This window comes from Mesoplodon bidens, assembly GCF_964165515.1.
Source record: "Mesoplodon bidens genome assembly, chromosome: 1".
NCBI lineage: Eukaryota > Metazoa > Chordata > Mammalia > Artiodactyla > Ziphiidae > Mesoplodon > Mesoplodon bidens.
In genome coordinates, this window is record NC_138176.1 from 69492124 (window position 1) to 69780481 (window position 288358).

General features: G+C 47.7%; 1 protein-coding gene across 1 annotated transcript; it reads left to right on the forward strand.

Annotated features, from left to right (window-relative positions):
* The first annotated feature begins 169070 nt into the window (after nt 1–169070).
* MSX1 (msh homeobox 1) lies at nt 169071–173192 on the forward strand. The gene is made up of 2 exons (XM_081239881.1): nt 169071–169762; nt 172031–173192. The coding sequence occupies exons 1-2, from the start codon at nt 169294–169296 to the stop codon at nt 172471–172473; spliced, it is 912 nt and encodes a 303-aa protein (XP_081096007.1). The 5' UTR covers nt 169071–169293; the 3' UTR covers nt 172474–173192.
* The last annotated feature ends 115166 nt before the right edge of the window (nt 173193–288358 follow it).

Consider the following 288358-nt stretch of genomic DNA (forward strand, 5'->3'; position numbering starts at 1 on the left):
CCATTGGTTAGATCAGTCGTTTATTTAGTTCTGAAAAGCTTTTGCTTGGCTCTGCCTCCTCTCTGAGCCCTTTCCTTCGGCTTTCTTTGAATATCCGGACTGGCTTGTTCACCGTAGAAAGGAATCTGTATTTTTCACTCTCTGAAGACTGCCTAAGAGCGCACACTAAAGCGCCTCTGCCAGGAGTCCTGCCCTGACCACACCCGTCCTCCTTCCAGGCCACGCCCATCCCTCGTCGTTGCCGCGCCCACCTCATCTTCCACTCTGGGACTCTGGTTCCCCGCGGGCTCTCTTGGAAGCCTCCTTTCTGGTTGCAGCTAAGGTATTTCTCTGCACACATCATCCTGATGCCAGTTGAGACCAAGTTTCCTCACCACCCAGTAAATTTGAAAATTATTTTGCTCAAGGAGAGAGCAGATTACCTATACTTGTTGCTCCGATCCAATTACCTAACTCCACCCACCACTGTCAAAAGAACACGTGTGTACTGTAGGAAATTTGGAGAGAACATAAAAATATATAAAGCCAAAAAACTCCTATCCATTATCCCACTACTCAGAGGGCTGGAAGTAATGTTTTGGCCAATTTCTTTATAGTAGTCTCTCTAGCTGCTTTTTTTCTTCATGAGCTTATTAATAATTTGCAAACACCATTTTGTGTCGCTTTTATACTGTAAAATGATATTACATGTTATCCATTTCCTTAAAACAATTTTATAAATCTCATTTTTAATGGATGCATGATAATCTGTAGTGTGGATGTACCATCATTTCTCCATCAGTCCTCATTTTTGGACATTTAGGTTGTTTTCAGTAAACAGTTGGGTGACGAGCATAACTGTGCATAATTCTTTGCCTGCATTTTAGTATATTTCCTAAGGCTTGATTGCTCTAAGTAGCTTTATAAGGGGTCAGAGAGCACCAATCTTTTTATTTCTTAATTGTGGTAAAATACATATAACATAAAAGTTGGCATTTTAACTTTTTTAAGTGTTCAGCAGCCCTACATTCACATTGCTGTGCAACCATCACCAGCATTGAGAACTTTTTCCATCTTCCCAAACACAAACTCTGTATCCATTAAACACTGACTCCCATTACCCCTCCCCCACTCCTGGCGACCACCGTTCTACTTTCTGTCTCTATGGATTTGGCTATCTAGGTATACCTCATATAATTAGAACATGCAGTATTTGTCCTTTTGTGCTGGCTTAATTCCCTTAGCATAATGTCCTCAAGGTTCATCCATGTGGTAGCATGTACCAGAATTTCCTTCCTTTTATGTGGAGAAAAGAGAATCTTTGTACACTGTTGGTGGGAATGTAAATTGGTAAAGCCATTATAGAAAACAGTATGGAGATTGCTCAAAAAAATTAAAAATAGAACTACCGCATGATCCAGCAATCCCACTTTTGGATCTATATTTGAAACAAAATCAGTGATTATGAGATATCTGTACTCCCACGTTCATTGCAGCATTATTTATAGTAGCCAAGATGTGGAAACAATGGAAGTGTCCGTCGATGGATGAATGGATAAAGAAAATATGGTATATATATGTGTATATATATATGTATATATACATATATTTACACACATATATATGTATACACACACACACAGAGAGAAAATGGAATATTATTCAGCCATAAAAAAGAAGGAAATCCTTCCGTTTGCAATAACATGGATGAACCTGGAGGGCATTATGCTGAGTGAATTAAGCCAGGCAGAGAAAGACAAATACCATATGGTGTCACTTATATATGAAATCTAAAAAGAAAGTCAAACTTGTAGAAACAGAGTTGAATGGTGGTTGCCAGGGGCTGGGGTGGGGGGTGTGTGTGGGAGAAATGGGGAGATGTTGGTCCAAAGGCAGTTTTAAGTTTCAGTTTTAAGATAGGTTCTTAGGATCTAATGTACAGCATGGTGCCTATAGTTAATGATATGCATTGTGTACTTGAAATTGCTAATAGAGTAGATCTTAAAGAGTTCTCACCACACACACACACACACACACACACACACACACACGCAAAGTAACCATGTGAAGTGGTAGAGATTTGTTAAATTGAAACGTATACGTATCAAATCATCACTTTAAATATGTACAATTTTATCTGTCAAGTATACCTCAATACAGCCAGAAAAACAAAACAAAATGAAACCAAAAACGATGTCCTTGGCCACCAACGAGAAATTAAAAGGGCATGTGGGTGAAGCTTTTTCGATCCAGGGACATTCCTGGGAAAACAGTTCTCTGCCAGCTACACTGTGTTCACACGGAGAGGACCAGCGGCCAGCATTAGCTTGACAGCAAGTCTGATCAATATTCTTACGTTTTTAGTTGAACTATTAAAAATTGTTTTAAAAAAGCATTTCCGTTCCTTTTAAGGCTGAATATTCAGTTGTATGTATAGATCACATTTTGCTTCTCCATTGGTCATTTGGGCTGTTTCCACCTCTTGGCCACTATGAGTAATGCTGCTGTAAACATTGTTGTGCATCAATCTTTTAAATATTCTCGATAAGCTTTACCATTCGGAAAAGTTGTACCCATTTACATGTCCACTAGCAGTGGGTATAGAGTACCTATTTTATTATATTTAGTGCTTGATGGCAATTTTTAAAATAAAAGACCTGTGAATGTGGAAGGGGGGATGCTGTAATGAAATTACGTATAAAAGTGGGAAAAGTCTTATTCTATTTACCCACCTATCCATTCATCCCCATAACCACCCTTCTCCTTCCATCTACCTAACCACTCACCTACTCATCCACATCCATCTGTTCATTGTTCTATCCACTCTCTCACCTCTCTACCCACTCACCTACCCATTCATCCATCCATCCATCCTATTATTTGCAGTTCTGACTCCCTGGGAGCTACTCCCACATTTGTTTACAATACCACAGAATAAAAAGATGAGGATATCTAAGGATCTGTCTTTCTCTGCCTTTTATTCTGCCAGAGCTATCTGAGTTAGCTACTATTAGTTCTAAGTCACCGTCCTGCTCCCTACCCGTGGCCCCCAGTCTCACTGAAATTTCTTCACTGAATCTTTTCAGCGGAGATTAAACTCCCCGCACCTACCCACTGCCCAGTTTCCACCATGTTATGAAAGCACGTTCGATTGTCAATATGGAGTTTCAGTTTCACCAATGTGCAGCCTCTGCTTTTGCTCTTTACCAAGCAGGTGGTTTAATGAGGTCGCTGCCTGGGATCCTGGAGTGGCTTTTAGGGGGGCATTTTGCATGTCCCTGAGCTCTGATACATCTCCCCTTGCAGAAAGCATCTTGGGCCTGAAGCTAAGAGAATTAGGAGGTATTTACAGTGATTTAAAACTAATTGTACATCCTGCTGTGTTCCCACTTTGTCCTGCAGTTTGTAAGGGGAGGTTTAGGGGGGTTTGTGTTTGTGTTTTAATAGAAATGGAAATGACAGGTATATTGTATGGGGACATTTCTATGAAAAAATAGAAAACAATCATAATATTTATAGGTCTATCAATTCCCTAGAAATCACTCTAAAATAGACATAGGAAGAGAGGTTTTCTCAAATAAATGGAATAAATAACAAGGAAAGAAAAAAGCACTTTAGAATTAGGTCCAAATGGTATCTAAAAAGAAGAAATCAGAGATGACAAGTGGACCCCAAAGTTGGCTTAACAAAAATTTTTTTAATTAATTTTTTAAAATAATTACAATTTAATTTAAAAATTAAGAAAAACTACTTTCTCACCTAAAAACAAAATAAAAGGTTTACTGTCATAGAGGCGATGTTCACATTGAAAAGTGGACAATGTCAGAGACGGATGGAGGCTGTGGTGGTCCATCTTCTGGATCCTGGGTTCCTGGGTCTTACACACTCAGGGGTGTCTTGCCACCACCTTTTATAGTAGCTCTACTGCTTCCCCAGTGGCTTCCTTTGAGAGCAAAATTGTCGGCATCGGTCCAATGGACACTTTAGAGAGAAGCCTTTTCATAAGATTTAGCTGAGGACCAAGCCAAAAATACCACTTCGTGGGCAAAGATTCAGCCTGGGAAACACTGCCCGTGTGTGTCTGTGCTCAAGCCTCCAGCCTTCTAACTGCCACGGGGAGTTCACGCCACCACCACCCCTTTCCAAGAAGCTGAGCATCTGAGCATCGGGGCGGTTGGCAAGAGCACATGCTTATTTTAGAAACAACTTTCCCGCCTATACTTCTCCCTTTCCTAAAAACTCTCTTGTCTTTGGGCTTTCCTGGGGCTGTTTCAGTCTTTCGAGCCCTCTGACCCCCAAAATTAAAACATGATTTCGTTGATTTGAATTTTCTCTTTTCAAATAACATTTGGAGAAAAGAGGAGGGGAACGCAAATGGGACAGTCCTCTGAGAGCCTACATCTTCACCTGATCCTAGAAGGACCAGCAGAATATTTCCAGAACTTTCCAGAAAGTTCTGGAAACCCATTCAGAAGATTCTAACAGCCTCGTCTTCTCCGGAGGAGTCACATCTTCTCTAGAGCTAAAGTTAGGCGTCTTCCATGGGTGCCAAGTATCACAGCTGTCCTCACGTGTGGGACATCTGGGCAGTGGCTCTTGCTGAAGAAAGGCAACTTTGTGAGCACATGTGTATTATGGTGAACATTTTCACATTGGTCTCTCTCCTTACTTTCTCAATTTCACTGTTGAATGTCCTACTCTTTAGTTGTTGTTTTCATTCCTTCTTTCTTCTCTCTCTTTTCCTATTCTTAAATTCTTTTGTAAATGTTACTGGTAATTATGGGTTCTTTATGACTTGGATCATATCTGTCTCAAGTCATTCCAAGTATACTGCCTGTCTCCCCACGGAAAGAAGCTCTGACTTGATAAGAATTTCCTTGGCATTTGAGCTGGGGATCCTCATTCTTTGTTGGCCTGAGAGGGGGCTCCCTCTCTGCTTGGGGTGCAAGCAGGAGCTGGGTGTGTGTGTTTTCCTGGGGGAAAATTTAAATTTAAATCGACCTTAACAGTGAAGCCAGTAAAAGTGCCTGGGGATGCCTTGCCTTTGAGGTTAGAAACCTCTTGTATTGATATTTGTGCTTCTGAGTCACCAGTAGTCAAGTCTGCAGAACTGCCTTTTCAGAGGCAGGAAATCCTCAGGCTAAAATGTAAATGCCCTACCTGAACATGCTCCTCAGTCAGGCTTTTGAAATCCAGAAAGGAAACGAACTCACAGATTACTTTAAAACACGCTTATTCTTCTGGTGGAGTCTCGATGCAAAAATGTCTGTGCCGAATTAACACTCCCACTCCCACCCCTCCCCCTAACTCTGGTCCTGTTCCAAGTATGTATTTAAAAAAGAAAAAACTTTTTAAATTGAAGTATAGTTGATTTACAATGCTGTGTTATTTTCAGGTGTACAGCAAAGTGATTCAGTTATACATACATATATATCTATTTTTTTGCAGATTCTTTTCCCTTACAGGTTATTAGAAAATACTGAGTATAGTTCCCTGTGCTATACAGTAGGTCTTTGTTGGTTATCTATTTTATATATAGTAGTGTGTATATGTTAATCCCAAACTCCGAATTTATCCAAGTCGGTCTTCCCTTTTCCTTAAAAACAGGAGATCTTTCCTCCTCATTCATTGTGCAACTCAAGCTGGCAGTTGTGATTACTGAAAATATCAGAGTAGGTTCATTACTGTGAACAAGTGATTGTCAGCCTATAACTCAGTTCTTTCCATACTCCCTCTTGCCATACTCATAAGAATCCCGTGCTTATACATGTCTTTCAGGCATTCTGCATGGGGTCTGAGATGCTTATGGTTGATAGCAAAAGAAAAGGTCTTAGGAAACATACTTTGCAGAACAGAGGTAAGGGGTGTGTTTGGCCAGTGATGTCTGGGGTGGGTTTGTAGTTCTCAGGTTTTACACAAGAGGGAGCTTTGGTATCCCATTGCACAAGACCCTGAGGATTACAGGGTGTTGTGTGGGGTAGCTTTCAGTAAAAGTATTTCATAACCAGGGCCTGCTAACTCTTGGCCAAATGACTTCTGACCACAATTAAGAAAAAGGAAAGTTATATTTGTGCAGATTCCTTGTCTTGTATACTCAACTTGAATGGAATTTTGCAGTCCCATGACAGTTCCATAGAGTTCGGGCCTTCTAAGGAAGGAATCAGGTTGTCCAACGGGAGTTGTATCATTTTGCACAGCCAGAGTCCACAGTTGGCAAAACTAGGAAATGGCCAAAGATTGTCAACCCATCTCAAAATGTTACCAGGTGGTAGAAGTTCCAAAATGAGCCCTGCCTCTTTCCTGTTCTTCATTCTTTATCTCATTAAAACCATGGTCCATCCCATCCCCTATACTCCAGATTCAGTTTCTGAGGTAGAGCTTAGCAAAGTTCTGTGAGAAAAAAAATCTGATTGAATTAATTCCCCACTATGACATGAATTAATCATAGTATTCCTACCTGAACTCTTTCAGAATTAACAAAACCAACAAATAAACAAAAGTTAGTTGACAAGAGGGCACCCAATTTTGGCTATAGTTGATAGAATTCAAATGTTGGTACAGTGATACCAACAAAAAAAAAGTGGTTATGTTAGCTAGATGTGGATTCAAATCCAGATCTTGTCACAGGGTGACTTTGGAACAGTCACTTCAATAATGTACTCAGTAAGTACTTATTAAGTGCCTACTATTTGCAGAGCACCAGAGATGCAAGCATGAGCAAAACCAGACAAGGACCCTCTTTCCAGCAACTATAGTCTTAGGGGAAGAGGCTGACATAAATTAGTCATGGAAATGCATGTCAATTCACAACTGGGGTAAGGGCCACTGTGGCAGTTAGTAGTGATGTTCTCTGAAGAGTCGTCCCCTTATCCCTCATCAGACACATGGTAGGGCTGCACTTTCCCATTCCTTTGAAGTTAGGCCTGGCCTTGACCTGCTTTGGCTAATGAAATGTGACCATAAGAGTCATGTGTCTCAGTGATGAGTGGAAGATTTAAAAGCCAGGGCACCATTGCCCCATTCCCTTCCCACTGCTTTGGGGAATGTGGGAGCCTGTGCCAAGATGAAGCCTCTGCTAGGCCTGGGTCCCAGAGTGACCATGATGAATTAGCCCCACTCCCCACCTCTCATTGTCCCACAGTGAACCTGTAGCCCCAGAGAGAAATAACCTTTGATTAACCACTGAGACTGGGGCTTGTTTGTTACTGCAGCAGAGCCTGGCCTATCCTGACCAATACAGCCCCACTAGATAGGTACCCGGTATTGTGAAAGTGTATAGTAGGGGAATGGGCTGGGTAGGGGAGGTTAGGAGGATGTCTCTGAAGGTGTGACAACTGAGCTGAGATCTGAGAAAGATAGGGAGGGGTCCTGGAGGAAGAGCCTTCTAGATTTTGGGCTGGGGGCAGATATGTAGATGGAAAGAACTGGATGGATTAACCTCTCTGAGCTAATTGGCAAAATAGGACTGATTGATTTATTGAGAGGATAAGCTGTAGCCGAGCGAGAACCCCCAACTTAGAGCCTGGTATGCAGTAGGTGCTAGTGAATACTAACAGCTACCACTTATATGTGTCAGATACTGCATAAGGGCTGTGCATGTAAAAATTCATTCAGTCCTTACACAGTCCTATGATTTAGACATATTATTATCCAGAGTAGCAGTTGGGACACAGAGAGGTTAAGTAACTCACCCAAGGTCACTCAGCTAGTGAGGGATAAAACTTGTATTTGAATTCAGAGGCTTTTAGCCCCTTTGCTGCCCTGCTTCTTAAGGTTGCTGTTTTTGTTATTAATATGCTTTTAGCATAAAGGCAAGGAACCTTTTTCCTCCGCATCAAGCCATACCAGGAACAACTCAGTACCTATTTAAAGCCCTGTGTGTGATGATGTACAAGCACTTCTAAGGCCCACTAATATCCTGTATCAGTCAACTATGGCCTTATGATGCTGTGTAACAACCAACCACAGAACTCTGTGGTATTCAGTAATGGACACAAAGTGTGTGTGTCATCTGGGGCAGCACATTCAGGCTGGGCTCAGCTGGGTGGTTCTGCTTCAAGCTGCCAGTCCAGCTGAGCTGGGCTGGAGTGGCTCTGCCCCCTGTGTCCTCATTTTTGGTTATTTCTGAAGGAACAGCAACTCCTCAGGGACACTTTTCACAGGACGCTGGCAGAGTGCTTAATATGGCACTCTGCCAGAGTGTCAGAGCCAGGATCTCTGGAACCTGGGTGCACACCTGTGTCTGTTGAACTGCAGTGCTGGAGAACTTTCTGTGGCATCTTGCTCCCTTGCTTAGGGGGAACCAGACCCCTTAGAGAGGCATTCAGGATAGAGGTGACTGGAGGTGGTGATGTATATACATCTATTTGCATGTCTATGTTTCTGTAAAATGACTGGACGTGAAAGCATCCGGGATTCTCTGGGTAGGGGCGGGTGTGGAGGCGCTGTGAATGGAGCATGGTCTTCGGAGTCTAAAGCTCTTTACCCTGTTACTGAGTCTGGGAGACTGTACTGCTGTTACAGTGCTGAGAAACTTGATCTTGACCCTGACTCCATGGCTGCAAAAAGTCCTGCTGACTTGAGCACCTCATGCTCATCCTTATGGAAATGCTGCATTGACTCTCACAGTAGAACAGGGCACCTGATTTCTTTAAAGTTTTACACTTTTCCTTTTCCTTCATTTCTATCGATTGCCTCTCTTAAAAGCCACAGTTTCATTGGCTAAGACAACTTGGCAAGTCATTGCATTTCAGTTGGCCCCGCCATTGAATGAGAATAACACATCCAGGCTTGTTGTGAATTTAAATGAAATGATGTGCCCAGGGCAGGTTGAGTGTATTCATTTCCTAGGGCTGCCATAACCAATTGGGTGGCTTAAACAACAGAAATGTATTTTCTCACAATTCTAGAGGCTAGAAGCCCAAGATCAAGGTGTTGGCAGGTTGGTTTCTTTCTTTCTTTCTTTCTTCTTCTTTTCTGGACACACCGTGCAGCTTGTGGGATCTTAGTGCCCCGACTAGGGATTGAACCCGGTCCCTCGGCAGTGAGAGTCCTAACCACTCGACCACCAGGGAATTCCCAGGTTTGGTTTCTTCTGAGGCCTCTCTCCTTGGCTTGCAAACGGCCACCTTCTCCCTGTGTCCTCACATGGTCTTCTCTCTGTGCATGTCTGTGTCCCAATCCTCTTTTCTTAGAAAGATACCAGTCAGATTGGATCAGGGCCCACCCTAGTGACCTCATTTTACTTTAATTTCTTCTTTAAAGGCTCTATCTCCAAATATTGTCCCATTCTGTGGTACCAGGCATGAGGGCTTCAGCATATGAATTTTGGGGGGTTACAATTTGGCTTTTAACAGCAGGTGATGGAAGGTCATGGCCCCAGTTCTGGCCCTTTAACAGCTAGGCGTCCTTGAGCGAGTTCCTTCTGCTGCTGGGACCTAGTTTCCTCATCAGAGAGGTGGGATTGGTCCTTCGAGGCCTCAGAGGAGGAGGTACGAGGAGGGTCAAGTACATTAGGAGTGCTGTAGCTCTGGGAACAACAGGGAGCATCCCTCAGGTGGTATCCTTCTCCGTCAGGTTCTGTTGGGACTGGCTCTTCTGCACGCTCTGGCCTAAAGGGACCTCTGGAGTCGGGGCAGATGGCTAGGGGACAAGAGATGGTGGGGACCTGGCAGTCTCTTTGTGAGCCGTCAAGGCAGCTGACACTCTCCTTCCCAGCCAGGCCCCATCAGCCCTGCCTGCTTCAGGAACGGAACTGAGCTGAGGGCTAAGGGCTTGGGCTGCAGGACCTGACCCCCTGCACCTAATGCCCAGCTCTGCTACTTACCACCAGAGACAGGGTGAGAAACTTGATGGTTTTTATTCCCTTCTTTTAACCTAAAAAATTTGGTGGAAATAGCTTATATAGTCACATGAATCAAAATCCAAAAAATCTAAACAAACCTACAGTGAGAGAACTTTCTCTGCGGCCCTCTCCCCAACTCCCTGTCCCCTCCTGACAGGCTTCCAGTGTTCCGAGTTTCTCATGCACCCCTCTAGAGTTCTGTGCACACAAGCAAGTGTGCACAGGGGCTCACCTTCCCTACCTGCTTCTGCTCTGTACTTTGCTTTTCCCACTTAACTCTCCATCCTGGAGATAGCAAGATACCAGCTCATGAACTTCTGCATTCTGGTTACTGTTGTCCCGTCACTGGGTGCCACTGTGGGCTATACTACAATTTATCATCAACACCCTATGGATGGATATGTAAGTTGTTTCTAATATTTTGGGCCAATTACTTTAACTCTATCTATCTCAGTTTCCTTATCCGTGAAGAAAAGAACAGAGCCTGGCACAAGAATTGTTCAATACATGCTAACTGTAAAGGGTGGCGCTTTGTGTCACTGTTTTCTTCCCCATTTCATTTTCATTCCTTTTTTCACTAAAACTCTGAGACTAGTTGCATGCTGTTCCCTCTTCCTTTCCATGCTGTTCCCCTTTCCCTTTCTTTCTTATCCATTCGCCTGTCCTTGTGTGGCTCAGCTATGCGGCTCTATAGCTTTGTCCTTCTCACCAAAATCAAAGAAACGCAAGCACGCTAAGCAGATACCAGTGAAGTAATTGACAAAAAGAAATAAACCATAAAGCTCTCTGGAGCCAGCCTAAGCTGGGGAATGGGGAGTCCAAGTTTAAATTGAAATTCGGAGTTTTGGTTATTACTTGGGATTAGATCTTCATGTTGAATCAAGACCATGGTTATGTCTTCCAGTGGTGATGGAACTTTCTGTTGCCTACAAGGGAGCAGGAAATACTTGGGGATGATCTGAGCTTTCACCGGCAGTAGATAAAGGGCAGGTAGGAAGGGACTGTGAGAAACAGAAACACAACCGTTTTTCTGATTTTCCTCCATGTTCAACACCCTGGTTACATGACTTTATGCTAACGTGTATCATTCTTGAACTAACGTGGGTGTCATTCATCACACCCTCTGCTCCCTGAGGGCAGGGTTCTGTCCACTTTGCTCACTGTTTGTCCCCACAGGCTGGCACGCAGCAGACACTCAACAGCACTTGCTGAAAAAATGGATGAAATGTGGTGGCCCAAACCTCTGGCTGCCTGAGAGTTTATTCCTTGGTGTAAATTGGTCTGGATCCATTGAGATGGACGCCTGGGTGATATGGTAGGTGGTACCTGCCATCAGGTAAGACTTACCTCAGGGTTCAGGTTTGCTTCTTCACTCAGGTAAGTGGGAAACATTCAGACAGATGTCCTCGGACTGATGTGCATGTGGTCAGGGAAGTGTTCAGGAAAACAGCCTGCATTTCTTCTTTTCCAGCTTTCATCCATTTTCCTTCTCCTCTGCCTCCCCCTGGTATTCTTTCTTCACTTCTAAACATTTCTCTTTTCTGAGTTCAAAGCATAACATGCCCTCCCAAGAAAATCTGGCAAATTTGAAGACTCACATGTAAAATAAAAAGCTGTGATTCCACTACCTCTATATTTTATTTAAGCAAAGTTCTTTCCACTCCTTTTCCTCTGCACATATGTTTTCTTTTTCTTTTTTAAAAATATTTATTTATTTTTGGCTGTGTTGGGTCTTAGTTGTGGCACTCAGGATCTTTCATTGCAGTGCGTGGGTTTCTGTCTAGTTGTGGTGTGCGGCTCCAGAGCACGTGGGCTCTGTAGTTGCGGCATGCACGCTCTGTAGTTGTGGTGCATGGGCTCTCTTGTTGTGACGTGTGGGCTTAGTTGTCCCGTGGCATGTGGGATCTTAGTTCCCTGCCCATGGATCAAACCCATATCCCCTGAGTTGGAAGGCGGATTCTTAACCACTGGACCACCAGGGAAGTCCCTGCACACATATTTTCTTTGAATAATTATCATGCCTCTATTCTAGCATCCTTAAAGCTGCTTTGTAAACACCAGTTTCATTGACAGCTGCATATTACATGTCTGTGGTGTTATTGATTTTCCTATCCCTATTCCTGCCTTTGTAAATCACCCTTGGGTTCTCATCAATTTCACTGGTTCTCTCCTCCCTGGCTCCACATGGCTTTCCCATCTCTCCCTTCCAGTGAGTCACCTATTCCTTGAGCCTACAAATTGGTCGGGACTCCTTGTTCTTAGAGAATCACAGAATTTTAAGTATGTGTTTTATTTTATCCCAAGGGCCTCAAAGCTGTTGAAAGGAGGGGATTGCTCCTCGGAAAGTGACTTTGCCTGGGAACCCCATTTTTATTAATCCCCGGGCGACTCCATCAAGTGAGTAGGTGTAAAATACAATCAGCCCCATTTACAGATGGAAACACTGAGGCACAGTGTTTGCTTCTCCTAAGGTGACACATGCATTCTGAAAGTCAAAGGAACTGGCTTTTTCTTTCCAGTTGGCTGATGTCCTGGGCTAACCAAATTTCATCAAGGCTAAGTGCCTTAGTTGTTTTTCTTTTTAATCTAAACAAAGACCAAAAATAATGTACCCCCAAACACTGCATTCTTTATAAAAATATTCCAGGAGAACAGGCTGGAGAACTACTCCTGAGATACATCTTAGGAGTCATTTCCATGGGAAGCCTTCTTGTCTTTCCAGGTTCGAGTTCAGAGCCCCCTCCCCATGCTTGTCCCTGGTCACACCCAGTTGTCAGCATCTGTGCTCATGTCCCACCCTGGCTCTGCAAAGACCTAGAAAAGAAGTGCCATTTTCTTCTTACTTCTGCATTGCCTTTATCTAACGTGCCTGTGACAGAGTCAGCACTCGAATATGTCCAAATGAATGAATCCACAGTCTACCATGTGAATTTTGGGGCTGAGAAATGGAAAAGGAGACACAGGGAGATAAAAGTTTTAGGAGAGAAGGCAAAATTAAGTCAAACTGAGACAATACTACATGCACCAGCTGATTCAAACTGCTGGCCCACCTGGCAGTCACCTTTCTCATTGTAAAGGACACGGTGTTCAGTTCATCCATCCATGTCATATGAGTGGGTACCAGTGAGGTGGTCCTCACTTTGTCCTCCGGCCTTACCCAGGCTGATCACCTTTTGGAACTCTGAGCCAGGTGATTCCATCGGGATCCCAGGACCATGTGAAGCTGTGTGTGGGCAGCCAGATGGCTTCCCTCAGGGACATCAGTCTCTCTTCCCCTTTCCTTTTTCCTTTCTTCACCCAGTTGTTCACGAAGTGTTTGTTAGCACCTGTAGTAGATGGCCCTTGGTGATCCCCACTTCTTGGTATTCATGCCCTGGATAAGCCCCTCCCCTTGAGTGTGGGCTAGACCCAGTGACTCATTGCTAACCTGAGGATATGGCAAAAATGATGTGAAGTCACTTAAGTCCTCAGGTTCTAAAAGTCTGATTTCATCTTGCTACCAGATGCTTTCTATTGACTTCTCAGTGTGTGCCTTTGAAGAAGTCGGCTGGCACATGGCAAGAAACTGAAGGTGGCTTCCAGCCAACAATGAGTGAGAAACTGAGGCCCAGCCAATAGCCATGAGGAGCTGAATGCTGCCAACAGCCACTGAGTGAGTGGCTCCTTCCCCAGTGGAGCCTTCAGATGAGACCACAACCCCTGGGCTGGTACATTGATGGCATCCTGGGAGAGACTGTGAAGCAGAACACCCACCTAAGCTCTGCCTGGATTCCTGACCCAGAGAAGCCATGAGATAATAAATGTTGTTTCAAACTACTAAGTTTTGGGGTGATTTTCTGTGTAGCAGTAGATAATGAATACAGCACCCACTCTGGGCCATTGTCTTTGATACTTTCTACTGGCACTTTGCATTCATTTGTGCCCCCTCCCATGATCTCCCCACCCTGATATTTCCCAGGGGCTGGAAGGATAAAAACTGTATCACCAAACTCCCTTCCTGCTAGTGTTCTGGATATAATTTAGATTCTGCTAATGAGATGAGCTTGTGAAAGATTTGGAAAGCAGGATTTTTGCTGTGGCAGCTGATGGACAGGCTCTGGCAGAAGTGAGCTTTTGCAGTGGCCACACTCCATGTCCCACTCTCTATTTATCAGTTCATGGGTGTTGGGCTGCTGGGACATCTGCAGGGATTTCTAGCTGTTTCCTGAGTTCAAAATTGAAGCAGTGGTGAAAACTGAAGCTAAAAACCCAGTAGCAGCAGCATAACTTCTACTCATCCAGCTTGTCCAACAATTTTGTAAGAACCTATTCCTTCATACTGACTACCTTTCTGCCAAAAATACCTAGACACATTTCTGTTTCCTGCACTGAACCCTGCTGATGCAGCCACTCACTGTTCAAGGCCCTGGGGCCACAGGTGAACTTGACATAGTTCTAGACCTCAAGATACTCACACTCTAGTGATGGAGACAGAACATTAGAAAGTACTTTCACTATAATGTACCTGTCTCTTAACTCCCTACTGGTTTACTGTGAATTTAATAAACTTAAGCTTCAGTGTCCCTCACTTGGCATGGACCCTTTCCAAGGGTCTAAGAGAGGCCTTGCAATTCTGGTTTCATAATTGTGTGGTTTTTTTTCCTTAATAAGCATCCCCATCCCAAATTGTATAAGCTCCTGGCCCATAGACACCTGAATCAGGTCCTGGCCCTAGGGAATCTCATCCACTTGATGCCCATCCGCCTTGTAGCAGAAATTTCTCAGCAACACCTTATCAGCCAAGACTGAGCTCCATAGCTCCCCCCACCCCCACTCACTGGATATCACCCCTGGATTGTCCCTCTGGCACTTTAAACACAACACTTATTGTTTCACCAAAACTTCCTTCACCCTGGGGGTCCTCTTTGATTGACTGCCATCACTGTCCACCCACTGGCCCAAACCAGACCCATGGGTGTCATCATCGACTCCCCCTTCTTGGCCCTATCTTATTCATGGGAATGCTGCACTGTAGACTATTCATGAAAGTGAGAGTAAGGGAGAATGAGGCAGATTTGGATAACCTGTCACCGGAAGGGTGGCCTCATGGGAGGGAGCTGCCTGGGCTCAGGGTCCAGGGAACAGCATCTACCTGAGTAGAAAACATGACACGGGAGCCTGGAGAATGACCCCAGAGTCTAATCCCCGCAGCAAGGTAAGGACAGAAGTGAAAACAGCGCCAGGTCCGTATCCAGATAATTAAGAACGAGGGGGAATCCAGTGAGGAGGAGTTGAGAATGACTCAGAATTAAGGTTGTGAGGGCAACAGGGGCCTGGAGCGCCCCCTTTACAAAACGCCTGTTACTTCCACGGTCATGTCTATGTGTAGGTTCCCCCAAAGCAGATCCTGAGACAAGGATGCGATTCAGGTAATTCATGGGTGATATGTATAATATATTATGAGATGGACCCAGAAAAGGGAAGTGAGGTAGGAAGAGAAGAAGAGGCAATAAAGGGGGTGAAGTGGGCAGGTCCCCGCTGTGGGCATCCTGAGCTCAGTCCCCCAGAGGGTCCAGAGAGTGTGCAGAACCCACCCCAGAGCTGCCCCCAGAGGAGGGGAGCCTGGGGGATTGGTCCTCCAGCTCTTGTCTGGCACTGGTTAAGCGTGGCTCCTGGAGTGTCCACTTTCTAGCGCTCTGGCCACCCCATTGGCCAAGCCAAACGAGCCCCTGCAGCCAGAGGAGCCCTGGGCCTTGTCTGGGAATGTCTGCAGTGGCCTCCAGGGTACATGCGAGGCGCTATGGATGGGCGTTGATGGCCCTTGCTCCGGGTGCTGCCTCTGCTTTCTTAAAGGCTGGACATCTTCCCTTTGGCACAACCTCCTCCATCTCTCTGGTGGGGAGTGAGGGGGCACATCCGTCTCCTTGGGCTCAATGAGGGCCCAGCAGCAGGCATGGGGCACACTGAGGCAAGAGTTCACTGGCTTTGAGTCCCAGAGACCTGGATTGAAAACCTGAAATTGCAGCTTGATCTCCGTGTAACAGAGCAATTTCCTTACCCTCTGAGCATCACTGTTCTCATGCATAAGATGGGAATAACAGTACCCGCTCTGCAGAGCTATTGTGAGAATTAAATCGATCCCCAGTAGAATCCCTCTCCCCCGCAGCACTGCTGCTGAAGAGCCACAGGGATTGGTGGATTCTGCTTACTCCCTGATTTCCCTGGCCAGCCCCAGCTGTGACCTTGGCCTGGGGGCGTCCCCCGATTCCTAGCTCTTGCTGGCACTCAGCTCTTACTCACCCTTCCTTTGCTTCTTCCAAAGCAGCCCTTCCAGGGCAGGAAGTCCCTCCGGGCAGGCTGAGGGAGTCAACGGGACTGTTGGACAAGGACACATGAGCACCTTTGAAGGGTCTTAGCTGGCAGAGCTCCCTGCCATCACGTGGCCGTGTGGTTCACTTTCTCAGCTCATGAATGACAAGACTGCAGCAGGCCCCCGTGGGCTTGGCAGCCTGGCCAAGGTTTAGACAGTTTCTTTTGCTGTTTGAATAAGAGCCGTGCTGAAACTGCATCTTTGCCTCGTTACCTCTCCCGTGGCCAGGCAGCCAGACAACTGGAGCTGCCTGTGAAGTTCCCCTCAGCTTCTGCAGAAGCCTCATAGGTGAGGAATCTTCCAGTGGGTTTCAGGGCTTGCTGCCCGCTCCCCTTCATGTGGGCAGCTCCCTTTTGAATCTCCTTTCTTCCACATTTAGGAGGTACCTGAGCCCCCAGGATGGCTCTGAAAAACCTTGGCCCTGGAAGTTGTTCTCCCCAACTACCATAAACCTAAAAGGTGGAATGACCCTTGCGTGTTATTTAAGAGGCTCAGAGAGGTTAAGCAACTTTCCTTAAGTTGCATAGCCAGTTAGTGGCAGAATTAGTTATAGCAGCCAAGTTTGCTGACCTCAAGTCTTCCAGTATCTGAGTATATGAGAGAGTTTTAGACTCCAGATGAAGGCAGGACTCACCTGGACTCACCTTCCTACCTTATTGAGGATTCATGAGAAATTGAGTAGAAAATCCTGTGAAATCTCCCATAAAGGTGTAACTGATCGTGACCAGGGCCTTTTTTTTTTTTTGTCTGTGTAATCTGGGAGCCAGCGGGAACTAGTGTGAGAAAAAAGATTAGGTGCCCAAGTCAGACACCCCCAAGTTCAAATCCAGGTTTCTTGAGTTCTATGCTGCGAGATCTTGGGCAAGTCACTTAAGCTCTCTGTGCCTCAGTTTCCTCATCTGTAAAAGGATGATGTACTTACCTCACTGAGTTGAGTTAAAAGGCTAAGCAAAATGTCTGGGACATGATAGACCCCAGTAAATGTTAGCCGTGACTATTATTAAGATTATTATCACTGTTATTATCATCTCCACGAAGGTTAATTCATTAATAAATATGACATCAAGTAAAAGCTCAGTAACTGATAACCATGATGAATACTGTTGCCCTTAGCAGTATTAAACCTGGGATTGGCTCCCTGATCTCCTAGGTGGGGAGGCTTCCCTGGAGGAGAGGAGAGAATATGGTCTTTAGAGGAGATGGGGATGGGTCCTCGTGAAGGCTGAATGAGGCAACACCACACATACCTCAGGCCGGACATGAGGATACAGGGCAGGGACCCTGGCTGGTATGATCCAGATTCTCTGCTTCAAGTTAAGTCACATCCCAAGTGTTATATGACATGAGGAAACTTAAAGGGAGAGAGGGGCAAGGTTAAAAGGGCTGGGGGTCCTCAGCCCTGGGCCTAATTAATTATGTGGCCTTGAGCAAGTCACTTCCCACTTCAGGCCTCTGTTCACTTGAAGAGGAAGAGGTATATGGAGCTGACCAGCCCCTCTCAGCTCTGAAATTCTGTCTACCCACCAACCCATCCACCCATTCATCCTTCCATCCATTATCCATTCATGTATCCACTCGTTCATTCACTCATCCCGCATCCATCCATTCTTCTAGTCATCCTTCCCATACTTCCATCCATCTTTCCATCCATTTTTCCTTTCATCCATTCATTCATCCATCTACCATCCTACATACCAGGGCCCCAATTGCTGAGGAGTTTGCAGCTGGAGTCAAGGTTCCACTGTTGGTCCGTGAGCCAGGCTTCCATCCCAGGGCTGTCTGACCCCCAGAATCACCAGGCCTCCCTGCGTCTTGACCTTATGGCCCTTCCTGCTTCTGTGAGCTGTCAGGCAATGAGGGCTGTGAGTTCAAACCATTCTTCTGCACTATTTTGTGTCATGTGCTGGGAACCCCACTCCACGTGCATTTCCACTTCTAATCCTCATTCAGTCCTATGAAGCAGGGCTTCCTATACCAGTTAACCCAGCAGAGGACTGAGGTGCAGAGAGATGAAGAGTTAGCCCAGGGCCCCCTCTGTGATGTCTGTCCCGAGGCCTTCTCACAGAGCTGCCCTCTGCCCTCCTGTGCCCGGCACTGAGAGTCCCATGACAGGTGTGGACACTGGCTCTGCATCTTGGGAAAGTTACATCCCTCCCGTCTACATTTCCTCATCTGTGACGTGGGCTAATGATAGTCCCTAAGAATTCTGTGGGTGTTATCTGGTGTAATGCATGTGAGTGGTACAGAGTAGACACTCCAGTGCTAGTCAATACTATTCTTATGCCCCTTATTTACTACCTGTTAAGTTCAGACAGGTCGTAGGTAAATTTTAAGGAGAGGACTGACTTCCCAGTAAGTATTTGATAGGAGGATGGAAGGGAGGAGGGGGACCATCCCTCACACTCAAGGCCAGTGGGTCAGGAGCTGGTCCACCAATGCGCAATCTGAGGCCCCTCTCTTCTACCGTGCGAGGTGGGCACTGGAGCCACAATTAATTTCTTTGACCACAGAGCAGCAGGCATCAAGCCTCATTAACCCGATGAGTCCAGGAGGCGGCGAGATTTGTGTATTCTTGTTTTTCCTTCAGCTGGCTTCCCGGGACGACATTGTGCTGGTGCCGAAGCCTCGGTAACTCCAGTAAATTCCCTGCACCGGGCGGAGGTCTCGCATCGCTCACTAAGCCTTGTCTGCTCGCATGAGAGGTCGCACATCACTTCGTGCTCAGCCGGCCAGGCGCTCCTCGGCCCTCTCGGCCTCCTCCAGCCGCATTCCTCCTGGGTCAGGTGAGGTGGAGTGAGCCCCTGCCTCCCCACGCACCACACTTGCTGAGACACATGGAAGCACTTTGTGGAACTCTCCAGGCCACACAGAACAGAGGAGGAATGAGAACTGATGTTCTCTGAATGTCCCCACATGCCAGCAGCTTTATACCCACTAGAGGTCCATCCTCTAACTACCATGAGGGGACCCCCTTTGGGGTGACTTCAGAGACTTGAGGGGGTCTGCTGGAACCCCAGAGGATGGAGAAGCAAGAGGTCACGGAGGCGCACTGAGTTTGTGGTTGTGCTGCTTGGATTCAACTCCTGCTACCCTGCTTCTCGGCCCAAGAGATCCTGGGCAATTTCCTTGTCTGTTTTCTCATCCATAAGCCCTACGCTCTGGGGAGTCAGGAGGAGGGAAGGAGATGCTGGCACACAGTAGGAGCTCATAAAATATTGGTTCTCCTCTTTCTCATTTATTCATTATTCATTCATTCAGTAATTCGGAACTTACTAGATGCTGGGCCTGGCAGTTGAGCAGTGACAGGACAGAGGTGAAGAACACTTCCCCTCGTGAAAGTTACTGTTTAGTTGGAATGACGGTCACTAAATTATACTAATAATTTTTTTTTTTTTTGCGGTACGCGTGCCTCTCACTGCTGTGGCCTCTCCTGTTGCGGAGCACAGGCTCCGGACGCGCAGGCTCAGCAGCCATGGCTCACGGGCCCAGCCGCTCCATGGCATGTGGGATCTTCCCGGACTGGGGCACAAACCCGTGTCCCCTGCATCGGCAGGCAGACTCTCAACCACTGCGCCACCAGGGAAGCCCTAAACGAATAATTTATAGTTGCCACTGTGATACATTATACAAGGGAGAATCTACAGGGGGCTCTAAGAGCAAAGCCAGGGGGACTGACATTAGGTGGAGAGGTTACCTTGGGGGAGGCCCAGGAAGGGTCTCCGCAGGGAGGTCAGTTTTACACAGAGACCAACCTGCAGGTTGAGGGGACTTCGCCCCTGACGTGGGCGGGGGCTGGGTTGGGGAGCCCTCCACCCAAAGGGCGGCGTAGGCCAGGCCCATGCAGTGCTGGGAGGGGACAGAAGGCTGGCGTGTTGTAGGGATGGGGAACGGAGGGGGAGGGGTGCTAGGCAGAGCAGGCCGGGTGGCCGGGACGTCACAGCCCTCCCCCGCGGCTGCCTCCCCAGTGGCTGAAATGAAGCTGGGCAGAACTTAGGAAACATTGTCAGCATAAAGCTCCTATTCCATTAAAATCCATCACTGTTTATCCTGATGGGTCGTGGCTGGCAATAGCCCCCTGGGCCTTTGGCTGTGGGTGTTTGCAAATCATCCTTTCAAGGCTCTGCAAGTCCCTGTTGTTAAAACCAGATATTTCGTGCCAAAAGCACAGAAGCAACAGGGTCCCAGTGGACCCTGTCCAGGTGTCTAGGACAGAGGCTGGTGCAGAGCAGAGGGATGAGCCAAGACGGAGCTTTCTTTCACAGCCTTTGTGAGCCCAGAACTGTCTTTTCTCCTTTCTTGATGATGCTCATTTAGCGGAGAGGCGTTTCCCTAACAGGTGCGCAGTGCTTGATGGCGCTAACCTCCCGGCGTCCTCTCAGCAGCCCCCCTGGGTTGAGACTGTGATTATCTCCAGTTTGGGGGGGAGAGAACTGAGGTTGAAGGTTAAGCAACTCACTGGGGGTGGGGTCGGGATTCCAACCCAGGCCTTGGGCTTCAAGCTCTTAGCACAGCTTTCAGCACGGCGCTCTGTGCTAGGTCAGTCAATGGCGAGTCATTTTAATGGCAACAGTTTAGTACCTCCTCCCGTGACACCCGGCTTTGGCTTCTGGGAGTTACCAGGGTCCCTGGGGAGGCTGAGAGCTATGTTTGGGCTCGTTTCACAGAGAGAAATGGTCAGAAGAGTGTTTACTAGAGCGATCAAGTGCTGTGGTCTCTCAAGCTCAACCATCAACCCCTCCACATGGAATTTCAGAGCTGGAAGGGACGTAGTGTTCCTTCAGTTTGAGCTTCTGCTTTCCTTGTTGATGAGGAAACCTACCCAGAGTGGTCAGGGGATGCTGGTTGGGCTGGAGTCCAGGATGTCTGCGTCCCATTGGCTGGGCTTTCACCTCAACTCAACTGCGTTAATGTTGACCCTACAGAGGCGACCACTTCCCACTTCATGCTCTTCCTGGATGAAGTATCCCCACAGATAATCCTGCCATGAGACTCTTCATTAAGTGACATTTCATCCCTGGGATTGTTCTTTAAGGAACACTTGATTTTAGGTTTTCAGCTCTAAATCCCTCATCTGTCAAAAGGTATTTCACACCGAAACTTGAAACTAGGGGAAGATTTGGCAGATAAGAAAGCAGGTGGCCGAGTGATGTATCTTGAAGGGTGGGTCCAGTTCTGTCCCACCAGTTGCATGAAGTCAGATGAGACACTAAAACCCCCGAACCCCCAATTACTCATCTGTGAAGTAAGGATAAAAATATTTCACTTCCCCTTGACCTCACATGGTAGCTGTGACCATGAAATCAATACACAGAGGCAGCATGTGCTGATCATAATCATGGTTTTCATGTGAATAATGACTTTTTAAAACATTAATAGGATCAAGTTACTCCTTTTATTGAAATGCACCAGTGGTTTTCTAGTGTCCTCATTCATTCATTCATTCAACACAAACTGAGCATCTCGTATGTGTTAGGCACAATTTTAGGCACCAGGGACACACTGAGGAACAAGGCAAAACCCTGGTCTTCTGCTCACAAGATAATATACAAACAGGATAGAATAGTAGAGAACAAACGGAATAAGCAAAACATCAAGAATATAGAGATAGTTGGAGTGTGTTTGGGGAATACAGGATGCCCTTGGGCATAGAGGGAGGGAATGGGTAGCAGTGTTAAAGGTGAGCTCTCAAAGGGGCCGGGGGGTGTCAAACCTCACAGCTTTACTCTCTATGAGATGGAGAAGCAGTGGAGGATTTTGAGCAGAGGAGAGATGTGATCCGATTTTTTTTTTAACAAGCTCACTCTGATCATCAGGGTTGACCATACACTACAGAGAGGACAAGGGCAGAAGCAGTAATCCCACCCGGAGGGAGTGGTTTCAGGAAGGTGATGAGAAACAGTAGGATATGACAATTCTGTTATTAGTATTTGGCTGTGTCTGCCAACTCACTCCCATTGTTTTGTGATTGTGGAGTGTGAGCTCATTTTTGGTGGACACACTTTGCTGCTGGGGTTGAGGGTTGCTGTTTGCACGTGCTTCTCCCAGGCACCCCAGACACCCACCCCCATCACCACTGCTACTAACTTAATTTTGAAACAACCAACAAATATGGATTCATGATAGTCATGATACTAGTTGACCTGGCCTCTTAGGTTAATTTCTCTGCTTGAAGGTTCTTCCACCACATGAGGAGTGTAACTGCTAACATAGAGGATGAATGCAGACAAGTTATGGGAGTGAGTTCTTAAAGGACAACATGGCTGAGAGAGACCAGCTTGTCAGTCAGCTCCCGGGGCTGGTGGGAGGATTTTTCTAACCCATCCCTCACTGAAGTTGTAGTCTGTTGAGAGTTCCCGCTTCCTGGTGGGGTCCTCAGTTCTAACTCCCCATCTTGCATGGGCCTAGGGCCTCATCTCCTGGCCCCAATTAGCCTACTAACACCCCAGCCTCTAAGTAACCAAAACTCTGCACCTCCCTCACCCAGGGCCGACACAGGTCACCTGTGCCATTGCTCTGGTTGTCAGTTCCCACCCCTTCTTGGAGCCCTAGAAATTTCCTTTATTTGTTTCTATGAGCTTAGCTCTACATTTAAATTGTTCTGTATGTTCTTTCTAGCACATAGCAGGAGGATTATCTAGTCCCACTGCATTGCTAGAAACCTGCCTGATCCCCTGTTTCACCATGACCTTCTCTCTACAGGGCCCATTTAAGATCTGTTAGCATCAGAATCACCTTGGGAATGTATAATCGATCAAATGCCTATTCCCTAGCTTCACCCCAGAACTATCAAATAAGACTTGTGGGCATTTGGCCTGGGAACCTGCATTTAAACAAATGCCCAAGGTGATTATGATGCACATACAAGTGTGAGAACCTTGGTCTGTTCAGTGGTTCAGGTTCATCAATTAACCTGGTCCACATTTATGAAACACCTACTGTGTGCCTGGCACCACACAGGCCTCACAGGATATGGAAGTAAATAAGACTTTTTCTTTCTTCAAAGGGCTGCTGGCATAGTTCAGGGGTTGGCAAGCTTTTTCTCAGATAGTAAATATTGGGGGTCTTGTGGTCTCCCACCATAGACAATATGTGAATCATGGGCGTGGCTGTACAACCTTAACATTTTATTTACAAATACAGGTGGAGGACTGGCCCACCTTGGTTTGCCAAACTCTAGTGTCCTTATGAGAAACATGCCAAATAAAGGCTCATAATGCAAGCAGTTGCTATAGTGGAGACGTGAAGAGGTGTGGTGGAAACAGGAGAGGATGGGGGGTATCCACAGGGCTTCCCAGAAGAGCTAATCCTGAGTTGAGACCTGAGGGGTCCAGAGGGCAAGCTGCAGGCTATCCTTAAAATTCAGGTTGTTTACATTCTTTTCTATTTTAAACAGTGGACCGTCTTTGATGTAAACTTGTCTGATCCTTCCTTAGGATAAAGACACTGCTTCAGGCTTTGCTAGCACATTCCCAGGATGTCCTGGGAAAAGGGAGGTTTGTACTACCTCCCACACCCTCCAGGGGTATGCCCGCAGGCACATCTTCCTCCACTCTCATCCCCACTATGTTACTAACTGAATTTCTAAAAACACAAACAAATACCAATTTATGATAAGACTTAGTCTGGCCTTTAATCACAAAATTTTAAACCTAGACTGGATAACTTTGCTTGCCTTATTATTTTCATGAGATGGCCCAGAAGCTTCTTTTTTTAAATTGAGATATAAGTGACATATTGCATTGTGTAAGTTTAAGGCATACAACATATTAATTTGATATATTCATAAATGGCAATCTTATTACCACTTTAGCACACCTTAGTCTGAGCTCAAGGATGTTCTAGGTTTGTTTCTGAGTGGTGGGCAGCATCGACTGTAGGTTCTGGGAACTTGAGAGTTCTCCCTGGGGAGGGGGGTGTGACTCCTGGTGTCTGAATCTGGAGGAGGCTTGATGCCCCATCTCTTCGCTGTGTGAACCGTGCAGTCCACCAAGCCCACTCTGCTCAGGAATCAGCTTTTTACACCATGGCTAAACACACACCCCCATCAGTAGAAAGGAGACCCAGGGAGTCCGTTTGATCTCAGTAGAGATCTGGCCCAGGCTGGCATTTTGACATTTGGAAATAGTAAATACATTTACCCATCTGTGGACCAAAAGGAATTTTTTTTTCCTTTAAGGGAATTGAAGGTATTTTGCCCATGGTAGTGTTTCTCCCTAAGAGGCCATTTCCGACTTGAGCAACGTGGAGAATCCTCCACAAAGTTTAATTCAAAAAAGGGCACGCTCCAGGAAGAGAAGCTGGGCTTCTGTGCCAGAGTTATACCTCCCTCTGGAGCCAACATTCCAGCCAGAGGAGGATGAGAGGCAGAGAGCCACCAGTGTTACCGATCAGGGTTCTTGTCCTCCTTAATCAATAGAAATTGATAAGAAGCCAGACAAGAAATTCAGGCAAGACTTTATTGGGGCCACTGCTGCAGCAGGGGGGAGCAAAAGCAAGTAACAGATTTCCTTGCTTGCTCCCCAAAGAGGGGTGCTAGTTCCTCATATGAGGTGAGGCTGGGAGCGGGTCCAGGGGTTGGGCTGGAGGGGTGATGTGGGCCCGCCCCTTTGACAGTGTCGTGTGCAGGGGGCAAGTGCAGTACCCTGCTTTTGCTCCCAGCTCTTCAGAAATGGCAGTTGGGTTTTGCTGGTCTTTTTGTATCTTGTCCATAATTTGCCCCAGCTGCACATGCACGCAGGTTCTTTTTTTTAAGTCCCTTCGAGTTTCTTTGTATTCTGTTGCTAGAGGAGACGTTTGTCCAGGTGCAAGCACTGCAGCAAAGGCGCCCAGGGCCCAGGTTCCTGCCTGTCTCACCAGGGCCCTTCCCAGTTTGCTCGAGGCCTTTGCCAACAACCCCGGGAGCTGGTGTGGTTATTTCATCCTTGAGAAATGAGGTCGATGAGACCAGAAGTCATAAGATTGTCCAAGATCACACAGCCAGCGGGTGGCAGGGCTGGGGCGTGAACTCGCGTTTCCTGATTTCAAATTCAGTGCTTGTGATGGGTTGAATTTTTGTCTCCCCACAGTTTTTACATTGAAGTTCTAACCCCCAATACCTCAGAATGTGACCTTATTTGGAAATAGGGTGTTTGCAGTTAGTTAAAATGGGGTCATACTGGAGTAGGGTGAACCCCTAGTTCAATATGACTGGGGCCCTTATGAAAAAAATCCATGTGGAGAGATAGAGACACATACAGAGGGAAGATGATGTCAAGACGTAAGAACGTTATCCACAAGCCAAGGGATGCTTGAGGCTATCAGAAGCTGGGAGAGAGGCATAGAACAGATTTTCCCTTGCAGCTCTCAGAAGGAACCAATCTTGTGAGATCTTGCTCTCAGACTTCCAACCTCCTGAACTGTGAGACAATAAATTTCTATTGTTTAAGCTCCCAAGTCTGAGGTACTTTGTTATGGCAGCACAAGGAAGCTAATATACCATTCATCATAGTAATGGAAATTGTAGTTCTTGAGGATCTACTCTGTGTGGCAATGTAATTTATTAAGACGTGTGTTTTTTCTCCCCATACTTTTTCCTCCCTATCTCTCCAAACTAGGGTGGAGATGGCTAATTGTTCTCCCTCCTTTTAATAATAGAAACCTCCTCCCCCATTTTAATAGCCAGAAACATCTCCCAGTTTCCCTTGCAGCTAGGTGTGGCCACGTGACCACGTTCTCACCAATAGAAGGTGAGTGGAAGGATTGTGTGTCACTTCTGCAACACTTCCCTGAGAGGAACTTTCTAGTCCTCCAATTTCTCTTTTTTCTGACTTCTTAGAAGCTGGAATGTGGCCATGGATAGCCATGGTCAACTCCCATCATGTGGGCACAGAACAAGATGGAAGGAACTTTGGTCTCTGAATGACTTTGTGGACCCCACCCACCCTGGGCTGCCTGCCTTCCTCTGGACTGTTATGAGACAGAGGAAGAAGCTTCTCTCATGTTGGGGCCACTGTGTCTTAGGAACTTTGGGTTATAGCAGCTTTGCCTATATAGCCTAACACGTGTATGTGTTTGCCCTTTGCTGCCTTTGGAGATAGTTATGTTGCTGGCCTGAAGCAGAAGTTGCCATCTGACCACCTGATTAGCTCCTTTTAAAAACTGCTTTCTGGACATACAAGAAACTGGGCATAGTTAAGGTGCATGATTTGATAAGCTTTGACATATATTTATGCCTGTGAAAACATCGCCACAATCAAGATAATGAACTATCACCTTGAAAAGTATTTATTTATTTTTTTTTGCGGTACGCGGGCCTCTCACTGTTGTGGCCTCTCCCACTGTGGAGCACAGGCTCTGGACGCGCAGGCTCAGCGGCCATGGTTCACGGGCCTAGCCACTCCGCGGCATGTGGGATCCTCCTGGACCGGGGCACGAACCCGTGTCCCCTGCATTGGCAAGTGGACTCTCAACCACTACGCCACCAGGGAAGCCCCCCCCGCCATCTCCTTGAAAAGTTTTGATTACTTTTTTTCGTCATCCAGAAGCCTTAACTCCTTGATGGGGAGAGGAGAGAAGTGAGTGCTTTTGAGAAAAGTTAGAGGCGAGAGAGACCTGGAGCTGGGAATGGGACAGAGAGAGCAGGGCCTTATATTTGGAGGCTGAGAGTCTGAGGGCCTGACCTTCTGAATTCTTAAGAAGACTCTCAAGTGATTCCAATACAGTCATGTTGGGGAAAATCTGGTCTTGAGCCTTTCCTGGGAGATGTGGTGAGTCTAAGGCAAGCCAGGCTTCAATTTTCCATCCTGTTTTCCTTCCACACATCCATGTGGCCTTCCTCAACAGAGTATTAACTTTATGTTCTGCAAAGAACACAAGGAGAAAAACTTTGTTATTCTTCTGATTAACAGGGAAGTGGTCCAGTTGGCTATACTTGAATTATATCCCCTGAATATTAAACTTGGGCTTCTTTAGTTTTCATTTATTTTATTGTTTTGTATGGATTTGTTTTAAAAAAGGAAGGTGAGGGTGGGGTGGGGAGGATTCTGGGATGGTGGCCATTTTTGCCACATGCAGAAGGCCAATTCTGCTCCCAGGAGACTTCAGTACACAAGGATTCCTTCACTCAGTGGAAGGTTTTTTCTTCCAGAGAATACCTGGGTTCAGAATTTATAACACGTCGAAGGCTTTCCTGGTTCCCTATTTAAACAACGATTCCTCACTGTGCACTTCTAGCTCACAGCTTCCTTCCTGAGGCCGCAGTGTGGATGCTTAGAATATAAATTCTTAGAGGATTCGCCAAAGACCACAGGCACTTATGTTCGCCGCCGCTCTTAAAATGTGGTGATTTTCAACAAATAACCCACAGCCAAAGCATGGGGTTTTGTTTCGATTTGTCACAAAGAGTTGTCCAGCCTGTTTTTATTAGTCTAAAGTGAAAGCATCTTCGTTCCCAGGAGCAGATTCTGGTGAGCTAGCTGCTGTGTTAGGGATGCCCGCTCAGTCTGGGAAGGTCTTTGGGCCCCGCAGGCATTTGTCCCGCAGGGAACCCACAGACCCTAGCACCACATGCACCTAGCAGAGTCAATGCTGGCACGTTGGGGTAAACTTCCAGCAGAGAAGTAGTAGAGAGTGCAGGACCGGTGGCCTCTAGTTGACCAGTGCACCACCTGGATGGACATACCTCGGAGAGGTTTCTGGAGAGGGACCCTGCCCTAGGGCAGCTCTACAGACAAAGAGAAGGGGAATTCACAGGAAGCAGCCAGGCAGCAATCATTCTTGTTAGAAAGGGGGAGGCAGCTGTATTTCCAGCCTTCTGAACAAATGCAGATCTGCTGACCTGGCCGAGCTCTCAGAGCAGGAAGGAGGGAGCCGCATTGTCTTTTGAGTTGTCTCTCCTCTGTTTTGCCTTCATGCGACTTTGTGTGACCTTTCCCTGATGGTACTGGGCTCATAATCCAAGCACCTTGTGCATAGAATGTAGGCACCAGGGGGGATCTCTATGGTTCTCTAGTTCAACTCCTGTCTTGCTCCAAGGGGAAAGCGGAGTTAAGAGAATTCATGGGACTTACCCCAAGGTCACATAGTGAATTCGAGTGGAGCTGGGATGAGTTTTCAAAATTTTAGTATCTAGCTAAAGGCCCTTTGCCATGACAACCAAAGCTGTCGTTCTAGTCCTGGGCTTTCACCTAAGCCCAGAATGAGATTTCTTTTGTTTGTTTTTTCCATGATTGCAAAATGCAACCTATATCCTCCTTCTTTAAATTTTATCAAAATTTACATGTATCCAATGTAAAGGGTCAAATAATTTTCCTGTGCTTGCTTTGAAAAAGAGCAGCCTCCTGCCCACCCTTTTCTCTTTCTTCAGAGATCATAATTTTTAACTCTTTTGCCTGTTTAAAATTTTTTTTGGAAATTATTTTCCTATTATGAGAAAACGTGCTTATGTTACTACTTCCAGATTTTTCCATTTTGCCTTTTCACTGTGGAAGATTGGGTTTAGTTTTCCTTCAGTCTCCTCTCTCCATCCACCTCCCTCTTCAACCTTTGAATCTTTCCAGCTTCCCAAAACATTTTATATTAATTTTGCTTAGATTAATATTTGCCTTTACATTATTATAATTATGTAAATGTTATTCCGATATATCGGGTATTCTACGCATTTTTCTTCCTAAATAAGCCTCTCCTGGAAACTTCTGACTCAAGCCAGTCAAGGCTCAATGCAGAGTTATATTCTGGGCTCTCCCTTCACCAGCATAAAGGGGGTTCCCATGGCCTCTCTCCTGTGATGGATCCTGTTTTCCTATATGCTGCATCTTTTTTTCTTAATTAGTTTATTCCTTTTTCTAGAAACAAATTGTGCGTTCTTGTGTAGATTTCTGAGATAGGTATTTTTCAATTTAAAATTTTATAAGACAGCATGTCTGAGGATATTCTATGCTCACACTTGATGGAGAATAGGGCTGGGTGTAGAATTCTGGGTTAAAATTTACTTCCTTCAGGGACTTCCCAGTTGGTCCAGTGGTAAAGAATCTGCCTTCCAATGCAGGGGACGCTGGTTCGATCCCTGGTTGGGGAACTAAGATCCCACATGCCACAGGGCAACTAAGGCCATGCGCCACAACTGCAGAGCCCACGCACCCTGGAGCCTGTGCACATCACAACTAGAGAGAGAAAACCTTCACGCCACGACTACAGAGAAGCCTGAACGCTGCAACAAAGAGCCTGTGTGCCATAACGAGAGATCCCACATGCCTCAGCAAAGATTCCATGTGCTGCAACTAAGAACCGACGCAGCCAAAAAAATAAGGAAAATAAAATAAATAATTAAAAAAAAAACGTTACTTCCTTCAGAGTTAAAAGGCTTTGCACCACTGCTTTCTAGACGTGGTTTTGCTGTGGTGGAGATGCCCAATGCTGTCCTGGTTCTTGTCCCTTTGTATGAGATCTGCTTTTTCTCTCTGGAAGATTGTAGCATCTTTTCTTTGTCTCTAGTGTTCTGAAATTTCATGATGGTGTGCCATGTAGTGAGTTCCTTTTTGTTCATTGTGGTGGACACTCAGTGGACGCTTTCAATCTGAAAACTCATGCCTTCGGTTCTGGAAAATATTCTTGAAGGTTATTTCTTTGAAGATATCCCTCTCCTATTCTGTTTTTTTCCTTTTTGGTAGTTTCTATCATTTATATATTAAATTTCCTGGACAGGACTCTAATTTTCTTTCTTTTCTCCCCTTTTCTTCTTTTTATTCATTTTCTCTAGTTTCTGGGAAATTTTCTCAAATTCATAAATTTATTTTCAAAACTTTAATCTTATTATTTCTACTATTATATTTTGAATTTCCAAAACAACTGTTTTTTTTTTTTTTTTTTTTTTGGTTCTCTGAGTGTTCCTTTTATATAGCAGCTTCTTCTTGTTTCATGGATGCAGTACCTTTTTTCTGTCTTCTATAGTCTGTTTCCTCAAAGTTACTTTTCCTCCCTGTTTGATTGTGTCTCTGTATTTATCTTCAAGGTTTCTTTAAATGTCTGGTGTTTTCCTCCCGTTCTCTCCCCCTTCTGCCTGCATTGCTATAATTATCTCTGAGCTGACCTACCAACATTTGGTCTTTCTCATCTTCTAGTTCATTTGGCATATCCTGTCAAATCAGTCTTTCTTAAATGCTGGTTCAACACGTTATTTCACTGATGAAAAGCCTTCAGTATCTCCCTATTTCCTACTTCATCAGACCTAAACTTTGCCATTTTTAACATTTCCTAACTCTGACTCCACCAAAGCCATGCATCACATCTCTTGTCCTTTAATGTGGACACTCTTACGTGGTCAGAGGTGGAGATCAGGTAACAATAATACTAATAATACTAGGAGTAATAGTAATTAATGATGATAAAGACCGTATACATTTCCAGACATTATTTATTTATTTTTAAAGGAGAGGTTTTTTAAAAATAAATTTATTTATTTATTTTTGGCTGCGTTGGGTCCTCGTTGCTGCGCGCGGGCTTTCTCTAGTTGTGGTGAGTGGGGGCTACTCTTCGTGGCCATGTGCAGGCTTCTCATTGTAGTGGCTTCTCTTGTTGCAGAGCACGGGCTCTAGGCACGTGGGCTTCAGTAGTTGTGGTTCATGGGCTCTAGAGCGCAGGCTCAGTAGTTGTGGCGCACGGGCTTAGTTGCTCCACGGCATGTGGGGTCTTCCCGGCCCAGGGCTCGAACCCGTGTCTCCTGTACTGGCAGGTGGATTCTTAACCACTGCACCACCAGGGAAGCCCTCCAGACATTACTGACTTTTTCTAACAGCTCTGTGATGTCTACATCATTATGTCCATCTTGTAGGTAAAGAAATGGAGATGCATACAGGTGAAGCCGCAAACCCAAGATAACACAGCAGGTAAGTAGCAAAGCAGGGGTGCATCCACCATGCTGTCCACTGATAGACTCAGGTGATTCACCCGAGTGATGAAGCTTTATCAAAGCCACTAGCTGGTAAGTGGCAATGCCACATTAATTGATGAAAGGCTCCCATGTCTTTTTGCTAAGTGCCAGCTCGTTTCTCTACATACAGGGATCTGTTTTATATATTTTGTACCTCACTCGCAAGTATGTGAAAATCCTCAGCTGTTCTGGTGCCTGGGCTAATGGAAGTTGCTTAAGGTCTTCAAAGAGCATCAGGCTTGGCTTCCTGCCTTACTTCCATAGAATTTTTAAAAAACCAGTAATATCTCTCCAAGCGTCGCAGACCTCTGGCTTGAACCAACAAACCTGGAATTGCTTAAGAGAGCAGTAATTTCCTATGACCTGGGATCACAGTCTGTGTAGAACTTCTTAATGAATAACTACACTGCCTTTCTGAAGCATGAGTGTATTTGCCAATGCAAATTGGAAGGTTGCCCTAAGGTTGTCTTTTCTGGAAATTAGGGGCTTCTAGAAGTTGGCCAGTGATGGACCTGGTGCTTGGTCACTTCTTTGGTGAGACTTCAGGACGCCTTTGCTAGTCTTCTCCCCTTCATATGCTCCCCTACATCTTACTCTTTTATTTTTATGGGTTTTTTTGTAATTGAAAAATTTAAAGATTCAATCCTACCATTTCATTGAAGGCAACAAAATTTGCCTGAAAAAAATCAAGTTCAAACCTTGCTTTATTTTATTTTTTTCAGCTTCTTTTCCCTTGGACTGGACTAGTGGGGAGACGACTTGAGCAAAACCCAGAAAACCCAGGTTCAGAGTTGATGTTAAATGGCTGAATGATGTTGGACATGACATGGTGCCTTTGAATCTCAATTTCTCGATGAGGGTTTAGCTAATGATTCTCAGAGCAGCTCTGGCATTCTATAAATTAAACATACTTGCTTCTGATTTTGAAGTTTCCGTGGAATCAGGGGATTGAAATGGCAATGAACCCTCCTTGATGTCACCTTAAGACCCTACATTGAAAGTGACGAGGATGCTATTGAGAAACTCCAGTGGCGCCTCCTCCAGGGAGGAAAGGTGGAAGAAACTTTGCAAGAGAGACTGTCTTCTTGGTTTTTACCTCCTTCTGATTTCAAACACAATGGTTCTGCTAAGCTGCTATTTTTTTTTCCTGTGAAAATAATTTTGTGAGAAAATATAACCAGTGCTGAACTTTCTGAGCTATACTGAACTTTCATAAGATGACGTGTTAATAAAAATGGATGTTTGACCAATAAAATACCTGATGCCAAATTAAATGGGCCTGAAGGAAATTCTGCTTTCGAGCAAACTCCATGGGAAACAGGATGAAAAGAAAAGTAATATTTTTAAGCAAGTATAAGAATTTCTCCAGAAGTAAAAATATATAATTTGCAATATCTTTGGCTTGCCTGGAGGGACTGAAACATAGTTGCCAAAGATGTGGATGTTGACAGATTTCCCAAGTTCAAATCCCAATTTTGCCAGCTCTTGTCTGCAGCCTTGGGCAGGTTACTCAACCTCATTGTAATTCAGATTTCTTGTCTGTACGTTGTGGCTAATAACAGTATTTTCCCCATAAAGTTGTTGTGAAGGGTGGGTTTCTACATATAAGGCAGTTAGTAATGCTTGGTGCCCAGGAAGTGTTCGGTCTACATTACTGATCATTATTACAGAGTCACTGACTTGGAATAAAATCATTTTTGAGAGATTATGTGTTCTGATCCCTGCCCTGAGCACAAAGTTTGGTTCCCTATTTGATCCAGGAGACATCGGGGACCTTGAGCTGTTGAAAGACTTTCCCAAGGTCACACAGCTGGTCTGCAATGGGAAGAAAGAACGTTAGGGTTCAGCATGAGTGACCTGTAGGGTTCAGCAATTCCTGCTCCTTTGTATAGCAACAAAGAAATGATGACCCAGAATGCTTGGGAAAAAAGATTCTGGTTAGTTAAGCCAACAAACACCTTTTCCAAGGGTAGTCCAGAAGGCAAATTAGGGTAGAGGCTGCAAGAAATTATGTTCTGGCTCATTGTACCCTGCTGCCAGTGTTCACTCCCTTCCTCTTGTACCTGGATTCCCCCATCCAAGAGTCTCTGTGGGGACACTGTGGCCAGGCCACCAGGCCCTTCACGGTCACTCCCTACGCTCTCCTTCAGCCTCATCTACTCCTTGGAATCCAAAGCTCAGGACACAGCAAACTACCGGGGCTTCCCAGCATGAAATGTGCCCTTGCATTCCCTTAAGAATGGGGCTGTATGATTGTCTTTTATGAGAAAGCCCAAGGCTCATCTCCTTTGAGAGCCTCTTCTGCCTCCTTCACGATGTTATTCACTTGCCCCCCTGCCCCCCCGGCATCATCTTGTAAAACTTGTTATAACACTTGCCACGTGAAATTATGAATTTTTAAAAAACAAGCCCATCCCTACTACTAGTTGGAAACCTTCCTGAAGACAGGAACCAGCCTGCATTCTTCCCTGGACACCTGGCCCAATGACTGTCTTCACCTGCTTGCTTAGGAAAGTTCAATGTAACCAACAAAGTGAAATGTTCCTTGACAACCAAGACTCATGTTTTCTTTTTCATTTTTTTCTTAGAAAATAAAATTTTAAATCTTTTTACGGAAATATAATATACACACAGAAAGTACATGTATTATAAGTATACAACTCGATGACTTCTGCCAACTGGTTACAGCTATGAAACCAGTGCCCAGACCATTACCAGCTGCCCAGACCCCTTCTCAGGTCGCTTCCAGTCATTATCTATCTCCCCTCTGCTTCTAGGGAACAACTATCTTGATTGTGATTAATTTTACCTCTAATTTTTGTATAAACAGAATCATACAGTATGCCCTTTTTTCTGTCTGGCTTCTCGCACTCAGTCGCTTGCTGTGGAGGCTCTGTGATTTTTGACAGTAGGTACAAAAGGCACAGGGTACTGCGGTGTGAAACCATATTGATCTCTATAGCCTTCGTTTAACAAATCACTGAACTCTGGCATAGAGTAAAGGAAAGAATATGAGATAAACTGATTTGGCTAAGGTTTCACAGCTGCTTATCCACAAAATTTAGGTTAGAAACTGAGTTTCTCCTTTGTTCAGTCAAATATGCATGTTGAAGAATTAAAGGATAACTCCTAAAATAATGGAAACAGAAGATGTAACTTTCAGACAAGCAAAAAGGACCAAATATATATATTTGGTCAGCAATAGTTCAATACAGTCAGGAGAGGATAAAAAATAAGGATTAAAATAAAAAGTGAAAAAAATTACCAAATAATGATAATAGGAATAAGTCCAAAGAGAACAGCAATTACAATAAATCCAAAAGGATTAAAGTTTATTAAATTGCAGGGATTCTTGGACAGGAGTTCTAAAATCTTGTTCCATGTTATTTATCAGAAACAAACCTAAAATGTAATGAGACCTAGAACTCAAAAGTAAGGGGATGGTACAAATGAACTGGTTTGCAAGGCAGGAATAGAGACACAGATGTAGAGAACAAACGTATGGATACCAAGGCGGGAAAGCGGTTGGGGGTTTGGTGGTGGTGGGATGAAGTGGGAGATTGGGATTGACATATATACACTATTATGTATAAAACAGATAACTAATAAGAACCTGCTGTATAAAAATAAATAAATAAATACAAGTAGGGGGAAAGGAAGAGGTAGGCTAGGCAAACATTCTTTTCCTCTTACATCCCACATCCAACGCACTAGCAAATCCTGTCTAACTGTGTCCTTGGAACAAGCATCACTCACCTCCTCTGCTGTTACCATACTTGTCCAAGCAACTATCATCTCTGCCCTGGCTTACTGCTGAAGCCTCCTAGCTAATCTTTTTATTCTTAAGATTAAACCTCTGGTTTAATTCTTAAACCCTCTGGTTTAATTCTTCACATAGTAGCCAGGGTGATTCTTTTCAAACACATCAGATCATGTCACTGATCAAAACCCTCTGGTAGTTTCCTATCCTTCTCAAAGTAAAATCCCAAGTGTCACCATGGGTTTGAAGCCTTATGTATTCTGGTCCTTTGTTTTCTTTTTGACGTTTTCTCATGTGACTTCCCACGTGATCAATGCACTCTAAACCCACTGCAGCTATGGGGGAGGAAAAATCCTTTATCCCTGGGTAAGGGGCAGGAAGACATCCTGGACTCAGAGATTTCCTACTGCTCAGGGAGAGGCAAAATCACTAAGAAAGTCCCATTTATGATCCCCAAGAGCACAGGGCATGCCTAAGATTGAGCCTGATCCAGGACATAAAGGAATATTCCCTGCTACCTCAACCAGGCTAGCAAACACCGAGTAACCAGCAGCAACAATCTACCACTGGAGGTTGAGCAGGGGTGTGGGGAGAGACCTCTCTGAGACACAGGCTCACTGAGGAGCCTTAAAGCTGAGGGCGAAGCAGGGATACTGTGAAAAATCCTAGTACAAACCAGGCTCTACTCTTAGTAAAATGTAAAACCAAAGAAATTTGAATCTGCTGATGCACTGAAGACAATCACAATAACAACAGAACCTAAAGCCAGTTCAAAATCAGACTAGGTTGAATCAATCTTGACAATAACAGCCTGCTAGAAGAAGTGTGCCCATTTCCAGGCATAAGGACTATTTATGTCACTCTCTCTGATTCCAAATATGAGGACTATCAATCAATTAAAAAAAGGAAGCCCATAAAAAAGCAAGGAGAAAAATTTCAGTCAAGAGAAAATGCCATCAACGTAACTAGACTAAAAGAGGACCCACATTTTGTAAATATCAGAGAGGAAATTCGAAATAACTATGATTATTTATGTTAAAGGCTCTAGTGGAGGAGGTATAAGTGAACAAATGGGGGCATTTTAGCAGAGAGATGGACACCAGAGAATCAAAAGAAAATGTTAGAAATAAAAATATTAGTAACATTAATAAAGAATGTTTTCAACAGGCTCATCAGTCAACATAGATGAAGGAAGAATCAGTACACATGAATATAGGCAAATCGGAACTACCCAAACTGAAACATGAAGGAAAAAAAAGAGTGCAAAAAACAGAGTAGAGCATACAAGAGCTGTGGAACAATTCGGACGGTCTGTATGTGCATTATTGGAGTCCTAGAAGGAGAAGAGAAAGAGATCAGGGCAAAGGAATTTTGAAGAGATAAAGGCTGAGAATTTTAAAGGTAATGAATGACAACAAACCAGAGATCCTGGAAGCCCAGAGAACTTAAAGCAGAAGAAAAAAAAAAAAATCTAGGCACATCATATTCAAACTGCTGAAAACTAAAGAGAAAATCTTGAAGGCAGCCAGAGAAAAAAGACACATTACATGCAGAAGAACAAAGGTAAGAATTACAGCAGATGCCTTGTCAGAAGCTAGGTGAGCCAGAAGACAATGTGCAACATCTTTAAGTGCTGAAAGAAAAAAAAAAATCTGTCAATCAGAATTATCAGCCTAGAGAAAAATCACTCAAAAATGAAGAAGAAATAGACAATTTTTTTTTTCTGCGGTACGCGGGCCTCTCACTGCTGTGGCCTCTCCCATTGCACAGCACAGGCTCCGGACGTGCGGGCTCAGAGGCCCAGCCGCTCCGCGGCATGTGGGATCTTCCCAGACCAGGGCACGAACCCATGTCCCCTGCATCGGCAGGCAGACTCTCAACCACTGCGCCACCAGGGAAGCCCAGAAATAGACAATTTTTAAAAAGAAACAAAAACTGAAAGAATTAATAAATAACGCCTTGCAAGAAAATAACTGCCAACTGTGAATTGTGTAGCTTGCAAAAGTACTCTTAAAAACTGAAAACAAAAAGATAACCCAAATTCACCTAATCTGTAAATAGATAAATGAAATGTAACATATCCATACAATGGAAGCTATGCAGCAATGCAAAGGGATGAACTGACACGTGCAACAACATGGATGACTCTCCAAATCATCAAACTAAGTGCAAGCAGCCAGTCACGAAATTACTACATACTACGTGATTCCATTTGTTAAATTCCACAAAATAGAAAATTATAGTGATAGAAGAGATTAGTAATTTCATGGAGCTGAGGTTGTGGGAGGGGGTTGATCATAAAGAGTCAAGGGAGACCTTTTGGGGGGTGATGAACATGTTCTTCAACTTGACTGTGGTGCTTGTTGCCCAGCCGTGTTTACTCATCAAAGCTCCTTGACCTGCACCTTTAAAACAAGTTCATTTTATTGTATGTGAATTTATATTTCAAAGCTGTAAAAAATAAGTTGTCCTCTACTCAAAATCTAGCAAATGATTCAATCAAAATACAATAGTAAAATAAGCCTTTGCGTCTTGAAAGTTTTATGAAATATACTCTGGATCATCAAAGTATTTTAATGATCTAAATTAAGCTTGATAATTTTGGGGAAAATATGCATATAAAACAAACACATTTCTAGACCCCCCCCCAAAAAAAATCAAAAGAAGAAATGATGATCAAACCTACACTAAAAGAAATGTTAAAAGGAATTCCTCAGGCAGAAGAAACACAGTCTCAGATGGGAACACTGAAATTCAGGAAAGAATAAAGAGTGATGGATAGGGTAAATATGTGAGTGAGTGTAAATGAATATTGACTGCATACACAGTTACAGTGCCCTATGGTGTTCAAAATGTATGTAGAATTAAAACATGTGACAATAACACAAAAGGTGGGAGAATATTAATGGAGTTAAAGCATTCCAAGTTCCTTTTGTTATCCAGGAAGCAGTAAAAATACAGATTTATATTAGATTCTAATAAGTCAGAGATGTATATTGTAATGTCTAGAGCAAGCATTAAAAACAACAAAGGAATGGATGACAAACGTGTACAGAAGGGGGAAAGGAATAAGAGAATATTTGATTAATCAAAAGTAAAGGCAAGAAAGAGAAGAAAGAATACTATAGAATAGTTGGGACAAAAAAAGAAAACAAATAGTAAGATGCTGATTTAAACCAACTATATCAGAAATCGTATTAAATGTGAATGAGTTAATATTCCAATTAATAGAATAAATGTCAGACACGATAAGATAAATAACACCCAATGATATGGAGCTTACCAGAGCACACATTAAAGTGAAGACAAAAAAAGTTGAAAGCAAAAGAATGGAAAATATTTACCATGCAGCACTAACCAAAAGGAAGCTACTGTGGTTATACTAATATGAGACAAAGTAAACTTTAAAACAAGAAGCATTATTAAAGATAAAAAAGATGTTTCATAAAAGGGTTAATTCACTAGTAATTTATAGCAATTCTAAATTTATAAGCATGTTTAATAGCATAGCTTCAAAATTTATAAAGAAAAATTTGAGTACTAAAAAGAGGAATAAAGTAATAAAAAATAAAGAAATAAAGTCATAGTGGATGAGTTTAGTGAACTTATTCAATAATTGATAGATACATAGATAAAAATTCGGTAAGAATGTAGAAGAATTAAATAACAGAACTACAAAACTCAGTCTGATTGACATAAATAAGTCACTACCCCCCTCAAATGCAACAGTAAGTATCCACCTAAATAAGTTAGGAAAAGGACAACAAAATAAGCCCAAATAGTGTAAAAGGAAGGAAATAATGCAAGTAAGAGTAAAAATTACTAAAATAGAAAATAAACATTAGCATTAGAATCAACAAAGACAAAAGTCTGTAATTTGAGTAGTTTGATGGAATCAGTGACTCTTGTAAGACCGATTAAAAAAAGAGAAAAGGCACAAGTAATTAATCTCGGGAATATCTACAAATCCTATAAACAAGAACACTGAGAAACCAGCAGCAAATATGCCAGAGTATTATTTCTTGTTAAATTTGGGTAAGAGGAACATAGTTATTACATTAACGTGTGTATTTGGTTTTATATTTGAATAGTTCAGTATTGTAAAACAAATAAATACACTAAAAAAAACAAACTTGGTTTTCTGATACTTAATCCAGACCTTTTTCTACTATTAATAGTACTGCTCATTTCCTTTTTTTGGTAATTATTGATGAAAATAACAATGACACATTGAGCGTCTATGAAGTGCTATCACTGCTGTGAGAAGTTTCCATGTTACTTCACTGCATCCTCATGACAGCCTGACGAGATAGTACCGATCTCCTCTGTGAAGCAGAGATGCCAAGGGAGACTCAGAGACCAGCTGCCCAAAGTTACTCAGCCACGGTAAGTGTAGGAGCTGAGATTCGTACCCGGGGAGTTGACACCTGAAACCCAAGTTCTCATGGACGAAGGTGTATGAGGCAACTCCATATTCTCCTCGCTCCGGAGATATGGAGCCATCAAGGCCGATGTGGTCCTTACCCTGTGCCTAGACAATCGGCTCCCCTGGGAGGGGGTGCTGAGCCCTAAAATAGGAGAGAAGCAGGAGCCTCTGGTGGTTCATGGTTCTGCTTGGTGGAGAGACAATGTGTTAGGGTTTCCATTTGCTGGGGTTTGTATTAGTGTCCTGTAGCTGCTGTAACAAATTACCACAAACTGGCAGCTTAAAACAACAGAGATTTATTCTCTCACTGTTCTTGAAGCCAGAAGTCTGAAATCAAAGGGTCGATGTTCCCTCCAAAGGCTGCAGGGGAAGGTCTGTTCCTAGCCTCTTCCAGCTTCTGGCAGCTGTGGGCAGTCCTTGGTGTCCCTGAGCTCGGGGGCACATCACTCTAACTTCTGCCTCTGTCTTCACATCCCTTCCCTGTGTGTGTCCAATCTCCCTCTGCCTCACTCTTATTAAGGACACTTTTTATTGAATTTAGGGTCCTCTTGGGTAGTCTAGGATTAGAGCCTCCTCTCAAAAACCTTAATTTAATCGCCTCTTTTGCCATATAAAATAATATTCTCTCTTTTACCATCTAAGGTACAATTCACAGGTTCAGGGACTAGGATGTGGACATGATTTTGTGGAGGAGGGGCCACCATTCAGCCCACTAGAGGGTCCCTGGGTTGTTGGGTTGTAGCTGAGTCAAGCTCGACAGTGTGTAGCAGATCAGCTGGGTGGCAAAGAGGAGCAGAATGAAGTATGACATCAGAAGTGAATTTGGAAAGTACATCAGGTATAAGTGCATAGGTCATATTTTGCGCCAGGGGCTCTTACCACTAAAATATTTGATCTGTAGCAATCTGTTGAAATATTCAGATTCAAGGAAGATGTCTGGGCATATGTTGTTTTCCCCCCAAACAATACAATTATTACAAAATGATGGCCAGTTGGAATTTTCTAAAAGCAGTCTTGAATGTAGAAAACATATATAGTATAAAGTCCTTTTGTTCCAATGATATAGTGGACGGGAGTACGTGACTTTGAGTCAGACCTGAAATTGAATCTTGGCTTTACTGCTTACTTGTTGTGGAACCTTAGGAAAGTCTCCTGGCCTTTATGAGACTCGGTTTTCTCATCTGCAAAATGGGCCATTTGCCTTGCAGGGCTATTGTGAGGTCCCCAGCATAATTTCTGGTCCACAGAGGTCTTCACGCATGCTTGGCTCTTCTCCTGGCATCTTAGATGCTAACGGCCTAACACAGAAAGAGATCAGCCTGAGACTCAGATTGTGCAAGGAGGAAGTACCCGGAGTTTAACAATCGTTCAATATCCCTGTAGGGGGAGGAGGTGTAGACAAAGCTTTTAAACCTGTTTCTTCTGATGGCAGGCTTCCTCCAGTATTAAAGAGGATTTATTGGGATGATGGGAGGGGTGATTTCTCATGCAAACAACAGTTCAGAAAGCACCAGCTCTCAGAATAGGTCCAGCAGGAGAAAAAAATTCCATCTTTAGCTTTACTAATCTCGAATTGAAATTTAGCCATTTCCTTCACTCATGAATACAGACAATGAACCACTGAAGCATTAGCAGTTCCTGTGAATTTGTTGCTAACAGAAGTCATAGATATTTCACATCACATGGTTATTACCACTTGTGCCCATCACTACTTAGAAATGAGGTTTTTTTTCTAACTTTACTGAGATATAATTGACATACAGCTTTATATAAGTTTAAGGACTATGACGTGATGATTTGCATACACTTATATTGTGAAATAATTACCACAATAAGTTTAGTTAACACACTCATCAGCTCACATAGCTACCACTGTGTGTGTATGTGTGTGTATATGTGCATGCTGAGAACATTTAAGATCTACTCTCTCAGCAACTTTCAAGAACAAAACATGGTATGTTTAACTATAGTCACCAAGCTACACATTAAATCCCAGAACTTATTCATCTTATAACTGGAAGCATGTAGCCTTTGACTAACATCTCCCCATTTTCCCCACCCCTTAGCTCCTGGCAACTACCATTCTACTTTGTTTCTATGAGTCTGATTTTTTAAGATTCCACATTTAAGGGAGATCATATGATTTCTGTCTTTATTTGTTTGACTTATTTCACTTAGCATAATGGCCTCAAGTTTCATCCATGTTGTTGAAACCGGCAGGATTTCCTACTTTTTTATGGCTAAAAGATGAGGGCTCTCTTCTTTCCCATCATGCACTGCTGCAGCAGCATGTGGTCATTTTTTTTAAATTTTTATTTTATATCGGAGTATAGTTGATTAACAATGTTGTGTTAGTTTCAGCTGTACAGCAAAGTGATTCAGTTACACATATACATGTATCTATTCTTTTTCAGATTCTTTTCCCATTTAAGTTATTACAGAATATTGAGCAGCGTTCCCTGTGCTATACAGTGGGTCCTTGTTGGTTATCCATTTTATATACAGGAGTGTGTACATGTTAATCCCAAACTCCCAGTCTATCCCTCCCTCCCCCACCCTTCCCCCGGTAACCCAAAGTCATTCTCTAAGTCTGTGAGTCTGTTTCTGTTTTGTAAATAAGTTCATTTGTGTCAATTTTTTAAAGATTCTGCATATAAGTGATATCATATGATATTTGTCTTTCTCTGTCTGACTTACTTCACTTAGTATGATAATCTCTGGGTCCATGCATGTTGCTGCAGTGAAAAGATGCTCAACATTACTAATTATTAGAGAAATGCAAATGACAACTACAATGAGATATCACCTCACACCAGTCAGAATGGCCATCATCAAAATATCCACAAACAGTAAATGCTGGAGCCGGTGTGGAGAAAAGGGAACTCTCCTACACTGTTGGTGGGAATGTAAATTGGTATAGTCAATATGGAGAACAGTATGGAGGTTCCTTAAAAAACTAAAAATAGAGCTACCATATGATCCAGTAATCCCACTCCTGGGCATATATCTGGAGAAAAACTTGGTTTGAAAGTATACATGCACCCCAGTGTTCTTTGCAGCACTATTTACAATAGCCAAGACATGGAAGCAACCTAAATGTCCATCAACAGATGAATGGTAAAGAAGGTGTGGTACATATATACAGTGGAATATTACTCAGCCAGCTGGGTGTGGTCTTGCCTCTCTCTGGAGCACCTAAGGGTCCAGCAGGACACCAAATTCTGCTCTTCCTCAAACATGCCAGGCATACTCCTGCCACAGGGCATTTGCATTGCCTGTGCCCTGTGCTTAACAATCTTCCCATAATATCCACTGCACCCCCTGTTGTGGGTTGAATTGTGTGGGTTGAATTCACCTGTGAATGTGAAAAAATGACTATTTGGAAATAGTCTTTGCAGATGTAATTACTTAAGATGAGGTCATCCTGGATTAGAGTGGACCCTAAATCCAATGACTGGTGTCCTGATAAAAAGAGGAGAGGCACAGAGACATGGGAGAGAAGGCCATGTGAAGAAAGAGGCAGAGACTGAAGTGATGCAACTATAAGTCAAGGAACACCATGGATTGCCAGCAGCCACCAGAAGCCAAGAGAGGGACATGGAACAGATTCTTCCTTGGAGCCTCCAGAAGGGACCAATCCTGCCAACACTTTGACTTTGGACTTCTGGCCTCCAGAATAATGAGAAAATAAATTTCTGTTGTTGTAAGCCACCAAGTTTTGGTAATTTGTTAAAGCAGCCCTTGAAAACTAATATATTCAATTGAACTTGCTTTTATTTAATATATTTTTTATGTTAATTTTAATTTTAAAAAATTTTTATTGAAATATAATTGATATACAATATTGTATTAGTTTTAGTTGTACAGCAAAGTGATTCAATACATATACATATTTTCTTTTTTAGATTTTTTTCCATTATAGGTTATTACAAGAGATTGAATATAGTTCCTGTACTATACAGTTGGTCCTTGTTGTTTATCTATTTTATATCTAGTAGTGTGCATCAGTTAATCCCAAACATCTAATTTATCCCTCCCTCCCACCACTTCCCAACCTTAAGTTTGTTTTCTATGTCTGTGAGTCTATTTCTGTTTTGTAAAAACATTCACTCGTATCATCTTTTTTTTTTTTTTTTTTTTTTTTTTGCGGTATGTGGGCCTCTCACTGTTGTGGTCTCTCCCGTTGCGGAGCACAGGCTCTGGACGCGCAGGCTCAGCGGCCATGGCTCACAGACCCAGCCACTCCACGGCATGTGGGATCTTCCCGGACCAGGGCACGAACCCACGTCCCCTGCATCGGCAGGCGGACTCTCAACCCCTGCACCACCAGGGAAGCCCTCGTATCATCTTTTTAGACTCCACATATAAGTGGTATCGTATGATATTTGTCTTTATCTGACTCACTTCACTCAGTGTGATCATCTCTAGGTCCATCGATGTTGCTGCGAAATTCTGAAAGCCTTAGAGCTATTTAGCCCCTCTGGCCTCGGTTTCCTCATCTGGAAAATGGGATAATCCTAATCCTAATATCCACCCTTTGAGACTGCTTGGAAATGAAGCGACATAATACAGGAAACTCCCAGAACACTGTCAGGCAAATGAGAACAGAATGGGGCCAGGAGGGGCGGGGCTGCCTGGGGGTGCAGAGGTGACTCTGCTCACAGCATTTGGGGAAGACAGAGAAAAAGGGAGCGGAGCCCTAACACAAGTCAGGAAGAGGCTGATTCGGGCTCCCGGTAGATCCATCAGCCCCGAACATGCAAGTGGCCTTGGAAATGACAACAAAGAGGCTATTCCAGGCCTCCTGCCCTGCAGGCATCTCTGTTATGACTTACCAACGGGTTTTGAAGACTCTAGCAAAGAGCTGAATAATTGATTTTGAAATATTTGCGTTCTGGAACATAAAATGGAACCCCTTAAGCTTTTCATGTACCTTCCTCTCCTCCATAACAACATGGAGCTTATTTTAAACTCCAGAAATAACAAAAAGAACCCGGGGACCACCCCCTTAGAATAACTCCCAGCAGTCGATGAAAGGAAAGCATATCAAATTCGCTATGGGATAGAAAGGATTCTAAGAAATGCATTTTCACAATGTCAAAAACGGGGTTGGCCTATGGATTTTCACGAGGATTAGACCAGCCTGCTTTGCCTTAGGATGAATGCAGATGGTCAAATTCATTTCACTGGAGTTACGAAAAAACTAAAAAACTTTTTAGGAGGGTTTCATGTTTTAAAACAATGAGAAATTCTTGAATAAAAGGGCTTGTCAGTAAAACATTTTTTTTACATTAATAGACTTTATTTTTCAGAGCAGTTTTAGGTTTATAGACCAAACTGAATGGGAGGTACAGACCCCCACCCCCATAATTTCCCCTGTTATTAACATCTTGCATTGGTGCTACATTCTTACAATGGATGAGAGCCTATATGGTTTCATTAGAATTACTTGAAGGCCATAGTTGACTTAAGGTTTATTCTTTGTGTTGTACATTCTTTAGGTTTTGACAAATGTATATAGTTACGTACCCTCCATTACAATATCATACAGATGTGGTGTTGCCCTAAACATCCTCTGTGCTCTGCCTGTTCATTCTTCCCTCCCCCCAAGCTCCTGGCAACCACTGATCTTTTTACCGGCTCCATGATTTGGTCTTCAGTTTTGCCTTAAGGTGTTTCTTGTATCTTGGGATATTAGCCATTAATTGTAGGACATGTATTGCATTTATAAAGAAATTAACATGTATTCATGGTGCAAACTTGCTTTTACTAAATGAGTACCAGGTCAAAACAATTTGGAGACCACTGCCCTAGAGATGAACTGATAGATAAACAACTTTCAATGAGGGTCCAGAAGCTTCCAGTCCTCAGTAAAACACTTATTTTAAAAAATTATATTTCACAACTGGAGAGTGTACTTTTGAGTTTGCAAAGTGCCTTCACTGCTGTTTTCTCCTCTTGTTCCTCTGGGGGCTGAGAAAGGGAGGTATTTGTACTTCCATTTTAGTTGCAGTATTAGGTGAGTTATTTGGCCTACCTGCTTCTCTTCCTGCCTCTCTTTTTCTCCTTCTCTTGTAGTGATGGGCTCAAGAACAGAAGTTTTCTTCCACTGAAATCAGCTTTTCTTACAAATCTCCCAGTTCCCTTGTTGGCAGAAGTGTTTTCTCGCCGATTCAAGGTAACTCAGTCTCTTCTGGTTTAAAACAGCCTTTTGGGGGCCAGGACTCTACTAATTCTGGATTCTTACCTTCCTCCCAAATTCTTCTCCCATATCCTGTGGTGATATAAATTCTGGGGCTTGGGCTGCCAGTATATTGTCTAGAATTGCGTTGTCAATAAATCCTTCATGTCTAGACTCTTTCTCATGCTCAGGAAATATCGAACAATTGACAACTGTCTGTTTCGTCTCAGCCATGGAAAGTTAGACTCAAAAACTCCCCCAAATGAGCTCATATCTTCCTTCCTACTGCTCCTCTTCCAGGGCTCCCCAACAGAGGCATGTCCCCAACACCGACCCAGTTGCTCAAGCCAGAAACCAGGCATCAGGCTTAGGAGTCAGCCCTTGGGTCCCTGCCAGGTCTTGGCTTTCATTCCCTCCTTTTCATTGGGGCAATATCTATGGGCTATAAAATAAAAATTCTCATCAGTAATCAGCTCACAGAACAGCAGAGACAGCCATTTGTGCAGACTAATATTTTTGTAAACCTGTTTATGTAAACGTCTATCTCTGGTGTAGACTTGCATGTGGGACATGTGAACCTTACGGTTGGCTAGTCCTTACCTCTGCCGGACCCGGAGAGACGGTGTCCAGGACAGAGGGAGAGAAGCTTTAGATGACTATTGCCACTCTTTGTACTAGTTTTAAAGAAGATCCCTCCTCCTCCCTTTGGAATAGCAAGTTCTGGCTGCCAGGCTCAGAGAAGGCCCTGCCCTGGACAAGTGGGAGCACATTCTGCTGGTTTGCTCATTCTCTACAGAAGGACTGCTATTTGCAAAACCAGGCGTTGTGCTGCCCTGGCCCCAGCACCCTTGGCCATACGGCTATTCCTTTGCCTTCCACTTCCCTTCTTCCGGGAGTTCGTATGGCGTGTGAGGGGCAGGGCATTTGGAGGGATGGAAATTGATTGGAAATTTGATCTTAAGAATCTTTTCCAGTTTTAGGCCTTCCCAACGCTACTAGAAAGAACTCCCTGTGCTCCTGGAGGATGGGCGTTCCGGGCTTGGCGAGATGAGCATCGGACTCGGAAAAGGGGAGCAGAAGTGGCCAGGCTAGAGGTAGAAAACTTGCCCCGTGGTCCAGCTGCAACTCTGCCCATCTCTGCCTAATCAAATGGCCCTCCTCTTGCTCTGTGACACAGAGGCTGGTGCGAACCCTCAGTGGAACAGGCACCCCCAGCAGTCTGGAATGGATGTGCGGGGAGGGCAGTTTTTGCATGGAAACCTTGCAATGGCCAAAGAGGGAGTGGGGGGCTGGGCAGCCAACCTTGTTTTCCAAGAGACTCTGCGGGTGGAGTGCTCGGCCTTGTAGCTTTGTAACGTGTTTTTTTTTTGTGTGTGTGTGGTATGCGGGCCTCTTTCTGTTGTGGCCTCTCCCATTGCGGAGCACAGGCGGCTCCGGACGTGCAGGCTCAGTGGCCATGGCTCACGGGTCCAGCCGTTCCGCGGCATCTGGGATCCTCCTGGACCGGGGCACGAACCAGTGTCCCCTGCATTGGCAGGCGGACTCTCAACCACTGCGCCACCAGGGAAGCCCTTTGTAATGTTTTAAAGGAAGCTGCTTCATATTTTCATGGTAGGCTTCGACCTAGCGTTATCATCCCTACCTTACCAATGTGGAAAATGCACATAAAGAGAGGCCAAGATATTAAATGAGTTGTCCAAGATTTCATAGCCAATGGTGTGAGCCAAGAGTAGCATCTGGGCCTGGTAAAAGCTCCGATTATGAAGGTGTTACCCATATTGGGCCACAGAAGGGCCTTGTGGCCTCTGTCTCTCCAGAGCAAACTTCTACCCCTGGGGGAGCTCCGGGGAGTATCTGCAGGAACAGAGCCTGATGGACCATGGGACTTGGAGGGGACTTAGTGTGCTCCAGTTACGCCTCTCGTTTTTCCTGGGACTCAGAAAGATGAAGTGACTTTCACCATGGCATATACCTAGTTCATGCCAGACTTATCCCAAAGATTTGGGACACAGTTAGAACTTTCTGCTTTTCCATAACCACCAGATGGAATAAACTCTGAGTTCTCTATAAACTTTATTCAAAAGGCAGAACAAAGAAAATTATTACTTTTTCCAATCTAGCAGAAGCATGGCAATTAGGATTTCTGGGTCTCCATCCATTTTTCATAAAGGGATGGTGGGGGAACAATATGATAAATAATGGATATTATCAAGTTTTCATTTCAGTATCATAGTCAACTTTTGCTGGAAGTTAATAGCTTGGCATTGCTCAGCACACTTTCTAGAAGCTGTTTTGTTCCTGGCTAATCAATCCAAAAATGATTTTAAAAGTTTGGAGCATAGTTTTGACCCAAGACAGCTAAAATAGACTGGAGATTAAGGCACAAATCCAATTTTACTTTTCTATTAAAAAAATAACATTTTTATTTAAAACATTAATATGAACTTTGAGGGGCATATTAGCTTTGCCACTGACCCATGTTGTGACCTGGAAGAAGTGACTCACTTTGCCGGACCTCTTTCTCACTGTGAAATGGACAACACCCACCTCTCAAGATTAGCAGCGAATCCAATTAGGTGAGAGAATCTATGTAAAGCACACTTAGTAGGAACACAGATGGTCTTGTCTGTGATTACTTCTGGTTGCCAAAATCCAGCCTGGGATTCTTAGCCCTTGGGAGATGGAGCAAAGAACTTCTGAAGAACCTGAGTTTGTAAATATAAGGCAGATGGGCCCTCATTGCTCAGACCACTTTGCTTACATAGTCCAGGGAGTCAGTTCCCTGTGTCCGTTCTCTGAAATTCCAAATTGAAGAATGCTATCAGGAAAGACTGAGCTCACCCCGATCAAGCTCTGAAGGCAGGAAAAAGCATCAGAGGCCCTGGTCAACACAGAGATGGAGGATGTATTTGTCAGGGTTCTCTGGAGAAACAGAGCAAATAGGATGCGTGTATATATAGAAGGAGATTTATTTTAAAGAAATGGCTCACACGACTTTGGAGGCTGGCAAGTCCAAAACCTGCAGGGTGAGTTGGCAGGCTGGAGACCCAGGGAAGGGCTGATGCTGCAGTTTGAGTTCAAAGACTGCTGTTGCTGGCAGAATTCCCTTTGGCTTGGGGGAAGTCAGACTTTTGTTCTATTCAGGCCTTCAGCTGATTGGGTGAGTCCCATCCACATTATGGAGGGCAATCTGCTTTATGCAAAGTCCCCTGATTTCAATGTTAATCTCATCTTAAACCACTCTCACAGAAACATCCAGACGTTTGACCAAACGTCTGGATTCCAGGGCACAGCCAAGTGGACACATAACATTAACCATCACAGAGGGTCAGCAGGGAAAGAACTGGTCTGGGCAGAAGTTAAGACCTGTTCTGAAAAGTCCTCTGGACCCAGTCACCCTTGTACAGTGGTTATGTTTGGGGGAGCAAAGGTTGAGCACAGGAACGTGGGAATGTGAAGCACGAGACTTGTTGGTGCCTAGAGTCGGGGCAACGTCATAGCCCCAAGGAGTGAGGGTGTGTCGGCAGCAGGGGCAGGTGTTAGCCAGACTGCCCTAAGCCTCTCTTCAACAGTGACCTCTTGTGGCCACTGGGAGCAATGACAGCAGTGGGCAGCTCAAGACTCCCCTTCCCAAAGGGACCTCAGAGGCAAGAATAATCCATTCTAGGCTGAGTAAGCCTCCAAGGATCCAAACAATTATGAGACAGCTAGTGGGGTAGGTTCAGTTGTGCAGAAAGGGATCCTCGAGGAGATAAGAACCTCGTGCTAGTTGAGCACACATCCTTCAGCGGTTCACTGGAAAAGTAGGGAAGTGTCTGCTGCACCCTGAGCTGCTGAAGCAGAGCGTACAGGTTGCCTTGTTAGAATTCATAAATGCTGCTTCCCACTGCCAACATATGCAGACGTGGCAGAAGCCTCACAAGAGTCCCCTCACGCTTTAGGTGACAGAGTTTGAGCTTCAGCTTCTTACTGTTTCTCTTCTGGCTTTTCCCAGGAGACAGTTTAAGTTTGAGGTCAGTGAGGTGAAACACAGTTTCATTTCACCTCTCTAGACAAGGTCAAACACGTTTAGAACTATGGGCGCACTCCTCCTCCAGAGCAGAAGGTGTCCCCTGGGTGGTGGGGAAGGGGCGTGTGTCTCTGAAGGTCAGAAAAGTGACATTGATCAAAGCCTGCTGTGGGTCAGGGGTGGGCTAGGTGCTTTACCTCTGTTATGTTTTTATATACTCTAACTACCCTGGCAAGTGGGTCTAGAAGCCCCTATTTTACTGAGTCACAGGGAAGTTTAGTAGCTTAGCCATGGTCACAAATCTCACAGGAGGCAGAACCTTGAAACGAAGATGGTTCCTCTCACGGGAGTTGCCCAAGAAACGGGATGAATTCTGTGGATATTTTCTTGGGAAGCATAGGAATGCTTCCCCTTCGGCCCCCCAGAACTCCATGGCACAAAGACAAGTTTTCCTCCACCACAACAATTTGCTTTCAGGACTTTTCTCTGAGGCCGGAACATGGGTCTGATCGCTTTTCATGGCTCGGTTTCCCCACACTCTGCAATTACACGATGGTGGGAAAGTTCCCTCTTACTCTGTAGTAACTTGGAGCAAATCCTGGGCCTCTCTCTGAGGACCGGGCTCCGTGGCTGGTGGTGGGCTGTATCGACCTCCCCCTCAGTGCCTCAGCCCTCCAAGTAGATACAGAGGGTCTCATCACAGAGAATCACACAAAAACAGCAAAACCACTTCTGAGTCTGTTCTGGAAAGGAAATACCTTACAATTTTGGGTAGGTTCTTCATATTAAAAGCACCAAACTGCTTCCTACCCATCATAAAATTTTTTAAAATATTTTTTTCCTCTAAATAAAAAGTCTTATTCTCACGAGATAATGCTTACATAAGCTTTGAGTTTAGGCTTCCTTGAGTGAAAAGTCTGACATTCCTACACTGTGCAATATTGGGCAGGTCATTTAACCTCTCTGGGCCTCAGTTTCCTCAGCTCTGGAAGGGGTCCAACCCCTTCTGCACTCGGTTGCTTCAGGGGTTGATTGCATTCCTCGAGGTAATAGGTTGGTACTTTGTAAAGAGCTGAACCCATGTGAAGTATTATGATTATTCTCATAGTTACATTAGATGGATCTTAGGACATGATAAAGGAATTTTTGCCCTTCTGGGAACTGGCTGAATAGATCACAAAATTCACGGCAACACAGGCATCTGAAATTCTCAACAAAGGACAAGCAGAACAGACACCGCAGGGTGTGGACCAGCACCAAGCATCTCTTCTATGTGGAGAGCGGGGTGGTGTGGAGGCCCTGGGACCCTTCCTGGGGAATTTTTCAAATCCCACGGGATCAGGAAGCATGACTAGGAGGCATGGTCTCAGAGTCCGCCTTCCCGGGTTCGAGTCCTGACCCTGCAGTTTTCTACATGTAACTGAGCAGCCGATCTTTACCTCTATGTCGCTGCCTGGGTCATCAGGAAGCGAGGCTGGCCGTGGTGAGGAGAGACTGTTCTCCGGCGGTGGTTGTGAGGGTTAAGAGCTTCACTGGGCAGAGAGAGGAGTGCAGATGCTGGCGCATTGTGGATGCTGAGTGGCCGGATTGTGCACAGACCTTTCTGGCATGACCCATCCACAGCGAAGCTCACAGCCCTGCAGGTACACGGCCCCTGTAACTCTTGCCCAGTGTCCACCACAGGCTAGGTCCTTCTGTCTGTGACAGTCTGGAAGGTGAGGGACAGAGCCTGCCCCCTCCCAGAGACCCCCACCAGCGCACACAGGCTTTGGCGGAGCTGCTGGAGGTGAGACTGTCTGGCGGGTGTGACAGCCTAGAAGGGGTGATGCTCAGTATTTAATCTGATCTGGGTTTCTCTTGTGTTGCCCAGAACTTGGGCCTTCACAGGAGGGAAGCCCTCACCCCTGCCCCACCGCCCTGCCCTGGCCCCAGACCCAGTTCCTTCTACAAGTCTCTCGGTATGAAGCTCCCTCCCTCTTTCTGGAAACATGGATTCACCCAACAGCGTGAGTCTCACCCTTGGACTCACCCTGGAGCTGCCCCGAGCCCTGCGGTTGGGGGACGTGTCTCAGCCTTCAACTGGGTGGGCTCTGATGCCTTTTCCCTCCCATCTCTCTGGGTTGGACTGGCTGACCAGCCAGGGCGGACACACACTCATCCCCTTCCACGTCCCCCCAGCCCAAGTGGCAGGTCTGGGCCCCCAGCCCATCTTTCAGAGCTGGGTGATGTTTGTCTTTGGTGACACCACACTCCATTTCCATCTTGAGAAAAGATGCTTTCTTCTCCTGGTAAGACTAGAGCCTCACCCTAGGAAACAATAGGCCCCTTTATTCCATTTGATTACTCTGTCTGAGCGTTTTGATGGGTGAACGAGGATGGCTCTGAGTGTATCCTTGAGCCCAGAATCTTTTTTTTTTTTTTAAATAAACTTATTTATTTATTTTTGGCTGCGCTGGGTCTTTGTTGTTGGGTCTTCGTTGCTGCGCGCGGGCTTTCTCTAGTTGTGGCGAGCGGGGGCTTCTCTTTGTTGTGGTGCGTGGGTTTCTCATTGCGGTGGCTTCTCTTGCTTCGGAGCTCAGGCTCTAGGCACGCAGGCTTTAGTAGTTGTGGCACATCGTCTCAGTCGTTGTGGCTCACGGGCTCTAGAGCGCAGGCTCAGTAGTTGTGGCGCACGGGCTTAGTTGCTCTGCGGCATGTGGGATCTTCCCGGACCAGGGCTCGAACCCATGTCCCCTGCATTGGCAGGCGGATTCTTAACCACTACATCACCAGGGAAGTCCGAGCCCAGAATCTTTGTCTGATGGTGCTGGCTTGCGGAGTGGAGCAGGTACGTGGCCAAGGCTGACATTGCTCCTTACTGCTGGCTCCCTCTCCTCTGTGCTTCATCTGGGTCAATGTCACCACCATCTGTTGGGTCATCCAAGTCATGACCTGGCTGTCATATTTGATTCTTCCCCCTCCCTGGCTCCATATGCCCAACTGGGCAGCGGCATCTCTTGGATCCGTACTTAGTCCTTCGACAAACTTTGAGTCCCTGCCATGGGTCCAGCACTGGGCTCTGGGGGTACCACTCAGTCCCTGGGCTCAGAAGCTTGCAATCCAGAAGGGATCAAGTCACAGAGAAGGTCACTGAATCAATAAGCCATACACCATGCACCTCGAGCTGTGGGGGGCAGAGTGGGAAAGAGAGAGTGTTGGAGAGGCTCACAAGATCACACAGTGCCATTGACTGAGCCCTGTATCCAGCCATGGATACAGGCTCCATGGCTGGATACAGCCATATATCCATCCGTGGACTGTGGTGGGTCCACAGGGCACAGAGCTAGAATGGGGCCCTTTTCCTGGCTTCACAGGGGTGGGCTCAGCCATCCCCATGGGCTGTTCCAGCCCTGGCATTCCCTGGGCCAGGATTAAATGTTAATTTATAATGGAGTCCGCTGAAGGCATCTCTGGTTGCAGGCTGCGAGGCCGATTACTTTGGAATCTTAGTGGAATGAATCAGAGGCCTGCTTTTGGCAGTCAGCATCTGAGACTTAACCAGGCAAAGATGACAATTTACGCTGTGTTGAAGAGAGTGATAGCTCTCTTGTTTTACTGCCAGAAGAACAATCGTGGGGCAGGGGCCTGGAGATGGAAAACCAAAGTGTGTCAGCTGGAAAACTTTTGTTTTCATTTATGAGACTGATTTGTATATGTTAAGGTCAATTGGTAGAAATTGGTCCATTTGCAAATTGGCAGACAGAGACAAATCTTGATTTAGGATGAGAAGCAATGAAGCTAAGGCAATAAAAAGAGAATCACTTTCATTAAGTTAAAAAAAGCAGACAACTACTCAAAACTTTTTTATTCCTTCTTGAATTCTTAACTTGTCTCATTGCGAAAGAGTTTGAGATAGTTTACAAAGACAAAATATGATGGGATAAAAAGAAAAAGATTAAGAAATCAGGAAGAAGGAACAATAAAGATAAATAATAGAATAAAGTCAGGGAAAAGATGATACACTGAACTATATGATAATCTAAGGAGCATTAAAAATAGCTCATTTCTTTTTCATTTTTAATTGAGGTATAACATACATATATTATGTATAAAAATCTTAGATGTTCAAAACAACCTAAATGTCCATCAATAGATAAATGGATAAAGAAGATATGGTACATATATATAATGGAATATCACTCAGCCATAAAAAGGAACAAAATTGGCTCATTTGTAGAGATGTGGGTGGACCTAGAGTCTGTCATACAGAGTGAAGTAGGTCAGAAAGAGAAAAACAAATATTGTATATTAATGCATATATGTGGAATCTAGAAAAATGGTACAGATGAACCTATTTGCAGGGCAGGAATAGAAACCCAGACATAGAGAACAGACATGTGGACACAGGGAGGGGATGGGGAGGGCAGAATGAATTGGGAACTTAGGTTTGACATAAATACACTACCATGTGTAAAATAGATAGCTAGTGGGAGCCCCCTGTACAGCACAGGGAGCTCAGCTCAGTGTTCTGTGATAACCTAGATGGGTGGGATCGGGGGGAGGGAGGTCCAAGAGGGAGGGGATATATGTATACATATAGCTGATTCACTTCATTGTGCAGCAGAAACTAACACAACATTGTAAAGCAATTATACTCCAATAAAAAATATAAAAATAGTATAAAAAATCTTAGATGTTTGTCAGCTCAGCTTGACGAATTTTTGCCCGTGTACATACCCAAGTAACCACCACGTAGATAAAAACAGAGAACTGGCCGCATCCTGGTAGCCTTCTCCTTCGACTCAGCACCACAGACAAGATAAGCAATATTTGGACTTTTTTCACCATATATTTGTTTTGCCTATTCTTAAAACTTCAGGTAAATAGAACCATATAGTAAGCACTGTTTTGTGTCTGGCTTATTTCTCTTGATCATGCATCTGTGAGATTCATCCATGTTGGTACCTGGAACTGGTTTGTTCTTTTTTTTTATTGTTGTGTAGTATTCCCTCATATGCCAGGATGTACTTATCCATTCCATTGGTGATGGATACCTGGGTCACTTCCACTCTGTGGCAATTATGCAGAAATCTGCCATGAACCTTCTCAGGGGGACATAAGCGCCCATTTCTGACAGGTATATGCTCAGGAATGGGATTGCTGGGACACATGGTATGTGTATGTTTAGCTTTTGTAGAAAATGCCAAGCATTTTTCCCAAGCAGTTGTGCCATTTAAGACTTCCAACAGCAGCATCTGAGAATTGCTCCACATTCTTGTCCACACTTGGTGCTGTCAGTCTTTCACTTTAGCCATTCCCATTGGGGCATAGTGTTTCTAGAAGACATTGTTTCCCTTCTCAGCAATCATTTCCCCTTCACTGGGCAAAAGCATTGAGTTCCAGTGGCATCCACCATTCACTAGCCCTGCGGGGGGGAGGGAGGCACATGACCCAGATGTCAGCCAATTGGTGCATCACTTTGCCCTGACGTGGTAATTATTTTGCCATGAACCACTTCATTGGACCAATAAGAATCCCCAGCCTTTTGCTGAGAATTTGGGTGCATCTGGCAAGTATTCTTCAGCTGCAAAGGAGAGCCAGTCTAAGATAGTCAACACGAGGCAGTGAACCAAGAGGATGGCAGGGAAAAAAACAACTCCCGAATACACCGATTCCCAATTCCATTTGTGCCTGAAACTACACCTACCTCTACAGGCAATGTTTCCCCCTATATGCGTAAGCCAGGTTGAATTACATTTCCAATTACTTGTCCTATTTAAATGCCCATCAAGTCTTAAAAGCCCACCTCAGCATTGTTGCAAATACAGCTCAGGGCTTCCCCCCACCAGTGAACCTCTGTTCCCCATGCTCGGGGCCTTCCCATGGGCCACTCTCTCCCAGGAAGTGCTCTTTCTCTGCATTCTTTAGACATCCCCTCCCTGAAGCAGCAGATCCAGCTCTGATATTTTCCTGCTTGGTCCCCTCCTTTCTTCTTCGTGGCCCTGTTGTAGGTCTTTCAGAGTCTATTTGTTCATCGCTTATTGATGGAATCCTCCACATGTCTAATTTCAGACAATCTCTGTTTTGTGCCCACAGGAAACGTCATCCCCAGCTCAGTGCCTGGCCCATCAAGGCCTACAGTCAATATATGTTGAATGAATGAATGAATATGGTTGTATCTCAACTGTGATCTGGGCTCCCATCTCCTTGGCACTGGATGACCCACTTGTCAAGTCAGTTCCCCCAGCTCCAACCTGCTCATCTTAGTTTGGATTCTCCCAGAAGCAGAGAATGAGACACAGATTTGAGGCCCAAGGGAAAGTGAGATAGGAAAGGGAAGACAGTCGATGAAGAATACATTATAAAGCAGATTGTGGCTCATGCCTGCTGAAAACTCTGAGAAAGAGTATAGACAGGCAACTCAGAATTACCCTACCCAAGGGAGAGGGAGCTGAGGTATTTATACCCCAAGTTCTCTGAGGTACTGCCCAGGGGCTGCTCCTGGGAGGTGTGAATTCCCAGCACTTCTAGCTCTGTCTCTGGCTGCCAGAGAAAGCCCTCAGACAAGGAAATACAAGTGCTGGTAATGGGAAATAGGGCAGCGTGCTCCAAGATGGTGAAGGCGTTAGGAGATATATGTGGCAATGCTAGTGTCTTTCGCACAGCCTGACTCTGGCTCCTTCCCATGGCCCACTGTCCTAAGGAAGCCATTTTGAAGGACTGAGCACCTGCTCTGTGCCCTGTCTGCCTCCTTTGTTGTTTTGTGGCTTCATGCAATTTACCAGAATGTTTTACCGGGCTGCTTTGCCGAGTTGAGCTTCTATTTACTCATCCATGACATGGGATCTCAATCTACACCTGCAGGTTGGCTGGCAGGACCACACACTGTGATGTCCGCTCAGCTCCTGGTGAGGGGTCTGGTCCACAGCAAATGTTCCTAGCAAAAGTTTCCTACCTCTCGGCCCCAGTGGCTGTAACTTCAAGCAGGCTTGCACCATATGCTCCAGGGCCAGATAGCAAAATAGAAGTTCAGTGTGACAAGTCTGGAGCGAGGGTTGTTGAAAATGCAGGATGGCTCCTGGACCTCTCATCTCTAACCTCTTATAATCATGTTTTACTGGAGGACACACCTTTCCCACTGTGTGCACCAGGGGCCCCATGGCTGGGTATGGCCCGTGGCCAAGAGAGAATCAGACCATTTCTGAAAAATCTTAAGCAAACAAATAAATAACTATTTCCCCCAAGCCACCCAATGGAGAATGGCTTCTCAGTTTAATTTCAAACAGCCCCTCTTTGTGGGCCGGGCAGCCACAGGGACCCTGAACAGGCTTCCCTTTGGATCCTGTCAGAAGACGGTTAGAAATGCCTGGGGGACAGCTCCCAACCCCAGGAAGGGTAAAATTGCCATGACACCTCCAGGGCTCAAGCCCTCTACAGTTGCAAAGCCTTTTCATGTCCAGCTCTCCTTTGATCCCTGAACTAGCCCTACTGTGAGCAGACCAGAGTGGCCTCATTATATCCATTTTAACAAGGATCAGGGAGGCCCAGAGAGGGAGAACTACCCATCCGTGGTCACACAGCATGGTACAGCAGAGCCAGAATGGGGACCCAGACTCCAGACTCCCGGAGGGGCACTTTCCCCTTTGTGGCCTTCTGCACCCTAATATCAAGCCCTGACATTCTGGAAAGGAGATGATGCCAGTCTTTTCCTGCCTTTAAAGAGACCTCTCTTCTTGTCCCCACCTCCTTCTTTTTAGTAAGTAGAACCATTAGTTTTTATTGACGGGACTAATGCTTTTCATTTAGGGCCAATTACAATAGGAAGGGAGACGCTTAAGGGTAACTGGGTGATGAAAGGCCCCCATTAGGGAACAAGCTCGAGAGCTGCTGTTTCCCATTTGTAATGCTGGTTCCACAGGCGAGTCATATTTAAGCCATAAGCGCTGGCGCCCAGGGAGCACTCGTAGATTGTCTTGAGAAACCCAATACTTTTATCAAATCACCAGATGGCCCCGTATTAGAGAAACCATTTATTTAATTTATTTTTCCCCCTCAGAGCTGCTTAGATTCTCAGAAGCCAGCTCCACCTAACCCCATGAACCTTCCAGTAGCATCTATGCTCCTGCTTGAAATAATTGTCCTTTGGGTTTTACTGGTGCCCCCATGGCTGCTTGTAAACTCTTGCTCATTCTCCCCCGCCCCTTTTTGGAGCAATTTTGTTCAAGAGGAGAGAAGATGAATATGCACTCAACACTTACCCAGACCTGGGTGCTGGTTGCAGCCTTCATTTACCTTGAATCATCTGGCCCTTGCAGAACTGCTTCAGATGTACCCATTTCACAGATGAGACCATGGAGGTTCACCGTAGCTTCATAGCTTGCCAGGATGTGGCAGAGGAAGGATGCCAGTGCAGGGTTGTCTGCCTCTTTTCAGGGCTGCAAATAATTTGGAATCTACACTGAAAATTCCTAATAGTCTGATATGTATATTTACATAGTATTTTTTTCCCTTTAAACCAGAGACTTGGCAGGATCCGTGATTACGTAGAAGAGCCTCAGATGATTATGGTGTGGTGTCTGGGCTTCGTGGAAGCGTTTGGCATTTGTGGCTCCTTTTTTCTTCTCTCAAGGTTTGCGAAGGGAAACTGGCACTTACCTTAAGAGGGCTGAGTAAGTGGGGGCTGGAGAGCAGGGTTGAGGAGGGGGGATAATGTGGGCTGGAGGCCTGGGAGGGGAGGGTGAACACAAACAGAGAAATGAGGAGCGTAAACACAAATCAGCCCCGGACAGAGGCTCGGAGGGATAGGCAGGCTGGGAATTCTAGCTGGGGTGGGTGGAAAATGAAGAAGGAGGTTGGAATTCGCTTTGAATCCTGCAGGCGGATTGACTCCAGGGCGGTGGGAAAGTCCAGGGTTTGCGGGGGAATTCTCCTGCCTCCCCCTTGAGATGTCTTTCCCAAGAGGAGGGGGAGAGTCCACATCCACTGTGTCGGGAACAGCCCAGGCAAAGCCCAGGAACAGCAGTGCTGACCCCAAATTCCAGGGAGCGGGTGCAAATGAGTAACAGAACAGATGCACTCAGTGTGCAGTGGGGCAGAGAAGAGCTGCCCACTGTTGTGTTCCTATTTCATCTGAGTCACAGACCTTTACAGTCCTGGGATTAGCCTCATTTTAGAAATGGGAAAGTTGAGGCTCAGGGAGATGAAGTCACTGACCAAAATCCCCTAGAGAGTAAGTGGGAGGCTGAGGTTTGAACCCCTCTTCGGATTCCAGAACCCAGCTCTCACCACTGCACAGAGATGCCTCCCAGTTAGAGGCAGGGGATGGGAAAGAGGCACCAAGAGGGAAGAGTCAGCCCAGCTTGACGAGGTCAGGGGAGGTTCCCAGGAGGTACTGGGTCCAAGTGTCGGCAGATGAATTCACCAGTCAGATGGGAGGAGGGGGCTAGGCAGAAGGAATCGTGCAGGCAAAGGTGTGGAGGCTTAACTCCACTCAGTGTGTTTGGGGACCTGACTGGAGTTTGGTGAGGCTGAGGCAGTGGGAGTTTGGGGGGATGGAACAGAGAAGGGAATCGTACGTAGCCCTGCCTGTCATCAAGGCTGGAGATGCGAGTTCCTGATTTTATTTTGAATTTGTGTTTTGCAAGTGATCTCTGATGGAACAACAGAGTATGCACATGAACAGAGGCGATGTGTACAATATACGTATTTCCTGGTGCTCTTCACCGCCCCATTTGTGTATGGCATCCGTGAGGCTCCAGTAGTGCAGCATTCTGATGGAGCCAAACGTATGGAAGGTCAGTGAGACTCAAAGCAAGTACGAAGTAAGATGGTTACAGCTACAGACTGAGTAAGGGGGAGTGTTAACAGCTCCAAGAAGCTACAACTTCTGTTCCAACAAGAATTTCTTTCAAATGCAGGAGGAGGACAACCACATTCTAAGAAATGAAAACGATCCATGATATCCTTTCTGACTCATGTTATTTCCCTGTATTAGCCAACGAATGCTGAAAGGATGGCATGGGAGGAAAAGGAAGGCTGGGTAACCCCCCAGTTCCTTTTCTCTTTCGTTTTTCTTTACTGGTGAGGGAGCTGAAGGTAGAGAGTGGTAGTAGATTGTGCGTACGTCAAGAAGTGGAAAAAAAAAGTTGAGTTAGTTTTGTGCTGTTTCCACTTTTCTGGTAAGAACGAAATACATATGCTACATACGAAATATATATGAGCTACGAGATGTGAATGTGTAACCCCTGCCGTTTCACCTACGAAAGAGTCAAATACTCTTAAATTTGCATTTAAAGCTAGCATTGCACACTATGAAGATGAGTGGTAAAATTCATGCTAATAATAGAAAATAAAATTGTTTTTTCGTAGAGCATCATTAAATAGCAAATTAAAAAACACTGTGTCAACTCGAGAGAAAGACTGTGGAGGACTGGGGAGAGCTTATTATTTCATTATCAGACATGAATGGCACTTTCCCCCTGCTTCTTGAACAGGGGGCTGTAAGCCACCTCTAGAGCAGCTTAGCAATGGAGGGGCTATTTGGTTTGGCGTCATTCAATTGTCTGTTGGGACAACCACCTGCACAAGACCTGGTACCTCCCTGGCCTCAGTTCTCCCGTTGGTCAAATGAAAGGAACAGAAAGTGGGTCAGAATTGTAGACAGAGACCAGGCTTGGTCAGGCTGACCTGGGTTGGAATCTTGGCTTTACCAGCTCATAGCTCTGGCCTTGGATACCTTGTTTAATCTCTGGAAGCCTCAATTTTTTCATCTGAACAGCAAGGACCCCAACGCTGACTACACGGTGGCTCTGAGGGTGTGACAGGGAGAGTGGTGAGTTTGGCAGCAACCTTGAGCAAGTTGCCTCACCTCTGCCTCAGTTTCTTCAAGGAGAAAATGAGGAAAACAATACTTCACGGAGTTCCTATGAGACTGGCTTGGCAAGATAGATGGCAAAACAGTGACTAGTTGATAAATGATTGGCTATTGTTTTAAAATTAGTATTATGGCACATAGGTGTACAGGGTGGTGGGCACCCTCTGCTTTGTCTGCCCCGTCCCTGCCCGTGCCACCTCTTGGAGCAGCACTCCTCTACTTCCGGGAAGTGCTCCTTTCCCCTCAGCACATGGTTTCCAAGGTAGCCATGTTCCTACGTGACTCCTCCCCTCAGTCCCTTGTTGATTGGCCCATAGGTGTCCTGTGTCCAAGCCCTGGCCAATTAGCTGCTGCCACCAGGATGTACTGAACGGAAACCTGGCCCTTGTTTCCTGTGGTCTCTACTTTAAGAGGCAAAGCATGGGAGGCATCAGGGCCGGAGTTTCCTGTCTGTAGTAGGAGCTTTCACAGGGAGCGAGAGGAGGAGAGGATAGACAAGAAACACTGGAGAGTGCAGGTCGCTGGCAGTCACCACCAGGCCCAGGCTTTTGCTGCCCTGCCTGTGGAAGTTGCCTATCTTTCCATGACTCTGGAGAGACAATACATTGCTGTTTTTAAATTTAAATTTTTTCCTTAAAATGGTTTATTGGTGCCTATTGCTTATAATGCAAAGACTGCTGCTTAATCCATTTAGTAAAATGTCCCTTTTACTTCTCAGCGAAGATATTGGGCAGCTTCCACCCAACCTGGAGAGTGTGCTTGGAAGCCTGCCTTCCAGTGAGGCTCTGATATTCCCCAGATTCACCCAGGAGTGGCCTGGAGTCCTATCAGTGGGCAGGCAGCCATCACACCATCAGAAAGGAAGAAACGAAATCACCTTCATTTTTAGACAGCATGATTATATATGCTGAAAATCCTATGGAATCTACAGAAAAGCTGCTAGCACTAATAAGTGAGTTTGGCAAGTTTTCAGGTTACAAGATCAATTCATGTCAACATACTGTATTTCTATGCACTAGCAATGAGTGATAGGAAACTGAAATTTAAAAAGAATACTATATGTCAAGAATCAGCAAACTTTTTCTGTAAAAGGACCAGATAGTGGGCTTGTGGTCTAGAAACAGTCTTTGTCACATCTGCTCTATTCTGCAGTTGTAGGGCAAAAGCAGACACGGACAATATGTAAATGAATGGGCGTGGCTGTGTTCCAATTAAAGTGTGTTGAGGAAAACAGGCAGTGGGTGAGATTTAGCCAATTGGCCAATCCCTACCATATACAGTAGAGTAACAGATAAAATTCCTAGCGATACAACTGACAAAAGATATTAAAATCTGTATGTTAAAAAAACCCACAAAACACTGTTAAGAAAAATTAAAGAGGACATAAATAAAGGAAGAGTTATACTGTTTTCCTGGACTGGCAGACTCAATATCCATAAGATGTCAGTTCTCTCCAGACTGATCTATAGATTCAGTGCAATCCTAGGCAAAACCCCAGGAGGCACTTTTGGTGGAATTTGACAAGCTGATTCTAAAATTCATATGCAATTGCAAAGGAGCTAGATTAGTCCAAACAACTTTACAAAGAAACAGAGTTGGAAGACCCACACTGTTTGATTTCAAAAATTATTATAAAGTTACAGAACAAGAGAATGTGCTGTGGGCATAAAAATCAACAAATAGATTTTTAAAAAACCCTCAGTAGAATCAAGAGTCCAGACGTAGAGCCCTCCATACTACCCACATCTATGGTCAACTGATTTTTAACAAAGGAGTAAGGGTAATCAAATTTCTCCAAATAATGGATTAAATATCCAGATGCAAAAAATTGAGCCTCAGTTCATATCCTGAAACATATGGAAATTTAACCCAAAATGGATCATAGACTTAAACGTAAAACCTAAAACTCTAAAACTTCTAGAAGAAAACATCATGGAAAAATCTTTGCGGCCTTCATTTAGGCAAAGATTCTTAGGTACAACACCAAAAGCACAGTACATAAAGGAAAAAAACTGATAAACTGTACTTCATTAAAGTTAATGACTTCTGTTTTTCAAAAGATGCTGTTAAGGGGTTAAAATGACAGTTTGAAAGACAGTATTTATAAATCACATATTGTTACGGATCTTGTACCTAGAATATATAAAGAACTCTCCAAATTTGATAATAAGAAAATAACTTTAAAAATAGGGCCACATATTTGAATAGACACTTCACCAAAGAAAAGAGACATGTGGAAAATAAGTGTATTCAAAGATGGCCCCCACTATTAATCATTAAAGAAATGCAAATTTAAACCATAATGAGATACTAGTACACATGCATCAGAAGGGCTAAAATTAGAAAGGCAGACAATACCAAGTGCTGGTGAGGATATGAAGCAGTTGGTACTCTCTTACATTGCTGGTAGGAAGGTGAAAGGGTGAAGTTCTGGAAAACAGTTTGACAATTCTTGAAAATTTAAACATATAGCTACCATATTACTTACTCATTCTACTTCTAGATATTTACCCAAGAGAGATGAAGACTTATGTCCACACAAATACTTGTACACAAATGTTCACAGCAGCTTTATTTGTAATAGAAACTGAAACAACCTAAATGTCCATCAACAGATGAATGCATAAAAAATTGGTCGTCTATCCATACCGTGGAACACAGTCAACAATAAAAAGGAATGAACTATTGATACATGCAGCAACATGGATGAGTCTCAAAAGCATTGTATGGAGTGAAATGTCAGGCTCAAAAGAGTATATATGTATGATTTCATCGATAAAAATCCTAGAGAATGCATACTGATCTATAGTGACCAGAAGCAGATCAGAGGTTGTCTGAGTTGGGGGTGGAAAGGACACGAGGGGCATAAGGAAATTTTGAGGGTCATGGATAATTTTGATTGTGGGGATAATTTCACAGATGTAGGACTATGTCAAAATTAATCAGATTGTATACTTGAAATATGCACAATATACTGCATGTCAATTATACCACAATAAAGGGATAAAGACAAAATTAGAACAGTGCTAAGCACAGTAAATGTCAGTTGTCATACTTTTCCTGTCGTGCTAACTGAAGCCCAGAGATAGAAAGCAGCTTCATTCCACATCTATCCCAAGTATTGACTCATCCAGCCATTTATTCACTTCTTTGCCTGCTGAAAATATTTATGTGCACATACTATGTCCCAGGCCCTGCTCCAGGGGCCTGGAATGCAAAGATGGATAACATGCCATCCTTTCACCTCCAGAACTCACAGTGGCCACAAGTTAATGATCCTAAATGACAGGTGACCCTCAGCATTTCTGGGCCTCAGATTGGGTTCGTGGATGAGACTTCTGGAGGGCTGTTTTCATTCAGATCCATTCCTTACCCATCCCCTGCCCTGCTCTGTGTCTCCAGGAGCTGATCCCCACAGGCTGCAATTCCCAGGCTCCTGTCAACGGGGTTCTGGCTGGGTTCAATGAATGGAAGGCCCTGGAGGGAGGCCTGAGGGCAGATCAGGGAGGGCAGTTGGTGCAGGGTTTCTTTCCTCATCTCAGCCTCCCAGCATCTCCAGAAGTAGCCTTGCCTCCTGCATGACTCAGCTTCTAACCCGCCCCCTCAAGCCCACTGTGGCCCTGGCTCCATCGGGTGGCGCTGGCCCCCCACTCCATCCTAGGGGTGCCAGTGGTTCCTGCTATTGCTGGTCTCTGTGCTACCTTGCTGCCTTAAAAAGTCTGAAAGTGGCTTCTGCTTTCCTGGTTAAACCTTGACAAACACAAATAATTTTCAAGGGCTTCTTCTGTTAGAAAGAAAAAATCCAAGAATTTAATAGTGGAATTTCAGGCATGGTGACCGGCAGTGAGGGAGATATTTGGGGGTCGGGAGAACCTCCTGGAGGCCTCTGCATGCTCACCTCACAGGTAGCTGCATTCCTCTGTGGCAGGATCCATGGGATCATGCACGTGGGAGCTGAATCCAGCCCCCAGTCCTAAGTTCAGGGGAATATTTGACAGGGAGATCAGATGCGTTTCCATTTAGAGTCTGACACAGATCAAAGTGAAGTGGCCACACCGTGCTTTGTCATCCCAGTTAAAGTGATCTGAGGTGCTTTGGACGGACACACAGTCTGATCAGACTCTGCCGTCAGCATCACTTGGGAATTTCAAGGGAAACAGCTGCTGTGTCTCTGTGCACACGTGTGTCTGTGAGAATGTGTGTGTCCTCAAATCTAGGGTCCTATTGTGTCTGTTTAACTCTTCTGCATCTGGGATGCCAAAATCTGAATGTACATGGAATGTTTTGTGTTTTTTTTTCCTCAGAAGAAAAGCTGTTACTAATTCAGTGAAACCTCTTATCATTGGTCTTAGAATTGAGGAAATACAGGCTCCCCTCCCCAGAACACCACCCCACTAATGTTCTCCCAGGAGGATGTCTCTCTTTTTTTAATATCCAAATTTTATACACTATCTGTGTCTTATAGTACTTTACTTTTTGTCGGTGTTTATATAAGAAAAAAATATATTTACATTCAAATAACATTTCTCCTAAATAAAATGATGAGTGGGGAAAGTCTCTAGTTACATTCCAAATAAAATCCACAGGATGTCAGAATCACACATACACTGTCAACAAAAGGAGAGTGTATTTCAGATGATGTTGATCCCAGAGGCCTTCCAGCTTCTTCTCAGTAGGAGCCGTTCCCTACTGCTGTGTGCTTGTCAACAGTGCCACCCTTGTTTTTGTCTCATTTGAACAATATGCCCCTGAAAAGTTGAGCATGGGGCAAGAAAAGTGATTATGGTGGAAGAAAAGATGCTACCACATAGGAAGTATATCAGCCAGCTATTGCTGTGTAACAAATTGCCCCAGAAACTTTGTGACTTCAAGTAGCCATCATGTATCTGCAGGGTGACTGGAGGTTGGCTGAGTTAGGCTGGGCTCAGCCAGATGTTTTAGGATACACTTAGTACTGACTTGGGGAAGATGACAGGAATAATGGGTTTGAGGAGATGGGGACCCTCAGTGGTTGGGTTAAGGACATGTTAAACTTGAGGGAGCTATTAGATGTCCAAATAAAGGTGTCAAGCAGAAGCTGGACATTTGAGCCTGGGCCTCAGAGGAGAAGGAAAGCCTGGAAATACCAGTTTGGGGACCATCTGCTGGTATTTAAAGCATGAGATGGGATGAAGTCGGCGAAGGAGGGAATGTGGACAAGGAGATACCTGAGCATCTCCAAGGCTGAGAGGATGGGGTGCAATGTTGGGTGCATTCCTTCACCAAGGATCACCCAAAGGCAACGAGAAGTCATGGCATCTGTGTCTCCTCAACTGGTCTCAAAGTGATGGTCCAAGACCAATAGCCCAGACATGTTTTGTCAAACCACGCAGTGTTTTTCAAAAAATCTGAATGAGCCACTAACATTGAAAAATTGAAGAATTTCCAGAAAAAGTCTAGAAAACATGAATAGTTTCACCAAAATGTCTAGACTTTCAACTTCTCTTGACAACTCAGAAGATCTGAGAGCCTGGGCCTGTATCCTGCCTATAGCAACTCTCAGCCAGAGCTGAGAACAGGTGACCCAGGGACATGCCTGGCCCTCCACTCCACCACAGTCCCCATCACTCCCTACCTCCTCATGCTGACCTCACTTTGCTCACTTATGTTTCCTGCCAAACCCCTGGTGGGCCCTTGAGTCTGTAACCCCCTAGCTGGGTCTCTGGAAATTCTCCACATATTCCTGCCTCCTGGCCTTAGGATTCCTGTCTTAAGAGAAAACTTGGGGCTTCTTGAACCTGCTCTGTCTGTGGCCCTGAAATCTGATAGGAGGTCACAGCCCCGGGATAGCCCACAACTTATCTTTGATGGTTTGGAGCATGGCTTCGTCATCAAGGACCTGGAGTGCAGGCCTGTGTAAAATGTTTTACATGAGGACTGGGGAGCTTTTTTTCTTGGGTGTAACTGGGTTAGATCAGGGCCAAGTCTAGAGTTCAGGTTATGGATAAACTCTCCCAGAGGCTTTTAGGAAATGAGGAGGGGCAAAGTAAGGAAGAAGGACGAGGGCATTCCTCTGTAGCCCCAGGCCCCTGGCAGGGCCTGCTGGCCTTCCCTGGGGCCACAGTTCTGCTCTGGGCGCACTGGGGTCTTGAAGGACCACAGCAGGGAAATGGCAAAGCAAATGCTTTTCCCAAGTGCTGTCCTCAGGCCCAGAGGAATTTTAAATGGCTCTGGGTTGGTGTACTTGGCATAATTTGCCTCACTAAACACAAAACAGATTTCAGCAGCTGCAGTTACAGAGCCTGTGCTGGATCCTGGGCCTGGAATGTCGGTGGGAGCACAAGCTGTCGTTCAGCTTGCGTTGGACAATCGGGGAGCACCAGTGGGAGACTGAGTGGTGGAGGAGTCACAGCGCTACAGTCACAAGTCACTTTGCTTTTCTGCACCTCAACTTTCTCATCTTTGAAATGGGAGAGTAGTTGTAATTGATAATAGAGGATTACAGTAGACTCAAGGAAGCTCTTTGGGGAGGATTCCCACCTCAGCCCTATGAGATAGTGCAAGTGGTGTTTAGGGGGGGATTTGGTACCAGATTGCATGAGCCTGAGTGCTGCTTCCATCACTAAGGGCTGTGTGGCCTTGGGCAACTAATTTGACCTCTCTGTGCTTTAGTTTCTTCATCTGTAATTAGGGATGGTAATAGTCTTACCTTATAAGCATTGGGATGCTCATAGTCCTGCCTTATACATTGGTAGTAAGGATGGATTGTAGTGATGAGAGTGTGAATACTCCCCTGGGTCCCAGGCTTTGTTCTAAGTGCCCTGCACAGCAAACATGGCTAAAACCTGCTGAGTTCTCAGCACAGCGCTGGCACTTCAGATGCACTTAATACTTGTAAGCCATTGCACTTGGTTGAATGGTGTCCCCTCAAAATTCCTGCCTGCTGGGAACCTCAGAATGTGACCTCATTTGGAAATAGGGCTTTTGTAGATGTAGTTAAGGTGAGGTCACATTGATTAGGGTGGGCCCTAAATCTAATGACTGGTGCCCTTATATGAAGGTCCTGTGAAGACACAGAGAGACACAGAGGGAGAAGGCCACGTGAAGACGGAGACAGAGATTGGAGTGATGCAGCCACAACCCAAGGAACACTGGAGCCACCAGAAGCTGGAAGAGGCAAGGAATTTTCCCCTGGAAACTTTGGAGGAAGCGTGGTCCTGCTGACCCCACGATTTCTCAGCTACCAGAGCTGACAGGATAAATTTCAGTTGTTTTAAACCACCCTAGTGTAGATACGGCAGCCCTAGGGAACTAACAGAGCCGTAATTATTACTTTATGGATAAAGGGAGGGGTAAAAATCAGAGATGCAGTCGGAGTAGGGTCGGGTTATACATTAAAAAATGACTTGTAACTTACCAGGTATTTGCAAGCTAAAACCAACCAAACAAACAAACTTGGCAGGGAAGGAGGAAGAGAATTGCTATTTTTTGAGTGTCTCTGAAGCATCAGGTATTTCACTAGATGTGACTTTATCCCTGTTACCCATAAGGAAATCAGGGCTCAGAAAAGTTAAGCAAGTGGCTCCTGGTCATACGGCCAAGAGAAGGGAGACCAGGTTTCAAACTCTGCCCTGGCAATGCCAGTGACCCTGGACCTTCTACTGCACCGCGCTCCCCTTCTGCTCCGCTAGAGTGCGGCTCCACGAAGACCAGGCCAGACTAGAATCCCTGGTGCTGGCCCAGTGCCTGACACAGGCCCTCTCTTAACGTTGGCTGATGAATGAATGAATGAACGAATGAACAAACTAAGGCCTTGAGTTCTTCATAGCACTGATGTTCTAGGCGTCTGATTTCCTCTCCTGCTCCGTTCTGAATTTGATTCCCAGCCTTCAGTCTCATGGTCACAGGAGACAGCAAAGGGATTCATCCTGAATGGAATTGTGCCCCCAAAGTTGTGGCCGCTCTGGGGACAGCTGCTCAGATCTCCCCTCACAGGGGAAATAGCCAGGAGGAGTGAAGTTGGCCACAGCCTCCACCTGCCACCCCTTTGGGACAGCAGCATCTGCCTCAAGGCCACACCCCCTCCTTCTAGCCAATGACCTCTCATGGAGCTGGCCATTCCTGCCCCATGCTTCATATAGAGTTCTGATGAATAACACAATATCAATGGCATTACATTAATGCACTGTAACGTTTACTTAAAGAGCCAGTGAAGTTTTGAACACAAACACTTAAAAGAAGGCGTTCTGTCTGAGAGACTTGCTTTCTTTGCTTCTGAAGTAAATTTATTTCTGATATCTGGAGTCTAGTTTTGAAAGGAATTCTCATTCACAGAGCTAAATAGTGGCAAATGGTAACACATCTGTCTAGTGGTCTTAGGTAACTCATTAGTTACATAGAGAGGGGAAGGAGAGTTATTTTTTTCCCCTCTTTTTTCTTAAGTCTGAACAAAATCTAGTTAACCTGACAGTCCAAGTTATAACACATCTGTGGTACCCTCCAGGGTGTTAAAATCTGGTCTCCATCTATGTGAGTCTGTGATATTTTAAAGTTTCTTTTCTGTAGCCGTTAACAACTATATTAAAATATTGAAATATGAAACATGTGTCTGAAATGGTCCTAAAAAGAGCAGTTTAAAATCACTGGGTGAGATCTTAGTAGGGTCCTTCCTAGCTCAGACAAGCTCGTGCGAAGGGGACTGTTACTCATTGCCATGATAATGCAGCTTAACAAACCCCTCTCACACCCAGTGCCTCTAACAAGTAAGCATCTCTTTCTCCCATTAGTGGGTGGGTGATTCCGGCTGGGCTCAGCTGGACGATTCTTCTGGGCTCAGTGGGGGTCTCTTTCATTTCTGGCAGCTAGTGGCAGGCTGGCTGATCTGGAGTGGCCTCAGCTGGAACAGCCAAGGGCAGGGAATGGGGCTGCCCAACTTGTGTCCTACTCCAGCGGGCCAGCCCTGGCAGGCTCTCACAGCCAAGGCAGAGGAGTGAGATCAGAAGGGAAACACGTCTTCCCCTCTTCGAGTTTGTGCATGTGTCACATTCCCTCACATCCTTCTGGCTAAAGCGCGCCCAGTGGATGAACTCAGGGGTAGGAGCATACAGGCAGACCTCAGGGATACTGCGGGCTTTGTTCCAGACCACTGCAATAAAGCAAATATCACAATAAAGTGAGCCACTTGAATGTTTCGGTTTCCCAGGGCATATAAAGGCTTACACACTACTGTAGTCTGTTACGTGTACAATAGCACTGTGTCTAAAAAGACAATGTGCATACCTTAATAAAAAAATACTTTATTGCTAAAAAATACTAACCTTCACCTGAGCCTCCAACAAGTCATAACCTTTTTGCTGGTGGAGAGTTTGAAATATTGTGAGAATTATGAGAACATGACACAGGGAAAGGAAGCGAGCAAATCCTGTTGGAAAAGTGGTGCTGATACACTTACACCGAGCAGGGTTGCCACAGACCTTCAACCTGTAAAAACTCAGTATCTGTGAAGCCCAATAAAACGAGGTGCGCCTGTAGACTCAGTTCCTTCGGCGAAAGGAACTGCAAAGTCTCTGCAGCAGAGGAGACAGGAAGGGGTGGAAATCAGGGCCATTGGTGCAACCCTCTACCACGCTCCCCTTCCCAAGTCCTGCCCTGGCCCATCAGAGGACCCTGCAGGGTCCCAGGGGGTCATGGGGAAGGAGTTGTTTCCCTTCTCTGCCCCCTTATAGGTAAGTACCCCTTAGCAGTTCCTCTGCAGCACATGCCTGCTGCACACACACCCCCAGTAACCATCAGACCTGTGACTAATGTTTGGGATTTTCATGGTCAAAAGAAGCAGGCTCCACCTCCTCTCTCTCTGTGGTCCTTGCTCTCTGGGGGTGCCGGTCCTGGGGCAGAGGGAATTCATCATGCCCTTCCTGTCTCCGGAAGGAAGCCCCCTGGGGCCTTCCCACCCTGTAGAAGAGTGGGTCCCCACGCTCCAGCTTCCCAGCCTGTGACTCAGTGGGTAAGACAGGTTCAGGTCTAAGCTCTAGTCCTCCAGCCCATTCTCTCAGGGGGTCCTGCTTGTCCTTGGGTCATCAAGTCCACACCTCAAGTGGGAATTGGCCCAGTTCCATGTGGATCTCCTTCCTGGTAGGTAGGAGGGTGACTGATAGGGCTCCTCTAATTTGTACTAATTTCATGACTCTCAGTGAGAAGGAAGCATCTGGGCACGTCCAGGATGGGTTTCTCAGATGCTCCCGAGTTGGTCAGTGACGAGAACTCCCACTTCTCTGAGCTCTGCTTCCTCGCTCCCTGTGATGACGGCTATGTGGTCAGGAGTCCTGGCTGAGCTCTGGACGAGTCACCCAAGAGCCCCACGCCCTGTTCCCTCCAGCCTCTGATGCTGCCTGGGGAAGGGCAGCGCTGGCAGAGCCGTGGGAAACACTGGGATGGAGCCATTTTTGGTATCAGACATAATCATCTTCTCTTAATAAGGCTGTAACACAATGGAAGGGCAGGAGGAAAATTAGGCAGTGCCTGGAATTCTTCCAGAGCTCTTAGTGTCATTTTAAGGCTAGGAGGAAAAATGAAGAAATCCTTTGGGATGACCGTGTGGGCTCTGGCAATCGTGGTGGCCGTGCAACATGGCTCTTTTCATTCTCCATCCCTCCATATGCCTGGCTCATTGCTGACCGTTTAAAAAACTGATAGGTCTCATTAGGATATTTGTTAGAGCAATCTTTAGGAATGGAGGAGGGGAGGGGACTGGAAGCAGAATGTGAGGACAGGAGGGTTTAATGGACTTATTTATATTGCATTTATTTTTAGGCTTCTGCCTCACATTAAAGAGGATTTGAGACATTGTACTAAGATATATTTTGTGCATAAGAAAGGGGAAAAAATGAGGGCATCTGGGTGCAATAGGAAAGTAAGGTGGAGCCAAGCTAAGTTCGGTCTGTGGAGGGTGCCATAGGTGGAGCGTATTTACGCAGCTGAACGGCAAGGGTGACTGTGCTTCCTTGTGGCCAAAGCAAAGAGGTAAACACGATCACGTGCTAGATTCACAGGGTCTGTAAGACACACTCATTGGCTCAGGGACTGCTTTGCTCTTCCTGGTACAGATAACTGAGAAGAAATTTTTCCCATAGATTTTCAAAAAGGGGAGCCTCCCCAGCTTAGCTCAGTGGAACTGGGAAATCAGGCCTGCCCCGCCTTTGCCTGGGGAGGGCTGAATTGGGGTAAGGACAACCTGGGCACAGAGAGGTAAGGGGGTGGGAGGGGTTATAACCACCCAGATGCAGAGCCCGCCCTGCTTGGGGGTCACCCTGGCTGGAGCTCGGCTTCCAGCCCATTGCTTCAAAGTCAGCAACTTTCTGAACCACCAAGGAGGAGGGAATAGGTCAGGGGAGCCTATGGGTCTCTAGAGCCTTCTAGGTGGGGGGAATGTCAGCCCCCTGACCCCAGGCAGACAGAAACAGTTGGGCCTGTGAGGTTTGAGGTGGGGAGGGGTCTCTCTCTTGGCGGGACGGGAGAGTTTGCTCTCTGAGATGAGCCATTTATAGAATACTTGGTGTCCAGAAGGGTGGACCATGAAAGTCATTACCAACACCCCAGCTCCCCTCCTTGGAGAGTTCACCCAGTCCTCTCTTCCCAGCCCACAGCATTCTCAGGGCCACGTGACTGGTACTGGCCAGCGCAGCAGAAGTGGATGATGGCCACACCCACAGCCACGCCCCTTCCCCAGGCGTGACCTTTCGGTTGATGCTCTCCTCTTCCTCAGCCCAGCACGCTGGATGCTCAGAGTTGAGGACGCAGAGACGCAGGCTGGAAGCTGACAGAGTCCCCAAGTCACAATGTGAAAGGGCTGCTTGGAGAGCCACCAGGTCTGTGACAGACTGTGTCTTTAAGATTTAGGATTAGGGCTTCCCTGGTGGCGCAGCGGTTGAGAGTCCGCCTGCCGATTCAGGGGACGCGGGTTCATGCCCCGGTCCGGGAGGATCCCACATGCTGTGGAGCGGCTGGGCCCGTGAGCCATGGCCACTGAGCCTGCACGTCCGGAGCCTGTGCTCCGCAGAGGGAGAGGCCACAACAGTGAGAGGCCCGCGTACCGCAAAAAAAAAAAAAAAAAAAAAAAAAAAGATTTAGGATTAGTCTGTTACTGCGGCAGATCCAGTGGGATCTAAGGCAGGAGAGTAAATCTCAGGGCTCCCTTTCTGTGGGACTAGATGGGAGCGTTTCAGCGGGCTCAGGAGTCTGTCTGCCTCGGTTTGAGTCTCAGTTCTGCCGCCTACTAGTCTGTAACCTTGGGTAAGGAATGTACCCTCAGTATCTCCACCTGTAAATGGGGATAATAATAGTACCAGTGGGTAGGAGGCAGTGAGAATTTAATGAGGTCCTAGATGGGAAGCAGCTAGTGCCACATGATCTTTCCATCACGGACCTAGTGTCTAGCCCTGTACCTGACATGTGGGAAGGTTGCACACCTGTTAGTTCCCGGCCTCCACCCTGACACCCTGCTTCTCCAGCCTTCCCTGACCCTACTTAACCTCATCCTGTGCTGAGTCAAAGGTCAACAATAAATACAGCGAGCCCCAGGGGGTGTTATGTGCTAATTGCCCAGCAGTGGGCTCAGAGTGGGGGACTTCACTGTGAATGGGCCCCGGGCTCAGAGAGGTGGACCTGCCTGGGTTCACATCCAGGTGGCACCTACTTGCTGTGTGACCTTGGACAAGTCACATGACCTCTCTGTGCCTCAGTCGTCTGTAGAATGAGGACCTGTGCATGGATGATACCTCTCTTCAGGTGCTCCAAGGTGCTCTGGCTTTGCCCATCTCCTCTGTGACTGACAGCAGGTCTGTGAAGGTGCTTTGGGAGCCCTGGGCCTCCGTTGGCTTCATTGCCTTCACATAGTCCATGGAGGGTGGTCCAAAGTCATGCCTGACACGATAGGGGTGAGACTGGACTCAATCTCTGGGTGGGCCTGCAGCTGCCCTCATGGCCCTGATGGGGAAGTGGGAGGAGCCTTAGTTTCTGGGGGTTGGCCCCCAGCACCCTCAACCTCCCCAGCTTTGTGGGCACCAGGGTTGAGGCACCCCTTGTATCCTGCTTTACCCATGAGCATTACAGCCCGCTCTTCTCATGTCATTACAAATTTATTACAAAGATAAATATTTAATGAATGCTTAGCATTCCATTGACTAGATGACCCTACGTTTCTTTAGCCAGTCCCCTATGTTTGGACGTTTATGTTATTTCCAGTCTTCTCATATCAATAACACCGGCATGGATACTTTTATCCCTAATCTTTATACAAATATGTAATTCTTTCCATAAGATAGATTTCTAGAAGTAGAATTCCTGAATCAAAATTATCTAAGACTCTTTGTACAGATGGTCAAATTTCTTTCTAGAAATGAACCTTTTTTTTAGGGAAGCAGAAATGGGCCATGAGCCCCAGAGAAGGGCTGGGACTGGCCTATGGTCATGAGGTGGGCGGGAGCAGAGGGGGTAAGAACTCGGCGAGGCTGACCCTCTGGCCAGCACTCGCCTGCCATTGCCCACCGGCGTGGATCCAGAGCCTCGGGTTTTTCTGGACCTAGGTTCTGACAGCGCCGGGGTTGGGGGGCCATGCGGTGTGGCCAGGGCAGAATGGAGGGAAACAGCAGGACCTCATGCTGTGGGCATCATTACCGTCTCCCAGGGGGTCATCTCAGGAAGTTGTTGTCAGCATTTGCTTTGGCTTCAGAACCAGGTGTGTGTGTGTGTGTGTGTGTGTAGATCAGTTCATTCATTGAAAAGAGGAGTAAAAAAGCATATTTGGACAAAGGGTCATCCCGGTGTTATCTGTAACAGAGAAGGATTGGAGATCACTTCCACGCGTCGCTCTGGTGGTAGAGATGGGGCCTGGACCCCTGCTGCCCCGCCTGGAGCGGTCCCTGCCTCTGCTCCCTGAAGCTGGCCTGGACCCCGGCTTCCAGGCCTCCCCAGTGCAAGGCTCAAGAGGCCCGGAGCCAAGGGGACAGCTGCCCACACCAGCCTGGGTGTGTCCTAGTTCCGGCTGCCTCCCCCTTCCCATTCAAACAGCCCAAAGACAAACAACACAGCCTTAATTTATGGTCCTGTTAGCACGGACAGCAGTGAAGAGACATCCCTTCTGTGCTGTGCAGGGTCCCTGCAGCCGTCCCCTCCCGTTGGAGAGGTGTCACCAGGGTCAGCTGGAGAAGTGTCCCACCAGGGCCATCCCCAAGGCATTGTTCTGGGTGCACAAACCAAACAGCCCCTTGGCAGTTTGTGGGTTTAGGGAGAGGCGAGAAACAACCAAAGTCAGTTGTGCGGAAAAAACCAGGACGCGATCGATTCCCAAAGGCGGTGTTTTATTTGCAGTCTTTCCTTCGAGTCTGAGGCCCAAGGCAGGCGGGAGTAATATATTAGCTCCGTTGGTTTAACGGGACAGCAGCATGAGCTTGTAATAAGGATGTGGTAATACACCACTAGAATCTGTAGGCTCATAAAAGTTGACCTTATAAATCTCCATGTGTATCAATTCCATACACCAGCCACTCCCCGGGGTGGAAGTCCCAGACTTTTAAGGCGGCCGTTGATAACAAAACAGTTTATTCCCACCCCAACTCCTTTCTTTTAAATTCCTCAAGGCTGACTAATCAGGGCACATTCATAATTTCTTTTCTAAACACGAATGCTCCATCAAAACACTTAAGACCCAAACTGTTCGCTCGGATCAGGGAGTAGGACCCTGAGAGGTTATTCCCTGGTGGCGCAGTGGTTGAGAGTCTGCCTGCCGATGCAGGGCACACGGGTTCGTGCCCCGGTCCGGGAAGATCCCACATGCCGTGGAGCGGCTGGGCCCGTGATCCATGGCTGCTGAGCCTGCGCGTCCGGAACCTGTGCTCCGCAACGGGAGGGGCCACAACAGTGAGAGGCCCACGAACCGAAAAAAAAAAAAAAACCAATTAGGATAAAATGTCCCTAAGCGGCTTCCTCTGTCCTCGCCCACTAGCGCTCGGGGTGTGTGGGGTGTGTGGGGTGTGTGGGGTGTGTGGGGTGTGTGGGGTGTGTGGGGTGTGTGGGGGGAGACTGTTTGACCTTCCTACTCTAAATCGGTGTTGGCAACTGTAAAGCGCCAGAGAGTGACTATTTTAGGCTTTGAGGGCCTTGTGGTTTCTGTCACAATAGGCATTGACAATATGTAAACCAGTGGGCGTGCCTGTGTTCCAATAAAACTTTATTTACAAAAGCAGATGGGCTGGATTTGGCCCAAGGGCTAGACTTTGCTGACCCCTGCTCTAAACAGCGCGTCGTCCTTCCTGAGTGTCTTTGCACTGGCAGCCTTATTTCTGAGTTATAAGGGCGGGGCCACCTATAGGATTTAGGTTGGCACCTGGGATTCCCAGCCTGGGCTACAGATGCCTAACCATGTGCCAGACAGTTTCCCATACATCAACTCATTTGACCCCTAGAGAGAGGGGTCACTGCCCTCTCCAATTCCACAGATGAAAATACTGAGATCCAGAGAGGTTAGATGGCTTCCCCAAAGTCATATAACTAGTTTGGGCAGAGGTGGGATTCGAACCAGCAGCTCTGGACTCATGTACACAGAAGGGCAGAAAAGTACCATGTGCAAGGCACTGCAGTTAAACTCTTCACTTCAGTCTCAGAACAGCCTGCTTGGCATATGCTGTTACTGCTGTCCTAGAGGTCCCCAGGTCCTTGCTCCTAGCTGCGTGGCCTTGGGAAGGTTACTAAACCTCTCTCACCCTCGTCTACGAAAGGATGATGAAGAGCCTTCCTGCAGGATTGTCACAAGGATTAAATAAAACACGTGGGAAACTTCTTGGGAGACTCTAAAACGCTGAGTAAATGTTAGTTTATCTAATTTTCTTAAGAGTCCAGGCAAATGACTTGACAAGACTTCTTTTCTGAATTAAAAGTCTCTATGTTGGCATCGCCTTCGCACAGTCCCCGATTTTGGCAGGAGTTCCCTGCAGGTGGAGCTGAATGTGAATCTGATTATAGCTCCCAAGTCTTAGCTGAAAGTGGACTTGAGCTCTGCCAGCCCAGCTGGCCCCAGAGGGAAGGACTTTGAACCCATTTGAACAGACAGGCGGGTGCAGGGGGCAGCTCCCTGCCGGCCATTTAGAGGAGGCTCCCGGCAGCATGGGGTTCTATTTAGGGAAGCCGTTTCCCTGTCTGGGCAGATGGCCTGCAGGAATGGGGGCCGGCTGATCTGGTTTCAACTAATTCTATTAAACGAAAAGTTCTGTAGAGCAGATTCCTTCGTGAGCCTCTGTCCACATGGTGACTTAATCGAGTAAATTAAAACATCCTTGCTTTCTGTCCGCCTTGCTGCTTTCTGCGGTGGCCTTGTAGGGAAATGGGGCGGGGGGAGGAGGGGAAGTCTGGAGTTGTAGGGGCTTTGGCCAGAGGTGGGGTTCTGGAAGCCCCTGGGGCAGAGGCAGGGCTCAGAGAGGGTGACAGGGGCATGGCAGGAAGAGGGCCTTTGTGAACTGAGGATTGGGGTGGCAGAACTCACAGGGTATCCTCAAACCATCCAGTTCACCCCCGATGATGCAGATGGGGAAACTGAGGCTCAGAGAGGAGAAACGACTTAATCAAGCTCACCCAGGGAGGCTGGAGCCAGGAGAGCTGAGAGCTTGGAGGGATTCCAGCAAATCAAACGCCAGGAGCACTCTTGTTCCCGGAGCATCGCTCTCCCAGGAATCTCAGGAGGCCAGTGTGGCATTGTCATACCCTGGGAAAATGGGATTTGTTTTTCCCTTTTTACTTAGCAAAGAGCTTGGCTTCTTCCTCTGGGGTCCTGCCTGGGGTTGTTTATGGGGGTCTGTCTCCCTGACAAGTCTGCCAATGGCACTTTGTGGCTTTCCGTCTAGGGCTAGAATCTTTCTGTATGGAAATCTCACCCATTTTTAAAGCAGAAAAGAAAGCAGAGCTGAGCTGGTGGACCCCGCACTCTGCCCCCCGGGCTTCCTCCTTTGCTGCCCCTGAGGGGTGAAGCGCAGTTGGAAACTGACAATATTTGGAAGAATACACACTCAGGATCTGCTCACTCCTCACGACCATGTTGGGGAACCAAGTAAAGATATGTTGCTTTACATTCTCTGATTCCACAGAATTCCTGATGAAATAGTGTTGCCTTTAAGGTACGTGCACTTTACAGTTTGCAAGTCCTTTTCACCCATCGTCTCATTTCTTCCCTCTCCTCGTTCTTGTGCGACAGCCAGGCCTGCCTTAGGGGACAAATGGTTGTCCCCATTTCCTGGATGGGGAAGCTGAGGCTTGGAACAGTGACCTGACTGGCCAACAAGCTCTAAGAGGCGGGGCTCAGGTTCCCACCTGGTTGCTGTCCTCTGGGCCGGTTGTCCACAGCCAGGATTGGAACTATCACCCCGTCACAGCCACAGGATGGGATGGATACCAGGGTGCGGGGTTGGTGCAGGGTGGGCCCTGGACAAAACTGCAAATCAAAAAGATTTGGGTTTTCGTCCCTCTGACCGCCCATGCCCATCATCTATGCCCCACTCTCACCAAGTTTCCTGTAGAGTTAGTTGAAACAAGGCTGCTGGTGGTTGAGAAGGGCTTAACAAGACTCGAGGTGCGATTGCGCTGTCCTGACAGGTGGAGATGCCTCCTCACCAGCAGGGGCAGAGGTCACTTGGAGAAGTTGGCCAGCTCAGGGTCTCCTGCCTGCCCCTCTCGTTCTCCTGGTGACCATGAGAATGTGGCAGAGAATCTTCCCAGGGTTCAAGGACCTGCCCCCAGGGCTTTCACGAAGACTCGCCTAACGAAATGGGAAACATGCTTCCACCTCCACCCTTAGACCCCAAAGGGCGCTTTGATCTTATCGTCATGAAAGGTTCAGTGGGATGACGCCAATCTGCTCATCCTACACCAGATTCCAGCTGACAGCACACCTCTGTTCTTCTTTATACCAATAAGGGTATATTCTTAGCTTATGCTTTACGTGAACCAAGGGCATCCTCTGAAGCATCATGCGTGTGCAGAGGGATCCCAGCGTGGACCCACAGAGCATCCACTGCTGATAGGCAAACCTCTCTGGGCTCATCTGGCTAATGGTTGAGGAAGGTCCTGGGGTTGGTGCCTGGGCAGGTAAGGAGGCTGCTGAGGAAGAACACATTCTAGGATCCGTTATTTGCTTAGGCAGGTACGGCAGTTGGAAGAAAATTACCTAGTGACAAAGCCCAGGTCCCTAGAAGAGAGTGACGCAGGATTCTGACAGCAGCCTCACTCAAATCTATCCCCTGGACAGACCCCCATGTGGTTCCCTAGAGATAACAACTTCTAGAAAGGAAAGCGGCAGCGCTTCACCCTGTGCCCGTGGAGTCCGGGACGGGGGACCCTCTAACAGTGTGTCCCACAGCAGGAGCAAGGGTGTTGTTCCCCCAGCTCTGAAGCTTGCCACAGAGCACCCTCTGTGTGGGCACCCTGAGAACCCAGGGCTTCGCTGGTGACATTTGTTGAATGAGCTGGAGTCAGACTGTGGACACAGATGCCAAGTGGATGAGGGGGTGATGAGCTTTAGCAGAGACTGGAGAAAGACGACGTGCTCCTGAGATGTCCCCGCAAGACTCTCAAAAGTGCTGGGGTCCCTTCGGAGGCCACTAGGGCCGGAACCTCAGCAGACTGCCTGAGCTGAAGGTGAGGGTGGGGAGCTAGGGACCTGTGAGGGCTGACGATGGTGAGAGTCCCCTGCCCCTCAGAGGATCAAGCCTTGGGGAAGCCAGATCACTGGGATTTGGAGGAAATCAGGTTCGCACAGGGATGTCATTGCTAAGCCTTGCAACAATCCTGCAAATTACAGATGAGGACCCCGAACTCATCCATTTTGGGGAAGCAGGTCATTGGAGTATCTTTGTTCCCCTGGCTGTTAGCACAATATTCGTCACGCTGGCACAGAGAAGCAGCAGAAGGCAGAAACTGCGAGCGTGGGCTTTCCAGTCAGAAAAACCTGGATTGAATCTTGGCCTGCCCCTTGCTACGTAGAGACCTGAGCAGGTTCCTTGACCTCTCTGAGCTCGGTAGCCTCGTCTACAATGCAGGGGTGCTAGTCTTGGAGTGGACAACCGACACAAACTGTTAACTGGTACCTTGGAAGAATGGAGGATGGGAGGCAGCGCTTTTTCACACACCTGTAGGCAGACAGCTGGACTTGGCTGTTGGAGATGACCCTTGGTATTCCTACTCTTTTCCTGCATGACATATATGCCCTCGTCAGCAAATCTGGACAAACCATCACTCAAAGAGCACATTCATCCTTTGTTGCTGGAAGGGCTCAGTTCAGATCCCTCTGCTGGCCCAAAGGAGGCCATATTTATGCTCTTGGCTCAGACTCCGAGAAAACAGAAGAGAGATGATGTTCCTGTTGATTTCGTCAGATCCATCATAGCCCTAATTATCCCCGAACTGTCCACAATTAATCAGTGAGATCCCGACCGTGTCCAGGCCATTGGGGCAATGGAACTGGGGAAGCTGGCACCTTTGATGGCGGCTCTCTAACCACCTGGGCTGCCGAGAAGAATCCCATCTCCACAAGAAGATGTTTTAGGATGGGTCCTTAATTCTGGACTTGTTCCCTCCATCTGGACCGGTTGGCCACTTTCTGGGGAATTGAGTCACAACAGTGTGGATTCTCTCAGGCTTTCACTTGTTGGGATCTATGGTGGGCTAACTGTGCTAAGCTAGCCTGAATGGAGTCAAGACCTTGCTCTGATGACGCTTTAACTTTTCTCCTTTTGGAATTTGCGCACCTTGTACACCGCCCAGGTCCAAAACAAGTTTCTAGGTCCCCGCTCCCAAGGGCCTTAAAAGAGGTGCCCTGGCTGGTCTGTGGAACCACTGCTGTCAACGCCTTCCAGGCCTCCCCTGAGCTTCATTCCACGCATGGACGGAGGGAGGCTGGTTTAGAAGAAAAACGACCAGTTGCCCAGCCCTGCCACTTTAAAAAGTTCTGCTTCGTGTTTGAATACCTTTTCCTTCTGTCAAATTTCAAGCACTAAATTTACTCAACATACCTTTGGAGACTCATGTTTTATCCTTTTTTAATTAACTCATTTTGAAGCTTTCATACTTGCTCCCCCAAATATTTTATTGGCATTTCATTGCCATTGTTTTCCTTGGGAAGGCCTCCGATTCCACGGAGGAGGGTCACCAAGCAACATGACTTGGCATTTGGACCTGCTTTTGTTCCCCTCTTCCCGCCAGCCCTCTCTGGGGCTCTTGCATTTACTGTTAAAATATTACAGAGGCCCACACTCTGAGCAGCCATAATCCCTGGTGCTAGACTGTCTCTAATTGATTTAATTATTCATAATTGCTCAGCTGGGTTTATGCATACTTGTGCGTGATTATGGGGAACAGGCAGGTCTCAGAGTCACTGGGGGCCTCACACGGCCTGTGGACATTTGGACGACACCCTCAGAAAGTAGGGGTGGAGCCCCGTAGAGTGTTGGCTTTAGAGCAGTGCCACCCTAGAATGTTTGCTTAACAAGTTTGGGAATTTAGAATGCTTGGTACCCATGGAATTTCAAAACAAAGGGCAGATAGACAACGGCGGCGAGGGTGGCGAATGGCCGGAGAAGTTAGGTTGAAGGAAAGTAGAAAAGCAAGACAGGCAGTCAATGTAAACAGACAGACATCAACCTGACCCTCAAGCCATCACCTCTCAGGGCTGTGTGTGCCCCCAAACGTCTGGAGGATCACTAATCCAGTCCTACAATATATCTGAGACACTTTGTTTGGAAAAAACCAAATCTGCCAGGATCTGGGGCATTGCAAGGGAGACAGAGTGGATGCAGAAGCAAATTCCGTCACAAGGAGATGTCATCAGCCTAAGGTTTCTCTAATTGTCCCCATACCGGTCTTCTTAATTAATTCAAGATGAGGAAATGATACGCGAGGCTTGTATGCTTCATGGGGCGGCTTCCTGGTGACTAATATTTGAAGCAATAAAAGGAACCGGAGCATTCCTGCTTCCTGACGGTCCGCAGTCATCCTCAGCCTCAACCCAGCTCAGAACAGCCTCCTCCAGCTTATGTCTATCGGAAAATAACTCGAACTGACTTTGTGATGTTTATGGCATTCTGGCCATTTACAAAGTGCTTTTGCATCCTTTTGCTTAAATGAACCTTGGGTCAGCTCAGGAAAAGCCATGAGATTTGGCAGCGCAAGGGATGACAAGTCCCATTTTACAGAGAAGGAAACTGAGGTTTGCAAGGAGTAAAGTGACCCAATTGAGTCATACTGCTGAGAAGAGCAGTGAGGACACAAGCCCAGGCCTGGGGACACGTTCCCTCACCTACAGCCCCTCCAGCTCACCAGAATATCTCATTCTAGGTTCTGTGTTCCTAGGCAGTGTTTGGGGTCTAAGAAGCAGGTAAACAGAAAGAGACTGAACACACACCCTCCAAAACCAAGAAGGGGGAGGAGGGACGGGAGGAGGAGGGAGTTTCCAGGTTACAAAGTACTTTTATCCTCACTTTCTCCTAGTCTTTTCAACAGCCCTACAAGGCAAGTATTTTTGTAAGTCAGAGCTCCATAACTAATGGGGGGGAGGGGGGTTGTGAGTCGATGAGCCCCAGGGTTGCTGTTGGGGAAACTGAGATTAGGAGAAACCAGGACAGTCAAGAGGGACTAAAGAGCCCGGTCCTCTGATGTTACCCCTCCGCTCCGCCAGGGCCGGGGCCGGCAGCCGTTTAATCTGAACTAAATCCTAAAATAGTCCCCAGGACGACAAGCAGATCCCAGCTCTAATTTACCCTCCGGTGCCTCATAGGATCTTTTCTAACAAAAACACAGAAATGGTTTTTACAGTCCAACCAACCACACGGCTCCACGAACCTCGAGAGAGACGGACAGGCAGCCGCGGCCTCTGCAAACTGAAATGTATTATCAGAAGGATGTAATTACAAGTATTTATGTAAGCGGATTCTGAACCAGAGGATACTGAGATGGCGCTGGAGCCAAAACGAGAAAATCAAAAAAAAAAAAAAAAAAAAAAAAAACGAAAGGAAGAAAAGAAGAGGAAAAAAAAAAAAAGGCTGAAAAACTCCTGACAATAAGCAATTCTTCATGGAACAAAACTATTACAATAGCCAGCCTTTGATCTTGCCCGTCTCCTGTTGCCAATTGTATTTTGTCACCATTGGGCTGTCACCAGCGAGGGAGCACTTTTGAATTAAGCAGTCTACAGCAATTTAGGGCGCACTGGCTTTGAAGTGCCAACATCAGTCAGGCCAGGACTAACTTTTTTCATTAAAAATTTTTCAACTTCTCTAAGGGCGCTTTTTGCCTTTTTTTTTTTTTAAGCCTGCCGGGGCACCGAGATAAGTTGAGCCTCCAACCCGCGGCCCCAAGACATCAAAAGGCACTCGGTCCAGTAATGCTTGAGGCGGCCGTCATTAAGCCCTAATGGAGTGCTTCATTAAGGCCCCTTCAAAGGCCCCCGTTTACAGACTCAGAGATTGACTAATTTACACATTGTGGGAAAATTGCTACCAGCTCTGCCCACACCAGGCAGGGGGAGAGACGCCCTCTCTCTTTGAAAGGTGGGAACTGCAAATGGGCCCTCTAATTGCAGGGAAAACCCCCCCCAGGCCCGGCCCTGACTTTTGGAGCTGGCTGAAGCGTCTGCCCACCGACCTGGAGGGGGGTGTGGGGGGGTGTTTGTCCAGAGGCAGCGTGGGACACATGCAAGTGTGCAAATTTGCAGCCGGAAACTCCTAAACACACTTGGGTTTGAATCCCAGCTCTGCTCCTATCAGCTGAGAGAGAGCAACCGACTCAACCTTCTTGGGCCTCAGTTTCTCTCAACTGAAAATGGGTGTGATCAACTCACTGGTCGGGGCTAGGACAAGAGGTCGGATAAGGGGAAGGGGCCTGATGTGTGCTGGCTGTTCTCACCTTAGCATAAGCATAAAAGAGAGCCAACGGGTATCCTGAAGCAGTGACCACCATTCCTCAGGCTCCCTTTGTGGAATTACTGATCTGTGGGAAGATGCTGGCACATGGATGGCACAGCAGTATTTACTGCTATGAGTCAGACCCATTGGCTGTTTGGAGAACCACGTTACGTGGCCTCAAGGGTAGCACATGATGGTATCAATTTGTGTACTTTTTCCTTTGTCATCAATGCAATTTGGGAAGGGAGTAAAGAAATATGCTCTGTTTGGGATGCTTTCATGTGGATACACCCACTGTCTGAAAATAAAGCTCTCGGACAGTGAAGGAAGGTGCGTCATCAGAGGTGTGGCGAGGAGGTCACCCCTCAGCCTGGCTCTGCCTCTGGGCTCCTCCCACCTGTTGCTACCCACAATGCAGTCCAGGGACCAGTGGCCTCAGTATCACTAGGACCTTGAGAGAAATGCAGTTTCTCGGGCCCCCCAGACCTCCGGAATGGGACTCTGCACTCTGACATGATTGTGGTGGTTTGGGCACACGGTACGGTTGAGGCCACTGCTCTAACACTTCCTTTGGCCCAGGAAGACCCTGGTGACTGTTGTTTCACACAAGGGGGTCCAGCCTTGTGACTCTGGCCTGGGAAGTCATGATTTTGGAGACAAACAGCCCGGGCCCTCACCTACCACCCAACTGGGATCCAGTCTCTTCATGTCAGAATCCTATCGCTTTTACTCTCTGGGGTCATCTGGGAACTTAAGCTAGTGAAGGAACCTCCGCATCATTAGTTGAACACCTACTGTGTGCTTGACATCCTGCCATGCACATCACAGCATCACATGTGGTAAGTAACTGAGGTTGTTAGTGGTTTGGTCTTTCGGTTGAGTCGGCTGAGCAAGAGGTCAGGTGACTTGCACAAGGTCACACAGGCTTCCTCCCAGGGCCCCCTGCACGACGCCCACTCCAAGCTGCACAGAGGAAGCCTGGGTGACCCAACTCCTGGAGGTCCGCCACAGGCTGGTTAGGATGGAACCAGAGGGGCCGTGAACACGTGAGTCCTGTGGGATGGTCACGTCACCCTCCACTTTCTATTTGCCCATCTTCCTAATTATAGAAAGTAAATTCTACAGTCACTTCCTCTCTTCAACCTTTCACTGAAAAAAAGGCGATTCCCACCCCCTCCATTCCCAACCTCGCGGGGAAGCCGCCCGGCCAGGGGCAAGCATCGCAGCAAACCACTTAGCAAACCGCAAATTTCAGAGGCCTCGTCACATCTGCGTTTTATCAGCTTTTTCCGGATAGTATTACCCCGAGCAATTGTCTGCAGATCGGCCGACAGCTGAGACGTTCAAGCTCTGAATTACGGAGCAAGGGCCGGAGATAAAGCCGAGCACATGTATCCCATCAAAGTAATGAAAGCCTCCTGCCGCCAGGCCGCCCTGCGGCCTCCTTCCGAGTCTCCCAGCCGCCCAGCAGGAAGGCCGATTAACCCTTGCGGGGCAGAAAAGAAGAGCAGGGGTCATCCAATACCCAGGCTAATCAGGGCCCCAACGGTGGGGGTGGGGTGGGCAGGAAGGAACAGCCGGTGCAGAGGGCCACTCTGGCCTCCGGATCAGCCCCGCTGCATTTCCTGGGGCAGGACAGCGCTTGGGGAGCAGGGGTGGTATGTGCAGCTTCTAACAAACCCGAGAGAGACTGGAGCCTACGTTAGGAGCCTAAATAAAGAACTCAGTGCCCACAGGGTTGCAGGGACGTTGGCTGGGTAGCAGGAGATCCCAAGGAGTGAGGGCAAGCAGCTTCCTGTGCGTGAGCCTTGCCTTGCTGCCGATGTCATGTTTGCAAAAGCTGATGACTACTGTTTACTGAGCACCTACTATGGACCCGGCCCTGGGGGTGCTGTTGCTCCAGGTCTCAGCTAATCCCTTAATCTGCCAGAGGAGACAGAGGCTCGGGGAGTTCGCCTGCCCTCGTTCAGACAGCTAGAAAGTGGCCAAATAGGGGTTGGACCCACAAATGCTAGCCCTGCTTTGTGACCTCAGATCGTCGCTGTTACTCTCCTTGCTTACCACGTGACCCCATGGCGTCACACACCTGGAGCCCCAACCTTGACCATTACACACGTTCCCTAGAGAAGGGCAGATGCCAGGTTGTCCCCTGTCCCCCTGTTCCTGTAGCCAGTGCCACTTGGGCATCTGTGTCCTGCCTGGAGAGACCTATGTGATGGCTGCCTGGCATCCTGCATCGATACCCCAGAATGGGGGCTCAGGGACCTGGGCCAGCCTGTCCCACTCACAGCGCATGAGGGTGCCCTGCTCTCTGACACATTCCCGCCAACATTAGCCCAACCACTTAGTAACGGGCCTTTCTACAGGCCCATAACAAGTCTAAACGCATGCTTGTCTTTACTGATGAGTTTGAACATCTCTCATTAGGCATTTAGGGCTGTCTTCCGCCCCACCGTTGTGTATTTTTCTCTCAGGCCTCTGTCCTTTTCTTACTGTTCTGTGAGAGTTCCAGGATGTTCTAAGTCGTAACCGCTCGTCAGTCGCATCGGTACCGCGCGCCCTGTGTGCTGCCTTTGCCTGTGGCTTCCTCTGTGAGCAGGAATCCTTAATTTCGATGCTGGCAGAGCCATCATTTTTTTCTCCCTTCTGTCTGGCACTTTTAGGGTCTTTTGGAGTAGAATCATTCTTAGGCACAAAGATACCTTCTTATGCTTTCTTTGATTGGCTTTGTTATTGTAACATTCACGTCTAAGGCTTTAGTCCATCTGGAGCCCACCTTTTGAAAGGCTTAAGGGAGAGATTGTCAATTTTTATCTAAGTAAGACAACTCTCTGCCGCAGTGTGCTGTTGGCTGACTCGGGCCTTGGTTTCTCAGCTTGCTGTGAGGCACCGTCCTGCACACCAAGTTTGCCATCAAGACACTGAGGAGAGGGGCATTATCCAGAGCCTCATTCCCAGCTCAATCCTGTCCCCAGTCCCACCACCTGAAGCTGCTGTGTATGTTTGGGCATCATCTCTCTGTTTTACATCAAACCACAATGAACACAAAGTAAAGGAGGCCAAGATGACAGAGAGTGTCCTGGGATGTACACCTTCTAGAGGTGATGCTCTCGTTGCGTGTCCCCCAGCAGCTCTGTGAAGCCCCTGCCCCGTAGAGGACGGATGAAGCATGCTTTCCACTTCATGCTTTGCCCGATGTTGAGTTTCAGGCTCAGTTTTGAAGTCAGGACTCCGCCCATTCCCCTTTGCTTCAGCATTCCGGCCAGCATGTGGATTCCTGGGGATCTTTGTTGGTGGTGATCTCTCTGCTGCCAGTGTCTTCTCTTCCTCCCGCCCTTCCCAACTGATTGGCTGTCTCTGCCCTCAAGACGGGGCTCATTTGTTCACCCATCCACAAATCTATTAAAAAAATATGGATGTATTGTATCTGCCAGAGTTCTTTGGAGGTAAGCAACAGAAACGGGTCCTGGCAAAAGTTTATGCAGTAAAAGACTTTTATTTCCAAGATTTGGGGTAGTTCACAGAAGTCAAGAGACCCTGAACCACTAGGCCTCAGAAAGACAGGACCTGGGGAAACTCTGGGCTTCTAGGTACCAGGAAGTAAGGAGAAGTCAGAACAACTTGGTGTCAGCTCTTATCCCGCCTTGAGTCACTCTGTCATGCCTGAAATTCTCAGGAGAGGACATCTGATTGGCCCAGCTTGGGCCACTTGCCCAGCTCATGGCCAATTGCCTCAGGCACCATGATTGCCTGTCCATCAAGACTGCGCAAGTTGGGGAAGGCTGGATCCCAGAGGAAAATTCAGTGCAGACACCACCATCCCTTGTGGGCACTTTAATCCCAGACACAGCCTGGATGAGTACTAGGGACCCCAAGATGAACCCCACAGTTCCTGCTCAAAGAACTCACAGCCCAGTGGAGGAGCCTGGTTAAATAGAAGGTGCTCAAAACAGAGTAAAGAGTACCGTGACATAGGGGCTCCTGGAGCCAGGGAAAGGATTCCCAGATCCAGGTGGGGCATCAGAGAAGACTTCCTGGAGGAAGTGGTGCTGAACTGAGCTCTCACAGATCTGTAGAAGCAGATTGGATGAAGAAAGTGGGGAACGGTGATCTGGGCAGAGGGTACATAGAGCACGAGCAAAAGCAGAGCAGTGAGAAATGGACAAGCGGTTGAAATAGAGTCAGAGGAGCCCTGGAATGTTCTGCATGGCCACAGGGGTTTCTGAGGCCCACTCAGGGCAGTGACAGTGGCTGGAGAAGCCTAGGATGCAAGCAGGAAGGGAGTTCCCTTATTTCTGATCTGGCTCAAGAGCTTGTTGGTGGCCAGGAGGGCTGGGGGCTCAGCTTGAGACATTAACATGTCAGCCCCGAAAAGCTAAATTGATCAATGGGGACAGATCCTTCACAAACGTGTACCAGATTCCATGTATAAGAAGAAAAACTCCAGGTGGAGGCAGGTCCACCCAAATGACTCATCTTCTCTTCCTCTGGTACCCAGGAGAGGATCTGCATGGCTCCATTCTAATGGCAACACGTCTCAGGCCTATTTTCCCTGCTGTTAACGCACAGGTCATGTGGGAAACACTAATCCAGACCAACCAGGTTCTGTGATGGGGGAAACTAAGCCCAGCGAGGGGAAATCCTTGGCCACAGTCCATCCTCGTCTAGAGCTTGAGCCTCCTTGTTGAGCTCACAGAGTGTCAAGGTGGAGGATCAATGCTTGAGCAAAAAAAAATCACTTTTTTTTTTTTTTTTTTTTTTTTTTTGCGGTACGCGGGCCTCTCACTGTTGTGGCCTCTCCCGTTGCGGAGCACAGGCTCTGGACATGCAGGCTCAGCGGCCATGGCTCACGGGCCTAGCCGCTCCGTGGCATGTGGGGTCTTCCCGGACTGGGGCACGAACCCGTGTCCCCTGCATCGGCAGGCAGACTCTCAACCACTGCGCCACCAGGGAAGCCCAAAAATCACTTTTTAGCTTTGTTTGAAAACCACATTGTTACTCCCTTCACACCCACTAGCGTGGCTATAATCAACAAGTGGAGAATGACATGTGTTGACGAGGAGGTGGAGAAATCAGAACGCTTGTGATTGTTGGTGGGAAGGTAGAATGGTGCAGTCACTATGGAAAACAGTTCAGCGATTTCTCAGAAACCTAAACATAGAACTACCGTATGATCCAGCAACTTCACTCCTAGGTATACACCCAAGAGGAAGGAAAACAAATATCTCTACAAAACTTGTACATGAGTGTTCACAGCAACATGATTCACAATAGCCAACAGATGTAAACAACTCTAATTTAACAAAATGTGAGATACACACACACACACTCACTCACACATATATACATATTCACGCAGTGGAATATTATTCAGCCAGAAAAAAAGAATGACGCACGGAAACATGCTACATGTGGATGAACTTGTAAATATGATGCTAAGTGAAGGAAGTCAGATATGGAAGGACAAATATGGTAGGATTCCATTTCTATGAAATGTCTAGAAGAGACATCTTCTAGACATCTTCTAATCCATAGGAACAGAAGGCAGATGAGTGTTTGCCAGGGGCTGGAGCAGGAGAAAATGGGGAGTGACTTGTTAATGAGTACAAGATTTCCCTTTGGGATGATGGAAAGGTTTTGGAACCAGATAGTGGTGACGGTGGCACAACACTCTTAAAGCACTCAATGCTACTGAATCGCACACTTTAAAATGGTTAATTTGATGCTGTGTGAATTTCCCCTCAGTAACAATAATAACCCATTGCTTATGGCTAATGATGTTGGGACATTTGTATTGGTTAAGGACAAGATGATGCGATAACCCAGCACCTGCTATAGGGGAAGCCCTCTTTTAAGCCCTTGACAGCAACCTGATCTTGAAGCTATCATTGTTGTTGCCATTTTGCAGCTGGGGAGACTGAGGGCTCAAGGTCATATGAGGAGGAGTGGAGCTGGGATTTGAACCCAGGCTGTCCAGCTCCAGAGCCCATGTGATGAAGCACAAGGGAGAAGCCTCCTGGGTCACAGGACTGGCCTCAGTGCCAGGGGGACCTGTGTGTGAACCCAGCACTCTCTGACTTCGGGTCAGGCCCGTAAACTCTGGGAGCCTTGGAGTCACACCTGTTGAGCAGGAGTGAGCGTGCCTGATGCTGCCGGTGGCGGTGAGGATGAGGTACTGTGGGAGGACCATGTGACCATGGCCACGCCCCCCCCGCCTCCTCACGGGTACCTCTCTTGGGCTCCACGTGCCTTGAGACATTTTGGGAGCCTCCGATCCCATCCCCCAGGATTCTCTAGGCAATCACCATCAACGAAAGGACCGGGCTTTTCATTTTCGCTAAGGGCCCTGCTCAAAGGGACAAGCCCTGCAATTACCCTCTTGGTCCCCTGCTGCGTGGTGGGCAGTCACTAGATTCCTTTATGAATTCTGCAGGAGATGGATGGATAGGGAAGCCAAATCTCAAAGTGGATTTATAAGCGGAAATCAGGAATAAAAGTGGGGGAGGGGAGAATGGACCACATGTACCACTAAATCTGGTTCCAAGAGGGGCGTGGTCTGTTAGGCTATGTGCTGGCAGCATCTGCATGAGCCACTTGGACCTGAGCATCTCTCTCAAACCACTGATGGAATTGTGTTTGGTCAATGAACGTTTCTAGGGATGCTGGGGTGGTAATCACTGGGGCCTAGTGTAGTACATTTAGACAGGAAAGCTGACGTGATCCCAGGAGTGGGCAGTTTTCTTTAACATGAAAAGTTTGTTCTTCCGTCTTGTGGGCACGGAGACTTTCTTGAGTGAAAATGTATGTAGCTCACCCACAAAATGTACATTTTGTTGGAAAGGAAGGATGAAACCCCTGTTGGTTGGATGCCTGCCTCCTGGCATGCTCTGCCCGAGGCAGGCCCATGAGATGAGCACGTCAGTCTGGGAAGCGGTTATTTTTGCAGGTGGGAACCTGAGGCTCAGGGGTAGGGGTGGGGGAAGTCCCATGTTCTGAGAGTCTGAGGAGTGAGTTCCTTCCACTTTATCAGGGCTCCCCTGCCTGGGGCTGGGAGACGGCTGGTGTCATGGGCCTGGGGGACGGCCAATCCCTTGTTTCCTTTGCTCAGATGGGTGATGTGTTTCATATATGACAGTCCTACTATTCTGTGGTTGTATGTGATACTCGTAGCCAATAGAAGTTTGTTTAAAAGGATCTGGGACTGGAGGGGAAAATTACTGTAAAGGGCATTATTGGGACAACTGGTGAAATTTGAATAAGGATTGTGGATTAGATAATAATATGATGCCAATGTTAAATTCCCTGACTTTGATAACTGCATGGTGGTTATGTGAGAGAACGTCCTTGTTCTTAGGAAATGCACACAGAAGCACTCAAGGATTCTTTCCATTGTCTGTTATCATTTCATAGCATAGAGGCCTAAGATGGCAATGATTTATTACATCTCATGATCCTGTGGGTTGGCTGCATTCAGCTGGGAGCTCGGCTGGACCAGCACACTCCAGAAGGCCTCACCCTCTCCACATGGTCTCTCCCCATCCAGTAAACTACTCTGAGCTTCTTTATATGGTGGCTGGGTCTTAGGAGGGCTACCACTTTACATGGTGGCTCTTAAGACCTGAGAACTGGCAGACCTCACCCAGGGATAATGATCTTTTTTTTTTTTTTTTTTTTTGCTATATGCGGGTGTCTCACTGTCCTGGCCTCTCCCGTTGCGGAGCACAGGCTCCAGATGCGCAGGCTCAGCGGCCATGGCTCACAGGCCCAGCCGCTCCGCAGCATGTGGGATCTTCCCAGACCAGAGCACGAACCCGCGTCCCCTGCATCGGCAGGCAGACTCTCAACCACTTCGCCACCAGGGAAGCCCCAAAGGAATAATGATCTTTGGCCTTCAGGGGCTTAAACTCCAGCAAGCCATCCCTGGGCACGGCTCCGCTTAGGGTGACCCCCAGGGATGCCTGCCACCAGCTGAACAGGAGGGTCTTGTAGTCAAAGATGCCCACCCCCTGGGACTCGGCCACCTTAGAGTCTTTAAGGGGGAGCTATGTTTCCGCCATTCCTGGGGGCAGTTTGTCTTTGCGGAAAGCCTGAAGGTCACCCAAAGACCTGGATTCCAGTTCTGGTTCCATCACTTAATTTTGGGCAGGGGACTGAACCTTTCTGAACCTCAGTTTCCTCAGCTGTAAAATGGGAAGAATAACACCCATAAAGAGGTTTGGTGTGAGAATGACATGAAATGGTAGAGTTCAGGCTCCTGGCACCATGATCGTCACTGTCAAGCTAGGGAACAGGCTCCCAGCCATCCTGGTTTGCCTGGGACTGAGGGGTTCTCGGGACACTAAGGCCAGGGTAGTGGGGATGAGTTGGTCACCCTACATGGCAGGTCTCCTTGCCTTCCCTTCTCTGTGCCTCGGTTTCCCCAGCAGGCAGATGCGGGCAGGGCTTCATCCTTGTGACACTGCCACAGTGCTGAATGGGTAAAGCACGCATGTTACATAAACTCAAAACCAGATGCCTGCACGTACATAGGTGGGTGTGCACATGAGGGTGGGCATGCACGAGGGGCAGGCCTGGCTCGGTGGGAAGAATGCCACTGCTAGTGGCCAGAAGCCCTGGTTTGGGTCTCAGTGGCCCTGTCACTTGAACTGTGTAAACTTCTGCCCCTGAAGCCAACCCCCCAGGGCCTCAGTACCTCCCAGTGTCTGGTGATGACAAGAGAGGTGGTCTCATTTGGTTCGGGGAAGAGGTTGGGTGCTTGCTGAGCAGGAGAGGGACCGCGTGGTGGTGGTGGCTGAGGTTTTCTTTTCTTTTTTTTTTTTTCCACCTCAGAGCCTGGGCAGTCATGTGTGCTCTTCCCTTGCTGTTCCAGGCCTTCCTCCCTAAAGGGGCTGGGTGGGGATGGAGGGACCATGCCCAGCAAGCTGGCTCCATCTAGCAGGGAGGGGAAGAGAGGGGGACCACCCATCCTGGTGTGCCTAGTTCATTGCTAAAACTGGGGAAGTCCTGGGCAAACTGGGTCCGTTGGTCACCCTACTCATTAGCTTGCTCCAGCCTCAGTCCTCTCACCTGTGAAGTGGGGACAGGAGCACCTTCCTGTCTCAGTGCATTCAGTATGCTTTAACAGATAGATATCAGAGAGCAGGTGGCTTAGAAACAGAAAACATTTATTCCTCACAGTTCTGGAAGCTGGAGGGCCAAGATCACGGCACTGGTAGATTCAGTGTCTGGGGAGAGCCTGCTCCCTCACTGACAGCCATCTTCTCACTGTGATGTCACACGGCAGAAGGGGCGAGGGAGCTCTCTGGGGTCTCCTTTATAAGGCAATAATCCATTCATGAGGGCTCTGCCCCAAGTCTCCACTTCTTAATACCGTCATGTTGAGGATCAAGGTTTCAACATGTGCATTTTGGGGGGGACACACATTCAGACCACAACATCCCCCCAATTCAACATTTCTTGGATGAATATTAATTGAGTCCTTACTATGTGCTGGCATAGCACTGGTCTCTGGGGATTCATGAATGGACAAGACAGACCTGCCCCAGTAAGGGTAGACACAGGCAACCCATGAGTAAGCAAAGAGGCAAGATGCCTTCAGGTGGTGACGATAGGGTGGAGCAGGGTCTGTGGCAGAGAGGACTCTGAAGGGGCTGGGAGAAGGCCTCTGTGAGGAGGTGACATGAGCTGAGGACCAGAAGAAGCCCACTTCAGGCAGAGGCTCTGAGCAAGAACACAGCAAGTGCAAAGGCCCTGTGGCAGGAACAAGTGTGTCTGGCTTCCAGAGAGAAGGGGAGGGTGGTGGAGGTCAAGGACAGAGAGGTGGGCAGGGGCAGCATGTGAGGGCCCAGGAAGCCATTCTGGTCCGAGTGTCACGGGAAGGCATGGGAGGCGGCGTGGCTTCATGGCTGGGAACGTGGGCCCACAGCTGGACTACGTTCAAATCCCAGCTCCACCACTCACAAGTTAGGTGACCTTGTTAACCTTTCTGTCTTCCCCCATTCCAAAATGGAGTTGTGCATAGGAAGTAAAAGGATGGGTTCAGCCAGGCCTAGAAGGCCCATAGGCTGATCGAAGAAGGTAGGACAAACAGGCAAGTAAAGAAAAGAGAAGTAAAGAGAAGGGGCACAGACCCTGGGGCAAGGCTGCCTGCGTTCAAACCCCAGGCTCCACTTCCTGGTGTGTCACCTAAGCTCTCTGTGCCTTGTTAGTAATAATGACCATCTTATGGGGCTGTTGAGAGGATGGCGTAGATCAACACATGGCAGTTAGAGCAGGGCAGCGTAAGGGCTGCTGTCACGGTTATCATTGCAGGAAAAGGTCACCCACCTTAGGCCCTTGCACCCCCAGCAGGGCCACACAGCAGCTGTGTGACTTTACCCAGTCACTTGACCTCTCTGAGCATCAAATTTCCATTAGTCACAAAGGCCTAGTCATCTCCCACTCCCCTGTCCCCGGAGGCTGTGGTGAGGAACCAGGAGCCTGGGCCAAGGCCTGGGACATAGTGAGGGGTCCGTTCCCTGCCTGCCACATGCCCAAAGATAGATGCTTCTTCTCCTCCTCTCCATCTCTGGGGCCTGCTGTCCAGAAAAATCTGACCTCTCCAAGCATAAGAGAAGCAGTGCAGTGTGGTGGGAAGACCCTCAGTGTGAGAGTACCAGGAACCCACATGCCAATTCTAGCTCCTCCCTTCTCTAGTTGTAAAAGCTTGGGCAGGAGCTTCGACCTCTCTGAGCCTCAGTCCCTGATGGGAACGCTGGTCCTGCAAAGCCAGGGTGGGGGTCAAACCAGACAGCAGGTGCTGTAGCCCCTGTCCCTCCTTCCCCATCTCTACGTCTGCTCTCCGCTGAGCACCACCCCTCCCATTGCACCTCCCAACACAGACACCCAACATGTGAGATTCTCTTAGCTTCCACTCTGGGAAGCCTGCCCCCCTTGAGTTGGCTGCAGTCAGCATTCCGCTGAGACCATCTCAGAAAGCTGGCTTGGGGCTGGATGGGGTGCAAAGAGGGGGTGGCAGGGGCTAAGAAGAAGGCAGGGTGAGGCCCAAATGCCCAGCTTGTTGTCTTTTGAGGCCAAGCTGCTTCCCTCTCCTGGCTCCCCAAGGGGATCCTTGGATTCTGGAAGTCAAACTGGCAAGGCCATATACCTGCTCATCAGCCCCAAGCTCCTGAAACCAGACAGAGCCTGGGAGGACAGACCTGGAGTCACATCTTTGCTTGGTCACTTACAAGCTGTGTGACCTTGGGCAAGTTACTCAGCTTCCTTTATCTACAACTCCAAACCCTGACTTCAGTCTCTTGCTAGCCTAGGTTTAGTTCCAATAACAAACTGAGGAAAAGAAAAAAAGAGAAAAGAAAATAAATTACTCTTGGGACAGATGGAAAGAATACAACTCAGCCACTCACCAGCTATGTGCTTGGGCAAGTTACTCAGCCTCTCTGGGCTCAGTTTACTTATCTGTAAAATGGGTATGATATGTCTATCTCTCAAGTATTACTTCTCATCAAATGAGATGACACATGAGAAGCACTTAGCACAGCTCCTTGCATATGGTTGTTGCTAAAAAAATATAATACGTTTATTGTCATCATCATCACCATCATCATTATCACTATAGTTACCAGTATCATCATTGCCATCGTCTCCACTATCATGGTTAGCATCAGCAGCAGCATCTTTATTATCGTAATTATCATTGTCGTCACCATTATCATCATCATCATCATCATTATCATGACTATCATCATCAACATCTACATCATTGTCACTATCATCACAATCAGTATCAGCATCATCTTCATCACCACTGTCATCACTGTCATCATCACAACAACCACCACCACCACCAGTAGATGGGCTGCTGGTGTCCCCATGTGACAGATCAGTATTGGTGAGTCTACTTGATGGTTTTAGGACTTAGAGCTGATTTTCTCTGACTTGTGGTAGTTAAAACTACCACCCTGGCATTCTTTCCACTGTTTATTGTTTTAGAAAATAAACCAGAAAATTGCTTTCTTCCCAATATGGTTTCCAAATACCCAGCATCAGGATTTTCCACTGGCATCTTGGAATGTTCTCATCAGAAATCTCCTTCAAGGCATGATCCTTGAGGCTGGGAGCTTTGCCCAAGGGCTGTCTGGGAAAGGAGTTTCTAACACTAATATCGTCTGCTCATGCCCAGTTCTTTCCAACTAACAAAGGACTTTCAAACCATGCAAACCATTAATACAAGGGCCTTGGGAGGAAAAGGGTATGGGGAGGGAGTATTAGCCTGCTCAGGCTGCCATAACAAAATACCACAGATGGTCGGGGGGGTGGGGCTCCAACAACACACATTTATTTTCTCACAGTTCTGGAGGCTAGAAGTCCATGAACGAGGTGCCAGCAAATTTCTGGTAAGAGCTCTCTTCCTGGCTTGTAGATGGCTGCCTTCTCACTGTGTCCTTCATGGCCTTTCTTCTGTGCTTGCTGGGAGAGGGACGGTGGGGGGAGAAATTTCTGATTTCTCTTCCTCTTCTAAAAGGACACCAGTCCTATTAGATTAGGGCCCCACCCTTATGATCTCATTAACATTAATTACCTCCATAAAGGGCCTATCTCCATAGACAGTCACGCTGGTGTTTGGGGCTTCAACATAGAAATTCTGGGGGACACAGTTCAGTACATAACAGAAGGGAAGATATATGTCTAAAAAGCCTACTACATGCCTGGCACTGTATCAAAAACTTTCATAGACGTTGTTTCATTTGAGTCTCGAGACAAACCTGCAAGGTAGGTAACACAGTCCTCATTTTACGAATGAAGAAACGGAGGCTCAGAGAAGTTGAGTGGCTCAGTATCACACAGCACAATCTGCAGTTCTATCTGACTTCAAATACCATATGCCATCTTTTTTTTTTTTTCGTATCAGTGGTTCTCAAAGAATGGCTTACAGACCTCTGGGGGTTCCCCGAGGTCCTAGATAATACTAATAGTATTATATATTAGTAATGTTAATACTATATAGTATCCTAGTAATATTAATATTAATACTAATAGTAAATGGGGTTTCACTCTGTTGACATGTCACTGACAGTACAAAGCCAATGGTGAGTAAAATTGATTCCTTAACTGGAACAGAAGCACTGGCCCCAAACTCTATTAATAGTCATTCTACGGTTCACCGCTATGCACTCACAATAAAAAATAAAATAAGAGTCATTAATTTTCTTAAATCTCAGCCCTCAAGTACACATCTTTTTAATATTCTGTGTGAAAAAATGGAAAGTATACATACAGCACTTCTTTTGCAGACTGAAGTGTGACAGTTGCCTTGAGGAAAAGTTAAGTGTGCAGTTGTCTGGGTTTTGAGCTGAACTAGCTGCTTTTTTCATGAAGCACCATTGTTTAGTCAAAAGAGTGATTGACAGGCTAACCATGATCATGCAGACTTAGATTTGAGGCAGGTATTTTTTGAAAATGACGGAAGCGAGCCTTTCACTTCAGGGTAGACAACAGTGTTTGTTGCCAATGAGAAGATTTGACCTTTTGACAAAATACGGAATTTCGGAAAACTTGATTCTACTATTGTCAGCTTGCTCCTTAATTACTGAAAGACTTTTTTTTGGTGGTGACATGATTGAGATTGGTGGTGAGATGAATGAATGTGATTTTTTTTTTGTTATATCATTTAACCTGTCAATATTTGGAAGATTTCATAAGTCCGTGATCCAGCGTTTTATAAATGGCCAACAGATGTTGTTTCAAAATCACACCTAGGTAAAGAGATCCATTCAAAGTGCTGTGTAGACCAATGGATGTTAATGTAACAAAACCCAAAAAGTTCATCAATACGTTTTCAAATTTCACATCACAGCTAACTGTTAAAATACTACCACTTGTCAAGTTTTGTGTAGTATCAAGAAATTAGCTGAAAAGTCTATTAAAATATTCCTCCCTTTTATAACTATGTATCTGTGAGACCAGATTTTCCTCATCTACTGTTAGCAAACAACCTATTGCAACAGGAGGAATGCAGAAGTAGCTATGAGAATTCAGCTTCTATTAAATCAGACTGTAAATAGATCTGCAGAAGTGTAAGACAATGCCACTTTTTCTCTGATTTGGTTTTTTGAAAATTAAAAATATGTTAATTCATGTTAATAAATGCAAGAGATTTATTGTTATTTTTAAATAAATTAATAAATACTCTAAAACATTTTCAGTTTTAATTTCTAAATGTCAGTAGATGCAACATACACGAACAAAAGCTCTTTGATGTCCTCAATAATTTTTAAGAGGGCAAAAGGGTCTTGAGACCAAAAAGTTTGAGAACTACTGCTCATGCCATTTTGAGGTTGAGGAAACTGAAGCTCAGAGAGGTTAGGCAGTTTGGCTGAGGTCACAGAGCTAGAAAATTGCCCAACTTGGTGGACCTTGTGATGATTGCTGGGTTCCCCCAGCTGCTGGAAGACAGACCTTGGCTGAAAGCTTCCTTCGGGACCTCTTGGGCTGAAAAATACTCAACCTTGACTTGGGTTACATGGAGGAGCCCAAAGTCACAACCCTTTCCAGGGTCAACTTCCATCCAATGTCAGACTAATGGGGTCAGGGAGGGGAGGGACTGGCTGGGGCAGCTCAGGCTTCTGAGAAGTTTGGATGGGGGTTTGGAGGGAGAGGAGGCTGGGGAGGGACCAGGTCTGGGCCACAGACAGCCCTGATGTGGGCAGAGGAATTTAGACCTGGTCTAATTGTGCTATTCTGCCTTTGTCAAGATCTCAGCTGGCCTCTGCCTGGGTTTGAGAAAGTTCAGGGTTAAGGACAGAGCGCACCTACAGCAATGCAGAAGAGCAGCATTGAGCTTACAATTCTGGGTCTTTCTACCTCCATTCAAAGTGCCATGAGAATTGTGAAATGAGCACTGTAACGTGATTATATGTCAGAGGGGGCGGCTATCGTGATCAGAACCTCTATCTTCAGGGGTAGAAGACTATGCAGCTGCTCTGGGATGCACGAATCCTCCCTAGGACTATCCAGTCACAGGTTCATGCAGCGCTGCTTGCACACCTCCAGGGGCAGTGAGCTCACTACCTCCTGAGATGGCTCCTTGCTTTTCTGTCTATTCTCTCGTGGAGGCCGAGACCTTCTCTTTGCTGAGAGCCTTTCCCTTTGTTTCTCTTATCTCTCTTGCTTTTATTGCAACCTGCTTCCCCACCAGACTTGCCTTCTTATTGACTTTCTTGCCATATCTTTTGCCATTTTACTCTGCTTGCTTCCTCCTTTCCTGTGTTCCCCAGTCCACCTCCGCACCCACACGCCCTCCCACAGCCAACTCCTGGAGCCTCATCCACTCACCATTTCCGGAGGTCTCCTGTGTGCCAACCATGGGAACAGATGGGTTCATCAGATCAGTCCCTGTCCTCACCAAGCTCATGATCCAGTGGGGCTATTGCCATATGGTCTCCGTGTCCATACAGGGCCTTATGGTGTGCAAGGTGTTAGGGAGGGGTAAGTCACCATTTATAAGTTTCCTAACCACAGGCTGGGGAATCCTGTTCTAAACACGGAATTTAAACCCAGGTCTGCCCACCCCCAACTGTGTATACAAATGACTTCACCTTTCAGAGCCTCAGTTTCCTTATCTGGAAAATGGGTCTAGTATAACCTACCTCTCTGACCCATTGTGAGGATGAAAGAAAATGATGTGTGTGAGCCCCTGGCACACAGTAGGTGCACAGGACCAGTGAGTTGGGGTCCTACTGTTCCCACTCAGCAGGCCCTCGGAGCAGCTCGTGTGTTCCAGTGCCGGGCAAATGGCCGGTAGGTCGGATTAGGGACATATGTTAGCAACTTTCCAGTCAACAGAGGTCTGCCCAGCAATTGGCCCTGCCAAACCCTAGGCTTCCCTTAACTGATTTGGACACAAGCAACGGCTGCAGCGCAGACCCCAGAGGCTCCTCCCTTAACCTCCGCTTCCCCAGTGCCCAGGGAGGAGCCACAGCCCTCCAGAGACACGGCCAGGCTAATTGAGGTGGGTGGAATTCGGGCCTGGACCGCAGATCCTAGGAGGCGAGCCCCTGCTTCTGTTTGTTTAGGGGCCAGAGTTGTTAGCCTTGTCCTTTATCAGCAGCTTTGGGGTGGGGGGCTGCTCCCCACCACCTGAGAGGAAGTACCTGGGCTTTGGTGTCAGGCACACCTGGATTTGAGCCCCGTGCTGCCGCTTTCTAGGTATAGTCCTTGGGGGCAAGTCATGTCACCCCCTGAACCTCAGTTTCCTCTTCAGTAAAATGGAAGTAAAATGACCCCCATCCCACAGGGTTGTGATGAGGATGAAATCAGACCAAGGACGCCAAGAGCTGCACATGTGACAGTTTGGGAAATGTTATTATGGTCATTTCCCACTGAGACCAATGCCAGGGGCAGAGCTGAAGAGAATCAGACCTCTCATGTGCACATGAAATGATAAACAAGGGGCAGGTGCTACACACCATGCCCCTGGAGGAAAGGTGGATGGATGGCAGTGCTTGGTCTGGAGCGGGCCTGGCAGGTCGGGGCCTCAGTACACATTTGTTGACTGAAGAAATAAGGGGTCACCCAGGAGGACCTGGCCTTCACTTTCAACTACGTGTAAGGTCGAGATGCCAACTCACTCTACGGGGGGCTAAGGTGGGGCTCGGGGTAAAGAAATCTCTTCCTGCAGCCAGGGCAGTCCAAAGATAGAAGACAGCATCTCCGGTGGGAGTGAGCTCCCCATCGTAGTGGGTGTGCCAGGTTGGTTGGGAGAACTGTGGGCGGAGATGTAAAGGGATCCCTGCACTGGGTAGGAACTTGGCCTCTATGATGTCCAAGTTCCTCTCCAACCTGAGGGCCTCCGATTCTCAGAGAAGCTTTCTTTTCCAACTCCTCTGTCAATTATGGTGGTCTGCTGCTCTGCAAACAACCTCTACACCTCAGTTACTAACGTGGTGGAAGCTTATTTCTTGGCCAAAAAACAGCCCAATGCAGGCACTTGCCTCAGTCTTCCTTTGGGCAGTGACTCAGGCACCAGGCTCCTTCTATCTTATGATTGCACTATCCCTCCAGCCTCTGAATTCTTTACCAGATCCTCTGCATATGGCTAGACAACGGGGGTAAGGAAAGAGTGGAGGATTGCATGGAAGATTTTTATGAACCAGCCTTGGAAACAGTGCACATAATGTCTCTCCATGTTCTATTGGCCAGAACTTCAAGGGAGTCTGGGAAATGTAGTCCAGCTGAGTGTCCAGGAGGAAGAGGAAATGAGTGTGGTGAACTGTCAGTCAGTCATTGACACAGGAGCAGGGGGTGCACTCATTTAATCAATCATTCATTCATTCAATGAACAGTAAGCAACTACCTTGTGCCAAACCCTATTATGGGATATAAACATGAATCAGATGCAGCCCTGGTCTCCAGGAGTCCACAGCCTCAAGTTCACAGCCTGGACACATCAGGCAGCGATAGCCATATAGTTTGGCAGAGATGAAGGATGCCCTTCATCACAGCACCACCATAGTGTATGAAACAGGGCCCCTGTTCCCTCATCCTTAGTTAGGAAGAACACCACCTACCTCAAAGAACAATACATGCCAAGCTCTTAGCACAATCCAGCATATGGTGAGCCCTCTAAAAATGGGAGTGAATATTTGTATTAGTAACTCTATGCTTTGCAACGTCAGTCCTTTCTGAGTATTTTAGGGTTGGGTCAGGAGATGCTGGGGACCACAGTGCCATAATGGTGGCATTCCAGGAACCCTGGCAGGGTGGAGGGAGGACTAGCATCTGGTTGCTGACAGAGAAGCCCGGCTGCCCTCAAATCCTCACATGTAGTGGCCCAAGCAGAGCCATCCAACCCAGGCTCCGTTCACTTCGAGGGAATGCCTGAAGCAGCTGCGTGTTTTCTCAATTCCCCAGCGTGACAGCCTCCCTGGAAATAATAATTCAGGGGAATTTCTCTCTCCTTCCCTGAGGTAAAGCAAAAAGAACTACAACCCTCCACAGCTCTATGAGAGAGATTCCGGAATGGGGAACTAAGGCTCACAGAGGTTGAGCAACTTTCCTGCAGTCGCAGAGCTGGGTGGCAGGGCAGGGATCCCAGCCGACGTCAGACTGCTTACTAACCCAGCTCTAGGGACACAAGGACAACATTTGCAGAGGAGACCCTAGTTCAAGCTCAGCCTCCTGAGTAAGCATGAACTGCTTTCTCTGAAAATGGGGGTGACAGCAATACCTTCCCATAGGGAGCTCAATGAGAAACACTGTGTTTAAGATCCCGGCCCCTGGTCTAGAACTCAGCAACACCAAACTGGACAGAGGCCCAGTGTGGCAGTTAGGAGCACTGACTGAGAGGCAGCCTCCACTGCTTAGCAGCTGTGGCTCATTGGGAAAATCACGTACCTTCTCTGTGCCTCAGTTTGTTCATCTGTTGAAAGGGGATGATGAAATACCTGGTAAGTGCCATGTAAGTGTGATTTTTTTTTTTTTTTTTTTGCAGTATACGGGCCTCTCACTGCTGTGGCCTCTCCCGTTGCGGAGCACAGGCTCCGGATGTGCAGGCTCAGCGGCCATGGCTCACGGGCCCAGCCGCTCCGCGGCATGTGGGATCCTCCCGGACCGGGGCACGAACCCGTGTCCCCTGCATCGGCAGGCGGACTCTCAACCACTGCGCCACCAGGGAAGCCCTGTAAGTGTGATTTTTGTTATCATCTGTGCACTGATGAGGTGAATTCCTAATGGTTTGTTAAGCTACCTGATCTTTACAAATGGCTAAGAAGGTGTTTTTTTTTTTTTTTTTTTTTTTGTGGTACACAGGCCTCTCACTGTTGTGGCCTCTCCCGTTGCGGAGCACAGGCTCCGGACATGCAGGCTCAGAGGCCATGGCTCACGGGCCCAGCTGCTCCGCGGCATGTGGGATCTTCCCGGACCGGGGCATGAACCCGTGTCCCCTGCATCGGCGGGCAGACTCTCAACCACTGCGCCACCAGGGAAGCCCTAAGAAGGTGTTTTAAGCTAGACTTTTGAATTTTTTCCTTGAGGGGCTGGGAAAAATCCAGACAGCTTAGCTCTGGGAGGGTGTTTGAATTGAGAGAACATTGAGTCTAGGAAGCCAGCTACCTTCATATTACAGATGAGGAAACTGAGGCCTGGAGAAGGGAAGGGGTTTACCCAGGAGCTCTGGCTCACTCAAGGAGTCCTAGTGCCCAAGCCTGTGTGCCTTGCCCTCCTCTTCCTGTTTCAGGAAATGGAACAGGGCTTTCGTTAATCTGTGTGATGGAAATCACAGAGGCCCAGATGAAGCAGATCCTGGGTCATGACTGGAAATTCTCATTGGTATCTGGCTGTCGCCAGGCTTTGCCTTATTCTGGAATATGAGTCCCCTTCTCCTCTGTCTGCCCTATGCCCCACTCATCCCCTTTCAGACTAAGGTACCTACACTGGAGAATTGTAGCCACAACTTCTCTGCAGCAGCAAGGGGTCCTAGACAGCACATTTCAATTCCACATATGTTTATTAGGCACCAGGCCCTGAACTAAGGGGATTCAGTGGTAAATGAAACAGCCGTGGTTTCTGCACTTATGATCAAACAGGAAGACAGATGCTAAACAAATCATTACAATCAGGCCCTGAACTGAAGGCTGTGTGACCATGAGCAAGTTATGTGACTCCTCTGAGCCTCATTTCTCTATCTGTAACACAGGATGAATGACACCTATTTAAATCCCAGAGTTGACATGAGGATGAAGTGAGGTAGGGATGACAGCAACTAACACCTAAGTAGAAGTTCTAGAATGTGGAGCTCTTTCCCCTAATTGGAGAAAGAAACACTGCACTTGTATTTCTAAGAAGAAAGAAGAAGAGGATGTGGATGGACCAATAGATGATCATACTAAATGAAGTAAGTCAGACAGAGAAAGACAAATATCATATGGTATCACTTATCTGCTGAATCTAGAAAAAATGATACAAAGAACTTATTTACAAAACAGGAACATACAGACATTGAAAACAAATTTATGGCTACCAAAGGAGGTGAGGAGGGATAAATTAGGAGTTTGGGACTAACAGATACACACTACTATATATACAATAGATAAACAGCAAGGACCTACTGTATAGCACAGGGAACTGTATTCAGTATCTTGTAACAACCTATAATGGAAAAGAATCTGAAAAAGAAAAAATATAGATCGATAGATAGATAAACTGAATCACTTTGCCGTACACCTGAAACTAACATAACATTGTAAATCAACTATACATCAATTTAAAAAATTTAAGAAGTAAAAAAAAGAAGAGGATGGTAAAAATAAATAGGAGAGCGTGCACTGTGCCAGCCAGGACAGCGTTCTCCCAGCTTGGTGATTCAATCAGGTCTGAGGAGTTGAAAGCAAAGGTTACTGGCTCATAATGCACCACTGAGCCTGTCTATTCTCCAGATAATCCACTTTATGTATCTGATAAAGTGGGATCAAAATCAGAAACACATTTCCCAAAGATGTTGGAAATGCACAGTCCTTCCTTTAGAGCGTTTGCAGCTGCAAAATCACTGTGATTTGGTCAGGTTGGGCGTGATCAATCCCAAGACCCAGTGGAGCACAGCTCTGCCGGTGTCCAGGCCATGGGAGGCCCTGCTCCACCACGCTCAGGCTGGGCGGCCGAGAGGCCCAAGCTTCTCTGAGCCTCAGCTTCCTTATCTGTGAAAATGGAACCAGTCCCAGCTGCTGACCCACTGAATTGCTGGCGTGTAACTGAAACCCGAAGGAAACTGTCTGTTTCACGGAGATACCTGCAGTGCCTAAAACAGAGCTTAGAGCATAGGAGATGCTCATTAAACTGTTATTGAATGGACGGTGCAATAGGAGCTCAACCAATATTTGTTGAATGGGCAATTAAATAAATATAGGTACAGAAGAAGTATGTCTTTCCAGCCTTACAGCATTCCTGGAATTTCTCCTTCTTTTCTTTCTTTCTTCCTTCCTTCTCCTCTCCCTCCCTCCCTTCCTATATTTCTGTCTTTCTTTCTTTCTCACTTTTTTGTAGCTGAGACCTTTGGATACAGAGAGGTTAAATCATGTATCCAGGCTCATAGACCTAATTAGAGTCTGCCTCTGATGTTTGGGCCTAGTTTTGTCTGGCCCCATGTGCCTTATACTTTCCACTGTGTCTGGAAGTTTCTTTGAAGCCTCTGAAAGTATCAATTAGGAATGCTTTGAAGAGTAGCTTAAGCAATAAAGATGTGTATTTCTCTCCCACCAGGAGTAGCAGAGGGTGGCAGTTCAGGGCTGGAGCAGCCGCTGAACGTAGTAGCACAGAACTAGGCTCTTTCCATCCTCAGACAATTAGCTTTTTGTCTTAATGTGTGTTGCTTTCTGGTCACAAATGGCTGCTACAGCTCCAGGCATCGCAACCAAGTTCAAGGCAAGAAATGGGAAGAAAGGAGGGGGAGGGCATTTCCCAAAGTGGTTTCTTGTTTTTGTCAGCCAAGGAAAAAGGTATCCAGGGGCAGATACCTCAGCAGACTTCCCCTCCTGTCTCACGGGCTACCTTGGTCAGCTGGCCGACCCTTCCTGCAAGGGAGGATGAGAAATTGAGCCCCCAGCAGAGGCTGCTGGGCTGGCCGGGGCCGGCCCGGATCAATTGTTGTCTCTTGGGAACCGGTTCACTGCTGCTCTGAACAAAATCAGGGTTGGGAGAGTAAGGGGAGAGGAGGGAACTCTTGGGGAGTCCAGACCTACTGACTTCCTCACTGGCGAGTGAAGAAACTGAATCCAGGGCGCTCCTCAAGGACAGGCTCTGGGTGTTACCTATCATTGTACCGACTCTTTGAAGCAATATAGCACAGGACAGGGTTTCTCGAAGATGCCACATGCACACGAGACAGATGATTTACTGTGATCTGCTGGCGCAGTAGTCACAGTAACCACAGTAACCGCAGTAACCACACAGGGAGAGAGAATTCCCGTCCTCGATTTGCTTTCAATTCTTCCGATTACATCTTGGAGAGATGATAAAGTAAATGTGATGAGTGGTCCTTGATTATATCCTGGATTTAAAAGAAACAACAAGCCCTAAAGAACATTACTGGGTTAATTGGGGGGCATTTGAATGTCGGTTATAAATTAAATAATAGAATTGAATCAATGTTAAATTTCCTGAGTGTGATAATCAAGATTCTGGTTATGCCCTTGTTCTAGGAGATACACACTGAAGTAGTTAGCAGTCATGTCACTGATGTTCACAAATGGTTCACCAAAAAGTATTTATACATGTATGTGTCATACACTTATACATGTATATACATGCGTATATAACTACTCATATACATACACACGGTATGTATAACTATGTACATAAATATACAGAGATATATGTATATAAATATACATTATATATATAAACAGAGAGAAAGAAAGCAAATACAGTAAACGTTAACATCTGGTGAATTTAGACTCTAAATGAAGGGCCTATGGGTGTCCATTCATGCAACTTTTTTTTTTTTTTTTTTTTTTGCGTTACGCTGGCCTCTCACTGTTGTGGCCCCTCCCGTTGCGGGGCGCAGGCTCCGGAAGCGCAGGCTCAGCGGCCATGGCTCACGGGTCCAGCCGCTCCGCGGCATGTGGGATCTTCCCAGACCGGGGCACGAACCCGTGTCCCCTGCATCGGCAGGTGGACTCTCAACCACTGCGCCACCAGGGAAGCCCCATTCATGCAACTTTTTGTTTTGCTTTTGTTTTGTTTTGTTTTTTGCGGTACGCGGGCCTCTCACTGCCGTGGCCTCTCCCGTTGCGGAGCACAGGCTCCAGACGCGCAGGCTTAGCGGCCATGGCTTACGGGCCCAGCCGCTCCGCGGCACGTGGGACCCTCCCGGACCAGGGCACGAACCCACGTCCCCTGCATCGGCAGGCAGACTCTCAACCACTGCGCCACCAGGGAAGCCCCATGCAACTTTTTTATTTTTATTTATTTTTATTTTTTTGCGACATGCGGGCCTCTCACTGCCGCGGCCTCTCCCGCCGCGGAGCACAGGCTCCGGACGCGCAGGCCCAGCGGCCATGGCCCACGGGCCCAGCCGCTCTGTGGCACGTGGGATCCTCCCGGACCGGGGCACGAACCCACGTCCCCTGCACCGGCAGGCGGACTCTCAACCACTGCGCCACCAGGGAAGCCCCACCATGCAACTTTTTAATAAGTTTGAAATTTTTCAAAATGAAAAGTTAGGAAAATAATAAATTAATATTTTGAAGAGGAAATTTCAGAAAATTATTAAAGAAATACATAACGTGTTAGTGAGCATTACACCAATATTCAAAATCTTTCCAGTCATCCCTAAAGCCCCAGATTTGGGAACCACTGATGTCGATTTAGGGGACATCTTTCAGCATCATTTATCCTTAAGCTTTTATTCCCTCGTACATAAAATGGGACAGTTTTTACAGCATCCTGGGATGGCCGGTAGTGGCCTTCCGGGAATGTGGTGAGAATTGTATGAAATAATACACACAGAGTTCTTGGCACAAAGGCTGGCACAGAAGCCAGGTTATGGGGAAGGCTCACTGTGGTGTGCACCCCCAGTAAGTACCACTGGGCCTGGCACACAGTAGGGTTGTTGAGAACTGGATGTAGCTGATTCAGGCAGGTCACATCACCATGCTCGGCTTTCCTGGCTCTTGCTGCTCTTGCCTTTGTTCCTTTCCATGTCTCGTGGCCTAGGAGAGGCCTCCTGGATAGGTCATCTGGAGACTGAAGCCACAAAAAGACACCTCCACCAACACACACACACACACACACACACACACACACACACTTTTTATGTCATTATCATTTTTCCCGGACAGCAATTCTGGCATCTCTGGGCCCAGAGATCCTTGATTAGCAGAGTCCAGGGCTGGGTGAGGCAGCCAGCCTTCAGTGCATTGGGATGGGGCTAATTCCATTTTCCGGTCCCTGCATCCATCAGAGGCCGTGGGGTGCACTCTCACCCCCCTCCAGTGTCTGGAGCCGGGCAGTGTGGAGGGGCCGAGCAGCCCGGAGAATTCTTTCCGGCCATCACCATCACCATCAGGGCTGCCAATCCCCACTGCCGCCCCGAGGCTCCGCCGCCGTGAGCCATGCTAATCCCATTACCCACAAATGAAGATGTAATCACAGCTCTTTCAAAGGGCCTCCGAGGCTGATCCCTCTTTGGAAAGAGAAAAGAAAGTGCAATTGTCCAAGCCACTGACTTCTGAAGTTCCCACTGCGATGAGGGGACACAGAAGTTATCTGGGGCGGCAGCTGCTCAGCTGGGAAGGGGTGGAGGCTCCCTGAGTGTGGCGCACAGAGCAGGGCGGGGTGGGGTTGAGTGTGCCACGGGCCAGATCCCACACCGACTTGCACCGTGTCCTCGGCTAGACCTCCAAACTCTCTGCACCTCGCCTGCGCATCTTTCAAATGGCGGCAAAGCATCTTGCTGGATCTGGTGGTTGGGCGGCTGTGTGTGGAGGTGAAGTACACACGGATGTGAGGGCATTCTGGATGCTAGCGGTATGTTATGTTATTAGTGGTGAAGTTTACTGAGCACTTACTAGGTGCCACTTTTCTGATGTTACTGTCATTCCCATTTTAGAGACCAGGAAACTGAAGCACAGAAAGTTCAAGAGACTTGTTCAAAGTTGCAGGGCTGGACGGTGGTGGCCAAGCTCAATGGCCATCTAGAGCAGGAACATAAAGTTCCACCTTGCACTATTGTTGCTTTTGAACAGAAGCAGTGGTGTCTGGCTGATAGCAACGAATCCTGTTTTTTCACGGGAATAGGGTCATCCTGCCCTTCGGCCATGCTCTTCCAGGTTCTGAGTTTCAAGACCATGAAATTGACCCATGGCTTGGAGTAGAAGAGGCCCTCCGTCCCCTGGGCCTGGGATCCATGTGATGACTCTCATCACTGACCGTGTTCAGAGCACTGTGTACCAGGCACTGTCTTGTGTACAACACGTACAATAAGTAATCAGTGACACAATGGGAAATGTTTAACAACCAACTCTCTGGGGAAAGCCCTTCATCTGTAGCATTTGTCAGTTTCCATGGTGCAAATGCTCCCACCTCCCACCATGGCCAACAGGGAGTTGGGAAGGCATGGGCAGAATTTGTGCTAAGAGTGGCCCCAGCGAGGGTGTAGAGGCAAGGGAACCCTCCTACACTGTTGGGAATGTACACTGGTGCAGCCACTATGGAGAACACTATGGAGGTTCCTTAAAAAGCTAAAAATAGAGTTACCATATGATCTAGCAATCCCACTCCTGGGCATATGTCCTGAGGAAACCATAATTCGAAAAGATACATGCACCCCAATGTTCACAGCCGCACTGTTTACAATAACCAAGACATGGAAGCAACCTAAATGCCCATCAGCAGATGAATGGATAAGGAAGATGTGGTACATATATACAATGGAATATTACTCAGCCATAAAAGAGAATGAAATAATGCCATTTGGAGCAACATGGATGGACCTAAAGATTATCATAATAAGTGAAATAAGTCAGAAAGAGAAAGACAAATACCATATGATATCACTTATATGTGCAATCTAAACTATGACACAAACAAACTTATTTATGAAACAGAAACAGACTCACAGCCATAGAAAACAAACTTATGGCTACCAAAGAGGAAAGGAGGTGGGGGAGGGATAAATTAGGAGTTTTGGACTAGAAGATACAAACTACTATATATAAAATAGATAAATACAAAGTCCTACTGTGTAGCCCAGAGAACTATAATCAATATCCTATAATAAACCATAATGGAAAAGAATATGTATATATATGTATAACTGAATCACTTTACTGTATACCAGAAACTAATGCCATATTGTAAATCAACTATATTTCAATTAAAAAAAAAAAAGTGGTGCCAGCACACCAACAATCAATAGCTCACAGCAGCCGGATGCCCTCTGAGTCCAGGTTTGTGTTCTAACTTCTCTCTTCCTGATTTCCCAGGGCCAAGTCCACCCCCAGCCAGACGATGATCTCCTCAAGGGCAAGGAGCCTGACGCAAAGCATTAGAACCAGGCACACACTAAGTGAGTGTCCAGTAAATATCTGGAGAGTTGAACTGAATGCTTTGATTTCAGTGGAATCAACTACTTTGTCCAAGGTCACACAGGTAACCCGTAGCAGAGGCCATGACTGGAACCCATGACTCTTGGCTTGGGGGGATTACACCTTTGGTATGTTTCAGTGTGAATTCTGAGGTTATTGCCACATCTGAGAAAGGAGGTGGAATATTCTGATTATTCCTGGGAGGAAAGCAGAGGGGCTGTGCTTTCACACTTTGCATCATCAATGTCCCTTTCCTCCTTTTCTTTTGTTATCACCATTCACATAAATATGTACCTTCTATGTGTTGGGGAGTGGACAAGAACAGGGCACTAGGACTAGGTTTTTAGAGCACTTTATAGTTTTTAAGGTTTTTTCACTTGCATGATGTCAGTGTTTCCTAAGTTCTGGTAGCATTCCCTTGGCGGCAACCAGGATGACATCATTGGTCATGAACCTTTTAGAATGTTAATACTTGGGCATTTATTTTAGTATGCCCTCAGAAATATTTCTAGTACATTATATTAGTTAGGCATAGGTCACTGCAATTGACAAACAGCAACAAACGAGTGACTTCAATAAGAAAGAAGTTTACCTCTCCTTTGGTAAAAGTCAAGGGCTGGCATGGCACTCTGCAAGATCAAGGCCCCACCTCCTTCCATCCTGTTAGTCTGCTGTGCAGGACTTCCATTCTCAAGGTCACCTCAAGGTCTAATCTGGTTGCTGCAGCTGCAGCCATCCAGCCTACATTCCAGACAGCAAGAAGCAGAACAGGAAAGAAAAAAAAAAAAAAAACATTCCTCTCCTTTAACTCATACCTTCTGTTCCCATCCATTGATCAGGACAGGTTATAAAACCACACTTAGCCAAAAGAGAAGCCAGGACAGTTTTTATTCAAAGCATCCCAGTGGCCAGGCAAGGAAATCAGAGTTCTTCCACAGGGAAGAAAGGGAGAGTCATTTTTGTGGAAGAGACATTGGTCTTTGCTATATACACACCCAAACTTTGATTTCATTGATATTGTTGCTTAGGATGAGATTAAAGTTTTTAAAAGATGAGGCAATTGAAAGAAAATTGTTAAGTAAATTAAGTCCAGGTGGCACGTGGATGTGGTAACAGTCAGGAAGGTGGTAAGAAGTGGGGAAGGTGGAGCAGCCTGCAGGGGGTCTATCCGTGCTCGTCCAGGATGTGGAGACTGGTGGTCAGTATGGTGGCATCACTGCCCTCCTCCTTCAAAGGAGGAAAGGCCAGGGCTCATGCTCACTGTTTCTCAGAGACTTCCTTGGGATTATGACAGCCACCGTGATGGCTCCCCCAGCAGCACCCCCTTCCTGCTGACCCATCACCTACCACAGAGGCTGCAAAGATGGGGCACTCACTTCCTCAGCATCCTGGCAGCTCAGGGTTACCCAGAGACCCAGGTCTGGCCGATGACATGTAAACGATAAAAGCACAAAACAAGACAGGGAGCTGTTCTGATGTTTGGGACTATTATTAATGTCGATATTGACTCTGAGGTCCCAGCTGATTTCAGGGCCACCCCCCGCCACCAAGGAACTAGTCTGAAAAGAAACTCAATCAGTAACTTGAACCTTGAATGGTAAAATGGAAAACAAGTGCCAAGGGTAATGCCGGCCACATAGTAGGCACTTAGTAAATATTTATTATCATAAATATTCCACATGAGTGCCTTCTACCTGTGGTCCTTCTTCTATTAAATGTGTTTAAGGCGTGGAAAGGCTCAGACAAGTGCCTGAACATGGCCAGTGTTCCATTAGTGTTATTTACAATTCTTTTTTTTTTTCCTTTTTTTGAGGTTTATAAAAAAATATTTATTTATTTTCTGTTTTTGGCTGTGTTGGGTCTTAGCTGCCACGCGCGGGGTCTTCGTTGAGGCACCTGAGCTCAGTAGTTGTAGCTCGTGGGCTTAGTTGCCCCCTGACATGTGGGATCTTAGTTCCCCAATCAGGGATCAAACTTGCGTCCCCTGTATTGGAAGGCGGATTCTTTAGCACCGGACCACCAGGGAAGTCCCTTATTTACAATTCTTGTTGTTATCATAGCATCCTGGGGATTGTCATAGTGCATTCATTCAACAAACATCTAATCACGCACCCACGTGTGCCGAGCACCATCTTGACACTGCAGAGTCAGCAGTGAAAAAGGCCGAGTCTCTGCCCTGCCAGGAGCCCAGGCCCTAAACAACTCATCCCACATTTAATTAACGAGAATCGTGGTACATGCCAGGTGCCATGCAAGCATAAAGTGGAGGCACTGAGCTTAGCCTGGGGTGCCCTAGGGAGAAGCTGTCACAAGCTGGGACCTCAGGAACAAGCTGAAGTCAGTCCAGCTAAGAGTAGGGAAGACATATCCAGGGCTGCTCAGCAAACCTGGCATGAAGGCCAGCAAGCCAGCTCATCGGGCCTCGGCTCCCAGGCTCAGAGTTTGGGACAGGGCCAGGCTGACTCAGAGCGGGCCAGGCATTGGCAGATGCCTCTGCACTGCAGTCTGGGCAGCGCTGCCCAGCCACCTCCCTGACCTCCCTGGGCGTCCCCTTTGTGTAACAGCTGTCCCCCATGCCGAGACACTTGGGATCCAGTTTCTGCAGAGGCTGACTTGCAAAATCTAGTGCATTGTCCTGAAACAGCAGGCTCTGGGGAGAGCTCAATGCAGTCATGGCCGCCACGTCTCTGTGTCCCGCCCTGAAAAGAATTACCTTCCATCAATAGATGGTGCCCATTATGTGCCAACATCCAAGGCTTTTAATTGACTCAGGCTTAATTAATGATTTGGAGAACATTCATGGCTAGCCTGGGGCTCCAAGAGAAGGGAGTGGGGCATGGTTAATAATGGGACGGACTTTATGTGGATGTTCCATTTAACTGTCGCTAGGTCCTGGGTGGAGATGCCTCTGAAGTGTGACAACACAGGATGGAATGGGAAAATATTTGATGAGAAATGTCCAGATTTGCCCCCCATCTTGCGTCTTCTTTCCTGCTGCTCAAGTCTGAAGATTCAGCTTGACTCATACCTACTGCCCACCTTCTCATTACATTTGGAGAAGAAGCCCCCATTTCTTTCCCCATCCCGAGCATCCTCTGACGGAGACCCCTGAGGACTGGACCTGTCTTGTTCTTGATGGTTTTGAGAGGCTTCAGTTTGTTTTTGTTCCCAGGGAATTCTGCAGGATTGCTCTGAGTGTCCTTTGCGGTTTCTAAGATAATTGAATGCAAGTTCTGCGAACATTTCATGGGAATTTTATTAGCATGCCATGAGAGTTAGTTAAAAATTCCATGGAGGGCTTCCCTGGTGGTGCAGTGGTTGGGAGTCCGCCTGCCGATGCAGGGCATGCGGGTTCGTGCCCCGGTCTGGGAGGATCCCACATGCCGCGGAGTGGCTGGGGGCCCGTGGGCCATGGCTGCTGAGCCTGCGCGTTCGGAGCCTGTGCTCCGCAACAGGAGAGGCCACAACAGTGAGAGGCCCGCATACCGCAAAAGAAAAAAAAAATATTCCATGGAAGTTGAAGGAACGTTTCTAGTAGAATTCCATGATATTTCTGTGAGAATTCATCAAGGATCTCATGGCAGCTCTGGAAGGTTTTCATGAAAATTCATTGAGAATTCTGCAGGGCTTCTAAGACCTTGCCATGAGACTTGGAAAAGAATTCCGTGAGGAGGAGCAAGTGACAGGAGAATTCTGGGAACAGCCCAAGAGAGTGTAGCAGGACCTCCAAGAGTGCTTAGGAAATATTCCATGAAGATTCACTGCAAAAATTCCATACAAAAGGTTCTGTAATTCCACTGGAGTTCTTCTTTGAGAGTGTTGTAAGAATTTTAAGATAATTTTCTGTAGGAGTTGCTATTGCTTTAGCCCCTCTTTACACTTGTGCCAGAATTTCAGCTTCTGAATCAGTGAGGCTCCCAAGAAAAATGGCTCCTAGTTTGTCTTCTTTTTCTCTGTTTCATTAAAAAATTTTCTCCACTGGAAGCATCCTCACTTTTGATACCTGCTGAGGATTTGAAAGCAGTAAGTAGATGACTGACTATGGAAAGACGAAACAAAAAAGTGGAAGGGTTGGGATCCCTTGGAAGAGGAAAGAATCATCAAATCTCCTTCCTCTCCCTAAGAATGTTTGTTATGAATAATGTTTGTTGCTCAATGTATTTCACACCTGGTCTGGTGTCTGGGGCAAGAACACTGGAGCAGGGGTCTGGAGTCCTTGGTACCAGCCTTGCCATTAACTCACTGCTTAATCTTGGACCAGTCTCTGGTGTCAGTTTCTCCTTTTGTGAATTAAGAAATGTTGGGCTAGGAAACCTCCAAGGGTTCTTCCAACCCTGACAGTCTGTGATTCTGCAACATGATGGTGGTGATGATGATGATAATGGTGCTGATGGTGATGATAATGACAATGGTGATGGTGATGACAGTGTTGATGCTGATGGCGATGATGATGATGATAATGATGGTAGCGGTGATGGTGATGGTGATGATGGAGACAATGGTGATGGGGATGACAGCAGTGATGCTGATGGTGGTGATGGTGGTGATGGTGGTGGTAATAGCAATAATGGTGAGAATAATGATGATTTCTGAGCTTGTGATGAAGGTGTTAATGATGGTGGTGGTGCTGAAAATGATGGTGGGGATATTGATGATTGTTGAGATTATGAAGATGGTTGTGATGATGGTGGTGGTGGTAATGGTGATGATGGTGACAATGGTGATGGTAATGACTGTGGTGATGATGGTGGTGGTGATGATTGTGATGGTGGTCATGATAGCAATAATTATCATCACTGAGCACTTATTACTATTATGTTCTGATATTATGTTAAACACCTTACCTTCTGTTTTTCAGTCCCTACATCAATCTTATGAGATAAGAACTATATATTTTTATATCTTCTAATTTTTAGATAAGGAAACTGAAGTTCCCAGATATTTATCAAGATCACATGGTTGATAACCAGTAGAATCAGCTTCCAACCCATAACTGTCCCAGCCCACCCTTAGGCACCATACCACGTTGTTCCTCTACCACTTGCTGCCCTAATCTTTAGACATGGAAGAAAGTTCTCCAATGTCTCATGCAAAGGAAGCAAATAGGACCTGTCAGAGCAGAGGTTCCCTGATGTTTTCAACCTTCAGGAACTCCTACTTCTCACATCCCTCCTCACTTCTTCATCCCTGTTCCATCACTTCAGTTTGACTTGCTTCTTTTGTTTGCTCATTGCTGCTCCAGGATCCCACTGACCACATTCTCCTTGTGATCCATCTTGCACACACTGCTGAGTGATTTTCTACAAACCATGTGGTCTCATCACAATGTTCTTATGCTCAGAAATCTCCAGCAGCTCCCACTAATGGCTAAGAAATGAAAACCCCTTAGTCCATCCTTCCAGGACCTCCAAAATCTGGGTTATTCTAGCCTAACCCGTCTCATCTCTTGCTGTATCTCCTTCAGACCCTGGGCTAAATTCCATCTCTGTGACTTTGCCATGAAGATCCTTCTGCTTAGCATGGCTTCCTCCTCCTCCTCTTTCCTGCTTCCCCCTACACTGAGGTCTCCCAGACTTCTCCAGTGGGCATTCAAGAACTTTCACATTTTGTTCATTACAAAGTAGCATGTTCTGATGCAAGGATGCGTAGTGTTTGGGCTGCTCTTCTCTTGCAAAATGAACAGGGTAAGTCACTAAAGGTGAGAACCATGTCATCACCCAGACCTGGCCCTGCAACTAACTGGCACATGACCTTGGGCAAGATACTTTACCTCTCCCAGCCACTGTCCTCATTTCATAAAAAAATGAGATTGGAAACAATAAATCCTAGTTGGCAGAGGTAAAGAGAAATATGAAATGGGATAAAAGAGAAAGATCTTCCTGATAAGCTTTAAGAGTTTTAAAGACAAGAGTGCGTGCATGGGGCCCGGTGGGGCAGAGGTGTTTCGGAAGGTGAGTCAATTCAATTCCCCCACCCCCTCCACTTCCCCCAGCACACTGCCAGCACCTATAGTATAGTCGCCTGCATTTGGAGCTTGGCATCATGGGCACTTTAAATTCTTCTCATCTCCTTTAATGATCCTAATTCCTTTCAGGAAAGTGCTGCCATGATCCCTTTGCTGCAGTGGAGTGTACTGAGGCTTAGAGATAGCACTCGAGGCTGCATTGGTCCATGTGACTTACTCGTAGCCACCTGGCTCCACTGCCCCTCCACTAAGTGGTTGAACGTTCCTCGACTGAGCAGACCTCCCGGTTCCCCCAACCTGGGGTGTCTCTGTGCACATAAACAGACCACGTCCTTTTCCTCAAGGAAAGCCTGCTGTCCGAACTCCCATGAGAGGTGGGTCCTTATCAGCAACGGGACAGACCGACCTACAGGTCGAGTCTAAATCCCCCTTGCTCAGGAGGGGGTGCCATGAAATTTCCATGTACCTGTATAGGAATAGATAGGGTAGGTTCGTAACGGCCACTGTTATGAAGGTAAGGAGAAAGTCAAAGGTAAGGAGAAAGTCCAAGCTGGAAAGGACTTTAGCTGTTTTATTCTGATGGAAACGTGGGTTCAGAGAGGAGGAGTGATTTGCCCAAGCCCTTGGCAGAGCCAAAGGTGGATCTGGAGCCTGAGTCGCAGTTCACTGCCCCTTGTCATGACTAGCCTCTCCGTGTCCCACTTCTGCAAGGCCTTGCCCTCTGCAAGGACTAACCTCATCAGCTCCTTTGTGCTTTAATGGGTGATAATGTTGTGTCTTATTATACTTTCCAAGTAGCATCTTCTGTCATTTTCATTTACAATATTCCCACCATGTTTCCAGCCCTGTGCTTGTCACCATGAAAGTTACAGTGAAGGAGTCAAAACATGAAGGAGACAAAGTCTTTTTTCTCCTTAAGGAATTCAATGAGACGTGGCCACCTTACAGGCGTGGAGTCAAATAAAGATTTGTTTTTCTCTCACGTGATAATTCCAAAAAGAGGAGGTGAAGGATCCAGGACTCATCAGAGCCCATACCTCTTTCCCTATCGACTCAGCCATCTGCAGCCTGGGTTCCTTGTCCTCATGGTCACAGGGTATACCTTCCTCCACTCCCACCCTCATGGTGTCTTTCTGATCAGGAAGAAGGGGTAAATGCCAGGGGCAAAAGTGTGTATGCCAGCTGGTTCATTCATGCCTAAGACCTTTCCTGGGAAGCTCTTCCCCACACATTCCTTTGGCCACTGCAAACTTAATGAGAGGCTGGGAAATTGTGTTTAAGTTGGTACATTGCTGCCTCCCCAAAAGGTTCAGTGCTCTTAGAAAGAAAGGGAGTAGATATTGACTAGACTACCTTCTATTTCTGCCACAACAGAATCAAAGAGTTCCTAAAATTGTATGCAAAATTAGGAATATTTAAACATGATCTTCTGGGGAGAGAGTCTGTAACATTCCCTAAATTTTCAACAGGACCCATTGGATTGAATATATTTGATCCAAATTGGGACTCATGAAACAGCAATTCTAGTAGCTGAACTTGGATTATTCATGCCCACCCTTAGTCAACTTCTTGAGGGTTATCAGCATGGGGGTAGGGTGGGGGACATTAGGGAAATGACACAAGCTTCCAAGGCAGAGGATCTCGTTTGTGCTTCCACAGCCCAGCTGTGTGACCATGGGAAAGTGTCATAACCCCTCTGAGCCTGAGTTTCTTGGTCAGTTAAAAGGAGGGAAAAAACTACCTTAAAATGTTATAAGAATATTTCTGCTTCTTGCACAGCAGTAGTAACAGGAATAAGATTTAACCTCCCCTAAAAACCCAGATAAAACATGAGAAACAACAGTTTTCAGATATTGGACATCAGGCAGTGCAAGAAGCAATCCCTGAAAAACTGAAAACAAACAAGAGGTTCCCTACAATTGCCCAGATTTTGGCCTGGAGACCATTTCCAGAGAGCCGTGCAGGGAGGTGGAGCCCAGGCAGAACTTGGCAGTGTCCATGAGCTGAGGAATGGAGTTGGGAGTTCAGGTGTATGACATGGCTGTAGTTCACAGGGCAGAATACTAACAAGGAGAGAATACACAGAGAGATCTGCAGACAGTCCCTCTGGAGTCTTCATCTGTGTACTGCTTAGCACATGCATGGGAGGAAACCACCCTCCACCAAAGAATTAGAGAGGAAAATCCCTACAGCAGAAATGGGCCAGGAATAGAGTTTTCATCGGCCAGAGTGGGAAAACCTGTCAAAGGACAGGTCTAATGTCAAAGGACATTAGATAGAGTATGCAGAAGGGTATTTATTGCCTTGGAAGTGGGTAAAATTAGCTCTAGACTAAAGGCTTCCCTGATATCATCTAAAAGATTAAAGGCCAGTGACAAAAGGAACAAATGGTTTCCAAGTCACTTAACTGTGTCACAGAAAAAAAAGCTCAAGAATACTTAGAATATAAAAATATCCAGCACACAAGAAAATAAAAATCATAATAAATGGTACAAAAATTACCAGGAATGCAAAGAAGCAGGAAAATACAATCTAAGATGAGAAAAATCAATCAGTAGAAACAGAACAAGAAATGGCAAAGATGATACATTAAGAGGCAAGCATCCTAAAACAGTAAAAATAACTATGTCCGAGAAAGCAGAGTAAAGAATGGGCATATTAGGTCAAGATCTGGAAGATATAAAAAAAAACATAAATCAAGCATCTAGAAATGAAAACTACAATATCTGAGATTTTAAAAGCAAAACACTTCATGGTATTAACGGCAGATTAAAAACTGCAGAGAAAACAAAAAAGGATTAGTGAACTTGAAGACATATTAATAGAAACTATCCAAAACTGAAACACAGAGGGGGAAAAAAAGACCAGGAAAAAAATGAACAGATCATTGGTGAGCTGTGGTACAACCTCCAATATGTTAAAATAGGTGTAATTGTAGGAGAGGAGAGACAGGGAATAAAAGAAACAATATCAGAAGAACTAATAGCTAAAAACCTTCTAAATTTGATAAAAATTTTAACCCACAGAGTTAGGAAGCTCAATGAACCCCATGTGCAAGAAACATGAAAACTTCAGCAAGGCACATCATAATCAAATTGCTTAAAACAAGTGATAAGAGAAAACCTTAAAAATAGTCTATTTTTTAAAAGACACATTATGTATACAGAAACAATGAGAACAGTAACAGCAGGTTTCTCATTGGTAACAATGCAAGCCAGAAATAAGTGGAGTAAAATCTTTGGAGAATTAAAAGAAAAAAAAACCTATCAAATACATTTTTATACCCAGTGAAAATATCTTTAAAAAGAAAGGTGAAATAAAAAAGGTTAGGGTTAGGGAAAAGGACATACAAAAATTACAAGCAGCAGAGCAGAAAGCAATACTACAAGAAGTATTAAAGGAAGCCACTCAGGCAGAAAGAAATGTATTGAATGGAAACCTGGATCTACACAAAGGAAAAAAAAAAAGCACCAGAAATGGTAAATATGTTGTTAACTATAAGGGTTTTTTTCCCTTATCTTTGTTGTCATTAAAACACAATGTACAGTTTATAGCCAAAATTATTATGTGTTGTGTGGTTTATAACATGTGAAAGGTGAATGTATGATAACAATAGCACAAAGGCCAAGAGGGGGTTGATTCTTATCCTATATGTGAAGTGGTATAATATGACTTGATGGTAAACTGGGGTACATTAAAAATGTAAACCATCAACCCTAAAGTACTGCTAAAGAAGCAAAAAGAGTTAAAATAAGCCAAAAAAGGAATTAAAAAATCTTCATAAAAATAAAATTAAAAAGATGACATAAAAGATGGGAAAGGGAGGACAAAGAACAGATGAGACAATTAAAAAAACAAATAGTAAGATGGTAGATTTAAACCCAACCATATAAGTAATTACATTAAACGTAAATAGTCTAAACACTCCAATTAAAAGTCACAGATTGTCAGATGGGATTTAAAAACAAAATCCAACTATTCTTGCCTACACAAAAACCAGTGTAAATATACAAATTTGTTTTTATAAAAAGGATGGGAAAAGAACATGTTAACACTAAGCAAAAGAAAGCTAGAGTTAGCTACATTAATATCAGACAAAGTAGATTTCAGAGTAAAGAATATTACCAAGGATAAAGAGAATAATTTCAAAATGATAAAGGGGTCATTCATCAGGAGGAAATAACAATCCTAAATCTTAAATCCTAAAGCCTTCTATTAATAAAACTTTAAAATATATGAAGTAAAACTGATAGAGTTGAAAGGAGAAATAAACAAATACATAATTAGTGACAGATTTGACCACCCCCTCTCAATCATTGCTGGAACAAGTAGAACAAAAATCACTGAGAACATAGAAAGGCTGAATAACCCTATTACCTAAGTTGACCCAACTGATATTTTTAGAGCCAACAAGAGCAGCATATACATTTTTTTCAAGTGCACATGGAGTACTTACCGAAATAGATCATATTCTGGGTCATAAAACAAGTCTCAATAAATTTAAAAGGATTCATGTCATATAAAGTATATTCTCTGTTCATCCTGGAATTAAATTAGAAATCAACAACAGAAAGATATTTGGAAAGTAAGTAATGCTCTTCTAAACAATCAATGGTCAAAGAGGAAATCTAAAGGGAAATTAGAAAGTATTTTGAGATGATTGAAAAGTAAAACACAACTTATCAAAATGTGTGAGATGCAGTCAAAGCAGTGATGCCCATTTTAGACAAAGAAGAAGGGTCTCAAATCAATGGTCTCAGCTTCTACTGAGACTTTGCCATGCTGGTCAAGTGTGTTCCACATATGCTCTGCCGTTGGTTAGTATTGGTTACCCTGGGACTTGGGTGGTCTATTTATTAGATTAGTTCTCAAAGATATCATGCATAGGATAAGATCTGCACACTCATAGGTCAGGGGGTGAGAGGAGGGAGGTAAATCCAGGAATTCATAAACAGCTTTATGAGGTCACTTTTCAAAGTTCTTCCCCCCCCATGATTTCCCAAGTACTTTCCAATTCCCTGGAGCTTCCCTTCTCAGTCTGCTGGCAGGAAAGATGGGACTCAATTACTCTACTCTTCCTCACACTCTACAGCTGTACCCACATTTAGAGCCAAATGGCAGAAGGAAGGAGAGAGGAAAAGGCCATGAGGGTTGACCACACTCAAGACCACAGCTCCAGCAATGGGAAGAAAACATTCCACCTCCTCAGCTTTGGCTCCTCCAGGTTCTTACTACTGGCACTTCCACAGCTGCCTGAGGTTTCCTGGGGATTGGGAAAGGGGTGTGGGAGAATGGAAACTTCAGGGCATTTCCACACTTGCCTGGGGGTTGGGAGTTCTATTTCTCACTCCACAAGCTGGAGATAAGGGTGTCTTCGAGCACCCTCTGGGCCACAGGGCTCACTTTCAGGATTCCAGATGCATTTTAAAAATGGTAAACTATTTCTCAGTGGCACTTCAAACTCTGACATGCTTCCTCCACTACCACCTCCTTTTCAGAGCCTCATGTAGCTGCTGCATTATGCATTCTGTCCAGGTTTTAGGGTTGCTTTCTGTAGGAGAGACAGATGCTTCCTTTATCTGAGCTGGAACCAGGCCCTACAACTGATTTTTGCAAAAGTGCCAAGGCAACTCAATGAGGAAAGGATAATCTTTCAATAAATGATGTTGTAACAGTTGGATAGCCATATATGAGAAAATGAACCCTGACGTTTACCTCAAAACACATGCTAAAACTAAGTTGAAATAGATCATAAATCTACATGTAAATGTAATCTAAATGTAAGAGCTAAAACTATAAAACTTCAAGAGGAAAGCATAGTGATTGTGGATTTGGCAAAGAGTTCTTAAATAGGGTACAGAAGCCGCAAACTATAAAAGAAAAACATCAAACTGTATTTTGTCAAATAAAAAAGTTTTACTTTTCAAAAGACGCTCACAAATGAAAAGACAAGCCACAAACTGGGCAAAGTGTTTTGCAAAACACCTATCCAGAAGAGGGCTTGTATCTAGAGTATATAAAGAATTCTTACAACTCACCAATAAGAAATCAAACAACTAATTTTTTTTAAATGGGCAAAAGGTGTGAATAGCCACTTAACTAAAGATATGAATATGAGAAATATTCACATGAAAAGATGCCCAGGGTCATTAATCATTAGGGAAGAGCAAATTAAAACCACAAAGAGATACTACTGCACACCCGCTAGAACGGCTAAATATAAAGAGAGAGACTATGCCAGGTGCTGGAGAGGATACAGAGCAACCTTAGTTTCACACACTGCTGGGAGGAAAGTGAAAGGTTTCAGCCACTTTGGAAAACAGTTTGGGTGTTTCTCAAAAAGTTATACCACTATATGACCCACCCATTCTACTACCAGATATTTAGCCAAGAGAGATGAAAACATATGTCCAGACAGACCTATACACAAATGTTCATAGCAACTTTATTTGTAATCGCCCCAATCTAGAAACAATTCAGATGTCCATCAGCAAGTGAATGCATAAATGGATTGTGGTATGTCTAGTCAATGGAATGCTACTCAACAAATAAAGAAGGAATGACCTTTTGATACATGCAACAACATGGATGAATCTCAAATTCATCATGCTGAGTGAAGGAAGTCAGACAAAAAGGGTACATTCTATATGATTCTATTTACATAAAATTCTAGAAAATCTGTGGTAACAAAAGAATAGTGGTTGCCTAACGGATGGAGAGAGAAGGAGCAGGAAGATTCCAAAGAGATAGCAGGAAACTTTGAGGGAGTGATGATTTTTATGTTAATCAGCTTCATTATGATGATAGATTCAGGGTCATATACATATGTGAATATTTTATGAAATTATACACTTAAAATATAAGCAATTTATTGTATGTCAATTATATATTTAAAAAGTTGTTTAAAAAAAGAAGAATAAAAAGGTTGTTAGAAGAGAAACTGAAATAATGGATAAGAAGGCTGTAACAACGTGAGTTACAAATTCCAAACATAAATCCTTTTCAGTAAGAAGAGAATAGTCCAAAAGTAAAATAGGTTCCTAAGGAGAGGACTGACGAGATCAGATGTCTAAATGCTTTTCCTGTGCAAAGGCTTGGCCTTAGAAGTCTACAGGAGCCAACCCAGTACATCATCTCAACAACCTCCTAGGTAGAGTGAGGAAACAGACTCACAGAGAAGTGAGGTAACTTGCCCAAAGTCACACAGCTAGAAAGTAGTCAAGCCCGGAATAGGAATCCAAGCAGTGTGACTCACGATCTTGGGCTCCTTACCATGACCCTTTACCGCCTCCCCTCCTGGCTCTAAATGCTTCTCATTCAGAGAGCTGAAAGCAGCTGCAATTCTGTTCCCCGGCTTACATTTCGTATGGGTTCTCTCTTCTCTGTGGGAGGCTCCATGGCTCTTGTCACCACCCCTACCCCCAACCTAAGCTACAGTGTACTTTCCTTCCCCTCTTTCCTGGTCCCCCCACTACCACTGCACCCCTTTGGGACAGTTTAGAGTTCCAGAACCTTCCTGGTGGTTTCATGCCTCTGTGCCTACACTCTTGTGAACGCCCTGCCTGATCACGCTCCCTGTCTTGCCAGCCACACCAGCACTTCATCTCAAGATCAGCTCATCTGTGAAGGGCTCTGACCCAAGCCCCCACCCCGCAGAATGGCTCCCTCCTCCTCCTCTTCTCCTGTCCTGTGCCTCTGCAAGACTCTGGGCCTGGCCACCGTTTGCAAGCTAGACAGCCTGGCTCTCAAGGATGCAAGATTCTGGGATAGGCACCAAAAAGTCATAGTAAATCATGTGGGACAGGAAGAGGCTAATTGGGGTCAATCTTGTAAATGAAATTTTAAATTGTGAAAACCATTTAAAAAATGTAGTCTATTAAAACTATGGACTAATTCCTGGGACTGGTCCAGACAGATGAGAGTTGACCCTTCAGGAGATCTTGACAAAGTGAGGACAACAGGACACACCACATAAATAGCATCATTTTTTACCACAACATTGGAGGAATTCATCAGTGCTCCCAGGGGCCTCTCCCAAGGTTTTGCTATTCAAATCATCCTTGAAAGCTCCTACACTGTCCTCACTGCAGTGGGTTTGCTCATCAAATGTTCTCTGATTTAATACCACCAGATCCTCATTCAATCCCCATTTGGCTTGTGGCTAAAGAAATTCTTGAAAACCAGTGGTAGGCAGAATAATGATCCCCAAGATGTCCATGTCCTAGTCCCTGGAACCTGTGACTATGTCACCTTCCATGGAAAGGGGAACGTTGCAGATGTGATTAAGGTTAACAGTCCTCAGAGACAGAGGTTACCCTGGATTATCTTGGGTAAGCCCAATGTAATCACAAGGGTCCTTATAAAAAGGAGGCAAAAGGGTCAGATGTAGAGAGAGAGAGATAAGCATGGAAGCCGACACCAGAGGAAATAGAAGCTGCTAAGCTGCTGGCTTTGAAGATGGAAGGAGCCACAAGCCAAGAAATGCAGGCCACCTCCAGAAGCTGGAAAAGGCAAGGAAGCGGATTCCCCCTAAAGCTTCCAGAAGGAACCAGTCTCAGTTTTAGCCCCACTGAGACTCACTTCCGATTTCTGACCTCCAGAACTGTAAGATAATAAATTAGTGTAAAGTCACTAAGTTTGTGACAAGGTGTGGCAACAGCTACAGGAAACTAAGAAAAAAAAATTTCACCCTTTTATCTGTCTCCAGGAAGTCACGCATCTTCAAAAACTTTATACCACAAACTGAATTATGACCCCCTCCCCCCAAATTCGTGTGCTGAAACCCTAACTCCAATGTGACTGTATTTGAAGATAATTAAGGAGATAATTAAGGTTAAATGAGGTCATAAGGATGGGCCTAGTCTGATAGGATTGGTGGCCTTATTAAAAGAGAAGGACCTCTCCCTTACCCCCAGCTCTCTCTCTCTCTCTCTCATCTGAGGACACAGTAAGAAGGTGCCTGTCTGCAAGCGGGGAGGAGGGTTCTCACCAGAACCTGACCATGCTGACACTTTGATCTTGGATTTCCAGCCTCCAGAACTGTGAGAAAATAAATGCCAGTTGTTAAGCCCCCAGTCTGCGGTATTCTGTTACAGCAAAATTTCCTTTGCAACTGCAGTGGATGCTGTGATATGTTACCAATACCTGTGTCCCTCCCGTTGCCCCACTCAAGTCCTCCTCGCCCTGCTGACAGGAGCCTCACCTGGGTTACACCCCCTCCACTGGGGCAGACAGAATGGAATGGCTGGTCAGTGCCAGGCGGGCAGGAGCCTGGCCTTGATTCTGGACAATCTGAAGGTCATCCCAGCCGCAGAGCTTCCCATGGATAGCAAGGCCTCTGCTGAGGTTGCACTGAGGTTCAGCTTCTCCTCCCGGGGCTCCTCCCCTCACTCCCTTGATCCAAAGGTGGTGTTGGCTGGATCACTCCTCAATAAATTCCCTGTGTGCAAATCAGTGTCTCGGAGGCCATTTCCTGGGAACTCCACTTAATACAGCAAACGTTGAGATTGGATTGCTTGCTGCCAGGTGGGTCAGGTGGCCTCAAGAGCTGATCTGGCTTCAGCAGAGAGGGATACACATTTGTGGTTTTAACCAAGTGAATTCTGGAGTTGAGTACAGACGGCTGCTTGCTGGAGATGACATCGTAAGCGATCATTCCATCAGAGTCTCTCCCTGTTTGGAGATGTTTGCTTCCCTCTGATACTCCATACCTGCCAGGACTTGGATAACGAGCCCAGGTATAAAGGGGATCGCCTTGAATTTGTCTTTCATGGCTGCACATCACCTTCAGCTTAGCCCAGCTGCCTGCTGAATACCAGCCAAAGCCACATGGAGCTTGAGAATCGCCCCACAAACCCTGCCCGGATCTCTGACTCCCAAATCATGACATAGAACAAAATGAATGTTTTAAGTCTGTAAGTTTGGGGTCATTTGTTACCCAGTGGTAGCTTATGGGACCATGATTCCCTCTACCTTCAGACAGTTGCTTCCTCAGAGACATGAAGTCATATTAGATGACTAGCAAATACTACTGCAGGAGTTGGGGAGAGATCAGAAGGGCAAGGAAAAAAGTTCAAGGCCCTAATAAGTGTCAGGCCCCGTACCAAGTGCTCCCACCTCTGTAATCTCCTGGAGTCTTACTCTGGCTGGACGAGGTAGCAGTGCCTCTCCCCATTATACAGAGCAGCACACGGAGGCCTGGAGAGGGGTAATGTGACTCACTCAAAGTCACACCACTAGTTAGTGGTGGCCGGTACTCCTGTATTCATTCATTCAGCCAACGTCTGTTGAGTGTCTCCTGTAAGCCAGGCTCCAGATGATGTTCTGGGGACACACAGGTGAATAAAAAGAGTACAGTCAGTACCAGGGGTTGGCAGTGGCTGTGGGGTGGAGGGTACAGATTTCAGTGGGGTAGTCAGAGTGCGCCCATCTGAGAAGGGGAGGTTTGAGTCAGTATGGAAGTGGTGAGGGCTGGAGCCAGTCAGTCTGGGGCCCAAACTCTGTAGCCAGCAGCGGACAGACGCCCCATGATCTCCCTAGCGTGACTTGAGAAACTCAGGCTCCTCCAGCTGTGCTGGGCACCAACCAGGGCCCTCGGTCTGGGGCAGGGCCGGGCAGGCTGCTTGGCACCAGATAATGATGCCTTCGCGTCACCCACGCAGGCGGGTGCCCCAGCTCCGGTGCTCTGTGTTAATTGCTCCGAGCACAAAGGGCCATATAATTTGGATCAAAAGGCCCTTTCTTCTTGGTGAAGTCTTAACTGTGGCACGTCCTGCTGCCCGGGGGTGAGCTGAGGCAGGAGCACTGCCTCTGGAATCGTGCAGTCAGTGTTCTGGTCTCAGCTATGCCACTTGCTGATGTGTGTTGCTTAAACCTTTTCTGGCCTCAGTTTCTTGGCCTATAAAATGGGAGTGAAATCTGCCCCCTGACTATGTTATGGCACTATAAGTGAGGATCAAGTCAGGAAGACGGTGTGAGAATAATTCCATAAATATGTCCCAAATTCCACGCTTTAGCTATACCAGACAATTCGCTGCTTTTTGAACTCACTTTGCATATTCATCCATCCATCTATCTATCCATTCAGCATTTCCTATGTGCCCACTTTGTGCGAGGCATGGGTTCTGGGGTTGCAGAGATCACTAGGATGGAGTCACTGGCCCGTAAAAGCCAATTGTCTGGAGAGGAGATAGGCAAGGAAATAGAAAAGGATAAGTAGAGAGCCACCACCGTGTAGGAAAGGGGAATTTGGGGCTGGGCTTTGACGTTTGAATAGGAGTCTGCCCCTCAAAGAAATATGGGAAGACATACAGTGCAGAGAGGCAAGGCAAGTTGCAGTGTGTTGGGAATGGCCAGCAGCTGAGGGTAGCCCAAGTGGGCGGGGGAGGATGCATAGGTGATGAAGCTGGGAATGCAGCGTCTGGGTTAAAGGGGCCTCTGCAGGCTGGCAGAAGAGTCTGGACTTGGTCCTTCAGCCACATGGAAAGATTCTTAGCAGGGGAGAGATAGCATGAACTTTACTGTAGGGGAAGGGACCCCTAGAGGCAGTGTGGAGGGTGAAATGGTGAAAGGCTGGGGGCAGAACAATCTGTGAGAGGCAGTTTCAATGGTTTAAACAAGACTCATTCATCCGCTCAACAAGTGCTCTTTGGGCACCTACCAAAAGCCCTGCACTGGGTAGGTCCTGGGGGTACATTCTCATGAGAGAAGACCATATACACATAGGGAAGTGTGGGATGCTGACAAGGCCCACAGAACTGCAGCGCAGATGGATGTGGTTGGTTGGCCCCCAGAATCCCTGCTCATCCCCATCTGCTGCTCCTTCCTCAACTGCAGGGACTGGAAAGCCAAAAACTACATCCCCCAGACTTCCTTGCAGCTGGGGCTCCAAGACAATTAGGTTCCACTGAGTGCATACAGTTGTTGGAGCAGAAGAAATGGCAGTGAGGCTGGGCCTTCTTTCCACTGCCTTGAGCTAATTTTTGTTGGCACCTAGGGTGCTTCTCTGCAGCCAGCAGCCTTACAGTGAGTCTGGACAGGGACAGAGAGCAGGGACAGTGTCCGTCCTCTGTGTTCCAGTGCACAGCACTGTGCCTGGTGCATCAGGTTTGGGGAACAAAACTGTTGACCTATCAGCCTCCCTGGCTAGATGGTGAGTTGTGGGTCTGCAGGGACTGTATCTTAGTCACCTGAGTCCCCATGGACCAGCATGGGGCATCCCATCCCTCCCCTCTGGCAGGGAATGTCAGGAGCCTCATGGCCCAGGCCAAGGTGGCAGGTCTGTTACCCAGAGCTGCGGGTACCGTGGGGAGGCGCATCGAGGAAGGAGCAGCGGGGGCAGGCCAGCAGAGTGGCCACCTGGCCGGCGCTGTCACCCTCACCGTCTTCTCCACGCTCCATACTTCCCTGTGCATGGGAGGCCCACGTGTCTGGTGGGCTAGGGGTGGGCTGCACCACGTGGGTACACAGTGGGCATCTGCCGATGCTGAGTGCACAACACACCTCCCTGGGAGCGAGAAGGCCTTGGTTCCAAACCCAGCTCTGCCAATTTCCAGCTGCGGGCTGCGTGCGAGTTTCTCAGTTTTCTGTGCCTCAGTTTTCTCATCTCTGAAGTGGGATAGCTACTCTTAGGGTTTGTCACAGGTCCATCCTGGGTAACAGACTCTGTGATTTACGTGCAGATGGAGAGAGAGAGAGAGAGAGGGAGGGAGGGAGGGAAGCAATACCCAGCAGCACTGTAGATACAACACGGGCTCAGGAGAAGGGCTCAGGAGGAGGGATGGCCCTTCAGACAGAGCTGGCCCCTCCCTGGATTGGGGCTGCTCCTCCCTCCTCCTCTTGACTAAGATGGGTCTGTAGCTGAGGGCATGTTTGGAGAAGGACTCAGGAGAAAGCCTTGGCCACCAACACTCCCCAAAGCTGAGAATTGAATGTCCCCTCCTGAAGGAGGACTGGGGCCGGGAACCTCGCCATCCACTACAGGCTTGCTGGGAGAATTAGCTGTTGCTGTTTCTCTGTGCTAATGAACTCAGCAGTGACACCTCCCCCGGTGTGAAAAGTTACTATTATATTTGTAGGGGAGCTGAGTTTGGGGCAGGCTGCCCAACCCTACAGGTGAGGGAGGTGAGGGAGGCAGTGCCCTTGGGTGAAAACAACCTTGTTCCCGGATTCTGGAAAGTGTCTCCACTGCAAACAGAGGGATCCGTTGGAGCGAACTCGGGGGCAATGCCAAGTTGAGAGCCGGGTGGCTAGGGCTGCCTTGGATCCGTCCACGTTTCCCAAATAAATAAGCTGCACACCATGCAGTTCCCCACTTAAAATAAACCCCATTTCCCCGTGGAACAGAAACTACAGCTTAGCGTTTCTTGGCAGCCAACAGTTTCCAGAAATTCATGCAGGTTAAAAATAAAAATGCAAAGCATTATGATAATCCCTCCTGTCCCTGTGGCACTTTGCAGTTTGCAAAGTATTTTCCCAACCATATTTCACCACACACCTCCGCAAGCATCTTTGGAGGGTGGTTGTTTTATTCCTAATGGTAGACAAGGAAACTGGGGGCGGGAAGGCAAAGTGGGTGAAGCAAGATCGCCAGGAGTAGCGCAGGCCCATGCAGCTCCGTGTTGAGTGCCCTTCCACTTTGCAAGTTGTTTTCATTAAGGAGCAAGGCATTGGATTTAGAGAATGAGCTACCTGTGTGTGATGTTCTTGTTAATGTATTAGGTGAGACTGGGAAAAACTTTCAACCTCAGGCCCAAAGCTCATTGACCTAAATAAGGTTGGAATCAGAGTTCTCATCATTTGAGCCTAAACCTAGGGGACATTTCTCAGTCTATATCTTACTTGGTGTTGATACCAGTTAGGGTCCAACAGGAAAGAGATGGTATTTTTCATGTATGGTGATTTGAGAAGATTTAATCAGGAGACTGCTTACAGGGTGGGCAGTGTGACACAGGGATCAGTTGGTGGCTCAGTCTTGGTTCCAGACCCATTTGGGGGCCAAGTTCTGAAAGCCTGTGGGATAGACCCATCCTGGAGGAGAGAGAGAAGGGGGTCCTCTTTCCACTGACTGGGGCTGTGTAACCTGAGAGGCCAGACCAAGGTCACAGCTGGACTCAGGCAAAGAGGTGTGGAACAATAAGACTTGACAAAATTCAGGCCTCCAGAAAAGTGACTTGATGAAAGGCCTCTCCCACAGGTAGGACCCAGCAGAGAATGGGATCGGAGGTCTGTGGCCATCACTGCCAGCCGTTCACGGGGCTGTGGACCACGGCAGCTGGAGTCCCCTGGCTGGAGTCCCCTGGTCTGACCTCATGTCTTGAGGAGCTGTCAGCCTCAGGTTTACCATTTGCTCTACCATCTGCTAGCTGGGTGGTCATGGGCCTGTTACCCACTCTCTCTGAACTCCAGGTTCTTAATCTATAACAGTAGACCCTTTACCCGTGGTTGTCAATCTAGAGTGAAAGCAAGGTATTCCCAAAGTGTGTTCACAAATAAGCCTCTGAGAAAGAAATGTTGCAATGGGACGTGCTGCGATGATGCCATGGGGGAGCTCGGCCATGCCCAGGCACAGCAAAAACATGTAATGCCTGTCTCCTCTTCCAGGAAGTCCTCTGCGACTGATGTCACCTTCCTGCATCCCCTTTGGGCTCCCAGCTCCCTACCCTAGAACATCTATCATGGCATTTTCCAGCCCACTTCTTCAGGGTCCCTTCACCTGCTTTCTGTCAAGACTGTGAGCTCCTTGAGGGCAGGCCCTTGAGGTTTTTCTCCCTGTAACCCAGATCTGGCACACTTCCTGGCACCTAGGAAGCCAATAGCTTATTGTGCCCATGACTCGGCCAATAGTTGTTGAATGAACAAATGAATGAACTTGATCCCCTAGCACTGCTGTGAGGCAGTTGGAGCAGTCAGTGTTACCCCATCTTAGAGGAAGGGAAACAGGTTCTCTAAGAGTTGAGATGACTCACCAAGGACACAGAGAGGCCAGTCAGCGGCTGACTTTGGGTGAGAAAGTTCCAAGGACTTTTGAAGGAAGATAAATCCTGGGGCTGTCTTGTTTCTAACTGACTATGGAGGGCAGTGCTCCATGACCCTCAAGAATGCCTCCTGGCCTGAGAAAAGCCAGAGGAGGCCCACGGGCCTGTAACCAGCCAAGGGAGCAAGAAAGGGCTGTTTCTCAGAAAATAATGGCGCCCAAATCCCCGTTTGCCTTATTTAATGCTCCAAATTTTCTGAGAGGCCTAACTGAACATTCCTCCGTGGAACCCTCTAGGTGGAACAATTAACCGGCCTCTTAGCAGCAAGCAGCTCCCTGGGCAGGCCCCAGATTTATGTCTCGTGGGGAGGCAGCCTATTAGCTGTGGCCATAAATCCCAGGGCCCTGGCTGGCAAGGTGGATTTTAATAAAATCATAGGGGATGGAGGCAGGCTGGGGTGGCAGATTTCCGGGGGGAGAGCCAATGTTTGCCCATAATTAATCGGGACGCCTTTGAGCTCTGGGGAAATGCCCAGGATTTTAATGAAAATTCAGGATCTGGAAACAGTGACCAGTTGGCAACCAAGCCAGTATCCCTCCTGAGAGGGGGATCAGGGAACTGGGGGGGGGGCCAGGTCACCCCTGCCAAGGGGTCTTGAAGTTGGTGATATTCAGTGGACTCTGGGACAATTATTCAGGTTGTTTAACTATGAGAATACTTTCGTAACAGTTGGCAAATTGCTCCTCCAAGCCCCTAAGGGCCTCCACTTTCCAGGGACCCTTGTCCAAGAATCTCTGGAAACAAGAGGGGAAACAAGAGGGGAAATGCCTGGCCTGGCAAGGGTCTTCCTGATCCTGATGGAGGCCTTCATTCCTCTTGGTCAGTGCTCAAGGCCTTCCTTTGAACTTGGCTGACCCATTAGACAAGCCCTCCCACATTGGAGCACCCCAGAGGCCCATCCCAGAGCCTCTTTTCATCCCTCCCCTTCTCTCTTCTCTGCCTTCTCTTGCACGTCTATACCTCCAGTCCACATCCCTCTCTTGAGCTCCAGACTCACAAATGCATCTGTTCCCTTATATGTCTAATGGGCATCTCCTCTCGAACATGTTCAAAACCGAATGGTTTCTCCCCACCCCTTCCTCCTTGGCCCCTCCATCCTCATCTTAACAAACAGAGCTACCTTCACCCCATGCGCACAGGCCAAAAACACAGGAGAGTCCTTGATTCCTCCCTCCATTTCCTCATCCCTCAATAAGTAGCCAGACCTTCCTCCAAAACTCATGTCACCATCTTCACCAGTTCTGCTCCAGTTCAAGCCCCTTGTCTCAGTGAGCATGGGCTGCCACAACAAAATATTGCAGACTGGAGGGTTTAAACAACGGATATATATTTCTCATGGTTTTGGAGGCTGGGAAATCCAAGATCAAAGTGCTGGTTGATTTGGTTCCTAGTGAGAACCCTTCCTGGCTTGCAGATGCCCACCTTCTCACTGGTGGAGAAACATAGCTCTCTGGTGTCTCTTCCTTTTCATATAAGGGCACTAATCCCACCATGGGGGCCCCGTCCTCATGCTCTCAACCAAACCTAATTACCTTCCCAAAGCCCCACCTCCTAATATCATCATCGGGGGTTAGGGCTTCAACATATGAGTGGGGCACCATAAACATTCAGCCCATAGCACCCCATAGGCTCCTGCCTGGATGACTGTGTCAACTCCTACTTTATGTCCTTGCTTCCACTCTTGCCTGCCTGTTTTCTCTACACAGCAGCCCAAGAGAGCTTTTAAAAATGCAAATAAGGTCACGTCACTCCTCTGTCAGGGACAATGAAGGGTCTGGGATTTTAACCTACTTGCCAGCTAACGAGTTAGCCTGTCACAGTTTCATGGATATTGGCAGAGACAGGAGACTCTTGGGTGAGAGACAGAGAGCTGTGTATTACTGACACCAATGGCCATAGCCAGGGCATCATTATTTTCTTGAACCATTTTTCTAAGCCCCAGTTGTCTGATTCCCACAGGGTGATGCAACAGGGCCAAGAAATTAGTGCATGGAGAGTGGGTTGCATTACAGGAAAGGAACCCCAAACTTAGGGAGCCCCAATATTTTCTAATGAACTACAAGTAGACCTGCCCTAACTTTGCCCCAGAGGGAGATGCTTATCTTCATCATACTAGACAGTACGTGAACCCACCCTCTGCTTGGGAGGCAGACACTCTCTTTATCTTCCAAGACTGTTCATATACAAACATCTGTGGAAAGATAGCATGGAACAAAGGCAGTCAGTGCTTCTGATTGTCAGAAATGGACAGACCCATAGAGGAATGTCATTGTGTTAGTTATCTATTGCCATGTAACGATATTGCTACAATCATAGTGGCTTAAAACAACCTATATTTATTATCTCCTAGTTTCTGTGAGTCTGAAGTCTGGAGGAATTTTAAGTGGGTCCTCCGCTAGGCTGGGTTTTCATCTGGAGGCTTGACCAGAAAAGGAACTGCTTACAAGCTCACACAGTTATTGGCAGAATTTAGTTCCTTATGGCTGTAGGATGGAGGGCTTCTGTTTCTTGCTGGTGGTAAGCTGGTTGCTGCCCTCAGCTCCTGGAGGCCATCTGCAGTTCTTTGCCCAAATTTGGGCTTCCCCCAAATGGAAGCATGCCTCATCAATGCTAGCAAAGGGGAGTCACTTAGCAAGATGTGTGCTTCAGACTTATGAAACCTAATCATGGGAATCACATACATCCCATCAGCTTTGCCATATTCTATTGGTTAGAAGCAGGTAACAGGTTATTCCCACATCCCCAGTCCCATAGGGGATTACACAAGAGTGGGAATACCAGGAGGTAGGGATCATGAGGACCATCTTAAGAGCCTGCTACCGTAGTCTTCCAACATCCTGGCTTAAAACCCAATGGCTTGGGACTTCCTGGTGGTGCAGTGGTTAAGAATCCGCCTGCCAATGCAGGGGACACGGGTTCGAGCCCACGTCTGGGAAGATCCCACATGCCGCAGAGCAACTAAGCCCATGCGCCACAACTACTGAGCCTGTGCTCTACAGCCCACAAGCCACAACTACTGAGCCCGTGTGCCATGACTACTGAAGCCCATGCGCCTAGAGCCCATGCTCTGCAACAAGAGAAGCCACCGCAATGAGAAGCCCGTGCACAACAAAGAAGAGTAGCCCCCGCTCGCCACAACTAGAGAAAGCCTGTACGCAGCAATGAAGACCCAATGCAGTCATAAACAAACAAACAAACAAACAATTAAAAAAACAATGGCTTTAAGAGTGTGCATTTTATGGTATGCAAATTATATCTCAGCTAAAACAAACAAAAAAACAACAAGGGCATCTCACTATTCTTACGCTTAAAGCCAACCTCTCTGCCCTGACTTACGACACTCTATGGGCTTTGGCCCCTACCTATACCTCTGATCTCACCCCCCTAAGGCTCTCTTCCTCACTCCCTCTGGCCATTTATCCTTCTGTTTCCCAAACAAGCTGGCAGCTTTCCTGCCTCTGGGTCTTAAACTTGCTGTTCCATCTGCCTGCCACACGCTTCCCCTCCTTTCCCATGGCTAACACCCTCATCATCTTCACCAGTTCTGCCCTGGTCCAAGCCACCATCGGCTCCTGCCTGGTCACCTGCAGTCAACCCCTACTTTGTCTCCTGGCTTCCATTCTTTCCTCCCTCTCTCCTCACAGCAGCCCAAGAGCTCAATGTTACTCCCACAAAAGGCCTCCCCGACCACCCTGTAGTTATAATAACAGCAGCCGATACTTCCTGGGGACAGCACACTCTCCCAGCTGCTTCACAAGCTCCTCATTTAACCCACCAGACAACTTAATGACAGTATGTGTGGCTGTCATCCTATATTTCAAATGAGGAAACTCATATGGCACAGAGAGGTTAAATAATTTGCTTGAGGCCACGCAGATGGTCTGCTTTAAAGGCCATACTCCTCCCCAGGGAGACATACCCAGCCCAGGCCCCTCCCACCCTGGCTCTCATCACATCACTCCAGTTTCGCAGGCCTGCGCCCAGCCCTATCTACATACGTCTCCTGCGCGCACCCGGATGACGTCTGCCTCCCAAAGCCTGCAGCCTTGCGAGAGGGGGACCCTGGCTCTCTGGTCTCCAGCACCGGACACACAGTAGCTGCTCCACGATGATATATTAACGTGAATCCATTTTGTTCTCAGCAAATAGTGGGTGGGAAACCATTTTGGAAACCACATGGGCCCCATATGGGTCTGAGATTAGCCAAAGCGTTCTCCTCTCCGGGAAGGAATCCGCACCTGCCCGTGCCACGTGGAGCGATCCCAACACTGGGACTTGGTGTTTTCTCTTGTCACTTCTCACTGTGGGGAGGGTAGCAGGGAGACGTGTACTGTCGCAGATCAGAGCATGGATTTGGCATCAACCCCGACTCTGCCTCTTGCTAATAGGGGGACGTGGCCAGAGACCCTTCACTTGTGAGTCAGGGTTCACCCAAGGTCGGGGGTTACAGGGAAGGTGGGCTGTGGCACCACCTCCAAGAATCCATCTAAGCCCCAGCAGGTGTGAAAGCGCCGGGCACTCAAGAGGGCTCGCTGACTGGCTGTTGCCGGCATGGCTCAGAGCAGCGTCGAGGCCTGACATGGCGCTGAGAACTTTGGGTGAGTCGTCACATTTCATTATAGGAACCGTGTCCTGCAGAGGTCATGGCCATCCCCACTTGCTCTGTGAGGAGAATCTGACATTCTTCAACTGGACCAGTCATAAGCATCACAAACCACAAAGGAGTTCTGTCTGATAGCTTTGTTTGTGGAACATCTTGAGGAGATTTAAATCCAGTATAAAGTGTACATGCAGATTCCCGATTTCCATCTCCAGAGGACAGGGGAGATGTCTCAATCATCTGGGGACTTCTGTGCCTGGGAATTGAAGGTGCCAGGTGGATGATTATTGGAAGCAAAGCATTCCCTTCAGAGGAGAGCTTTTACTAAAGCCTAATAGAAATTTCTCACCTCTTATTGGGCTCTTGGACCATGAAATGGACAGTGTTATAGGGAGGACTGGATTGACCTACCTTCCCTTCCCCATAATCCCCTGACCTCAGTTTCCCCATCCACAAAAGGGGAGCAAAAGTCTCTAACCCTCGGTGCACTTGTGAGGATGAACTAGTTAGAGGGTGAAAGATGCTTCATTTGTCTGTCCCAGGTGCAGAGCTGGGGCACCATAAACATTGGTCTGATCCCTACCTCGATGTTGACTCCTTGCTTGGAAACAGGAGGGCTGGTCCGGCAACAGGGGTTTCAGCATGGAGATGGAGAGGCAAGTCCTTTCTATGTCTGTGCGTGACAGTCCTGGGAGGAGGGCAGAATTAATCCTTCAGGTGGGGACTCTCAGATGTCCCCAAGACAAAGAACATCAGGAATTTGGGCGGGGGAGGTCGGCATCAGCAGACAACCGTTTTCAAAGCAATTCCCAATCTCTCAGCCCAGGAGTCTTACAGACCCTTCAAGACCTTACTCCTCATGCTCAGGGACCTCAAAGGTCATCTGGAGTGGCTGATTTCTCTCATTTTTACACACGAGGAAACCAAGGCCCAAACAGGGTGAGTGATTTGCCTGAGGCCTGGAATTCCCAGAGGCCTGCCCCTGTCGTGGGATGGAGTTGTAAATCAACGCCTGCTGTGGATTTGTCTTTGAGTCTTCTGCTAATTTAAGCTGTCACTTAAATGTCACTTCTCAGGGAGGTCACTGCCAACCTCTCTGCAGGGGACCCTTCTATGAGCCCAAAGCAGCCTGCTCTGTGAAGCCTCACACATTTTTCTGGAAGCTTCTCCATTCAAGTCTGCTTCGCTGGTAGAACATCAGTCCTCTCTGTGGCTGCTCATCTCTGGTCCTGAGGGCCTGGTACAGTGGTGCCAAGCAAGCAAATGTGTGAATCTTTTTACAAAGCATAAATCCAGCAGTGGGAGTTGGAGCAAGTAGGTTCTTTAGTGCTGTGTTTAGTACAAAGCCCTCCTTTGATGTGTGCTCCTTGTCTCATCACATCACATCCTCTTGGATTCCGGTGGACACACCCAGCTCCCTCACAGCACTCGGAGAGCTGGACCTTGTCCACCTCACCTGTTTCTCCTGCAACTTCTGCCATGGTTCCCTGCGCACAATAGGTGCTCACGGAGCTGCGGGTGCAAAGTGGTAGAGTGTGCAGGGGGCCTAGGTTTAAATCCAGTGCTGCCACATAAGAGGTGTGTGGGTTCGAACTCCAGAGGCTTCAGCTTCCTTGTCTGCAAAATGGGGCGCACATCCCTGAGGAATGTGGGTGGATTAAACGAGGTAATGTTATGACAGGGCTTAGCAGAGTGAATGGCACATAGTAGGTGCTCAGGTGCACGAGTCCTCCAAGTGCCCTATTTGGTATCTGGTCTTTAAACATCCCCCCCCACCGCCGCCGCCCCGCACGCATCCCCTCAGGCTTCGTCCTTCCATGATGACCCCCAGGCTCTGCACCTTCCACCCCACCGGCAAATCGCTTTCCCTCCTTCAAAAAGAACAGCCACATCATCTGCCAGCAGCCTCTTCACGCTGGGACCTCTGCCCACAGGGCCTTCCTCACTCTCCAAGCAGTGAAGACCTTTCACTCTCAAGTATCACCTCCACTAGGAAACTCTACCCAGCCACCCTCACAAGTGGATCCAGTCACCCCTCCAGTGGATCTAGTCACCCTATAGGTAGATCTGACCGTGTCCCCAGGTGGACCTGGTTACCCCACAGATAAATCTGACCACCGCCACAGCTCTGACTACCCCCATAAGTAGATCTGGTCACTCCCACAGCTGGATCTGAGCACTCCCTCCCTCTTCTGCTCCCCATCAACCTGTGCATACTTTTTTTTTTTTTGCGGTACGCGGGCCTCTCACTGTTGTGGCCTCTCCCGTTGCGGAGCACAGGCTCTGGACGAGCAGGCTCAGCAGCCATGGCTCACGGGCCCAGCCACTCCGCGGCATGTGGGATCTTCCCGGACTGGGGCACGAACCCATGTCCTCTGCATCGGCAGGCGGACTCTCAACCACTGCGCCACCAGGGAAGCCCCTGTGCGTACTTTGGTCTGCATGTCTGTCAGTCCTCCCGTGTCTGCCTGGTCCCTGTGTCTCTAGGACTCAGCACAGGCCAGGCACACCCAGGGACCTTGGGCAGCCTTTCAAAAATCTGAAAGACTGAGAGACAAGCCCCAGGAGTGGGTACCCCTTCGATACCCCCCCTTGATCAAATAATTTCAATCAAAAGCAGTGACACATCCTGGCTCCCCAGTTCGCCCACTTAGCTTTCCCTCCCCGAACCCGACAGAAATCCCCACCGCGTCACAATGAAGAATCAAGCCTTTAACAAGCTGCCGGGCTGCCTAAGAGTAAAGCAGCATAATTATATCTTAATAGTTGTTTTGCAGCATAGGATTTTAATTACTAAATGTGTGATAACTGCTCCTTAAATGCCCATGCTCTTTAAAAAACCTAATTTATAACTTAAAAAGCTGACACTTCTCCAAGCGCTTTATTTTATCTTGTCGGGAGTAATGGAAGAAGAAGTTATTGAAAACCTTTATTTTTCATTAGCCTTAAATTCAACGACAATTAATGTGCCCAATTTGATTATAAACTGCACAAATTAAACAATAAAGAGCTGTCTAATGAGAAATTAATTATGAGGAAGGGAAGGGGAGCAGGACTGGATAAAAGCAATAACTTATAGCCCGTGGCAGGATGTGTCAGGTTTTAAAGGAGATGAAGGGCCCTCTCCTCAATGTGTGTCTTTGCTGATAGGACCCATCACAGATCAGTTGATCCAGAAACCATAACAGGCTAGTAATTGAAACTGCCAAAATCAATAGTGCTGACAGCCTTAATTAAATTAAATATGGCTGTGATGGGCTCCCAGTGCCCGGCGGCAGCCGGCCACTTGACCCTCCGGCTGAGCACGCCTGATCGAGTGGCGTGATGGATCTGACCCCAGGGGAGAGTTGGGGACCGGGCTCCCGAAGAAAGTGGCTCTGGGAGGATGGGGGCCGTCGGCTGCCCCGCCCCCTGCTGCCCGGCTGGGCCTGGGAGGGAGGATGGGGGACCAGGATGCATTCCCCCTGCCGGAAGTTGGGAGGTCTGGGTCCTAGTGGGGCAGAGAACCCTCCTGAGTTAGAAGACGTGGGAGCAGAAGAGGAAAATTAGAATCACTGGTGAATCCCTCTTTGACAAAGTGTTGGCATTTCCCACCCTTTCCCGAGAGGCATTTTATGGACCAGAAGGAGAGACTAATCAGACAGGCCTGGGTTCAAATCCCAGGTCTGCCACTTAGGATTCCAGGGACCTAGGCCAAGTGACTTGACCTTGCCAAGCCTCACTTTCCTCTTCTGTCAAAAGGGTGCATGTGCTCAGAGAGTTTTAAGCGATGGATGCATAAAATGCACAGCATGGACGCGATGCTGAGCCCAGCAGGGGGTAAGCATGTGCGCTCAACGTGCCCTCTGGTTTTGCAATGAATGAGCGGAAGCCCAAGAGGTAAGATAAGCCGTTCAGATCACACAGACTTGGAATCAGAACCTCTGACTCGGACCCAGGGCTCTTTCCTTATTATAGTGGTGCTGCCCAAGAACTAAACGTGTTAAGTGTTTGGCAAGTGTTTCTTTTCCATATGGAACCCTGACCCATGAGAAAAGTATAGGGATTGTCAGCTTCGTTTTACAGAAGAGAAAACTGAGGTTCAGAGTGGCTAGGAAAATTGCCTAACTTCACACACTCAGTGAGCGCTGGAGCAAGGGCTAGAACCTTGCCAGCCAGGTAGAACAGGGCCCCAAGATTGAAGCCCAGGACAGATGGAGGAGCCCCAACCCCTGGGGTTCCTGGTGAGGCCCTGGTGGTCACCGGGCACTGCCAAGCTCCTAGAATCTGGACCCTTCCCTCTATCCCCCAGCCCTGATGAAGGGGCCGACTTGCTAAGAAGAAGAAATATAGAACCATCAGCAGCAAGTTTTGTTTTTGTGGCTGTTCTTATAATTCCTTTTCTGAAAAAAACACTATCAAGTTGATGATAATAAAAAAAAAAAAAACTCAGAAAGATCTAGGACACACGCTCCCACACCTGTCACTACTACGAATTTGGGTTAAAGGCATTCGGTTCCTTGGATGCCTTGCAGGAAGGCACTACTGCACAGGGTAGCCGCAAGAACTGTGGATTTTTCCTCAAAAGCCCGGGGTGGGTTCCTACGCCACTCCATCACGCATCCGTGGTGTGATCTTGGATATGTGACTAAACCTCTCTTCTATCCTTCTCCACATCTGTGCATGGGGACAAGCTTGGATGTCCTTCCTTCCTCTCAGAACTGACATGTCACTGAAGCAGCAGTGCCCAGGAAAGAGCTTTGTAAACCAGACAGCCTGGAGCAACTACTATCTCCTGTGTTTATTATTCACTGGTGTTCCATTTGCCTTAGCCCTAGGTCGACTGAAGGAAAAAAACATACGTGATCACTTTCTGAGATATTGTTCTTTCCTTACCAAAAAAAAAAAAAATCAACGACTACAAAAAAATCCTGGCTTCATAAACATTGGTTTTCACCGTAGGAAGCTGAACAAATAAATATCTTCACAGTTTGCTCGGCTGTCGGCAGGCTTGAGCTGACTTCTTACACGACATGAAATAGACAGCTCGGGTAACCCAGTGTTTATGTCAGCGCTAACAAACTGTCCCTTCATTACCGGCCTGCCGGAGATCAGAGGCCCAGATTATTGAAGGAGACGCCTTTGAGATGCCCAAGCAGTTGCTGTGACAACCCCCAGAGGGCGGGAGGTGGCGAGGGAGGCAGCCTGACTGTTGGATGGGGACAAGGCTCCGGGCTCTCCAGGCCACAGTGGGGATAATCCCAGCCCGGGCTGCTGAACGGAGGGCTCCCCGCACAGAGATCCCCTCTGCTCGCCTGCTCTGCCAGCCCCATCCACAGAGGCCTTGGTGACCGTGGAATCTCGGAGAGCAGCTGGGAAGCCAACGGGCCATACAGCTCGAGGATGACCCTTTTCTTAAAGCTGGTGAAAGAGCAATGTGGGTAAAATTTCCCATCCATGGTGGCTGCTAGTTATCGTTCACGGTCATGGCTCCCGTGCAGTGCCAAGAACTCAAGCTTTGTTTGCATCAGAGCCACGTGTGTTGAACCCTGGTCCAGCTGTGCAAACTTGAGCAGTCACTCAACCTCTCTGAGTCTCGGGCTGACAAGTTCTACCTCGCAGGTTTTCTCCTGTCCCAAGCACCTCCCAGAGGTCAAGTGTGTGGGCTCTGGGGCCACAACACCAGGGTTTACACTTCAGGTCTGCCACTCTTGAGCTGAATGACCTTGGGCAAGTCACCCATCTCTGTGAGCCTCAGTTTCCTCATCTGAAAAATGGAGATAATAGTACCCAACTCAAATGCATTGATATATGTAAAGCATGGATGCAGCTGATAAGTATTTATTATTCAATATCCTCAGGACCACCAGATGAGGAGGGTCCTGGTGTCCCCAGCCTACACTCCAAGAGGAATCCAAGGCTCCCAATGGTTGGATGCCCCTTCTGAGGGTTCATGGGACCACATCTCAGCCCTGGAATTCACATGCCAGCTTGTTTGAGTGCAAAGCTGGTGCTGGTTCCTCTGTGAACCACGGTGGCTGCTACGGGGAATAATACATCACACACACACACAAGCACACACACACGCGTGCGTGCATGTGCCAGCATATATCATGAATTGCCAGTGAAATTATGGGTCCACTGGGGAAAAATTACAACAGGGAAAAAAAGTCCTCATTGAACCAGAGCCCTTCACCTGTGCACTACACTCACCAGCTTAGGGAGGGCCGGCCAGGCTGCGCTCGCCCTTCATCTTCTCCAGGGCTCCGGGATGGTTGCAGCAGATGTGATTTGCTTTCCCAGTCAGAAGCTGTGCGAACTGTAGCAAAGAAATGCAAGGCAGATTACTTTGATCAGGCAGAGGGTTTTTAAACCGAGCTTGGCTTCCAGAATTCATCCAAAAATCTCTCAAGTAACTAACTCATTCAGCACGTTGTGACTGGGTTCCTGCTCTGTGGGGCATTGAGTAAGTGCGGGGGATGCAGGTAGATAAAACGTGGTGCCTTCTCGGGGTACCAGGTGTGAAACGGAGCCTGAAATCAAGACTACAACGAGATATCACCTCACCCCCTTAGAATAGCCGCTATCAAAACCGTTAAACAAAACAGAAAATAACAGATATTGATGAGGATGTGGAAAAGATATGGAGAGAGAGAAAGAGAGGGAGAGAAAGATGGCTCAGGGAAGGTTTCTCAGATGCAGTCTTAAGGGCAGTTCCTTCCTCTTCTGCAAACCTCAGTCTTTGCTCCTCAGGCCTTCAACTGATTGAGTGAAGCCCACCCACACTATGGTGTGTCATCTGCTTTACTCAAAGTCCATTGATTTTATTTTTAAACTCTTTTATACAATTTTTAAAGGTTACTTTCCATGAACGTTATTACAAAATATTGCCTCTATTCCCCACGTTGTACAATACATCCTTGAGCCGATCTTACACCCAACAGTTTATAACTCTCACCCCACAGGTAACCACTAGTTTGTTCCCTATGTCTGTGAGTCTGTTCTTTTTTGTTGTATTCACTAGTTTGTTGTGTATTTCTTAGATTCCACATACAAGTGAGATCATACAGTCTTTGTCTTTGTCTATAAAGTCCATTGATTCAAGTGTTAATCACACTGAAGAAATACCTTCGCAGTACTCTCTAGGATGGTGTTCAACCAAACAGCTGGGCCCCGTAGCCTTGTCAAGGTGATGCATGAAATTAGCCATCACACCACTCACCGGCTGACGGCTGAGCTGCTCTGGGCCTGAGCACCCACCTCTGTAACATGAGGATAATCAAGTCCACAGTGAGTGGGAGCCCTCAAATTGGAAATGAATTAAAGTGCTGAGCATAATGCCTGGCACCCAAGAAGTGAGAAGTAAGCATCCCATCCTCCCAGCCTCCTTAGAGGAGATGCAGCTTGGGCACCAGGTATCACAAGTGACTCTAAGTGTCTGCGCTCAGGGAGCCCAAGAAGATCGGGGACAGGGAGAACCAGGCCCAGACTTACAAAGCAGGGGGTCTTCCCTGGAGGGAGGGTGGTGGCTGCATCACCTTCTGGAGACAGAGCCACTGTAGGAAGAAGGAAAACAATCCCAGACACCAGAAAGAGGGGCTGCCCCTGGTGTGTCTGCCCCTGGTGTGGCTGCCTTTCTCCACCTTAACTGTTGCCAAGGAATAAACTTGCAGTGTCAGGGCTGCAGACGTGCTGGTGAGGATGAGGCCAGAACCCCTTGAATTCAGACAGCCCTGGGATGCAAATCGGAGATGCAAATCAAGACCCCTCTCTACATTACTCTGCAAGGATTTCCACTCAGGATCTCCCACCTGTGTTCCGTGGACCGGGGACGTGTGTTTGTTGACCTTGCAATCCGGGACCAAGGCTCTTTGCATAGCCTACAGGCTCCCACGGTCTGGCCTGTGCCTCCCCTCTCCAGCTAGGTCTGCTTAGCACCCCTCGTTTATCTCAGATGAAAGTCCAAGTCACAATGAACCATTCGCAGTCCGCTCTGAAGTGAACATCGTCTCCCCTAAATTCATCTTTACCTGGCACCTGTGAAGGTGACCTTACTTGGAACTAGGATCTTTGCAGATGTAATTAAGATGAGGTCAGACTGGATTAGGGTGGACCCTAATCCAATATGACTGGTGTCCTTCTGAGAAGAGGAGAAACACAGACACAAGGGAGAAGGCAGTGTGAAGACAGACACAGGGGTTGCAGTGATGTGTCTACAAGCCAAGGACTCCAGGAAGCCACCAAAAGCTGGGAGGAGGTAAGGAAGGATCGTTCCCTGGATTCTTCAGAGGGGGCACAGCCCTGCTGACACCTTGACTTTGGACTTCTGGCCCCCGGAACTCTGAGGGGATAAGTCCCTGTTGTCTGAAGCCCCTCAAGCAATGGTTCCCTGTTACAGCAGCCACAGGACACGAACACACAGTTCAGTGCAGTCCCCCGCCCACCCCGTCACAGCACCACCCCCAGACTATCTTCTTCTAATGCTCAGCAAAGATGCCCCCCCACCAGGCCCCCAGCCCCAAGTCCAGGTCCTTCTTTGCCAATACTGACTGCATCCCATTGTCACTGCCTGGACCCGCCTGTTGCCCCCAGACAAGTGTCTCCAGGGTGAAGGTCCCTTTGCATCATCCTTGCCTCTCAGCACTGCCTGGCACACAACAGGGGCCCGATAAATGAGTGTGGCCCCCTTCCCCCAGGACCCAGAGTCTGGAGGGCAGACCTCGGCACAGCACCTTTCTAGGGCCTGGGCTCAGCTTTGATGCTGTGACAAAGTGTTTATTTCTGGCCTCACCGACCTGGAGGTGTAAACACATACCTGGCGAGACACCACCATTCCTATCTTGGTCTTCAAAATAAACTCATCTCAGTAATTGATAGTCTCCACACATCACAGGCCCTTATTAAGCCTGGCAGGGCCTCTGAAGGGCAGGAAGGTCACCCAAGGGCCTGGAGAAGAGACTGCTGGCTCCCCCAGGCAGAGTTCCTTCACCACCACCCCCATGAGGAAATCAGTGCCTCCTCCTCCATCTTCCCCCTCCTCCCCCTCCTCCTCCACTTCCTCTTCCTCCTCATCGTCCTCATCCCCTTCTCCATCCCTCTTCCTCCCTCTCCTCCCTTTCCTCCTTTTCCTCCTCCCCCCCTTCTCCTTCCCTCCTGTCCCTCTTCTTCTCTTCCTCTCTACTCCTTTCTCCTCCACCCTCTCCCCCTCCTCCCCCTCCCTCTCTCTCCCAGGCTTTCCTGCCTTTGAAGGGACCACCGCTGTCCACAGTCACTGCCACCAGGAGCTTGGCAGTCCTTCCCTACACACTCCATTCCCGCCGTACCCACATCCAGGCAGTCACCAAGCTTTGTCAGCTCTCCCTTCCCTGTATCTTTCAGAGTTTACCACCCCTGCCTGCCCCAGCACGTCCCCACAGCCCTCCCTATATTATGAAACAGCTCCCAAACTTGCTTTTACTTCCTTTCTCTCTCCTGTTCCACCCTCTTCAGTGATCCACAGGCGTCTCTACCTAAGGAAGTCAGTCTGGGTGCCTCCCCCTGCCTCAGCCTTTCACTGGCTCCCCATTGCCTCTGGGTTAAAGATCTAACTGCCCAGCCCCATCTACAAAGCCCTTTGGGATGTGGCTCCTGCCCCTGTCTACCCCCTTAGCCATCTCCAAGTGCTGCCTTCATGGTCTATACTCCACTCCATCCAGAATGAGTCACGTTGCAGACAATGCAGGTCAAAGCCCAGGCTTTTGAAAATGCTCTTCCCTCTGCTGTGAACTTTCCTAGTCTGTTAAACTCCTATTTAACCCTTCCAGGCCTGGGTCAGACGTCTGCTCTTTCTTAAGTCCACCTGATGTCAGGGTTATGTATCCCATCTGCAGCCTTCCTTGGCGGAAGTAGGATTATGGGTCCAGAACTTGCTAGTAGAGGGCCCCTGTGGGCCAGCCCCTCATGGGTAGGTAAACCTGTTCTTACGGATGGGTCAGTCCATGTAAGACAGTTTCCTCTGGCAGGTGAGTGGGTGCCCATGTTGTCATGACAACAAGAAATGGTTGGCCCTGAAAGCCTGGCCCGTCCCTGGCCCAGTGTGGATATTTTCCCCCTCCTGGAAGGTGAGGAGTAAATGTTTGATTTATCTTTGCATCCCCAGGAGCTAGTCCACGCCTGGAAAAAACTGTGTCAAAAATGTTAACTGGGGCTTCCCTGGTGGCACAGTGGTTGAGAGTCTGCCTGCCGATGCAGGGGACACAGGTTCGTGCCCCGGTCCAGGAGGATCCCACATGCTGCGGAGCAGCTGGGCCCGTGAGCCATGACCGCTGAGCCTGAGCGTCCGGAGCCTGTGCTCCGCTACGGGAGGGGCCACAGCAGTGAGAGGCCCGCATACCGCAAAAAAAAAAAAAAAAAAAAATGTTAACTGGATAAACAAGAGAAAGAATCAGCAATGTAAAGAGCAGATAAAACACATACTCAGTTAATCTCATAGCGTCCTTCCACGGGGCCCATTATGGTACCCATTTTATAGATGTGAAAACTGAGGCCCAAGGAAATCTAAGTGAACTGCCCCCAAATTATACATCTGTTTGCATCTGTGACACAAACCCATATCTCTCTTATTTTTTGAACGGTTTGTGGTCACTTTCATGAACGTGTGTCAAGCTGGGTTTCTCCTCTCCCATTCCTGTGCAATTCAGTTTTCCAGTGCTGCTTCTAATCTGCAAATACAGGTTTCTTTCCTCTTTATAAAAGTAGTGTGTGCTGATTTTAAAGAATTAGGAAACTAAAGAAAAGTATTATTTAAAGCAACAAATATAATTTCCATGAACCCCATCACCCCAGGACAATCCCTCTTAAAATTGTTATGTTTTCTAGTCTTTTCTCTGTGTTTGTTGTATATGTGGTTAGAAGTAGCTTTCTAATGCCATTTAAAATCCTGACTTTTTCTTCACGTAATATTGTATCTAAAGCATTTCTCCATATCATTGGAAACTCTTAGTAAGCATAGCTTTTAAACTTTTTTATTAAGCACTTACTAAGTGTCAGGTACTGCCCTAGACCTGGATTGACATTCATAATATACTTTGTAAACACACCATAATTTATCCAGCCTTTCTCCAACGGTTAGGCATTTAAGTCGTTTTGTTTTTCACTATTATAATAATTCTGCAATAAACTTTTATGAGCATAAATTTTTATCCACACTTGGATAACCAATGAAGTTTTAAAAGTTAGTTATTGCAATGGACTGAATTATGTTTCCCCCCAGATTGAAGTCCTAACCCTCAATGTGACTGTATTTGGAGATAGGGCTTTTAGGAGGCAATTAAGGTTAAATGAGTTCATGGGGTGGGGCCCTAATCCGATAGGGTTCATGGTCTTATAAGAAGAGGGTGAGAGGGATCTGCCTCTGTTTCTATGCCATGTGAGGGCACAGGGAGAGGGCAGCTACGTGCAAGCCAGGGAGAGGGTCCTCACCAGAACCTGAGCATCCTGGAACCCTGAACTCAGGCTTCCAAACTCCAAAGAGGTGAGGAAACAAATGTCTGTTGTTTAAGGACCCCCGTGTGTGGTGTTTTGTTGGGGCAGCCTGAGATGACTAAGACAAATGTCATGTTCAAGATCTCCATTATGATGAAGTCTTCGTACGTGTTTAAATTTGTCAAAGCTTAATAAATCATACCCTTTAAATACGTATATCTTATTGTATTCGACTATACCTCAATAAAATTGTTTTAAGTAAATATCAGTGTTTAGATTGAACTGCACTATACTTCATCTTGTTAATCCTCTCTTTTTTGGAGATCCCTGCAGGATTCCACACACAAACCTCCTCACTCACATCAACATCATTTACAGTTTGGGTCACTCATTACATCACAGAACTTGAAACCGAGTTCCCCAAAGTCTCCATCACTCCCCAGCTGGGTGCACTTGGGCAAGACCCATCCCTCTCTGAGCCTCAGTTTCCTCATCTGTAAAGTGGGGATGCAACATCTTCCTCTTGGGTCACTATGAGCAGAGACCTGCTAGCCACCCTGGCAGAGAGCTTGGTGCACGGCAAGTGCTTCAAACTGTTTTCAGTATTATTGCTGTGAGAAAATCACGAGCCCTCCTGTCAGATGTCAAACTAAATACAGGTGGATCAAGCCTTCCACCTTCCCAGAACTGATGATAGATCAGGCTCAGTGAAAACAGGTGAGCCTTCTCAAGCCATTGCATCAGATCACCCAGGAAGCTCCTTTAGAATGCAGATTTCTGGCTCCGGGTCAGGTCTACCAGACTAGACCCTCTAGGACTGGGCCCTGGCGTAGGAATTGTACCATGCATCTGGAGAAATTCTGAAAGCTACTCCCTGGGCTACATCAATCACGTTAACGAGAATATCATCAGCTCTTGTTTGTGAGCATTTACCCAGCTCCAGGCACAGTGCTGGGAATGCAGGACAGTGTTCTCAATCCACCTGTGGCACACCCATGGGAGATGGGGCTCATTGTGTCCCCATTTGACAGGAGAACAAAGTGAGGCTGAGACAGGTTGTCACTTGCTCAAAGTCATTCTGCAGAGCTGGGTTTTCAGTCTGGGTCTATCTTATTTCAAAAGCCTGTGCTGTCACTCACTGCACTGTCTGATGTATCCATTTATTCAGCAGACATTCATTAAGTACTTCCAAAGTGCCAGGTTTGGGTCTAGGTGCTATGAACCAACAGTGAACAAACAGGCAAGGTTTCTCCCTACATTGCAATAGTGGGAAATGGGCATTTTTAAAGTGTAGCAGTCAGGATAGGAAAGGTTATGCTGCAGTAACAAACAGCACCTCAATCTCCATGTTTAACACAAGTTGATTTCTTTCTCAGTCTGCACATCCACCACGGGTTACCAGGGGGCTGCTGCTCATCACTGGGAACAGACTGATGGAGGAGTTACCTCCAAGACACTGCTAGTCACCATGCCTGGGAGGAAGGGTGTTCTCTAGGATCGCACAACAGCTATGAAGTCTTTCACCAGAAATGACACAAGTTACTTCTGCTCACAGATCACTGGCTAAAACCAGTCACATGGCCCCATCCACTGATGAGGGGCCAGGAAAGGCTGTGTGGGGACCTCCCTTATGCCTGAGGGCAGGGAGAACAGGCCACTGACTACCATTAAAAATAAACTCCTGGCAAAGGAAGCTCATTTACAATCAGGATGACTGCTAGAAAGAAACAAAAACAGGGTTGTGGGGTAAAGAGAAGGGAGTGCAAAGGGCAGGAGGTTCTCTAAATGGGACACTCTGGGTAAGTGATATTTGAACTGTTGGAGGAATATTAACTTTAGGTTAAGGGAAGCGACTGCTTTGATAAACTTTTCTTTGTTTTGGTGAATAATCTGGATTTATCAGGTTCAAGTTGTTGAGAAACCCCAAAAGATGTTAGCTCTATTCCTGGTTGTGTCACTTCTCCTGAGTAACCCTTGAAAAGCCACTGAACTTTTTGAACCTCAGTTTCCCCATCTGGGAAATGGGCACTGTGGGCCTGCTAAGAGGTCCTCAATTGGCTGCCCCCAGGACGGATGGAGCCTGAAGAGCTGTTGTTGCTTTTAGTTAATGACATTAGCCAGCGTTTTTACATTGGGAAATTCCTAATAAAAGTTTGGGTCTCTAGCATCTCTTAAAATTGCAGTAGGGTGGGTAAGTCCCGGCCAGGACTCTCACAGCACCAGCTGCTGCACTGTGTTGGCTTCCTCCTCCCCAGGGGACCAGAGCTGTGCTGGTCAGCATAGTCCCACCCTGCTGGGGTCAACCTGCCCCGGGACCAAGTGCGTTTGCCATCCCCGGACCGGAGGGCCTCTGAGGTTCCCTTGTAGCATCAGCAATCTTGGGAGTCTGTATGTTTTCTCAGTTAGAGCTGGGGAAATCCTGTGTGTGTGTGTGTGTGTGTGCACGTGCACGTGAGTTGTGTGTGCGTATATGTGTAGTTTGAGTGTGTGACTACACGTGAGTGTGCATAAGCTTGTGTGTCTGTGTGTGTGAGTGTGTAGAAGCGCTCAGTATGTATGCAAGCGTATGAGTTGTGTGTGCGTGGATGTGAGTGTGTGTCCATGTCGAGTGAACATGCCAGTGTGTATGTGTATGTGTTTTAGGAAGGAGGGCATTCAACAGTAGAGTTGGGGGTTGCAGCCCAAGACTGTGGCTGATTGCCTCAGAACTGGAGTAAAAGCATTCATTTTTAAGACCCAGAACAGAGGTAAGAAACACTAAACCCCGTTTCCTCTATTTCCTTAATCAAACCTTTTAATGTAATCTTATCCCCTATCTTGCAAATCCTCATCCTTCCTTACTGGCTAAACCTCAGGACTGGATGAGGAGTGGGGACAGAGGTGTTTCTCTCTCTAAGGGACCCAAGTGACAGCATGATGGCGGGTCTATCTCTGGGGAGGGGGAAGGATGACGGGAGAGACAAGTCTCCTTTGAGGAAAGAGGCCGGATTAAGCCCCTTGCCCCACACTGTGTCTCTGAGTAGCCCCCAGGGGAGCCAGAATCAGGCAAACAGGTCTTGATAGGTGAGCTGTCCGGGCTCTGCACTGCCTCAGGGCGGCTCCCCACCTCCAGCTTCCTCAGATCCCGGGCCTGCTCACCATAAAACTCCGCTGCTGCTGCTGCAGACAGGGGGCCTGGAGACGAAGTGCAGCCCCAAAGCCCAGGTCAGGGCAGCCCAGTCCTCCCAGACCAGCCTGAGTCACGTGGACCTCTGACCCCAGGGCCTGGGGGTGTGTCCTAGCCCCTCCTCCACCGGGGCTCAGGCCTGGGAGGGGTGCTGAGAGAGGGCATCCCAGGCTGCCCTTTGGAAGGCTGCAAGGGGCACCCGCCCCCGCCCCGAGGAAGGAGCCTCCTTGCAAGGATTTCAGGCCTGTGGTTTCCTCTCCTATTTGTAATCATCTGGATAAGGTCAGAATTAAAATCAGTTTCCATGGTGAGAAAGGACGGAGAGCCTTAGAAACAGACCCAGGCAGGGAAACACAGAGAGAAACAAGAAAAGGGACAGAGAGGGAGAGACGGGGGCAGGGAGCCAGGAAGGAGAAAACAGAGAAGAGCAGAGGGGCTAGGGACTGAGCGTTATCGCCAGGCGCGGTTGCCACTTTAGGGACTGCATTGACCTGGTGCTTGTGACGACCAGGATGAGAGGTGTCCTGGGAGAAGGGGCAACGAAGGATCTCTCCCCACTGTGTGCCCAGGGCAGAGGGTGGGGAAGGAAGGGAGAGAAGAGGATGGGAGAAGACACACAGGAGAGGCAGGGAGGGAGAAAAGGGGGGCTGGGACCAGACTGAGAAGTCAGGTGGCGAAGGGGATGAAGAGCACAGCCATCTGAAGATGGTGGAAGGTGTGGGCGAGGAGGGCCTCCAGCCCGGGCAGGGAGGAAGGAGGACCCACTGCCCTTGGCCTTGATCACCACTGCCCTCCCCAGACCCAGGGTCCTGCGACCAGGCCTCAAGGTACCTCCCAAGAAATAGGGCAGGAGAATGTGCAGGGGGTGGGGGCGGTGATGTGATGATGGTGGGCAGGACTAGGGGCCGTCTCCCCAGAAACCCCGGGAATTCCTCCAGCTCAGCCCCCGCCTCCATGAAGTCCCTGCTTTGGCATACTTGAGCTGTCACCTGAGTGAGCCCACTGAGTGTGGTTCTGTGGAGGCGCTTGGTTCAGTTATCCACCAACACGGACATGTGGCTCAGAGAGGTTGAGAAGCTGACCCAAAGTCACACAGCTGACCAGTGGCAGAGCCAGGAGTCAAATCAAGGTCTGGTTTGAGAGCCTGCACTCTCCTCACTGCCCCACACAGCCCTTCCCGAGCCAGGGGACTGCACGGACGCCTCAGGGGGCATGGATGCCAAAGGCTGTACAGACCCAAACTCAAGTTTGCAGACTCTAGTGCTGGCCAGGTTGCTTGGGGATCTTGTTAAAATGCGGATTCTGTCTTGGCAGAGCTCTAGACATTGCTGACCATTCCCAGTGAGGCTGCTACCACCATCTGGGGACCACACCTGGAGTAGTGGGGGAATCAGCCGTCCAGAGGATGGGAGCTGTTCAGGACTGAGTTTCCGAGTTATTCAACCAGAAGAACAGGAAACTGTGAAAGGACCCCTGAGAGAGATCCTGGGGAGCAGGGAGGGGGAGACAGTGAGGAGGAAGAGGGTCCTGGGGTCAGAGGTATTAGCACCTGTCCCACGGGGAGCCCAAGACAGGAGCAAAGAGAAAGAAGTTGCAGTCATGCCCATGGATGGGCACTTGCCCGCAGCAAAGCTACACTGGGAAAACACACAGTGTTTGGGTGCAGACACATCTTGTCTGGGATCCTGGTGACCCTCGGGCGCTGACTGACCCTGGAAAAAGCACTACACCTTTCTGACCCTCAGCCTTCTCATCTGTGTAATGGGGAGTAATACACCCTCCTCAGAGCATTTCTTGTGGGACTAAAACAAAGTCTGTATTCACTTCCTAAGGATGACTTAGCAAAGTACCACAGACTGGAGGTTTTAAAGAACAGAAACCTTGTCTCTCACAGTTTTGGAGGCCAGAGTTCAAGATCGAGGTGTCGGCAGGGCCGTGCTCCCTCTGAAGGCTCCAGGGGAGAAGCTGTTCCAGGCCTCTTTCAGCCTCTGGTGGTTGCTAGCAAGCAGCGTTCCTTGTCTTGTGGCTGCATCATCCCCATCTCTGCCTCCGTCGTCCCTGGGCCTTCTCCCAGGGTCTCTGGCCCACAGTAGGAACTGTCAGCCCTTCCCCGCACCTCTCCCAAGTGTCCAGTGTCAGTTACCTGCACAGCTCTAGATCCCAGCCCTCCTTACAGGCAGGAAGTGTGCTACCCATCTCTCTCTGGCCAGACACAGCCTGGATGCAGGGGAGCACAGATGACCCGCTGCATTGCTTCTCACGCAGCGTTCTGCCCTCTCTTCCTGAGGCTTCCTCAGGGTCTGCTTTGAACCCAGGCCTGTTTCCTTCTCTGGTTGCCTCTTCCAGCGTCCCCCCAGGTGGGGCCTGCCCCAGGGGCCTGAGGCTCACAGATGCCTTGGGAAGGGAGGGCGCTCTGCAGATCTGTCGGATCTGTCAGCATTTGCTGCTACAGAGCCCAGATCACACGCTTGTTTTCTGGCCAGCGTCTTCCTGTCAGAACAGTACCCACAGTTTCATCTCAGCATGCAGGAAGGGACGAGGAGTCCCCACTGCCTCTCTATGCCAATGCCTTCCCTTGCAGTATCCCAGGTATTGCCTCAGCAGTACTCTCCTGTGCATCAGAGTCCCCTGGAGGGCTTGCCGGACCCCATCTCAGACTTTCTGATTCAGCAGCAGGTCGAGGGTTGGGCCTGAGCATCTGCCTTTCTCACAAGTTCCCAGGCGATATTGATGCTGCTGGTCCAGGTGAGAACACTGTACTAAGGTGGGTGTTATTATCACCATAGTATACGTGAGAAACGACAGGTTCAGAGAGGTAAAGTGATTTGCCCAAAGCCGCACAGCTCACCTGGGTTATAAGCTCACCTGGATCATGACACCGGTCCCCACCTGATCTTCCTTGTTGGCCCACGACCCCCAACACGTTAGCTGCCCCACCTCAGTGCCCGCCCTCCTGCCCCTACTCCCCGCGGTCAAGCCCACTCCCACAGAGCCTCTGCCCTTCAGAGATGGAGGCATCTCTGGTGCCGGGTGGGAAGGGTACACTCCCGTGAACAGAAGGACCAGCCAGGAGCTCTGGAAATCCATTCGAAAGGAGAATCAAGGCAGGCCTCATGGAAGAAGGGCATCTGAGCTGAGTCCTGGAGGATGGCTAAGCTCCCAAGCTGGATCCGGCTTAAGCATTGTTATGGATCCTCCACTTTCTCGGTAAAGCCCCCTCCCTTCCTATCAGCCACCTCCCTCAACTACCCCAAGGACAGAAAGGAGAGGGAAGGGAAGAGAGGAGTGAAAGGAGGAGCGGGGAGCTGGAGCTGGAGGGAGGAGAGAAGGGGAGGGGGAAGGCAGGGTCTCAGCACAGGGCCGCTGCTGGGGTCACATCCAGAGCTCTGAGGCACAGTGACTTTGCAGACAGCCCAGGAGCCAGTGCGGGTCTGCATGATGGGTGGAGGTTAAACGCAGCCACGAGGCTCAAGTTGGGAAGCCATTCTTCAATTTCCAATAAAAACCCTGAAGTAGGGATGACACACGATAAATCAACCTTCCACGAGTCCCATCCTGGGATAATCTTTTCAATTATCTGCTTGCTCAGTGCTGTCTCCTAAGAGGATCAAAAATGTGCAGGGTGGATGCCCACCCTGGCCAGGAGGCGAGGAGGCCTGAGAGCAGCGTTCGTTTGGCTGATGGGCCCCCGAGTACCTGAAAGGCCAGTCTGTCCAGAGTCAGAAGGCAGCTGGTTAGGGAGGCTTCCAGGGAGAAAAGCACTTCAAAGAGTGGGCAGGAGGTCAGGGACCAGGGAACCATCTCCTGGCCCAGGACTGGTACAGTCACGGCATCTCAGGAAAGATATCTCTGAGCCCCAACTATGCTCCAGGGGCTGGCGACAGAGCAGGGAGCGAGGCAAGGTCCCTGTCCTCGTGGAGCTGGCCTTCCAGTGGGGGAGAGAGACATCAGACACAGAAAGGACATGGCGTGAAGGAAATAGGCACAGTGTGACATGCAGAAGTGGTCCCGGAAGGCCTCTCTGAGGAGCTGAGACTTGAGCCTCTCAAATCGGCTCTACCACTCACTAAGCTGAGTGACTTGGGGGAAGTTACTTAATCTCTCTGAACCTGTGTGAAGGCTCCGCAAAGGGGAGGAGATATCAGCACGTGGTAGGGGCTGTGGAAGGGTGTGTTGCTTCCCAGTTGCCCCTTCGCTCACCTCTCCTGCCCAAATTCCCCTCCCCCAAGAACCCCCCCCCTTCTGCTCTTACTCCTCCCAGGAGCCTTCCCTGATTTCCATTTATAGCATCACTTCTCCATCTACTGTGGGCCTCCAGTACCTGGCCTTCCCCTCTTTGAAATACCCTCCCTTTCTCCCGTGCATAAGGGGTATTTCTATTCATGTTTTCTCAGCCCTGCAAGACTCAGAACTCCTTAGGGCCAGGGTCCTCATCTGACTTGACCCTGTGGGCCCCGCAGACCTAGCATAGGACACGGCTCAGAGGTAGATCCTTGGATGTCTGCTGCCCTGATGGGTGGATGGGTGGGTGGTGAATGGGTGAAAGGGTGGATGACTGGTGGAGGGATGGATGGATAGATAAACAGATGACAGGATGGAGGGAGGGAGGGATGGAGAGATAAATAGATGACAGGATGGAGGGAGGGATGGATGGATGATGGAGGGATGGATGGATGGCTGGATGATGGAAGGATGGATGTGTGGGTGGATAATAGAAGGATGGATGGATAGATACATGGGTGACAGGATGGGTGGATGGATGAATGGATGATGGAGGGATGGATGGATGACTTGCTGAATACCTGGGTGGGTAGATGAGTGAGTAGATGAATGAAAGTCAGGATCTAGGGAAATAAGAGATTAGAATTAAGGACACTGGGGATGGTACCTTTGCAGAGGAGGAGGAATATTTCTTCCTCAAAGACAGGAAAAAATTTTTCTGAGGAATAAAAAGGGAAGTTGAGAAAACACCTTCTTTATTCCCTTCATTTATTCAAACATTTTTCTGGCACTATGCTGGGCTCTAGGGATCTAAATAAACGGGGTTCATGGCCAAATAGTGAAAGCAACAAGTGAACAGGCAGTGAATGCACGCTGTGGTCAGCATTATTTGAGCAGAACGTTTAGGAGGCTGCGGGGAAGAGCCGTTCCCCTCCTGCTGGTTGGCACAAAGGGGGCCGCTAACAGGGCTCTCCGTCACCAGGTGACGGTGCTGTCTAAGCAGCCTCAGCTCTTGGCAGCGAGGTAGTTTGGCACTATTTCTTTGCCACCTCTGGCAAGCCTGCCAACGCCTGAGCCCCGACTCTGGAGCTGATGCCTGGGTTCCCTGGGGACCGCTGTTTGGCAGATGCTTGCAGAGGCCAGGGGATTTTTTTCGGCTGTTCCATTTAATCTACAAAGGAATGGACTTATTCTCCCCCATCTTGTGGAGGCAGAAGTTCAGGAAGGTGTGGTGTTTTACTCAAGGTCACCCAGCTGCAGAGCTGAGGGGCTGGAATTCGCACCCAGGACAGCATGACCCCAAGCCTCATGCCCTTCCTACCAGGCTGTGCCACTCCTCTGCATGGATGTCCTGTCTCTGTTGCTAGGGTAACCTCCCTCCGGGCCTAGCAGTCACCCCTCCTGGAGCGTGATTCTTGCACCTGACATCATAATCCTCCGTGACATCTTAATCAGCTCCCAGGCAACTGACGGTGCCCACAGGGGGCAGAGTAGCGGTATTAAGGCCCAGCAACTCAGCAGGGCCTGGACTGGGCCCACCTGCCCCGCCTTAGTCTTAACCCTTGCCTGCCCACCCCACTCCCTGGGGACAGTGGTTAGTTCTAGAGTCATACAGATACTATTTCTGAATCTTTCTAAGCTTCAGTTTCCTCATCTGCGAAATGGGTATAAGGATGCCCATCAGGTAATGCACAAAATTGTGCAAGGGCTTTGAAAAAGCACATGAAGGTACTGTGTCCTTTCAAGGAGCTGTGGGACCCAGGAGTCGCTATGGTTGTCATTCTGCTCTGAGTTTACTGCTTTTAGAGCCTGGGTGTCCAGCAGCACCACAGAGCTCCCTGGGCAAAGAGGAGGACACACATACATCCTGTCGTAGGTTGCATTCTGTCCCCGTAAAAGACATGTTGAAGTCCTAACCACCCATACCTGTGAATGGGACCTTACTTGAAAATAGCATCTTTGCAGAAGTGATCAAGGTGAGGTCCCACAGGAGGATTGTGGTACCTTAATCCAATATGACTGCTATCCTTTTAAGAAGAGAGAAATTTGGACACACCCACACAGAGGGAAGACCATGCGAAGACATACATGGAGGAGACAAAGCAGAGATTGGGCTGATGCAGCTGTAAGCCACAGAACGCCGAGGATGGCTGGCAACCACAAAACCAGGAAGAGGCAAGAAAGAATTCTACCTAGAGTCTCGGGGACAGTGTAGCCCTGCTGACACCATGATCACCGGCTTCTCGTCTCTAAAACTGTGAGAAAACAAATTTCTAGTCTCTAGAACTGAGAGAAGACAAATTGTGTTCTGGGTACTTCACAGGAAACGAATACTAGGAAACGAATACACTCCCTAGTAGGACAACTTCAAACCAAAGTCTGGTGTACAGTGGGGATACCACTTTGCTGAGTGACCTTCAGCAAGTCACTCAACCCATTCTCCCAGAAATACGGGACTATGAGGCCACCTCGCAAGTCGGACATGAAGAATACATGGCATCCAGTCTGTGGCGTGTCAGCACAGTTGATGGGATTACTGAAGCCATGGCTTGATTCCGTAGCATTGAGTTTTATTTTGTTTAAGTTCTCATTGGGAAGCCCTGTGTCTCCACTCAGGAGGGCGCTGGCACCCAGGAGAAGGAGGCAGAGCTCCTCAAAGTTTCCTCTTTGAAGACCCCCATCCCACCCCGGGGGTTTACACATGCACAGCACACCCAAGCAGAGCAAGTGGGAGGAGCCACTTCTTTTTTTTTTTTTTTTTTTTTTTTGCGGTATGCGGGCCTCTCCCGTTGCGGAGCACAGGCTCCGGATGCGCAGGCTCAGCGGCCATGGCTCACGGGCCCAGCCGCTCCGCGGCATGTGGGATCTTCCCGGACCGCGGCACGAACCCGTGTCCCCTGCATCGGCAGGTGGACCCTCAACCACTGCGCCACCAGGGAAGCCTGGGAGGACCCACTTTGATGGACCCTCATCTCCTCCTCTTCCTGCCCCTCTTCCTCCTTCTCCCTTTTCTCTGGGCTCCCGCCCTTGCTGAGACCCAGCCGCTGGCTTGGGATTGTTCTGCCCCAGATGCACCAGCTGAGCAGAGGGACCTGCTGCTCCCACCTTTGATGTCAGAGCACGTGTGGGGAGGGAGAAGGCAAGGGGGACTCTTCCTGTGAGGGGTGGAGGTAGGGAGGGCATGCAAAACATTGGTTTTCTTTCCTTTGGCTTTCACAAGCCTCTGCAGTCTTCCCCCCAACGCTTGCACTTTTTGCAAGGTTCAAGTCCTTGCTCACCCTCCAGTAGCTGAGTGACCTTGCGCAAGTTACCCCATCACATCATCCTCATCGCTTTGGCCATCTGTCAAATGGAGACCACAGCACGGACCCCATGTGGCCAGGAGGATTAAATGAGGTAACGTGCCTGCACATCGTGGGTGTTTGGCAAGTTTCATGGTGGTGATTACTCCATCATTAATATTCTCCACGTGCCTGAGGTCAGAAGCAAACACTAAGCCCCTCACCTCAGACCACAGCTGCTTGGTGCCTCTGTTTTCCCATCTATTAAATGGGTTAATGGTGCCTGGGTTTAAGGCTGTTGGGTGCATAAGATAATTAAAGCACTTAACACAGAGCCAATATCACTTACTTCTCTGCCTTCCCTTCTCATTACCCTTCTTTGCATCATGAGGGTAAAATCTTAACATTAGTCCAAAAAATTCTTCCAAATTTGCCTTCCAAGTTGGAAAGTCTACAACACACCCTCACAGGCAACCCAGCCTCAGGAGAATCTCAGGGAAGGTTTTTCCTCTTTGCACTCAGAAAAGAGAACTAACACGCCTGCCTGTGATCTGGGGAGAGGCATGCTGGGCTGGCTTTTGTTTTTCTAGAAGGGTTGTAAACACAGGATAATGAGGGCTTGAGAAGACAGCTTTAATGACTGTTATTGCTGGGAAAACAAGAGTCCATGGAAGCCCCAAACTGGCCCATGCCCTCCCTGACCGAAAGCCCAGAGTGTCTGGGAATGCTGGAGGGCAGGCAGGGTTGCCACGGAGCCTTGGGGTCTCACCTCTCTGACCTTCAAACGCTACACAACCTGCCCCTTTCCCCCTCCTGCCTCTGCTCTTCTTCCCACCTGGACCGGCGTATTCTCCTCCACTCAGCATGTCCAAACTGTCTGTTTTCCCACACCCACACTCTGGCACAGGCTGCCCTGTACCCCAGTGTCCTCTGGCACCAGCTCCTGTGAAGAAAACACCCTGTTTGAACCTACACCACCATCCTCCCAAACATAGCACCTGGATCAAGTCCAAGAATGTCAGTTAATGAGCTGCCAGCTTCTGGCTGGGGACTTAGGGCAGGGACAAAGGAGTTCTCTTGGGAATGTGAAAGGCTCCTGAGCTGTGTGACAATGGGGCAATGTCTTGATCTCTCTGGGCCTTGATCTTGCACCTGCAAAAAGCTCCAATATCTCCTGGTCAGGTCAGACAGTCATCACAAGGCTCAGATGAAATAGCAGATGGGAAGTGGTTTTATCTTCTGGGGTGAGTTATCAAAACCTGGCACCAAGGCTGGTCCTTTTGCATCACTCTATTTGCTGACAAGAATCTTCTGGAAAGCCCACTGACCTCTTTTGGTCAGAAAAAAGCTTTCAATGCAGTCTTCCTCAGTGCCAGCCACTGCACCAAATACCGCACATGCTTTGTCTTATTTCTCACAGCAGAAAGTGGGTAGACTTATTAGGCCCATTTTTCAGATGAGAAAGTAGAGATATGCAGAGGTCAGTAACTTTCCTAAAATCATGGCAACTATGCAGGAGATTTATTCAGTCAGTCACAAGTATTTATTGAGCGCTTGCTATATGCTGGGCCCCGTGCTAGGTGACGGAGAGATGGTCGAGAGCAAAATAAAGCATTTGCCCGTAGGGGGCTGAATTTGAAGGGGGAGAGACAGATAACAGAGATAATAATAAAATGTTGGATGGCGATGCATGCTACGGAAAAAAATAAAGCAGGCTGGAGGGAGTGAATGAGTGGGAGAAGGTGTTCAGGGGAGCCTTCTCTGAAAAGGTGACACATGAATGGAGACCGGGAGGGAAGTGAGCAATGGAGCTATGGGGACATCCGAGGGAGAACATTTCAGGTGTCCTGGGGCAGGAGTGTTTGGGCACCAGCAAGGGGCTCAGGGTGGCTGCTCATGGAGCAGATTTGGAGGCGAAGGGAGAGGGGGCGTTGGGAGATGTGGGGAGGAGAGAGCAGAGCAGGCAGAGCCCCATGGGCCCAAGTGAGGCAATCGTTGACTGTGTCACTGCTCTCTGCCCCTCCCCACACCCCACAGGTGCAGGACCCTGACCCTGACCCTGAGCTAGGAACTGTCCTCAGGGCACCATGGGGCAGAAAGAACACGGGCTTTGGGGCCTTAGGGCTGGGTTGGGATGCTGTCTCCAGATGTTGGCCCATCTAAGTCACTGTAGCTCTCAGGACCCTTCCTCACCTATTAAGTGGGCACAACAGTGCCCACCTCCCAGGTTTGGAGGACCCACCTCCCAGATCACTAAATCCCTCCGAGCACTTAGGAGGTATTCCTCTTCATTTAAGCTTCTCCGAGAATGAGAGAGGGAGACAGGAGAGGGTCAGGAACTCCTCCAAGGGCACAAAGTTGGAAGGGATGGAGCCAGGATTTGAACCCAAGGAGCAAACTACCAGAAGGAGGCTGTTCCAGGTGCCGAAGGTGGCTTCCGCCTGGGCTCCCTCACTCGCCTTTCCCCCACTCACCATCTGAGCTGGCCTCCCCTTACCTGGCAATCAGGCTCTGGGCTGGCTCCAGTTACTGGAGGCCCTGAGGGGTCTGTTTAAACAAGTGTGTCTGAGCAGGAAAATCAAACAGACAGGGACCCTCCAGGGCCGCTAAGGGACCACCGCTGGGACCACGCCTGAACCTGATAAGGCCGGATCTATTTTCACTTAATTGGGCTGCGTCCCAGGACCCACGATTTGATCAGATAGGAGGTCTCCGCAGGGATGGAAAGGGTCCGTTTCAGGTGGGGTTGCCCTGTATCCCTGGCTGGGAAGCCCAAGAGCATTGGGGGTGCCCCTGGCTGGAGAGGGCCCCCGTGAGAGTTTGCTCATTCCTGCAGGAAAGGTTGGGGAAAAGGCTATCCGGAGCATAATTCTCCCCCACCAGGAAGGCCCAGGGAGGGAAATTCGGCCTTCCCGGAAGGGTGGGGCCTCCGGCTGAAAGTCACATTGCCACATCCTCCCAGCATCCAGCAGTCACCACAGTCAGTGTCTGACACACAGGGAGAAACACGCAGCCAGGGAAGGTCCTGCTGGGTGGAGGCAGCCAGCTGGCCAGGGGCATGACGCTGGACTTGGAGTCTATGCCGCTGGACTTGGAGTCCATGCAGGCCTCTCTGAGTGACACCAAGCACATGTTGTTTGATCTCTCTGGGCCTCAACTCCCTGTCTTGAGAGGAAGAGGCAGCTAGGACTCAACTTCATGTTTAAAGGAGGTTTAAACTCAGCAGAGCCAGCAACTGAGTGTTCTTTTTAAAACGTCATTCAAGAACTATTTGATCAGCACTAAAATGGACTGTTTTTACCCTTGACCCCAAGGCTCAGGTCTCTGGCCCTAATGTGTCTGACCTGATGGGGATGCTCTGGGTTAGGGGTCTGTCTTGTGCTGAAGGTTTGACACTGCCTGCTCGTCATCCATTCACCTCTCCTCTGAAGTGTCCCCTCATTATACCAGGCCCTGTTCTAGTGCCAGGGGGCCCACACAAGCTTGCTCTGGAGAGCCACCCCAGAGGGTACGCCCAGGGACCAGAGCTGGGGCAACTGGAAGCACCAGGCCCTGGGGGTGGGCCAGGCTTTGCAGCCTGCTTGCCCTTTCCCCATCAGGGAGTCCAGAGCAGGAGGCTCCAAAGTGATGCACATCCATGCAGTGGGGCACCCTGAGAATCCTCTGGGTGCCATGAGAAATCTTATTTTTTATGTTGGTTTTTGCTCATAAACGATTTAACTCCAGCGTTCCCATATGTAAACCAAGGATAAAAATAGAGTTGTCGTCAAGATTAAATGAATTAAGACACATTAAGAGCTCAGAACAGTGCTTTGCAATAGTAATTGTCAATAGGTATTAACTATTATAAGTGGGACTTAGGATTCCTCATCCTGGCATTCAGCTCCTCAGTTCTCCAGTTTCCTTGGACTCAGATCCTCCTCATACAACCTCAGGGAGGACGGCACAGTGGGGCTTGGCACATCCGTTACACGGATGCAGCAACTGAGGTCCAGGCGGGGGTTGTCATTCACCCTGTTACACACCTCCTCTGAGGTCATGGGCAGGGCCAAGACTCCCCGGATTCCAGAGGGGCGTGGCATGGCGAGGGGCGTGGCCCTATTGGGAGTAGTGGCTCTGCCCCTTCCAAGCGCACTTAGCACTTGCGGGTGTGAAGAAGTCTAGTCCGGATCCAGCCCAGACTCGCTGGCAGTGGGGGAAAAACAGAACTGAATCAAAACCGCAGGCATTTACAACACCCACGGCCCATCTACGCCATGCAGAGGCTGAGAGTGGGACAACAAAAACTCCCCCTCTTCTCTACATGCGTGGCGCAGTGGAAATGAGCAGTGACGCCGTTTCCAGTCTGGTGTCCCCGATGCCCAGCTGTGCGGCCTGGAATGTGCTCGGTTTTCTCATCTGGAAAGTGGGATGGCCATCTCGGGAGCTGTTGTGAGCATTAACTGTGGTGATGCATTGAAAGCACCTAGCACATAGTAGGTATTCAGTCAAAGCGGGTTCACTCCAGCCCGCCCTGGCTCCAAGAACCAAACCCTGTCCCAGGGCTCCGAGAGCCCATGCCCCAGGCCTCGCTGGAGAGAGGGGACAGACGCTCCCTGAACCTACCAGGGTCAGAGTGCACCAGGATGCACCACGCTTTACAGTCTTTTGCATCTGAGTCCTCGAAAATGGACAGGGTCCTCTGTGAGATCGCAGAGGTGCAAGCCACTGGTCACAGTTGGAACATCCGGGTTTCCTGACCTTCCTGGGGGCTGGGAAGGACGAGCACTAGGTAAGGCATTGGGCAACCTACATTTAGTGCCAGTTCTGTCCGTTTCTGGCTCAGAGACTGTAGGAAAATGACTCCTTTTTGGGTCTCAGTTTCCCTATCTATGGAACATGTGTTCCATAATGCGCTGATTGAGTGCCTACTGCACGCTGGAGGCTTTCCAGCCACTGTCTCCCCTAGCCCTCCGCCCTACCCAGGAGGGTGGCACCCAGCTCATTTCAACTGATGAGCATCCCTCGTTCATGCTCATGGGCAAGGAAAGAGAGGTCCAAGGATTGCGAAGGCAGGAAGGGAACAGTATATGGTAGAGGCGAGGCACCGCCTTTTCCGAACAGCTGAGGGTAGTAAGAGTACAGAGACCTGGGGCGGCCTGGCTCGTGCCCCTGCAAGCCCTTAGGAGGAGTCTTGAGTAGCCAGGAGGGAACTGGCTGGGGTCGGGTCTAAGTGCCCTGCGCTGGGTCGAGGGCAGGGGCAGGGCCAACTGCTTCTCCCTACAGACCTGCTGCCTGCTGTTCTCCACTGTTCCCCGTGGGTTCCCCGGCCACTCCTGCCCTCTCCTCAGCGTGCCCTGCATTTGCACACCGTTTCCTCCCTCAGATTCTGGAACGGTGGGAGTGAAGGACTCTTAGCTGGCATCTTGAGGTCTGCCGAGCCTGCTGGGTGCCCGCAGAGCCCCATTCAGACTCTGTCGCCCTCCTTTTCCATCCTCCTGACAACCCTAGAGGGAAGCTATATTGTGCGGCTCACGATCCAGATGGGGAAACTGAGGCTCAGAAGAGAAATTACTAGCTCCGGGCCATGGGCAGTAGAGGCAGGAGCCCGGTGGGTAGGGAGGAGCACTTCCTGCAACTCCAAAGATGCCAACTGCTGCTCCAGAAATGGGAAACTATCTGCAGAAAGAACTCGCTGGAGTCGCATTAGCTTCTGAGTGACTTGAGGGCAGTGATTCCTACTGAATCATGGGTCAGGGGGAGGCGAGAGGCTGCAAAAAAGACAGAAAAAGGGAAAGAGGAGGGAAGGGGTGGGAAGAAACATGGTAATAGAGACGGAACGACACAGACAGCAGAGAGATGAAGAGATGGAGGCTGCCGGATCCACCGGAACAGACCAAGAGAGACACACTTGAGACCAAGACCCACCCCAGAGACAGATGAGAGAGACTGAGGGAAAGAGGATGCAGAGGAGGAATGTCAAAAGCCAGGGACCCGAGGGAGAGAGACCACGGAGAGAAAGAGGTGTGGAGGTGGGAATCGCCATGAGAGGGGGCCCGGGGGCCTCCCAGACCACCTAGTCCCACCCGCAGCCCCACCCCCGTTCCTCTCCAGATTGTAGGGACCCCTCCTGGTCGCGGAAGGGCCGGATCCCTTGCCCGAGAACTCGGCACGGTCCCGTCAGCTGCCCAGCCACGGCGGGGTGCGGGCCACACTTAGGAGGACACTCCTGAGCTCCCCTCGACTGCTCTCTTTTCCCGTCTCAGCTCTGGCCTTCATAGGCATCCTAAACTCGCCGTCCATCCCACTCAATACCTAGGTCTTTCAAAAGTCCCAGGATCGTAGAGGATCTTCGGCTCTCGGCATCGCTGTATCCATCGCTGTATCCTCCGCCATCTCCGAGGCTGTGTGTCTTTTTGCCTGTGTCTGTTGATCACTGTTCCTGCCCATCTCCGCCCAGTCTGGTCTTTCGCTCAGCCTCTTTCCCAGGGTTGTCGAGCTGGGGGTGAAATACGAGGTTTCCCACCTGCACAGGCACCTTAGAGGAGGAATTCGCAAGTCGAGAGGAAGTCCCCAGAACCCCCTGGATGCCTCAGAGCACCTTCAAGTGCTCACAGCGCTGGGAACCTGCCACAGCGCGAAGTCCGGCGGTATGGCCAACAGCGGGAGGGCCAAGCTCAGCGTCTCTGAGCTGGGGAACAGAGTTCCCATTTTAAAGCCGACAAACCGAGCCTCGGAAAAAAATGGCCTTCAGCTGGTGAAGCAGCTCGCAGCCCGGATCTGTTTTCTTCTCCGAGACACCTGAGATCCTCCACATTTGATAAATTCATGGGAAATCTGGACAATTTTTAAGACTCGAGAATGTGGTGGGCAGGGGGAGGGGAGGAGCAGGAGAGAAGAGTAGTAAGTGATGGACCCAAAACCCATTTTCTGGATTGGGGGCGGGACTGGGAGGCGGTGCCGCCAAATCCTGACAGCACCCTCTGTATTTTAATGCATTTCATCTTTTGACAGCTCAGTGAGAGGAAACCGCTACAGCGAGTGTAAAGAGTGGTTTGGGGATTCAGACCACCTGTGTCCAGATCCTGGCGCCACCACCAACTAGCTGTGTGACCCTGGGCAAGACACTTAACCTCTCTGATTCTATTCTCTCATCTGGAAGGGGGAAAAACGCCTATAGTAATACCTATCTCCCAGAGTAGAGAGGATTAAATCGGGGAAAGTTTGTGAAACCTCTGACAAGAGCCCTGACACCCAACTCAAAAAAAGTCAATTCTCTTCCTCCCATTCCTTCCAACCCTTGCACGTTCAGGCCCCTGCCGGAACTGAGATGGGGGCCTCGATGGGCTGGGCAGAGCCTGGGGGGAGAAGGGCGAGCCTTCCTCAGCCCAGGGTGGGCAGAGCAGGGATGGAAGATGTTTGGTCGGCCCCTGGAGCCTCGGGGTCTGCCTGACATCTCCAGGCTTAAATAACCGTGCGCCTTTGTTATTCGTCGGCAGCAAAGTGGTTCGTTACGCCTGATTGGTCTAATTGCTTTGAAATGGGATATATTATCTATAATTATAGAGCTCTAGGAGGAGCCGGCCGGCCTCCGCTTTCATCTTCCCCAAGTGCACCCTCATGTCGCGATCACATTAATTTGGGCCATTTGAAAGGGGGAGCCCTCTCTCCCCCGCGGATCTAGACGCCCTCACCCCCTTCCGAATTTAAAGACACAAGGAAGCCCCGGCCGGCTCCGGAGGAAAGAACTAAGGGGGGGAGGGGTGGAAGGGCAGGGCGGGAAGGGGGGAGAAACAGGGAGTCGGGCTTGTCGATTTCTCCCAGTGAAATCCTCCACTCTTGGGCAGTTCCACCCACAAGTTGGGCCCACTTAAGCGGAGGAACGAGCAAGAAGGAGAAAATGTTTTTTACTAGTAGCTCCCCCCCCCCCACTTCGCATTGAAAAGAGCACCACAACTCTTAAAAGGTATAAGTTCTGCCCAGGTCCTGGGAAAGCAGAAAGCTTTTTGCTCCGAATTTGTGCCGTGGATATTCAGGCAATAGCTGGAGACTCCCTGGAGTTCTTAGCTCTCCGGAGTCTTTCTCTGGAAAGCTGTGAAATCTTTCCGAAGGATACCATCAGTGACTCCCGGACAGTTTCCCAAACCTCTGACTCCTAGCCGTTCACTTCTAGGCGACGGAGACCAAAAGACTGGAGAACTCCGGTCGGGAGGCCCCCTCCGCAAGTTGGGGGATCCCGGGGTGGTGCTTTCTGTCTACCCGTCAACCCCCCTTACCTCCAGGACAAAATACCTCCCCTCTCTCCCCCTCCGTCGCCCTCCTGGAGATTGGTGAATTCCCACCAAAATAAATCGTTCCGGGTAATCGGTTTTCATAGCACATTCATTCTATTAAAGAGGACTGTTTGGGGCTCGCTAATTGCCGGGGGATCCCACTGAGCTGCACATTTTTAAAATGCACGCGGGATTCCTGGGTCGAGGCCACAAAATGCATTGGGAAAGGGGGGAGGGGACGTAAACAAAAACCCGACGGAGGTGACAACGAATGCCGAAGTGAGGGACCAGCCTGCAGGCTCTTCGAATCCGTGCGCAATACCCAGATAGAGACGGCGGTCTTTACAATGGGGTCCCTCTCAAAACAAATCTCTGCCCACGAGGGGGGAGTCTTAAAACACCACCCTTTCTCTGCAGCCACGCAGTCCCGTAAAACAGGCGTTTTGCGGGAAAAAAAAAAAAAGACCACCACCACCAGTTGCCCAGAGAGTGGCCGCAGGACACACCCTCTTTAGAAACCGAAATGCTGAGGTGATCTGTTCGGGGCATGGAGAGTGCTTTAAGATGCCCCGGAATGAGGGAAGTAGGAGCCAGGCGGGAGAGGTGGGGAGGGGAGCGGAGTGCGCGGGGACGGAAGCCTAGCGCCAGTCCCGGAGCTTTATCTGCTGCGGGCCAGCCCTGCCCTTGCCAGGCATGAATTACAGCCCGGCTTTCTTGGCTGCAGCGGCCACGCGGAGAAATGCCGGGAGTAGAAGCGCCTGGGGGTTAGTGCTGGCGGCGAGATAACAGGCGCAGCCCCCGGCCCTGTCAGCTCTCGGAACCCGCCAACCGGGAAATCCGAAAAGGCCCAGACGAAAATAAACGCAGAGAAGGCTCCCTCTCACTGCCCCAAACTTGTGCCTTTTCTCCCGGGGGAACAACGCGCCCCGGGAGACAGATGGATATTTTGGTTTTTTTCTCTAAGTCCCTTCTCTGAGACCGTGGGTATCTTTTTCCCGCAGCCCAGTGGCGGATCGGTGGAAGAACCCCGAGCGATTCTGAGCACGGACTCCACGTGGAATCCACTCTGAACCCCTTTCCCTCTGCAGACACTCTTCTCGCCATGCACGGGTGCTGCGGTCAACCCGCCGCGCCGAGCCAGAACAGACACGAACCCAGACCGAACCTAAAAAGATGCCGTGGGGTTCGGGACGGGTTCGCGAAGCAGAGGGGCGGGCGGCAGGGCCGGGGGCTGCGGGCGCAGGCGGTTTGCTCCCAGGAGGCGGGGGCGCGACTTCAAGGGCCCCTGCGCCGGCTGCTGCCTTTGATCGGGCCGCCGCTGGCGCCTAAAAACAACATCCTCGTCTGCCTATTAGGCGCGCTGAGGGATCGTGACAGATTGTTTATCCCCGCAATTAGCGATGCGGCCCTTCTCCCGCCGCCCGGCCGCCCGGCCGCCCGGTCCCCGGCCCGCGGCCTGGCCTTGCTGCGCCCGCCGGACACAGCCCTGAGCCCCCTCTGCGCCGCGTGCCTGCACTCTCGGGGTTCGAGCCCCAGCTCCGCCCTAAAGCAGGGGTTCTTATCTGGCGGACTCCAAGTGGGTACAGAGTCTTTGAAGTTGCTTTTGCTGATGCGCATTTTCTAGTTAGAAAGTCCTTAGTTATATTAGATTTTCAAAGTGACCTGGGAGCCAAACATTTTGCTATGCGGGACGAGGGCGGAACACAGCAAGTCCCAACCGAAAGTCACACTGCTCGCTTTTAAAATGTTGACCCATACAGCCTAGGGGCCTCGGTTTCCTCTCCCTCTTTCAACCGAGTGCAGAGTGAGATTCCGGCTCGCCCGTTCCAGGGAGAGTTTAATTGGAAAGGCGGGCAATAGAAGTCGGCCATCCGGTCTGGGCTGCTAGCAAGGTGCTCGGCCTACAGCCTTGCTGAGTGTCAGGTCGCTCAGCTCTGGCCTTCTATCCTTTGCACCCTCAGGCAAACCTCCAGGGCCTAGGTTTCCCTGCCTGGAGGAAGGACTCTCTATTCTCCGTGCCCCCAAGAGGTACGGTGCCTTTAGAGAGGCCGCGTCCGTGCGCCGCTCCTCCAGCTGGGCCGGACGCGAGCTGGAGGCCCCAGACCCTGCCCAATGCTTGTGTTGCAGTTTCGGGAGCGCAAGAAGTCTGGAGAGGCTGCGTAAATTTCACAGACGAGAGTATTCCCGAACCCGCCCAAGGTTCCGTCGTGGAGCCTGCGGACAGATGGGAGGCTGCCAATGGCCCCGGCGTCCGCAGCCCGACCCCTCCTGCCAGACCCCGGACGCCGTCCGGGTAATAAAGTTCCCTCTCTAGTAATTCATTTTCCTTAATCTGGATGCCCCTAATCTACAGCTTTTATTGCGCCCAGTTAAAAGGCGAGGGAATTCGCTGTCCCTCCGCGCTCGGATAATTACCCCTAAATGGCCACGGCAACCCCTTGTGTTTCCTGGAGATTAGAACCCCGCAGCCATCAATGGCCGGTCCCGGTGAGCCGCCAATCACTGCCGCCAGCTCCCCGGGAGCCGCCGGCCTGGGGCCCGGGATAAGAAGCCATAAAGAAGAGGTTCAGAAAACCGCCGAGCCCCGGCCCGAGTTTGTGTAGATCCTCCGTCTCCCCACACCCCCAACTCATTTTCCTCTATTTTTTAACAGCAAAAATAAAATCACGTTTCCTCCGAAATTGGCAAAATAAAAATTCTCAAGCCCAGCACCAAGGATCCGTCCCAGGATCAGTCCTCTTTTCTTGGCCGTCTCTCCCAAATGCACCTCCCCCTACCCCCAACACACACACACACACACACACACACACACACACAAGATCAGCGATCCAGAGATAGGGACTGTTATTGTTTTTGCGGACACGCTGATCGAAGTTACGTTAAGGCCAGATCAGTGTTTTGTTGACGTTTCTGTTGGTTTTATATTCAATAAGTTCTATATCAAAAGGATTGCCTTCGTCCCCGAGCCGGTCGTTGGTATAGGTGCTGTAATCCTCCTGAAAGTTCACAGCTGGAAAGTACACATCGGGTATGAAACTCGATTATCCATTCCAGATAACATAATGTATTCTTATTGTTAACATCCATAGCACCACGGGAGCGTGGCTTCTTGGGCAAACTTCAGTCCAGCGCTTAGGAGACAAAGGCCCACTTTTACGCAGAGGTAAAGTTTTGAAGATTGGAACAGAAGAAAATGAATGCTTAAAGAAGAAATTAATGTTATGTCTTTCTACTATAATAAATAACCCTGCAGATTTTTTAAACTATAAAAAGAATATATAAGAAATGGCTTCAACACAAATTATCGTGGTAGAGAAGAGGGGAGGCAGATATTCGAGGAGGACTATCCTCCACTATCCACTGGGTAGAAACAGACACAGCAACTGACTGAACAGAAAGGTAAGGGGAGAGGTAGGAGAGAGAAACAGGAAAGGAGTAGAGAAAAAAGGGAGGGATTGGGAAAGAGGGGCGATAAAGGAAGGGGAGGAGAGGGAAGAGCAGAAGAGAAGGACTGAGAACAAGGGAAAGTCCCCCAGGAACACAGTAAAATAGAGACCCAGGAGGAACCACACAGGGACAGGCGGGCTTTAGCGCAGAGGAACGTTTCTCGAGCGCCCCCTCCCCTCCTCTGCCCTCCCGGGGCCGGACCCAGCCCTGCGCGCCCCGAGGCCCAGCGCGCCTCCGAGCGAGTCCACCGGAGCGGGGCCCAATGGATCGCGCCGGGACCGCCCCCTCGCTCTCTGATTGGCCGCCGCCGCACTGGCCTCGCCTTATTAACAAGTTCTCTGGGGAGCTGCGGCCCGACCCGGAGCCGGCTGGTGCGCCCGGGAACTCGGCCTGCGCGGCGGCGCCAGCGGATAAGCAGGCCCGGAGCGCCGGAGCTGGTCTTCTGGGGAGGGGCGGAAGGCGCGCGCGGGAGGGCCTGCCCGGCCAGGGCCCCGGGCAATCCCAGAGGCCGGCCGCGCTCCCAGCCCGCCCGAAGCTCATGCCCGGCGGCTGGCCGGAGCTGAGGCTGGAGGGGGGGCCCGGCTCTGCATGGCCCCGGATGCTGACATGACTTCTTTGCCACTCGGTGTCAAAGTGGAGGACTCCGCCTTCGGCAAGCCGGCGGGGGGCGGCGGGGGCCAGACCCCCAGCACCACCGCGGCCACGGCGGCCGCCATGGGCGCAGACGAGGAGGGGGCCAAGCCCAAAGTGTCCCCTTCGCTTCTGCCCTTCAGCGTGGAGGCGCTCATGGCCGATCACAGGAAGCCCGGGGCCAAGGACAGCGTCCTGGCGGCCTCCGAGGGCGCACAGGCGGCGGGCGGCTCCGCGCAGCCTCTGAGCTCCCGGCCCGGGTCGTTGGGCGCCCCGGATGCGCCGTCCTCGCCGCGGCCGCTCGGCCATTTCTCGGTGGGAGGACTCCTCAAGCTGCCAGAAGATGCGCTTGTCAAAGCCGAGAGCCCCGAGAAGCCCGAGAGGACCCCGTGGTTGCAGAACCCCCGCTTCTCCCCGCCCCCGGCCAGTGAGTAGCCAGAACCCAGGCGGCGGGGGAGGGGGCCGGCGGGGGTGCGGGACCCGAGGGCGCCAGGCCGCGCGCCGGCGCCTGCTTGTCTCGGACGTCTGCGTACCTGCAGCCGGGTACCCGGAGCCCGTGCTGCAGATGGGTTGGCGGGGAGGCCGGCGGTTGATGCCTCACCCCACTCCCACCCAGGAAGAGGGTTGAGGCCTGGCTGAGGCCCAGCACTCGGTCCACTTTCGCGGGCTCCTCGCCTTGGCTAGGCGACGCTGCGGATAGGAGTTCACTTGTAGGACACGGGTGTCTGGGCACCCTCTCCTCTTGCCCCTCCCACCCCCCAAACGACCCCAGGAGTCCCGCCTGGCTCCTCTTTCAGACCCTAAGCCCTGTTACTTCGCCGTTCCCGCAACGGGTGGGTTCTAGGGGTGCGGACACCTTTCCAGTGCGCAGAGTTTCACTTTCTCATACTAGAAGCCTGGTGCGCCCCCTCCCCTTCTCCAACCCCTCCCCCAAAGTATTTCTTTGCCCAAAGTATTTCCGAATCTCTTGCAAAATCCCACCCCCCCCCCCACCTTCGTGTTTCAGGTAGACACTTGGTGCTCTGGGTGGATGGATCATTTAGGGGGAGGGGGCGCTCAGGTTCCAGTGGAGGGGGCGGGGCACCAAGTCAGTTAGTGGGAGGCGCCCCCTCCAACACGGTAGGGAGCTCCTAAATGTCTCGGACTGGGTCATGGAAGCTGACTCCAGCCGCCAAAGACGCCTCCGGGGTCGTTCCAAGGCCTCCTGGCCCCCTGGCTTCTCTGCGCAGCGAACACACTCGGAGATATTTCAGGAGCACGGGAAATTCCCAAGTTTTCCTCGTTTCCTCTGATTATTTTGCGCGGCATAATAGCAACCCGAATTCAATGGCGTGATGCTGAGGAATGATTTTTATCTGGGGATTAAACGTCTTTGAAAGGCCAGCCCCTCCCTGGGCCTAACAGCCGGAGAAGGTGGCCCAGCGCTGGGCTGTTGCTACCGAAGGGAGTGACGTTTCCCTCGGCGCCCGCCCCTCGGGTGGCCCGGCGGAAAGCGAGTCAGGGGCCAACTGCTTCCCGGACTCTCAATGGTCTCGACCAGGGAAGAAGCGGGGATGTTAACACGAGATTTCGTTTGACTCACATCCTGGTGGCCTGAGAGCCCAAAGGATCTTTTTTTTTTTTTAAGCGTGCAAAAAACATTGCATAATTAGGCAAAACCCGCCTGGTGAAACATTCTCGATTTGAATTAACTGCTCCCCCGAGAGCAGCTGCTGCATAGGCAAAGCGTCCTTTCCAGGACTTGAGGATTCTTTTAGGGCCTGGGTCCCGACCCAAAGTCGACGGGATCTCTGTTGTCCTGGGAATAATTTTGGTCCCTGTTTTAACTGGCCGCAGCTGCTGGGTGTGGCAGGGGTTGACTGGCCCAGCAGACCCTGTCCCAGGAAAAGACACCTCGGCACCAGCAGTGTTGATCTCTGCGGACTGAGGCACACCCCCCCCCACACACACACATTTGAAAGTGACCAGAGGCCAAGGCACTGGTGGTGGGAGAGGCGCAGGAGACAATCAGAAGCAGCCCCGTTAAGATGAAGTGCCTCCTCAAACCATGGCACTTTTTATATTTGAGACTTGGCCGTGGTGTGACATTCGTGACATCCGGGGTTGCTCCACCTCCAGTCAGGAGGGACCGAGCTTAGAACCCTGTGGGAACGCATTGTTCCAAGGGAAAGAGTGGAAATCAGAGATCTGGATTCCAGGCCACAGAACGGCCTAGCTCAGCGCTGACCACTTAGTGGGCACAGATAAATGTTCGGCCAACGCCTAAAACTAAACGTGATCCCGGGCTGGGTGCAGGGCCTATTGACACGCGTTTCACCATTTTAACATCCACTGTCCCAATGTGCGTGGCGTGGAGGTGGAGAAGGCCCTACTGAGAAAGGCCTTCTTAAGCGGCCATCTAGCTTTAAGGGCTGTCCCGCCTCTTCCCAGTTATTTCGGGCCTTGAACATGGGTACGTGTCACCTGGAATCTTAGTTTCCTCATTTGCAAAAGGTAGACAAGAAAGTCTACCCTGAGGGGCTGCGGTGGGAATTGGAGAAATATTTTCCAAGCGCTTCTCATGGTGCCTGGCGCTGAGGTGCTCCACACAAATGAAGAGCGGGTGTTGTAATTTAATATTATTCCCATTTATGGGCCGATGACTCTCCCGCGCGGGTGTCTTAACCTCCTGCGTTTCTCTCTCTCGGCCCCCTAGGGCGGCTGAGCCCCCCGGCCTGCACCCTGCGCAAGCACAAGACCAACCGCAAGCCGCGGACGCCCTTCACCACAGCCCAGCTGCTGGCGCTGGAGCGCAAGTTCCGCCAGAAGCAGTACCTGTCCATCGCCGAGCGCGCCGAGTTCTCCAGCTCGCTCAGCCTCACGGAGACGCAGGTGAAGATCTGGTTTCAGAACCGCCGCGCCAAGGCCAAGAGACTGCAGGAGGCAGAGCTCGAGAAGCTGAAGATGGCCGCCAAACCCATGCTGCCCCCCGCAGCCTTCGGTCTGTCCTTCCCCCTCGGCGGCCCCGCGGCCGTAGCGGCCGCCGCGGGCGCCTCGCTCTACGGTGCCTCCAGCCCCTTCCAGCGCGCCGCGCTGCCCGTGGCGCCCGTGGGACTCTACACAGCCCACGTAGGCTACAGCATGTACCACCTGACATAGAGGGCCCAGGGTCGCCACCTGTGGTGCCAGCCGATCTCTCCAGCAAGCAGCAGGAGCCTTCCCCCAAGACGCTCCCCTGCTCGGCCCGCCTGGCTCCTTCCCTTTAACCCCTACACTGCTCTGGTTTCTCCTCTCGGTTGACCCCTGAGTTCACTCTCTGAAGTCTGATCCCCTCCCCCAAAGCGGCTAGAAGGGTCCCATAACGCTCTTCTAGAAGCTAGATCTACCCCCTCGAGTTATAGATGGGGGAACCGAGGCCAGAGAGGCTGAGAATTGTATCCACAGTCCCCAGCAGAGTTAGTGGTTGCACCAGAATTAGAGGCTGTGCCTCCTGCACCAGGCAGGAAAAAGCACAGAGAAATTCATGTCTGAAGATGTCGGAAATGAGAACAGTGGGAGAGAAAGAGAACTTTCCAGGGGAGACGGATCCCAGGTCCTTCCACTGGAAAACTTAAGAGAACTTCAACAGCAAAACATTTGCTTTTGGGGGGAGGGATACACAGATGCGTGACAAAGGTAGGTTGAAAGGACCTCTCTCTTACCAGTACCAGAAAGAAATTGTAAAATAAAAATTAAAAATTCTGTTTCTATTTAACAGTACATTTGGGTGGCTCTCAAGATTCCCTTTGGAAGGGATTGTTGTAATATACTGTATATTTGAAATTTTATTATCATTTATATTATAGCTATATTTGTTAAATAAATTAATTTTAAGCTACAAGAAATTATCTCCTTATTGATTTAGTCTTTTAATTTTACTTCTTGCCATCTCTTCACATGTACAGTTGCTTTCAGTTTGATGGTAGTTTGATGCCAGCAACTTTTCAAAGGTGACAACGGGATATTCAGGGACAGAGGGGGGTGTCTTTTTGAACACACAGGACAGATCCGCGTTAGCAAAGTCAAGTGGAGAATTGAAGCAATTACCTAGGATAATTAGGCTCAATTTTCCAATTCACTTTAAGCTGAAATCGACACTTGCTCAGGCGACCCATAACCGACTCTTTCTTTTTTCTCCCCTTTTAACCTGTCTATGAAAACAAAGCGAATCACCCAAATGGTTTGATGACTGCAGACAGCTAATCCAGACAATTCCCACCCCCGCAAACCTGTTTTTCCCACAGGAGGCCAAGTGGGGGATGGAGAGGCATTGCTTTGCTTCTCTAACTCGCCGCGCCGGTGTAGACGCGGTTTTCGGAACTAATTTTTGAGCTCCCAGAATGTGAGCGCCTTCACACTTCCTATTACAACCCTTAAAAAAAAAAAAAAAAAAAAAAAAAAACTACTGAAAACCCAGGGCGACCATACACTTCCCGCCTTGGTGTGTCCTTTGCATGAGCCCTGCCTACAAACTTGGTTTTTCTTTTATATAGTAGGTTATATTCAGGCTACCAGGAGAATATATTTGAACAAGCGCCAAGTTTAGCCTTCTGGGGGCAATTCTGTGAGGATGTTGAAGGCAGAAAATGACCTCCAGCAAATAAAGCTTACTATGTTCCAGGCCCCGCTCTGTTCTCTTTCGAGTTGGGGGCCCTGGCTTAATTCTCACCAGATCTGCGCCCCTCCCCCCTCCACCTCTGTCCGGCAGTGACGGTGCCTCCAAACTCCACGCTGGGCAGCCCCCCCCCCCCCGGCAGCCTTTGCTGGAGCCTTTGCAACGGGAAACCAGCAAACCAAGGGTTGTCAGAACCCGAAGTACCTGGCGTTGGACTCGGGGAGGGTGGACGCCTCCATGGATAGAGACCGTCTCACGATTGTGGAAACCGAGTCTGTGGTGCACTGCGCGGCTTCTAGCCCTAGGGGAGGTCAGCCTCGAATTCCAGGAGAGCGCAGGGTTGCACGCACGCACCCCAGGTGGGCTCTCGGCTAGTGCCGGGCAAGTTCCGGGGTACCCTGGGTCTCGGATCCTGCAGTCTAGGTAGCTCTGGCAAAGGCTCTGTCCCCGCGGCTGGCGCTGCAGCCTGAACTTGTTACAACTCACCTCCCTAAGAAAAGAGAGCAAGCTTGCTGTGGAGTGCAGTTCCGATGACCAGGCAGTCCCCGGCCTCTGGGCTGGCACAAGCACCGCCATAACCCGAGTTGGGCCTCTTCATCCCCAAGAGAGGGGAGTTACATTTTAAAATGTCTTGTACTCCGTATGCCCACGCGGCCCCTTAAAGGGGCTTAGGTACATCACTATTTCTTGCAGACACTGAAAGGATATTTCCCCCCTCTATAAACACAGCATCCTGAGTGACCGCGTGCAGGACACCCTGGCTTCCACAAATCTTCCGGGTTCCTTTCTGGAACACCCCTGGCGACTCTCCTGTCTTGGGGGTTGTACTGAACTTGAAGTCAGAGAAGCCCATGTGGTTGATCCCAGCCCTGCCACTGCCTGGCTGCCTGACTTTTTGGGTAGGGAAGATCACTCTGTCTCTCCATTCCTCAGTTTTCTCATCTGCGAAATGGTCCTGGGAATCCTTCCCCCGCCCCCAGGATTTTGGGGAAGCGTCAAGGAGCCCTTGCGCGGGAGTGCGCCTGGGTTATACGGGGCGGTCTGAATTTTCTCAGCTCACGGTGCGTCGGCAAACTGGAATCTTTTCCACCCGTGCGGGATAGGTGAATGGCGGGGCAGGATCGGGTATCTCCTTCGGCCTGGGCTCCCGGGCCTCCTGGCTCCTCGAAACTTGGCAATTTAGGGTCCAGGCAACCTTAGAGCAACATAATTGCAGTAATGAGCAACTGTTCGCGCTCAGCAGACGCACCGAGGCTCCAGCTTGGCGGTAGCTGCAGGCGAAGTGGGCGCGCCCCCTTCCCCCACCCAGCGCCTCAGCCAGTATGGAACCGGCCACCGCCCTGGGACCCCCGCCCGAGCCCGCTTCCGCGCGCACCCCAGCCCTTCTGCAAGCCTTGGGTCCGGGTCTCCTTCCACTCCTATGTCCCCTGGTTTCCCCATTTTTGTTTCTTTTCGTTCAGCCTTTTCTTTGCCTCCCTGCTTTTGTTTCTGAATTCCCTCCCTCGATAGGGCTTGTACACATAAGGTGCTCAATAAATGTTTGGGGGATCAGGGCGGCGCGCTGCTGTGGGGTGAGGACCCTGAGCCAGATTCAGCCGGGTCCGGCGGGAATTCGAGGCGGGGCTGGGGCACTGCTTCTTGTTCAGCCCAGTCCTTGGAACGCAGTTGCTTGTTTATCAAGCGAGGGCGGAGTGGGCAGGGGTTCCCGGGTCTGGTCCTTTAAGGATCGATTTCCTTGCCTGGCTGGAAACATCGGATCAATCACGACGGAGTCGCCACCTACCTCGCTTGTACTTTGTGATGGAGGAGGAGCCAGCACTTAACGCAGCCTACTGTGCACTGGAGTTCAGGCGCACGCCACCTCCCCCGCGCCTCCCAACAACCCTAGGAGATTTTTTACAAGGGAGAGCACTGCGGTTCAGAGAGGTTACGCGGTTTTCCCAAGGTCACACAGCCAATAAGGGGGAGAGCAAGGATTCCGAACACAGATTCCACTCGGGGATCCACGCTTTCCCGGTACTGCCCAGCTCCCTCTCGTTGAGGGTCACAGAGTCCGGGCCAACATTTTGGGGCTGGGAAAACCGGCCGCTCAGAACTCAGGCCCTAACTCTACGAATTTAACTCCTTCCAGCCCTGACCACAAGTAAGCGCTGTCCCTTGGGGAACAAGAGGGGCATCTCACCTGCCCTGCACGCTGTCTGTGAATGCGTTTTCGTTTTGCTGGGGAGGAGAGGGACATCTCAATCTGCAAAACTCAGCTTCTGACCACTCTGGCGAGACCAAAGCCCATGGCGTGGAAGCTCGCGGAGAACCGAGATGACCGGGCGGCGGGGGACCTGGGGCGCTCCTAGCTCTGGGTGCAGGTCGGCGGGTCCCGGGCGGCCAGGGACTTGCGAGGCTGGGGTGGGGCTGGAGAGCTCGCGCTAAGAGGGCCTAGTTCTAGGGTTCCTTTCTCTGCTCGATGACCTGAGGCTGAAGGCCCCGCTCTCTTAGGAGACCCAGTGAAGACAGTTACGAGGCACGAGGAGGGAGCCCTGAGTGCGAATCCTACCGCTGTGAGGCTGGCCCCGGGCCACGCGCCGACCGATGCCCCCTAGTGACCCACGGCGCGGAGGTGAGGCCGGCCCGGCCTCGGCCTGCGCCCAGCCTGGAGCCCTCGGGGGCGCAACGGGAAGCAGCGAGGAGAGGCCGCGGCCGCCTTTCAACTAGGTGGCTGGCGCCGGCCTGGCCTGGCCCCCGGGGCCGTGCAGCCTTCCCGGCTCTGTCCCCGCCCGCTCAGCAGCTCACACCGCGGCCGGGCCAGGACACTCCCCCAGCCCCGCCGCCCGCCGCCCGCCGCCCGCCGCCCGCCGCCCGCCGCCCGCCGCCGGGGCAAACACCTTAACCTACCCCCGCCCGGTGTCCATTCTCCAGAGCACCCCAGCAGCCCGCCCGCCCCAGACTCTTGGATTTCCTTCCGCTCCACTCAGCTCCCACTGCCGCCGTGCACAGCACCCCCGCTCCACGCCTTCGGCGACCCTCTCATCACACTGACCTGCCTCCTCCACAGCGCCCTCCCGCGGCCCCGCAGGGCCACAGCCCCTGCTCTCGCCAGCCCCTGTCCCTTGCTGCGCTGGAGCCTGACGCTGGACTAGGCTCCCTCGGCGACAGAGAGCGCTTGCGCTTGCGCGCGCAAGCACACGCACACACACACACGAACATATATCATCAACGCATATACGACACACCAACACACAGCACAACAAACATACATCTAACACACACACAGAACTGACACATGCAAAACATGTTACAACCAACGCAGATACCCAACACACATCCAATCAACACTCATCACACACACAAACAGAACCAGCACACATCACCAACCATACACACCCAGCACACAGACCCACACAGTCAACAAATACACATACACCCAAACGGCACTTCCCAAACACATGCAATTCGACACACACAACACATACACAACCAAGCCACACAGACACCCAACCACACAAAACCAACATATGCTGCACACTGTGTACACATAAAACCAACACATATACCCAACCAAACACACACAGCATACACCCAACGCCCACAATCAACATACACGCATTCCAATGACCACAGCTCCAGTTCATAGAGGCACATCAAGGCTACACTCCAACGTCCTACGGGAGTTCTGTCACTTAGGACCGGGTGACACTGATATTTACACATAATCTTGCAGGTGGGGGAGACCCACTGATAGACATTGATTGGGGGGAGATAAACTCTGAGAAATGATGTACTGAGAGACTTCCAGCCCGCAGAAAGAGACTTCAGGCAGAGGCCGAGAGAAGCCACTCAGAGACTGGGCCACAGGGCTCCACAGAGGAGCAAGCTGCATAGCCTAGAGCACAGCGGATGCGGTTGGGGAGAGATCTGCTGCATGGAGGACACCGTGAGGGAACGTGCCCAGCGCGTGTGCGTGGGATCAATCCCAGGATGTAAAAGCTTTTACTGGGAGGCATCAAGAATTGCCCACAGGAATGCTAGGCACTCCCGAGAACCCCGGGGTGACTTCAGCTCTTCTTTCTCATCCTGGGGGTCCTCCTTGGAAACCCCCTCCCCCCAACCCTCCGTCTCACACACCCGCCTTGCGCCTCCGCAGAGTCTCCAACGCCTTCCCAGGAATCAGATCCGACATCCGGCACGTGCTCCGCTGAACCCAGGCCCAAGATCTGGGATAGCCATTCAGACACCCCCATCCTGCCCCCAACTGAGAAGGCGGTGCTTCTAGAGGTAGCCAGTTTACCGCTGGAATCAGACCATCTGGTCTTAGGAATCCTGGTTTTGGTACTTATTAGCTGTGTGAACTTGGGCAAGTTACTTAACCTCTCTGAGCCTTTCCCCGTAGAGAAAGTGTGGAATGTGGCAACAATCCCTTTGAATTATTAAGAGTATAAAATGAAATAAAGTGCTTGTGAGATGCCTCACACTGCCAGCAATTACCCTTGATTACGAGTACTTAAAAGAGGTGTGTGCGTGTGTACTTTTCTAGAGAATCTGAGAGTCGGGGCTGACGACTCAGACATGGGGACTGGAATCCAGGTTTATGCCTTTCTGGATGGTGAATTCTAGCAAGTTGATGCTCCTCTCGGAACCTATGGAATCTTCCCCTGAAGCCTGGCTCGCAGGGTCTAGAGCATCGTGGCGGGGTGCAATAAAGACCTGTGTTTGCGGGTAGCAAAAGCGAATTCAACGGCCGGACTGGGAGCAGAGAGAATGATCGGCCCCGACCGGAGGCTGAGTGGGTCCGGGCAGCAGCCCCGCCGCGGCTCCCTTTGCTGCCCATATTTTAGGCCAGGAAACTATGGCTCCAGGCGGGCACCGAGCGAGCTGTGGATAGACCCCAACTCGCTGCTGTGGGACCGAAGGGGCTGCCTCCTTCCCCACCCATGGGAAGCGGGTTTTGCAGACGCACGGGGCTGCGGTCTGGGTGAGGTTTTCCGTGCTCGGCGCTGCGAGTCTGTGTGTGCGTGCACGCGGGGCGCTGCAGGCTGTCTTTGCCCTGTTTACCAGGAGCTGGGTGGGGTAGGTTTGGGTAGATGGGGGCGCGACCTCAAAGCCTCCTCTGCGCAGGGCCACTTCCCTGCCTCCCCAGCCAGGCACCTTCAGGACTCCTCGGCCCCTGTCACTTTGTCAACACGCAGGTGAGCTACCCCGAGGGAAGGCTGAACTCTGCGTTTGGAGATGCTACTTAAAAAAAGATACCCCGTTTTCTCTCTGATGACCGGTTCCCTGCTTCTGTCCTCCAGTGGCAGTTGGGGTTCTTCTACCAAAGAAGTGGCCAATGTCAGGGCCACACCTACTGGAAGTAAATATTTGGGGCAAGCTGAGTGACACCCCTCCCCATTCTCTGAGACTCAGGTTCCATGTCTGCTAAGTGGGCACAACAATGACTCCTGGGAGGGTTGGAGAGAGCTAAAGGGAAAGAGCTCTCCCCAGGTCTGTTGGTCTATCACCTGCGTTCCCAAGCTGGGGCTGGGAAATAACGATGGCCCTATCCTTCCTGATGTGACTGCGGTAATGTGTGTAGAGCCCTTGCTTGTACAAGAACCATTCCAGGTGCTCCACGTGGATTATGTCAATGAATCCTCACTACCAGGAGGGCACGCACCATTGGAATCCCCATTTCATAGACGAGGAAACTGCGGCATAGATCGAGTGACTCAGGAAAAAGCACACAGCTAATGAGAGCTGGAGCAGAGCTTCTGAACGAGGCAGCCTTTGCTGGGCGCCGTCACCTAGCCTCTCACTTCTCGGAGCCTCAGTTTTCTGGTCCCGGGAATGGAGTCACATCCAGGCTAGTGAGGAGGAAGCTGGGGTGACTCGACCTGGAACGTGCCTGGGGAGCAGGAGAGCATGCAGCACAGTGGAGGGATGGCCATGATCACGCTCTGCGCTGGTCGTGCTGGTACCCTCTGTGGCTGCTATGGCTGGCCAATTGGAAGTCGGGATGCCTGGATCCCCCAAGGGCATGGGCGGGTGGTCCTAAGGGTGGGGGATGAGTGGGTGAAAAGTGGCAGGGGTGTTCTTGTCCTCGGATGGTGATGGGAAGGATGGAAGATTCTGTAAACCCAGAATTAATCCTTTAATCCTCTCCCTAAGACTCAGACACACTATTAACCCATATTACAGGTGAGGAGACCAAGTCACAGGGTGGGAAGTGACTTGCCAAGGGTCACACAAGTGCTTAAGACCGGATCAGTGTTTTCCACCAACCACTGCTGATACCGCCAGCATGAATGCAGAAACTCATCCGAATGGCAACAAAGCCACCAGGAAGCACCGGCACCTGGGCCAGAGCACTTGGCAGAGTCCCCCTCAGACCACAGTCAGAACGGACCAGGTTGCCTTGCTCTAGGTGCTCGGTGCCTCCCTAAACCCATGTCAGATTTGGAGAAACCATTCTGGACATTGCCTTGGAGATGTGCCGTTGTCGCCAATGGGATCAATGTTCTCATGTACAGATGAGAAAACTGAGGCTTGAAGGGGTCGTGCTATTTGGCCAAGGTCACAGACTGAAAGTCTGTGTCCAGTGTACTTTCATTAATTCATTCAATGGTTGAACAAGACAAACACACTAACAAATTCGAACTTCAGGTAGACATGAATGCTTTGAAGAGAGAAGATAACAGGATAGTGACAGGAAGCACAGTGGGAGCGGTCAAGGTGGACCTCTCTACGTAGGCGACCTGTGAGCTAAGACCCAAAGGGCGAAGAGGAGCCAAGGGAAGTATCTCCCATGGAGAGGGCCAGCAAGTGCAAAGGCCCTGAGGCGGGAAGAGCCTAGCCAAGGCTGGAACTGGCCTCTGTCGAATTAAGAGCAGGAGGCCTACAGGGTCCGCTTTGCAGTTTCTGAAGCTCTGGGACATGTTCGCGAGGAGAACGGTGGGGGGCGGAATAGGAGGGACCGCGGGCCCCAGTTAGAGGGAAAGTGATGGCGACTTGGACCAGGGTGCCCGCTGAAGAGATGCTTTTTTCTTGATAACCTTCCTTCTCTTCTGCACCTCTCCTCCCTCCAACACCTTCGGAGAGAGTTTCTGGAGAAACTTGGCAACCCGGCGGGGTGAGGCAAGCCCTAGGCCCCACTGTAGTTTCTCTTCCCTTCGGAGCTCATTCAGATTCGAGAGCCCGCCCCCCGGCGCCCAGCTCCCGCCCTGGAGTCCCTGGAACCCGGCCGCGCCAGCCCTAGAGCCAGCTGGGCCTCAGCTGTGGGGCGGAGTCCGCCGCGGACACCCCCCGCGGCGACCGCAGCTCACAACTACGCTCCCCCGCCCCTCCCTCTGACACCCGGCCTGGCTCCCGAGGCCCAGCTGTGCGCCAGCTGTGCGGTCCCGCCCCGGAGTGCGCTCCCGGAGCTCAGCCGTCCTCCAGAGCCTGCCCTGGATCCATCTCGCAGTTTAGGAAACTGAGGCCTGGACGCCAGCGAAGGAAGAGGATTGCCTGCTATTGGGCAGGGGCGGGTACATGACTCTGCGCCCAACGCCTGCCTTCCACAGTCCCATTTAATCCTCGCGAGCCGACGACAGGATTCTTATCGTTACCGCTTTGCACACAGCAGCACACTGCTGCCCAGCGAAGTGAAGGTACTTGCCCTGGGCCACGTGGCTAGACAAGATTCTAACCCACACCCAGGAAGTCAAGCCAGGTGCCCAGGGCACAAAAGTTGGGGAAGCACTCACTCTCGGGGTTGTGTAAGTGCAGGGTGGGCACATGGAGGGAAGGGACTACGTGTCCAGAGAGTGAAGATACACCCCCTCAATTATCTGAATAATATCTGCTCCTTTGGTCTTATTAACAAAGGTGCAGCCTGAGCTCCCTGCCCTGACCCCCACTTTATTCATGCTTCAAGTCTTGCACCAAGTACATCTGTCAACATTGTTTCCTCCTGTGAGCTGAGGGCGGGCTGTGGTTTGATAGATTTTTTTATGCCAGCGCCCAGTACAGCCCCGGGTGGGGGAGCAAGTGCCGCATCCCCTAAATGAGCGCTTACTCTGAGCCAGACGCTGTGCCAGGCACGTAACACGCGCTATTTCACTTAATTCACCCTATGACCTTCAAGGAAAAGATTGTCTTTACTCCCTTTCTTAGACACGTCAGCTGTGCTCCACACATGTCAAGTGACCCGTCCAAGGCCACTAAGCAGCTTCCGGGTGAACCCTCAGGAACCTGGACTCTTGACCGGGATACCCAGTTTTCCTCCACACTGGGGCCGGGCAGGTTGGGGGGCGGGAGGTGAGGCCTGAGCTGGAAACTTCACGGCGCATTGATTTGGGCGGGGGACGCGAGGAGGCAGGCACCCTGCGAATATTTCTGCTCTCTTAAAACGCCTGTCGACTGATATCTGAGGCTCTTCCAGGTCAAATCGAACTGCTCAGGGTCCGGGGATGGGGCCGCGGATCCGAGAGGACCGGTCAGTGGACCCCCTGGCCCAGTAAACGCTACCGGGGTCGTGGATGAGAGCTTGGGGCAGGTGCACCGCCTGTGTCCTGGCCTCGATTTCTAGAAGGGGAGCCCTCAGTCTGACTCCATAGGTCCCCTGAGAGCCGGGTGGGAGGAGGCAGGGAAGGGTGGTGAGGACCCTGAAAGGACGCTCTTCTTACCCTTCCTTCACCCCGCCCCAATTCTTTTCCCTTTCTCACCTTTTATTTTCAATGTGATTACGATAATTTCTTATGTTAAAAGGTGTGAAGTGACCACTAGAGACCCTGGGCCACCCACTCATTTGATGAGTGTTCATTGTGCCAGGCAAGCTGGGAGAGGTGTTGGGGACAATGCTGTGACAAGACAAGGTGCTGGTCCCTGAGCAGCTCGGGATGAGAGTGGAGGCTGCTGGTACTAACAATGACATGAAAACAGATGTTGTCAAGCCAGGTGGTATGATGAGGGTGTGACTGGGAGCATGGGATCCCTGACGGGGGATGTAGGGAACATTTTAATAGAATAAAGCACCTCCAGGCTAAGGGACCAGGAAATGCAAACGTCCCCCATCACTGATGTGGGTAGAATTTTGCGGCTTCAAGCATCCTTTAGCAGTGGAAAGGCACTAGCATGATTTGCCTGGAAAACGGACATCTGCTTTTAAACCGAATTCACAAATCTGGTCTCCTTTGATTTTCATCATCTAGCGTGCAGTAGGGACAGGTTCTCACTGTGCCCATTTTACAGATGAGGGAACTGAGGCCCAGTGCCCTGCCATGGCCCCTCAGTGCATGAGAGGGTAAATCTGAGGTGAGAAGGCAAACCTGAGTCATTCCATGACACCCCAGCTGACTCCAGATGGACTGGTTTCAGGTGATTGCTTAGATCTACGTCTGCCTCCCACCAGCACATCCATTTAAGGAAGGACGAGGCATGCAGTTTGGATGGGCCACAAGCAACGTTCCTGAGTTGGCTGAAGGTATCAGAGCATGGAGCAGAGAGAGAGAGAGAGAGAGAGAGAGGGAGAGCACTGTCTTGCTGAGTGGCTTCTGGAGATGCTCAGGAAGTCTTGGTGCCTGAAGATCTACAATTTTACAGATCTACAATTTTACAGATGTTCGTTGATCTTGGGGGTCTTCATTTCCCTGAGTCAAATCTGCTCCTCCTGGGTGGAATTCTAAGTTGCCAGGGGAGTCCTTATTTCCACCTGGGGGTGTGTGCCTACCACTGGTCTCCATCTGCAGCTGGGTGGGTCCAGCACTGCACTCAGGCCCGCCTCACCAGGGTTGAATGGGAGCTCTGAAATTCTCTGATGGAATGAAGCCCACCCCCTACCCCTGCCTGCAGGGGCCATTCTGATTTTGTTCTCATGCTGAGCTGGCTTCATGGGCCTGTGACCAGTGTGGTCACACTGGGACCCACTCTCAGAAGGGTCCCAGGCTGGGGGTTTAATGCTGCAGTCACCGAAGTCTGTAGTAATTTGAACGTTGATTTTACATTTGTAAGTGATGTCTTATGTGCTGGGGGCTTGGACCTGCCTCCAGCTGCCTCCCCAGGACAGTTTTGGGCTGTCTGCTCCCCTCCTTCCTGGTAACTCAGGACCCACCCAGCCTCCTTCTCTGCTCCCTCCCAGTGACTGCTGCTGCTTCTCTCCATCTGGCAGAGGCCAGTGTGCCAGGGTGTGCAGACACGCCAGGGCATCTGGAGGTGGGGTATGGTGGGCGAACGTGTTCCATGGGCAACTTGGGAGGGGTGAGCCTCTTGTCCACCCTGATCCGGGAGCCCAGCACATCCCAGCATAGAGATTGCAACACCCCTGGGGATCACCCATTTGCCAAGGGTCGGGGCAGGGGGTCCGAGGGAAGAGGAGGTACCTGACCGATTCGACTTCCCCATCGCTGGTTAGGTCTGGTGGCAGGAAGGATGGGGGAGCCAGGCAGCTGGTGCAGTGGGCACTTGCAACCAGGTCACACGTGGGGCCCCCCAGACACCTGCCAGTGTCCCTGTGAATGCAAGGGGGTGACACCACATAGGAAACCCCTCTACAGGGCAAGAGTGAGGCCACAGGGAGAGGCAAACACTTTCTACGTGAGCCCCTTTAGCACACTTCCCCCCCCTGCTTTTTGAAAAAGGGGCTGTGCATTTTCGCTTTGACCTGGACCCCACAAACTATGCAGCCAGTCTTGCCCCCGTGTGCCGGGTGGCTCGTGGGTTTTTCTTGCTGGAGGCTCAGTATCGCTGACCCGACCCGCAGAGCTGCTCCTCCAGGGATCCGGGCAGAGGTAAGAGCAGCCTCTCAGCTAATAATCAAGTCTTCGTAAAATGGGATGTCCGGCTCCCACACGAACCCCAGCTTTACAAGGAGGTGTTCTTGGCAGCACACCAGCAGGAACGGCTGCCTCGGTTCAGGGGTGACGTGTCTGCCATGTTCTGGGAGTTCCAGGCTCAGAATCAGAGAGCTAGCTGGACACGGAGACAGCCAGTCATGGGTGCAGGTCCTGATGGGCCATAGGAGGAAACTGAGGCCCAGAGAGCGTTGGTGACAGTCTGGGGGTCTCACTGGGAGAAGGAGCAGAGTGAAGTCAGGCACTCAGGTCAGCTGGTCCAACTTAAGTCCAAAGCAAACATCCCTGCTGTTCCCCTGCCTTCAGAGAGCTTTGATATAATGGTTTCTAAGACCCTTCAGCTTGCTGCTTGGTCCGTCCTGTCCAGTTCTCCATAGCAGCTGCAGGAGGGATCTTTAAAAAATTGAAACCTGATCGTTTCACTCCCCAGCTCTAAACGCCTCAATGGCTTCCCATCTCCTTCACAGTGAAGTGCAGAGTCCTTACCCTACAAGGCCCTACGTGATCTGCACCACTGCCCCCTATGACTTTCCCAATTACTCTTGCGATGGTAACTCCTCTGGCCTTCTGGATGTCTCTCAAGTGCGGCACACATACCCCTGCCCCAGGGCCTTTGCACTTACTGTTGCCTTTGCCTGCAGTGCTTTTCTGTGGGTATTTGTATGCCTGCATGCTCTTTCTCTCTCTCAGGTTTCTGCTCCAGTGTCTCAGAGAAGCCTTCCCTACTCCCCCTGTCTAAAATTGCATTGTTTTCACTGCATGATCATGATTAAGCTTGCTTTGTTTTTCTGCATATAAATCACTACCTGAGAGCAGAGTGTATGTTTACATGTTTATGTATTTCCTGTCTCTTCCAAACTTGACTCTCAGCACCATGAGGCAGTGACTGTGCCCCAGCACCTGGGACAGGGCTCAGTGCATAGTAAGGCTTCAGTATTTATTAATTAAATGAAGACTTCTCGTCTCATACACAGGAGGAGCCCTGAGAGGTTCTGTGGGCAGTTCTAGGCCCTGCAGGTCTGGGGGAGCAGCTGGCTGGCAAACTGGGCCCCTGAACCAGAGCCCAGTTTTTGGTCTCTGTCCACACTGCTGCCCATTTCTCAGAGGAGGCCCTGGGAAACCTGGATACCCAGGAGGCAGGAAGATGGGTGCTGAGAAGTCAGTAGCTTCCCATGTGACAGCCCCGGGAACACAGATTTAGGGGAAAATGGTAAAGGAGGAAAAGGCCATCATTTCCATGCAGGCCTGGCAGCTCTCACATCGTGCTACGTCCCTGTCCAGAGTGAAGGCAGGACACCTTGAGATTCAAAGGAGGGACGGGCTTGGCGTGCACATGGAGGTGATGTTGATGGAGCTGAGTGCCATTCTTGGAGCCAGGAAGCTTGGGTTCAAGTGCTGGTTGCTCACTAACTGGCCACGTGAACTTGGGCATGTTTGTTTGCTTCTCTAGTTAACAGTTTTTTCATCTGTGTAATGGGTGTCGTAATTCCTGCCTCATGGGACCAGTATGGGGATTAAATGAGTCAATGCATGTGACATATTTGGAATAGTGACAGGGACTTAGTAAGGTCTCAAAATTCACCACTACTATCAGGTTCCTGGACTCAGAGCCAGAAAGCCTGAGGCTTGGTTCCCGCTCTCCTGCCCACCCCTGCTGCAACATCAGCCAGTGTGGGAGAGAAAAGAGAAGAGGAGAAATACCAGGGGGAAAGACGCACAGATATGTCCCCCAGCTGCACTCTCCTCTTGTAGACTCTCACCCCAAATCAGCGAGGCTGACAAAGCAGGAGTTATAACTCCCTTTTGCCAAACACGGAGACCAAGGGCCAGAAAGTTTGGGGTATTTGCCTGAGGTTGCCCAGGGAGGAATGGACTAGAATTAGCCCGGATGTTTGGATTCCTGGACCCGTGCTCTGTTCCCATCACATTTTCACACTGGACTGCTTTTCCTAGCATCTGCCTTCTGCATTACAGCTGGCTGCCTTTTTTATTTTTTAGTTTTTTCAGGACTTGGATGAGCTGGAGCCTGAAGACATAATAGCAAGTTGGACCCTGTTTTACCACTGATCCCAGGCCAGGGCATGGCCACTGAAGCTTTTGCCCTCAGTCTGGGATGTCTATGAGATCACTCTTGACAAGGATTTCCCAGAAGTTCTTAAAGTACAGGTGAATGTAGGAGATTCTGCTAGGATGAAATTAAGATAAGGATCATTTAAGTCCTTAGCATTTGGGTACTTTTCTGTATGTCGTTAGGGTAAAGAAAGAATGATTTTTGTTTGCTGAGTCCCTACTTGGTTCCTTACTCCTGTTCTTTAATATAATGTACACATCAATATGTGACATGGCATCCTGTCCCAGTTGTTCAGGGAATACTGGAGCCAAGAGTGGGTAAGTCAGTTGCTCAAGATCATGCAGTTAATGAGCCTGTATCTGGAATTCAAATTAAGCTCTGTGTGACTGGAATGCCCATGTCCATTCAATCCAGCCACGCTTGCTTTAAGTGCCCTTAAACACATTAGTAAGCTCTGAAAGCGCTGGATATGGTTTCAAAATACAAATCAAGTAAAACACTTATAAGAAGAAGAATGTTGGGGAAAATAAGCAAACTACAAACAAACAAACCCCAAACTCTCCCCTGGTGTTGATGGTTTTCACTGGAGATGATACAGAACCAGAACTCTTAAAATCAGTCTTTGGACTTGTTAGTAACAGCCTGGTAAGAGAATGCTAATGAAATGTTATTAGGTTTTTTTTTTGTTAAAACCGCATTTCAAATAATTCGGTTCGTCATCCACTTTTTACGAGGAACAAAAACAAATGTTTTCCAAAGCTTCAAACCAAAACCTCTGTGTGGGTTTCTTGTTTTGAGCCAAATATTTTGTGTCTTTTCCCAGCTGGGAATTCCACCCCCCCACTCCCCCCCGCCACCGCCCCCCCCCCCCCCCCGCCCCCCGGCCGTCTCTCTGTTGTTCCAAGTCCTATGTGTCTTGCTGGTCCAACTTTCCCCTCCCCCATCTTAGAGGCTAGCCTTGCTCCCCACAGAGAGTCAGAGTCCTGGGTTCAAATCCGAGATCCTTTTTTGTTGCCCACTAAACAATTAGTTTTTGTTTTAATATAAGCCGTACTTGAAAGACATTCCCACTGAAAAATAAACAAGAGTACTCAGAGTATAGAGCATATTTCCACTCTTCTCCCCAGAGATGATAGGTTTTTAAAACTTTTTAGAATTAATTTTGACTTTTTATTAAAGAAGTAAGTTTGTATAGTTTTTACAGCCAAATGGTTTAAAAGGCTTACAATGACAAAGAGCAGCCTCCATCCTGCCCACCTCAATTCTTCTGCCCAGATGCAACCATTTTCAACTTTTAGTTGTTCCTTTTGGCATTTTCTTCCCTCTTTCTAAGTAATATCTCTACACTAATAATTCTTGATTTTTTCTGTATCAAACATTATCAATGGACTTTCTGTTACCAAGATGAAATTTGCTCTTACACTAGTTCCCTCAATTAGCCTCCCACCAGTCTAATTTCATTTTTTGTTAAATCAATATTCAGTGTTTATTATTATGACCATGTAAATTGTGTTCACAATCATACCACATAGTATGCTAACTTTAATTACATTTCCTGTCTTGTATAGCTTTTTTTTTTTTCTGGGGTTGATAATTGCCTTTACATTTTATTTAATTTCCTATGTGTCTATAGTTAATTCATCTTCTCACTTTTTCAGAAATGGAAACTCTTCTGGGCAAATTCACACATACCAGGTAATCTCTCAGATCCATTTTCTCCCCCTTGCAGTCATTTCTCCTGGAGAGAATTACTCTCTTACCACTGGTTGCCATCTAGGCTACTACACAGCTGTCAGCCTTGGATGTCTCTTTCCCATCACCCAGGAAGTTCCCTTTGCCCCTCTCCTGGGTTGGATCCCTGATTTCCTGAGTTCCATGCCTTTTTTTTTTTTTTTTTTTGCTTGGTTTATTTCCTGTGTTGGTGTAGATCCCTTTCAGTAACTTTCTGAGGCAGGGTGCATGGAAGATAAATTTTTCAAAATTTTGCATGACTGAGATTGTCTTCATTTCACTCTCACATTCCAAAGATAGTTTGTTTGCGTGTACATTTGCTCCAGCAACCTTGGAACCATTTCTCTGTGGTCTTCTCACTTCCAGCTACTGATGGTCTGATGTCGTTCTGATTCCTATTTTATCTCTCTGTAGGCATTTGGGATCCTTCCCTTATTCCTGTTGCTTGGGAATTTCATCATCATGTACTTTGGTGTGGTTCTTTTCTATTCTTTGTGTTGGGCCCCAGGTGAGTCATTTCAATCTGGAAACCCATGGCCTTCAGTTGTAAGAAAGCACCTGAATTGATAATCTGATCATTTCTCTTTCAGACTTCCTATTATGTCCTATCATTTGGTTGTTAGGCTGCTTAGACTGATACTTTACCTTTTTTTTTTTTTTTTTTTTTTTTTTTTTTTTGCGGTAGGCGGGCCTCTCACTGTTGTGGCCTCTCCCCTTGCAGAGCACAGGCTCCGGATGCGCAGGCTCAGCAGCCATGGCTCACGGGCCTAGCCGCTCTGCGGCATGTGGGATCTTCCCAGACCGGGGCACGAACCCGTGTCCCCTGCATCGGCAGGCGGACTCTCAACCACTGCGCCACCAGGGAAGCCCTACCTTTTTTTTTTTTTAAACAACAGAAATTTATTCTCTCGTAGTTCTGGAGGTTAGAAGTCTGAAGTCAAGATGTTGGCAGGGCCACACTCCCTCTGAAGGTTCGAGGGAAAAATCCTCCTTTGCCTCTTCCAGCTTCCACAGTTGCCAGCAATCCCTGACATCCTTCGACTTGTAGCTGCATCACTGCAATCTCTGTTTCTCATGGTCTCCTAACCTGCATTCCTTTCTTTCTTTCTTTTTTTTTAAAAACATCTTTATTGGAGTATAATTGCTTTAAAATGGTGTGTTAGTTTCTGCTTTATAACAAAGTGAATCAGCTATACGTATACATATATCCCCATATCTCCTCCCTCTTGCATCTCCCTCCCACCCTCCCTATCCCACCCCTCTAGGTGGTCACAAAGCACCGAGCTGGTCTCCCTGTGCTATGTGGCTGCTTCCCACTAGCTATCTATTCTACATGTGGTAGTGTGTATATGTCAATGCTACTCTCTCACCTCGTCCCAGCTTACCCTCCCCCTTCCTGTGTCCTCAACTCCATTCTCTACATCTGCATCTTTATTCCTGTCCTGCCCCTAGGTTCATCAGAACCTCTTTTTTTTTTTTTTTTTTTTTTAGATTCCATATATATGTGTTAGCATACGGTATTTGTTTTTTTCTTTCTGACTTACTTCACTCTGTATGACAGACTCTAGGTCCATCCACCTCACTACAAATAACTCAATTTTGTTTCTTTTTATGGCTGAGTAATATTCCATTGTATCTATGTGCCACATCTTCTTTATCCATGCATCTGTCAATGGACACTTAGGTTGATTCCATGTCCTGGCTATTGTAAATAAAGTGGCAATGAACACTGTGGTACATGACTCTTTTTGAAGTATGGTTTTCTCAGGGTATATGCCCAGTAGTGGGATGCTGGGTCATATGGTAGTTCTATTTTTAGGTTTTATAAGGAACCTCCATACTGTTCTCCAGAGTGGCTGTATCAATTTACATTCCCACCAAGAGTGCAAGAGGGTTCCCTCCCTTTTCTCCACCCCCTCTCCAGCATTTACTGTTTGTAGATTTTTTGATGATGGCCATTCTGACTGGTGTGAGGTGATACCTCACTGCAGTTTTGATTTGCATTTCTCTAACGATTAGTGATGTTGAGCATCCTTTCATGTGTTTGTTGGCAATCTGTATATCTTCTTTGGAGAAATGTTTTTTTAGGTCTTCTGCCCATTTTTGGATTGGGTTGTTTGTTTTTTAGATATTGAGCTGCATGAGCTGCTTGTAGATTTTGGAGATTAATCCTTTGTCAGTTGCTTCATTTGCAAATATTTTCTCCCATTATGAGGGTTGTCTTTTCATCTTATTTATGGTTTCCTTCGCTGTGCAAAAGCTTTTAAGTTTCATTAGGTCCCATTTGTTTATTTTTGTCTTTATTTCCATTTCTCTAGGAGGTGGGTCAAAAAGGATCTTGTTGTGATGTATGTCATGGAGTGTTCTGCCTATGTTTTCCTCTAAAAGAGTTTTATATTGTCTGGCCTTACATTTAGGTCTTTAATCCATTTTGAGTTTATTTTTCTGTATGGTGTTAGGGAGTGTTCTAATTTCATTCTTTTACATGTACCCGACCAGTTTTCCCAGCACCACTTATTGAAGAGGCTGTCTTTTCTCCATTGTATATTCTTGCCTCCTTTGTGAAAGATAAGGTGACCATACGTGCCTGGGTTTATCTCTGCACTTTCTATCCTGTTCCATTGATCTATATTTTTGTTTTTGTGTCAGTACCATACTGTCTTGATTACTGTAGTGATACTTTAACATTTTAAAAATCATTTTTTAATCTTTCCTCACCTATGTTCTACAGTGCTTTTCTAGGAGATTTCTTCTATTTTATCTTTCATTCTTTTCGTTGATGTTTTCATTCCTGCTGTTATGTGTGTAATATTTAAGAGCTCTTCTGTTTTCTGTGAATGTCCCCTTTTTATAGCATCTTACTATGTTCTTATTTCACAGATGCAGTATTTTCTCTCTTTGAGGCTTTGAATTATATTTTAAAAGTTTTCTTCTGCTTGCTGCATTGTCTCTCTTTTTCTCCAAGTTCTTCTTTCCCATTAAGAGGTGTTTCCCAAAGGGCTGGTCATCTTTGCACAAAAAAGTTGACCACAGGCTCTGTGGGCATGGGTGTGTCTTGTGGACAGGTGGGCTACCTGGGTGGGCAGTAAGGCAGTGTTCCAGCCCAAATGACAGTTTCTGTGGATCTTTCCCCTTAAACTGGTGGGTTTCCCCAGAGAAAATCCTTTCAGTTTCTTCCCTGGGAAGGGCCTCGAGGGTAGAGCCTGGACAATAGGTTTCTGAGAGCTGAGTAGGGAAAGGCACCAAGTGGTCTTATCATTGTAAATGCAGAATTTCTCCTCATGCTGTTTTCAGGCAGGTGTCAGCCTGCCTCCTTTAGATGTATCTGGTATCTTGGAATCCAGAGCTGGTTTGGGTCCATTTCTCTAGAGAAGAAAGCTCTAGTTGTTCACTAGAATGGGAGATGAGTGTACATCTTGATGCACGTGAGGGAGGACTTTCTACCAGTCCTCCTCTGCTTCCACCCGTCTCTCACCCAATCTCTAGAGGCACGTGGGCCTCTAATTCTGAGCTCTTATCCTCTGGTTCTGGGTATGACCAGCTCATGTGTAGACTTTCTCCTCTAAGACTTGGCATTCACTTGAGCCGGCTCTGCTAGTTTGCATATCACTTGCCCATTCATTCGCCGTCTTCCCAAACCTTATGGGACATCTCTTGATTCCTGCACCCTTTGTTCTCATAGATGAATGCTTTTAAAAATTCCTTTATTGTTATTGTAGTGGACTGTTGGAGGAAGTAGAAATAAGTGTGTTTCATCTGCAGTGTTTATATGGAGATAGAAACCTTTCTTGAGACATTTACATAATAATAAATCCATTGATGATAACAAAGATAATAATAACTACTGTCCATCACTCAAATTGTTCAAGTGCTTTGTAGGAACTGTCTCATAATGACACAGGAGCTAAGCACTATTTTTGTCCCCATACTACAGATGAGGAAAGGGAAGCTCTGCTAGGCAGGTAATTTGCCCAGAACCAGTGTTGATGAGTAGAGAGGAGGAGTTCAGGACCAGGTCTGTCTCTGGGGCCTGGTCCCTAACCTCCCCCTGTGCAGATCCTCCCGGCACTGTGTGCACAAGAACACACAGGAATGGGTGGAATGTCATACAATCGGGCTGTGAGCATTACTCTGTAGCTTCCTTTTCTAATCCAACCATCAGTCATGGATATCTGTTTTTACCAGCCCATTAGAGCAACCTCATTCTTTTTTTTTTTTTTGCGGTACGCGGGCCTCTCACTATTGCAGCCTCTCCCATTGTGGAGCACAGGCTCTGGACGTGCAGGCTCAGTGGCCATGGCTCACGAGCCTAGCCGCTCCGTGGCATATGGGATCTTCCCGGACCGGGGCACGAACCCATGTCCCCAGCATCAGCAGGCGGACTCTCAACCACTGCACCACCAGGGAAGCCCTTCATTCTTTTTAACAGGAGCATAATATTCCACAACAAAACCTCCCAAAATGTATTTAACCACTCCCTATGGAGGGACATGTATGTCAGCTTTAATCTCCACAACTTTTAGCCATGTGACTTGGGGTATATCAAGTCTCCTCTTGAGCCTCAGTTTCCCTATCTTAAAAATGGAGGCATCACAGAGGGTCCACTCCAGTACAATTCCATTATATAAAGTATAAAAGCCGTTGAAAACTCAAATATGCCACATACAGCGTTGAATGGAAGCCCTCCAAAAGATACGTCCATGTCCTAATCCCTGTAACCTGTGAATGGGGTGTTATTTGGAAAAATATTCTTTGCAGATATGATCAAGTTAAGGATCTCGAGATGAGGAGATCATTCTGGATGACTCATGTGGACCCTAAATCCAATGACAAGTGTCCTCGTAAAAGGCACACAGAGGAAGCAATGTAATCATGGGGGCAGAGATTAGAGTGATGTGGCCATACTCCCAGGAATGCCCACAGCCACCAGGAGCTGGAATACACAAGAAGGATCCTTTCTTAGGATCTCTGGAAGGAGCTTAGCCATACTGACACGTTCTTTTTATTTTTATTTTTTTAACTGAAGTATAGTCAATTTACAATGTTGTGTTAATTTCTGCTATACAGCAAAATGACTCAGTTATACACATATATACATTCTTTTTTATTCTCTTTCCCATTATGGTTTATCCCAGGATATTGGATATAGTTCCCTGTGCTATACAGTAGGACCTTGTTGTTTATTCATTCTAAGTGTAATAGTTTGCATCTGCTAACCCCAAACCCTCAGTCCATCTCTTTCCCCCTCCCCCTTGGTAATCACAGGTGTGTTCTCTATGTCTGTTGAGTCTGCTTCTGTTTCATAGATAGGTTCATTTGTGCCATATTTTAGATTCCACATATAAGTGATATCACATGGTATTTGTCTTTCTCTTTCTGACTTACTTCACTTAGCATGATAATCCCTAGTTGCATCCATGTTGCTGCCGATGGCATTATTTCATTCTTTTTCATGGCTGAGTAATATTCCACTATATATATATACCACATCTTTATCCATTCATCTGTCAGTGGACATTTAGGTGGTTTCCATGTCTTGGCTATTGTGAATAGTGCTGCTGTGAACATAGGGGTGCATGTATCTTTTTGAATTATAGTGTTGTTCAGATATATGCCCAGGAGTGGGATTGCTGGACCATATGGTAATTCTATTTTAGTCTTCTGAGGAACCGCCATACTGTTCTCCATAATGGCTGCACCAATTTACATTCCTACCAACAGTGTAGGAGGGTTCCCTTTATTCCACACCCTCTCCAGCATTTGTTATTTGAGCCCTACTAACACTTTGATTTCAGACTTCTGGCCTCCAGAATCGTGAGTGAACAAATTTCTGTTATTTACAGTCACCAAGTTTGTGGGTAATTTGTTATGGTAGCCACAGGAAACTAATATATGCCATTGGAAAAAAATTTTTTTAAGTGAAAGTATTGCTTAGAACATCTCAGAATTCTCCCATGTATAAAGAAGTGGATATCTCGTGAAGCAGGGCATGGTTTCCGGAGACCCGCACGCCAGTCTCGGGTTGACGTTTCTTTGCACTGCAGGCTTGGCTCATTTCTTGCAGGTTCCGTAGTTTTCACTGTAGGTAGTCACCTGGTCTCCTTCCCAGAGCTACCTCTCTTGACATGGGGCTCAAGCATGAGCATTTTAAACAAGGTTCTATGCAAGACTCAGGTAACACAGTCCCTGAAGAATCACAGCTCTGAAATCAGAATTGACACCCCAGTGTCCAGGAGAGATGCAGTAGGGCCCAGAGGAAGTCTTGGTCTGTTCTTGACCTCAGAGCAGGTCAGGGTTGGAAGGGTCCTTAGAGACCCAACTCTGTTACTGAGACGCTGAACCCAGAAAAGGCAGAGACTTGCTCAAATCTTGGGGCCAGCAGAAGCCTGAGTAAGGGGGTGCCAGGTAGGCAGCCTCCCCACACAGTGGAGTCGGCCAGCCCCAGCTGTGGCAGGCCTGTACCTCCACCTGGATATGCCTGGAAGCAGAGGCCCCCCAGCCCTGCTCCGAGGGAGAGCATCTCAGACCTGAGGAAGGCCCATCTGCCTTCTGGGCTGCCCTGTGTGACCCCCAGCCAACTCCTTAACTTCTCTGAGTCTGTTTCTTCATTGCTAACATGGAAAACCTACTGATTATAACAGTCATCCCTACCTCGCAAGGTTGTTTAAAAGACTGAAGATGACCCTGGGTGAACATGCATCATAAAAACATCAAGGCCAAATAAACAGCAGCTTTCCCGGTCCCACGCACTCACAGAGCTCTAGCAACACCCCTTAGCTCTATTACTGTTAGTTTTAATGCTTGTCTCTACCCTCGGGATAAAAACTCCCTGCCAGCAGTGGCCGGCTGTGGCTGTTCTTTTCACTGCTGAATCCTCCATTTCTACACGATTCCTGACACATAGGTGCTTAATAAATAAATGAATATACTAACACTATTGTTAATATGAGATGGCATGATGTAGGATTCAAAAAAAATCTTTTGTCTTACAGATAGAGCCTTACGTACTAGATTTTGTCTTTATGCGCTAGGATATTTTGCCTATCAATCTCTCTCATTCTTTCCCACCCTCTCTGAATCTCTACCTTTGTCCATCCTTCCGTCTCCAAGTCTGACCTCTCCGGCAGGCCCAGAGCCACTGGCATTTTCTTGGTCTGATCATCTCCAAGGTTGCCCATAACCTCTCCTGGCCAGTTTTGATGGGAGCAAGCAGGGACCCTCCTCCTTGGTCCTCCAGGCAGCCTCCATTCCTCCCCAGGGGCATTTCCAAGCCCAGGCCTGGGGACGTTGGGAGCCTGAAATCCAGGTTCTAATGTGACCCAGTGCTGGTCTTAGTGACAGACTGAGGCTGGGTGCAAACCTCCTGATGGACATAAAAAAAATGTCAGGAATCTGAAAAAGCAATGTTTTGGCTGGAGCCCCACCTTAATCCCTCATGAGCTGTCTTAGTTGAAAGGCTTTTTTTTTTTTTTCTTGCGTGCAGATTATCTGAGAACTGCTTGGCACTTGGGAATTTTCCATTGGCGCAAGTCAAGCTTACCGGTGCCAAGAAAGGAGAGAAGAAGTATCAGACAAAATGGGCCCTGCTCCCCTGCCAGTCTCAATTTGGGAGACTTTTTCCATCCCTGGGGCCATTTGTGAGAAATCAAGCTCCGAGGCCTTCTAGGGAAAATCTTTTGACTTTTTATTCTCCAGCGTGGAAATTCTCCACATTTGAATATTAAGTGGTGACATGAGAAGGGTGTGGAGCAGCCAGGCCAAGAAAAGTTGTATACGCTTATTTTTATTTTTTTTTCTTTTCTGATAGGGAGGCAGTGAGGTTTCTGCAGTCTGAAAACATTATTCAAATTGTGACTCTGTTACTGGTTGCAGCATGGATTGGGCAAATCACATCATCTCCTGGTCCTCACTTTCTTCTTTCTGGTGTGTGTGTGTGTGTGTGTGTGAGAGAGAGAGAGAGTGTGGTGTGAGCTGGGTCCTCAGCTGGGAAGCTGGACTTTGGAGGGTGAGCCTTGGGAAGATGGGGGAAGAGACTGCTCGTATCTCTTCAGATCATCATTCAGGAAGGGCAGGTGTAGATGGCAGGGTGGTCTTCCAGGCAGTGGGTACCAAGATGGAAGCAGGTCAGAAGCCCGGATGATGTAGCCTGCTGAGAAAATATACTTTTATGTTACTCCGTATATTTATTCCCATTTTGAAATCCTTCAGTCTCTAGGGAAAAAAATCTGGATAGAAATCGGCTACTGGATATTCAAGGGAAGAACTTCTGTGAAGAGGGTGACAATGTGTGGGACCCCTGAGCAGGCTAACAATTTTCCTTTTGAACTGATGTTCTCTAAGTATTTACTTTGTAAATATTTACGGGGAGGGGGTGGCAGGCGTGGAGAAGGAGGCCCTTAGTGGCTGTCTTTACATCGCCTCTGCTGTCAGAAAAATTCTGCTCTGGCCCAAACTTGCAGGCTTCACGGAGTAAAACAAAACTTCTTCAGATAACTGGGCCCTACTTAGATTAGAGTTCAGCAACCACCTGTCGGTCCTCAGGCCTACCTTTGGTGGGGGGTCTTATTCCTCAGCCCATGTGGGGATTCTTTCCAGACCCTCCTCCCTTGAGGGATGTTCTGTAAACACAATTACCTCCATCTTACTGTCCCAGGGATGATTGGCCCCTCTTGTGGGTGGGCGTCAGGAAAGTACTCAGCTGTTGGCCCTCAGTCTGGCTCTGTGAGTGTGTCTAAGGGGGGACACTGCCCACCCAACCTCTGCCAGACCAGAGAGGTGGGCCGGGGTAAGAGCAGCCGGCAGCACAAGGTCTGTGAAGAAAGGAGCACTGGGACTGTGATGGTCCCACCCCATCCCACAGTGGAGATTCTCTCCCCATCGTTGCCATCTTGAGAGTTCAGGGTTTCTTTATGTCAACACATATACAGCACAGTGCCTGACACACACTGGGCATTTATTGTGAGGCAATGCAGTGCAATGGCCAAGAGAACGGGCTTTGAATCCAAACTTTCTACTTTCAAATACTACCCCTGCCAACTGTGAGACTTTGGGGAAATTGCTTAAACCCTCCCTGCCCCCGTTTCTCACCTATAAAATAGGAATTATAATAGTACTTACTTTACTTGGTTGTTCTGAGGACGAAATGAGATGATATCTTGAAATGCTAGCACCGGGTGTATCATATTGTTGTAAGTAGAATCATGGCACCCAGAGATGTCCACGTTCTAATCCCCAGAATCTGTGACTATGTCAGGTTTCATGGCATTAAGATGAGGAGTTCAGATGGCAGATAGTATTAAGGTCCTTAGTGTCCTGGAGATGAGGAGATGATCCTGGATGATCTGGGTGGTCCAGTGTGATCATAAGGGTCTTTATAGTGGAAGAGGGAAGCAGAAAAGAGAGAAACAGCATAAAATGGCAGCATGAGACAGTTCTGATCAAAGCTGATGGTCTTGAAGATATAGGGAGGGTCATGAGCCAAGGAACGTGGCAGCCTCTAGAAGCTGGAAAAGACAAGGAAACAGATTCTCCCTTAGAGCCTGCAGAAGGAACCAGTGAGACGGATTTTGTCCTTCTGACCTCCAAAACTGTAAGAGAATAACTTCGTGTTGTTTCCAGCCAGGAACTTTGTTATGCATTAATGGAAAAGTAATATAGCTGGGAGCAGGGGAAGGACTTCCTTTCCTGCAGGCTGAGCTCAACATCTGAAAGGTGGTGTATTTGCCCATTTTCAGAGGGGGAACTAAGACAGCATGAGTTATGTATAACTGTGTAACAGTATTACCAACTCATTTAAACTGGCAGCTTAAACTAACTCACATTTATTATCTCATAGCTCCTGTGGGTCAGGAGTCCGGCATGGCTTCGCTGGGTCCTTTGCTCCAGATCTCTCAATCCAGGTGTTGGCTGGGGATGTTTCATCTGAGGCTTGACTGGGGAGGGCATCTGCTCCCAAGCTCCTGTGGCTGTTGGTAGTTCCTTGCAGACTGCTGGACTGAAGGCCTGTTCTCTTTTTGGCTGGAGGCTGGAGGCTGCCCTCAGTTCATGGCCACGTGGCCCTCTCCATGGGGCAGCTTACAACATGCAGCTTGCTTCTTCACACCCAGCAAGACAGATGTCACAGTCTTATGTAATGTAATCACATGGGCCTAACCACACATATCCATCACCTTTTCCACAGTCTTTATGTCTGGAAGCGCATCACAGGTCCTGCCCACACTCGAGGAGAGGGGCTCCCACATCAGCAGAGGGTGCTGATGCTCATGGGGCACCCTAGAGTTTGTTCTCCACAAAGAACAAACAAGAGATGATATGAGATGACTCCAAGGAGGCAGTGTGATGTGAGAATCAAAAGCATTGGCTCTGGAAACTTTGCTTTGGGTTAGATTCCAACTATGGCACTTCCTGGTCCTGGAAAGCTGCTTAGCACTCTAAGCTTATTTATCTCGCCCATAAAATGGGGATGATGGAGCCCTAGCCTCGTAGAACTATTATGAGGTTTCTAGTTGATCCAGAACTTGAAAGACATAGCCGTAACATTGATTTAGCCAAGGAGAACCTAAATCAATGTCACTTGTGTTCATTGGGTCCCCTTTAAATGTTGGTTGGTTTTGTGTGGTAGAGGGTCTATAGTAGTCTATTCCAGAAAGCAGTTTTATCTGTGGCAGAGGACACCTTGTCTCGCAGCATCCATCCTCCCTGACTCCCTTTGCTGATGGAGTCTCCCAGTATCGGCTGGTGTCTTAGGCAGTTTGTTCTGCTCTAACAAATTACCAGAGAATGGGGAGCTTCCCAGTTCTGGAGCCTGGGAAGTCCCAGATCAACATGCTGGCTGATTCAGTTCCTGGTGAGGGCTTTTTCCTGGTTTGCAGACAACTGCCTTCTTGCTGTGTCCTCATGTGGTGGAGAGATAGCCCTGGTCCCTTCCTCTCCTTTCAAGGACACTGTAAGGGCATCCTGGATACCCCACCCTCATGACCTCATCTTAACCTAATTATCTCCTAAAGGCTCCATCTCTGAATACTATCCCATTGGGGGTTAGGGCTTTAACATATGAATTGGTGGGGGGGGGACCACATTCAGTCCATAGCAGTTGAGGACCTAACGGCCAAGCTAAAACCACTTTTTTTTTCTTTTCTTTTTTGCGGTACGCGGGCCTCTCACTGTTGTGGCCTCTCCCACCGCAGAGCACAGGCTCCGGACGCACAGGCTCAGCAGCCATGGCTCACGGGCCCAGCTACCCCACGGCATGTGGGATCTTCCCGGACCGGGGCACAAACCCATGTCCCCTGCATCAGCAGGCGGACTCTCAACCACTGTGCCACCAGGGAAGCCCTAAAACCACTTTTTAAAATTGCCCCTTGTAGCAAGAATGACCATGTGACCAAATCTGGTCGAGCGGATGTGACCAGAAGTGACGGGTTGCATGCCCTCATAGAGAGCAGGCGTACCTCCTGTCCCTCTTCCCTCTTCCTGTCTGCAGGAAGGTGATGGGAGCAAGTTTGACCACAGGTTGTTGCGATGGCAGAGAACAGGACAGAAGGGTCCTAGCTCCTGACACCCACCAGCCCTGGACCTTCTACCCAGATGCTTACGAGAGCAAAAATTAAACTTTTTCTTCTTGAAGTCACTGTACTTGAAGTTTGCTTGTTAAAATGGCTTCATCAGCATTTTATTTAATACTTGGCTATTTACTGGCTTTCGTTGTGAAGAACACTTGCATATGGAGATGAGTTAAATGCAGTCTGTGTTTACAACTATGCATGAGTCCTGCCTTTGCCTGGATTCCCAGAAAACAGTACCTGAGACAAAAGTCTTCTGTGTGACAACTTTGCCGGGGAGCGTGATCCCAGGCGGCAGGGAGTGAAGCTGGGCAGAAGGATGCGCTGACCACACTAAGGGTGACTGGTGACCCGACCTCCTCCAACTATTTTGTGAGAATCATCTGAGAAGTATCTCCCAGGGGAGAGGGAGCCTTGGCCAAAGGTTAACCCATGCGGTGTTAATTCCTCACATTGCTGGGTAGTGCATGTGTGGGCACAGGGGGTGCTCCCGTGGCATCAGGAGCTCAGCATCAATAGAGAACCCCTGGAGTCAGAGGCGGTCAGGTCTCTGCATCCTGAGGCTGGGCGGAGCCCTTGCAGCCATGGCTGGGATCAGTGGCAGGGGAGTCACGAGCATCTCAAGTGCATGGGAGGGGCTCTGAACATCAGTAGGGGAGATGAGTCAACACAGCAAAGTCCATCCTCCCTCCATCGTCACCCTCCCCTTCGCTAACCGTGATGTCTGGTAGCTGTTCGCACAGCTTTAACCAGACTCCCTGGGTGGGGTGGGGGGAAACGGACAGAGGACACCAGTTGGGTCCTGTCCTCAGCTGCTTAACGTCCTTCCCTGTTTTTTTGCATAATGCCCACTGTGTTAGTTTCCTGGGGCTGCTGTAACAAGATACCACCACTGGGGGACTTAGAACAACAGAAGTTTCTTCTTTCACAGTTACGGAGGCCAGAAGTCCAAAATTAAGGTGTCAGCGGGACCGTGCTCCCTCTGAAGGCTCCAAGGGAGCATACTTCCCTGCCACATCTAGCTTCTGGTTGTTCCAGGTAGTCCTTGGCTTGTGGCTGCCTCACTCCTCTGACTTCACATGGCCTTCCCCACTGTGTTTCTCTCTATGTATCATCTTGTCATTGGATTAAGGGTCCACCCTAATCCAGGATCATCTTATCCCAAGATCCCTATCTTAATTATACCTGCAAAGACGCTTACCCCCAATAAGGTCACATTCTGACATTCTGGGCTGCCATGTCTTTTATGGGCCAGAATTCAACCCACTACTCTTTCATTTAAAAAATTTCTCTGGACATTTTCTGTTTTAGGGGTCTGAAGCCCAACACCAACTCACATAGGAAAGGAGTTGAATGTAAAATAATCAACAAGGAGCTGATTAATGTAAAATAATCAACAAGGGAACTCTACTTAACACTCTGTAATAACCTATATGGGAAAAGAATCTGAAAAAGAATAAATATATGAATATGTATTCTAAATCACTTTGCTGTGCACCTGAAACTAACGCAACATTTTTTTAATCATTGTTATTGGAGTATAATTGCTTTACAATGGTGTGTTAGTTTCTGCTTTATAACAAAGCGAATCAGCTATACATATACATATATCCCCATATCTCCTCCCTCTTGTGTCTCCCTCCCACCCTCCCTATCCCACCCCTCTAGGTGGTTACAAAGCACCGAGCTGATCTCCCTGTGCTGTGAGGCTGCTTCCCACTAGCTATCTATTTTACGTTTGGTAGTGTATATATGTCCATGCCACCCTCTCACTTCGTCCCAGCTTACCCTTCCCCCTCCCTGTGTCCTCAAGTCCATTCTCTACATCTGCATCTTTATTCCTGTCCTACCCCTAGTTCCTCATAACTATTTTTTTTCTTTTAGATTCCATATATATGTGTTAGCATACGGTATTTGTTTTTCTCTTTCTGACTTACTTCACTCTGTATGACAAACTCTAGGTCCATCCACCTCACTACAAATAACTCAATTTTGTTTCTTTTTATGGCCGAGTAATATTCCATTATGTCTATGTGCCACATCTTCTTTATCCATTCCTCTGTCGATGGACACTTAGGTTGCTTCCATGTCCTGGCTATTGTAAATAGAGCTGCAATGAACATTGTGGTACATGACTCTTTTTGAATTATAACACAACATTGTGAATCAGCTATACTGCAATATAAAATTAAAAATTAAAAAAAAATTCTCCCCCCAAATCATCGGGGTGTTCTGGTTTTTGAACAGAAGCCACTCATTCTCCTTGCTTGGCCCTGCCATAAGCTTTTCTCTGCTTAAAAAAAAAAAAAAAAAAAAAAAAAAAGAGTTGACATAAGACTGGGAAGGCCAGGAGCGGAGCAGACCTCAGACATAGTGGGGCAACACCCTTCTCTCTCTTTCTCTCCTTTGCCTTTCTCTGTGTCTTGGCCCCTTCCTATGCTTCCTCTAAGTAGGAGGGAAAAAGCAGAGTCACAGGCCACTCCAACTCCAGCCTTGTCAGATATAAGGGAGAGAGATTTTCTCTGGCAAGCTAGATGAGGTCTTAGGCAAGGATTCTATTGGCCCAACTTGAATCAAGTGTCTATCCCTGGGCCCACCCCTTAGCCAGGGGTGTGGGATACCAGGATTCAAGCTCCACGAGGACCCCATGGAGCAGGGGAAGGACAGTCTGCAAGGGAAGAGAGTCTGCTGTTCCTGGAAGGAGGGCTGGGTGGGGTGCTGGAGGGCTGCAGATGACAGGACGCCATCACTCACCTGCTGTCTGTCCTACTGCACTCCCCACCACCACACCAATGTGTCCTTCCCCAAAGCCTCCATGCTGTCACATGCTCTTCCCTCTGCCTCCACAGCCTTCTTTGGAAGCCATTCTGCTCGTCCCCACCTAGCCCTCCCTGCCTGTAGCCCCCAGCCCTGGCCAAGCTGGCTGCCTTCCATGCTCCCACGACCTACTCCACTTCCATAAATCAAGCCTTACCCCTTTGTGTCATGAAGGTCTGAACATCTCCTTCACTGGACTGGAAGCTCACTGAGCTGAGGGACTGGATCTATCCATCCATCTGTATATTCCCAGGCCTAATACAGAGCAGGAGTTTAGGGAGTCTGTGCTCGCTGAATGAATGAGTGAATGAAAATAATCTCGGATAAGGTTGGACAAGTCATGGCAGGAGGTATGAGTGGACGAGGAGGGGGCAGCTCCTCCCCAGCCGCTCAGTCATGGTGGTGGCTCTGGCGGATGGCTAGTCCCATCACATGCCCTTGGCCTCCTGATTTTGTCCACAGCCCCTAGTTCTCTGCAAGCTCAGATTCACCTCGCTCTGAGGCATCCCTGCTCCGGTCAGCTCTGGGAATCTTTCTGCATCCATCCAGGGCCTTCTCCAGTGTCCTGGCACCTCCTTTGGCTCTGTTGCCAGTGCAAACCAGAGGTGCAGGAAAGTTATCAGCCCCAGTCACCCAGGGAGAGTGGGGACTTCTGCAGAGATGCCCTATCTCCTGTCCCCAGGGGTGGGCAGTTCTGGGAGACTATTTTAGTGTCCTGTGGCTGCTATAAAAAATTACCACAAACTGGGTGACTTAAAACAACAGAAATTTGTTGTCTCACAGTCCAGAGGCCAGAGTTGGGGATCAAGGTTTTGGTGTGGTTGATTCCTCCTGGAGACTCTGAGGTAGAAGCCATCCCCAGCCTCTCTCCTGACTCCTGGTGGCTCCTGGCAATCCTTGGTGTTTCTTGGCTTCCAGACACATCACTCTAATCTCTGCCTCTGTCATCACATGCCTTCTGCTCACTGGGTGCTTTCACATGGCCTCTTATGAGGACACCAGTCACTGGATTTAGGGTTTATCCTAATCCAGTATGACCTCATCTTAAGTAATTACATCTCAAAGACTCTAGTTCCAAGTAAGGTCATATTGAGGTTCCAGGTGGCATGAATTTTGGGGACACCCTTCAGTCCAGGCTCTGTACCCTTCTAGGAGGTCCTGGAGGAATAGAATTCCTGCTGCTTGCAGCAGCCACGTTGGTTATGCTCATAACAGCTTCCCCATCTCCCCTGCTGCACTGTCTCCCTCCTCCCCCTGTGTCCTGGGGTCACCCCCAGTGAACTACCCTTCTCGGGTTATGCTCTCAGGCGACCCCAAAACCAAGACAGACCTCTTTTTAGTGCTAGCTATGAGCTACCTTCTTCCCCAACCCCAGCTGTCTCCCTGAGTCACCGCCAGAGACCAGAGTCCTCATAAACTACCCTTAATGGTGACCAAGGAGTCACTGTGTGTCATGAACTGTTCTAAGTAGTTTACAGGCCTTAACTTGTGAGTTCTCATATCAGCAGCCTAGCTCTTAGCATTGTTCTCACTTTATAGGCAAGGAAACTATGGTCCAGATACATTGTATAACTGGCCCAAGGTCACACAAGCTAAGGAGCCACAGAGCCAGGTTTGAATCCAAGTGGCTCCCCTCTGGAGCCCCTGCCCCCAAACAATGTCTTTGAGGCCCCTGGTGATCACCTGACTGGCTGTGTCCTTGGGCCCCACAAGTGCCATGTAACCCCTGGCCCTCCTGCAGGCCCCTGTGCAGCGCTGATTGGCAGGAGTTTCCACAGTGGTGTCCTCGGGGCCCTCTGGAGGGAGTCTGGGTACTGTGGCTGCTCACTTGGTCTCACATGAATGTCTTACATGATCAGCTTCCTGCTCCATCCATCTTAGGGGACAACCATGAATAAGAAGTGTGGGCTGAGCATGTCGTGGGGGTCTGTGCCACCTCTTTGTTCAGTGTACTTGTACCCTCTGGATGTGTTTAAGCCCAGTCTCAGCTGTGCCATGTCCATCTCATGAAGTGTTGCTTGTGAAGGCCAGCTGGGCACACCTGACAATATGGCTTGGCGAGTCTGAGGGCACGCAGCATGCAATGGGCACTTCTGCTGGGTGGTCACTTGATATTCTAAAGTCAGACACTCTCTACCAGGGCCCAACAGTCTGGTAGGATCTACTTTCCAAATGGTCCCACGTGTTCTTCTGCAGATGGCATTGAAGTAGGAGATAGATAGGCCCCAGGCTGAACAGCTGCAACCAGTCTCCTGCTGACACTTCAAGATGATTGGCCAGAGACCACCTTGAAAACCATCTGCATATAAGCAACCTAAGCCACGCCTGTTGTGCACAACTCACTCTCTGAGTTCGCCTGTGTGCTCTTCCACACGTACTTTGCTTCTAATAAACGCTGTCTCTATTTCACAATCTTGGTCTCTTCATTGAATTCTTTCTTCAGAGAAGACAAGGACTGGGGTCCTTCTTCCAACTGTTCCATCACTGGCATTGACATAGCCTTGCTCCAGAACCCTGGGGGTCTGTACTGTGACTCTATGACTGGAGTTTGTCAGAGCCCTCACCGTGTCTTTTCCCGCTATTGTATCCCTAGATCCACAGGTCCCTGGCCCAAATGGCTGCTTGTACCACAGTCTGAACCTGCTGCTGAGCTTCCCTTGCTCTGGGTTCCCCTCAAAATTAGCCCCCTCAAAACTTTGCTCCACCTGAGAAGTCAGTGAAGCAGTATTGCCAAGTGTGGAATATGCTGACCTCAAAACCCAAAGTGGTCTACCAGTAGCTGTGCTTCTTTCTTACTGGTTGAAGTTGCAAAGTGCAATGGCTTGCCATTTTCTTGAGGGGCTGTCCCAGCATGCCCTAGACCACTGGACCCCTGAAAACTTCATCCATAGGCTGCCCCCACCCTTGGGTGCTCATGTATATATATGTATATACATATATATATATATATGTATATATATACACACACATATATACATATATATGTATATATACACATATATATACATATATATATGTATATATATATATATATTTTTTTTTTGGCTGTGTTGGGTCTTCGTTGCTGCACGTGGGCTTTCTCTAGTTGTGGCGAGTGGGGGCTTCTCTTGTTGCGGAGCACAGGCTCTAGGCACGTGGGCTTCAGTAGCTGTGGTGCATGGGTTTAGTTGCTCCGCAGTGTGTAGGATCTTCCCAGACCAGGGCTCAAATCCGTGTCCCCTGCATTGGCAGGTGGATTCTTAACCACTGCGCCACAAGGGAAGCCCGGGAGCTCATTTATCTTAACAAGGTTTTAGGTCCAAAGAACATGGTGCCATTGGTATGGGGGATCAGTATGGTAATCTGAGGTATATCCAGATAGTCTAGGTTCCTTCAACCTATATTGTGACAGAAAGTGGGAAATTTATCTTGATATGGGGAAAAGTTGTGAATGTATATACTGTCGTCCATCCCATTCCTGATCCCCTTTCTTAACAGGTATCACAAACAATGCATTCTGCACATCAACAGCCACGTTCTACACATCAGAAGCTGGATTACATCTGCTCCAGTAAAGACACAATGTCTGGAGCAATAGCTACAGAGCAATGAATTGGGTGAATTTGTAGTAACCCATGGTCCTCTGCCATGATTCATCTGGTTTTCCCAGAGGCCAGGCCTGACTTTCACATCTTCTACCCTCATGGGATTTGCCATAATGGCACTTTGGCGCTTTTCACTGTCAACTTGAACTGTGTATCCAACAATACTCAAAACCTAGGGGTATTTCTTTCCCCTAGTATATGATTAGCCACACAAATGGTCATAGGTTCTTTTTGAGAAGATCTCAGGAAATCTTTCCTGTATAACCTTGCTATTGCAAGGTCCTTCCTCCTGGGGACTCAAGCTTTTTTCAATCAATGGATTCTTGAAAACCCATTCTTAAAAATCAACAAAGGATTATGACTTTTTGTGAGTCTTTTTTTTTTTTTTTTTTTTTTTTTTGCAGTACGCGGGCCTCTCACTGTTGTGGCCTCTCCCATTGCGGAGCACAGGCTCCGGACGTGCAGGCTCAGCGGCCATGGCTCACGGGCCCAGCCGCTCTGCGGCACGTGGGATCCTCCCGGACCGGGGCACGAACCCGTGTCCCCTGCATCGGCAGGCGGACTCTCAACCACTGCGCCACCAGGGAAGCCCGATTATGACTTTTTATAAGTCATAATGGCTGACATGAGCTTTCTACTCATCTTTCTGCTTAATCTCTTTTGATTATATATTAATTTAATAATTGATGCCTTTTTGGGGGGCTTCTTAGCCTTCTTGTTTTAGGAATACCATGTTCTATTAGGTATATTTATAGATATTTGTGGGTTAGGGGTCCTTGATTGCCTATTTAGGGTAACTATTCCCACCTTCTTTTTGACAGGAAAATGCTGCCGCCACTCCTCTACTATTTGGGAATCCCATCATCCCCCTTGCTACTTTATAACAGCATCTCCTACCATCAGTCCCAGATTACAGAGGATGACCACTAAGGAGCTTCTCATTGATGCTTCTGTCCCTGTTCCAGGGCGTTTCGTATGGACTTGGTAGATGCAGGGTCCTTCAAGCCTTTCTGAAGAACATAGTCAGCCCATTGATCTTCTGGTCTGTTATATCAATCCATTATAACATGTCCTCTTCTCTCAGGTTTTTGCTCCCTTCTTCTAGAAACTTCCATCACAGTCTGACATCTCTACTTCATATAATGCGGCCCATCAGTTTTTTCAGAGCTTCTAAGAACAGCATGTTAGAACCGTTTCCTGGGTCCCTTGTCAAGATATTAAAGCCTGATAAGAACCTGCAGTATAAACAAACAAACAAGCAAACAAAAACAACTAAACTTTCTTTGGGTTATTTGTATGGAAATATGTTAATATAAATGTTTCAGACATTACATGAAATTTCTAAAAATCATATGTTCTGGTATGTTATAAGTCATAATTCTAGTTATTACTTTAAAATGTATATATCAGAAATAACTAAATTTCCTTGTCAATTGCATTATTATGAACTTTCATCAAATCTTTAACCCTGGTCATTTTTAAGTCTTTTGTCATTTACAGACAGTTCTGGGTATACTCTGATGCTTTTGCAAAAATGTTCCTATAAAAGGGTGTCATCTTCAAGGAATTCATGGAAAAGACTCTGACAAGTACAGGTTTCTGGTAACTGACTATACTGCTGAACTGAATGAATAAGCATTTTCAGAACTCTAATGGAAAACTGATGAATTCATAAAAGTGCTAACAAAAGATCAAGATAAAAACAAAATTAATTACATGGGACTGAGTGAACTGATGAGGACGATTATAATTTTTGTGACTTTTTGTTTGAATAAAAAAATATCCCACAAGGACTCAGAGGCAAAAAATATACAAATCAATTTTCACTGCAAAGTAAAGGAGCTGTTACAGTGGAGGATTACTGGACTGAATGTCAGTATTATGACATAGTATGAGTGTGTTTCGTGTTTGGTAATTACAATCATTGTTGCTTTTGTTGTGGTCATCCATTTACAATGCTTGGTGTCGGTTTATTTATCTCTTGTAAAAATAAAATACAGTGTGTGTGTGTGTGTGAAAAAAAAGATTGTGTGAGAATGTACAGATTAAAGGCATGTAAGAGACATACAATAAACTGTAAATAAATAAATAGATAGATAGATAAATAAATAAATAAATAAAAGATTAAAAAAGATATTAAAGCCTGTATATGAGGAGCTTGCTCCCCCCGCCCCCCCCATGTCAACAAAATCCCCCTCGCTCAGCTTTATATTCCATTTCCTTGACCCAGTACCTTCAGGTCCACTGCAGAGGAGACTGTCAGCTTCCTGCTAGAGCACATTAGCCAGTCCTGAAACTCTTTTTGGACTTTTTAGCCTTCTCCTCCCTTAGAACACTTAGCACTTCCCCAGTTGAGGGTCATGCTGAGAACGACCCTAACTATTGCTCTGATGGCTAGAACCCCTTCTTGGGGAAGATTCTGAGGTGAGGGAATTTTGTCTTATAAGGCATCCCTTTCTTGAGGCTTCTAGCAGGAGATCACCATGACCTTTTAATGAGGGGGATGGGCCCCTCTCCAGGTTCAGGGGGTTCAAGGGAATTTCTAAGTTCTCAGCTGTACTTACAGAGGTGTCTCCAATCCAAGTCTCAAGAGTCTCGGACTTTCCTTATTGTTGTCCTGACACTGGCAGAGGAGACTCGCCCAGCTGAGAATTCCACCTTCCCTGCAGTTCTGCTACCTGACAATTAAGCTTTGTCTTGGTCTTCAACTCAGTGTGCCCTCCAGCCACAGAGAAAAGTCTCTGAAACATGGCCATGGGCATCCTCTGACTCCCACATTTGACTTTTAATTGGTGATTAATCAATCTGAGCCTATCACTTTTCTCCCTTTAATTCATTACTGGTGTTTAGCAACAGTCACTCGACTGCACAGATCTTACAGTTACTGTTTCTCCGCTACCTCCCAAACTTCAGTGACCACACACAGGCTAATGCATCTCCCTATTGCTTGTACAGTATCATAATTAACACGGGTGAAATTCTCAGCAACTGTGCCGCTACAGCATGCCGGGGACTCCCCCCTAACTACCAGTGATGGGGTCTTCATCACCATCTGGCTAGGGAGAGACCCAAATCTAGGTTCTGTCCTGAGAATCTGTTTCTTAGAAACTGGTACCAAATGTGTCTGGTTGGGTTCCCCAGGATCAGAGCCTGTGATAGGGACTCTTGTGCAACTGATATGTTGAGAGAATACTTTCAGATGACGTCTATGAGAGGGACAGAGCCAGGGACAGAACTTGGCAAAGATGTAGGTTCAGCTAAATTCTAGCCACGGCTTGATCTCATGGGGAGCTCTTGAGTGTCTCATGTTGACACAAGGTAGATGAGACTTTGTATATACATATTAGTCAGAAATTGGCTGCATACGGACCCTGGCCAGGAAGGGGACAGGGTGTAACTCCTCAAATATATTCCAAAAAGCAAAGAGCAGTGCTCCAGGGAACAGGCAACTCAGAGTCACCAGAGGTCACCATCACAGCAGCAAGAGGGGTGGGTGCCCACCCAGTGAATGGGGTCTGGCTGACCACTAGCAGCATCTACTCCAGTTTACCTTTGAGTAAGTATTATTTAGTTCTCTTGCTTTTTAAAGTCAGCATCTTCACCAGCATTTTTGATTTTCATCCCAGAACTACTAAAATGAGTTCAAACCAATCAAAGGATGACCAGGAAAATAGGACAGAAGCTACAAGAAGAGGGATTGAGCTGGGCCAACGAAAATGTTTTGAATCAGAAGTTGAGTCCAGCTGTTAACTAAAAATTGATTTTATTCCTTGGCACTTTACAGTTTACAAAGCACTCTCAAAGCTTTTTGCCTCAAATGATCCACACAGCAAGTATTGAGTGGGAGAGCCTCCTTGTCATCAGAGGAGTGAAGTGATTATTCTAAGGCCTCGAAGTTGGTAAGTGGTAGAGCCAGAGAGAGAAGCCAGCTTCTGGCACCTTCCATCAGAGTTACCTGACCCTGTCAACTTCTATATGTTCATTTGGGGCCATCACTGGATCTTAAGCACACACGTTTTCTTTAACTCAGAGGAAAATACAAGCCAGCATGGAGTATGATTTCCTTGAACTGTGATGGAATGTTTCAGAGTTACAGATGTGAATGTACGCAAGTTTGAAAGGTAACCACAGAAGTTTATTTCTCTACTTGTATACAGACGATGGCCAGGTAATCAAATAGTCTGCTTCTCTGGCCTCCTATCTGTCCATCCCTTTCTGGGTCGAAATCAAGATCTGCTTTTCCCTCCACTGGGGAAGAGAGTTGGTGTTTTAACTCGTGGAAACATATGGTTCCGTTACCAGCTGACAGACATTTGGCAGAGCCAGGGCAGGTGATGGGCAGCGTGCACAGTAGGCAGGTTTCTCAAAGAACTCGGTCTGGAGGCAGGCAGGGTGGTGCGTCCAGGGAGCTGTCTCATGGCTGCTGCGTTGTGTGCAGCTGCAAATCACTACAGTATCTCCCTGACATGTTCCACCCTTCAAACTGGGCCAGTAACTCTTTTCCCCCTCTCCAGATGAGAGACAACTGTAGACTTTCACTTCCTAGCCAATGGTCCTTCCTCCCACCCTGGCCGTGTAATTCCTCGACTCCAGTGACCTCTGTTTCACAATCTGGACCACATCTTGAAGCTCCTCTCCAGTCATCCTTCTGGAACGGCCTCCTCTCTGCTGGCAACTCTGACATTTGATCATCCTCCCAGTCACTATCTCAACAACCCATTTTAATTCTCTGTCTTGCCCTCATAACCATCATTTTCTAGGTTCTATATTGATTTGTCTGCTTCCTCTTCCCTCCCCGCCCTCCCTTAGAGTGTAAGCTCCGTGAGGGCAGGACCTGGACCTGCCTCGTTCACTGCTGATCCCCTAGTGCCCTGGCACATAGTAGTGTTCAATAACTATCTACTGAAGAACATCTCTTATATCCATGATCCTTCTAAGCTACCCAGCCCCTCCCCACAGGGAGGTAGGCAGTGTGACAGAAGAGGGGACAGACTGAGGGGGTGGGGTTAAAAGGTTCTCCCCAGGCTGCACAGCTGACTCCTCACACCCTCCCCACAAAGCCACAGAGGTGGGGTTTCCCAACCCCCCGTCAGGCCTGGCCTCAGCTGCCTACAACCCCTCCTCTTCCCCCCGGGTGGCCCCCTCGCCACCGCTCTGTGCAGAGAGTAAAATCAGACACGGAGTAGATGGTCAGCCATGTGGAGCTTCGTGATGGACAAAATGTCACCTAAGAGAAGTGAGGCACGGAGGGGACAGTGTCCAAGCTACCATGATGTCCAGGTGACACCAGGTGAAAGCAGGGAACCCCAGGTCGATGGCCATGAGCAGGACATGCCTACAGGCATGCCAGATCCTTGCTCTGTGGAAGGAAAGCCAGCTCTGGCCCTCCTCTACCCGTATCAGTGTGGCTTACATCACGAAGGAGAAGGAGACAGGGAGCAATGTTTGCTGAGCACATGAGGTACCACCCACTGTGTGGCATGTGCCATTTTGAGTCCTCTATCTCCCTGTCTAGTTAGCATCTAATAATCCATCTCCAACTTTCCCTCAGAAGATCTAGAGTGGCTTACAAATACTCAAAATCCGACTTGGTTAAAAAGAAAACACATATCAGGTCAAAGAGGAAACGAAGGCAGGAAAAATCCAAGGCAGGCGAGGTGAAATTGGTCCAAAGCTTGGACAGTGAGGTTCAGGAGAGTTGGCAGAGGTGGGTCACAGGTTTGGGTCTGACCTCATGTGCCGAGGGACACGTGACCAGGCGCATGATGTTGGGTGTCCACAGGGCGAAACGAAACTGGTTGCTGAGAAGCTGGTACTAGACAGAGGGTAACACAACTATTTTTGGTCCTGAAGTGGACAGAAACATCTCCCTCTGGGCTTCAGAAGGATGACTCACTGGGGAGCAGGGAGCCCTGTCCTCAGCCCTGTCTTCAAGGGAAATGCAGTGGCCGTTCCTTACAGCATCCCTGAATGCAGGCGTGTGGCATCACACCAGAGTGAAAATGCAGTAACACCTTTGTGCGGTGGGGATTAAGTGGGATACAATTTAGAGTATTAAGGAGAATGGATAGATGCTAAATCTCCAGGAACTCTTCCATCCACGCTTTGTTTTTCTCTCAACAGGGCTTCTGATACTATCGTGTGGTGGCCCTAGAGTTCTAGTATATGGTGCTAACGATGTACGGGCAACCTGTCCATTTGTACAGCCATCCAAGTTGATCTTTGTTAATCCTCCCACCAACTCTGTGAGACAAGTATTACTGTCTCCGTTTCCAGTGGGAGCCAAGAAGACTAGGTAATTGCCCAAATTACCCAACTAGTAGGTAACAAACTAATAGGGTTCCAAACCCAGGGTTGTCTGATCCCAGAGCTCTGGTCTTTCCCCTGCACCATCCCGCTCAGATTCTGCTCCTCTGGGTGAGCAGGCCTAGTTTTACAAAATGGCAGCCATGTGACTTCCATCGGCTGTCAGGCCCTACTTTCTTTCTCCTACATGGTTCCTGGGAACCCAGGGAACAGCCTGTTCTTTTGGCTGGAAAGAAACCAGGATGAATTTCAACATTTTCTAACCAGGCCTCGCCCTTCTCACTCTTGCCTTTGTTTGCAAATCTCCAGTTTTCCAAACCCAAACCCCCTGATTGACGGTAAGCGACTGCCAAACACATCTGGCGCAAAGGAAGTCCAGAATCACAGTCATCCAGGTGTTGGGGAGGCCCAGCCAATGGGTCATCTGCGGTCAGCCGGGCAGCCTCCTGGTTGGTCGAGGTCTGGCCCTCCCCCCTTATCTTTGGGGCCTTCCTCCTGAGGACAGGCAGTCAGGGGGAGGTGCAGGCAAGGGGACTGGGCCAAACATTTGGAAACGCTTCCCTTGCAAAGACTCAGCCAAGAAAGGAGATTTAAGCATTTCTTCTGCCCACACGATTCAAGAAAGCTTAGCTTGGAATTCCTAATTTTTATGCTTAATTATGTCACGGTGTCTTCGAGGGTGTGTGGAAGAACTTTCACTGGGCTTGTAGAGGTAGGAATCACCATAGACCCCTGACGGGGGAAGCTGGTAGAAACCACAGAAGCTCAAGGACAAACCCTCTTATGTAAATGTGGAAACAGGCCAGAGACAGAAAGGGACTTGCCCTTGATCCTACAGAGAGCGGGCGGCCAAGCTGGCATCTGACCTTTGGCCTCAGGAAAACCAGTCCTTTTCTCCCCACCTCTCAAGCCTGCCCATCAAGTGGGAGGGATGGCTTAGGGTGGAAGGGTGGGAGGTGCCGGTGAGCTGGAGGGGGACACAGAGTGCCAAGGACTTGCTCAGAAATGACAGTCACTGTCTGCAGATTACTGGCCATTCACTTCCAGAAATCGGCATCACCGTGCAGATACTACCTTGTTTAAATTCAGGCTCAGAGCAAGCGTCATTGCCCAGCTACCTTGGCTGGAGGCTTTTGACAGTACCATGAGTCATCATTGGTCCGTTAGCCCTCTGAGGTGACAAATGAGGCAACTGAGGCATGGAAAGATTATGTGACAAGCAGTTAGGGAAGAGCGTGGATTTGCATCCAGCTTTTTTCCTCCTTCCTCTGGGAACCTGCAAGATGTTTTAGTAAATGAATATAACGTTATGTATAGCCAGGGTTCTGCAGGAAGCAGAATTCCACTGAGAAAAGCCCATTCAGTTGTTTTAATGAAGGGCCATGTACAGAGCTGTGGGCAGGGTTAAGGACACTGGCAGCCATATACAGGCTCCTGGCAATCGTAATTCAGGCAATCATTGTCTCCTTCTGGTCTGAAGAGACAAGGGGAGGATGCAGGAACATTGGAGCCCGGCAAAAGCTGTAGCCATGGACCAGGGGCCGCCCTGGTGTCAGTCACTGCTGGAACTTGCCCAGTCCCTGGAGCTGTTTGAATTGTAACCTGGTCATCAGAAAACAACTTCCCTCTCCCTTTCTTCCTCCCCCCACCAACCGCTGCCAGAGCCCCGCACTGGCTTACACCACCCAGAAGCTGGGATGCACAGACCCTTGAATGATGCAGGCTATGGGTCAACTCCCAGAGATATGTCTAGTTTGGACCAAATGGTGTTTTCTACAAACAAACAAAAAAACCTGACTTAGTTGCCAATACTTAAAATTTGGAGCCATCACATAAAAATCTGAATTTCAGGCTTCTTTTGAAAAAGCATTGGTGCCATTGGTCCTACACTTCTGCTTGGCTGGGAGAGGCTAGACCAGAGCTAGCTGCTCCTTTACATAAGGGTGATATGCTTACCAGCCCTACTCCCTCGTCTTATACCCCAGGCCCCCTTTGCCCTTGATGTTCCTGTTTGGGCCTTGGAGTCTGTCATGAGGCCACAGGAAAGGTGGGGGAACCAGAGCCAGCAAGGAGAAGTGACTTCTCCAAAGTCACCAGAGCCGGGACCACTATGCAGGTCCTGCCTCAGTTGGACGTTCTTTCAAGGCACACACTGCTGTCTCGACTGGGTCTGGGTCTCTGTGGGCCATGACCCTTGTAGGACCCACCCTTCTCTGAGTCCACACCAAGGAATCACGTTTCACGTCAGGTCAGCATTTCCCAGGCATCCAGCTGGAGGAGAAGCCAGCCCCCCAAGTCTCCAGAGAGATCTTCAGGAATCTGGGCTCTGTTTCCGTGTGTTTAACAATGAAGATCCCTCCCTTCACTTCCAGTGTCCCTCAGCCAGTGCCCCCTGTGAGCTCCAGGACAGCCCTGCCAAGGCCGTCATGATCACCCTGTTTCTACAAGAAAAGAGGGTCTCAGAAATGATTTGCCAACAGATGTGCAGTGGGGACTGAGGCTGCGCTGGGATTGAGCCCCACTTGTCTTATTTTTACTGCCAGTTTTTACTGCCAGTGTCTCCCCAGTGACGGGGTCCACTGGGTGTGGGGAAGGGTTGCCAATTTCAGGTTTCTGGTTTCCCCAAGTTGGCAGCATGTCTGCCCCATGTCCGTTCACTGAGTGACACAGGGAGCTGCCCCCAGACCCACAGAGAAGCTAGGACAACACTTCTGTGTTCTTGGATGCCGCCACCCTCACCTGTCCCTGCGGTGTGAGGCTGTGCACTGCCCATCCACGCCAGGCATTCTCAACCCAGGCATCCAGAGCCTTCCATCAATGATCTCAGCTCCAGTCTGGAATCTGCTGCCGGCTGAGATAGGGTCAGTGCTGCCCTTTTAGCCACCCCATTCCAAGATCTCCTTGACCTCTTGGACAGCTCTTGTCCTGCCTTGTCCAAGACTGAGATACCCTTACCCAGCTCCAGAAACTTGTCTCTTCCCCATTTCCAGTTCAAGGTGGAACAGTAGCTAGCACCTTCTGTGCATGCTCACTGGGGCAGGGCAGAGGAAAGGTGTGCTTTTGCCCATCACACGTTCTGGGTCCCTGGAGAGCCAGGACTCCAGCCATTTCTGATGTATGATTCGCGCTTGATGCGTCACCGTCAGCAGGGGGATGAGGGCAGTGTTGAGCTGGATGCTGCCTGACAGAGCGGGGGCTCCCTCTGCTCCTGCGTGGTGGGACCCCATCAGGCTCCTGGTGATTGGTCAGCAGGGGGACTGGAGTGCCCCTCGGCACCTGCTTACCCACAGATCTGCCACCTCTCCCGTCTCTGTGAGCCTGGACCCCTGACCTGCATCTGTAAAGACCTGAGATTTGCATTTTGAAGTCAGGTGAGCTTGGGTTTGAATCCTGCATCCGTCTACACAAGCTGTAGAACCCTGGGCTCTTCTCAGAACTGCCTGGTCATCAGCTCCTTCATCTGTCCCGTGGGGACAGGACGTCCTACCTGGCAAGGTTGGGGTAAGGCTGGAGGCATACCTCCCTTCTCTCTTCAGTCATATCTTTGCTCAGAGGTCCACCCTGATCGCCCCCCCACCCCATCTAAAACCCACCTCCTTCACAGCTTTATCTTCAAAACCCTTGTCACCATTAGCCACAGGATAGGTTTATTTGCTTATTTTTTCATTGTTTGCCTCCTCGTCATAAGGTAAACTTTATGAGGGCAGGATGGCACCTGTCACTCAACACTGTATCATCCATGCCCACAACAGTCCCTGCATATAGTAGGCCCTCAAAAGTATTTGTTAAATAAATGAATAGACGGGTATTTGCCCTTCCTCAGTGTCCTGCCCTCACCTGTCCCCACAGGTCCTGCTCCGTGCTGTCAGTCCTGTCCTAACCTCTGGCCTTACATCTACTCAGAACTGAACCAGATGCTGCCAGCCCCCTGATTTTGGTCATTGCCACCTTCTGGAATCCCTGAAGCCATGTTCCCTACTGGGTTGGGCAACATGGGCCACCCAGATTAATTAATAAATGCAACAAAACATTCCCCCTCCAAAGGGTTGGGCTCTGCCCTCTAAGCTTTACCATCTTGGGTTTGCGGCGTGGGGCAGAGAAAGACCAGCAGATAGGCGGACTACCATGTATGAGGTCCCTGCTGGGCTGGGGTTCAGTCCCAGTCCTGAAGGTGCCTCGGGAGAGACCAAGAAGGTCACATCGTTTCAGGAACTGGACCCTGGCTGGTCGTTGTGTGTGAGACTGTGTTTTGGTTGCAGGTGCCAGAAACCAAACCCAACCAGTTTAATTAAGTCCAAGAGGAACATTGTTGCCTCAAGGCATCAGTTACAGGAAGAGCAGAATAGGGACTGGGGAAGGGATAGCCACAATCAGAAACCCCAGGTCCCTCTTTCTTAACCTTGTGTATCTATTTCTCTCGGGGGTCTATTTCCGGGTCTCTCGTATGTCTATTTTCTTCCACTGCGGTCCCTGGGGGAGACACGGCCCTGGGACCCTGAGATCTGAGAGAAAAAATAATCTGTTCTCTCACTCCCACCTGAGAAATCCTAGGGAAGGACTGTGGTCGGCTCAGCTGGGTTGAGAGCTCTGCCTTGGACGTGTCACTTCGGTCCAGAAGGTCAGGCACTAGACAGGACATCCCACGCCCCTCCCGTGACCTGGGCTGTGACCAGAGAGGGAAGAAGCAGGGCTGGGCCAACATGAAGGGGTCTCTCCGGTGGCTACCATGGATCTGGGTCTGCAACTACATCATGCCTCTGGCCCTGTCCTGGAGTCTAGATGCCCTCTGCTCCCACTTCTGCCACAGAAGCTTCCTGCATCCTGCTTCCTGCTTCCTGCTTCTGGCTCCTCCTGCCGCAGCTCCACCTGCTTCCCGGCATGCCCTTCCCTGGGCCCCCTTCCCCAGGGAGCAAACTGCTAAGAGTTAGTTTCTCCATTCTCAGGTGTTCTGGGCTGTGGCTGCCCCTGTCCCCAGGTGCTTCCCTGGGCCTCTGAGCTGGGGCCCCCCCGAGGGACTGAGGCAGGACCACGTGATATCCGTGCCCTGGAGCACGTCTGCTCCCTGTGCTTAGGGGAACCCAGGTAAACGACGTGCAAACATCATGGGGCTAGAAAACTAGTGGAGCTGAAGGGAAGGATCTGGGTGAGGGCTCAGATGTACTCCCTTCATCTGATTATCTCGGAGGCTCTGGGGAGCCCGTCTTGCTAAAGAGGATGGTCTCGTTCTCCAGGCCCTGGTGTCCCAGAGTTCCTGGGAGGTGGACATCCTTGAGAATCCAACTCCTTGAGCAGCTGCGCCTGTATTTACCTCATTCAAAGGAACATAGAGTTCTTGCACCAAGTCTTGCCTGCCAATTGCCGCTCTGAACTGTCCAGAGAGGACCCAAGGTGAACAGCCAGGATGGGAAGCTCTCAGAGGGCAGAAAGAACCAGTGCTGAAAGCGAGGCGGGGGGTGGGGGCTGTGGATGGTGAGTGCCTTTTATATGGCTCTGAGAGCGTGGCAGAAATGGCAGCCACCCAGCCTGTTTGGGCACCCACTGTGGGCCAGGCGTCCAGAAAGCTCCCTCCTTGTCTACAGGGAGCTCACGGTCAGATGGGCTGCTTGGGTACTGAGGCCCTGACTCACTCGCCCCTGTCCAGCCCATCTGAATCATGGCGCCTCTGGTTGCCCAGGCCAGGTCCCTGGCCAAGCCCTCTGCACAGCTGAGTAACATTAAGAACTTGGCATCCCTCACAGCATGCATCAGATCCTCTGGGCCTTTTTCTTATTGTTGTCAGAGGCTGATGGGAGTTTGGGAAGCAAGTGAGGAATGTGTTCATTTAGGGCCAGGTTAAAACTGGGCTGCAGGGCGGGGTCAGTCTGAGGGGAGAGCCTGCAGGGCATCAGGTCCATCTCCAGGTGGTGGGCTCTGGGTGGCCAGCTCCAAGCTCTGGGTGCATGGATTGACTTGTTCCTCTAAGCCCCATCTCCCCATCTACAAAAGAGGGGATAACAGCAGAACCCACCTCCCAGGCCCGTGGGAAGATTGAGTGAGAGCAGGCAGGGACAGTGCCTAGAACAGCACAGAGGGGTTGCCCTGTAACATAACACTGGTGCTCCATGGTGCCTCAGTCTCTCCATCCATGCCGTCCATTTGCTTTCCTCCTCTGTCACCCCATTCGCACTGGCCACAGTGTGAGGACATCTAAGTTCCTCAAAACACCCCACCTGGTCCTTAGCACCCTCTCCAGCCCCTCTCTCACCATACTTTCCCCAACATTCTAGGCCCTAGAACTCTAGAACATTCCAGGCCCTAGAACATTCTAGGCTCTAGAACTCTAAGAACATTCCAAGCCCTGGAATTCTAGAACATTCTAGGCTCTGGAATAGACATGGCACTTCCTATCAAGCACACCTTTGTGCTTTTGTTGACCTTGTTCCCTTCAAATGTGTCCCCATGTTCTTCAGCTGGCTAACTCCTCATCTTCCTCTTGTGGCAGGAGGTGACAGGATGAGATTTTGGCCTCCCATCAACCCAGGCAAGTGACACTCCTCAGCTCAAATCACCTCCTCTGAGAAGCCTTCCATGACCTCACCTGCCCCCCAGATGTTCTTAGCTGAGCCTCCTCTGTGCCCCAGTGAGATGAGGACATATATCCCCCACCAGGGCCCCCATGCCCTTGCTCTGTGCCCACCTCTAGTTTTCTCTCTGGCTGTGAGCCCCAGCACCACAGAGAATTCCTGCATCACAGGGGTGGACCTGTAGGGGGTGTCCTCTGACACATTTAGAGAGTAGATGAAGGACTTGTGGAGATGGGGCAACAATGGCCTCCCAGTTAAGAGAACAGAGCTGCTACCCTCAATCTTTTGCCCAGACCCTATCAGGCCTCACTTACCAACCAAGGAACCCTGGCTCTGAGAAGACCCAAATCTAGCCCTGCTCAGCCACCAGCTGAAAACCTTGGACCATCAAAGAACATTGAACATGGCTTCCTGCTACAATTTGTTATGCAGATTGTCATGGTGAGAGAGAAGAGAGAGGTGTAATTGGAAAGAGTCCTGAGAAAGTCACTGTGATATTTCAGCTGATGAAATCTTTTGCCAGCTTTTCTCTTTGAGTCCTTGTGTGTGTGCATTTGTAGGGAGGCGTGAGAGTGAGGTCGGCAGGGGATATGGGAGCAGGTGGTGGGACTTGCTGACGAACATCTAAGATTCTTCAGGGTTAATTTTTTTAAGTTACTCAAAGATACACCAAAGGTTAGAGTTCTGGAAATGGGAGCCACATTGGTTCCCTGGAAACTGAAAACTAAAGTGTCTGATTTGTCCAAGTCAGACTCTTCTCCCTAAAAGATTGTCAGGCTCTTAGGACCCTGTGAGTTAGACATCTGGGACCCCCAGCCCCGGTCAGCATAGATTAGGGACCCATGCCTGATCAGTCTCCACTTCTTTCTCTTCTTTGTCTGCCCACCATCCCAGGATCCTTCGCTGCCATGAGGGTCCTAATGGTCCCTGGGTGATCTCTGCAGTGACTCTGGACTTCAGTTTCCCCTCTTAGGAAATAGAGAGATAGTCTCTTCTCTGCCATCCTCATAGGGATGCGGTGAAGACTAAATAGCTCAAGCATGAGAAATAACTATTTTCCTCTTAAATGAGAAATGAGTAGTAGAGAAGAGGCAGCGGGCTAGGAGCCAGGACGTGTGAATCTGAGCCCTGGCTTTCTCTGATCCATGGAGAGATGGGCCCTTGGGTTACTCACCCTCTCTGGGCCCCCATTTTCCTTATCTATGAATAAGAGTCTTGACCCTTGGCCTTGGCTGATTTCAAGGGCCCTGGCAGCTCCAACCTTCCAGAAGCCTGCACATCCCATTTCTTCTTGACTAAACTGTACTTTTTTTGTGGGGACGGGGTGGGGCATGGTCCCATTAGATTTGGTGCAAAGTTCTTCCCAAAGGATGCAGCCATGGAATGCTAGCTCAGGACCCACCATGAGGCTGAGACTCCCTCCATATCACTGGTCATGCCAGCTGAGACCGTGGCCTTCCAATTTTCCAAGCATGTTATGGAATCTGACCTGGCCTGGCTTCCCTGGCAGCTGGGCTGCTCCTTCTGACTTGGCTGGTTGAAGGAGGCTGCCTTCCCTGAAACTGACTCAAGGTTTTGAAAGTCATTCATCACTGTTGAGTCTTCATGGGTGGGGTTCTCTATTCCTGCTAGAATTTCCTCCGGGTTTGGTCTCTCATTGTGATGGGCTCTCATGCCAGTGCCACTTAGAGGGCCCATCATGATGAAGATGGGGACTTGCGTTCCAGTCCCAGCTCTGCCACCTCCTAGCTGTGTAGCCTTGGAGAAGTCACTTGACATCCCAAGATCTCTATGTCCCCAGGGACAGGACAATAGGAAAGAAATACCCCTGCCCATCTCATAGGGTGGTGTGAGGCCCAAAGGAGATGATGGGTGGGCAGGGGCTTCCTGGTCTGTGAGAGACTGTGGACTCGTGCAGGGGATGCTATCTCTCTGCCGTGGTTACTTAGCAATGGCAGCACTAAGCTATGACAAGTCCCCGAGTCAATTCATGGTGCTGGAAAGGGGAGTGGTTAAGGTGGGCAAACATTCCCAGTGTGACGCAGTGGAGAGAGCATAGGAATGAAACGCCGCCATACTTGTCACCTCTGCAATCGAGATAGATCCCCAAATCTGGTGGCCCCCAAACATAAAATAGGGGCAGTAGTGAATTTGCCCAGTAATTACGTTGGGATCCCCCAAAGCAGACCCTCAACACATAGATTCAAGTAATTTGGTGATAACCCAGGAAGGATGGGGAAGGGGGTAAAGGAGGGGGGATCCCTCAGAACCTCTGAGAGAGGGTGCAGAACACACCCAGAGTCACCCCACAAGGGGGCCAGGAACCTAGCTGGTGTTTGTCTACCAGCTGTGAGTTGCTCTCAGGGTGTTAATGCCCCAGAACTTCCTGCCTGTCTATGTGTGGGCCACCTATGCCCTACGTGACCAGAGAACACACTTAGGCAGAGATTCAGGAAGCCAGGGAACTCCAGGGCCAGCTGAAGGGATGCAGGCCAGATACTGACAGTGACTGCTATGCCACCTCATAGGCTGTGTGAAGGTGACAGGAGGTAATGGAGGAAAAAACCATGCCTGGCCTTGGCGAGCATCAGAGAGCTGTTTGCTGTCATTGCTATCTACCCACCAACTTCCTCTGTCCCCAGCAGAACCTTCTCCTGCCATCATGGGCTTCAAGGGAGGCTGCCGCCAGCGCAGCCTCAGGGCTGGGGTCTTGGTTGATCTAAATCAATCATGGTGCCCCAGGCCCCTTGCCTGTGATTGGTTTAGGCATGGACCTGGGATGACTTTCTGGTCCATGAGACACAAGGAAGAGGAGGCTGGCTCCTGGGAGGGGCTCAGGAAGATGGTCTCCTGAAAGCCTCTGCATGTTCTGTGTCTATAATCACTCCTGGGGCAGGGGCTGACACCTTGTCATGGTTCAGGTGGTCCCAGGTGGCTGGGGCACCTTCCAGTAACTTCTAGAAAGAAGATGGCTTGAGTCTGATAGCTCCGTATCTAAAACTTCCTTCAGCAGGGGAACCAGAGCACAGGTTTAGCTCCCAGATAAGCCTCCCACAGAATCAATATGCATGTATTTCCTTCTTTATGAAGGAAAAAAAGAATGCTCTGGCATTTTTCCTTTAGAGCCACCCTCTCTGTCTCCACAAACTGATCTAATTTGCAATCAACATTGCATATTTCCCATTCTAAAGGTCTGGGGAGCTGGGCCTGGAAAGCAGAAAGGTAGTCATTTGTGATGGAACTGAGAAGGCTGGAGAAGCTTCCACATTCCTGCATATTCGCACCTCTCTGGGACAGGACTTGGGCACTGCAGTCAGCCGTGTCCTAACGACTTCCAGCTCCTTCTGGGAGCCTGGGAGACCAGATGAAATCATTGGGTTGTGAAGCAATTTTACTTGGAATGAATGGTGAATTTTGTTTTCTTTTGATAAAGAAACACCAGCCTGTATCTGACCTTCTTTTTTTTTTTTTTTTGGTAGTTAATTTTAGGAAGGACTTTTGAACGCAGTTAAGATGAGGTTGGACAAGGTCACACTTGGGGTTGTCTTGGAGCTGCAGAGCCCATCAATGGCTGTAACAATGGCCAGAGGGAAGGTTTATAATTGACCTGAGGCCTCAGCCCTGCCAGAGGGACAGGAGGGCTCAGGTCTAGGATTTGGGGGACCCCAGGGGCTGCAAGCCTTCCCTGACCCCTCCCTGGAGAAACAATGCATCAGGGAGAAAGCCCTTCACTTTGGCTGCTTTAAAATGCTGGTGGGACTTCCCTGGTGGCACAGTTGTTGCGAGTCCGCCTGCCGATGCAGGGGACACGGGTTCGTGTCCCGGTCCTGGAAGATCCCACATGCCGCGGAGCGGCTGAGCCCGTGAGCCATGGCCACTGAGCCTGTGCATCCGGAGCCTGTGCTCCACAACGGGAGAAAATAAAATGGGCTGGCAGAGCTGTGTGAACCCTCCTGGTAAACTTAGGGCCTTGGTCATGATAAAATAGGAGCCCATGAGGGGAGAAATGAATGCTCTTTTTTTTCCCCAAGGGCAGATATGTTTATTTACAAAACACACATACCCTCCCTCCCAGAGTGCAATGCCTGTGGGAGAGGGGGAGGTCGGGGCCTCACACACCTGAGACCCCAAGAGTACCAGGAGGGGCGGGACCTAGGCAGGGCCAGAAGGACACACTGGCGCTGCCTCCACACCGAATTCAGTAGTGGGTAGGGTTGGAGTAGTGAATACTCTTAATAGTAATGATGATGGTTACTTTGCCCAAGGCACCCTTTCTGTTCTCTCCAGCTCCCCTGTAAGGCAGACACCATCATTCCCATTTTTATACGCAAGGAAATTGAGGCTCAGAGGGGTTGTGTCCCTTACCCAGGGTCACCTGTCTGGTAGGAAGGTGACCAACTCTCCCGATTGGCCCGGGATGGTCCTGGTTTTAGCACGAAGATTTCCACATCCCTGGAAACCTTCAATTCTGGGCAAACCAGGACAGTTGGTCACCCCAGAGGAGTCAGAGCCAAGATTAAAGCCGAGTCCAACTGGTCCCCAAGCCCGTTGCTCTCACATCTACACCATGCCAGCTGCTAGCTTCCAGCCCTCATGAGATCTTCACACTCAGGGTGAAGCCCATAAGCAAGGCCATGCTGTGGGAAGATGGGGAGGAAGAACTTGAACCCAAGACTGTCTTTCCCCAGAGTCTCTTTTTCTTATAAGATCACAGTGGTGGAAGGTTCCAGAATGCCTTTTGCCCTGTGGCGTTGCTGTGAATGGGTAGGTAGGCCTAGTGGTTATACCTCTCCGGGGGCTGTGCACACATCTTGAGGGAGAAAGCTGAGTCTTTGCAACAGCTGCCTCCTTGCCTGGCCTGGAGCCCTGCCTGGCAGAGAGCGGGACCCATGAAGGTTTCACAGCGTGAGTGAGAGGCGAGATCACACATGGGTTTGCTTTCATTTAAGCAGCAACACAAACGTTCAACGACTCAATAATTGGCAGACATAAATACAGACATAAAATAAGGACCAATTTTAAAAGAACTCCAAACAAGTACAATGTGGTAACTTTTCTCATTAGCATCAACTGTTGTCCTTCATTATGTGACATAATCTAACTCTGGTGTTCTTCCAGGCCTGGGCTAAGCTGCTCGCTCTTTCGCTAGCTCTCTGTCTCTCTGTCTCTCTGTCTCTCTCTCTGCATGCGTGTGTGTGTGTGTGTGTGTGCGTACAAATCTTCTGTGAATATACTTATATTCACAGAAGTTTTTCAAGCTGTTTCTCCTTCATGGAAGCTGTTTTGAATTTATGAGCAACTGCAGTGGAAAACTTGCTCTTTCATTATGGCTGGCATGAAACATCACATTTAGCTGCTTGTCCTAATTAGCCTAAGACTTGTTTCTGTGTTTTGCTACTCCCCAGCATCTCTGTCTTCCCAGCCACCCTGGTTCCAAGGCCCCTGTATCCTCATTCTTTGTAGCTAGAACAGAGCCCAAGCGGAAGGACGTGCCAGATGTCTATTTTGAGTGGCTTCTGAGTCTTGGCTCTTGGCAAACCACTGGTGTATTCCAATATCCATTCTCCTCTCTTTCTATGGTAAGAGGAGCCTGACGTTTTGGCTGAGCCATGGCCACCCTCAAAGTGAAGACTACATTTCTCAGATTTGCTGCTAGCTGTGGCTATTTGGCTAAGTTTTTTTGCTCAAAAGGTATGAGTGTGATTTGTACAAGCTCTGAGTTGTGCCCTTCAGGGGAGGGCTGTACCCTCTTCAGCATCCTTTCTTCCCTTCCCACTGATTCAAATGTAAGCGTGGTGCTGGTGGACTCAGCAGAAACATTTGCTCATTCATTTAATTAACATAACCAATCAAGACTCCACAAGGGATAACCCACAGAGATAAAAGACAATAGAAATAGACCTACAAATTTGTCAGATGTTGGAAAGATCGGAGGCAGATGATAAAGCAACACCATAGAGATGATCCAACAACAAGCTAGGAGAAGCTTGGGTTCCTTCAGCCTGGTGGCTGCCTGGCTAGCCTGCATATGTGAGAGAGAAAGAAATGCTTATCCTGAGCCTCTGCTCAAGTAACTGAGCAGTAACTAACCCCATATCTGATAATATATGGTCTTTCTGTAGCAGCTGGTTTTGTTCACATGCAAACAATTTTGGTTTAATCATGAACAACAATAAAGTAGTTCACACCCTCCTTTTATGTTCTTCATCATCTACCCATGCTCCTATTATTTATTTATTTCTTAAATTTTTTATTGGGGTATAGTTGATTTACAATGTTGTGTTAGTTTCAGGTGTACAGCAAAATGATTCAGTTATACATATACATATACATATATCCACTCTTTTTTAGATTCTTTTCCCATATAGGTCATTACAGAGTATTGAGTAGAGTTCCCTGTGTGTAGCAGCTATTTTTACTCATAAGTCATTGTCTTCTAATATGGGTGTATAATATCATACTTACTAGCATGAACATTGTAATAGAATAGCTTAAGCTGACACCAAACAAAATCCTCGCTTTTAGGGTTTTTTTTGTCAGAATCATTATCAGAATCCAGCCACTCCTGTCTTTTTTTTTTTGAATTTTATTGTATTTATTTTTTTATACAGCAGATTCTTATTAGTTATCCATTTTATACATATTAGTGTATATATGTCAATCCCAATCTCCCAATTCATCACACCACCACCACCACCTGCCGTGGCTTTCCCTCCTTGGTGTCCATATGTTTGTTCTCTACATCTGTGTCTCTATTTCTGCCCTGCAAGCCGGTTCATCTGTACCATTTTTCTAGGTTCCACATATATGCGTTAATATACGATATTTGTTTTTCTCTTTCTGACTTACTTCACTCTGTATGACAGTCTCTAGATTCATCCATGTCTCTACAAATGACCCAATTTTGTTCCTTTTTATGGCTGAGTAATATTCCATTGTATATATATGTACCACATATTCTTTATCCATTCGTGTGTTGATGGGCATTTAGGTGGCTTCCATGACCTCAGCCACTCCTTTCGTTTTTTTTTTTTTGTGTGGTACGTGGGCCTCTCACTGCTATGGCCTCTCCCGTTGTGGAGCACAGGCTCTGGACACGCAGGCTCAGCAACCATGGCTCACAGGCCCAGCCGCTCTGTGGCATGTGGGATCCTTCTGGACCTGGGCACGAACCTGCGTCCCCTGCATCGGCAGGCGGACTCTCAACCACTGCGCCACCAGGGAAGCCCCACTCCTTTCTTAAATGGAGGCAGTTAGGGGGAAATTACAAGAGGCTACTGACAGGATTTAGAATTGGTTGGATGCAGTCGAAAAGGAGAGGGAGAAATGATGGTGGAGAGGAAGAAGAGGAGGAATAGGAGGAGGTAGCGTGGTAGCACCTAAACTTTATTGAGCACCATATGTATACTTGGAACATACTTACGCTAAACACTATCTGTTGTTTATGTGAAATTCAAATTTAACTGGGTGTTCTGTATTTTATCTGGCAGCCCGATTTCCATCTCAACCTCCTACTTCACCTGGGTATTTCCTACTTATCCTAACAGACTCAGCTCGTGTGCAGATTCCTTAGGGAAAGCATTCCTGACTCTTAGCCCAGACTGGACCCTTGTTACAGCTTTTTCCAGGACTGTGCTTCTGCCCCCAGAACACTTATCTCTGTTTGAATATTTGATTAGCCTCTTTCTCAAAGTAGACTGTGAGTATCTGATGGCAGGTCCACCCCTGCTTTTGCTCATCCCTGTTTCTTCTCCTACCCCTGTAGTGTATCCGGCACCTAGTAGGTATACAATAGATAGATGTACAATGAAATAAAGGCTGACTGAGGAATTTGTCCAAGACCAGCCACTTAACAGGCAGGAGAATTAGGATTCAAATCTAAGGAACAAAGACAAGAGCTGTTTTAAAGGAAAACTGACTCAATAACGTGGCCTCTAGTGTCCCCTGGCTGCTTCTGCAGCCTCCTCTGTGGAAGGCAGCTCAGTGGGTCAGGCAGGGCTTTGCCTGAGACTGAATCCAGGCTCAATGACTGATTATCTGGGTGGCCATGGGCTAGCCACCTAACTTCTCTGGACCTCAGCTTCTGTATCTGAAAATGATGATAAAAAATAATAATAGCTCTCTCATGGAATTGTTGTGAGGATTAAATGAGTCGGTATATCTGGAACCCTTAGAAGAGTGCTAAGTGCTCAGTAAATGTGAGCTCCTGTTATGCCATCTCTGCCTTGCTTGCTATAGTCCATCCACACCCACGGAACTTGTTCCTAACTGAGGGCCTTTGCATGTGCTGTTTCCTCTGCCATGGAAGCCCTTCTCATGCTCTTTTGCCTGGCCAGATCCTTCTGATTCTATAATTAAATCTCGATTCCTTTCTCAGGAGGGCTTTCTCTCCTTCCACCTGTTGATGTTCTGTACTCACCCCCTTCTCCATCCTGTCTCCTCGGGACGCTGACCACGATATGTAGTGAAATGTGTATTTGGTATGTGTTTGTTTAGGGTCTGTCTTCTTCTACCAGACTGTAAGAGGGCAGGGACCTCTTTCTTGTTCTCCAAAGACCTACAGTGGCCAGCACAGTGCCAGGCATACAGTAGGTGCTCAGTCAGTGTTTGGTGAATGAATACATGAAAACAAAACCACCAGGACATGGTAGCTGAAGGCACAGAGTGGGGCAATGGGAGGGCAGTGAAGGGGCCTGGGAAGTGGGGAGCAACATTGCTTTTAATGGAAACAGGGAGTTGGGGGAGACCCGGACTCCGTTAAGTTCAGTGAATGCTTGTCCAGCGTTCTGTCCTTTGTTGTACTTCTCTCCTGTCAGTCACTCACGCTAGTCTATGAAAACATCTCAGGGGCCAAGTAGCACAGACGAAAGCTCTTATGACCTTGAAAGCTATTTCCTCCCATTGTGGCTGCCTTAAGATTTCTGTGCGCATCTAGGGGATGGATGAAAATAAGGATAACCATCACGGCCAGGAACTGCCAATTTAAAAATATACATTATATGAAATACTTCTTTAGAATCCCACAAGGTGTCTTCTCCCAATTTTACAGATGTGCTGAAGAGTCTTAGAAGGAATAAGTGATTTGCCCAGAGTCACAGAAAGGAGAGGACTGCTGGGATTGGAACCCAATCTGACCACCTCTGAAGCCCATGCTCTTGCCTGTCCACCCAACAGCCTGTGAAAAGCTAGAGTTTGACATGATTGGTCCGGCTACCCATCCTAGATCAGCATGAGGCAACAAGGGCCCAGAGGGTCTCAGGGTCCATGCTTCAATACCAGCAAATTGCATGCCCACCAGGCCCTGCTACAGGGGGAGCAAACTCTACCTTGGTAGTAGCTTGAGTTACTCCAGCTTGATACCCTTTCCTTGATTCTTTCATCCTTTGATTCATTGATCAACCTATTCATTCATTCAATAAAATGAATTGTACAAGGCAGACACATACACAGGAAATTGTAGGGAAATATGACTTCCCTGGAGTCACAGGCTTTGGGGAGTGTTGATCTTTGTGTTGCCAAGGTCCTGGGATTCAGCAACCAGATGAGCCCTTGAATCTCTAGGGTGGGGTCCAAGAATGGAGACCCACAGAAGACATCGGCTCCTGTGAGACCACTGGGAGTCCTAGGCACATCTCACCTCTGGTTAATCTTTGTGTCCTCACAGCCTTAACAAAAAGCAATTGCTTTTGCTTTGTGTGTGTGTGTGTGTGTGCGTGCACACACACACATGCACTGTAAAAAGAGTGGCCAAGAGGGATTTAATTCAAAACAAGCATCACTAAAAATATGCATCTCCATTGGGTGAGGGTCCATTAATGATGGGAACAAAGAAGATACAATGTCAACCGTCATCTGTTTATTCAAGAGACATTCACTGAGGAATCCTGGGTGCCAGGGCCTGGGTCTCATGGGCCCCACAGTTTAGAGGATGGAAGGACAATAAACAATGACCTTGAAGTGACCCATGGGCTGGGAAGCGGGTGGATGCGGAGCTGTGAGCCCCAGGTCTGTGTTGTCACGTCTGTCTCACATCTGTCCTCTCTCTGGGTCCTCAACTCCCCGAGGGCAGGAGATGCCTCCTGGTCTTGTCTGTCTCCCTGGGCAGGGCCAGTTGGATGCAAAACACAAATGAGAGGCCCCTTGTTCAAAAAAGGGAAAAAATGCCATTAAAGTTACAAAAATATAGAGTTTCTCTTCTTTTGTGGCCTCTTTCTTAAATTCTCATGGAGTTTTAAAATATTTACTATTTAATAGCCATCTAAGTAAATAAGAATAAAAATTATTAACATGACTTTCATCATTTATCTTTAAATTGTGTGATGCCAGTTTTCAATACAAATCTAAGAGCATTTAACTCTTATGCAGAATCTCAGGAATTCCATGCTCATAGCTCATATGTGAACATGTGGTTCATTCTTACCAGAACAGGGGAACCTGCCCCAAAGTAACTCATCTGTTCTCATTTTGTTTCTTGATGTGCACACTTTGCTCTCAGCCTTCAGCTCACTGATGAGTGAGGAAGGACGGAAAGGTAAAGGAACTGTGGGTCAGTCAGTCCTTCCTTCCCTTGCATGTCATCATTCTCAGCGTGAGATTGGCTAATTCAGGGAAGTGACAAGAGATGGAAGGGATGTAATAGATTTTCTTGGTCATTAGTGTTTCTTAGAATATCATTGCCTTCTTTCTGCATTCGACATAAGTTCCAGTTGAAAAAAGAAGGTGGAGGCTTTCAGAGCCCCCTGCTACTCAGTCACAGATGTAACATGCTTACCTTGAACTTGCATTGAGTCTCACTGAACTCCCGCATAGTGGGTCCACAGGAATTCTGTGCTCACAGGGCTTCATGAATGCTGGATGTGGATGGCCTGGCAAGGAATGGCAGGCATACATGCTATGTGTACGTTCTCTGCTCTATGGCCCCACTGGACTTCACTTATGAAACACAAGTTGAAAGACAAAATTATTAAGAATTTCAAGATGGTGATAGCAGAGCATTCAACCAAGCATGGGGTCCTTCCAAGTGTGAGGGTCTGAGAAACTGCCCAGCTTCCATGTCCATGAAGCTGGCCCTGTCCCCAGGGCCTTGGCCAATTTTGCTGATGAGTGAAAATCTTCCCCAGGGTGATCATATTTGATTTAGGATTGATTGGCTAAATGGAAGTCTCCCAGGCAGAGAAAGGGAGACCTAACAGAGGCAGGAGAAGTCATTGCAGGATGGGGTTTGTGGTCAAGTTGGCATGGCTCCAGTGTCTTGTGCCAAGGAGGGAGGGGCAACAATGAGGCTGAATAGGAGAGCTGGAGCCAGGTTGGAAATGGCTTTGTATTCTAAACTAAGGAACTTGGACCTCTACCATTGGCAATGGGAAACCACTGAAGACGCCATTAGATCTTGGGCTCAGAAAGAGGGATCTGTTGTAGAGCAGGCAGGATGGTAGGGGAGTGGCAAAGAGGCTGGTGCAGAGAGTCAAGGCCAGAGACAATGGGGTCTGGATGTGGGTGAGGCTGCAGGGAAGGGAGGGGGGGGCTCACTTGAGGGAGAATACCCAGGTACAACCCATAGGGCAGGGTGAGCTTCCCGACGGAGGCGGGGCAGCCAGGTGGAGGCCCAGGGTGAGCCTTGGGTTTCTCATTGGGGCAGTTGGGTTTTCTAACTTCTAAACCCAGAGGGTTTAGACATATCACAGGGTCTAGAGACCTCTGATCCATGGCCTGAAAATTCTTCCATTTACTGTTCTCTCCTGTTGAGGACGAGAGCATTAAAACACAGAAAGGAAAACACAGCAGAGGGCATGTTATTTTTAAGAAAACCTGTGGCACAAATAAAAACACAATATTTTAAGTCTTCGTTTATTTGCAGGGGAGAGACCATGTCAGCCTGAAGGTTCTGGACAGTGAGCCAACCCCTGCCAGCCTCTGTAAACACTCCCAGATGATAAATAATAGTAGCACCAGTGTTAAAGCCCCTCATTAGGGTCTTGGCATGAGCATGCCTTGATTTCAGAGCCCCCCCGCCCCCCCGAGTTGTGTGTGCTTCTCTTGAATTCCAAGAGATGAATCTTACTTCTTATAGTTCCCAAGCAGAGCAATGGCTAGAGGAAGGTGGAAAGACTTGTTTGTGCCAACTGAAGCTTGTTGTTGTTGTTATTGTTATTTATTTATTAGGCCTTAAGAAGCACCTATACCTTACCCTCGCAACAGAAAGTCCCTTATGCTATTTGACTTTCCTCACACTCCTGTACGGGAGCCTAGGCCCATTTAATAAATGAGAAAAAAGAGGCTCCTGGAGGCTAGTGCCTTGCCTAATGCCATATGCTGGAAAACACTGGAACTTTCTCCCCATGCTTCTTGGTCCAATGTCCAAGCATTAGATCAGTGCTTCATTTTCTCACAAAAGTACTCCTATCAGAGAGAGGTTGTCTTGGGGGTTCTAGAAGGAAGTTTTCAGTGGTCCCCTCAAATAAGGAAACTGTCATTTAAGTCTAATGTCTTATCTTAATTCATACAAACATTGCATCTTGTGGTATATTATAACCAAATATGTTTTTTAAACATAGATATAATGCATTGAATGTCTTATCCAGTAAGATATATGCTCTAAGAAGACCTGCTGTATTTATCCTGTGTCTTAGCCACTGGGTAGGTCCTTGGTGTACTTAACCGTACATTGAAGGGAACTGCATCACACTATAGCTGCCACTGTGATCTAAAAACAGGATGAGATGATGTACAAGCTACCCACAATAATGCTGGGTAACAAGCAAGCCCAGGATTTCAGTTGCATACAACAGGAAGCATTTATTTAGCTCAAGGAGGTGGTTGGATCATATTGGCTGGGCTTGGTCACGTGTCTGCTGGCCCGTTGGTCTCAGCAAGAATCGGCTGGGCAGCTAGGCTCTGCTCCACATGCCTCTCATCCTCCTCCAGGGTCCAGTGCACCAACCCAGGCCTGCTCTCCTCATGGCCATGGCACAGGGGTGCTATCATGCCATTGCTCATGTCACACCTGTTAACTTTCCATTGACCAAAGCAAGTCACGTGGCTGAACCCAAAGTCAAAGGGTAGAAAGTATTCTTTCTCTGGGAGGAAAGAATTGAGAAATCACTCAATGAAGGGTGTGGATACAGGGAGGGGTAAGGAATGGGTGCTGTTAATGAAAACTCCCACAGTGATGGGAGTACTCATCTAGTTATTTTGTGTCACTCTTATTAACTTGCATCAGGGAACCTGGATCCTTTTCTTTTTTAAATTGAGGTATAGTTGATTTACAATATTACATAAATTTCAGGTATACAAAATAGTGATCCACAATTTTTAAAGGGTAGACTCCATTTATATTTATTATAAAATATTGGCTATATTTCAGGGAATCTGGATTTTAATGGTAGCTCAGCCATGTGACCTCAGATAAGACCTGTGTTCTTTCTGAGCCTCACTTTTCTCATCTGTATAATAGGAGCAATCATTCCTTTTTCCCAGGGGTGTTACTAGGATAAAATATGTGATTCTATGGAACAGCACTTTATGAGAAAGCAGGATGAAGATATTCTTACTATTACTCCATCTAATGTTTCCTGAGTGGCTATACTTAGCTCCAAATAATTTTTGACCTTCAAAACAGTCAAACCAGGCTACTGAATGCTTTGGAACAGGGATCATTATAAAAAGAATGAAAACAACCACCACCACAGCAACTATGATAAAACCACAACAGGAACACTTTGATATTCACAATTGCCTTTCCTAGTATCTCCAACGCTGAGACATAGCGCTTACTCCAACGAGGCTTTGCTGAATGAATAATCAAATCACTAACAGTGATCATGTATTTTAAAAACGTCTCTCTGGTTCTAAAATTAGTTTCCAAAGAGGAACTCTCGAAAAATCTTTGTGTGAGGGATCCCCGTGGAAGCCAAGCTTCACCTGCTTTGAAGAGTAGCTACTCATCTCCCCAGATACATCATGGAAGTTTTCTTCCACCATCCCCAGCACACACAGAGAGCCACTCTGAGTGTTTGTCTTTGCAGCCAAGTTGAACCATTCTGTGAGCCCAAATCCTTATCTTTATTCTCCATGGCATAGTCAAGCCCTAAATCTTGATTATCTTAGGAAAGAGAAATCTGCATTGTATTGAGGACCATCGTTGTGTCAGGCAATTCCACGTGTCAATTTCTCCAGTTCTCTCTGCCTCTGAGGGAGGCATTAGTATTCACTCACGATTTACAGCTGGGACTCTGAGCTCAGAGAGGTTGTGGGATCTGAACTCGAAGGCGAGCTTAGGCTGGCTCTGACTTTTTCCCCGGCCTGTACTGGCATTAAATACTTGTTACTTGATTGCTCTATCAATGAACAGGTTGGAAAAAGCTACTATTAAGGTAACAGTCATTTGGCCGGAGGCAAAATGTGGAACAAGTAGATATAATACCTGTCCACACTCCTGCCCTCAGGACAATATCCTGTCCTCAGTAAGGCTCAGGGACGGCTCATGGTGATGCTCACGCTCTCTGGAAGAGAATTCTGGAACGGAAATCTTTTTATTGAGCTCAGGATTTTAAATTAGGCCAAGCACATCCAGAAATTTCTAAGATTCCTCTGGGTTTGAAAACACTGGATGTAGTCTAAACCCCTCATTTTCCAGATAAGAAAACTGAGTTCCAAAAATGTGAGTGACTTTTAGAGTCACCCAGCTAGTTATTGGCAGAGCTTGAGTTTTGCTGGAAAGTTCTCTCTGTCTTTCTCTATGTCTCTCTGTCTCTGTCTCTCACACACACATGCTCAGCCAAGCCGGGGCAGGGGTGGGTGCTGGCAGCTTCTTCTAACGAGTAAGAATGCCCATAATCACCCTCTGCCTTTCTGAGTGATGCTGAGAAGTTGAAGGCTGAAGGTCTCAGCGCCCTGGAGCCCCAGGGAGTCTGTGAACGCTTAGCACATTTAAACGTCAGCCCTTCAAACCATCCATCTGTGGAGCTTTCCGTGGGATCGATTCCCCCATACCGCCAACGGGATCCTGATTAGAAGCACAGGAGAGCTCCAGAAGCAGCAAGGCTAGCAGGAGAGGGACTCACTTCAGAGCCATGACACAGTGGACAGCTGAGCTGTCAAAACAGGAAACAGATTCGCAGTGCTTGATTCAGGCTGGTTGACTGCGTGTGTGAGGGAATCAGCCCGTGTGCGACAGGCTGTTTTGGCAGGCTCTGGGCCGCTGGGGCGGGATTGTACTCTGTCACACATGCTTTGGGCCTGCAAATGGTCCAGACAGCTGCCCCCTTTTGCATCCTGGAGTGAACAGCTAGGTTGAGCTGCTTCTGCCTAAGGACCAGTTCTGCTCCCTAAGAGAGAGGGCCCTGGGCCAGAGCCCCGTGGTGTGCACCCAACTTCCCCACTCACTGCTGTGGGATCTTGGGCAAGTCACCTAGCCTCTCTGAGCCTCCGCTTCCTCCTCTTGAAAATGGGGACAATACTAGAGACCATATTTAACTCATGGGTAAACAACTCATCTCTGTATCTTAGTGAACCTTAAGACACAGTATTTAATTCACAGTTAAATAACTCAACCACTCACATTAGTGGAGGTTGAATTATGAAATTTAGAATTTGGAGCATTGCAAACGGAAGGCACTCAGCAGATGTTGGTTGATGTTCTCACCAACATCTGACCCTGTACCTTCTGCCCTTAAGACCAATAGAAGGGAGCTCCAGCTGCTGCAGCTTTGTCCAGGGACATCAACCCCGAGTTTTCGAACCTGAGCCTCCTTACTTTCTGCCTAAAATTAACATCTGTCACTAATTGGACACCTGCCGTATGCCCGGCATTGTGGTGGGCACTTGCTCACAGTACCTCATTTTATTGCAAAAACAAATCTATAAAGTAATGACATCAAAATTAAAAATAGCCAATGAGTGTTATTTAAACATTCAAGGTGCACTGTGAACACTTAATATGTATTAACTTTGTTAATTAAGTTTTAGGTCTTATTTCCCTCATTTTGCAGATGGAGAAACCTGACGCTCAGAGAAGTGAGCTGCGCAGACCAAGCTTCAGAATCCCAGACACTGAAGATCTTGGAAAGGCCCAATTTACTCTGGACAGAAGCAATCTCTCTCTCTCTCTCTCTCTCACACACACACACATACACTCTCACCTGTGTGCAACTGTGCACCGAAACTCCATCACCAGTGGTAGGGAAGGGGTTCCATGGGCTTATGACAGCGATCCTCACATATCTGGAAGCCTTGGTCTGTGTCTCACTTTCCTGGAGCCCAGCAGGGGCTATGGAGGTGAACAAAAGGTGCCAAGGGCAGCAGAGACCAGGGCGGGGTGACCACAGGGTGAAGTAGGGGCTGGAAGTACAGTTTTAAAAGCTGAACAGTGGGCTGGGTGCACCGTGTCAGTGGTCCTGCATCACAATGATCCAGAGGCAGCATCCTGGCTCTCTGGAGGACCCACCGGGCTCCTCTCCATTTACTTCACTCGCTGGGCTCCCCCTACTCAGAACACCCCCATTGCCCCCCCAGCCCATCTTTCCCTAGGGAACAACTAGTCATTATTCCAGATCCAGTTAGGGGGTACTCCTCTGGGAAGCTCTTTTCCCTCCAAACAATGGTTCCCCTGATTCCCATCAGGTCCAGAACTTTCTGTCACTGGAGCATCTGCTTGTAGTCTGAGTTCCCCTCTTGCCTGAAGGAGCCCTCTAGGGCATTTCATTTCTGCCCAGCCTAGCACAGGGCCCGGGACAGAGTAGGAGATGAATAAAAGTTGGTCGACTGATTAAAAAGATGAAGTCTGGGGAGGATCCAAAGGGAGTTTTCAACCAAACAAATGGAAGGAGGAATTCATATAACAATCTCATTGGACAGATCAAGAGGCTGGGGCTTGGGAAGTGCTATGGGCTGAATTGTGTCCCCCCAAATTCCTAGGTTGAAGTCCTAACCCCTGATACCTCAGGATGTGACATTATTTGGAGCTAGGGTCTTTACAGAGGTAATCAAGTTAAGATGAGGTTATCAGGGTAGCCCCTAATCCAATATGACTGGTGTCCTTATAGAAAAGGAGACGTTTGGACACAGATTTGTACAGAGGGGGTGAAGGAACATGGGGAGGGGACAGGCAAGGAGGGAGGCCTGGAACAGAGTGCCCCTCACAGCCCCCGGCAGGAACTAGCCTTGCCGACACCTTGATCTCTGACTTCTGGCCTCCAGAACCCATTCTGAGATACTTTGTCACCGTGGCCTTAGAGAGCTAGTACAGCACAATGAAGTAACTTGCTTATTGTCACAGGCCCGTCGGTGGCAGAGCCAGGATTTGAACCTGGATCAGCTAACTCCAAGATCCATTTTGGGTGAAGACTTGCTGATTTCCCCACTCTGTACACCTGTCTTACCAGTTCTCCCGTTTTCCGTTTAGAATAAGAGTTTTTCTTCTGTCTACTAAATTTCTATCTACTGCTTCTCTATGCAGGGTCAATTAGATCTGGGGAGAAGGCTGAACCTGAAGAAGGTGGTGACCGGAGGCATTAAATCAAATGAAAATCACATCCGCTGATCATTTTATGTTGATTAAACTTTCTATTGTAGAAACCATAAACCTGCACTGACACTTTCTGTCGGTAATGAAACTTATCTCTGTAATGAAAGCTTGACTGCTGCATTGGACACACGAGGGAGTAAATCAGCATTACCTCCAGGCCTGAAGTCCAGGACCCAAACTGTGATGGTTCAGGATGCAGATGACAGAAACAGACTGCCTGGGCTCAAATCCCACCTTCACTGGTGTACACTCAGGCAAGGTGTTTCATCTCTCTATGCCTTAATCTCTCATCTTAAACATAGGGTCAAAAATATTATCTATTTCTTATATTTTCTTTGTTTTCCCTGTGTGGATTAAGGGAGGTGGGTAGTAGTACATGCACTATGCTTAGAAGAGTGTCTGGCATACACTAAGTGCTCCATCAGTGGGGGTTATTGATAGAATATTAATAACATTATGGTAGGAATTATAATAACATTATGTATAATCATATATTATAATGCTAATTATAATGATATTGTAATATTAGTAATGCAATTGTTAATTATAATATTAATAATTAAAATAATATATTAAAATATAATATTAATAATACTATTTTTTTTGTGTGTGGTACACGGGCCTCTCACTGTTGTGGCCTCTCCCGTTGCGGAGCACAGGCTCCGGACGTGCAGGCTCAGCGGCCATGGCTCACGGGCCCAGCCACTCCGTGGCATGTGGGATCTTCCCAGACCGGGGCACGAACCCGTGTCCCCTGCATCGGCAGGCAGACTCTCAACCACTTCGCCACCAGGGAAACCCATTAATAATACTATTGATATAACGGTAAAATTGTTGCTCCTACTATTACTGGTAAGCCCTCCATCGATGTGGGTTACTGTTTGTTGTTCTTATTATTGGTATTATCAGAAGTTCCTGAAGGTCTCAACAGGTCAAAAGGGGCTACAAGGAATATTAAAATAATTTAAAAATCACTTCTTAACTGTTTATTCCATCAAACAGCCACACTTCAAATATTTGACTTTGTATTTTGCTTCCAATCATTGTTTATATGGGAATGCAGACATTTCCATGGTTATACCACTCTCCCTATGATCACAAGCTGTGGACCATTTCTGAACCGCCTGTGTGCCTGGAGTTTTACTTGGTACCTCTTTTTTTTTTTTAAAGAAGATGTTGGGGGTAGGAGTTGATTAATTAATTAATTAATTTTTTCTGTGTTGCGTCTTTGTTTCTGTGTGAGGACTTTCTCTAGTTGTGGCAAGCAGGGGCCACTCTTCATCGCGGTGCGCAGGCCTCTCACTATGGCGGCCTCTCTCGTTGCGGAGCACAGGCTCCAGACGCGCAGGCTCAGTAGTTGTGGCTCACGGGCCTAGCCACTCCGCGGCATGTGGGATCTTCCCGGACCGGGGCTCGAACCCGTGTCCCCTGCATTAGCAGGCAGATTCTCAACCACTGTGCCCCCAGGGAAGCCCACTTGGTACCTCTTGTGTGTGATAACTTCCTTCTCAACTTCACAATGGTTCTGTAAGTCAGACAGTCCCGAGGTCCATGTCACAGTGCAGGAAAAGGCTCCGAGACTTGCCTAATGTCCAGCCTTGCTGTGAGGCAGAGCCCAGGGTATGACTCAGCTCTCACTGGCTCCAAAGCCCTTCTTAGGGATTATCACTGTAGGACCAGTTCCAGGAGTAGACAACTTCTCATCCTCACCTTCCAACCTCTGTGGCTCCTCTTGGTGCACTGAGGACATAGTAATTCCTCCAAAACCCAACGTCTGGAATGAATTAATGAGCAAAACAAAGCAACGGGGCCCACTGTGGCTTGGAATGTTGAAAGTTTGTCATCTTCATGCTTTTAATCACTTAAACCAAGTGAAGTTGCGGTAGGGTCCACGTTCAGCTTGAACAAGCTGATTCTGCATCTCTGGCTGCAGGTGGGTGCCCTGGGTGGACCCCACTGTGGAAAGCTGGGCCAGGGATTCGGTTGGGGGAAAGAGTCACTGTTTTGCCTCCGTCAAGCCCTCGTGTGAAGGAGAACAAGGTGCCTACCTGTTTCTGTTTCCCCAAGAGATGTTCTGTCTGTGATTGTCATTTTTTCCTGGGACTAATTGCTCTGTTTTCCCAGGAACAGCTTGGAGATCTGACCACCTCCAGAAGCTGGGAGGACAGAGATACCTTGGATCCCTCAAGGGCAGCTGCAAGGGAGTGGGGGAAAGAGAGATATTTTCCATCAGTTCCCCAGAGAAACCAGGAACTGAAATGTGTGTCTCAGGGAAACAATGTGAGGATCTAAATAAGTACGGCTGTAAAGCCATCCCGACAACCATGAAGTGCTTATAGATAATGAGAATTGCTAGTAATAGGAAATGATGGTATGGGCTAAGAGATATAGAGGAAGATATAATGAGTAAATTTAAGGAGTTTAATGATAATGGTAAAAATAACGACAACTAGGGAGATCAGCTTGGCCTGGGTTTCCTGGAACTGCCCTGGTTTTAAAACTGAAAGGTCAGAGTCCCAGGAAGCCCCTCCGTGTTGGTCACCCCAGTAATGAGCATCTCAGACAACATGAATTCATTCAAAGAAATTAAAAAGGATCCATTTGCAACACTTTTTGAACAATGGCTAGAACATGCATTCTTAGTCGTTTCGGGGAGGGACTCTTTGCTGTCCTTGGTTGGTGGCACCGCTGTGACACCTGGGAAACCTCAGTTGCTTTCAGGCTTGGCAATACATCAGAGCCAGACTCCTCAGGGACCCATCCCCTGAGATCTCAGGACTCACCAGAAACCCTGGCATTCCCATCACAGCCCCTTGCAATCTGCAAAGTGATTTCACCTATTATTTCATTTCAGTTTTCCAGCAGCCCAGGGGAGTGGAAATAGTAGGCACAATTAATCTCATTTTTTCAGATTAGCAAACAGATTCAGAGAGGTTAAGCCACTCTCCCCAGGCCACACAGCTGGTGGGTGATCCAGTCAAGGGCCAGGTCTGTCTGACTCTAAAGCCCGTGATTTTTTACAAATACTGTATGATATCACTTATAGGTGGAATCTAAAAAATACAACAAACTAGTGAATATAACAAAAAAGAAGTAAACTCACAAATATGAGAACAAACTAGTGATTACCGGTTAGGGGAGGGGGGCAATTTGCGGGTGGAGGAGTGGGAGGTACAGACTATCGAGTGTAAGATCGGCTCAAGGATGCATTGTACAACACGGGGAATAGAGTCAATAATTTACAATAACTGCAAATGGAAAGTAACCTTTTAAAATTGTATAAAATTTTTAAAAATTAAAAATAAAAACTACATTCCATTAAAAAAATAAAGTCTGTGGTCTTTTCCCTGTAATATCTACCACTTCTGAGTTATTCCCTCACATGAAAAACCAAGATCTCAGCATCAAATAAGCCAATGCCAAGACTCCACTCCAGAGGGCCCCAAAGCATGTGGCTGAGCTGAACCCCACACACTGGTGCCAAGCCAGAGGGACAATGGCATGGCTTCCAGAACCTCAGTCCTCCTGGTCTGTCACATATGCTTCATGACAGTGGCAGTGAGCAAGGGTGTAGGGTTGGGTACTAAAGAGGGAGAGTGGCTTTCGGAGTGAGATAGGGAAACATTTAAGAGAACGAATGTAAAGCAAGATGACTGTAGTTAATAATACCATCTCCGATGCGAGAAATTTACTAAGAGAGTAGATTTCGGGGGCTCCCATCACACACACAAAAAGGAGAAGATAAGTTAATGAGCTTAATCAACTTAATATATTAAGTAGCCGGACTGTGGTAATCACTTCACTATGTATACGGCTGGCAAATCATCATTTTGCACACCTTTAACGATTTTTATTAAAAATTAAAAATAAACCCGCCTCCATCTCTTACTACGAGCCTTGATTTCCTCACCTGTAAAATGGAATTATGGGCACCTTGCAAGGTGATGGTGAGCGTGAAAAGTAATAAAGTGTTTGTACAACATGGTACAGCCAGGGGACTGAGAGCTACCGTTCATTGAGCCAGACGTGGTTTTAAGCACTTTGATGGATGAAATAATTTAATCTCGAGCATCTCTGTGAGGGAAGGGTAGGCTAGTCCATGGGTCAGATGCAGGTCAGCACACAGGGGGCTGGGGTCAGGGCGGGCACGAACAGGGGCTGAGCAGCTTTGTCAGATCAGATTTTCTAGTCTGAGTGTGTCCCATGCAATACTTGGGACATACTTAGGCTACGTAATTATTTGTTGTTTATCTGAAGTTCAAATCTAACTGGTCATCTCGTATTTTTATTTGCTAGATCTGGTACCCATAGGTCTGAGCCACTGCCTCCAATAAAACCAGTGTTCATGGCTCACGTGGAACATTTCTCAGGCACTGGGGGATGGGGTGTGGGTTGGAAGCTTACATGTACAGAGTCTGGACGGCCCTGTAACGGGAGGTGTGCATCCCCTGGGCTTCAGAGTCATCTTTGGGTCTCCTGTGAGGTTGGTTCCTTTGCATCTAACTCAAAGGGATCACCAGCAAAAGAGACAGGGATTCAGATGATGTAATTACTCTTTCTTTTGCTTTTTGATGCCCATCAAATGATTTGTCTAGCCCCTTCATTTTTTCTGCTAGTCTTTGCCTATATCCCACAATTATTTTGAGTGTGAATAAAGGAAGGAAATGTTCTCTTTCATTATCTTATAAGAAATGTTTTAGGGTAGTGGTTCTCAAATTGTAGTCCTAGGACCACCAACATCAGCATCATCAATGAACTTGTTAGAAATGCAAATGAATCAGAAACTCTGGGGTAGGGCCCCAAACTCGGTTTCCATAAGGCTCTAGGGCATGTTGATGCCTACTCAAGTTTGAGAACCTCTGGTTCAAGCCATCCTCTTTGAATTAAGAAGCAGGAGAGCTTAAAGCCCAGCTCCATGCCTCCCTGGCTGGGTGACCTTATGCAAATCACTTATTCTCTTAGACTGTTTCCTTCTGCTGAGGGCAATGGGGGAACCAAAGCCTCCAGAGCCCCATCCAGCTGTGTGTCATGTTTCCTCCCAGTCCGTCGATAAAGGCAGCCTGCTGGGGGGTCCCTGGGCACCGTGCCACAGGAGTGGGAGCAGTCTGCTAGGTCCCTGCTCCCTGCCACCCAGCCTGTGGGTCCCCAGCCAAGAACAAAACGACATGTGCTGCCACTTGGCCTGGCAAGGGAGGTGGCCCAGCGCCAGCCCCTGCTAATTGCTGATTTGCACTGAAACAGCAAACAAAGCTCCTCATGTGAATGCCCTGGTTATTTGGCCGGTTCTCCCCCAGCCTCCTTTAGTCACCACCCAGGGGGCCGGCCCCATACTCTGGAGCTATTCACCCCAGGATTCCAGGAGGCCACATGGCCAGAGGCACTCACGCAGCCCCCAGAGAAGCCAGCCTCTCTCTCAGCAGCTAATTGGAAGGAGGAGGGTTTGCTGTTGCCCTGTTCTTTTTCTCTCCCATGTTTATGCTTCACCATGAAAAAAAGAATACAATGATTTCTCTCTCAGGGGCACAGAGCTTTCGAGAGAAAACAGGAGAGGGGAGAAAAGAGCAAGAGCCCCAACTTGCAACCTTGAGACCCTGCCAAGACTTTCAGTCCTGCTGGGACTCACTTCCATGCCTGTAACTCAGGGAGCCCTTGGTGCCTCCCCAGCACTTGAGACCCAAGTAATATTGCCTTGAACCTTCATTCCACTGCCCAAGGGCACCCCAAGTCTCCCCAGGGAGTCTGTTAAGCCCTGGTTTTACATTCTCAGGGCCCAGCTCCTGCATCTTCATCCTTTCTCATTCTCCCATGACACCCCGATACCCACAGCTCAGCTCCATCACCAAGTACCATAAGCAAAGAGAAAACCACAGGTCCAAACGTTCTACCATTTTGTGGCCTTGACAGAGACTTGGCGGAGGGTGGAGAGGGTTATGGGGTGAAGTTAAGTGGCACATCCCACCCTCTGGCTACCCAACACCTGCCCCCACCTCATCACATGCAGCTTCCCTAGATCTCAGAAGCCTTGGTGCCAGCTCTCACCTGGGCTTCACAGAGCCTCCTTCACCCCGAGCAGACCCATCATGCCAGTCTCCCAGCAAGGAACTCAGTTCCAAGAGAAGGAACTTTCCCTCATCTTGTTACAAGTCACTGGTGAAAATGAACTAAGTCTCTGACCTCTGGGAGCTCACATTTCAGTGGGAGGAAAAGGGGAAAAGCACACACACAGATAATCATAGAATGGGTCAGGTGGTGATGAGTCACTATATTTGGATTTGAAGTGATTCCCTCAATTTGCACTTTCTTTCCGCCCACAGGTGAAGCTCCCTGAGACAAGATTTTTTGTAAACAGCTTTATGGAGTATAATTTACACACTATAAACTGCACATAAAGTGTACAATTTGGGAAATTTTGACAGATGTACACACTCGCGAAACCACCACCACGAACCAGATAGTGATCCATCTCCCCCGAATGTCCTTGTGCCCCTTTGCAACTCCTCCGCTCCTTCTATTTGCCCCATCCCCACTGATGGTTGGCAACCACTGATCTCCTCTCTGTTACTACAGATTACTTTGCTTTTTTTTTTTTTTTTGCAGTACGCGGGCCTCTCACTGTTGTGGTCTCTCCTGTTGCGGAGCACAGGCCCTGGGTGCGCAGGCTCAGCGGCCATGGCTCACGGGCCCAGCCCCTCCACGGCATGTGGGATCTTCCTGGACCGGGGCACGAACCCGTGTCCCCTGCATCAGCAGGCGGACTCTCAACCACTGTGCCACCAGGGAAGCCCCTGTTCCAATTGTTGACTATTAAAAATAAAGCTGCTTTAAACATTTATATCTAAGTCTTCACACAGATGCATATTTTCATTGATGCTGGGTAAATATCTAAGAGTGGAATGACTGGATCATATGGCAGATTTATGTTTAACTTTTTTGAAAAACTGCTAAACTGATTTCCAAAGTAATTGCACCATTTTGCTTTCTCACTAGTAGTGTACAAATGTTCTAGTTCCTACCCAAAAGTTGCTATTACCAACCTTTAAAATTTTAGACACTGTGATAGGTATGTCTTGGTATTGTTACTGAAAGTGAGGTCCAGCTGCTTCCCGCTCTAAAGCCAATACTACAGAGGCAATGTTGGTGGAAAAGAAAGTTTGCTTTATTGCAGAGGCCAGCATCTGGGGGAGGGCAGACTTGTGTCCAAAGGCCAACTCCCCCACTGACAACCAGTGGGCAAGAGCTTTTAAAGGGGAACGTCAGGGGTGTATAGGCGGAGGGAGGGGGCTACATGCAGAAGCAGCACAGTCAGCTCTGACAGTCACCTTGAAATTGATCACACTGTGGTCTGATCAGCGTCATGTTGATTGTTTTGAGTATAGTTAGTCTTCAGTTCCAGGGTCAGTTTGTTCCCATTTCCTTGAGGCCAGCTCTCGGAATTGTGGCAGCTTATGTCATGCCTACAGTCTGGTCATCTTGTAGTTAACATCTTCCACCTGGTAGGGGTTTCAGTGTCTACAGAACAGCTCACAGGATATGGCTCAGAATATTACCCATAGCCCCTGAAGAGGACCTGAAGGTCCTTGACTTCGTTTAGTGACTAGACTATTACGATTTGGTCTTGTTTGACTGTTTTCCTTTGCTTCTGCATTTTCTCACTTCTCTGATTAAACTTATTCTTTGACTAAAGCTTTTCTACAGACAAAAAGCAGGTGGAGGACATGGAGGGGCAAAGGACTATAGGATCCTGCTTCATTTCAATATCTCATTGTGGTTGAATTTGCAGTTCATAATGACTATGAGAGTGTTGAGCATCTTTTCATGTGTTTATTTGCCATCCAGGTATCTTCCTGAGTGAAGTGTATGTTCAACATTTGACCATTTAAAAAATTGGGTTGTTTGTTTTCTCATCATTGAGTCTTTAGAGTTCTTTATATGTCCCGGATGAAAGTCCTTTATTAGAGACATACTTGCTAAGATATTTTTTCCCGTCTGTGGTTTGTCTTTTTATTCTCAACAGTGTTATTTGAAGAGCCTAAGTTTTAAATTTTAATGAAGTCCAGTGTATCATTTATTTTCTCTTATGGATTGTGCTTTAGGTGTCACATCTTAAACATGGCCTTACCCATGGTCACAAAAATTTTCTTAAGTGTTTTTCTTTTAGATGATTTATGGCTTTAGGTATTAAACTCAGGTCTATGATTTATTTTGGTTAACTATTGTATGTGGTACAAGGTAGAGATCAAAGTTGATTTTGTTGCATAAAGGTATCCAATTGTTCCAGCACTCATTGTTGAAAAGACTATCTTTGTTTCACTTAAATGGCTTTGTACCTTTGTTGAAAATCAACTGACCATTATATGAATGTCTCTGTATATGGACTCTCTATTCTGTTCCATTGGTTTATTTCCCTATCTTTATACCAGTAATGAATGTCATGATTAGTGTAGATTTATAATGTTTTGTGGTCAAGTAGTGTTAAGTCCTCCAACTTTACTCTTTCAAATTTATTTTGGCTATTTTAGGTCTTTTGTACATGAATTTTAGAATTGGTTGGTCAGTTTCTACAGAAGAACCCACTGGGAATAAATTTGGAAAGGGTTGAATCTATAGATCAATTTGAGGAGAGCTGACATCTAATGATATAGAGTTTTCCGATCCATGAACAGTCTATTGATCAATGAACACAGTTTATCTATTTATTTATATTTTGTTTAATTTCTCTCAGCAATGTTTGTAGTTTGTAGTTTATATATAGTCTTGAACACTTTTGACAATCCATTCTGCATTATTATTTCTTTCTTTCTTTCTTTCTTTCTTTTTTGCGGTACACGGGCCCCTCACTGTTGTGGCCTTTCCCATTGCGGAGCACAGGCTCCGGACATGCAGGATCCGGACACGCAGGGTCAGCAGCCATGGCTCACGGGCCCAGCCGCTCCGTGGCATGTGGGATCTTCCCGGACCGGAGCACGAACCCACATCCCCTGCATCGGCAGGTGGACTCTCAACCACTGTGCCACCAGGGAAGCCCCTATTTTCTCAAATTATTTTTCTTCCCATTCTTCTCTCTCTTGTCTTCTCATGACTCCAATTACACATCATAAGTCTGCTTATTTTTCCAGTCTTTTAAAAATCTCTTTGTGTTACTTTGAATAGTTTTTGTGATGTCATAAGTTTTACTAATATTTTTTCTGCAATATTAAATCTGCCATCAATCATATCCAGTGTACTGTTCATCTCAGTCATTGTGATTTTTATCTCTAGAAGTTCAATTTGGGATTTTTAGAATATCTTTTATGTTGCTTCTTAACATGATCAATCTTTTATCTAGACTTTTGAAAATATGGAATATAGTGATAATAATAGTCTTGATGTACTAATTTTGATGTCATTTATGGGGCTGTTTCTATAGATTGATTTTTCTCCTCATTATGTGTTATATTTTCCTGCTTCTTTGCTTGCCTGGTAGTGTTTTATTTTATGGCAGACATTGTGAATTTTACCTTGTTGAGTGCTGGATATCTTTATATTCCAATAAATATTTTTGAGATTTTTTTGGAATACAGGTAAGTTACAAAATTCAGTTATGTCAGGTATAGATTTTAAGCTTCATTAGGTAGGGCCAGAGCATCATTTAATCTAAAGCAAATTTCTACCCACTACTGAAGCAAATGTCTTCTGAATACTCCACCTGATTTTCTGTGAATTATAAGGTTTCCCATTCTGGCTGGTGAGATGAGGAACTCTTCCTGGACATGTGTGAGGCCCAGGGATTTTTTTTCTCTAATCCTTTCTGGTGATTCTTTCCCTAGCTTTAGATAGCTTTCTTACATGCAGGTACAGATCAATGTTTAAATAAAGATTATAGATCCCCAGGTTTCTCTCTTTGTGTAGCTCCCTTCTCTTTGGTCTTCTTCTCTATGAATTCTGTGTGCTTTAGCCTCCCTGGACTCCATCTGGGTTATCCTTTACTGTGCCACTTCATGGAAATTCTCTCCAGGCCAGATTGAATAATGGCCGTCTAAAGATTTTCATGTCCTAAGTGCAAGAACCTGTGAATATGTTATGTTACATGGCAAAGGGGAATTAAAGTTGCAGATGGAAGTAAGGTTGTGAATCAGCTGACCTAAAAATTGGAGATTACCTTGGATTATCTGGGTGGGTTCAATGTAATCACAAGGATTCTTAAAAGTGGAAAGGGGAGACAGATGTAGTAGAATCAGAGAGATGGCAGCTTGAGAAAGACAACACCCAATGTTACTTTGAAGATGGAAGAATGGGGCCCTGAGACAAGAAATGTGGGCAGTCTCTAGAAGATGAAAAAGGCAAGGCAAGGATTTTCTCCTAGAACCTCCAGAAGGGAATGTACTCCAGACAACATCTTGATTTTAGCCCAGTGAGTTCCATTTTGAACTTCTGACCTCCAGAACTGTAAGATAATAGATTTGTGTAGTTTAAGTCACTAAGAATGTATTTGGTTACAGTAGCAATAGGCTATTAATACAGATTTGGTACCACAAGTGGTGTGCTGCTGTAACAAATACTTTGAAATGTGGAAGTGGCTTTGAAATTAAACAATGGGCAGAGTTTAGAAGATTCTGAGGAGTATCATAGAAAATGTCTAACTTGCCTTGAACATATTTTTAGTAGAAATGGCTGTTAATGACTTAGCTGGTGAAGGCTCAAAAAGAAATGAAGAGCACGGCAGAAAACAACCTATATTGTCTTAGAGAATATTTAACTCTTCATAAATAGACCGGTAGTGGAAATATGGATGTCAAAGGTCCTGTTAGTGAAGGCTCAGAAGGAAATGAGGAACATGTTACTGGAAACTGGAATAAAGGGATCCTTGTAGTGGCAGAAGACACAGTGGATTTGGGACCTACAGTTATGTGGAAAAGCAGAACTTGTGAACTATGAAATTGGACATACAGCTGAGGAGATTTCTAATCAAAGAGCTAATGCTCTGACCCAGTTTCTTCTTGTGACTTAGAGTAAAATGTGAGAGGAAAGATAAATTAAGGGAAAAATGTTAGACTAAAGGGAAACAGGACTTTATAACTCAGAAAATTCTCAGCCTATCCAGATTGTAGAAGACACTATAATTAAGATATTCACTGTCAGGAAAGTATGCTTTAACAACCTTTTGCTAATACCTCAGAAAGATGAAAAGGTCAGAATATTCAGTTACACAAAAGGCTCTTTCAAGAGATTCAAGGTGTGACTATTAGATTCCCTCAGCCATTTCAAAAAAGCCAAAAATAGATATGAGATTATCTAGGATGAATCTGTGGAGAATCTTCTTGTCTAATGGAGTGAATCCCTAAGACATACATGGGAAACCTACAAGGTTTTTTTAGAATTTTACAGCAGTAGAAATGCTGCCAGCATTTCCAGCTTTAGCTATTATGAATAAAGCTGCTATAAACATTCATGAATGTATGTTTTTATTTTTATTATTTTATGTTAAATGTATGGCATTAATTGGGGAAAAGTGGGGCCTCAAACATTGGATTATGGACATATAGGCAGATTCCAATGACAACCTTGAACTCCTAAACTTTGCCATGCCTCTTTTGACAGTAGTAGAAGCAGCCTCTCCTTCCCTATCTGAGGAGATTAGCCTCCTATTGCCTGAAACTCCAGTGAGATTTCCTGTGGAAAATTTCCTAGCTGCCAATCCAGGACTGCTGATCCTTCTCAAGACCTCCTCCAACTGCCCCTTGTTGTTTCTAAGTCAATAACCACACTCAAATCCTGGCATTATCCAGTGGGCTAGGTGCAAAGTGTTCCCAGGAAAGAGTACCATACATAACAAACAAATTACAGGATTCTGTCAATTTATTAAAAATAGTCAAAACCTGGGCTTCCCTGGTGGCGCAGTGGTTGAGAGTCCGCCTGCCGATGCAGCGGACACGGGCTCGTGCCCCAGTCCGGGAAGATCCCACATGCTGCGGAGTGGCTGGGCCCGTGAGCCATGGCTGCTGAGCCTGCACGTCCAGAGCCTGTGCTCCGCAACGGGAGAGGCCACAACAGTGAGAGGCCCGCGTACCGCAAAAAAAAAAAAAAAAAAAAAAATTAAAACCCATCAAAAATTTTTTCATATTAAAGGAGTCTATGTAAATTTGGTATTAAGAGAATTTAGTGTTTTAGAGGGATAGTCTTTTAGCTCCACTGAACTGTGCAGTATTTGACTTACGCTTGTGATTTTAAGTGGAAATCTTATAAGGTGTGTGTGTGTGTTTGTATATAAAATTATTAAACCACTGTTTTTATAAGTTTATTTGATTTATAAGAATTATTTCAGTATTGGGAGAGTTTGCCAGACCACTGAAATACTTAAAAGTAAATCAGGTATAAGCAATTTACAAAGGTAATTCAAATTTTTGAAGAAGTTTAATTATTTAATGTGGTTAATAGGACCAAGTATTATTTTTGGATCTCTTGTGAGTGATTGTTTGCTGGTCATAAAAAGGCCTTGTAAACTCTGGTAGAAAGTTCTGGTGGCTTAACAAAATCTGCTTCTCTTCTTCCTTGGTGGATGTTACTTTTTCCCAGTCCTTTACAGTTAGTTGTGGTCAAATGACTGAGTTCTAGCCAAATGGAATCGAGCAGAAGTGATGTGGGCCATTTCCAGTCTTGGCCCATGAAAACCTCTCATGAGCTTTCATTTCTTCCCATCTTTATCCATGGCTGGAATGGAGATGACCAAGGCAAATTTGCAAGCCACTGGTTGGAAAGTCAAAGCCTTGGTCAGCCTGGGTCCCTGCATGACCTCATGGACTATGGGGCATTCCTCACTTGTGCTGTCCCAGCACTGCCATGGCATGTTACATAGGCAAAAAATACACTTCTTTTGTGTTGGGCTGCTCCATATTGGGACTAATTATTACCTAGCCTTCTTTAACTAATACGGTTTACAGAATATTAAAGAAAAGATTAGGTGTTAGGATATTTAACTTTAATAAGTTGAAAATAAACTTTGTAAAAAGCAAAACAGGGGCCTCCCTGGTGGCGCAGTGGTTGAAAGTCCGCCTGCCGACGCAGGGGACATGGGTTCGTGCCCCGGTCCGGGAGGATCCCACATGCCACGGAGCGGCTGGGCCTGTGAGCCATGGCCACTGAGCCTGTGCGTCCGGAGCCTGTGCTCCGCAACAGGAGAGGCCACAACAGTGAGAGGCCCGCGTACCGCAAAAAAAAAAAAAAAAAAAAAAAGCAAAACAAACTTCTGAATAGACTTTGCTTGGCCCAGGAATCTTTCTTTGCAAACCTTCACAGTGGTAACAATTTTCAACTGAGGGTTTATAGGTAACAGATCTGTTGAAGAATGTCAAATTTTTCCTTCTTTTCCATTCTCTGCTCTCCATTTCCTCCCTATGATGGATCTAAACCCTGCTACAAGGGAGTCCTTGGAAAATCAATAATGTTGAGTAAAAATTTAAAATAAACCTTGTTTTTTTTAATTCTTAAAAGTAATATACACTCAAAAATTTTGGAAAATATAGAAAAGTGAGAAAATGTCCCAGAAGAACAATCACTGCTAATATTCCAGTACTTGTTTTTTCAAGCTTATGTTTAATTTTACATAGTTGATATCATATTATATACATATGTATTTAATAGATATTAAATATATATATAATAGGGGCTTCCCTGGTGGCGCAGTGGTTGAGAATCTGCCAGCCAATGCAGGGGACACGGGTTCGAGCCCTGGTCTGGGAGGATCCCACATGCCGTGGAGCAACTAGGCCCATGAGCCACAGCTACTGAGCCTGCATGTCTGGAGCCTGTGCTCTGCAACGAGAGGTCGCGACAGTGAGAGGCCTGCACACCGCCATGAACAGTGGCCCCAGCTCACCGCAACTAGGGAAAGCCCTCGCACAGAAACGAAGACCCAACACAGCCAAAAATTTAAAAAAAAATATATATATATATATAATATACCATAGTGTATATATATATATTTTTTTCTTTTTTAAAAAACATCTTTATCAGAGTATAATTGCTTTACAATGGTGTGTTAGTTTCTGCTTTATAACAAAGTGAATCAGCTATACATATACCTATATCCCCATATCTCCTCCCTCTTGCGTCTCCTTCCCACCCTCCCTATCCCACCCCTCTAGGTGGTCACAAAGCACCGAGCTGATCTCCCTGTGCTATGCGGCTGCTTCCCACTAGCTATCTATTTTACATTTGGTACTGTATATATGTCCATGCCACTCTCTCACTTCGTCCCAGCTTACCCTTCCCCCTCCCTGTGTCCTCAAGTCCATTCTCTACATCTGCGTCTTTATTCCTATCCTGCCCCTAAGTTCTTCATATATACAATGGAATATTACTCAGCCATAAAAAGAAACAAAATTGAGTTATTTGTAGTGAGGCGGATGGACATAGAGTCTGTCATACAGAGTGAAGTAAGTCAGAAAGAGAAAAACAAATACCGTATGCTAACAGATATATATGGAATCTAAAACAAAAAAAGGTTATGAAGAACCATAGTATATTCTTATGTTAGGACTAAAGGAACTTATGTTTAGAAACTTAAGTTTGAAAATAGACTCAGAAGTCAGACAGATCTTATTTCATTGTTGATGGGAGAATTCAGCTTGACTCCACTGCCATAACCAGGTTTGCTGCAGCCTGCAGGAGATTTCACCTGCAGCTTGGACACTCACCTGTACCCCTTTGAGTCTTCAGAAGTGAGTGAGAGAAGGAAGCTACAGGAATAGTAGCTTTTAATATGTTGATACACCTGTTTGAGGAAAGTGGATAAATGTAGGTCAGATTCTCCCTGTAATAAGGAAGGAAGTGGATTACCTTTTCTGATATTTGACTGCTGACAGCTTTAAAGCCTCACGCCTCTCTCTTCTTATCTGGGCAAGCTGATAAGAACATCTGGGAGCTCTCTGCTTTGGCACTGGCGGGAGATTCAAACCAGGCAAGTCCCTGCCCATGGTGTATGGGGATCCTCACGCCAGCCCTACCCCCACTTCCTACCCACAGTACAACCCAGAGCCCGGCTCCTCTCCCTGTCCTATCAAGCCATTTTGGACCCGTTTGAAAGGCTCCCCTGCTCTCCCTAGAGACATCAATTATGTACGTAATACATCTTTTTACACTCCTTTAACGTGTGTGTGATGTCATCAGTCTCGACATTTGAACATTTTGGGTGGGATCCAACTGCCTCTGCAGGTGGTCATAATACACCACCTCACCAATCAGAGAAAACATTTCTATGCCAGTATGTTATGTGTATGCACCCATGTTACATATGTGTGTTTATGTATATATGTATGTTATACAAGTTCGTGTGTGTATACACATTTACATGTGTGTGTTGTTTGTATTATATGTGGTTGCATGGCATATATGTACCTTATAGATGTGTATATTATTCCTCTGTGTATACATGCTATGCATGCATAAGTATGTTGTGTGTGTATCTGTGCTTACACGTATGTATGTTATGTATGTGTATATATTACTTCTGTGTATGCGTGTTATGTATGTGTGTTTATGTGTGTTCACTATGTGTCCATACAACTTTTTAAGTGTTGTGTGCATGTGTATGTGTATTATGCATGTGCACATGCATGTGTATGTGTATGTATATGTGTGTACTTATTTTGCTAACTGACACTGCTGTCAACAACACAGCACATAAAGACTTCCCAGGACTGGCCACATTCCCTTAGAATGATTTGTTGGAAGGGGAGTTTCTGGGGGAAAGGGCAAAATCATTTAAAGACTCCTGATACACATTGTTGGATAGCTTTTCAAAATGTTGAGCCAGGGGCTTCCCTGGTGGCGCAGTGGTTGAGAGTCTGCCTGCCGATGCAGGGCACATGGGTTCATGCCCCGGTCCGGGAGGATCCGACATGCCGCGGAGCGGCTGGGCCCGTGAGCCATGGCCGCTGAGCCTGTGCGTCCGGAGCCTGTGCTCCTCAACGGGAGAGGCCACAGCAGTGAGAGGCCCGCGTACTGCAAAAAAAAAAAAAAAAAAAAATGTTGAGCCAATTTGCTGCAGGGTTCTCAGACAGTATGGAGATCATGAGGCAGTGCCTTGAAGACCTCCAGCTTCAGGGAGCTTAATAGCCCGAGATCCTCAGCCACGTGCTCGCTCTGAAGTTCATCACCATATCTGGGGGTAGCTGAACTTTTCTGACAGCTGACTGTGGCTTGAAGGTCCCCAGTGGCCTCGTGGAACCTTCTTGACACTGCACAGCCTACCTGCTTAGGATGCTTCCACTCACCTTCCTTCACTCTCCTTCACTGAGTCAGACTGCATCATGTTCAGGAGGCTGTCCTAGCCTCCCCGGCACCTCTCACAGGTGGTTCCCCTAAAATATCTTTGCACATTTGATTCTGTCTTGGTGTCTGCTTATTGGGGCATCTAGGCCAACGTAGAGAGAAGAGTGGATAGAGCAGCAGCTCTGGGATCTGAGATACCGAGTCCCAGTCCCAGCTCTGCCCCTCACTTGCTGTGTGGTGTGAGCAGGTGACCTTCCATCTCTGAAGCTCAGTTTCTGCATCTGAAGAATGGGGATTTATGACATGCCCCTTGCAATGCTACCGTGAAAACGAAGTGAAACCCTATTATATGTGAAATGCACAGACGGCCATCTTTCCCTCTTTTCCAGCTAACAGAAAGTTTAGCCTATTTAAACACATGCAAAATTATACACGATGACACAGAAGCACCTGGGAGCCCAGGACCCAGTTGTAACCTGAGCTGTCCCTTGAGGGTACTCCTGATGGGAAACGTTGGAACGTTGCCCTCCAGACATCCACCTTGGGCCAAGCTTAATGATTCACAGGAGCTCGAGCCAGACTCTGCCCAGGAAGCCTCTTCTGCACGCGAGTCAGGTTACATAACCTCTGCTCGTGGTCTTTGTCTCTGAGCTCATCACCTGACCTGGGGTGGGGTTTCTAGGAGAGCTTGTTTGGAAGAAAAATCTGCACAGCTATAAAATTCAGCAAGTTCCTGAAACCTGAACAAGCAAACCAGGGTTAACAGAATCTGTACAGAGGTAGGGCAGAGAACGGTCTGGAAGACTGATTCCAACTCCTCTCAGTTGTGTGCTGTGTGACATTTAGCAAGTCATTCTCTGAGTCTCATTGACTAAATCTGTGTCATGACAAGTACTAGTCACTGCTTATTCTCTGTTGGTCATCTTCTTGTTTTTAAGAAGTCCTGGAGTTTTACCTCAAATTTGAGAGAGAAGTCATGGACAAAGAAAGCATTTACTGTGCTTGATTTTCCTCTTCATAGCTGGTAAATGTCTGGGGTAAGAGTATTATGCTAAAGACCAGAAGGCACCAACGTTGACCGAGAGATCGCAATGTGCCGGAAGCTGCAGAGCTCAGCCCATTTAATCTTCACTACAGTCCCGTGAGGCAGATGATCGATCATATTGTCCACATAGTATGGATGAGGAAACTGAGGCTTAGAGAGGGAAAGTAAACAGGCTTGCTATAGATTGAATATTTGTGACCACCCCCCGAAATTCACATGTTGAAGCTCCAGCCCCCAGTGTGATCGTATTAGGAGTTGGGAGCCTTTGGGAGATGTGAGTGTGGGGTCCCATGATGGGATCAGTGCCTTTATAAGAAGAGACATGAGAGAATTTGCTTCTCTCTCCCACGTTTGAGGATTCATTGAGAAGATGGCTGTCTATTAACCAGGAAGAGAGCCTTCACCAAAACCTGATTATGCCAGCACTCTGATCTTGGACTTCCAGTCTTCCAAACTGTGAGAAATAAAGTCTGTTGTTCAAGTCCCCCAGTCTATGGTATTCTGTTATAGCAGCCTGAGCTGACTAAGACAAGTCCCAAGCTCATGGCACTTCTTGGTTTTCTTTAGCGGGGCTCAGGCTTCATGTGGGGTCTGAGAGGGGCTGCAACCAAGCCATTAGAGGGCTCTGTGGACATTGCTACAGAGTTCTTTATATATTTTCAATACTAATCCTTTGTCAGTTATGTGTATTAGAACTATCTTCTCTAAGCTGTGTGCATTTTCAATTTTACTAAATATTGCTAAATTGTTCTTGAGTGACTGCATCAGCTTTCTCTTCTGGTGTTGTGTGGAATTTGCCACCTGCCCACATCCCATCAATGTTGGTATTATCAGACTTTAATATTGTTTGCCTGCCCAGAAACAGCAATATGACATAATTATTATTTGTGCACTTTTATGATTCCTAGTGAGAATGAGCAACTCCTTAGTGCTTATAGACCATTTGGATTTTCTGTTCTGTAATGCTTTCCCATATATTTTGTCCATTTATTTCCTGTTACAATGTTTGTTTGTTTTTTCTTATAACCATTGGAAAAACGTCTATTCAAGTCCTTTGCACATTTTAAAAATTGGGCTGCTTGTTGTTGAGTTGTAGGATTTCTTTATATATCTGGATAGCAATCCTTTGTAAGATATATGATTTGCAAATATTTTCTCCCATTCCATGGGTTTCCTTTTCATTCTGTTGATGGGGTCCTTTGCTGCACAGAAGTTTTTAATTTTGATGAAGTTCTTCTTATTTATTTTTTCTCTTGTAGCTTGTGCTTCTGGGGTCATAGCCAAGAAATTATTGCCAAATCTAACCATGAAGGTTTTCTACTGTTTTGTGTGTGTGTGTGTTTTAAGATATCCTTACCTGCACTAAACTTATGATATTTTATCGTAGTCTTTTGTCCAGAAAGCATATATTTTTATGAATGGAATGAGAGAAAGATCTAATTTTATTTTGTTTTTCATTGTTACAAAGACATTTTTTACAAAAAAATGTAAAAAACCATTTCATGGTTACAAAACAATTTATTGAACCATACTCTCTTTCTCCAATGATTTGTAATGCTAGCTTTGTACCAATATATAAGGGTGGTCTCTACTTCGGCATTTTATCTGTTGTCTCCATTAATGTATTTCTTATCTCTAGGTCAGCACTACACTGTTTTCATTAATATAGTGTTATAATAAGTTTTATGTCTGGCAGAGTCAGTTTCCCTTTGTACAGAAAAGAGTTAACACAGCAGGCCTGAGACCGATATTATAGAAAGGCCTGCTTGCAAGGTTGGCCCTGGGTTGGCATCTGGGAACTTGGATTTCAGGAGAGTTCCACCATTCTCGTAAGTGATAGGAGTGTCTCACTGCATGGGAACAATTTGTACAAACAATATAGTTCACATTGACCACCTGCTTTTCTTCTGGAAATCTGGAGTCTTGGTATGTGACAGGCAGAGAATGCCTAGGTGACCAGCCCCAGTAAAAACCTTGTGTGCTGAGTCTCAAATGGTCTTTCCAGGTGGACAACACTTCATATGTGTTGTCACAACTTGCTGCTGGAGAAATCAAGTGCCTCCTCATGACTCCACTGAAAGAGGGCTCTGGAAGTTTGCTCCCAGTTTCCTCTGGACTCTGCCCATGCACCTTTTCCCTTTGCTGATTTTGCTTTGGATCCTTTCACTGTAATAAATCATAGCTGTGAGGATGACCATATGCTGAGTCCTGTGATCTTCCTAGTGAATCCTTGAGCCTGGGGGTGGTCATGGGAACCTCAACACACCCTTCCTCCTCCCCCTACTCCTCTCCCTCCTTCTTTTTCTTCAACATTGTCTTGGTTATCCTTGGATCTTTATTCATCTTTATGAATCTTATAATTCTTGAGGAGTTAATTGGCATTAATTGCATTCACAGTTAAATCTGGGGGCAGGGATTGACATCTAGGACTGTGCCAAATATTGTGTGTTAATTCCCAGTACCAGCCTGACCATCCCAGGCTCTTCCTTATACTCAGGATCATGAAGGCTGCAAACTACATTTCCTAGACTCCCTTGCCCTTGGGTCCAGTTAGAGTCCACCTGTGAGTGGCACCAGCATGAAGCTGGGAGGAAGGAAGTGCAGGAGTGTTTATTCTCTAGAGGCTTTGCTGGTGTTACAGAGCACAGAGACAGGGTTTCTTCGTTTTTTGTTTTTGTTTTTGTTTTTTGCGGTACATGGGCCTCTCACTGCTGTGGCCTCTCCCGTTGTGGAGCACAGGCTCCAGATGCGCAGGCTCAGCGGCCGTGGCTCACGGGCCCAGCCGCTCCATGGCATGTGGGATCTTCCTGGACCGGGGCATGAACCCGTGTCCCCTGCATCTGCAGGTGGACTCTAAACCACTGCGCCACCAGGGAAGCCCAGAGACAGGGTTTTGACTGCAGCTTTGCGCATCTTCCTGAACATCACTCACGTCAAAGCCACAAGTATTTTCCTCGTGATCTCTGAACCCACAGAATTCTCGAAAGTGCCCTTCCTGAGCTTTGCTCCCTCAGCTTTCCCAAGACAATGGAAATCTCCAATTCCTGTATCACACCTCTGCTCTTAAAGTATCCAGAGTGGTTTCTGTTGTCCTAATCAATTTGTACCTGATTATAAGACAACACTGAGTTTTTCCAGAAGTTTACATGCTATTGATCTACATTTATTTAGCCCTTTTTAATATCCTTTAACAAAGTTTTATAATATTCTCCACAAGTCCACTGGCAGAATTGGGTTTCCATTGGCCACCGTAGTACCCACAGCAGATCCTTGTACTAGTTTTTCTTCCTTTCTTGTCTCACTTTCTTTTTTCTGTCATTCCTGCTTCCTGGGATTATCTTCCAAATAAAGGGCTTCTGTCTGTCTTTGTCTCTGCTTGGGGGAAACCCCAATGAAGATGTGCATTTACTCAGACATCCTAACACCAATAGCTGCCATTTCTTTTTTTTTTTTTTTTACATCTTTATTGGATTATAATTGCTTTACAATGGTGTGTCAGCCTCTGCTTTATAACAAAGTGAATCAGCTATACATATACATATGTTCCCATATCTCTTCCCTCTTGCGTCTCCCTCTCTCCCACCCTCCCTATCCCATCCCTCTAGGTGGTCACAAAGCACCGAGCTGATCTCCCTGTGCTATGCGGCTGCTTCCCATTAGCTATCTATTTTACGCTTGGTAGTGTATATATGTCCATGCCTCTCTCTCACTTTGTCACAGCTTACCCTTCCTCCTCCCCATATCCTCAAGTCAGCTGCCATTTCTTAGGCGCTTACCATCTGCCAGGCATTCAGGTTATAATGAACATACACCCTCTCAGTTAATTCTCCCAGAATTCCCACTATACAGCGCTGCTATCATTTATTTTACAAAAAAGCAAACCAAAGCATAGAGTTGAAACAACTTGCTTGAAGTCAGAAAATAAGGAATTGTTTCAACCCAGAGCTCTCTGACTCCAAATCCTTGAGCCGGTCTCCTCCACCATGATGCCAAAGGCCAGGTCTTTCCATTAACTTGTTGTATGACCTTGACTGAGGCACTGAAAACCTCTGAAATTACCAGATTGAAGTAGATGATCTCAAAACCTCTTTCCAGCTTTGCAGGCTACAGCCCAGTGACCCCGGGGTGCAAACACCCTCCCAAGCATCCCTTCCACCGTGGGCTTGCTTGGAGCCTAGGAGATGGTTCCGCTTATGCTTCCACAGCCCTTGCAGACCACCTTCACCTTGGCTGCCTGCCCCACAAAGGCTGGAGCCTGAGCCTGGAAATCCACAATCCAAGCAGAGAGATGGAACGAGCTTGGGAAGAGGGCATGAGCTCCCTTACTGGGGCCCAGTGGCACCAGGAGCCTCTTAACGTTCCAGCTCCCACTCGGGACGGCTTTTATGATTTTTGCAGAGGGGCGGATGCACAACATGCATACATTCAGCACAGTTCAGTATTTACTGCCATGCCAAGGCTTGGGGGTGCTGTTTTATATGTCTGCGTTTGCACAGCTCTAGCATCATATAGGCTAAAATTAATTCCACGAGATGGGCTGCTCACAGGCAGAACCAAGAATTTCCTGGGAAGGGTTTCCATCTGACTTTGGCAGTTGGCAGCTGCTCTGTGCAGTGATAAAGCCCTTTCAGACCATCTCACATGGCCACGGGCATCCAAGGGTATTGTATTCTTTGGCCCCCGAAGGCTATTTCTCCCTTTTCCAGAAAACGGAGTATGGAGTGTGGGCTTGGAGTCAAGGCTGATCACAGCTGGCATCCTCCCTCATCCCACTGGATGATTTGATTGATGAGGTTAGTGAGTTCCAAACGGGTCAGCTAGCACCCCTGCCCCGGGGCACTGGAGCCCATGGACCTGACCCCTTGTCCAGACAGCAGACTACTTACTGCTCATGAGGTGGGTTTGGTTGGTCCTTTGATTTGTGAAGAACTTCCTTAGGCATCATCTTACCTGGTCCTCCTCAGAGCCCTGGGAGGTAGGCTCCATGATACCATCACACCTCCTCTTCAACACAATCATAGTGGTGATGACAGAACTACTGAGCATTGACTCTGTAGCAGTTCCTGTTGGAAGTACTTGATGCCCATGAACCATGGCTTTGCAGATAGGTCCGGAGAGAATGAAATGACTTAAGGTAGAGACATTCCCTGATCATCTAGTTCACCCCAGCCATCATCCTCCCTGGAAATTTCACAATCCGGCAATATTGCGAAGGATGCTGCTTGTCAACCACATTGTGTTCGTCTCCATGGCTTTCTGCAGCCTCTTCAATTTTTCTAGTGCTCCCTGGAAAATGCCTATTCATCCCTCAAAACCCAGCTCAGGAGAAGCTTCTTCCAGTGCAGTCCCTCAGACCTCATCAGACTGACTGCATGGACCCAGTCACTGCCCACGAGCTCAGTTTAGTGGCCACTGAGTATGGTCCACTTCTCCCACAGAGCTGCACGGCTCCCTGCCCTTGGGCCAGGAGGCTGATTTTGTCGGCTGGCCCCCTTGCCCTCTGCCCTCCTGCTAGGTTTGGTCAGTGGGCAACATCAGCAGGTGATGCCAGGGCAGGAGGAGAGTGAGGGGTGGGCATCCATCCCCCTGGCTCCTTCTCTGTGCTGTGCATTAACCATGTCTTTTATTTCTCTACTCTGGTGCTTTGTTCACCCTGGAGGACTGGGCTAGCCAGTTCCTAGAGATAATAATCAGTTCACTCACAAGTGCACTTCCCAATGCAAACCAAGCAACCCAGAGCTCACACCCTCCAACCACCTCTTTTATGGGGTTCACACACTCCGGACCACTATCCACCTGTCCTAATCCTCAGGTACCAGACAACTGGGGCTAGCCACTCTGCCAGAGCCTGATGTAATCATTCAAAGCAGCCCAAGTCATCTTGCCCTGCCTTACCTGTTCCTTCCATTGGAAACCACAAGAAAGGCTGCTTCCCAGTTTCCCCACTCCCTCTACCTCCTGAGCAGCCCTGGTGCTTCCCCGTGTGGCCTGCCATGCTGTGGCATGTCCCCTTGTTTTGGAATCTCTGAGTATAGCAAAAATCTTTTCTCTCTTGATCTGTTGGCTTTACTGTACCTACATAATAATAAAATGTAAATTAAAACATAGCTGCAGGGCTTCCCTGGTGGTGCAGTGGTTAAGAATCCTCCTGCCAATGCAGGGGACACAGGTTCAATCCCTGGTCCAGGGAGATCCCACATGTGGCAGAGTAACTAAGCCCGTGCACCACTACTACTGAACCTGCACTCTAGAGCCCGTGAGCCACAACTACTGAAGCCCACGCGCCTAGAGCCCGTGCTCCGCAACAAGAGAAGCCACTGCAATGAGAAACCCGTGCACTGCAATGAAGAGTAGCCCCTGCTTGCCACAACTAGAGAAAGCCCACGCATAGCAATGAAGTCCCAACACAGCCAAAAATAAAATAAATTATAAACAAAACAAAATGAAACAAAACACAGCTCCTGTGGGCTAGCTGCTTCCCTCTGCTGGAGCACTGCCCCCCACCCCCCGACCCCAGCCCATGCTTCTGCCTCAAGTCCAGTCCAGTGTTCACACCTCCCCTGCACTTCAGGGCAAGGAGCAGTAGCAGCTCCCCCTGCTATTAGCCCCCAGGTTCTGCATTGTCCACACCTTTATGAGTAGTGTTTGTATGAACATCTTCTCAGTTACACAGTTTGAGAGTGTCTGTTTCCTGCCAGGACCCTGTCTGGTACCTGGGGGTCAAACCTGGGAGCAGACAAGGTGAATGCTGTCCCCTTGGCCCATCCAACCATCTTGAGAAGCATCTTAGGGTCCTTTCTACCGCACGGCGCCTGGCCTCACCTGCCTCCAAATTGTGAGATCCCTGGGCCCGGCCTCTGCTCCCTGCATCTCGGCACCCCCACCTGCACAGCAGGCACCATCCTGCGGGAAGCCGGGACAAGAACACCAAGGACAGATTCCAGGACACTTGTGAGCACTTGTGGCTGGTTGAAGGAGAAGTCACAGATGACACCCAGGTTTCTAATGTCACCAATGGTGTTGCCAGGCAGAGCAGTGGGCTTGGGGGAGGGCGAGGTTATTACTGGGAGTATATTGAGTTGGAGGGGCCTATGGTGTCCCATGGCCAGTGGATCAGGGAACAGTGAAGCTATGGTGTGGAGAGACCCTCCAGGGACTGTGCGGAGAGAGACCAAAGCGGGCCCAGGGAAGTCGGGCTACATTTGGAAGCAGGGGTGGGAGGCCATTGCTGGGGGGCATGGGAGGAGGCTGGGAGGAGAGCACAAAGGTGCAGAGCCAGAGGGGTGAACTCCAAAGGGGACGCGGCGGGGACGTGGGCCGAGAGGCGCCTTTGGATTTGCCGGCTGCAGTGTCCCCTTGGGCTGAGGCTTTGTGGTGAGGCGGCAGAGGGGAGTCTGCAGGGGTTCGGATGGCGGGGGTTGGTGGTGAGCCCAACCTCACTGTGCTCAGAGGACAGGAGGGTGTGAGGGAGACATTCTGGGAGGGGTGAGGCCCCCCACCCCGCCCAAGATGGGGTCAGGCAAGGATGGGACGCAGGAGCAGAGAGCTGAACGGTGAGGCCAAGAGGAGGGGCTGAAGGGGTGGGAACAGCATTCCAGGCAGAGGGAACAGCATGGCCAGAGCAGGACGTGGAGGACATGTGGCTCCTTTATGTGGCTGAAGAAGGCAGTTTAGAGTCAGATGTGCTTTATGTATGAGAGTGTGAGTGTGTGTGTGTGTGTAGGTGGGTGTGAGTATGTGAGTGTTTAGAGTTCTTTTTCTTTCTTGTTGGCCCTCAGGTGCAGATGTCGAGGTGGTCAGATCCTCAATACCTGACACTTCACTTCATCTGGCTGGGAAAGTCTTTGCATTAGTTTTTTCCCTTTTAGCCTCATACCCCACTTCCAACTCCTTCTGTATGTACATGTGTGCACGTGTGTATGTAGTCTTATTTGGACGTCTTATAAAATATGTGCTGTAATTTGCATAGATACAGTTTTAATTTTTTGTAAGATGTACTGGGTCATGGGTCACAATTTCTTCCTCCTTCCTTTCTTTTTCTTTCTCCCTCCCTCCATCCCTCCTCCCTCCCCTCTCTCTTTCTCCCTCCCCTCTCTTGCTCTCTCTCCTACACAGCCCTGGATTTTACTGCGTAGTCAGTACACAGTAGTGGGTTCATCCCTTCTGGCTGCTACATTATGCTCCAGGGGTGCCCACCTTGCATTTCCCGCTCTCTTCCCCCAGGGGTGGACCCCCAGGGTGCCTTCATTTCCCTGTCCTGGGAGCTGATTTGTAAAGAGTCTGATGAAGAAGGGAGGGAGATGGGAGGCTAGGAGCCCAGGGGCCACAGAATGGGAGAAGAAGGAGGTACAGAGGTTCTATGTCTGCTGACTCTCTTGGGGGAGAACATGAGGGGGCTTTGGAAATGGTCAGGCCCCAAGGAGTGATCAGGAAGGAGCAGGTGCCAGAGTCTCAGAGTCTTTTTTTTTTTTTGCGGTACACAGGCCTCTCACTGCTGTGGCCTCTCCCGTTGCGGAGCACAGGCTCCGGACGCGCAGGCTCAGTGGCCATGGCTCACGGGCCCAGACGCTCCGCGGCATGTGGGATCTTCCCGGACTGGGGCACGAACCCGTGTCCCCTGCATCGGCAGGCAGACTCTCAACCACTGCGCCACCAGGGAAGCTCCATCAGAGTCTTGCAGACACCTTTCCATTACCCTTCAAAGAGCCTGTGAGCAGGAGGGGTTAAGCTGAGCCTGGCCTGCTGACCGGGCATTTGCTGGATGCTTATTTGGTGGGGGGAGGAGAGAAACATTTTCTATTAATAAAAATTGCATGCCTCTCTCTGTTCAAAATAAGAGATTTATTATGTGCCTTTATTATAGGTGATTTTCTGAACCAGACGGCATCTTGAGAGGTATATAAAAAAGTTTAAAATGTAGATAATAAAAGAAAGCCCTCGTTTGGGGTAAGCAGTGCTACATAATACCTCATTCTGTTTCTGGATCGCAGTTGGCTGGGATTTGCAACCTCACAGTCCCTCCCGTTGGCCAGAGCCTGGTGCAGAAATACTCAGCAGGGGTTGGTCATCCACCGGCAGAGACATGGGTTTCTTTCCACTCCAGGCAGCATCCAATTTAGCAGCGCCAGGGCTTAAGTTCCCATTCTGCCACCTCTGTATGGACTCCTGCGCAGAGACTTTCACTAACTGGCACTGGTTTCTGATTTATGAGAGTGATGTTTTCATGCCCTTATTGGTCAGTGCCCGAGGCAGATGCCCAGCTGGTCCCACTTAATATGCCACTAGAGGCAGCTACTGCAATCCTCATTGTACAGCCAAGGGATGCTAAGTAACTGGCTAAAAGTCATATAACTAGTAAGAGATGGGGCTGGCTGATTCCAGAGCTCTTTTTTGCCTTGGGCCTCAGGGTGTGTTAACCATATCTTCTATTTTCTGTATTCTGATGCGTTCACCTCTGGGGTCTTGCTGACCCTGGAGGGACTGTCCCTCCCAGGACTAGCCAATCACTATAGATAATAAACAATTCACTCACAAGTGCACTTTCTAAATTCAAATCCACAAACGCAGAGCTCACACGCACACCTCCCCCCCACATCTGTTTCTCACATTCAGGGCCATTATCCCTCACTGTCTTCCTCATCACCCCAGGCCAGGTACCAGACAGCTGGGGACAGCCCTGCCCCCGGGCCTGCTGAAATGATTCAGACCAGCCACTCCCAGGCCTGCTCACTCCACCTCCCTGTTCCTTCTCAGTAAAGGCTCTTGGCTCCCCCATTCTCCCTGCCTCCTGACCCACGCTGGCACTCCTTCAAGTGGCCCTGCAAGGCATGATGTGTCTCACGTCTCCAGAATAAAAACTTCTTCCTTCAGGAGAGCTATTTCTGCATCTGCATGTCTCACCACACCCATTAAAACAAATACTGGTGCCCTTAAAACACACGGATTTCCTAACAATCAACAGCCAGGAGCTCATATTTTGGCTTTCACTTTACCTTTTCTTTTTTAAGTATAAATACATTCAGTAAAAAGCCACACATGTGTTATCCCCATCCGTTCCTGCCACTTCTTCATCCTGCCCATCTTACCCACGAGGGGATTGGATAGCAGAGAGAGGTTAGGAAGCTTCTCTGAGGACAAGAATAAATCAGCAGCTGAGGAGGGAACTGAGTCCACATCTGGTCAATCCCCCAAATTTTGATGACCAGATGGGGCAACAACCCCCCATTGCATAGTCTTGCATCTGACTGGTGCTTCTGAGAGAAGCCTCTAAGTTCTACCTGAAACACTCATTCATTCATTGATTCTGGCCTCTGACTTTGAGCCAGGCGGGGCCCTGGGACTCGGGTGATAGAGAAATGACTTGAATGTGGTCCTCATCCTCCAGACCCTCCAGGCCAGGTGGGTGGGGCAGGCAGAGGCTGCTGAGTCTGAGTGGGATGCAGCTAGAAACAAGGGAGCACAGACACTGGGGGCTCCCCAACTCCGGAGATGGAGGGATGTGAAGCCGACAAGCCTCTAGCTGGGTTCCCCCTGTGCCTTTGTGCTTAAAGCTTCCATATCCTCTCTTGTCCTAACATGCGGGGCATTCCAGCACGTCCTATGACCTGGAGGCAAAACTCCAGCCCCTCTGCCTCCCACTGCTTCCCTCTCGCCCACGTACCCTTTGGTCTTTCCTGTCTCGTCCTGAATCTCATTTGGTATTGTCCTCTGCCCTCTGTCTCTCTGCCTTGAGGTCTGCTGGTTGGTTACATTTTCTCAGGGAGATCTGGAAAGAGATCCCAAGGTGTGCCGGTACTGAGTTTAGTCCTCACTCAGTCAGGGGAAGGGAGCCTTATTAACAATTTCACTTAACCGGCAAGGAAACCCAGACTTAACCTTGACCACATACGGTGGGTGGCTGAGAGGGGTTCATGGCCACAGCATCCTGGCTTTGCTCCACACGGAAGGTGGCGATGGGTTCTGATTTCTTGGAAGTCGAGGCCCGTCTGGGCTCCCTGCCATTCTGCCTGCAGTTAAAGGGCTCTTGCAAACAAGGACACGCTCCTTAGTTACAAGGCTGTCCAACTCTGCGTTGTAAACCATTGCAAAACTTTAAAAACAACCTAAGTGTCCAACTGAAAGGGAGTGGTTAGAAAATGTCTTGCTGTAGCCATACAATGCAGCACCCTACTGCCATTAGATATGCTGCCCAGAATATTAACTTGTGGGGAGTTGTCCATCGTAGTTATTGACCAAAAAAAACTTACAAAGAATAATATACACGACGATCCATTTGATATAAATATCTAGAAACGTATGCAGCTATGTCTTTGGGTTAGGATTCAGGTGATTTTAATTTTCCTTGAGTTCATCTGTGGTATTCTCTACTTCTATAAGAAGAGGTGTTACCTAAAATAATACTTTTATTTGAAACAGTCTCTTTAGTAACTACGGAGTCTGTCTTCTCTGGCACAGAGATGGGCCTGGAAGAAGAGAGATCCTAGGAATAAATGGAACTTTCCCAGGACCTGGGGATCTGATTGTCCACCCTGTTCCCTAGGCTGGGCTAGGAACCCTGACACAGCCTCCTCCGAGGTGTGGGAGATGCCCACACACAGCCTCTGCTGTAGAGGTTTATCTCTAAAATAGACACCATAGTCTCCACTGTCCTGGTGTGAGAACTGAACGGCTATAAAAGTGTGAGGCACCCAACCTGGTGCAGAGTAAGGACCAGGTCTTGTTTACTCTAACTGGGCTCCTTCTCCAGATTGACCTGTGCCTCTCCGCTTGTCTTTCTCATTTTCCATCACCCTGCTTCTTCTCACCTCTCCTGTCTCCTCCTTCCTACCATAACCCCTCCTCCATTTCGCTCTCGGGCAGGAAGGGACCCCGTCTGTCTGGGCTTCAGCCCAGCCATCTTCTCAGAGCTGCTCTTCACCAGCGTATGCTCACTGAGGCCTCAGAACCTCACAGGGAAACAGAGTTATCATGCCTGGGTTTTTTTTGTTGTTTTTTTTTTTTGCGGTACGCAGGCCTCTCACTGTTGTGGCCTCTCCCGTTGCGGAGCACAGGCTCCGGACACGCAGGCTCAGCGGCCATGGCTCACGGGCCCAGCCGCTCCGCGGCATGTGGGATCCTCCCAGACCGGGGCACGAACCCGTGTCCCCTGCATCGGCAGGCGGACTCTCAACCACTGCGCCACCAGGGAGGCCCCCATGCCTGTTTTACAGAATGACGCTGGGGCGCAAGGTAATGAGCTGGACCAGGGAGGATCAGTGCAACGACGGTGGGAAAGAGTGTTGCCCCAGTGTAGACAGGGTGGTCGGACCTCAGCACCAGCGACTAGGTTCAGATGGGACTCCCCACCTCCAAGCCAGCTTTTCCCCTCTGTAAACTGGGGATAACAATAGTCCCATGCCCCATGGGCTGTTGTGATGATTAATGAGAAAACCCACAAAAGGGGTTTCACGGGGTAGTCTGCCCGGCAGGAGGGGGCTCCGGACTTGGAGGCAGGGGCCCAGGGCGGGGCTCTGGGTTGGGTAGCACGAGGACTGGGTGGGCGCCTCACCTGGGGCAGTGACCCTCCCCCCAGCCTTTCCAGCCTTACGTTCTAGGGGAGAGAAATGCGTGGGGTTGAGGGCTTCGCAGCAAGTTCATTTCCAGTCCGTCTCTCAGACCATCCGCTGACCCCTTTCTCACCAGGACCCATGAAAATCCAGCCACATTTTTTCTTTGCTCCCGATGAACCAATAACCTTGAAAATTTGAAAATAAAATGTCTACGACCGCACAGCCAACTAAGGCTGTGTGGCTTTGCAGACATTATAAAACATCAAATTAGATGGAAAATTGCCCAGGGTCCCTATAAACGAAAATTTCTCTTTTTATAGGGGGAAAATGACCCTTATAATAGCAACAAACAATTTTGGGCTCTTCCTTTTATTAGCTGGCTCACAGGGAGAACAGGCTTTGTTCATTCCACTGCCCTGGCCCCGGTCAACACTTTTACACAGTTTTTACAACACTTTGCTTTGCACATTTTCACAGCATTATAACAGGAAAATGAGGTTCTGCCTGTGTTGGGATAGAATTTTTTGCCCCCCCTCCCCAAAGGTTATGCCTCCTGACTGGTGCTGGCTGGATCCAGGCTTGGTGTGGGGCAGTGGAAAGAGTCCTGGGTGGGGAATGAGACAAGGAATTCTGCTGTGTGATTTCAGGCTGGTTGCTTACCCTCTCTGGGCCACATTTCCTTCCTCCATGAAAGGAAAGGGTTGGACTGGATCAGGGACACTCAATGCCTCTAGGAGCTGGCACAGTGATGGCCTTGTGTGATGGCCAGGGGGGGAAGTGCTACCCCAGAGTCACGCCAGGGCCTGTGTCACCCATTAATGTGCATGTTCTAACATTAAACTTAACAATATGTCTTTTTCCTGCTCCAGGACCTCACAAGAATATTTTGGGAGCAAGGCAAAAAGGGAAGATGCCACTGGTCCTAGCTTAGCGGTTCTCAACCGGAGGGTGATTTTTGCCTCCACCATAAGACATGCGAGAGTGTCTGAGATGTTTTTGATTATCATGAGTGGGTGATCATCTGATGATACTCCTGGCATTAGTGGGTGGAGGCCAGGGATGCTACCAAACATCCTAGAATGCACAGGAGGCTCACCCATGACAAAGGATTAACCAGCTCCAGGTGTCCACGTGCCCAGGCCAAGGCAGGCACCCTGCACAGAGTATTTGAATGGAGAGTTGAGACTGGCTGGTCACGGACTGGTCCCTACCACTGGCCCTACTCCCCACGATGCAAAGCAGTGCTTGTGGGACCCTGCAGTGCTGGCTGTCAACCCCGGGGTCACCACACCCTACTACATGCCTGTGGCCTGACCTTCGTCGGGGGCGAGAGAGCTGCCGTCTGCCGCCAAGCCAGAAGCAAGGCCTGGAGAACTGGGTGGGGGGGTCAGTGTTGAAGGTCCAGGGACGAAGCCCCAGAGGTGAAGGTGGCACCTGGAGGCCGCAAGCTGATTTTGATGAGTTCTAGCTCTCTCTCCTCCCAGATTCTCATATGGGGAGAAAAAACCTCAGTGGAAACAACCACCCCCATTCACCCTGTCACACTGGTTTCCTTCTTGCAGGTAGGAGGAAATACACTGACCTTTTAAAACCTCAAAAGCGGAGCCTAAGGAGACCGAGTGAGCAGGGCCCTGGGCGTCAGGGACCTTGGGCTTGAGCTCACGTGGACGTGTCTGTGGACGTCCACCATGCTCTCTGACCCACTGTTTTCCAGTCTGTAAAGTGGGCAAGTGGACACAGGCTCCTTGAGTCCTGTAATTCGAAGGGTTTAGACGTTTCCTGATGCAGAGTGGGAATCCAGGCTGGGGCCTGGCATACTTGGTGTTTCCCAGGTACCACTCTGGTCTGCCTACCTTGGGTCATCTGAGTCATGAATTATGGATCTGCAATTTGGCCAGTAAGGATTGCCTTGTCCTACAACAAGGCTCTACTGTACAGCAGAGGGAACTATATTCAATATCTTGTAATAACCTGTAATGGAAAAGAACCTGAAAAAGAATGTATATATATATATATATATATATATATATATATATATATATATAACTGAATCACTGCTGTACACTTGAAACTAACACAATATTGTAAGTTAACTACACTTCAATTAAAAAAACAAAAAAGGACATGCAGATGATGACATGTTGAACGAGGAAGCACAAACCACCTACACAGGGTCCACAGGGAGTTCCCCCTGCATACAATCTCCCACTCTCGGGAAGTGAAAACCCTGGGTTGTTTCGATCAAAGGCAGAGTTTCAATACATCCACACAAAGGAAGTCAAGACACAAGATTTATTATTTATACATCCCAGAAACGGGGGTGGGGAGCACAGTGAGCTAGGGGAAGGGCCGTCCTCCATCCCAGGTCATGGGCAGGCAGAACATGGATAGAGGACAGAGTGGCAAGCACCCCTTACAACATGTTTGGGGTGGAGGTCACCAACTTCTCAGGCGCAACTCTAAGTGGTTCTTTTAATTTTAAAAATGTACTGTTTATTTTTAATTGAGGTAACATTAATTTACAACCTTGTATGTTTTATGTATACAGCACTGAATTCCCTCTCCTGCGTGCCCTACAACATGCTCACCACCAAAAACTTAGTGTTCATCCGTGACCATAGAGTTGACCCCCTTTACCCATTTAACCCTCTCCCCCAGCGCCCTCCCTCCTGGTAACCACTATTCTGTTCTCTGTATCTACCTGTTTGTTTTTGTTTAGTTTGGTTTGTTCACTTATTTTGGTTTTGTTCATTTCTTTGTTTTGTTTATCAGTTTTTTATATTCCGCCTACTGTGTTTGTATTTCTCCATCTGGCTTATTTCACTTAACATAATGCCCTCAAGGTACATCCATGTTGTCACAAATATCACGATTTCATCTTTTTTTGTGGTTGAGTAGTATTTCAGTGTGTGTGTGTGTGTGTGTGTGTGTGTGTGTGTAGTAGCTTCTTTAGCCATTCATCTGTTGATGGACACCTAGGTTACCTCCATATCTTGGTTATTGTAAATAATGTCATGATGAACATGGGAGTGCAGGTATCTTTTTGGATTAGTGTTTTCACATTCTTTGGATAAATACCCAGAGTGGGTTAGCTGGAGCATATGGGTTCTGTTCTTTGTTTATTGTTGAATAGCCATACTGTTTTCCACAGTGGCTGCACTGATTTACGTTCCCCCCAACAGTGCACAAGGGTTTCCTTTTCTCCAAATCCTCAACAACACTTATTTCTTTTTGATGTTAGCCATTCTGACAGGTGTGAAGTGATATCTCATTGTGGTTTTGATTTGAACGTCCCTAATAATTAGTGATGTTGAACATCTTTTCATGTGCTTTTTGGTAATCTGCATGTCTTTGGAAAAGTGTCTTTTCAGCTCCACTGACCATTTTATAATCTGTTCTTTTTTGTTTTTGAGTTGTATGAGTTCTTTATATAATTTGGGTATTAACTCCTTATCTGATATATCACTTGCAAATATCTTCTCCCATTTGGTAGGTTCCCTTTTTGTTTTACGGATGGTTTCCTTTGCTGTGCAGATGTTTTTAGTTTGATGTAATCCCATTTGTTTACTTTTGCTTTTGTTTCCCTTGTCTGAGGAGACATGTTTTCTTCTAGGAGTTTTATGATTTCAGGTCTTATGTTCAAGTCTTTAATCCATTTCAACTTACGTTTGTGTATGGTGTGAGACAGCAGTCTAGTTTCATTTTTAAGACCTGAAAATTATAAGATGTGGTTGATGGCAATTGAAGAAGACACAAGTAATTGGAAAGATATTTTGTACTCATGGACTGGATGAATGAACATTGTCAAAATGTCCTTATTACTTAAAGAAATCTAGAGATTCAATGCAATCCCTACCAAAATCCCAAGGACATTTTTCAAAGAAATAGAACAAAAAATTATACAGAACCATGAAAAACTCTGAATAGCCAACGCAATCCTGAGAAAAAAGAACAAAGCTAGAGGTATCATACTCCCTGATTTCAAACTATACTACAAAGCCACAGTAATCAAAACTGCATGGTACTGGCCCCCAAACAGATACACATATGGAACAGAACTGAGAGCCCAGAAATAAAGCCACACATATATGAACAATTGATTTACACCAAAGGAGCAAAGAACATACAATGGAGAAAGGATAGTCTCTTCAATAAATGGTGTTGGGGAAACTGGAAAGCCACATGCAAAAATAGAAAAAGAAAACTAAGTGGTTATTTTAAAAAGTGTCCCAGGAAAAGCAAAGTGGGAGTTTGTGGCAGGAGTCCTAAGCTCAGGTCCTTATTTAAATATCCAGGCTCTGGGTGTGAGCTGGTGTTATACTGTAAAATGCCCAACTCATTCTCAGGGAGAAATGCTGGTGGCTTGGTCCCATGTGAGAGCTGTGGGTATGGCGAGAAGGGGCTGAATTGGGGACATAGGTAGGTAGTTATGATGGCTAGCTGCAGCTAGGAAGACATTTGATTTTTAGCCTAATTTTCATGATGAAATGGAGACCAAAAAAAGGTTAAGAAATGTGCCCAAGCTCACAGAGCTAAAGGCTTTGTATGAATCCATAGAGTCCACGAATCTGTGCCCTTGAGGCATGAATTTTCTGGGGTGGGGCATGTCTGACCCATCACTGAGTCCTGGTACACAGCAGAGACTCAGTGCCATCAAATGTGAATTTCGCTGCATCCTGCAGGGAGCCCTCTGGGCGCAGCCATAGTTCATTCTGGCCAGTGGCCACTAGAGGGCAGCAGTGCTTTTTCCTGCGCGCAAAGTTTCAGGACACCAGCTTCAGCTGAGTCAACCCCATCTGGTCCCAGGTCACCTGGGACTGAGAAATTTGGGGATGGAAGGGCCCCACTGATGACCATCCCTCCACCATCCGCAGCCTCCTACCCAAGCCAGAGGAAAAGAACACGTTTGAGGACGCTGGCGGGAGACTGGACAGGACCATCAAGACCTGCGTCACTACCCCTCTCCCTGGCCCCCACCTCACATCTGAGAAAGGGAGACCAAGAAGGGGAAGGGACTTGCCCAGGTCACACGGAGACTTGGTGCCATGTGATCACCCTGTTCTCTGAGACCCGCTCCAGCCCTTCTCTCGTATGACCCCAGGGTCTTCCGTCAGTCCAGCTGACACTGGGAGGCCGTTGGGGGTGGTGGTGGTGTGCGTGTGCAAAAGATCAGATTAGTGTCCCAAGGAGGGAGCAAGGGCTGGAGGGCCAGTCAGGGAGGAGAACTGCTCCAGCAGACTGCTGACCCCTTCCTGGTCTATATTTTCAGTCCACAGACCGGAGAGCAGTAATTGTGAGAGGCAAATGATGCTAAGTTTCTCAGCCTCAGGTATCCTGGCATCAGCCGAGTGTGGATTGATTATTATTATTATTATTTTTTTGCGGTACGCGGGCCTCTCACTGTTGTGGCCTCTCCTGTTGCGGAGCACAGGCTCCGGACGCGCAGGCCCAGCGGCCATGGCTCACGGGTGTGGACTGATTTTTAAGCATCTACACACCACTGCAACTTGACCTTTGAGAATCCTCTCTTGCTTCAGACATGCACATAGAAAGGTCACATTGATTGTTTCCCAAATCCCTGCATAAATATTTGCTTGGCTGGCTGAGAACCTCGTTCGCCTGTGTAAATTAATATAATTTATAATTAATTGCATTTATAATTAATTTATAAATTAATTAATTTATAATTAATTGCATTTGGCAGGGCTTCCCATCCACAGCCCGATGCCAGCTTCGGAGGCTCTGGCTTTTCCAGATGGTCAGCACGTCCAGGCAAAGCTTTTGGGCTTCTCCAAGCAGTGCTCCCTTTCCCTGACTCATGTCCACAGGTGAGGCCTGGGAAGGCCCCACCCTGCCCTCCAGTCCCATCTCCCTGCTCCCTTGATGTGTCCTAGTCTTGGATGTTGCTCATACATATCGAGCACCATTGATGGCTGACGTAACACTTGCTGTGAGCCAGCCTCTTTCCCAAGTGTTTTCCATACCATCACTCATCCACAAAACTCTTGGCAGAGCCCTATTCAGTAGTTGTTATTATTAACCCCATTTTACAGATGTAAAGACTGAGGCCAAGAGATGCTTGTAACGGACAGAAATAAGATTGGAACCAGGCATCTGGCTGGAGAGTGTATCTCCTTTACCTGTACGTGGTACGCTGTTGGGCACTGAGCCATCTGACAGTGTCCTGGATGCTCTGGGGTGGGTCATGCCACCACACATCTGCTGGAGCAGTTCTCTCCTCCCGACGCCTCCTTGCCCTTCCTCTCTTCAACTGGCAACTCCAATTCCTCTTCCACGTTTCTTCTTAGACCCTCTATTCCAGAAGTCTTCCTAGGATCGGGCCCCTCGCTGGTAACTGTGGGGAATTCTCAGTTTGCACCCAGGGTTCGTCCACCGTTGGAGGAAGATTGCTTCTCATCACTGCTTTTGGCCAAGCATCCGCATCCCTTTGCTTTTGTCCACGGCAGACCTTCCCTGTCTCTTCCCCAGGCCCCACCCCTGCCCTCTGGTTGGCCACCCCAGCTCCCTGCGTGAGACTGGAGCATAGTCCATGGGTTTATCCTGTTTGCTTATGTTAGCAGGAGAGTAATCAGAGGTGGGGTGACTTCATGATCAAAACAAATCCCACTTTGTGAGCAGCCAGGACGTTTGCTCTGGGGCCCTGCCAATTACCTCCACCCCACCTCTGCTCCCACTTCTAGCCTAGGACTGGTAGTATCTGACCATTTCATTCCCCAAACAGGAGCCATGAGAGAACTTTGCCAAATGATATTTTAAAAACATGCAACCACAAGGAAGGAGAATTATTCTACAGCGGAGAGTCCCAGGTGCTGCTGAGAAGCCGGTCACGTGACCCCAGGTGCAGGAGCTGGTCCAAGGCTGTTTCTGCCCAACTACCTGCGTTTTCAGGTAAGTTACCTAATCTTTGAAGACTCCCCTTTGTCATCTTAAAGATGGAAGAATTCATTTTGTTCTGAATACATCTCAGGGTCGTTTTGTATCGTGGGTCAGTGTGTCCCCTGGGCTCTGTCAACTGCAGAGCATCACAGAAAATACGGGGGCCGTGAGAATGGGGGTGACCCCAGGTCTGAGGTGGGACGGAGAGAGTTGGACTCCCTCTTCAGATGGATCCTTCGGCTGTGTCCACGCTCTGAAAGGGACACATTCCAGGGCCCAGTATCCTCGGAGGAAGCACAACCTGTGGCCGGAGATAAGCAAGAGCTATAAATCCATTTTACGAGGCCTGGAATCGCTGTCTGCACAGGCGGCATCCTGGCTGCAGCGAGGGAGGCTTATCAGCGATTTCAGAAGGCCTGTGACACCGATAAGACGGAAACCAGGGCTGTGAGCTGCCTGTGACAGCAGCGGGGCCTGCGCTGGGCGCCTGGGAGTCACAGCTCAGCAGTGCCAATGGCAGTCAAGAGCATCCTTTCCCGGGGCCGTGATCCTCCGCCGGGATGCCCCTCGGAACTGGGTTTTCAGTTTGTCAGTGTGGTACTGTGGTTCCGCATACATTTTCCAGCATTGAAACCTGTGCATCCGAATTTATTATTATTTTTTTGCTCATATGTGTCATAACCATGGGCCTTCCAGAAAACGAGCAGGATCTAATTTTACAGTAATGATTCCTTCATTATCTCTTCACTTTAAATCAAAACCACACCATTCTTCGTCTTATAAATATGTTGCTCCAGGGGATGAACTTGCTGAATCACTCCAGAACTTTCCGTTTGAAACTGGAGGGAAGAGGAAGAGGTTTGGGAGGGACGAGGTGTGAGGAGTTGGCAGTTTGGGGAGTCTAAGAGGCAGGAAACCTCGAGGTACACAGTGGGAGACCCAGAGGAGCTGGTCTAGAAATGTGAATTCGGGGATGAGGGCCAGGGCAGGAAGAGGAAGAAGGGATGGAAGCTGATCTGCCTGGTGGGAACTTTCTGTTGAGTCCGTGGGCTGGAGCAGAGAATTTTCTGAAGATGCCAACGAGAAAGGAACACAAGGAATAAAGACTATGTGGAACAGAAAACACAAATCACCTGATAGACATTTGAAGGGATGTCAGAACAAGAAAAGATGCCAGGGACATCACTTCTGGGCCTGAGACCCTTCTACCTTTATTTTTTCCTTTTCTCAGAGAGCATATAGGATTTCCAGGTGAGGAGTCGTGAGGATATCAGATAATGTTCTTCCATCAGGTCGCCAGGAGATGGGCATCCCACACGGATGTCTTCTTCTGATACTTGGAATAGATCAGCATACAGTTCCTGCTGGGGTACAGTGGGTAGTGGGGGACCCGGACCTCCTCCAGGCCCTGGCCAGAAGCTAGGGTGTGGGGTGTGGGACTGTGCTGCTGTGGACTAGTCCAGAGCACTCTGCTGGGAGTGGGGAGTGCAGACCAGGGAGGGGAGTATTCAGGCTTTGGAGGTTCTGTAATGAAGCAGTTGTGTGGCCCCGGCTAGTCTCTTTCCCTCTCTGAGCCTTTTGAGCAAATGTCTAAGTTCCCGCCTCGCCCCTTGAGCTCCCACATGCACAATGCAAGCCCTGAAATGTCCTCCAAAGGAGTCTTGTCAGGTAATTCCTCCACCAATGGAAAGAGCAATGGGCTCGGTGTTTGGAACCCTTGGTGTGAGCACCAATCCTGCCACTTCTTGGCTGGGTTACCTTTGGCAAGTTACTAAACCTCTCTGAGTATAGTTTTCTCCCCAAAGTTCTCTCTGGTTCTGCGTCAAACAGCAATGTTCAGCTATACTCTTCACAGGAGGAAATGGTACCTTATGCTAGAAAAGCGGGGGGGAAAGTAATCATTGAATCATTGAATCATTTACTGAAAGGGGATTTCAGTTATTCCAATGAATAGAATGGTTATATTCACATTTTAAATTCTGGAATATTGGAAACATACTGAAAAAAAGACAGAAAATTATAAACAAACAGCACAACTCTGATTCAGTAAATGTTAACCTTTTGTCATGCACGCTTAAGCTTTTTAAAAAATCCAATATTACTGATAAAGTTGAAGTTCTGTTTCCCTCCCTGTGCTGCTTCCTCTTCCCCATTCCCAGAAACAACTAGTCACATGAATGTGATGTGTTTCCAGTCCATTCTCCTATGCTTCTAAGGAGTTTTTGATAGTCTTAAGTACATACAGTTATTCTGGGGGACATACACTGCTGAAACTTTTTTTCTTATTAGACAATAGGTTTTTTTTTTTTTTTTGAGGTATGTGGGCCTCTCACTGTTGTGGCCTCTCCCGTTGCGGGGCACAGGCTCCAGACGTGCAGGCTCAGCGGCCATGGCTCATGGGCCCAGCCGCTCCGCAGCATGTGGGATCTTCCCGGACCAGGGCACAAACCCGTGTCCCCTGCATCAGCAGGCAGACTCTCAACCACTGCACCACCAGGGAAGCCCGAGACAATAGGTTTTGAGATCAGGGCTTGTTGAATCATGGGCAGCTGATTCATTCACATTAACTGCTCTGTAATATTTCATGGAATGAATATATCAGAGTTTACTCATTTTTCTGAGGGACTTTTAGGATCTTTCTTTTTCTTTTTTCCATTAGAGCCAATAATGAGGTGGTAGTGAACATCCTCGTTTATATCTCCTTGTGAGAGTTTGCCTGAGATATATTCCCAGGAAAGAAATAGCTTGACCAAATATCATGAAATTTCTCTTTAAATAATTTGTATCAATTTACACTTCTGAAAGCAGCCCATGAAAGGTCCTGTTTCTCCTTGTCCACACTAACCATTGGTATTATGAGACTTCATGTTTCTTCCTGTTTGATGGGTATAAAACTGTATCACATTGCTGTTTTAATGTGCCTCTCTCTGGTTGCTAGAAAGGTTCAACATCTTTTCATATACTTAAATGGCCATTATGGTTTCCTGTTCCAGATTATTCAGTCCACATCCTGCCCATCTTTCTATATCTTTCTTATTGATTTGTAGGCAATTTGGATAAGATTAGATATTAGTTAACATACTATTTTTCAAATCGGCAGGGCTTTCCTTTAGCTTTGTTTATTGTGTCTTTTCAAATCTTATATTTTTTAATGTTTTCTTTATTGAATATATTCTTTGGATCTTGTTTAAGAATTATTTTCTTATTCTAATAACACAAAGATAGTCTGCCATGTGTTGTTCTAAATATTTTAAAATATTGCTTTACTTATTAAGTCTGTCATCCCTCTCAAATTTACTTTTGTGTATAAGAGATAAAATTTCCATTTTTCTAAGTGGATATGCTATTATCCCAGCAGCATTTATTGTATTGCTTATTATTTTTCCACTGATTTGTCATGTATTCTCAGCAATAGACCAAATTTCATTTGTTCTGTTCCACTGGTTATTTTTTTTCCCTGCATCAGTAGGCCAGCATACTATTTTTTACAATATTATTTCAAGTCTTGATACCTGGTAGGGAAATTTCCCTCCTTCCGTTTTTCTTTTTCAAAATTTAGTTAATTTTTTACATTTTTCTATAAATTTTAGGCTCAGCATATCAAGATCTGTCCTGTTGGGATGCTCATTGAATACACTGAACTTAAGGTGAGATTCATAATCATGGTTTATCTCTTTATCTATATAGGACATTCCTTTATGTCCTTTAATAAAGTTTAAGAATTTTCTCCATAAAGCCTGTACACATGTTTAATTATATTTATTCCCAGGTACCTTATGGTTTTTGCTTCTATTGTAAATGGGATTGGTTTTTTTGTTGTTGTTGTTGTTGTTGATTTTATATATGTCCATGCCTCTCTTTCGCTTTGTCACAGCTTACCCTTCCCCCTCCCCATATCCTCAAGTCCATTCTCAAGTAGTTCTGTGTCTTTATTCCTGTTTTACCCCTAGGCTCTTCATGACATTTTTTTTCTTAAATTCCCTATATATGTGTTAGCATGCGGTATTTGTCTTTCTCTTTCTGACTTACTTCACTCTGTATGACAGACTCTAGGTCTATCCACCTCATTACAAATAACTCAGTTTCGTTTCTTTTTATGGCTGAGTAATATTCCATTGTATATATGTGCCACATCTTCTTTATCCATTCATCCGATGATGGACACTTAGGTTGTTTCCATCTCTGGGCTATGGTGAATAGAGCTGCAATGAACATTTTGGTACATGTCTCTTTTTGAATTATGGTTTTCTCAGGGTATATGCCCAGTAGTGGGATTGCTGGGTCATATGGTAGTTCTATTTGTAGTTTTTTAAGGAACCTCCATACGGTTCTCCATAGTGGCTGTACCAATTCACATTCCCACCAGCAGTGCAAGAGTGTTCCCTTTTCTCCACACCCTCTCCAGCATTTATTGTTTCTAGATTTCTTGATGATGGCCATTCTGACTGGTGTGAGATGATATCTCATTGTAGTTTTGATTTGCATTTCTCTAATGATTAATGATGTTGAGCATTCTTTCATGTGTTTGTTGGCAGTCTGTATATCTTTGGAGAAATGCCTATTTAAGTCTTCTGCCCATTTTTGGATTGGATTGTTTGCTTGTTTGCTATTGAGCTGCATGAGCTGCTTATAAATTTTGGAGATTAACCCTTTGTCAGTTGCTTCATTTGCAAATATTTTCTCCCATTCTGAGGGTTGTCTTTTGGTCTTGTTTATGGTTTCCTTTGCTGTGCAAAAGCTTTGAAGTTTCATTAGGTCCCATTTGTTTATCTTTGTTTTTATTTCCATTTCTCTAGGAGGTGGGTCCAAAAGGATCTTGCTGTGATTTATGTCATAGAGTGTTCTGCCTATGTTTTCCTCTAAGAGTTTGATAGTTTCTGGCCTTACATTTAGGTCTTTAATCCATTTTGAGCTTATTTTTGTGTATGGTGTTAGGGAATGATCTAATCTCATCCTTTTACATGTCCCTGTCCAGTTTTCCCAGCACCACTTATTGAAGAGACTGTCCTTTCTCCACTGTACATTCCTGCCTCCTTTATCAAAGATCAGTTGAACATATGTGCGTGGGTTTATCTCTGGGCTTTCTATCCTGTTCCATTGATCTATCTTTCTGTTTTTGTACCAGTGCCACACTGTCTTGATTACTGTAGCTTTGTAGTATAGTCTGAAGTCAGGGAGCCTGATTCCTCCAGCTCCGTTTTTCATTCTCAAGATTGCTTTGGCTATTCGGGGTCTTTTGTTTTTCCAAACAAATTTTGAAATTTTTTGTTCTAGTTCTGTGAAAAATGCCAGTGGTAGTTTGATAGGGATTGCATGGAATCTGTAGATTGCTTTGGGTAGTAGAGTCATTTTCACAATATTGATTCTTCCAATCCAGGAGCATGGTATATCTCTCCATCTATTTGTATCATCTTTAATTTCTTTCATCAGTGTCTTATAATTTTCTGCATACAGGTCTTTTGTCTCCTTAGGTAGGTTTATTCCTAGATATTTTATTCTTTTTGTTGCAATGGTAAATGGGAGTGTTTTCTTGATTTCACTTTCAGATTTTTCATCATTAGTGTACAGGAACGCTAGAGATTTCTGTGCATTAATTTTGTATCCTGCTACTTTACCAAATTCATTGATTAGCTCTAGTGGTTTTCTGGTAGCATCTTTAGGATTCTCTATGTATAGTATCATGTCATCTGCAAACAGTGACAGCTTTACTTCTTCTTTTCCAATTTGGATTCCTTTTATTTCCTTTTCTTCTGTGATTGCTGTGGCTAAAACTTCCAAAACTAGGTTGAATAAGAGTGGTGAGAGTGGGCAGCCTTGTCTTGTTCCTGATCTTAGTGGAAATGGTTTCAGTTTTTCACCATTGAGGACGATGTTGGCTGTGGGTTTGTCATATATGGCCTTTATTATGTTGAGGAAAGTTCCCTCTATGCCTACTTTCTTCAGGGTTTTTATCATAAATGGGTGTTGAATTTTGTCGAAAGCTTTCTCTGCATCTATTGAGATGATCATATGGTTTTTCTTCTTCAAGTTGTTAATATGGTGTATCACATTGATTGATTTGCATACATTGAAGAATCCTTGCATTCCTGGAATAAACCCCACTTGATCATGGTGTATGATCCTTTTAATGTGCTGTTGGATTCTGTTTGCTAGTATTTTGTTGAGGATCTGTGCATCTATGTTCATCAGTGATATTGGCCTGTAGTTTTCTTTCTTTGTGACATCCTTGTCTGGTTTTGGTATCAAGGTGATGGTGGCCTCGTAGAATGAGTTTGGGAGTGTTCCTCCTTCTGATATATTTTGGAAGAGTTTGAGAAGGATAGGTGTTAGCTCTTCTCTAAATGCTTGATAGAATTCGCCTGTGAAGCCGTCTGGTCCTGGGCTTTTGTTTGTTGGAAGATTTTTAATCACAGTTTCAATTTCAGTGCTTGTGATTGGTCTGTTCATATTTTCTATATCTTCCTGATTCAGTCTTGGCAGGTTGTGCATTTCTAAGAATTTGTCCATTTCTTCCAGGTTGTCCATTTTATTGGCATAGAGTTGCTTGTAGTAATCTCTCATGATCTTTTGTATTTCTGCAGTGTCAGTTGTTACTTCTCCTTTTTCATTTCTAATTCTATTGATTTGAGTCTTCTCCCTTTTTTTCTTGATGAGTCTGGCTAATGGTTTATCAATTTTGTTTATCTTCTCAAAGAACCAGCTTTTAGTTTTATTGATCTTTGCTATCGTTTCCTTCATTTCTTTTTCATTTATTTCTGGTCTGATTTTTATGATTTCTTTCCTTCTGCTAACTTTGGGATGTTTTTGTTCTTCTTTCTCTAATTGCTTTAGGTGCAAGGTTAGGTTGTTTATTCGAGATGTTTCCTGTTTCTTAAGGTGGGATTGTATTGCTATATACTTCCCTCTTAGAACTGCTTTTGCTGCATCCCATAGGTTTTGGGTCGTCGTGTCTCCATTGTCATTTGTTTCTAGGTATTTTTTAATTTCCTCTTTGATTTCTTCAGTGATCACTTCGTTATTAAGTAGTGTATTGTTTAACCTCCATGTGTTTGTATTTTTTACAGCTCTTTTCCTGTAATTGATATCTAGTCTCATAGCATTGTGGTCGGAAAAGATACTTGATACAATTTCAATTTTCTTAAATTTACCAAGGCTTGATTTGTGACCCAAGATATGATCTATCCTGGAGAATGTTCCATGAGCACTTGAGAAAAATGTGTATTCTGTTGTTTTTGGATGGAATGTCCTATAAATATCAATTAACTCCATCTTGTTTAATGTATCATTTAAAGCTTGTGTTTCCTTATTTATTTTCATTTTGGATGATCTGACCATTGGTGAAAGTGGGGTGTTGAAGTCCCCTACTATGAGTGTGTTACTGTCGATTTCCCCTTTTATGGCTGTTAGTATTTGCCTTATGTATTGAGGTGCTCCCATGCTTGGTGCATAAATATTTACAATTGTTATATCTTCTTCTTGGATCGATCCCTTTATCATTATGTAGTGTCCTTCTTTGTCTCTTCTAATAGTCTTTATTTTAAAGTCTATTTTGTCTGATATAAGAATTGCTACTCCAGCTTTCTTTTGATTTCCATTTGCATGGAATATCTTTTTTCATCCCCTTACTTTCAATCTGTATGTCTCTCTAGGTCTGAAGTGGGGCTCTTGTAGACAGCATATATATGGGTCTTGTTTTTGTATCCATTCAGCCAATCTGTGTCTTTTGGTTGGAGCATTCAGTCCATTTACATTTAAGGTAATTATTGATATGTATGTTCCTATTCCCATTTTCTTAATTGTTTTGGGTTCGTTATTGTAGGTCTTTTCCTTCTGTTGTGTTTCTTGCCTAGAGAAGTTCCTTTAGCATTTGTTGTAAAGCTGGTTTGGTGGTGCTGAACTCTCTCAGCTTTTGCTCGTCTGTAAACGTTTTAATTTCTCCATCAAATCTGAATGAGATCCTTGCTGGGTAGAGTAGTCTTGGTTGCAGGTTTTTCTCCTTCATCACTTTAATTATGTCCTGCCACTCCCTTCTGGCTTGTAGAGTTTCTGCTGAGAGATCAGCTGTTATCCTGATGGGGATTCCCTTGTGTGTTATTTGTTGTTTTTCCCTTGCTGCTTTTAATATGATTTCTTTGTGTTTAATTTTTGACAGTTTGATTAATATGTGTCTTGGCGTATTTCTCCTTGGATTTATTCTGTATGGGACTCTCTGTGCCTCCTGGACTTGATTAACTATTTCCTTTCCCATATTAGGGAAGTTTTCAACTATAATCTCTTCAAATATTTTCTCAGTCCCTTTCTTTTTCTCTTCTTCTTCTGGAACCCCTATAATTCGAATGTTGGTGCGTTTAATGTTGTCCCAGAGGTCTCTGAGACTGTCCTCTGTTCTTTTCATTCTTTTTTCTTTATTTTGCTCTGCAGCCATTATTTCCACTATTTTATCTTCCACCTCACTTATCCGTTCTTCTGCCTCAGTTATTCTGCTATTGATCCCATCTAGAGTATTTTTTATTTCATTTATTGTGTTTTTAATCGATGCTTGATTCATCTTTAGTTCTTCTAGGTCCTTGTTAACTGTTTCTTGCATTTTGTCTATTCTATTTCCAAGATTTTGGATCTTGGAAATAGAATCTTGGATCATCTTTACCATCATTATTCTGAATTCTTTTTCAGGTAGACTGCCTATTACCTCTTCATTTGTTAGGTCTGGTGGGTTTTTATCTTGCTCCTTCTCCTGCTGTGTGTTTTTCTGTCTTCTCATTTTGCTTATGTTACTGTGTTTGGGGTCTCCTTTTTGCAGGCTGCACGTTCGTAGTTCCCGTTGTTTTTGGTGTCTGTCCCCAGTGGCTAAGGTTGGTTTAGTGGGTTGTGTAGGCTTCCTGGTGGAGGGGACTAGTGCCTGTGTTCTGGTGGATGAGGCTGGATCTTGTCTTTCTGGTGGGCAGGTCCACGTCTGGTGGTGTGTTTTGGGGTGTCTGCAGACTTTTTATGATTTTAGGCCACCTCTCTGCTAATGGGTGGCGTTGTGTTCCTGTCTTGCTAGTTGTTTGGCATAGGGTGTCCAGCACTGTAGCTTGCTGGTCGTTGAGTGAAGCTGGGTGCTGGTGTTGAGATGGAGATCTCTGGAAGATTTTCGCCGTTTGATATTATGTGGAGCTGGGAGGTCTCTTGTGGACCCGTGTCCTGAAGTTGGCTCTCCCACCTCAGAGGCACAGCACTGACTCCTGGCTCCTCAATTTGGGATGATTTGTTGTCTATTCATGTATTCCACAGATGCAGGGTACATCAAGTTGATTGTGGAGCTTTAATCCGCTGCTTCTGAGGCTGCTGGGAGAGGTTTCCCTTTCTCTTCTTTGTTCTCACAGCTCCTGGGTCTCAGCTTTGGATTTGGCCCCGCCTCTGCGTGTAGGTCGCCGGAGGGCGTCTGTTCTTTGCTCAGACAGGACAGGGTTAAAGGAGCAGCCTCTTCGGGGACTATGGCTCACTCAGGCCGGGTGGGAGGGAGGGGCACGGAGTGCGGGGCGAGCCTGCAGCGGCAGAGGTAGGCGTGACGTTGCACCAGCCCGAGGCGCGCCGTGCGTTCTCCCAGGGAAGCCGCCCCTGGATCCCGGGACCCCGGCAGTGACGGGCTGTACAGGCTCCCGGAAGGGCGGTGTGGACAGTGACCTGCACTCGCACACAGGCTTCTTGGCGGCGGCAGCAGCAGCCCCAGCGTCCCACGCCCATCACTGGGCTCCGCGCTTTCAGCCGCGACTCGCGCCCATCTGTGGAGCTCCTTTAAGCAGCGCTCTTAATCCCCGCTCCTCGCGCACCAGGAAACCAAGAGGGAAGAAAAAGTCTCTTGCCTCTTCGGCAGCTCCAGAGTTTTCCCGGACTCCCTCCCGGCTAGCTGTGGCACATTAGCCCCCTTCAGGCTGAGTTCTCGCCGCCAGCCCCAGTCCTCTCCCTGCGCTCTGACCGAAGCCCGAGCCTCAGCTTCCAGCGCCGCCCGCCCCGGCGGGCGAGCAGACAAGCCTCTCGGGCTGGTGAGTGCCGTTCGGCACCGATCCTCTGTGCGGGAATCTCTCCGCTTTGCCCTACCCAAGTATGTGGGGAGTTTCTTGCCTTTTGGGAGGTCTGGGGTCTTCTGCCAGCGTTCAGTAGGTGTTCTGTAGGAGTTGTTCCACGTGTAGCTGTATTTCTGGTGTATCCGTGGGGAGGAAGGTGATCTCCGCGTCTTACTCTTCCACCATCTTCTGGGTCTTGTTTTTGTATCCATTCAGCCAATCTGTGTCTTTTGGTGGGAGCATTTAGTCCATTTACATTTAAGGTAATTATTGATATGTATGTTCCTATTCCCATTTTCTTAATTGTTTTGGGTTCGTTATTGTAGGTCTTTTCCTTCTGTTGTGTTTCTTGCCTAGAGAAGTTCCTTTAGCATTTGTTGTAAAGCTGGTTTGGTGGTGCTGAACTCTCTCAGCTTTTGCTTGTCTGTAAACGTTTTAATTTCTCCATCAAATCTGAATGAGATCCTTGCTGGGTAGAGTAGTCTTGGTTGCAGGTTTTTCTCCTTCATCACTTTAATTATGTCCTGCCACTCCCTTCTGGCTTGTAGAGTTTCTGCTGAGAGATCAGCTGTTATCCTGATGGGGATTCCCTTGTGTGTTATTTGTTGTTTTTCCCTTGCTGCTTTTAATATGATTTCTTTGTGTTTAATTTTTGACAGTTTGATTAATATGTGTCTTGGCGTATTTCTCCTTGGATTTATTCTGTATGGGACTCTCTGTGCCTCCTGGACTTGATTAACTATTTCCTTTCCTATATTAGGGAAGTTTTCAACTATAATCTCTTCAAATATTTTCTCAGTCCCTTTCTTTTTCTCTTCTTCTTCTGGAACCCCTATAATTCGAATGTTGGTGCGTTTAATGTTGTCCCAGAGGTCTCTGAGACTGTCCTCTGTTCTTTTCATTCTTTTTTCTTTATTTTGCTCTGCAGCAGTTATTTCCACTATTTTATCTTCCACCTCACTTATCCGTTCTTCCGCCTCAGTTATTCTGCTATTGATCCCATCTAGAGTATTTTTCATTTCATTTATTGTGTTTTTAATCGATGCTTGATTCATCTTTAGTTTTTCTAGGTCCTTGTTAACTGTTTCTTGCAGTTTGTCTATTCTATTTCCAAGATTTTGGATCTTGGAAATAGAATCTTGGATCATCTTTACTATCATTATTCTGATTTTTTTTTTCAGGTAGAGTGCCTATTTCCTCTTCATTTGTTAGGTCTGGTGGGTTTTTATCTTGCTCCTTCACCTGCTGTGTGTTTTTCTGTCTTCTCATTTTGCTTATCTTACTGTGTTTGGGGTCTCCTTTTTGCAGGCTGCAGGTTCGTAGTTCCCGTTGTTTTTGGTGTCTGTCCCCAGTGGCTAAAGTTGGTTCAGTGGGTTGTGTAGGCTTCCCGGTGGTGGGGCTAGTGTCTGTGTTCTGGTGGATGAGTCTGGATCTTGTCTTTCTGGTGGACAGGTCCACGTCTGGTGGTGTATTTTGAGGTGACTGTGGACTTTTTATGATTTTATGCAGCCTCTCTGCTAATGGGTGGCGTTGTGTTCCTGTCTTGCTAGTTGTTTGGCATAGGGTGTCCAGCACTGTAGCTTGCTGGTCGTTGAGTGAAGCTGGGTGCTGGTGGTGAGATGGAGATCTCTGGGAGATTTTCGCTGTTTGATATTATGTGGAGCTTTGAGGTCTCTTGTGGACCCGTGTCCTGAAGTTGGCTCTCCCACCTCAGAGGCACAGCACTGACTCCTGGCTCCTCAATTTGGGATGATTCGTTGTCTATTCATTTATTCCACAGACGCAGGGTACATCAAGTTGATTGTGGAGCTTTAATCCGCTGCTTCTGAGGCTGCTGAGAGAGATTTCCCTTTTTCTTCTTTGTTCTCACAGCTCCCGGGTCTCAGCTTTGGATTTGGCCCCACCTCTCCAGGTAGGTCGCCGGAGGGCGTCTGTTCTTTGCTCAGACAGGACAGGGTTAAAGCGGGATTGGTTTTTTTTTTTTTTTTTGCTGTACGCAGGCCTCTCACTGCTGTGGCCTCTCCCGTTGCGGAGCACAGGCTCCGGACACACAGGCTCCGCGGCCATGGCTCGCGGACCCAGCCGCTGCGTGGCATGTGGGATCTTCCGGGATAGGGGCACGAATCCGTGTCCCCTGCATCGGCAGGCGGACTCTCAACCACTGTGCCACCAGGGAAGCCCGGGATTGGTTTTTAAACTACATTTTCCAATTTGTTTTTGATGTCACTGCTATCCATTTTTATTTTTAATTTATTAAATATTGACTAAGTAATAATATTTTTTCTAAAAAAGGCCTATCTTCTGTCCTGAATTTTATCTTAAGCACTTTCATGAACTAAAAAGCTTTATCCCATATGTTTCTATCCCCCAAAATGTATTTTATGCTTTGCCTGCTTTTGTCCATTACATAAACGAATTCATTCTGCATGTCTTCCGCTACTTATGTTTCCTCCTCACTGTAGGTACCTGAGATTCAGCCGTGTTATTATGTGCCATTGTAATATATTCTGTATCATTATCATTATCATTATATGACTCTACAACAACTTATTTTTCCATTGATGGACTTTTGGGTTGTTTCCAGATTTGCTATTGTAAACATTCTGTCATAAACTTAGATATATTTGTGGCACACTTGTGCAAGAATTTCTCTAGGGTATGTTCTAGGGTTAAAATTGCTGGGTCATAGGGTATACACATCTTCAAATTTACTAGGTAACATCAAGTTGTTTTTCCAAATATCTGTCCCACCAGCAGTATGTCAGTTGCCTCGTGTCCTCACCTACACTTGATATTGTCATATTTTAAATTTTTAGGCATGTTTGTAGATACAACGAGTATTTAATCAAAGACTTGCTTTTAAATCTATAAATGGAGATCACTTGTCCTAATCCACCCATCCTTCAGTGTTGGCATAAGAACTAAAGTTAACAAAGGGGAAAATAGATTTGAAAATATTTTGTAAATTACGAAGTTTTCCACATACTTAAGAAGCTATCATCATCAGTAAATTGAGAGTATCCTAGAGAATCAATAGACAATGTTATAGCACAACTCCAGACCCTTCCCCTCTCGAGCTAAATGATTTACAAGCTCAGAATGTCTGTAGACCTATAGGCCAGAGGAAGGATGCCCATTGTGGTGACAGTGACAGTAATCTGAGCCCATCTTCTGAATAATGAACATCTTCCAATTTTATAGCATCTTCAGCTGGGTTGATTCTGGAACCTTGGGATCAAGATGAAGTGAATTAAAAAACAATAACTTGAGCATGTTTTCTGGTTTATGGGTGGCAGCCAGAGAATTCTTGAAAAATAAATGGTGCTTGCATTTTAGGAACTTGATTACAAACGTTTTGGAAATGTATGTCCAATGCCTAAATAATTCCTGGGATACTTTCACTATGAAGGAATGTAAACCTAAGTTATGACTGCTGACCTGGCCATTTTCTGCACATTGTGCTCTATTTTTCCATTCTTTCTTCTCCTCCAACACTTAATTGATTTCAAGGGCAGTTCATTACTCTACCTTGTAAGTTTTTTTTAATTTATTTTATCCAAGTATAATTGACTCACAATGTTGTATTAATTTCTGCTGTACAGCAAAGTGATTCAGTGTTTTATATATATATATATATATATATATATATATATATATATATATATATATATATATATATATACACATACACATTCTTTTTCATGTTCTTTTCCATTACGGTTTATTACAGGATATTGAATATAGTTCCCTGTGCTATAGAGTAAGAGATTGTTGTTTATCCATCCTATATATAATAGTAGTTTGCATCTGCTAATTCCAAACTCCCACTCCATCCCTTCCCCACCACCGTCCCCCTTGGCAACCACAAGTCTGTTCCCTATGTGAGTCTGTTTTGTAGATAAGTTCATTTGTGTCACATTTTAGGTTCCACATATAAGTAATATCATATTATCCTGTGAGTTCTTGATCTATGTATAGACCTGAATATCCTGCAAAGGCAGAAGGTGATTTCACATTATTGGCACTTTTGCAAATCAACAAGGCTTAAACTATGAGGAGTTTTGCCTAATAATTCTCAGTTGGTTGACATCGCCAACCAACTGGTGTGAAGGTGCAATGCTGATGTCAGCAAATTGCTCCAAGACAGCACTTCCTTGGTGGTCCAGTAATAAAGAATCTGCCTTCCAATGCAGGGGACATGGGTTCCATCCCTGGTCGGGGAACTAAGATCCCACATGCCACGGGTCAACTAAGCCCTTGTGCCACAACTAGAGAGAAACCTGCGTGCGGCAAGGAAAAATCCCACATGCCCCAACGAAGATCCCATATGCTGTAACTAAGACCCAACGCAGCTGATCAATCAGTCAATCAATCAATCAATCAATAAAGAAATAAGTTGCTCTGAGACAGCTGAGACTGATGACTAAATTTTTTCTTTTAATTTTTATTGGAGTATAATTGATTTACAATGTTGTGTTAGTTTCAGGTGCACAGCAAAGTGAATCAGTCATACATAACATATATCCACTCTTTTTTTTTTTTTAGGTTCTTTTCCATATAGACCATTAAAAGAAAGATAAGGTTCTGTTCACATCTCTGCTGCCGGCTCCAGTCCAGACAGTCATGTTTTATGGAAGACCTTGGTCAGAG

Bases quoted from the DNA above. Each gene is read 5' to 3' on its own strand.
- MSX1 (XM_081239881.1), top strand. From the start codon at position 169,294: ATGGCCCCGGATGCTGACATGACTTCTTTGCCACTCGGTGTCAAAGTG. The intron at 169,763-172,030 runs GTGAGTAGCCAG...TCGGCCCCCTAG, and splicing joins CTTCTCCCCGCCCCCGGCCA to GGCGGCTGAGCCCCCCGGCC.